General features: G+C 39.5%; 4 protein-coding genes and 2 pseudogenes across 7 annotated transcripts; 5 read left to right on the top strand and 1 right to left on the bottom strand.

Moving 5' to 3' along the window:
• Positions 1-16,163: 16,163 nt before the first annotated feature.
• Positions 16,164-16,598, top strand: LOC112307373 (large ribosomal subunit protein eL27-like). Its single transcript, XM_053922713.2, has one exon. The coding sequence runs from the start codon at positions 16,164-16,166 to the stop codon at positions 16,596-16,598; it is 435 nt and encodes a 144-aa protein (XP_053778688.2).
• Positions 16,599-45,893: 29,295 nt separating this feature from the next.
• On the top strand, positions 45,894-246,270 carry EXOC6 (exocyst complex component 6). 4 transcript variants are annotated; one of them, XM_045197754.3, is made up of 23 exons: positions 45,894-45,962; positions 82,483-82,594; positions 120,267-120,438; positions 121,684-121,731; positions 121,823-121,913; positions 124,855-124,900; positions 131,824-132,028; positions 132,904-133,056; positions 135,747-135,815; positions 135,890-135,973; positions 140,847-140,893; positions 141,011-141,131; positions 142,603-142,674; positions 145,889-145,986; positions 150,922-151,027; positions 155,271-155,380; positions 160,938-161,049; positions 162,656-162,790; positions 185,122-185,301; positions 200,461-200,602; positions 215,848-215,921; positions 243,828-243,940; positions 245,026-246,270. In XM_045197754.3, exons 1-23 carry the CDS (start codon positions 45,941-45,943, stop codon positions 245,156-245,158), a joined length of 2,445 nt encoding a protein of 814 aa, XP_045053689.1. In that variant the 5' UTR covers positions 45,894-45,940; the 3' UTR covers positions 245,159-246,270. The 4 variants fall into 4 exon arrangements, with proteins under 4 accessions (XP_045053689.1, XP_024419178.1, XP_053778511.1 ...); XM_053922536.2 differs by lacking the exons at positions 45,894-45,962; positions 82,483-82,594 and adding exons at positions 94,150-94,230; positions 113,291-113,364; XM_024563410.3 differs by lacking the exons at positions 45,894-45,962; positions 82,483-82,594 and adding an exon at positions 94,063-94,230.
• Positions 97,303-98,302, top strand: LOC112307324 (protoporphyrinogen oxidase pseudogene; annotated as a pseudogene).
• LOC112307325 (peflin pseudogene) lies at positions 169,052-169,890 on the bottom strand (annotated as a pseudogene).
• Positions 246,271-247,652: 1,382 nt separating the features above from the next.
• Positions 247,653-255,637, top strand: CYP26C1 (cytochrome P450 family 26 subfamily C member 1). The gene is made up of 6 exons (XM_024563482.2): positions 247,653-248,092; positions 248,584-248,808; positions 249,275-249,550; positions 250,909-251,064; positions 252,910-253,239; positions 255,260-255,637. The coding sequence occupies exons 1-6, from the start codon at positions 247,889-247,891 to the stop codon at positions 255,635-255,637; spliced, it is 1,569 nt and encodes a 522-aa protein (XP_024419250.2). The 5' UTR covers positions 247,653-247,888.
• Positions 255,638-259,372: 3,735 nt separating this feature from the next.
• On the top strand, positions 259,373-264,035 carry CYP26A1 (cytochrome P450 family 26 subfamily A member 1). The gene is made up of 7 exons (XM_024563460.3): positions 259,373-260,661; positions 260,839-261,063; positions 261,310-261,600; positions 261,689-261,847; positions 262,371-262,505; positions 263,090-263,242; positions 263,500-264,035. Exons 1-7 carry the CDS (start codon positions 260,473-260,475, stop codon positions 263,839-263,841), a joined length of 1,494 nt encoding a protein of 497 aa, XP_024419228.1. The 5' UTR covers positions 259,373-260,472; the 3' UTR covers positions 263,842-264,035.
• Positions 264,036-278,848: the final 14,813 nt, after the last annotated feature.

The raw sequence follows: 278,848 nt of genomic DNA, 5'->3' as shown, positions 1-278,848 counted from the left end.
GACACAGGTGTCTTATTTTTCAAACTTGTCTAATCAATGGGTACCAGAGAGACAGACAGTGAAAGAGATGCTCTGACAGAGTGCAGACAGATAATTTGGTACACCCAGGGGCCATTGTTCTGGATAGCTAAAAACCTCTTTGCCTGCTTAACACTATTTGAATCAGGGTAAGCCTCCCAACATCTCTTTGAGCTTGAGTTTTTTCATATAGAAATCCAAATCCAAATACCTCTCCTCTGTTTCCCTCTCTGAGCCTCAGTTTCTTATCCATCAAGTGACTGGGCTGGCTAAGTCCTTCTGTACCTCTGCCTTCCCTGGGGTACTGTAAAGCCAATTCAATAATATTGACCAAGCTGTTGGGGACTTCCTGACCCCAGGCTCTGCAGGATGCCAACTCACTAGAACGGTTGATGGACACATGGGGAAGGACCCGCTCTCTCCCTGCAGGAGGACAGCTCTGCCTGACGGACGTTTCACCTGAGTGACTCCTCAGAAAGGAGAGTGGGGGGCAACTGACAATGACAACGTGTCCCCTCCTCTCCTGGCCACCGGGCCTCTGCTTGCATGTAACAACTCTCCCTTTGGGTAGCAGGCAAGTGGCAGGAGGGCCCAATGTCTGAACTTTGTGAAGCAACCGAGCGCCTGTCAGGACCCTTGCCCCAACACAGTGCCCTTGCTCTCGTGGAACTACATAAGCAGTCCACTGTGAAGGGGCGAGAAGGGCAGGAGGTCTTGCAGCCTAGACTCTTTGGCTCCAGCCAGCCAGAAAAGTCAACAGCCTTTAACAGAGGTTCCCAAGCCCATTGTACACCAGCAGCACTTGGGGAGCTTGTTTTAAGACAGATTTGCAGGCTGTTGACTGCAGCACTCTGATTCGGTAGGTGAACAGTGGGCCTGAGCATCTTATTTTTAACAAACTCCCCAGGGGGTTCTTGCACACAGCAGGGCTTGGGGAGCCTGTTGGTTTAGGCCATGGGGAGATAGCCCAGATTAGAGGAGCCTAATTGGTGAAGCACATTAGCTCCACCCATCCTTCACTGGCGTCAGCAGTATGTGGTATCCCAGCTTCTTCTAACGGTGCGGTGGGTGATTCTTAACATCTGGAAGCCTCGGCTATTTCATCTCTAAAATGGGACTTGTGGTGACAACCCTGGAGTATCAGTGTGAAAGCTAAATAGGCAATAACCACAGAGCACCTGGCAGAGGGCTTGCACAGGGTAAGCATTTAGTAAGTGTTACTGTCATGATTAGTGTTCACACTTGTAAAAAAGTATGAAGGCTCTCCAACTGGTGGTCGGGAACTAGCACTTTTCCAAAGAGTCTCTCTCGGAGGAGTTCAGTAAATCTTATTCTGACTTAGAAAAAGAAAAAGAAAAAGAAAAAGAAAAAGAAGGAGTAGCTAGATTTTGGGGCCTGGGGGTTTTGAAAAGACAGAGGGAGGTACGGCAAACAGCTGGACAACTGTGGCTGCTGGTGGAATGGAAGGGGCTCTGGGTGGCAGTCAGGACACGTGGGTTTAGGCATGGCTCCATGTGTGTGCCTGACCTTGGCAAGTCACTTGACCACTCCTGGCCTTCTTTCTCCCCATCTGTAGTGTAGGGTTGTCCTGGGCGACGCCGAAGGCCTTGTTCACTAGATGATTTACCCTGACCCCCTGAGGGATCACATTTCCAACACTTTTTACAAAGATGGCCCATGGAATTAGGTTAAAAAAATGTTAATATTCATTCAGTCTGGATGATGAATACATAAATGGCTGTTAGAATATTTCTTCAATTTCCTGTACTTTTGAAATACTCAACAGCAGCAACAAGCTGATGCCAGCTGACCAGTTCACGTTCATCTCCACTGGCATGACCCTGATCAAAATGGGGAAGCAGGCAAAATGGCCTTTAGTAGCCCTCCAGCAGAGTGACTGAACCCCCTCTTCCCTTTGAGATTCCCCCACCCTCTCTCTCAAGTTCTTTAGCCATCCACATCCTTTCTTCAAGAGCTTACTTTTCCTAGGGTTGCCCACTGCATTGTGAGACCAGTTGGACCTGAGGTGTGAACCCCTGGAGTGACTTAATTTCAACTCCTGCTTCTACTCATAATCCAAATGGCAGGCGTGTCAGACTCGGGCCTGTGAGTGAAGAGGCTGGTGAGGATATTTTACTGGAGTACGAATGTGTCACACTACCCCGAAACCGCATCAGGCACAAAGCTGTTCCCCCTTGGCAGGGGAAAGGTCAGCCCTGGCTCCACGTCGTGATGTTCTCTTCCTGCACAGAGCAACTCAGGATGATGCCCAAACAACTGCTCACTTCAGGCATCTCTGTGCGTGTGTGAGCGCAGGTGTTGCTGTCAACTACTTGGATGAAAAAAGAAATGATGAGTTGCCTTTCTGTAAACAAAATAGTTTATTGAGAGAGATTTTTATATCATTTAACCAGTTTCCTTTATAAGAAATCACTTACAGAATAGAATCATATTTAAAGAGAACTTGAAATCATTACCATAAGGGGGAGACGAGTGTTACCTCCCATCAATGGAAGATAATTATAAAAAGTTAATACAATGGAAAACAAAACAATATTCCTGCATTCTAGCTGAATTCCCTAGTAAGAATCTCAGTCTAAGACTCGTTTCTGTTTGTTTAAAAGAAGGAAGTAGCCACTTTAACAACACATCAGCACGAAATTCAGTTTTTCCCCCTTGATTTAAATTCTAACAACCAATCTGGAACTGAAAATCTAGTACCCTTTTCTTTCAGTGCTTTACTGTGAATGCCTACAATAATCCTTTTCCTGTTGTTCAAAGTATTTTTATTTATTTTTATCTTCTAGGCATTTATTTTTGCAATAATCCTTTATACCACAGGTAGTTACATCTCACACTCTGGAGTTCTGGACCCTTGCAGATTGTCTCCTAGTCAGACTACCTTATTCTCTCCTGGCCTCAAGTCAGGTGCCCGAGCCACCCCCTCCCTGTGAGCTTTGAGCGTCTTCTCTCTCTCAGGGTTACTCTACAAGTCTCTTGGGCTTTTGTACTTTGCCTTTCCCCCCACTTATTCGAGTCTGCACAGAGGCAAATTTTGCCCAGGGAGCAGTCTTCCCAACCCCTGCCTCCAAGTAATTCCAAGGCAGGTTGACAGTGTGGCCTCTTGCAGCCTCCGTTTCCTCATCTGTGAATCTCTGTGAATCGAGGAAGTATAGTCATACTGGCCTCACAGACTGTTGCAAGGATTAAATGATTCAATGAAGGGAATGTGCCTTGCACAAGGGCTATAATAAGTGCTCCAGAAGTAGCAGCAACCATTGTTAGCCATTGAGACATTAAGTCTGACCCCAGTGCCACCTACTTTCAAACTCTAAGCTCTTAAGCCACCCCCTTAGCCCTTGTAACATGGATTCACTGGCTCTTGCAAATGCCAACAAGTGATTGGTTTACTTAAATTCCTGGTCAGTTATGGTCGATTGTCTGGAATGTCATTTGTGTGTGCATGGTACATCTCAGGCCTGATTTAGCCACCAAAGTCAAGTAGCTTGGAAAAGGAGTGTGGTTGGAGGGCGAGTTCTAGTGTTTCCACCTGAGAGGCTCCTGGCTTCCTGGGGAGACCTTTGTTTTTCTCCCTTACTGGATACCAGGGGCAGCTTCTAAGAAGGGATATGGCCTTTAGCGCTCAAGGGGCTTTAAAGTGGCCGTGTCCTCCTGAGTATTGGGCAATACATTCATGGTGAGTTCAGGTTCTTTGTGTGAGTCTTTCTTTGCTTTACATACTAGACTCTTGGAGGCCAGGCTCATCCTCTTCTGAAAGGAAGCCAAGCAGAGTCATACAGTAAAGGGAGGTAAACATTCTTTTAAACTAATTTATCAATTTAACACAGCACAGTGGTGTTGGGTTACGGGGTCAACAGCCAGCAGCCACATTCCTCAGTTGTTTGATTGGTGAAATGCATTAACAAACAGCCAGTGAAACTCTTTCTGATTAATCACGTTGATAAGTTTTTTTGTAGTGCATTACAGGCTCTTTTAGTTTAATCTGCTGGGACAGCGGCCTATTCTGGTGAAGTGTTTTAACTTATCTAAAGAAGCTGATGAGAAGGCTACTGGGCTTGGGGCTTTATTGCCATATCGCATAATCGTTAACACATGTGGCTACTGCTTTCCTGCATTTTGATTCCTTTCTTGAAATGTGGAAAGTGTTTTTAGGGTGAAGTCCTAAGGTAAGTGAGGATGATCCCCAGAAATGTGAAAGAAAAGGAAGGTGCTGTTGTTAGCTGTATCTGAAAACACTGTCTTATTCTCAGGAATAAAAATATTTGAAAACACTAATAATAACTTCAGTGAACACTCATCTTTGAAAAGCAGAGGGAGACAAGTATGCATTTCTCTGAAAACGTGAAAATTTAGATCAGGGCTTCTCAGCCTTGCCACTGTTGACATTTTGGGTTGGACAATTCTTTGTTGTGGGAAGCTGTCGTGTGTATTGTAGGATGGTTAGCCTCTACTCAGTAGATGCCAATAGCCGTCCCTTCATCCATCTGTGGCCATTACAAAGATCTTCAGACATTGCCCAATGTCCCCGGGGGGAGACAAAACTACCCTCAGTTAAGAATCATTCTTCTAGATATAAAGTTCTAAAATCTCAAATAACTGATTATGACTTTCTGCTGATCCCATTCCATCATATTATTGAAGACAAATCTCAACATTTATTTCTTCCGGGGGGCTCTTCTCATTGGGACTGCTTCTTCATTCGTTCTCTCTACACCGAGACCTTTGGTTTGTGCTCTCTCCTCCTCCCGCTCCTCCTCCTTTTCTTCCTCCTCCTCCTTCCGGGCACAGAACCTCGTCCTAAGCAAGAGTTCAATAACAGCTAGCTGGTTAGCCAGGGAACTCTTATTTATTCGTTTATTTATCTTTTAGAACCAGGGAATTCATTCTCCCTTAGGTTTGTGACGCTTTAGAGTCAACCCAGATGACATCCTCCAAGTTATCCAGAGATAAAATAAATATTCTTTAATTCAAAATAAACATGTACCAGGGCGTCCAGCACACAGCCCATGGGCTGCATGCAGCCCGGGATGGCTATAAATGAGGCCAACACAAAATTATAAATTTACTTAAAACATGAGATTTTTTGTGTGTGATTACGTGTCCCAAGACAGCTCTTCTTCTTCCAGTGTGGCCCAGAGACGCCAAAAGGTTGAACACCCCTGAAACGATAGCAATTTAAATGGGGCGAGAAGCAGCAGGAAGAAGTGGCAGAATTACGGAAATTAAAAATAGCTCACATCTATTAAACACTTACTCGGTGCCGCACGCATCATCTGATTTAATTCAGGTGTTATCCCCATGTCACAGATGAGGAAATAGAGATTTAGTGAAGTATGTTCTTTGCTCCAGTCCTCAGAGCTGAACCAGCAGCCTGTGGACTTGAATGCAGGCAGCCTGACTCTGGAGCCGGCACCCAGCCCCTATTTATACAGCTGCAGTCCTAAAAGGGTGGAGGATCACCTTGTGAGGCTGGGGATCAAGAGGAGGGGTGGCTTTTCAGGAGTTGTAAGAACAAGTTGGCTGAATTCTAGAGGCCCCAGCTTTCAGCATCTGGGCCTATGCAAATCTTCAAGTGAATGTGGTCCCATTTCTTTGTTTCCATCTGTCTTAGTGAAACTGCCCCTGCTTAGCGGTGTGGAGTATTGCTTTCCCAGTTTAGAAAGTTAATTTGTAAAGGCAGCTGAACTGAAGAATATGATTCAAGAGGGTGCCCCAATTAGCAGGTGTTGGGGGGAAAGGGTGGGGGCAGTGAATGTATGGCTGGAGAATCGAGAAATAAGTTGAAACTTTGGCATTTGAAGAATGCGGGGAGGAGGGAGTATGGACAGAGATCCAAAGCCTGGGCAACACCCATCCCTAAAAAACCCTGTTTGCTTATTTTGTACGTCTGGTACAAAAACACAATGAGGTAGTTGTAGTTTTCAATCTCTTGGTGGCAAAATTGTATGCAAACATTGAAAAGCATTTGCCCATGCCTGCCTTCTATAGGATAAAAGTAAACATGTTTACTGGAGAAAAATTAGAAACAAGAAAGAATGAAAATACAACTGACAATCCTATAACATAACTGTTATGTATTCTGAACCGTGCTCTTGCGGGTCACCAAGGCGGCTTCAAATGAATTGTAATCAAATGACTGGTTGGATACGATGGGAAGGAGTGAGGAAAGGAGAGGCCACAGTGAAAGCCAAAGTGAACACAATCGACCCTCTTGTATCAGCTGCCATCTGACTGCTTTAAGAAGCTTCACACACTTCGCAGGGAGCAGGATGTCACTTCCTACAGCTGGGCATCGATCAAGCCCCTGCTTCCCCACTGACTGAGGCATCATCTCTACCTTGCTGTAAATGCCTTCCCCAAACCTGGAGCAAGGCTTCCTGAGAGGACCTTCAAAAACCCTGCACCACACCCCCCCAGAGAACCCTCCAGGAGCCAGTCACCTGTGTGTGCCTGAGCACGTCCTTCTGGCACTCTTCCTGGGTGGTGCTCCAAGAGCCACTGCCTTAAAAGTCTCTCGAAACTCCAGGATTCTCTCCGAAAACCACCGGGCTGAGCCTTCTGGAGGGCTGCACCACTGGAAGGCACGGAAAGATGAGGTCGAACAGTCCTTGGGAGAGCTCAGGTTTAGGCTAAGATCTGTCGTCAGCCTGTCCTCTGCCCTAGTGCTGTGTAACCCGATGTTGTGTGTGTATGCTCGGGTACACACATCCATGGGTACGCCTATGATATGTGATTCAGATGTTTTTCCTTTGAGGATGGGAGACATTTTTCTCTTAAAATGATTGTTTGACTTCTTTTTAGTAGAAAATCCCTCAACAATACAGAAGAGCATGTATAATGAAAAGTAAACCTCCCTCCAGCCCCTCTTATTGCATCTCCTAATTCCTTTCCCCAGAGGCAGCCACTACTGCTGACTCCTTGTGTATTCTTCTAGAGATTCCATGCGCATACAAACATGGCCTCTTTAGTCTGTGCCTTGCGTCCAGAGTAAAATTTTTTAATGGATGACTCCATTTGTCACTCCCTTTGGAGGCTTCCCAATGTACAGGGGACCAAGGCCCAAAGCTTTACAGGTCCGCCAAACCCTGCGCTACTCTCCAATCTCCTGTTGAGCCAACTTTTCCTTGCACAGTGCTCCAGCCACATTGGCCTTCCCTCCAATCCTACCTCAGGACACTTGCTTGCCCATGGTGGCCACTTCACCTAGGCACACTCTCCTCTTCCTTTGCCCTTCAGGTGTTTACACACCAGCTCCTCACATGGCCTTCCTGGCTTCCTCCTGTAAACAGAGTCCTTCCCTATCCTCCCAGCACAGACAGATTACTTTCTTTGGAGCATTTTCTTAACTTGTGGTTATATATTTATTTGTGTCATTGTATATTTAATGTTTGTCTCCAACTAGACTATAAGCTCCCCGAGGGCAGGGACACCAGCATCCCACATGGAGATGGCATACGATGTCCCCCAGATCCCATAATTACCATTTCTTTTTTGTGGTGAGAATAATTAAGATCTAGTCTCTTAGCAGTTTTGATGTTTATAATACAGTATTGTTGTCTATAATCATTATATGTGCATTAGCTCTCCAGGACTTATTTATCTACTAGTTGCAAGTCTGTACCCTTAAACAGTCTCTCTCCTATCCTCCCATCTCCCATCCCCTGGTTGCCACCATTCTACACATTGTTTTCATGATTTCTGCTTGTTTAAATTTCACATATAAGTGATATACAGTATTTGTCTTTGTCGGACTTACCTCACTTAGCATAGTGTCCTCCAGGACCATCCACCCATGTATCCATGGTGTTGCAAATGGCAGGATTTCTTTCCTTTGTATGACTGGATAGTATTTCATTATATATATATTATGTAATATAATATATATATCACATTATGTATCTACGATGAATAATGCTGCAGAAAACATGGGAGTGCATATACCTCCTAAATACCCTGTTTGCATTTCCTTTGGATACATACCCACAAGTGGAATTGCTGGATCACATGATCATTCTACTTTTAATTTTTTGAGGAAACTCCATACTGTTTTCCATAGTGGTCCAATCATTTTACACTCCAACAAACAGTGCAGAAGACTTCCCTTCTCTCCACATCTTCATCAACACTCCTCTTGTCTTCTTGATTATACCATTCTAACAGGTGATATCTCATTGTGGTTTTGATTTGTATTTCCCTGATGATTAGTGAGGTTGAGCATTTTTTTTTTTCATGTGCCTGTTGCCCATTTGGATGTCTTCTTTGGAAAGATATCTATTTAGTCTCTCTGCTAATTTTTTAATCAGGTTGTTGTTGCTTTGTTGTTGAGTTGTATGAGTTCTGGTCAGTTGTAGAGCCTGGATTCAAAACCAGGCAGCCTGACTCCAGGTGGGGCTCTTAACCACCGTTTGATGTACCCTCTAAATTCTTGTGGGAAAATTAAGAATGTTTATGCAATCCAGTTTTTCTTTTTTATTGAATTTGTTGGGGTGACGTTAGTTAATAAAATTATATAGGTTTCAGATATACAATTCTGTAATACATCATTTGTATATTGTGTTGTGTGTTCACCACCTCAAGTCAAATCTCCTTCCATCACCACTGACCCCCCCATATCCTCTTCTACTTTCCTCACCCCTCTTTTCCCCCTTTCCCTCTTATAATCACCATACCATTTATAAAACACATATATGTCTGTGACTGTAAGCCGTTTTTTATTTTTGCTTAATCCCTTCACCTTTTTCACTCAGCCTCACAAGACCCCTCCCCTTTGACAGCTGTCAGTCTGTTCTCTATCTATGAGTCTGTTTCTATTTTGTTAGTTAGTTTATTTTATTCATTATACAATCTATTTTGTGCATAGATCTTGTTAGGCAGCAAATGCTTAGAATGCTTCTTGCCTACTTTTTATTGCCAAGGCTGGGCTTTTTCCCAGGACACTCTTGACTTCTGCCCCACCTTCACTCTCCTCTGGGGAGATTGAGTGAGTTACCTGATAGAAGAGAAAAGGGGCCTGCAGGGCCTATCTTCTTTCTCTCGTTCCTCCTTGGGCTGGACTCAGCTGATAGAGGTGATGCATTTTGATCTGTTCCTCCAGGGGCAGGTATTCCAAGTCGGGAGGGTGTGGGGAAGCCTTTGGAGGTCCAGTGCTCAGAGTATGTACTCTGCCTGTATTTGGTGTTTGGTGTGGAGGCCCCATATAAGCCACAACCTCCGAAGCAGCTTCATAAAGGGGATATTTTCACCCCTATTTGATTATTTATTGTCTTCTTTCTCAGTTGATCTAGAACTGAGGTGGAGAAGACGGCTGTTATGTATCCCCACGACCCCTTCACCCAAGAGCTATGGAGGGGAAAAAAGATACACAGATAAGTAACATCACATGGATGAAAGATTCTTGATATAACACCCTATCAATCCACCCCATTCCAAGATAACCAGTTCATTGATTAGGCTAAAGAACGGGAACATAGCAGGTACTTTGCTTACATGATCTCATTTAACTCCTATAACATTCAGGTGAGGTGGGATTTATTATCCTTGTGTTACTCATAAGGAAACTATTTTACTCCATAAATACTGGGTGTGGCCCACAGGCCAGGTTGTTCCAGGAGGCTCAGCAAGGTAATGGGAATTGCTCAAGGTTACATAGCTGATCAGTGGAAGAACTAGATAGTGAACCCAGGTATAACCAATGCCACAGGTTAGGCATTTCTTGGAGAGAAGGGAGAATGGGAACAAATGAAAAAGTAATAACAAACATGTATTGAAGTCCTGATTTTATACCAGTGTGTAACTTTATACCATTCAGTGCTGTGTGCATTATCTCATTAAATGCTTGCATCGCCTTTATAAAGAAGGTATTGTTTCTTCCTTATATGCACAAAGCACCCGAGATTCAATGATGTTAAATAATTTTCCAGAGGCCACATAGTAAACGGTAGAGTTCCAGTGGTAATCCTGGTCCTTTTCATTCCCAACCTTTAGCTCCTGAGAAGAACCATCTTTGTTTTCCTGGAGCTTACAAAGGTAGTTGAGAAATATAGCCTCTGATATGACACCAGAGCACCTTGAAGCCATTAATTAATAAATGCACATGAACCTGGTGGATGTACATGGAGGTAATGGGGGTTGGGAGGGAAGACAGAGGAAGAGCTATGGGTGAGAAAGGAGCGGTGGGATGATCAGCATTGGGTAGGTTCACCGAGGCTTCATGGAGAAAAATTTTCAGTTGATACATGCTTGATGATGGTAAAAAAAATAAATAATATGGCAAGTATGAGAATCAGAGATAATTTTTGAATGGCATGCTTTTGCACATGGTAAGTCAGTTGGAAAAAAGAAGCAAAGTGACGACAACAACAAGAGAAGCCCCTCCCCTCTGAAAGTGAGGAGCTGCCCTGGCAAGGCGATGGGCTCCATTCAGGTCTTGAGGGTTCTGTTTGGGTGGTCAATGCATTCAAGACGCTGAAGACCCTGGATCTTTCCATGGCTTTCTATTAACTGACTGATGACAATGGGGAGTCAATTTTTCTGGACCCTGATGCCCTTATCTCTAAATTGAGGAAGTAGCATATGTGTTCTCCACAGTTCCACCTAGCAATAATATTTTTTCTTCTCCCCTGCAGGTTAAGGAAAACTAGCAGGTTTTCCCAGAATGTTTGGTACCTAGATGGTCAATAAATCTTTGTTGAATTAAAAGCAATGATACTAAGTGAAAAACAAATTCCTCCACATAGTAGCATGTCCTGTTTGCTGTGTTTTTGATGTTTATATTCTATAGTTCATCTGTCCTTGCCTCTGAGTTCTCAAACTTGTCATTTTCTTATTGGGGACACTTCTCCCCACAAACCACTCTGCTTCCCTCATTCTAAATTGCATCTCGAATGGGCTTAATCACTCTGTGAATCCCTTGTATTCTTAATTATTCTTACATTGTCCTCTAATTTTCTAGTTCTCAGATTCTGCTGAATTGGCTACATGCTTATTCTACATTTTTTAAGTAATGGATGTGTGGAGAATCTCACTTACTCCTTTGGTAGGTGAACAAATACCAAATGCCTGTATGAAATGTGAATAAAACCACATGGTTGAAAGAGCATCACTTAAGCGCAGCATGCTTTAATTGCAGGCTCAAATTTTGAAGTTGATTTTTAAAATTAAGTGGATACAAGTGATAAGAATAATATTTCAAGAAGGAAAGATTCTGCCCTGGCGAGTGTGGCTCAGCTGGTTGGAGTGCCATCCCAGTGAAGGGTCACAGGTTCAATTCCAGGGCATGTACCCAAGTTGCAGGTTTTATCCTCTTTTGGGACATTTACGAGAAGGCCACATATTGTTCTCTCTTTCTCTCTCTCTCTCTTTTCCCCCTTCCTGTTTCTATAAACACAATGAAAAAACTATCCTCGGGTGAGGATAAAAAAAGAGAAGGAAAGATTTTTCCCAATGCCTTTTTTAAGCAGATATATTTAGTACCATAAAGATAAAACAACCATGTATTTGGTGTAATTTTTCACTTTTCATCCACATGGCTTAGCACTATACATGCAAAGCCCTAATCTCTCTGCTCAAAATTCCAACATGAAATAGATCATTTCCACCTAGGCTTCGGAGATTGACTCAGAACCTCGGAATCCAGTTGATCTGGTCGCTTGTGGCAGTATGGTGGCAGACACTCCTGGCTGGCCTCCTGATCTCCAATCTGCTGTTACTTTGCACTAGCAGAGTTCCTATGGTGGTTCGGGCAGCAGTGTGCCCATTTAAGAGCATGTACCTTCCTAGACTCCCTTGAAGCTGGAGTGCCACAGCTCAAGTCTGACCAAGAAGCTACAGGTAGAAGTTTTCTGTGTGGGGCTTCCAGGAAAACCATTGTTTTCCTTATTAAAAGAGATGAGTCCGATTGGCACATGCATTTTGCCCTTTACTCTCCTCCTTCTCTCTGCCTGAAGTTAGGAATACCATGTTGGAGTGGCAGCAGCCCAGCTTTTCGAACCTGAGGAAGTAAGTCAGACACTAAGAGTGGCATAGAAAGAGGTCAGAACGAGCCATGACTGGTCTGGTTCAGTTGCTTGGGTGTCATCCTGCAAAGCGAAAAGTTGCTTGTTTGATTCTTGGTCCAGGCACATGCCTGGGTTGAGGGTTCAGTCCCAGGTTAGGGCGCATATCAGAGGCAACCAGTCGATGTTCCTCTCCCTTTCTCTCTCCCTCCTCCTCTCTCTAAAGATAAATAAATAAAATATTTTAAAAGAGAAGAAGAAGCTAGAAGGAGCTGGGGACCTGGCTGACTGCCTTAAACAGCTGCCTCAGCCCTACCTCAACCTTCTGTTAGGAGAGAAAAAGAAAACCTCTATTTGGTTAAAGCTGTGGTCAGTTACTTTCAGCCAAGTGAAGTCCTAACTGACGTAAATGTAAAATTAAAAAAAGAAACATGAAAATACTAGGCTTCAAGGAAAACTTCACATATCTTGAAGATATTGGCAATCAAATGCATCAGGCCATAAATATATTTTGCTGAACTTTGGTCTATCCAGATTTTGTCAGTGATTGCTTGAGTCTTTTCCCTACCTTCCTTCCTCCTTCTTTCCTCTCTTCCTCCCTTCCTCCCTTCCTTCCTCCTTTTTTTCTTCCTTCCTTCCTTCCTTTTCCCTTTTTAAACAAATTTTGTCAAGCAGCTTCTATACTATCCATGTGCTAGAGAGAAAATGATGAGCAAAACAGGCATGATTTCTGCCTTCAAATAATCATAGAAATACATAATTATAAAACAATATAAATGTAATGGAAAGAAATACAGGGAAGAACATGAACATGAAAATGAAAAAACAGATCTAGTCTGAGGAGCTAAGTCCTGAGCTGAGACTAGAAGGATGACCAGGAATGTATTAGGCAAAGGTGGTAGACGGAGCGAGAAGAAGAAACAGCATTTATAAAGGCCCCAAAGCTGCAGAGAGCAGAGCACTTTTGAGGAACTAAAAGTAGGCACCTGTGACTGAAATACTGAGAATAAAGACAAGTGCAAAATTAGGCTGGAGAGGTAAATGGGCCAGATGATGCAGGGACTTGGAGTCAGTTTATGTTAAGGGTTTGGGTCTTTATCCTAAGAACAATGGAAAGTCATTGTATATCCTAAATGTTAAAGAATGACCTGGGCATAGTTGAGTTAAAAAATCCAAATGCCATTCTTTCCTAGTTTCCCTGCTTCCAGTATCTGTCCTCTCCAAGGCATCCCACATAGGAAACCAGAAAAGTCTTTTTCAATCAGTGCCTTATCATGCCACCCTCTCCTCCACATGCATGCACACCTTAGCTAGTTCTAAAAATGTAGAATATGCATATGGCCAGTCCAGACGTAACTAAGAACTAGGAAATCAGAAGACTATGTAAGAATAAGTAAGAGTGCAAGGGATTGGTAGAATGCATAGGAGATGTGAGGCTAGAAGTGATGTGGGGAGCCTGGTTAGGTCCCAGATAGAAGGCAAGGTGAGAGAGGATGATAATTTGAATTTGAGGGTGGCTGTGGAGATGGAAGCAAGTTGTGAAATTTGAATATGATTTAGAAGATAAAATCAGTAAGTCCTGGACATGGATTAGACACAGAGGTTGTGGGGTTGGAGAGTGCAAGAAAGACTCCTAGATTCGGGCTTGCAGATTGGGTGGCTGGTTGGCTGGGTTGGGGAAGGGGTGGGGGCAGTGGTGGTGGTAGCATTTACAAAGAAAGGAAACTTATAGGAGGCTTGTGTTGGGTGGGGAGCACTATGATGAGTTTCCACTGAACATATTGAGTGTGAGGAAACGAGACATTCATGTGGTATGTCACATAGGCAAGCATGGGTAGAGGCTTGACACAGAGAAGTCTGCGCTGCAGGCACCAGCGTTTAGATGCTGAATGAAGTTATAGACCTTGAGATTGTATAAGGAGAGAGCACAGAGGGGAAAGACAAGGGACTTTAGGACCAAGTTGATATAAAGATGAATAACCTTGTTATCTTTCTCAGGAAGCTCATGACTTGGTAGAGGTGATGAGCCATGTACATAGGTAATTACAGTGTAGATAGAAAAGGACTTGTGTCCTACCAGTGCCATAAAGGAGGCCTTCAGGGGAAAGAGACACTATACCACTTGAGAGGATCAGAGACTGCTTCATGGAGAAGCATTTGAGAACATCTTTGTTAGATAGCCAGAATAAAATGAGGTAGAAGAGGGGAGGAATGGGCTTTCAGGTAGTGAGAAAGACTCAACAAAAGATTTGAAGGCTAAAAACAAGACAGATTGGGGGAGTTTCAGGATTTTCAGTTTATCTAGAGATGAGGTATTCGCAGGGGAGTCCTGCAAAGGTGGGTTGGAGCCAGATTGTGGATAGCAGTGAAAGCCAGGGTCAGGGACTCTACCTGTAGGCATGGGGACTCAGCTAAGATGTGTGTGTATGTGGAGGAGAGGGTGACATGATAAAGCAGCAGTTGAAGAAAGCTCCTCTGGTTTCCCATGTGGGGTCCACTGGAGAGGACAGATGCTGGAGGCAGGGAGACCAGGTCGAAGGCTGGAGTGGAGTATCTCAGAGATTGTTTAAATAAAATGACTGAACTCCTTACCCACTTAGTGCAAATACAGAGGAGAGTTACTGAAAAAATATGAAAACCTCATGGAATGCAGTGCTGGAAGTCCAGTGGGCTCATAGGAGATGGACAGGCGTCAGAGTCTCCCTGCGCCTCTCTCTCTGGAGACACAGGGTCTCTTGCCTTTGCTTTGCTCAGCACTCCTGTGTTCTTTTCCGACCAGCTTTCTCTGGGAGCCCTTTTCTGTCCCCCTTCGTAACATCTTGCGAACATTTGATTTTGTTGCCATGACCTCCCTTTGACATTATTTCCTTTCTTGTTTTGGTGATGCTATTTTCCTCCCTTCTTGGACCTCACCACATTGGTGTTCTTTGGAGGCTTTTTATTCTGTTTACCTTCTGTATTTATTCTCTAAGGTTGTCATAACAAAGTACTACAAACTAGGGGGCTTCCACAGTGGAAATCTACTGTCTCATGGTTCTGGGGACATGAAGTTGAAGCTCAAGGTGTCACCAAGTTTGGTTCCTTGGCTTGTGAAAGCATCACCCTGATCTCTGCCTTTATTGTCTTGTGGAGATCTCCCTGTGTGCATACCTCTGCGTCCAAATTTCCACCATCTGTAAGGACACCAGTCATATCATCTTAAATGATTACATCTGTAATGATACTAGTTCCAAATAAAGTCATATTCAGAGGTGCTGGAGGTTTAGGAAGTCAATATATGAATTCAGGGGAGGACACATTTCAACCCATAACACCTCTAAGCATTGTGTTCCCTTGGTCTCATCCTTAGCTCTCTGTGAGAAGTTCCATCCAAATCCATACCAACCACAGCACCTCTACAGTGAGGGTGGATACACCAAGGCATTTCTCTAACCCAGCGATTTTCAACCGGTGTGCTGCAAGAATTTTTAAAACATGCAATACCTGACTATTTAGTCAGGCTCACTGACATCTTTTCTCTTAGATTGTCTAATAAAATAGTGACAACAGCCAACACAACAATAGTTGTCCAGTGTGAATGAATCAAAATTATTCCTTTTTTGGTAAGATCAGCAAATACGTACATATATATATATATATTTTTTTTTGATGTAGCACAGGATTTTAGTAATTAGTTTATGTGTGCTGTGAGATGAAAACCCTGAAAATTACTGCTCTAACCCAGTCCTCTCCTATTGAATTATGGAGGGATGGATCCATTTACCCAGTGGACATATTTGGAGATTCACAGGTCTTGTTAAGTTCATAGTGTCCCAAACTGAATTTATCTTTTCCTCAAAACCACTCATTCTTCTGAGTTTCCTGTGTCAGAGATGCGCTCCATCAACCATCTGGCTCTTCCAGCCCACCCTGAAAACTATCCTGGAGGCTGGCTCTAGCTTACCATCTCCCACCGCCTTTCAGTCACCAAGACCTCAGAATTCTACCTCTTCCATAGCTATTGTATGGCTCTTTTCCCCTTTATTCCTATTGCTACACTTTCTTGGCTTAGTTTACCTCTTTTAACTTGAATTACCATGATTAATAAGGACAATAACCTTTCAGCTGTAGGCCCACATGGCTACTGTTGAAATGTGCAAATTCATGAAACCCGGGAAGGTGGTCCTGGTCCTGGCCAGATGCTGGTCTGGATGCAAAGTGGTCATCATGAAGAACATTGATGATGGCATCTCAGATGATCTTACAGTCCTGCTTTGGTGGCTGGAACTGACAGTAACTGCTGTGGGCAAGAAGAAGACTACCAAGAGGCCAAAGGTCAAGTCTTTTATGAAAGTCTGTAACTACAATCACCTCATGCCCACAAGGTACTCTGTGGATACTCCCTTAAACAAAACTGGAATCAGCAAGGACCTCTTCAGAGACCCTGCTCCTAAATGTAAGGCCCAATGTGAGGTCAAGGTCAAGTGTGAAGAGAGATACAAGACTGGTAAGAACAAATGGTTGGTTCCTCTGGAATCTGTGGGTTTAGATCTTTTTTTTATTTCAGTCATTAAACATCCAAAATAAATAAATAATAATGACAGTAACAAACATTTATTGAGAATTTACTGTGTGCCAGGCCCTTACATAAATTCTTCATAGTTTTATCTCTCTTTAATCTATCCTGATTCCAGAAAGACCCTTATAAACACAAATGTAGCAAGTATAAATATTTAGTCCCCAACATTTAGATGATCAATAAAAATATAATTTTTTCCCTATAATTCAACTCAATGATTATTTTAAACTTTCATTTTATCTGATGGCAGAAAACATAATCTCAGATAATTCTTCTGAGTAAATATGTAATTTCTGTGCTGTGCTTTTCATTTATAATTTTTTAATATTATAATTCTTACTACTACTACTATTGCTGCTACTACTGTTGAGACCACCACCATCATCTCATCATCATCATCACCACCACCATCATTTTTCTTGGCTGCATAGTATTTCAATATGTGAATATATCACATCTTTTAGCCATTTCTGTATTTATGAAACTTTAGATCATTTGCAGTCTTTTGCTATTACAAAATCTTTGTGACACATCTTTGCATAAATGTTCTAGTATAACTGTTGGGTAAATTCCCTGAAATACAAATCCTGTATCAAAGGGTATGTACATTTTAAATTTTGATAGCTATTGCTAAGTTGCCCTCCAAAGAGCCTGTACCAATTTGTACTCCCACAGATATGAAAATGCCTGCTTCTCCTCACCAGCATCAGCAGTGGGTATTCTAAAACTTTTAAGACTTCGCTGTATTTTGTCTTAATTGTATTCCTTAAATGTGAGGATGAGCATTTTTTCATTATATACCATTTTTTTAACCTTTTTTTCTCCATTGAATTGAACACAAACATCTTTTCATTTAAATAAGTACTCATCCCTCCAGATGTACTTTTGAGAAGTTTATTTCTAGTTACAACACTAGGCAGAATCTTTTAAAAAATAAAACTAGGAAAAACTACAATAACAAAATTTTTAAAGACTTTATTTAGTTTTTGGAGAGAGGGGAAGGGAGGGAGAAAGAGATGTAGAGAAACATCCATGTGTGAGAGAAACGTCGATTGGTCGCCTCTTGCACAGGCCCTGAATGGGACCTGAACCCTCAACACAGGCATGTGTTCTGACTGGGAATTGAACCAGCAACGTTTTGCTTTTTGGGATCGCTCAACCAATTGAGCCATGCCAGTCAGAGCTACAATAAAAAATTTTCTAAATAAATAAATAAATAAATAAATAAATAAATAAATAAAGTATGGTGTTTCTGACAAAAAGATTCTTAGGTGGATTCTAAGCCTTACAATAAACAATAAACCAAGAGTCTGAGCCAGCTGTGCCCCAAAGAAATATAATGGGAATCACAAATGCAAGTTATATATGTGATTTAGATTTTCTAACAGCCACATTAAAAAAAGTGAAAAGAAACAGATAGATTTAATTCAATAATATATTTTAACCCAATATTTAAAAAATAGTATTATTTCACTATCTAAGCAATATAAAATTATTGAGACACCTCACATCCTCTTTTTGTTCTAAATCTTGTAAATCCAGTGTGTACGTTATACTTGCAGCCCATCTCAGTTTGACTGAACACATTTCAAGTGCTCAGCTGCCACCTTGGCCAGTAGCTACCGCACAGGACGGCACAGATTAGTTGTTGTAGAGAAACTTCCCAGTGCCTGGAAGCTACAACTAACACCCAAATAGCTTCGAATTGCACATGACAGCTTGCCTAGTGTTTTGAGGCCAAGTTCAATGCCTTTTAGAAAGAAGGTAGTCAAAGTTTATTTTTCTAATTGAGTTATTTTTATTTTTTCAATTGAATGTTCATACTTGTTTTATGGAGATATGGTCAAAATACCTCATTGTAGCAATGAATCATTTTGTTAGTCATGAAACAAAAAAACAATTCATACATTTTACTTTGTTTCTCAGAAATGAGAGATGTTTTAAGAATGTGTTTTCATAAGATTTGCCAAAAATTTTCATCACACAATAGCTTTTTTTTCCCTCTTCCTTTTGGACAATTGTTGAGTTGATGAAGTTTTTAAGATAGGTAGGAACAGATGTGTTGACTCAATTTGGGAAGGTAAAAACAATTTTCCTTGAAGAGAAGCCCTCAGAGAAGTGATAGTCTCCCAGGGGTGGCTGCATCCAGCTTTAGGAAATGAATCTTCAGTGGACTTTGTGATTGGATTAAGAGCCAGCAATGCTTGCGCAAACTCTGATAGTCCTCCAAATATCATAATTCCGTAGTAGGACCAAACTCCCTAACTTGACATTTTTAAAGAGGATTTACATTTTAATTATTTGCTCAAAATTTGCCCCCACAATTGACCCTTTAGGTATTGTTAATCCCATATACTTCTCTTTAAATTTTTTAAAAGATTTTATTTATTTATTTTTAGAGAGGGGAAGGGAAGGAGAAAGAGAGGGAGAGGAACATCAATGTGTGGTTGCCTCTTACTTGTCCCCAACTGGGGACCTGGCCCACAACCCAGGCATGTGCCCTAGGCCCTTTGGTTCACAGGCCCTCACTCAAACCACTGAGCCACACCAGCCAGGGCTACTTCTCTTTAATTTCAGTGCTCCAAAATCTACAAATTTATGAAAGGAAAAGAAGTGTTCTGTGAAGTTACATAATTGTAGTATAATCACATTACAATATGATGTGAAAAAGAAATTCTTTTCACTATAATGACATTAGTGCTCAATTCAAACCTGGAGGTACTGACATGTTAGAAATGGACTTGGAAAATGCTAGGTGGAATAGCCCTATATGCCACCTAATTCAATCCAATCCATTCCTCTTACAAATTAAAAAGTGACTCAGAGAGGCAGACACTTGCTTAAATCCCAGCTATTCTGAGGTCTAGATTTCAGGTTTTCTGATGCCTGGACCTTAGTTCTCCTTAGTATGAATTAGCATTCTAGTTTACTGAGCCAGCACTTGCTAAGTGCTAGGCTCTGGGCTAAGTGCTTTTCATAAATGTCAATAATTCACAGAATCCTTGCAATATAAAGCATTTCAAATTTAAAACAAAAAATATCATCACTTTTCTCTAACAATTTTTTTCTTGAAGCTACATTTGCTTTCTTAAACAAAAGCTGCTGATGCACAAGACATTCTCTACCTCCAGAGTCAAGTCTGCACAGGACACCTAGGTATACACCACTGGGCTGTGTTTGGATAGTTAATTAAGCAATAACTTATTCACAACTCAAGACCAATATATTTCTATTAAGGCTGCAGAGAGATTTGAAAAGCATAGCTTTTTTCTTCTTTTCCTTCTTTAGTTTGTTCACTAATGACCTTCCTTCCCTCCCTCCCTCCCTCCCTCCCTCCCTCCCTCCCTCCCTCCCTCCCTCCCTCCCTCTCTCCCTTCCTTCCTTCCTTCCTTCCTTCCTTCCTTCCTTCCTTCCTTCCTTCCTTCCTTCCTTCCTTCCTTCCTTCCTTCCTATTCTAGAAAGTCAGGTGTTAAAACCATTTTGTGCTGAGATTCTAAACTCTTTTTGATTTGTCTGGGACATGTAGAATGTTGGAAATGCAAGGGCGTCAGGCATCATCTGAAGGGAAGAGGAGGCCCAGAGAGCTTGAGGCTTTTATCTGTGGTAAGAAGAATGAAATTACACCCAGGTCAGAAAGCTACCACGTAGCAGGAGTGCAATCAACCCCAAGTGGAAATCCATCAGAACAGCAAAGGCACTGTCTTGGCTCAGGAGGTGCTATCCTTTTTAAATAACTTAATTGAATCTCAAACCAACAAGTTCTCCAGCTTCACTTGAAAAAGGCTGGATCGATTGCCGGGAGCCTCCGAATGAAAAGCACCCCATATAATTTTTGATTTACATATATTTGCATGTTTACTTCAGTACTCGCCTCCTGAACTAGACAGGAAAGAGAAAGCAGGGCTATCTTTTTCTTTTGTATTGTATTACACTATTGTATTTCCTAGCACATAGTAGGCACTCAATAAATATTTGCTAAATTAGTGAATGAATGAATGCATTCACAGAAAATTCCCAGCACAGTCAGCTCTTATTGGTTGTTTAATTATGACACAACTTATGAGAACACTTAGTGAAATTGTCACTTTGACCCTGTTTTGGTGTTGTGAAAATCGCTATTGGTCCTTCTGCGAGTTGGCAACTATTCCACTGTGTGTTTATTTAGACCAAATCGACCTCTTTAATGACTCAGTGGGAACACCATTGAGCCAGTTAATGCAACCTCAATTCTCTCAATCTGAGTTCTTGGTAAACTTCGGGGAAGTTCTCCTGGCCAAGAAGATACCTGAGATTTTGAGTTTTGAACTAAAATATCCTTAAGAGAGAAAATCAACTGAATCTCAAGTGGTTGATTTTATCCATGAATAAAAGTCGGAATGAAGTCATGTGTGGAATTACTATACCACATAGTCAGCTGACTGCAATCAGATTTGCTTAGCTGTTGCTGGGACCACATGAAGAGGGGGTTATTTGTTAAGAACAGAATAGTTCCTTTTAAATTCTGTAGCAATCATGTCTCTTTTTTTTTTTCCTTCCAGTCCATGGAAAGTGTTATCTCAGGCAGCTTTGTGCAGGAAGTTGGGTTTATCACTTCCTCACAGTCGCAGTTTGTCTAGGACTTAACTACATGCTATCAGATTACATCAAAATGTAGGCCTTTGTGTGTTTAACTCATCAAAGGAGTGGACCCTCAGGACTTGATATCACTTCACTGCATATGCAGCCATGTCGCAAAACAAAGCCTATCTAAACAGGACAGAACTATTTCTGTTGTGCGGCAGCTCCGCTAGCTCGAGCTTGCAGAAATGGTTGGGTTTCAGGTGTCTGCAGTGTTTCACTTCTTGTTTTTATATTTATCTCTTTTTAGAATTGCAGTCGTTTGCCTGGCTGTGTGCAAGGACGGAAAACGCTAAATACTACCTACAAGAGAGGAGACAAGATTGCTCCAATCCATAGTGTCTGTGGGAGGCAGCACTAACCTTTACCTCATTGTCTTGATTTTCACTTGAGAACCCCAGTCACTGCTGTTATAGTCTGGCCTTTGGAGCTGACCGGCCATACAAGGGGTTTGAATCCTGGCTCCTCTGTTTCCTGGTTGGATGTCCTTGATCAAGTTATTTCACCCCTCTGAGCTTCACTTTCCCCATCTGCTAATGGAGAAAGTGATGACACCTGCTTCATAGCCTTATGATACGGAATAAATGGTATGAATTAAATAATATGTGCAAAGTGCTTTTGGAACCTGCTGTGCTCACCATAGGAAGGATCTCAATACTGTAAAGCCTGAAGGGGCACTGTGAGCCACACTTTACAGAGCGACAGAGTAGTCCCAGCCTGGCTGAAGTTTCTCAGGCTGCACTTCCACCTCTGGGGCCTCGTGGCTATTTTCTTCTCTCTGGAGTTCCCTCTTCTCTGTGGTGGGCTGGCAGCCAGATGGTGCCTCTATTGGCAGCCACAGGAAGCCAATGCAACTGTGAAGTAATACTTCTGCCCCAGGGCTGGCTCCGCCCCATTGACCAAGGTTTTTGTTTTTTTTTTCTCATTCTGCTCAGCCAACTCTTTTCAATGCCTTGCCTAAAAAGGACTTCTCACCCAGCTCTACTGCCCCAGGGAAATGGCTGACTGCCCCAGAGGCTTTGGACAAACAGCTTTCTGGGATAGAAATGGTGAAGGGCACTGCCTCCCAGCTCAGTCCTTCAGAAGTTTGGGGGTACCATCATACCTCTGATATGATGCTCATTTACCAAAATCAGATGTCAAATGAAGAGGGATGGGGCTTGATTCTATAAAATCCCTCTGAATGGAATATAATGAGGCACTCTTTTAAAAAATTATTTGCATTAAGGAAGTATGTAAATTTTCACAGGCCTATGACCGGAAAGAAATTAAGTTACACCTAAAAAACTGTATACTTAAAGAAGGTAAATGTTTTTTCTTTTTCTTTTTTAAAATCTGAAAGTATTTAAAATAGGAAATTGAAACAAGCCTAATGCTTTATTGCTTCTTTATACTCGGGTCATTCACTGATGGCCTCCTATCTTCATTGCTTCCTCCTTTCTAGTCACTGAGGTGGCAGATGTCTTGTGAGCCACACTGCTTCAGCTGTTCAGAGAATCACTTCAGAGCCACCAGCCACCTTCCATTCAGTGCCACCTGGGTTTGAGTTGGTTCGGAGTTTCATATCCAGTGAATTTAGCCTCTTGCCTGGCCCCTTGGGTTGAGTTCTTCGGCTGTCTCTTTAGTTTTTGCCCCTGGATGCTGTCTCTCAGAACCCCCTTCATGGCCACAGGGCCAGTCTCACCTCCCAAGTCCTAAACAGGAGAGACTGTTTCCAAACTGGATCCAGCCCCTTGAGCTCCATGTTATCTGGGAAGAAAGTTAAGACATTTGGCTACAAACCTCTTAGCAGAGTTGTGAATGCTAAGGGAAGATCAACTCTTTCTGTAGATTGATGTGATTAAAATCAATTTTTTTAAGTAATTGCAAAAGCTATAAATGTGCACACACATACTCCTAAACACAGAAATGTATAAAATTTAAAACTAAAGGCCCTCATATCAACCTTGTAGTGATAATTCTTTGTTATATACTATTCCAGATTTATTTCAGTGCATATACAAGTATTTTACTTTAAAAAACTGGAAAATAGAATGCAAAACTACTCTTCTGAAACTTGCATGTTATCCTTAACAGTATGTTTTGGACAGATTCAAATGTCACTATGCGCACATTTATCCCTTTACTTTGTATGACTGTAGCTATGTTCACAGTAGAGCGAACTAATTTATTTACTCAATTCCTTATTGATGAACCTTGACTATTTTAGACTTTTTTGTTCTTTGGCTTAACAAACAGTGCAGTATGCACATCCTCGTGCAAACATCTTTGTGTCATGTGTGAGTATTTCTTTAGAATTTTGGGGTTAAAGGGTATGCACATTTAAAATTTTGATGAACATTGCTAAACTGCATACCAGTGTACTAGCTTGCAATCTACCCAAGCATCTGAGAAGTCTTGTTTCATTAAACATTTATCAACTGTAGTATTACCAAATTTTATCAGTCTAATGGGCAAAAAGCCCCTTATTTATTTGTGTTTCTTTTATTATTGGTTAAGCTGAACACCTTTCAAGATGGTTTTTTTTTTTTGGCTATCTTATGGAGTTTTCTGTTTGTATCCTTTATTCCGTTTTCTGTCAAATTGTCTTTTTCTTGTTGGCCTGTGTATCAGTTAGGATGTTTTTGGCTATAACTACAGATTGCTTAGTAAAATGTGGCTTACATTTATTATTTACTATATTCCATAATATGGTCTGAAGGCGGTGTATTCCAGGGTTGGGCAGGGGCTTAGGAGTCTTTTTCTGCTGTGTTGCACTCAGCTTGTACAGGCTTTCGGTCATCACATTCTAGACAACTATTTTCAAAGCCCCCCCAAAGCCGTCCTAGCCCAAATCTTCAAGCTTCCCTTTTGATCATGGAGGAAAACTCTTCCTAGCACCTCGGCTGCAGACATCTCCCCCGAGCTGGGTCCCATTGGCCAGGATTGGGTCGCATGTCCCTTTCCAGGCTGAGATGCCCACACAGCTGCCATTTTTAGTGGATTTCCCTTGGCAGTCTCCACATTGTTTCCTGAATTCGTTGACACAGACGAATGTAACTTGGTGATAATGCAACAATTTGAATTTAGGGGCAAATGCTACACCTGAAATATAAGATTATCCTTGGCTTTTAATGATGTATCTTTTTACATTTTAACATTTTACTTATTTATTTTTAGAGAGAAGGGAAAGGAGAGAGAAAGAGAGAGAGAAAAAAATATCGATGCAAGAAAGAAACGTTGATGGGTTGCCTCTTGTATGCACCCCAACCAGGGACCAAACCCACAACCCAGGCATGTATCCTGACAGGGAATTGAACCAGGGACCTTACACTTTGTGGGATGACTCCCAACCAGCTGAACCACACCAGTCAGAACTCAATGATGTATCTTTCAAGGATCAATGTATGACTTGAGCCTGAGCAGTCCAGCCCCTTAATATCTGACCACACTCAGCAAGCCATAATATTCTTCTTAGCCTCGTAAAGCAGGGCAGCACATAGTAGGCTTTCTTCTCTGGGCAGCCAGAGATAGCAGGACTGGCCCTGATCTTGTAACTGCTCTTAGACCAGTTGGGATCTGCTGGCAGATTTTCTGGCCCTCTGCAGATGAGATGAGGGAGACTGGTTTCTTAGTGGCCCATGGCTAGCTATAATAACATCTGCTTTTTAAAACGGATCTGACTGAAGCAATGAGAAATTATAACCTCCTTAACTCCTTTTGGAGTAGGGATCTCTTTTCTTCTCCCTGCTGGACACAGAGAGAATGGATGGTAACAGTTACCGCTTCTTTTTACTTTATTTCTGTCAATCAGCAGTCTCAGAGAAATCTGATCTCAGTTACACCTTTGTAACTAGAAAATTATCTTTCGGTCAGATGAAGAAACCACCTCAGGCTCACCTTCTGTACTCTCAGTTTCACTGGCCTCTTTGGGGTACCACAGCTCTGAAGTTTTATGAAACTGACCCATGAATGTAGAAGGCTGAGTCCCAGAACCATTGAGCAGATTTTTATCTTTCTCCCTCGATCTGTTCTAATTTTGTCTAACTCAAAACCCCAAAATGAAAGTTCAAACAAATGTCAGTCCCCCTCAGCTTCCCCCTTTCTCCTATTCCTACCTCATGACAAACACAATAGTCACAGTGGTCTCTAAGCTGAGTGTTTAATAGGCTAAAGAAATCATTCACTTTCCTTTTTAACCATAGGGAATCCTGGACAACTATTATTTAAATGTATCCCTAGTTATTTCATGTTTTTGGATGCTATTGGACATGGACTTAAAATTTTTTCATTTCCAATATTTTGTTGCTAGTACATAGAAATACAATGGATTTTTGTATGTTGCCTTTGTATCCTGTGACCTTGCTGTTGGTTTTACTAGCTTTGGGGGGAATATTCCTTAGGCTTTTCTACATATATGGTCATGCTGTCTGTGAATAAAGATAGTTTTACTTCTTCCTTTCTGATCTGGATGGAAAAGCTCCAGGAGGATGTAACCCCACAGGCAGCCAGCTTGATGAGATTTCAGATCTGCTCACCCTTTGAATAGGCTGCTTCAAACAGTAAAAAACCTGTCCAATCACATGTGGTGGTCGTTCCTGGATCTTTGGTTCTATGCATGCTGTTGGCTCTTTCTATTCTACCTGTTTGAGGCTTTTATTCCTCACTTGATGAGTGTGATTTGAAAACTGGTTCACTTAGAGTGTTCAGGATTACCTTATTTCTAAAGCATTTTTCTCTGGCTGATAGTCAAATCTGTCATTGCCAGGGCGTTGACCACCTTCCGTTTTCCATTTTCTTTCTTTGGTTCCATATGAAGCTGTTGCAATGATTCCCTACAAATTCACTAGTCAGTTTGTCCACGGACTGTTCCCTGATTTTTGCCAAGCGACTGTTCAGCAGCAAGTGGTCTGGTGTCCTTTCCGAAAGGTCTGGAGCTTGCTTTGCCCAACTTCCCAAATCTTTACATTTCCTTCATCAAGCAACTTCTCATGCTGGGAGAACCACAGTTGATCTCTCCTGCTCCCTCACAGTTTCAACTTTTTCAAATTCCTTGAAAGTACCTTTGATTCTTTATCTTAATGACTTATACACTTGCTTTGTTTAAATGTTTTATCCTCCAAATCTTACTTATTCTTTCAACTCATTGTAATTATTTTTCTTTATCTCTCTTTTATTTATTATAAGGGTCACATCTTTTCTATTTAGCTCCATTCTTTGTTAAAATAAAAGGATAAAATAATATACAGTCGATAATACCCAGTGCAATAATTTTTAGATTTCCTTCATGGAAATATAGGTAAACATTTCTTTAAGCTCAGTGAAACTTTGTTTTTAGCAGATTATGGTGGGAAAAGCCCACAATTTGTCATAACTGTACAGAAGGCGTACCAGAGGATCAGAACAGGAACTGGCCCGTGGAGGCTTCACTCCCAAGCACAGGAAAGCACAGGAATAAGCCTGGATTTTTACTGATTGTTCTCTTTTTAATGTTTTGTCTTTCTTCTCCCCAGTTTCCTTTTGCATATCCTGTTACTAGCACCAGGTCGGTTTCCTTGAGTCCTTTTTCTTATTGGAAAACAGCATGAGTGAGTGGAAGGAATGCGGACCTAAGAGTATAAATAGACAGACCTGAGTTCCAGCATCACTTCTGCCTCTTACTGGTTGTGGATCCTCAGACGAGTTACTTACTCTTTCTGAGCTTCATGTTTCTCTTCCAAAGACTGCCTTTAAAAACATAAATAATATTCATTAGGCATCTAGCATAGTGTATGGAAGATACTCAGTACATGTTACCTATGATTATTACCTTTATGCCTTTGACTTTCTTCCTGCCACATTCTTTCTGTAATCACTTGCCATTCATTATTGGGCATGAATGAATGAATCTATACATTTATGATCTTTGAAAGTAGTAATTTACCTTTTATTTCCCTTTAATATTAGGTCAACAGTGTAATGAAACTGCCAAAAAAAACCACCCTGCTCATGTCATCTTAGCCTGAATTACAAGGGAATGAATATAAGTTGCATGTGTCCAGAATCATAGTGTTAGAGCCTGAATGGATGTTGGAGACCAGCTGCTCCAACTCTTTTTATTTACAGATGAACTGACTGTTGGGCAAAGATAAGCAATTTTCCCAAAGCCCGTAGGAAGGTATGTATAGCTACTGAGATTTCCTCATTTCAGGAAAAATTTTTTTGAGGTAAAATTCATATCATATAAATTAACCATTTAGAAATGTACAACTCATTGGCAGTTAGTACATTCACAATGTGCATCCATTACCTTTATCGAGTCCTAAGACATTTTTATCACCCTGTTTTAATTAGATAGGCGCTTGCCATCCTCTTTCACACCAGCCCCTGGCTGTTACTAATCTGCTTTCCTGCTCTATGGATTTGAATATTGTGGATATTTCATACAAATGGAATCATACACTATGTGATCTTCTGGGTCTCACTTATTTCACTACCATAAATGTTTTCGGTTCATGCTCATTGTTTAAAATTTCAGCCCTGGCTGGTGTGGCTCATCTGGTGTAGCTGAAAGGCTGCGGATTCGATTCCTGGTCAGGGCACACACCGAGGTTGCAGGTTTGGTTCCCAGTACGGGTGTGCACAATCCCCAGTCTAGATGTGTCTGATCCCTGGTCCAGGCACATACCGGAGGCAACCAATCAATGCTTCCGTCTCACATCAGTGTTTCTCTCTCTCCCTTCCTCTCTTTATGAAAACAATTAAAAAAAGTCCTCAGGTGAGGATAAAAAAAAATTCAAACATTATAGGAAGTATAATGAAGAAAATAAAAAGTATTCTGTAATCCCACCTGCCATTGATAGACTAGTAATAGTGTGGTGATAGCTGCTGTTTCCCCTGTTTCCCACGTAAATAAGTTTATAGTATTCACACCTTTTGCTTGAATTTGGTATTTCACTTAACACTGCGTATCAAACAGCTTCCTGTATTGACGCATACGGATCTCGTCATTTTCTTTTATTAATTGTCTCGCGTTTCATCATGTGGTTTTGGTCTAGGATGTTTAACAAACCTGCTGATGAACATCCTTCTCCCTCACCACAACCCCATTCCACCTGATTCTTTGCTATGGAAAATAGTTAACATCCTATCCTACTGGATGTGAACTATTTTGAAATCCCAACATTGGCAACAAATAGACAGGAATGTTTTCCACTTCTCTGGGACTGGCTTGGCTACACTGAGGAATTCATGCATCAGTAAGAACTAGATAAACTTTGAGATTGTTTCTAATTTCAGATTCTTTGATTCTTGGGGATTAATACCAAAACCATGGTAGGGCTAGGGGCACAGAGGCAAATGTCTAGGACTGGGAGTTAGAAGGCCTGGGTTTAGCCTTTATTTTGCTAAGGACTAGCTCTGAGCCTTTGGAAAGTTACTTCTTTGGACTTCAGTTTCCTCTTCTGTGAAATGAGGTGAATGGGCTGGTTAATCACTACTGTGATGACTTCCATTAGTTGGTCATTAATGAGGTGACTTCAACTGAGGTCACTGCCCAATTTACAATTATTTTGCTTCTGCAGGAACAGCTCTGCTTCATTGGGACCCCAGTAACCATGTGTTATGTGACCCTCCTGTCTCAGCCATATCTGTGCTAGTGGAAGCCACTTGTCACAAGTCAATCCAATTCAAATCCTTCTTTAAGATTTTTTAATGTGAACCACAGAAAGTATGGGCAGTTCCTCTCTTGTGGTTAGGGGATGTGAGAAGTGAAACTTGGTAGCCATTGGTAACCATATTATCAGTGTATTAAGGTTCTAATGTGGAGAAGGAAGGGGTGGGCCTCCTGTGCTATGGGTTAATGGTGGAGTAATCACATAAAAAAAAGTGTGTGATGTGGTATCCTAGACTATATTCTGGAACAGAAAAGGACAGTGGAAAAACTGGTAATCCGTGTAAAGTCTATAGTTTAGGTAATGGTGTTGTGCCAATGTTAATTTTTTAGTTTTAACAAAGATGTCATGGCTATGTACATGGTATGAACCCTGAGGACTAAGAAGGTTACTGGTGCCTAACTGGGTTCCAAAAACAAACAAACAAACAAACCCAGAGCCTAGCAGCCATTTCTGCACAGGGGCCTCTCACACAAACAGCACTTCACAGAGCGCTTAACTGTGTTAAACTGCCTGTCTCTGCATTCAGCCGTCTCCCTGCACTGTGTTTTTGCTAGCTGAGCCAGTCATTACAAAGATTTCCTGGTATCCCATTTCTACCCATACGATTGAGGCCACTGCCCAATTTATAATTATTTCGCTTCTGCAGGAACACCTCTGCTTCATTGGGCCCCGAGTAACCATATGTTATGTGACCCTCCTATCTCAGCCATATCTGATTAAGGCTTTTCAGCCAATCAGAGATGTGCAGCTCTGACCAGTCAGGATAGTGCCTTTTGGACCATAAAACTGCAAGGATTTGGTGCCCTCACTGGCATGAGGACGAACCAATCAGGAACCAGGGGCGGGGACTTCTGTTCACGGTAAGCCAACTTCCCTGGGGCTCCTGGAGTGGACTTTCCACCAAGACTGAAGACTACATTCCCTCAGCTAGAAACCACAGCTATGCTGTTTTCGCAGCCCGCTGTAGCGCTATCGAGCTCTTCCACAGCAGTGCTGTTTTCATAGCCATGCTTTATCACTGTTTGAACGGAGTAGTTTCCTTCTTCAGTGCACCCCAAATTGGAGATTCCTGTTGGCTTTGAATTGGCACCAATGACCATCAGTTGACAATGGTACATTAAGAGAAGCTGGGTGAAGAATTCTCTAAACTCTCTTTGCAATATCAACATTGCGTGCTTCCAGATACAATGCAATGAGAAGGGCACGTCTTTTAAAAATCTACACCTGTCCTTAACCATGGGAAATGTCATTGGGAGACCTTCTATAAATGACGAGATGATGTTCTTCAAAAATGTCAAGATTGTGAAGGACAAAGAAAGACAGGAACTCTCCCAGACTGGGGGAATATAGGAATTATAAAAACTAAATTTAATGTATAATCCTGGATTTCATCCTGGATCCCAAAAGACCATTAGTGAGGTAATTGGAAACATTTGAATAAGGTCTGTAGCTTTGCTAGTAGTATTGTATTAGCACTAATTTCCTGGTTTTGATACTTGTTTTGTGGTCATAAAAGTTGTTAACATTTGGGGAAGCTGTAGGGACAGTGTACAGAGATTCTTTGTACTATTTTTGAAACTTCTTAAAAAGTGTGAAATTATTTCAAAATTCAAAATTCAAACATACTAAAAGGTGGCATCATCAAAATGGTGTAGGCAGCTCTAAACACCTAGCCCTCCACAAAAACATTTTTAAAAAATCAGTAACTGTTAAAACCAACTTTGTCAGAACTTTGGGAAACAGTAAAAAATTTAGAGCAACCAAGGTAATGCTTAATCAAGGAAAAGGCAACTTGGAAACGGTGGGACATTTTTGTGGCATTTTTACCTGCCCTTGACTCACCCCCTCCCTTGGTGGGGTGGCAGTCTTGAAGACAGCAGCCTGCACTTCAAGTGTGGGACCCTGACCCTGGTTCCAGAGGGAGCAGAGCAGACTTTATTCACATATCACTGTGTTCATCTGTTCTAACCTGGCTGGAGGCTACCTGAAGGACTGACACAAGGTGTGTCTCTGTTTCATCTACTCTGAACTTACTCAGGGCAGAAAAGTGGTGAACATGGCCTGAAATATTATAAGGTGAACAACAACAAAGAACACAATACTGCAGCTGCCTGGACAAAAGATTACAGTTGAGACAAACACTAGACGGCCTAATGCCTGGATGGAGAAGCTGGGAGAGACTTCTTTGGGAAATTAGAATATTCCAAAAAGTCCATGTATACCAGGGGTTTTAGAAAGCCACACACATGCTCAAGACAGGACACATCTTCAGAAGACACTTAGGAGGACCCTAAGCCTTCACCTCTGGATGATCTCTGGGTTCAATGCAAGCAGCAGTGGAAGACTAAGAAGCCTGGCTAAGAGTTAAAAGAGTGCCCTAACACAGCCAATCTATAAAGAATGGGAAAGGTATTTATTCTTTTGTTTGTTTGCCTTCTTTGCTCTTGGCATCAAGGACATATTTTTCAAAGACCTAGATAAACATAGCTAAAGGCGCAGAGACTTCAGTGACCATAAACAACTTTGGAAAAGCCATTAAATAAATGGGTAACTGTAGCTTTCAACAATCAAGACCAGCAAACTTTGGAGAAGGAGGAGAATCTGATCTCCAGAGTTATCACATTAGAATAATCAAATGCACAATTTTCAACAAAAAAATAACATATCATATAAAGATACAGAAAAGTTGACAGAGACCATCTACGAAGAACATCAGACGTTGGAATTACTAGGCAAAGACTTTACACTGACAGTCTTAACTTGCTCAAAGAGCTACAGGAAAACAGGCACAAAGGACTAAAGGAAACCAGAAAAAATGATGTTTTAATACAATGAAAGTAGCAATAAAGAGATAGAAATTATTTTAAAAAGCCAAATAGAAATTCTGGAGCTGAAAAGTACAAACTCTGAAATGAAAAATTCACTAGAGGGGGTTCTGCATATTTGAGCAGACAGAAGAAAGAATCAGTGAATGGGAAGATAAAACAATGGAAACTGTCCATACTGAGAAGTAGAAAGAAGAAAAAGAAAAGTGAGCTGAGCCTAAGGTCTTTGTGAGACACCACCACGCCAACCAACATGTACATTTTGGGAGTCCCAGAAAAAGAAGTGTTCTTTTTAAATTCTGTAGCAATCCCCCTAGGTTCTGGTAGGAACTCTACCTTTGCAAATTTTCTTAAATCTAAAATTGTCCCCAAATTAAAAATTTACTTTTAAAAAAAAGAGGGCTGGGAGAGAGGAGCTTCCTTCTCTTGGATTTCCAATTTTAACTATGGATGATTTAGTTCTATTTTGAATTAATTGACTCTTGCTTCCCTGTTGTCTTTTCATCACAGTCTTAACATCATTACATTAACATATCAGCTAAAGCTTATTGAAAGGCACCACTTTTGGCGAATGTGTTCTCATGGGGCCACTGTATCGGCTGTGCAATTTGTGCATGGCACCCAGGCACCCAGAGGGGAGCCACTGAGGGCTGGAACCCAGTCTGTGTTATCTACTAAGCTGCTGCACTCCCTGGTGCTGGGCTCCCTCAGCCCAGAGGTAGAAGGCGCCATATGTGCCAGCAGTAGGCCTGTGCTCTTGAAGAACAAGTGCTTCTCTTTGTCACCCCTACCCTTGATCCTTGCTACAGAGGAGAAGCTGTAAGGAAAGCTAACACTCAGAGAGAGACCAACACTAGTGATGGAGAGAGGGATGCTGAGCGACATCCCATCCTATGTTTCCTCTTGTCTTAATCAGGAGACCATATGCCTGGCTTCCCTAAGATTTTGTAGTTCAATCTCCTTCTCATTTGAATTACCCCCACCAGTCTTAGCTAATTTTATTCAGTTTTCATTTCTTGCAGAATACTTTACAACTCTTCTAGTTCTGATACATAGTACAATAACCATAGGATCAGCTGGGACAGATAGCTACAGTGCTGCTATTTTAGTAAACATTTCACAGCCAGCTGTGGTGGAAGACAGGGGGCTAATTTGTAGCATTTTCTGATTTCCATACTGAAAATCCTGTGACCATGGCTGATTTCAAGCTATCAACACGATGTCAAGGAATACAAATGGAGAACACTGCACACAATTGGCTCTTGAATGTGTGTGTGAGCTAGCTCCAGTACACTACTGGAAAGCTTCCATTAGTTCCAACTTTGTCCACTGATGGGGTATGTGAACAGTGTGCGTCACCAGGTGGTAAAGCCCACAGGCTAAAAATATGGGTTCAGATGTGATCTGTTTAGCATGTAAGTGTTTAAAATATTTTGGGTTAGTTGCCACTGTTTAAATGTGATGATATATTAACTGAAAAATACATATTCCTGCTCTGGCTGGTGTGGCTCAGTGGACTGAGAACCAACCTGTGAACTGAAAGGGCACTGGTTCGATTCCCGCTCAGGGCACATGCCTGGATTGTGCACCAGATTGGGGGCATGTGAGTGACAACTGATTGATGTTTCTCTTGTGCATTGATGTTTCTTCCCCTGTTTTTGTCCTTCCCTTCCCCTCTCTTTGAAAATAAATAAAATCTTAAGAAAATATATATTCCTACTTTTTACGAGAAAGGAATACATTGCAATATTTGGCCTAGTGCTCAGAAATGTTCACTGATTTTTCCAAGCTGACATGGAGATTATTCAAGATGATATGAAGAATAATTGTCTGAACCAGAATAAGAACTCAGATCTTGTGACTCTCAAACCAAAGTTTTCACCACTTCTTCAAGTTGCCCTCTCATTTCCTTGTCCATCATCATCTTCGCTATAATTTTCTTGCTTGGCATTTTGGCTGCAACTGGTATTTTCTTTGCAACTGGTGTTCACTACAGTTTGCTTGCTTGGCATTTTCTTTGTCCATTTACAAAGCATTATGTGACCAAGTGTTGTTAAGGTCCCATCTATGAGTTCATAACCAGGTGAGTCATGGCAAAAATTCTGTGCATTGACCACTCTCTTCTTGGTTCACATTTACATTTTAGAATACCAAGTGCTGTTTTTGTAAAGATAATGCAGTTTCCTGAAGAAGAAAGAGGAGGAGCTGAAGAAGGAGGACTTGTAGGAGGAAGAAGAAGAGGAGGAGAAGGACAGACAAGGACAGCAAAGGACAGGGGAAAATAAGAAATTAAGCCCAAACCTACCATTAAGCCTCATTATTAGAGAACATTGCTTCAGACATCCTAGGTAAACACAGAAAAAAGGGTTGGTGGTCAAAAGAAAGATCATTCTAATGTGCTATTTTTAAGTACTATTAAATTTAATTATATTTGAATTTGACAAAGGAAACCAAAGTGAAACTGTAATGAAAGCAAAACTGAGGGAATTGCTGAACTCCAAATAAATCTTTGTTTATAAGAAGGAACATTAGTTCTTTAAAGATACTCCAGAGATGAAGAAGAATATATAATAAGCATTAAGAGTTTTGAGTCATTACGTTTTTCCCCCACTTTCATGTTGTTCTTTTCGAGAGTGTCTTTGATGTGTTCCCGGGACAGCTGACAACATCAGTGCACTAAAAACTGCCCCATCTCTCCTTTCTTCTGCTGAGTTAAGTTGGTTCATTTCATTTTATGTGGTTATACTTTTAATATTTACATTCTGTTTTGTAACCATAATTTCCACAAGTGGTTAATCTTTGTTATATATTTAAGTGAATTCAGTGCTCTGCCGTCTTTTATCATATCTTTTCCATTCTAAGATACACATTTTAAAACATATTAAAATATTTCTGGTCAGCAAGCTTGTAAGTGAAATATTATTGACCAACTGTGATATTAAGTGAAGAAAATATCACAGGCGTGATATTTAAAATAAGTAAAGCTGGTCAGTGGGGGAGGGCTGTCCCTCTCCTGGGTGGCAGCCTGGCACCAGTAAAGTTGGATGGCTACGAAAGATAATCTAAGCTTGAGGCCTCGGCCATCTATGACTCATGGATCCAGGTTACCTCATGACCGGTTGTAAAGGTCCAGTTGCTACTCAGGGGCTTCGGCTTTCAGATAAGGCAATGAGGCCAAGTGGTTCAGAACATTTTCTAGGAGTCGGACAAACCTGAGTTTGAATCCTGGCTCCACTACTTACTATCTGGGTGACTGATCTTAAGTAAAAATGATCATTTCTAAATCCCAGTTTCTTCATCTGTAAAATGACGTAATGACACCTTTTAGAATTGTCATCAGAGTAAATGGGGTCATAGGTGTTGTGCACTTAGCACAGCGCCTGCCCATTATTATTGTGCCGTCTTAAATATATATGGCAATTCAGAATGACTAAGTCTTTGGCTTGTGTCCATCTGACATAAGCTAGGCTGAACTGTCGTTTGTGTCATTTTTTTGTGTGTTACCACTTCTCTTAAGGAGATTAAAGGCAGCAGGCATCCTTCCCTTTATTTTGCAATTTTACGCCACATGTGAACCTCAGGAAAGGAACAGATTTCAACATGCTTAGCAAATAGGAAGGCTCAAATAAGAAGAAAATCTACCTATCATAGAACTCAACAGAGGTAAAGATTCATTCAATCATTCCTTCATTCAACAAATCAAAAAATATTTATTGAGTACTCAGTATATGCCAAGCACTATTCTAAAGGTTGGGGACACAGTGGTGGACAAAAGTGACAACTGTACCAGCCTGGGAATAAAAGTTACATTTATGTTTGGGGGGTTGGCACTGTGCATTTAGTAGGTGTTATTTATGGGTTATACAAACGGTTAGAAGATACATGGTAACTTTCCTGATCAAATTACTTATGAGAGTATAAGATAACATGGGAGGGGTCTGGTTAATGAGGCTTGAGAAAATGAACATGAACAATTGAAAGGGTAGCGAAACTCGGAAAAAGAGTGTGGTTCTGGGTATAAAGGTTCAGGTTACAATGGTTCATGGGCACACACTTTGCACCATCTCTCTAATCAGTTTTCTAATTCCCATTGTGATTCGTTTTATGGTTAGACACAGCCAGGTGACACTCTTCCCGTTTCCTCTGAAGTACACTTAAAATTCTCGTTATGAAAGGTATTACTCAAAGTTTAGGCCTTACTATTTGATTGAAGTAATACATGAGAAAATACAAGTCAGTAAAGGAATGGTAAACTTACTCTTGTTTTTAATCCTCACCCAAGGATATGTTTATTAATTTGAGAGACAGAGACAAGCAGAAACACCAATGTGAAAGAGAAACATCAGTTGGTTGCCTCCGGTATGCACCTGGACTGGGGATTGAAGCCCTCAAGTTAGGTGTGTGCCTGACTGGGAATAAAAGCCGCAAACTTTTGGTGCGTGGGACAATGCTCCAACCAATTTAGCTACCTGGCCAGGGCTAACTCACTACTTTTTCACAAAACAAAGCAAAAACACAACTTAGGAAGAAATAAAAAGTATTTAGATATAAAATTTATGGAAAATGTTTAAGACCCTTATGACAAAAATTGTGAGTCTTCTCAAAATATATTAAAGTAGATCTAAATGGAGTAAGAGATATGCCATATTCATAAATGGGAAGACTGAGTGTAATACAGCTATTGATTCTAATTTATTCCATAAATTTAATGTAATTCTAATAAAAATCCCAGCAAGGCTTTTTAATAGATCTTGAGAAGTTCAAAAATTTGTGTGAAAGAACAAATATCCAAGATTCACCAAGACAATATTGAAGAATAGCATAGAGAGACTTGTCTTATTAGATGTGAGGACTTGTTATGAAGCTCTAGAAGTTAAGAAAATATCATTTTGCCCAGAGATAGACAGAGACAAGTGGGACAGAATTGAGAACTAAGAAACAGACCCATGAACATAAAGAAATCTGATAAAAGATAAAGAAGACATTATAATCAGTGGGGAAAGAATAGACCAGACAATAAATGATGATGATTAAATTGTTTATTCATACAAAAAGAAAACTTGTTTGACTTCAACCACATATCATAAACAAAAATAAATTCCATGTGGATTAAAGGCCTAAATGTGAAAATAAAAGTACCAACCATAAGGAAAAAATTGACAAATCTGACTATATTAAAGTGTAAAACTTCTCTTTGACAAAAGATACCATAAAGTGAAAAAAGGCACACAGTACATGAAGATATTTGCAATGTAATAAGTGATCAATAGTTGATATTTAGAATATTTGTATAATTCCTATGATGAGTAAGAAAAAGACATATAGTCCAGTAGAATATAGACAAAGGACCTATACATGCAAAGAGGAAATACAAATAGCTATTAAACATATCAAAAGATGTTAAATCCCACCTGTAATCAGGAAATCAAATTAAATCAACAAGTATTTTTCACACATATAAAACTGTCAAAACTTTAAAAAGTATAAATATCCAGATGTTGATTAAAGTGTGCCTTGGTCTGAATGTTTGTGTCCCCATAAAATTTGTGTGTTGAAATCCTAACCCTTACAGGTGATGGTATTAGGAGGTGAGGCCTTTGGAACATGCTTAAGTCATTAAGAATAGAGCCCATAGGAGTGGAATTTCAGCTGACCCTTCAACAACAGAGAAGTTATGGGTGCCAACCCTCCATGCAGTCAAAAAATTCATATATAACTTCTGACTCCACAGTTGGCCCTTCACATCTGCAGATTCAACAACTGGGATGGAAAACGGTATTTTTGATCCACAGTTAGGAAACCAAGGTTGGGAATCCACTGTTGGGAATCCAAAAATACTGTTTTCCATCAGTGGTTGGTTGAATCCTTGCATGTGAAACCCATGGAAACAAAGGGCCAGTTGTATTTATTGAAAAAAAAACATCTGTGTTAAGTGGACCAGTGAAGTTCAAACCTGTGTTCGAGGTTCAACTATAGTAACTTATAAAAGAGGCTCCTAAGAAATCCCTCACCTCTTCCACCTTGTGAGGATATAATGAGAAGTCTGCAACCTGGAAGATGGCTCTTACCAGAACCCAACTGTGCTGGCATCCTGATCTCGGATTTCCAGACTCCAAACTGTAAGAAGTAAATTTAAATATCTATCTATCTATCTATCTATCTATCTATCTATCTATCTATCTATAATTGATTATGCTATTACAGTTGTCCCATTTTTCCTCCCTTTTATTCCCCTCTGCCCTGTACCCATCCCACCATCATTCCCCTACCTTAGTTCATGTCCATGGGTCATACATATAAGTTCTTTGGCTTCTCCATTTCCTATACTATTCTTAACTTCCCCATGTCTATTTTGTACCGACCATTTATGCTTCTTATTCCCTCTACTTCCCCCCCATTCTCCCCTCTCCCCCACCCTGCTGATAACTGTCCAGGTGATCTCTATTTCTGTGATTCTGTTCCCATTCTAGTTCTAGTCATTTTCTAGTTCGTTTTTGTTTTTAGGTTTGGTTGTTGATAGTTGTGTTTGCTATCATTTTACTATTCATATTTTTGATCTTCTTTTTCTTAGGTAAGTCCCTTTGACATTTCATATAATAAGGGCTTGGTGATGATGAGCTCCTTTGACTTTTACAAGGGAACACTTTATCTGCCCTTCCATTCTAAATGATAGCTTTGTTGGATGGAGTGATCTTGGATGTAGGTAGGTCCTTGCCTTTCATGACTTCAAATATTTCTTTCTAGCCCCTTCTTGCCTGCAAGGTTTCTTTTGAGAAATCAGCTGATAGTCTTATGGGAACTCCTTTGTAGGTAACTGTGTCCTTTTCTCTTGCTGCTTTTAAGATTCTCTCATCTTTAATCTTGGCTAATGTAATAACGATGTGCCTTGGTGTGTGCTTCCTTGGGTCCAACTTCTTTGGGACTCTGAGCTTCCTGGACTTCCTGGAAGTCTATTTCCTTTGACAGATTAGGGAAGTTCTTCATTATTTTTTCAAATAAGTTTTCAATTTCTTGCTCTTCCTCTATGCCTTCTGACATCCCTATGATTTGGTTGTTGGAACGTTTAAAGTTGTCCCAGAGGTTCCTAAGCCTCTCCTCATTTTTTTGCATTCTTGTTTCTTCATTGCCTTCTGGTTGAATGTTTATTTCTTCCTTCTGCTCCAGATTGTTTATTTGAGTCCCAGTTTCCTTCCTGTCACTGTTAGTTCCCTTTATTTCACTTTTCGTAGCCTTCACTTTTTCCTCTATTTTGTGACCATACTCAACCATTTCTGTGAGCATCCTGATTACCAGTGTTTTGAACTGTGCATCTGAGAAGTTGGCTATCTCTTCATCACTTAGTTGTATTTTTTCTGGAGCTCTGATCTGTTCTTTCATTTGGGCCTGTTATGTAGTAAGGGGCAGAGCCTTAGGTATTCACCAGGGTGGGGCAACCCAAGTCACGTGTTGTGGTGCTGTCTGTGGGTGAGGGTCCGAGAGCGAACAATGCTGCTTGCTCAGCTCTCGCACTGTTTTCAGTCACTTCCTCCGCTACCCATAAGCAAATTGGGCCCTTCTGATGCTGATTCCTGGGTGGGTGGGTTTGTGTATGTTCTAGGACCCTGTGGGTCTCTTCAACGAACTCTTCTGTGAGGCTGGGAATTTTTCCTGCCACCTCAACCCCCACAGGTTTTTTTCAATTAGAGGTTTTGAGGCTTTCCTTGTGCTGGAACCCTGGGTTGTGTGGTCTGTCTCACTCCCCAGTTGTTCCTCCCTGTTTATTCACATACAAATGTGGGGCCACCTGCTCTGCCATTCACTGCCTTGCCTGGTCCACCAGCCGCTGCCATGCTGCGAGTCCTCTCCACCATGGCTGCCCATCTCTGTCCCTCCTACCAGTCTGGATGAATGTTTCTTCTCTAAAGACTTGGTTGTTGGACTTCCATACAGTTTGATTTTCTGCAGTTCTGGTTTTTTTTTTTTTTTTTTAATTTGTTGTTGTCCTTCTTTTTTGGTTGCGCAAGGAGGCAAAGTGTATCTATCTATACTTCCATCTTGGCTGGAAGTCAAATTTTTGTTGTTTATAGGCCACCCAGTCTCTGCTATTTTGTTTAGCAGCCCAAACAGGTATATAACAATTAAATTCATAAGTACATTGATGGGAGGGAAACTTGATAAAATCACCATGGAGAGAAATATTGTTCTTCCCTTGGACCCCACACCTGCTAGTAGTTTTTAGAGAAAAAAATGCAAGATGCCTATGGTAAATATTAGTTTTGTTCTTCAATATTTCTGATTCATCTTCTCCTTCCAGGAGCACAAGAATGCTTCTCTTTCCCAATTCCTTAAAGTTAGGTTGGCCATGTCATTTGCTTAACCAATGAAATGTGAGTGTAAATAATGTCTTTCTCTTTGGGGCAGAAGCTTTCAGCAGCTGGTGTGCTAGTCTCTATGCTTTTTTTCTTTTCTGTTGCTAAAGTCTTGGCAATGTGTATATATGGCACTGTCATAGACTGAAGCAGTCTAGAAACAAGAACTAGCAGGTCGAGGAGGCCAGCTGCCCTGGAGAGTCACCTATACCCACAATGGGATAAAAGAAGCCTTTTAAATTGCCAACATTCTATGGTTGTTTGTACTGCAGCAAAACCTAGGTTTCCTGCCTGACAAATGCCTACCTGAGGACCTAATGCTACTCTGAGTATATATTTTAAAGAAGTTCTAGCAAATGTGCACAAAGAAATAGTCCATTATAATTGCAAATGATTAGAAAGTACCTAAATGTTCATCTAACAAAAAATAAATGAGTAATTGTATATTGATAAAATTGAATACCATTTTACAGTTAAAACGATTCAACTACAGTTACATGTATCTACATGGATAAATCTCAAAAAGATGATGAACCAAACAAAACAAAAAACTCCAAGAAACATAAGTATTCATATAGCATAATTGGTATAGCATAATTTAAGCATAAGTATTCATATAACTCTATTTACATAAGAGTTGGAAAATAAGCAAGAAAATACTATTTGTTTATGAATATTTAATATACATAGTGAAAGTAGAAAGGCATGCAGGTAATGACAGATGTTAACTTCAGGCTGGTGTTTCCTCTGTAGAAAGAGATGCATTAAATGATGAATAGCTGATATTCAGAATATTTGAAGAACTCCTACAAATGAATAAGGAGACAATTTACTAGAAAATAGGCAAATAATCTCTACTGCTATTGGAAAGAATTTAATCTGGCATTAGAAACAGGATACTATGAGGGCATGTTACTGAGTTGTCCATGCTTTTTGGCATACTTGAAAATAATTGAAGTAATTCATTTTAAAATTCCTACGAGGTGTCTGAGAAGGGAGCACAATGTGAGGTGTGTGTGTGTTTATGACATTATACTTTAATAAAACTCTTTTTAAAGCAATTATGGCTGGGGAACCCCTAGAAGGTAGAAGTCATTATCTTCATCTTTCTTTTTGTTTTTAAAGATTTTATTTATTTATTTTTATAGAGAGGAGAAGGGAGGGAGAAGGAAGGAGAGAGAAACATGGATCGGTTGCCTCTTGCCACGCACCCTGACTAGGGACCAAACTTACAACCCAGGCATATGCCCTGACCAGGAATCAAATTGGCAACCTTTCACTTTGCAGGATGATGCCCAACCAACTGAGCCACACCAATCAGGGCCATTATCCCCATCTTTCACAAGAGAAAACTGAGACTCATGCTCAATTAACTATAACTTGCTCTAGTTCTCATGGCTAATAAGTGGCAGAGATAGAATTTGAACGCAGGTCCAAAGTCCATTCTCTTTTGGCCATTTTGGGTATAACTCTCCTTGAAAGCAAGGTGTTAATATTTTAAAAGAAGAATTTGTTTACTTAAATTCATCGTTATTTGGTACAATGGATATTTATTACCCTGTTTTCAGTGAAGAATGAAGAAGGGCTAAATGAGTCTGAGATACCCTTTTATATCCCTTTTTGCATTCTCCTTCTTTCTGTTATTTAGGGAGTAATCTCCTGGTACCTGTTTGAAGAAGTGAAAAATCCAGCCTTGGGTTATCAGTATCTCATTATCTCCATTGATTTTTTTTTTTTTGCCTGCCCAGCATCCATTTCCTTTTCTTCTGGTAATAGCATCTGTAGCAGTTGGAATTGTATTTGGCTACAAGGAACTAGAAACACAACTAATAATAGCTTAAACAAATAAGGTTTCTTGTGTCATATAATATGTCTGGATGTTCACAGTCAGGGCTAATGCAGGGGCTCATTGGACCTATTGGGTATCCAGGACATTTTTTGGTTAATCAGCCTTGGGTGGTATTCAGATGAATCCTCATACTTGTTGCCTTATAGTCACAAAATGGCTGCTGCCTCCCTGGCATCACATCCATATTCCAAGTAGAAAGAAGGGTAAAGGACAAAGGTGCAAAAGAGCCATGTCAGATTTTTTTCAGGGAAGCAAAATTTTCCAAAATGCTCCACCTACCACACTTCTGCTTATTTCCTATTGGTTAAAACTGGATGACATGGCCACTCCTAGACCCACAATAGGGCTAGAGGAGTAAAATATCTAATAACTTATCTCAGAGGTCAGGATAAGAGAACACTCTTTCTAAAATCAAGGGATCTTATTCTAACTGAATCACTGGAATTCAGAGCAAGGGAGCGGGGAAATGTATGTTGAGTGGCAGTGGACATTATTTGCTATAAGACCTTTGTTATCCTTTGCGGAATCCATGCTCTTCCCACATTCAGCCCATTTGAAACAGAACCACTGGGTTCTATTGCCTGCCGCTGAAAAAAAACCCAACCATGACTCCTAATGCCAGAGTCTTATGAAAAGGAAAAGAACTATTTATTCAAAAGTTATATAGGATTAAAATAATGGTGGAATTTTTCTGTTAAATCTCACTCCCTTAAAAACAAAAGAAACACTCACAAACACACACAGTCCTGCCTCCCCTTGCCAACACAAGTCCCTCTCGGAGTATACCAGTCAGGGGTACCGTCTCTTAGAAAAACAGAAGTCCACAGCTCAGATCCCCATTTCTGTTCCGGCTTTCCCCAATCATCCCTGCTTGGCTATGCTGCTGCTCTGAATCCAAAACCTTACGGCCCCTCCTCATGGTGGGCGGGTGAGGGTCCTTCTGCATCCTTTCAAATTGCATGGCCAAAACCACTCACAGCTGCTACATAGTCAAGAGGCATCTCCTTCCCAAGCTATATAGTTAAGAGCTACATGGTCCAGAGCACAATGGCTCCCCAACTTGAGTTTAAATCCCCACCCTACTGCTCCCCCATAACCCCTTTCTGACTCCTTCCAAAGTCAGTTACCTCTGCTAGTACTCTGGTCTTTTTGCATTTCTTGGCTGCCATTGTTGGTGGGGGCAGGCTTGGCCCCATGACATAGAGAAACAACCTTCCAGCTCTGGGCCAGACCAGCAAGTCCCTCCAGCTAATCATGAGTCAAAGTCACGCCCATCTCCCTGGCTCCAAGCCTCTGCCACAGCTACTTAACATATCTATGAAGCTAGCCAGCTGTTACTGATATGCAAAGATCCTCTCAATGGTTGTCCTCCACTTCTCCCTCCCCTAAACCAGGTTAGTGGGGAACTTCCCCGTTTTGGGGACCTCTAGCTCATCACCCCATTACACATTCACAAGCCATGTATAAGAATGGGCAGGATAAGCTAAATTCCTGCGAGAACTTCTGCTGGAACTACTGAGGAAGTGAGGCCTTCTTGGCTCCGAGTGCTGGCTATGAGGAAATAAGCCTTAATCTGCCAGGACCCGTATGTTCCTGAGATGTGTCTAAGACACAGTAGTCAGATGAAGAAAGGGGCTGCTAATGTGGGACCCTGGTCCAGCTGGGTCTGAATTTAGAGATTGGTTCCTAGACCTTTTATTACATGACCCTATGGATTCTCTCTGTGTCTAGTCCAGTTTGAGGTGGACGTAGATTTTGCTGGCAAGAGTCTTAACAAATGGTGTAGTTACAGAGTCACTTCTCTCAGGAGGCCCAGACTCTTCAATTACTGTCAACTTGTCTCTGAAGCATCAGCCAGGCAACCTGAGGAGCCAGTGACAATCCATTATGTGGCCAATGTGGTAAATGATCTAGCAATTTGTATAAAAACAATGTGTCATTTCCTCAAATTGCAATTGATGTGTACTAGTTTTTGATAAGTTTGTAAATTTCATTGTACTACTTTGTATATTCTAAGTCTTGTTCATAGTTATGAAGCTTTCAGTTATATAGGCTCAGCTTTTATAGTTTTTTCTTTTCTTTTTAAAGGAGGTTATCACTCATACAACTTGGATTTTGGCTGGGGAAAATTGAAATTAGGCTATATAGGTAAGAAGGAGTATGAGAAAGCAGCACTATCTTTTAGACACAGAAACAGAAAGTCAAACCAAAGAGATATATCTTCTAAAAAAAATCTGAGTAAGAATTCCCTTTCCAGCTGTAGCAAGTGAAAAGGATAATGAAAGAGAATATCATCACTAGATAATGTCCTTAAACTAATAAGATGATAGAGAGACTTGTGAATATTTTTGTTCATTTTTAAACCTTCTATCTTTCTGGAAAAAAAATACTGTACTATGATCAGAGAACTAGAATAACCTGAAATGGAAAAGCAGGCAAACAACAAAGATAGGGAAATGGAGGTTTGGAAAGCAGCAGTTCTTACCTGCTGGGATCACGGTCTACTGTGAGAATGTAATGAAATCTAGGTGCCCTCTTCCCAGAAAACTGCACTTATACCCCCCAGATTTTGCATACAGCTTCAGGAATTCATAGACATCTTAAAAACGAAGCATGGACACTCTCATCCCCAACATAGAGATTCACAGATCCTACATTAAAACCCCCCTTTTAAGCTTTTGTTTTAAAATTCATTGTGGCAGGAAAATGAAAGCAACCAATCTGACACATTCTTGTCGATAATAATAACTATCATTTAAGAAACTTTTACAGTATGACAAGGCACTGGGACTTATAGTCTTAAATGTATCACCTCTGAGTTGTCATAATTCTTGCAATAACCCTGTAAAGTTGAAACCCTTAGTCGTTCCTTTTTTTACAGATGAGGAAATGAGCTGCCTTACAGAGGTTGAATAACTTCATAAAGTTCACGTGGCAGGGCATGGACTCAGACTCGTTTGCCTGATACCAAAACATCATCTTCTGGTTGTCATTTCCTGACCTCCCTGGCCCAATTTTTTGTTTTCGGATGGATGCCACATTTTCACTTTTTTCTTGCAATAATATTTGAGGGCACCTCCAGTATCACAGGAAACATTCCATTACTTTCCTGTTGATGAGATTATTGAATCTATTTTTAAAAAACACTTAAGTCAGATCACTGCTCAAACTTGGCCCCCTCAGAGAGGCTCTCCCTCATTTAATATGGTACCCCAATACTTCACTACTCTTTATTCCCTTACCTGCCTTATTTTTCCTCTCATATCTTGGCATGTTATCACATATCAGTTTACTATATTGTCTCCAAGAACTTTATTTACTGCTGCAACCCCGGTACCTAGCACACAGACTAGCCTATGGAAGGCACTCTATAAATATATATTGATGTGGGAAAGAGTGAATGAATGATTATTCAGGGGAGCAAGAGGAAAAGTAGCATATCCGGTCTTTGTTCCTGCTTCACATGGCTCTTACTTCAACAAGATGGGAACTTTCCAGACTAGTGTTTCTCCAGCTGGGAGAGAGCCTCCCAAGGGAAGTTCTGAGGGAGCTGGGATAAGACCTGCCAAGGTGGGGTGCCTGTTAGTTCAACCTCTTCCCTCTGACCTCTCCACAGCCTTGGCAGTGCCCTCCTTTCTTCCTGTATTAAAGACTCCTCCTCGGTGGACCTTTTAAATACCCCTGGACCTAGGACTGACCTCTTCAAGTTCTCCTCAGTCCCTTAATTAATGAGAATCTTTGACTTTCCGACCAAGAACAATGTCACCAAACTCTTGTTTCCTGACCGTTTAGAAAACTCAAGAATGTGGGACAAAAGTCACGGTATAATTAGGCAGATCGATTCTGCTCTGCTGCTGTTGCCCTGTACAATGTCTTCGGAGCCTCACCAGTGTTTTCTTAATAAAATCAATATCGTGCACTCTGTTCTCTCGTGGGGTTTGAACATTGGTTGTATTAATTTTTTCTCCAGTATTTCCTTAGTCACTAAAGGGAAGATTACTGGTATTTTTAGTTTCCTTTTGTAACATAGTCACCATGTGAATCTTTTAAAATCTTCAGTATGAATTTGAAAACATCATGGAAGACCAAGCGTGGTATAGTAAGTATGCCATTTTATTTATCTCATGTCATTCTTTATTTTTTTATTTTTTAGAGCAGTTTAGGTTCTCAACAAAATTGAAGGTGCAGAGATTTCCCATCTATCCCCTGCCTCCACAGTCATAGGCTCCACAATTGTTTCTTTTTAGTGTGGAATTGCCCAGATTTCATTGCCTGGATTACAACTGTTTACTCATTTAATTGTGAAGGAAATTTTGGTTGCTTCCAAGTTTTGACAATTACGGACAAAGTTGCTATAAACATTTGTGTGTAGGTTTTCTGTGTGGACATGTGTTTTCAACCTGGGCAAATATCAAGGAACACAATTGCTGGATCATATGGTAAAAATATGTTCAATTTTGTAAGAAACCGCCAAACTGTCCTCCAAAGTGGCCATACCATTTCACATTCCCACAAGCAACGGATGAGAGAGTTCCTGTTGCTCCGCCTCCTCACTGGCATTTAGTGTTGTTTTTGAGTTTGACCATTTGGATAGGTGTGTAGAGGTACTTCACTGTTGTTTTAATTTGCATGTCCCTAATGACGTATGATGTTGAGCATCTTTTTATGTGCTTATTTGTCATTGGCGTGTTTTCTTTTATTTATGTATTTTTATTTTTTTAATTTTTATTTCTTTATTTTTTTCTTGTTGTTCTATTACAGTTGTCCCAATTTTCCCCCATTGCTCTCCCCTGCACCCTCCCACAGTCAATCCCCACCCTGTTCTCTATGTCCATCAGTCACTTATACCTGTTCTTTAATAAGACCTTTCCCCTTCTTTCCTCCCTTATCCCCCTCCTACCTCCCTTTTGGTCATTGTCAGTTTGTTCCTTGTTTCCATGACTCAGGTTCTATTTTGCTGGCTTGTTTGTTTTGTTCATTAGGTTCCTGTTATAGGTGAGATCACATGGTATTTGTCTTTTGCTGCCTGGCCTATTTCACTCAGTATAATGCTCTGTAGTTCCATCCAAGCTGTCAGGAAAGGTGGGAGCTCCTTCTTTCTTTCTGCTGCATAATATTCCATTGTATAAATGTACTACATTTTTTTGATCCACTCATTTACTGATGGGCACTTAGTCTGTTTCTAGCACTTAGCTATTGAGAATTGTGCTGCAATGAACACTGGGGTGCACAGGTTCTTTTGAATTGGTGTTTCAGGATTCTTAGGGTATATTCCCAGCAGTGGAATTGCTGGGTCAAAAGGCAGTTTCATTTTTAGTGTTTTGAGGAAGTTCCATATTGTTTTCCACAGTGGCTGCATCAATCTGTATTCCCACCAATAGTGCACTAGGGTTCCCTTTTCTCTACAACCTCACCAGCTCTTGTTGTTTGTTGATTTGTTTATGTTGGCCACTCTGACTGGTGTGAGGTGGTATCTCATTGTGGTTTTAGTTTGCATGTCTCTGATGGCTAGTGATGCCCTCTGTATGTCCTCCTTGGAGAAGTGTCTGTTCAGGTCCTTTGGCCCATTTTTTAATTGGATTGTTTGTCTTCCTGGCATTGAGTCATATGTGTTCTTTATATATTTTGGAGATCAAACCCTTGTTCAAGGTATCCTTGGCAAATATATTTTACCATACAGTTGATTTCCTTTTTATTTTGATGATATTTTCTTTAGCTGTGCAGAAGCTTTTAAATTTGATATAGTCCCATTCCTTTTATTCTTTCCTTTATTTCCTTTGCCCCTAGAGGACATATCAGTGAAAATATTGCTGCGTGGGATATTGAAATTTTACTACCTATGTTCTCCTCTAGGTCTTTTATGGTATCATGGCTTATGTTTAAGTCTTTTATACACCTTGAGTTTACTTTGGTGTATTATGTAAGCTGGTGGTCTGGTTTTATTTTTTTGCATGTACCATTCCAGATCTCCCAACACCATTTGTTGAATAGGCCATTTTTACTCCATTTTATGCTTCTGCCCCCTTTGTCAAATATTAATTGACCATATATACTTGGGTTTATTTCTGAACTCTCTATTCTGTTCCATTGATCTATGTTTCTGTTCTTATGCCAGTACCAGGCTGTTTTGATTACAGTGGCCTTATAGTATAGTTTGATATCAGGCATTGTGATCCCTCCTACTTTGTTCTCCTTTAAGATTGCTGGAGTTATTCAGGGTTGTTTTTGGTGGCATATAAATTTTTGAAATGTTTGTTCTATATGTGTGAATATGTCATTGGTACTTTAATAGGGATTGCATTGAATCCATAGATTGCTTTGGGCAGTATGGACATTTTAATGATGTTGATTATTCTAATCCATGAACACAGTATATGCTTCCATTTGTTTATATCTTCCTTAATTTCCTTCTTCAGTGTTCTGTAGTTTCCCTTCTCCCCCAGAGACCTTATTTAAATCCCAAGAAGCAGACATATCCTGGCCATGGTGTGATGTTCATCTGCAAGGTGTTCAGGTGCTGTAAATCCAACCGTCATAAAAATTTTAAAAAGAAACACAATTCTTGCAAGGTCAGATGGACTTAAGCATTCCATAAAGCAGCTGGTAAAAAGTTTACAGTGGATAATTCATTTGAATTTGAAAAACGTAGAAATGGACGTGTCAAATACCAGCAAGAGCTGTGGACTAAAAGATTGATGCAATTGGTGCAATGGAGAGAGTAGAAGAGAACGAACAGAAACATCAAGCTAAATTTATAATGAACAGGTTGAAGAAAAATAAAGAACTACTGAAAGCTCAGGACATCAAAGAAGTCCAGCAAAACATTGATCTCATCTGGGCTCCTTTAGCAGGCAAAGGAAACCAGCTAGGAGACAAAATGGTACAGAAAGTACAAGAGGATATGGACATGGAAGTTGCTTCTGACCATCTTACTGCTTAATCATTTCTACGAGCGCACTGGAAAATCTCCTTTAGAGACTTAGAACATCTCAGTTATTGATTTATTTTTTACATAAGGTGACTGAAATGAAAATATGGTTAAAAACACATCTCTTCTACATTGTTCTCTGCAACACGTGAGACGTCACGGATGTTAAATTGCATCTCAATGTTGAACGTTTACTGATAGATGTACTTAGTAAATCATAAGAATTCTGTAAATACAAAGTGAATTGTGGACATGAGATGATCATACCACTTGGATAATGACATCAGGCAGCGTGTATGTAATAACTAATGACAAAAATTCATGGCTAGTGATACATAAAATAAACTTTTCTTTGCAGGAAAAGAAAAATCCCAAGAACCATTCATTGCTGCAGGCCCATCTGGTCTAGGAGAGTGTGAGGATAAAGCATAACAAAAGCACACTCTCACGCATGGTTGCTGTTGACTCCTTTGGAATTCTCATTTTTCTCTCTGCCCCAGTTCCATGGGTGTTTGCATACCTGGTTGCTACCACCATGCCTGGTCTTGGGGCTCCCTCAGTCCCTTGGCTTGGCCACAGACAAATGCATGCTCACTTTATCCCAATGTAGCTGTCGTCTTATCAACTTTTTTCTAGCCTTTTCTTCACTGGTAATAATTAGCTCACACCAAATGCTGATACCAGTGATTGAGAAGAGCCCAACAGCACATGGTGGTTATGCTCTTGGCCATGCAAATTGGAGGGACCAGACTCTAAATCTCAACTCCACTTAGTAATGTGACTGTGTGATTTAGTCAGATACCAGGTATCGTTGGGCCTCAACTATTTTATTTGTAGAATAGAATGAGGATATTTGCTACACTTATGTCAAAGTCTTAGTGAGTAGAAAGAATGAGCTAATGATGCATCCTAAAGGTAAGGTTGTGGCATTATTATTGTGCTATAAAGGAAAATATTCAAATTAGTTGCAATGATCTTTTAGAACACTCTTTTATGTTGAAAGAACCTCCCCTGACCCAGGGGCCTGTAAGTAGTGGAGAGGATGGAGAAATTTGCCTTTTTATGAAACTTTGAAAAGTGCCCCTAAGAAAGCTGACAAGCTACCATGAAACCAAGATCAAAGCTGTTCTCTTTTAAATGGAAAAGGAAAAGATAGCTTGTTATGTTTGTGTTTCTTCGTGTGGGGTTGCCTTCTCAGGGCTTGCTACTTTGAGAGTGTGAACCAATGCCTTTAAGGTAAAAACCAACAACCTCACTTGTGAAATAAAAAAGACAATTGTAGGATGCACCCCTCAAATTATTTGTTAGTTCACATACACTTAGTGTCATGGAGGAAACTGCTCTTAGGGAGCTGGAGGCCTTCATACCTGCCAGGAGAAGCACTTGAGGCTGCTCAGGCTCTTCTAAGAAGACCCTATTATTTCTTGCACTTCATCACTTAGCACCTGGGTGGCTGGGAACTAGGAAGTAGTGCCTAGCAAGGCTCTGTCAGGCCTGGAATTCTCTCCTCTCAGACCCGACTGCTGAGGGTGCCCTCTGGAGGTTTACTCACTTTTGAAGTAGTATCTGGCCCCTGCTTTTAACAGAATTAATAGCTGTACACTGTTGGAGTCTAGCACGTGGTGGGTGCAAACCTGAGCCTGTAATTCCATGCCTTAATTGTACAGCAGGACTTTGAAGCAGGCCTTCCCCAAGCTGGTGGTGTGCATGGGAAATGCCTTGTAGATACCGCTCACAATAGGGAAATCCTCTCCCGTGGACTGTGATTGGAACTGAAAGCCTCAATAAAGGGCTGAGCTTAGAGGCGTTTTAAAAGAGAGATTAACACTTATTGTAGAAGTGCTAATCACTGATTGAATTAATCAAGGGCCAAACTACAAGGTGTTAACAAGAAAGATTAGTGACTTTGGGTGTGAATATTCAAAACCAAGGATTGTGAAATCTGGGACCAGTGGTTTTCCTGGGTACACAACAGAAAAAGAACAAACAGAAGACAAGGTAATGAACTACTACTTTTACCCAGCAGTTTCCTCTTGAGCTGGCTGGGGAATCATTTTTAAAAATATTAAATGTCAAGTGCAAGGAACAGTGCGTGGCTTATAATAAGGACTCAAAAATACTAGCTATTGTTATTCTTTCTGTCTATTAAGGTCTCCTGTTAGGAATAACAACTGAGGACGAGTGAGAAACTTTTGTTTTCTTTAGAGAAAAAAATGTCTGGCTCAATTACTTAAAAAAAAAATTGAAGCTTAATTTGCCTGTAGGAATTGAACAGATCTTAAATGTATAGTTTAAGCTCAACTATTTTTATGATAAAGGGGAAAATGCTTCAATGCTACAATATGTGCTAAAATTATTTTCAAGTCCTTTCTGGAAAAAGTGATCTGTACTGCACAAGCCAAATCCAAGAAAATAGAACTTGAAAGTGAAATTAGAATATATAAGGAAATGGTTGGTTCAAATAAACAACTGTGTCCAAATCACTAAAACTGGATTAAATGGTTTTCTAGGAAGTCTGTATTTGCAAGGAACACAATGGGAGGGCAAAGGGGAGGAGGTGGCACCTGGGGCAGATTGCTTGGAGAATGGAGAGCTTTGAGACAGAATATGATGAAAAGACTTGAACAAATCTAGAAGGGAAACAAATGAAAATAGATAATATATTAAGTGGAGTTAACTTGGAAAAAATCATTTAAAGACATCTGTGTGGACCAGTCGATAGTTGAATGAGTGCCTTTTTAGTTCTGAATTGAGGAAGAAAGCGAAGGCACTAACATTTACGGGGACTTCGTAGGGTCATCGCATGGCCAGGAGGAGTAAAAGGATAACTTGGTTCAGGCCTCCAGCCCAAAGATGACTTCACATTTAGACAATTTCAGACACAGGACCTTAAACAGGTGGCCCCTTCTAATCCTCACTGTAATCCTACAAGGTGGGTGATATCACAGTTGGAGAAACTGAAGCTCAGTCACAAGTCCTAGAGATATCTCCTCAGGGTACCTTTTGACTATAAGCCAGCCAAAATGGATCCAAAGTTGTTGAAGCAATCATCTAAATTTTCTTACATAGAAAAAAATTTGTTTACTGTATAAATTTAGTAGTTATTCAGGTAATTGGTATGTTTAAAATTTTCATCACCTAGACCAGTACTGACCAATAGAAATGTAACATAAGCTACATAATATGATTTAAAATCTTCTAGTAATTACATTTTTTAAAGTAAAAGGAATAAATAACTTAAATAATATATTTTATTTAATATATAATTTCAACATGTAATCAATATGCAAAATTATTAATGAGCTATTTTACTTTTCTTCATATTGAGTCTTTGAATTCTGCTCTTTAGATTTCCAGTCTATTTCAGTTTGGACTAGCCACATTTCAAGTGCTCAGTCACCACATGTAGCAGCCCTACTGGACAACAGACATGGTAGACGAGTAAAGTACAAGTGCGCTGGTCCTGGCTGTTGGAGGCAATGACCCAGTAGGCCTGGAATATGAGAGGCCCATCAGAATGTGAATGAGTGTGAATGGTAATGTCCCCCTTTTTGTTTTCCCAGAGGAAAAGCTGTAATTGATTTTTAATTTTTTTGTGCCCAGGACTAATACAGAAAAAGCAAAAGCCACCTTTGATCCAATGGCCCCCGGCTGGTCCTGATCTATGCTCCAGGGCGGCCACTGTGAGCAGTGTCCTGCTGCTAGATCTGTTCTGCGCCTTTGCACACATGCGGACATTCAGAAATGTTTTACTGACGTGTCTGTTTTTTCAAAGGTTGGTGAAATAGCATATACGTTGTTTCCCACTTTGCTTTTCTCATTTAGCGATATGGCTTTGAGAACTCTTCGTGTTGGTAGATTTATCAACCTCATTGTTTTAGACTGTTGTTAGTAGTCTAAAATTTATTTAACCACTTCCCCATCAATGGCTCTTTATTTTACCGTTGTTATTATCAGAACAACAATGGATACAGTGTCCTCTTTTTAATATTGAAAATAGCATCATTTCCAAAGAGGAGGATGGCAAGTCTGTCAGAGATTGAGAAATCAAACAAGTTGTTCAAATTGTATGACGGGTGGCCACTGCTAATGCTTCTTTGCCTTCCCCAAGCCCTCTCTTAAAGCGACACCATTTCCCCCGTGATGCTCAAAATAAGTTATTGCAGGTATTTCTTTGCTAGAAGATACTTCCATGTTTTTAGGGGTTTGAAATTAGGGTAGAAGATGAATAGAAACAAAATAATTTTCTTAAAGCCCAGGAGAGGTAAAGTCTCCAGCCAGAACAATAGTGTGATTCCGGTTTAGGAAATTCACTGGGATTCTTCACCCTGACCCCTATCCTCCAGGTCCTTGAAGCCCTCATGTTGCTTTGGCTGCTCTCTGATGTCCAGACCCAAGCCTGCTTTCTCCTCTCTTCCTTGCTAGTGCCCATGTTCCAAAATTCTTCATTTCTTCCCCCTGAAGGGTTAAATCAATTATTTTAATCCATACACATTAATGACAATAACCAACAGTCCTATATCCTTCATTAGGAGGTCCATACTTTAAAAGATATGTTAAACTGATCATTTTCTTTTTTTAATTCTATTTTATTGATTATGCTATTATAGTTGCCCCAGTTTCCCCCCTTTGCCTCCCTCCACCCAGCACCCCCCACTCCCTTAGGTCATCCCCACATCATTGTTCCTGTCCATCGGTCATGTGTATGAATTCTTTGGCTACTCTGTTTCTTATACTGTATTTTACACCCCCATGGCTATTCTGTACCTACCTCTTTGTACTTTTTAATCCCTTTACCTCCTCCCCATTCCCTTACACCCCTCCCATTTGACAACTATCAAAATGCTGTCGGTATCCATGATTCTCTGTTCCTCTTCTCTGTTTGCTTAGCTTGTTTTTTAGATTTAAGTGTTCATAGATATGCATTTATTGCCATTTTATTGTTCATAGTTTTGATCTTCTTTTTCTTAAATAAGTCCCTTTAACATTTCATGTAATAATGGTTTGGTGATGATAAATTCCTTTAGTTTTTTTTAAAATTATATATATATATATGTTTAAATATTTTATTTATTTATTTTTGGACAGAAGGGAAGGGAAGGAAAAAGAGAGGGAGAGAAACATCAATGTGTGGTTGCCTCTTGAGCACCCCCTACTGGGGATCTGGCTCACAACCCAGACATATGCCCTGATTAGGAATTGAACCAGCAACCCTTTGGTTCACAGGCCAGTGCTCAATCCACTGAGCCATACCAGCCAGGGCTCCTTTAGTTTTTTGGGTTTTGTTTTTTTCTTTTTTTGGTCTGGGAAGCTCTTTCTCTGCCCTTTGGTTTTAAATGATAGCTTTGCTGGGTAAAGCAATCTTGGCTGCAGGTCCATGACTTTCATGACTTTGAATATTTCTATTAAACTGATAATTTTTCTGTCTCTTTATCTACCCATTCAACAAACATTTAATGACTATCTACCATGTGCAAAGCACTGGATTAGGCCCTGGAGATGCAAAGATGAAATAAGGAGTTTCAGGTACTGTCAGCGGGAGCAGTAATCTTTGGGGCTTCCTGGGAGGAACGTGTTGTAAAACGGAGCCATTTCAAGGTTTTACTCAACACAGTGTTCAAAGGTAGCCAAGTAAAAACTGAGTAGAAAGGTAAAAGTCCGTGTAAAGTTGTTCTGAAGTGGAACATACACTCTTTCACCCTACACCCTGTCCCTAGGGATTTTTCTTCTCTCTGTCCCAGTGTCCTGGCTGCGGAAGTTTCCTTCTCATCTCTCTCCGCAGCACAGCTGCCTCACATTTCAGACAAGGGTCAAATCTGGCACATCAGAGACAGTCTAAGAGACCATGATGCAAAGCATCCTGTGATGAAATATTAAATCTCCTTTGTGAGACAGATTTCCATGCCAACCATATACTGCTTAAGTATGTGATTAGCAACTTCTTCCTGAAGAAGTGCTTAATAAAATCATTTACATAAGTTTAACAATGAATTGTGCATTGTAGAATTATACTAACCTAAAATATTTTTGAAATAGATTTCTGCTTCCTCCCTCCCCCATGTTGACCAGAGAGCCCTGGCATCTACCCAAAAAGGATTTTAAATTAGTGAGTCATTAGGCTGTGTAAAAGGATCTTACGTTGTGCAAAGGTACCCTCTTCACAGAACAAAAAGGTCTCAATGACCACAACTCATTTAAAGTGAAGATTAAACATTTTAACAAGAACAGTGCCCTAATTCAGCAAATTTTGTTTATGTCCAAATGCAGTGCTATTGGCAATGAAGAGCAATTCAAGAAGTCGTAACCCAAGATAATTATTGTGAGGGCCTTTAGAGTTCCCTATAAATTTCCGCTGGTGACCTCAGAGCCAACGCTCGACTACATAGTCAAATATTTGTAGTAGGTGTTCCTGTGTTTAACACACTAATTAAAAAGATGGAATTCTTTGATTCTATCTCAAATTATTTTACTTCTAATCTCTTTCTGGAAAAGCCTGCTGGATAAATTGAACTAAGAGTATGTTTTTTAAAAAGACTCTTTACCGTGTTGCAATAAATCCAGGGACCAGGGACATTAATGTACCTGAAGTGCTCTTAACGAGTCTATGGTAGGGATCATCCTTCCAGTCCTGTTTCAGGGACCTTTATTTTGAAGGTTATAAATCCTTTGAGAAATGACTATAATGGGGAAAAGCTTTAGCAAAAGAAACATTCTGTTCAAACATAGCTAAATGCACTGGCCAGAAGGGCAGGTTTAAGGGCAGGTGAGGAAACCATGATACTCTGAGGCATTAACTCAAAAAACTTATTTTTTCTGAGGTCACATGACTGGCCCTGAACTCTACTCAGAGGAATCCAAAATACCATTTGGAATTTTCTCCATTGACCCTATAATAATGTATTTCTCTTCTCTTCTTATTTATACTTAGGGATGGGAGGGTCTATAGAGAGGTCCCATCTGAAGTGTCCTCTGAGGACCATCTGCATCAGAATCACCTGAGGGAATTACTCGTAGGCCCAGCCTCATTCCTACTGAGCCAGAAACTTTTGTGGTGCTAGTGCTGGTGCTGATGGTGGTGCTAGTGCTGATGATGGTGCTGGTAGTGAGTTGGGGGTGGGGCATAGAGGCTTGGGATCTGATTTTGTCTGCTTTCTTTTGTTTTAAAATTTTAGATATATATTTATCTATTTAAAACAATAATAAAATCATTACATGCTAACATACCTAGCTCATGAAAATAATTATATTTTCTAAAACAACAAATAATCTAGTGAGAAGAGTGGTATTATTTTATATTTTTGCAAATCTCTTTAATGTCTGGTTTTATTTAAGGACAGATGAATTCTCTTTCCTGCTTCCGCATTGAATCTGTTGTGATATGTTGTACTGGTTGAAGTCTGGCCTTATACAGGTATGTGGGTGGGAATAAAAAGGATGTTTTAATAGCATTCTCAGATAGTAAAATGATAATTTTAAGAGAATAAAAATAGAAAATAATGAGTGTAAATACATTAAAATAGCAAAGAAGAAACTCAGTTAAGCACCAAATACATATTCTATATTTCACTGAAATTGGACAATTAACAGTTCCTTGAAGGGTAATTACAATATGGAATCTGAAATCATATTATTGAAGTTTTCACACTGTTAAAATAAAGTTTATTCATCTATTCAAAATCTGCCCTTTTTAACCAGCTATTTAGTGTGATACTTATACAGTGCATAGTTTTAAAACCACCAAATACAACTCAACCCCTTTATTACCCAGAGGTAAACTGAGGCCCCATAAATGCATCTTCTAGTCATAGGGCCCAAAGGCCTTTCCTTTGTGGTTTTTCTTAGTGACTAATATAAAGCTGGAAGCATAGTGGAAGACCTGTACATTCCTCTAAATTTTGCTGTAAATTTCTTTGTATCCAGTAGGGCTATCCCAAAGCGGGAAATGGGGAAAAAAGGCTACTTATCCAGGTGGGCAAGTTATTCTGGGCAGGATATTCAGGGAACCAAATGGGAGGCAGAAAATAAACCAGAAAGCCAGGACCTACCCTTGTATAAGAAGGCAACCCTGGGCCTACACAACTGGGTAATGATTTTAGTTTTCAGATTCTTGATACATTAGACTAGAGTGAGACACTGGCATCCTGTCAAATCATGACCCATCTCACGGTGTGCGGAAACATTCATATTTATGATAGTATTTGTTCATGTAGTTTTGATGGAGTCTTTTTCTTCTAGCAAGACCAGGGTAATCAAAGACTTTTAAAATTGGCTCTCACCGAAAATAGAAGAGGAGGGAGAAGAGTGCTAATGTTGCATCCTACTGAGGCAGAGACTTTTCTTGACCCTCAGTATCCATTCTCACTTTTCATCAAAACAGAATTTACAGCTATGCACATCATCACCAGAATTAAAACTACATTTCCCAGCATCCCTTGCAGCTAAGTGTTACTTACTTCTCGTCAATGAGATGTGAATTGAAGTGCTGTGAGGCAGTTCTGGAAACTTTCTTTAAAAGGTAACTGATATACATCCTATCCCTTCCTTGTTTCCTTCCTCCTGAAGAAAGACGGCAAAAACTTCATCGTGTGCCATGAAGACAAGACCTCAGCGTAGGGTCCTAGAAATGTAGAGAAATCTGGAAGTTGACCGAGACCCTGAGGATGTTATGGAGCAGAATTGCTATCTCAGTCTGGGCTTACTTCTAGACTGTTACATGAGGGAAAAAAAAAACCCACAACAATTCCAGCTTGTTCAAGTCTCTGTTATTCTGGGTCTCTATTACTTGCAGCTAACCCTAACCCTAACTGACACCTTCTTTTATATGTGAGAAGAAGAACCAGATGACTCCCTCTGGGCCCTTCACCTGGCTGCTACTATGTTGTCAATACAAGACCTTTTACAGCATAGAGCAGCAAGGATTCAGTGGTGCATTCTTAGAGAGTCCGTGGGGGCCTGCTCTCTCCCACCTGCGCTGGCCCCCAGGGCATGGCATTGTGTTCCCATCAAGGTGGAGGAGAGAAACCCTGCTCTGCTCTTATTCCCTTGGCTCTGCCCTCACTCTCTTCTAGGAACCAGGTGCGCGTGGCTTCATTCAACCCAGAGGGTCATGTTGGGAGCAGATTCTTGTCACTTTTTCCCATAGGTGTGTATTTAATTTTTATTAGAGGCTTATTTTTAACACCTTAGCTTTAAAAATATTTGTATTTTTGTGTACAATGTGTTTTTCATTATTTTCTCTTTTTTACTAATATTACTTGTGTTAACTTTGATATAATTTTTATGTCTTTTATGTCTAAGTTTTTGGTTTTTTAACTTGGTTTCTTTGCCATTTTAATTTATTTACACTCGTTTTCTATTTTTATTCTCTTATGTTATTATATCACTTCCTCTCTTATTCCTTTAATCTTTTGATTAGATTTTTAAAAACCTACTCTATCATCTTTCTTCTTATTTATCTTAATGTTACTGATTTTTTTTATCATCCAGTTTTAAGTTTTATTGTTAATTTAGCTTGTCACTATTTATTCTTTTCAATTCTTGTGGTTTTAGTTTGTTCCATTTTTCAGAGTTTATTTATGTTAAGTTTACTTAGTTTTTTTAAAGTTCATTCTTAAATTTTTTTATTTAACTTTTTCAGGGTTAACTTGTTTTACCTTTTAATATTAAATATGTCATAATTTTCTTTTTTTGATTTTTGGAATTCTGGTTTTATTGCTTATGCCTATTTTTTGTTTTCTATCTATAAATTCTGAAATGATTTTTATTCACTGCTCTTTATCTATTTGCTTTAATGTGAAGTATGGCCACATGTATGGCTCTGGTATTCTGGCACCCATTACCTAATGTGCTTCTCCAACTAATGGTACCTTGACTAGAGGTTGGGAGCTGGTCGAAGGGGAGGAGTCTATAGTTTCTTTAGTGGGGCAAAAGGAACTGGAGCTAAAGGATGAATGTGGTTCATTCTCTTGAAGGATCCATTTTACTCGAAGTTCTGGGAGGAAAAAAACTTAGATCCTTGAAGATCCTTAGAGAGAAATGATCAATATGTGCACTTAAAATGTGCTGTCAACTCTAAAAAGTTCACCCCAAGCTTCAAAAATTGATAGACTCCTTGTAGCAACATCTCAGTTGTAAACCACTGAGAGGAGAACCGTCCAGGTAACACAGTGTCAAATGTGTTAACCCAAAGGGTTCTGCCTTCTCTCTTCCCCTTTGTCATTCCCCCTTAAAAATTAAAAAGCCGCTCTCTCATTCAGCCTGCTTTTGACAATCCCTTCAGTTTCCTCCTGATTTGCTAATTTTCTGTCTTTCCATCACAATTGTCCCATGAAACCTCAGATTCTCCTCCTGGGCTTAACTCAGAGACAAAAGTGTGGGTCTTAAAACATTGAACTTTCTTTCTGTATTATGTCATCCTCAGTGTAACAAGGAATTGTATTTTACTCATGTGTTTCTCAGGCATAACACAGCACCTGGTGCACTACAGGTGCTCCATAAATGCTGACTGAATAAATGGATGAATGGATGGGTGCATGGGTGAATGCATGCATGCAAGGATAGATGCTCAGTATTTACGATCACCTTTGACTTATTGAGTGTCAAATGTAATGGCTTATTCTCAGTTCTCCTTATTGCAAACCTTTCTACAGCAGAACCTCAACTTTCTCCCCTCCCTCTTATCCCCTTCTTAAATATATGTTCTCCTTTGGGTTTCAAAATAAAGTACTATTCTAGTATAACCACAACCCTACCAAATACTTATTTCTACAAACTTTACTGCTTATTTCTTCTCCTGGCTTTAACTGTGGACATCCCAAGGCTCAGACACTGGACTCATTTCTTTATTTTCTGCCTGGTTCCACCAGAGTAGTTGTCACAGCTTCAACCCTCACTGCCATGCTGATAACCCCAAAATCTATATCTCCAGCTCTGACCTGTGTCACCGGAGGTCCCTCCTGTTATCTCTGTCTGCTCGCTACTGGAGACTTTGGCCTGGATTTCCCACTACCGCATATCCCAAACCAACCTCTTCAGATTCCTCCTTTTGGGGAAAATTTTGTGTGGTGTGTGTGTGTGGGGGGATGTTTGTGTGTGGAATATTTTACTTGCTTTTGATACAACTGCAAACAATAATGGTAATAATAATAGCTACCGTATTCAATAACCAACTATATATCAGGCACTTTATATTTATCAGCTCATTTAATCCTCACAACAACCCTGTAAGATAGGACTTATTTGCATTTTTACAGGTGAAAAAACTGAGGCTCAGAGAAGTTAAACGATCTGCCCCCCAAACACAAAGCTAGTTACATAGGATTCAAATTCAAGATTGAATTCCAAAGCTCATTTCCTTTTGTCACATAACTATCACATTTTAAAATTTATAGCTAAGTTCCTTGAAAGGTGGGGAACATCAGTGATTTCTATGAGTCTTTGGAACTCGGCGTGATCTACATCCCTCCATTGACAATGTTTGCCAAATAACAGACAGCGATTAAACATAGAGGATTTGGACTCCGGCAGACCTGGGCTCAATCTCAGTGCCATTATTTACATGAGGGGGCAGGGTAGTTAACATTTCTGAGGCTCAATTTACTCATCTGTGAAATTGGGGACGCTATGAGGATGCTAACACCTGCCTCCCTGGAGTATTGGGAAGAGTAAACGAACAAATGTATGTCTAGAGTCAACCAGAATGTCCATCAGGTGGTGAATGGACAAACACAATGTCACATATCCACGCAATGGAATACAGTTGACTCTGGAACCCAGGTTAGAGGTGCCAAAACTCACACAGTTGACAATTTGTGTATAACTCTTAACCAGCCTTCCACATGCTCAGATTCCCAACCATGGATCTAAAATACTATTTGGCAACTAAAAAACAATGAAGTTCTGATGTACTCTACAACTTGGATGAACCTTGACATCCTTATGTTAAGTGAAAGATAAAAGGCAACATGTTGTATGATTCCATGTATACGAAATATCCAGAATAGGTAAACTGTAGACACAGAAAGTTGATTAGTGGTTGCCTAGGGCTGGAGGTAGGCTGGACAGTGATGGTGTGAGGGAAATTTCAGTAACTGCTAATAGGTAGAGCATCTCTTTTTGGAGGGGTGAGGATATTCTCAAACTGTGCTGTTGGTTGTACAAGTTTGTGGATACACTAAAAAAAAACATTAAATCAAACACTTTAAATGGGCGAATGATATGGTATGTGAATGACATCTCAATAAGGATTTTTTAAAAATATGTATGTCAAAGGCTTAGCACATAATTGGTGCTCAATAACTTCTCACTGTTCCTTTTCCTCTTTACCTGGTTTGTCCCCAGCAACTGATTGTGAACATTTGCTCCTACTTGCAATGTCCTGGCTTTTCCTTAAGTACAGGCTTTTTTTTCGCCCCTGTTAAACACTGAGTGGACTGACTTTGTCTGTTTTGGGGGCACTTGAGGATTCGGGGCAGGCTGCCTGCTGTTCCTAATTGCTTGCCTTGTGCTGTTCTGAAAGCACTCTCCTTCAAAATCACTTTTCTGATCTACCTTTCAGACCTTCCCCCTTCTCCTTAACCAACAAACACTTGGTGGGCAACAACCCTACGCAGAGCACCACAGGGCATTGTGGGTAATGCAAAGGGCCCTTTGGTTGTGATTGGGGAAATAGCACTTAGATATTAAAGCACAACTAAGATGACAACATATGTCTGTTAAGTATCAATTGTGTAATTGTCACTTAGGTGCTACGGAAGTTTAAAGAAGTGGGAGATCATCAGTCAGGGAAGTCTTCAAAAAGCAGCTGCTTTTTAACTGGGCAAGCATCATATTGGAAGAGAGAATGATGTGGGTGTGTTAGCAAAAGCATAGATGTGTGTCTTCCTTCTTCCCTTCCTCTTCCTGCCCAGTATATTTATTAGGCACAAATTATATGCTAGGCCCTGGTGTTATAAAGAAAAAAAAAAGAGTAAGATTGAGTCCTGCCCTCTAGGAGCTTACTGATGTGGGGAAGGCGGACACGCAGAGAAATGACATGGAATCCATGAATATAGTAGAGCAAAAGATACTTGTCTGAGTTTGTAAAGACATCACAGAAGAACTGACATGTGGATGTTTAGAGTGAAGCGGTGAGGCAGCAGGTGCTGTTTCAAGTCAGGAAGAGGTGAGGAAGCAGGCACAGCAACAGCAAAGGTGGGGGTCGTGAAAGCTGGTCTCAGAGGCTGGGAGTGGAGGCTGTTCAGCTGTGCTGGAGCTTCATTGCAAAGGTTCTGTGCTTTGCGTTTTGTGTTAAGGCAATCAAAGGTGGTTGGTGGACTACCCTTTCCACGCGTCTTAGGCAAAACTGTCTAATTCCACTTCTATCTTCCTGCTGTCTCTTGAACATTACTTTCAGCACTTTCTGAAGCATTGGCTCTTTCTTGCTTTCATTAAACTCCGAATGCTGTCAAGTCATCTTCTCTTGAGGCCTTGCCATATACGTAGGTCCCCAGGATAGGCCTCTGATCTTTCACACACACACATCTTAATGGAGACCAGGCAGGGAGGCTTGATAGCAACCCCCTAGCAGAGATCACCAAATTCAGAATCAAAATAATGTTGATACCACAGATTTTCACCTGTGGTCAAATGCAACATGTCTGCTGCATGCCTTTCCAAATTTTATTTTGATTAAAACATTTTAAAACGTAGGCCCAAAGCACCCAAGAAATAAATCCTTCCAGTGTACCCAAACTAAATTAGTACACTCTCTATGAAATTTTTCTTTCTATGTATTGAAAGATTTAAGACATATTTCTAAAAAAAGTAAATCTCTTTGTAGAGCATTGAAGGATTAGTAGAAATGTATATAACACATTCAAATGTAGTGAGGAAAACAGAGCACCGCACAGATATTATTTCTACAATCTACAAGCAAAAATGAGATTGTAGTTTCCAAACTAAGTAAAATGTCTGTTGACTGAATTCATACTCGTTTATCATGCTTTCCTGTACTGTATTAATATCTTTAACTGGTCAGTCAATCATACAAAAATTAAATAGTAAATCTTATCAGTACCACAAAAATAATGGGGTTTCTGTTTACAAGCTGTTCAGAGCCTTTGATAAAGACTGCAGACAGTCAATAAATGCTGAGACATTTACATGGTCAGTAGGAGCCTAACTAAACTATCTAATCTTTCAGAAGACAGTCAACACAATGAACTCTAAGCCTAATCCTCTCAAATACTGGAGAGACAGTTTAGTTCTTTAAATACTACTCAACCCCAAACCCCACACTAAAAAGAACCATTAAGGTTTTTTTCTTAAACTCACAGAAGTGGGGCATTCTGATTTCAGTTCTATTTTGTGATGGCAAATCTTCAGCTTATAATCTAAATTCAACCTTTTTTGGTACCTGGGATCTATATAAAGGTGACAAGTATTTTAAGTATTGTAGGGCTTGACCAAAAAGGAAAAAGGAGTAGTACTTGATGCTTAGTTTAAATTTTAAAATGACTTTTTGTTTGTTTTTAAATTTCAGGAAAGTAAAGCATACTACTTGCTGGGTTTTGTTTGTTACCATCAAGTAAACGCATTTACCGAGAACTCCTGGATAGTTGGTGCTATATTTATTGCTGGTGTGTTTTTAAAAAGATGCTAAACGAGAAAAAGACTACCATTAATGATCCATTTTCTCTCCTCCAGGCCTGTGTTACTCAGTGAAGATAAAGGTTTGAAAATTCTAAAATCCTGATGAGAGATTGCATAGGGGAAGTTGAAAATGCCTGATTACCCAGTCATCAATTGAGATACTAAAAGAAACTGAGTGTTCAGTGGCTGACAGAGAAACAGAATTTCACCATGACTTGTATAAATACCCTTTCAAATCTATGATGTTTTTGAGTTGTTAATCAGTCATACGAAGATACTTGGGAGTGCATTTGTTAGTTACTGGCTGAAAAAAGCGAGCCTGGCATTCTATTCAGAGAGAGTGGTTTTCCCGAGATGTTTGATTTTGGGCTGTTTTTTCTTTTCTTGTACACATCCAAGGTGTTGGGTTCTGCATGTTCCTATTTAAAGAGCCTGACCAGAGAGGTTCTGATTTATTGCCCCATTCCACCTCCGAGGCAAGAGGGGGACTCTAGAAAGAGCACCCTTGCTGCTTGTGGAACAGCTTTAATGAGCCACTTTCCAAACAGATGTGGCCTTGCCTGGAAAACTGATTAACACAATAGACTCGAGATCTGATGTTCAATTCTCTTAGGGCTACAAAAATGACAGATTGTTTGGTTGACCTGGCATTCTGCCATGTCAGAGAGCCCACTGGAATCTCCACTTTGTTATTTGCAGGAAATGACTGGAAGTCTATGAAAATCTGGAATCCAGGAACAGGGTTTTATCATGCCATATTATGAGGTCAGTCTCTGTATCAGGTCAGTGATTGAGAAGGAAGAGGCTGGTTTATTTATTTTGGGGTGGGTGAATGGGGGAACTCACATGGGCAAGCCCCTAATTCTAGCATCTTTGGTCATCATTAAGGCTTAGATTGAAGAATTTCAGGCTCTTTTGTTACTGGACATGTACATACGCTGTGAATTTGTGTATGAAAAAAAAGAAGGAATGGTTCTATGGAAAGTAACCTCAAGGGATGGTCTATTGGATCATAAATTACTAACTGGGCAGGTCGTGGTGGGTAGTCACGCCCCAGACATGTAACTTCTTTAATAAAAGCCTTGTCTTTGCCTTAACCAAGCCCTGTCCATTGTTTTTGCACAACTTCAAAATGCCCCCTTGCAGACTCCTTCTTCTAAAGCTTGCAAGAGAGTGCACAACCTCAACTATCTCACAATCTGATCACCGCCTTGCTTTCTCCAGCATTCATGAAATCTTCCTTAGGTTCCCTCCTTAATCTCAAATGCGTAAAAGAAACCACAAACTGTTATTCTTGGAAGCATTTAGCTCAGTCTGTTGAGACCTTGCTTCCAGGTGTATCCTCTGCTTGGTTCAAATACGTTTTTGTAAAAATTCTCTACAGGGTTGACATTCTTAAGTCAACAAACTCCAATAATCCTTTATATCCATTGGAACCTGAAAACCATTGATTCAACTATATTTGCCCCTCACCCCTTTGATGTCCTCACTTCCCTCCTTACTCAGTCTAAATCTGTGGTCAAGCATTTTAATAACTGTTGAATATACTCACACCCTCTCTCATTTTGTTGAACTAACTTGGCTTCCCTACATCCTTCATTAAATTCAACTTTTCCCTACTTCATTCACATGACTGAACTAAGCTGCAAGAAAACACACAACCAAGCTGACTGGTCTCACTTTAAATTCCTGATCACTCATCTCTAGAGGACCCTTTAAGCTGCCCAGCAATCATATTGTATTTCCCTAGGCCATTCATTTGTTTACTCTGCTGGAAGGGGATTATTTTACACCTTCTATTCTCAACCTTCAATCTCTCACTGCAGTGATGGCCTTGCTTCTTATATACTGAGAAAATGGAAGCCATCAGGAGAAAACTTCCATAAGCTCCCACAACCACATCTACCCACCTACCCACATCTGGTTGCATAGATTCTGCCTTCCCTCCTGTTCTTCTGGATGAACTGTCCACACTCTTTATGAAGAACATCTCTGCTTCTGCCCCCCACCCCTAACCACCTAACCAGTCAAGGAGAGTGCTACAAGCAGTCCTCCCCTCTCTCTTGTATCATGAATTTCTACCTCTCTTTCCTAGTACCATATAAGCATTCTCTCATCATAAAGAAAAACAACTCAAAACTCTCTTGATCCCTCTTCTTCTAATTTAACCTGCTCCCTCCTCATCTCTCTCCTTTTGTTTATAGCAAAATTCCTCAAAGAAGTTTTATCTACTTGCTGTCTCCAATTCTTCTCTCATTTCTTCTTCTACTCACCCCCACTATCCCCTGAAACTACTCTTATAAAGCATCCACAGCAAATTCAGTGTTCGATTTTCACTTCTCATCTTACTTGACCTATCCGTAGCAACTGAAATGGTCACTCCCTTCTCATATAACTATTTCCCTTACATGGTTTCCATGACTCTTGATTTTCCATCTAACTCATTATTTCTTCTTCTTCTTCTTCTTCTTCTTCTTCTTCTTCTTCTTCTTCTTCTTCTTCTTCTTCTTCTTCTTCTTCTTCTTCTTCTTCCTTCTTCTCCTTCTCCTTCTCCTTCTTCTGACTTTGAGAGTATTTTGTTAAATCTGGAGACAGTAAAATAATTGCTCCCCTGTTTGCATGTCTCCTGGGGTCACTTAGAGTTTAGGAGATGCACCCCTGACAGGGAAGGAAGCTGTGGGCATGCTCCCAAGAGGGAGAGCACCTGCTTCTCATTCTTCTCACTTGGTTCTTTTAGTTTCTTTGATCTCTCTATGTTGGATTTAGTCCTAGGATCTTTTCTGTTTTCCATCTACTCTTATTACCTTGATCTCATCCAATCAAGATATATATATATTTCTAAATTGAGAGCACCATATGTCTAACTTCCAATTTAACATCTCCACTTGGCTGTCTAAAGAAATATCTGAGAATCTGATTGTCCACCCTCATCTGAAAGCTGCTCCTCCAATAGTGTTTCCCTTCCCAGTAAGTGGCAACATCATTCTTCCAGTTGCTTAAAGAAATAAACACACAAATCTTGCCATCATCCTTGACTCTTTAACACCTAGCATTCTAATCCATTAACAAATCCTTCAAAATATATTCAAAATCTGACCACTTCTTACTATTTCCATTACTACCATCCTGGTCTAAGCTACCTTCTTAACTGATCCCCTTCTCCTGCTATAGCTGGTAAATAGCAGAGCTGAAATTAAAGCCCATTCATTCTTCCCTTTTGAAGACTTTGGACTTTTGTCTGGGTTCTGCTGTCCCTCTGCCTCTTTACCTTTGGTAGCTGAAAGTGAAGGTACCTCCCCTATAGCCTTTCCCATTTTTTCCATTCCTCCTTAGTAATGGAATCTTAACTACATTCAAAATGATACTGTGACCAAATAAAGACTGTCCTTCCCAGCCTCATGTGTGGGTAGGTTGACCATGTGACTAAGCCTGGACCAATGAGATAAAAGCAGATGTTTCTGGGTGGGACCTCCAGGAAAACTCCTATGTAAGGAGAACACAGAGCTAGTCCATACTCTTTTTGCCTTTCCCCCACCCTTCTTCCTGCTACCTGGATTGAGGACTTGGTGGCTAGAGCTCCAGCAGTGTTTTTGTTTCCTGAGATGACCTTGAGTATATATAGAAGCCTTTGCTAAAAAGTGGAAATATAGAAGCAGTCTGGGTATCTCTTGACTTTGTATCACATTTGCCCTAGACTGTGCTGAGCCATATCTGGACTCCTTCATGTGGAAGAACAAAGGCCATTGTAGTCTCTTCTCTGTGACTTAAAGCTTAACATAATTCCTTTTCATTCACCTTGTCACATATTGCTTCTGGATCTTCTATAGAACCTACAACAATTTTGACATTACAAAATCTACTATAAGAAGAAGGTAATAATAGGATTGTCCATTGTGTCAGAATTTTACTTATGTGATATTTGTGACTTGTATATGACTTCAAAGAATACAATTTATAGTCTTGATCTTTCCTGTTATTGAGAGGTCTTCAATCTCCAAATCACAAGTCTACCTCAAGGCAATGAATTGTAGGCCTATTTAAGCAGAGAAGCAGTTGAATCACATAAGTGAGGAAAGTTGGTTGGGAGGTGGTTGTGTACGTGGAGTCCCTTTTGAAATTCAGGCCATAGGATCTGAACATCATCTCTAGGATGAATTCTGATGGATGGAAAGAGAGTGCCCTTTAGGTGCTATCTCTCACTATTCTCTGGGCAAGGTATTTAACCTCTTAAAGTCTAAGATTTTTTAGTATGGGTACTAAAAATAGCTTGTCCATAAGGCTGTTTGAGATGATAAAATGAGGAAATATATGTGAAAAGGCCTGGCTGGTAGTAGTCATTCAATAAATATTTGTATATTTGTCTTGATCATAATTACATTTTAGAAATGCTTTAGAATTTTTGAAATATTTTCAAATACTATGCAGTTACTGTCAAAATACCAAGCGCTGATTACTTCATCTCAGAGCTTTTGGATGGTTGTATTATAATTATTTTAGGATGTGACCAACTTTTGTACAGTTGAGTTAGTTGGCTTTATTATTCCCCTGCAACATTTCCTTTGCACTCGTTGATTTCCATGGCTACATGATAATTGCTTCCTGAGAAACAAAGGAACACATGTGTTCAGAAGTAAAAAGGAAGCATACAGATCACCTATTGAACCACAACCCTGTAAAACCCTGTAAAACCTGGTATAAATGGAAACTTTTCTTTTTATCATAGTGTGTTTGAAGTGAAGGAATTCACATTAGTCATTTGCTCAGTTTTTACTCTATGATTGGTGTCCTTATAAGAGGACAGATTTGTCAGGACTTATGAACCAAACATACTCTAAAATGTTTTGTGAGACAGGGTGTTTACAACATCAAAATTTCCGAGTGGTGACCAACCCAGAAAAGTGATCGTTGATAATGGGAAATTTGAAGAGAAAGGGTGAGTGGAGAAAGAAAGAACTCGTCGCTCTAAAACACAATGGCTCTGTTTCACTACATTAATTAACTGATTACTGTGGCAAACATTTATTGAGGATTTGTGTATAGGATGTCTTGTACTATGCTCTGAGAACTATGGAGGTGAATTAGGCCTAGGGGTGGTCTTCAGAGAACTCATAGCTTAGTATTGGAAGTAAAATATACATGTCCCCTGTCCAAAATACGTTCTGTGTGAAGTACAGTTCAGGGCCTATGGTGGCTTTGAGAAGGGAGATGTCTGTATTGAATCTTAAGAAAACTATGTAGAAATTTGTTCATCAGGTAGACAGATGGAAAGACATTTCAGACAAAAAGAGCAGCATCTACAAAGTCCCAGAGGTGACTGGGCTCCGAGCTAATGGATCAGAGATAGGCAGAGACTGCTCTGGAGAACAAGAGCAGATTAGGCATGTCTATGTTGGAGATACCATCGTTATTAGTAAGTGGGTGTTTGGTGTATGGAGGCAGGCTTAACGTGGGAAGAGAATGCTATAGACTGAAAGTGGTGTCCCCTCAAAATTCATATGTTGAAACCTAGTCCCCAGTGTGATGGTATTTGGAGTTGGGGCATTTGGGAGGTGACTATGTCCTGAGGGTGGAGCCCTCACGAATGAAATTAGAGACCCCACAAAAGACCCCAGAGTGCTCCCTTGACCCTTCCACCATGTGAGGACACAATGAGAAGATGGCCATTCATGGACCAGGTTACAGGCTCTCACTAGACCGTGGATTGGCTGACGCCTTGCACTCCTCAGCCTTCAGAACTGTGAGAAAGAAATGTTTGCTGATTGAGCCACCCAGTCTCTGGTATTCCATTACAGCAACCCAAACGGACTAAGGCAGAGAGGAAAGTTAGTGAGTTCAGTTTGGGACACGTTGAATGTCAGCGGGACAGGATATTCTGGTGGAGAAGTTATGCGGGTTGTTAGAAATAAAGTTTGGGGTTTAGGAGAGGAGAGCAATTGAAGATCTGGATTTGGGACTCCCAAGTGGAAGATGAATTCATAAGAGTCTAGTATATAAGAAGGAAAAATTGAGGACAGATTTCTGGAAAACAGCTACATTTAAGGGACAGACTAATGAAAAGAAACCTGAGCAGAAGGCTGAGAAGGAGAAACCAGGGAGATATGATGAAAAACCACAAGAAAATTTTAGCTTCCCCCTTTCCCCACAGTCCAGTCTTTCTGTAATGATGGTTGTGGAATGTCAAAGCAGGAAAAAAACCTCACTAAAGTTCACTTAATCAGATTCGTTTTCTTTTGAGGTTCTTTTTCTAATGTTGGTGCATTTCTTCACCTCCAAAAAAAAAAAAATAAATAAACTCCAGCAGCCTGGAGTCTGGAGAATGGAAGGTTCTAGGATTCAGGTGAAAAGGTAGGGTCCTGGGTTATGAAGCTCCATTGAGCCAGAAAGGCAGTATCACACAGTGGTTATGAGCTTTAGAGTCAGACTGATTGCATCAAAGCCTGCCCCTGAGGTCCAGAGGTGAATTCTCCCAGCAGGTGTGTGTGCCATCGCAGGTGTGGACTGCAGGTGCCTCATTGCCACACCCTGCCCACTCTCAGTTCAGCTGGGATAGAGGAGAAATTTCTCCACTGACCTGTGGAGCTTTCAAGGGTTTAGTACGTACATACCAAGTTCTTAAATATATCAGTTCCTTTTTACTTTTTAAATTTAATCTTTATTGTATTTTTTCCATTACCATTTAGACTCCTTATACCCCTTCCCCCCCCCCCCAGCAATCACCACACTGTTGTCCATGTCCATGAGTCCTTTTTCCTTTTTGCCCAATCCCTCCACCCCTAACCTCGCCCCACCCCACTAGCTATCATCCTGATCTCCATCTATGAGTCTGTCTCTGGTTTGCTTCTTAGTTCAGTTTGTTCATTAGATTCCATATATGAGTAAAATCATATGGTATTTGTCTTTCTCTGACTGGCTTATTTCATTTTGCATAATGTTCTCCAAGTCCATTCATACTGTCACAAAGGGTAAAATTTTCTTCTTTTTTATGGCTGAGTAGTATTCCATTGTGTAAATGTCCCGTAGTTGTTTTACTCACTTATCTATTGATGGACACTTGGGCTGCTTCCATACTTTGGTGATTGTAAATAACACTCTAATGAATATTGGTTTCTTTTTAAAGATGAATGAGTAAATTAACAAAACATAAAGATCAATATACAAGAAACAACTTTATAAGTATATGAGCATTGTTGTCTCATACCATTTTAATGGGTCACTGACATTTTCAAAACTCTGACCATTGAGTATGAAAGACACATCTACATGTGTCCATTTGAAAAGAAATAGAACAATCCTACTCACCATAACAAAATTATAAAGCAGTTGAATTTTTAAAACTTATCCTCAATGGTTCATTATTAAACAAGGACATAAAAATGCTTCTATAGTGCTTTTTATTTTTTGGCACTGTTCTGAAGATCTTGTTTGCATTAATTAATTCAATCTCCCCAACAAATCTATGAAGTAGGAGCTTGTCTATTATGTAGATCAGAAAACTCCAGGCATGGAAAATTGCTCAGGGTCACATAGCTAATAAGTAGCAGAGGTAGGATTTGAACCAGGCCAGTCCAACTCCAGAGTCTGTGCATGTAACTGTTATACTACACAGAAGCCCGCTTTAGTTCTGATTCCTAACTGTATATCTGGGACCAGTTTATCACTTAGTACAAAAGGAAAGCTACTTTGTGTGTGCAAAATGAGGCTTTATCACCAGGGCTTCAGTTGAGGCAGGTAGGATGGGGTGTTGGGAGATATATTTATGTTAAATCAAGACAACAAGCATGATAATTACTTATACTAACAGGAATCATGCCCACACAATGATCTTATGTCACAATTTACCTCCCCCAATCCCATAGGCAGGTGACTTCAGCCCCTTTTGACAAGCCCTCATTCATAAGCTAAGAGAAGGAAAGACTCATTGCTTTTGGACAGGACGGGGCCCAAAAGTATGTATTCTAGGGAGTCTCCAGGGAACACACTGACCCTGTCTTTCCTCTGTGGTCCTGCTGGAGTGTTTTCTGAGGAGCCCTTATGTGAATGGCCTAATCTTGAAGTTGGTCTCCAGGAGCCCACACCGAGTGTCCCTTATTTGAGGAGTAACTCAGGAGTTGGGCAGAAGAGGTTCCAAACCCTCAAGTAGAAACATTTCTGTTGCCTTGTAGAAAATTGACTGCAATATGATTATTTGGAGTCACTCTAAGGAATGTATCCAACATATGCTATAGCACATATGTCTTTAAAAACAAAAAAGATTTGTAACAAAATATTTTCTAATATTGTGATCAGTAACGAGGACGTTTTACAACTTAAATATATTTAGTATCACTTACACAAGAAAAAATCCAAAAACACATAAAAATAAATCAGATTAGGCTTTGTCTTTTGATTAATGTCTTTTTTTAACTGAACAGGAAAATACTCATTAACAAAAGTTTTGAGAACAATAAAGTAACTGGAGGTTATTAATATGAAAATATTGTCAATTGTTCCTCCTGTAGAAATCTTCCTGGACAACCCACTTCCTGAAAAATGACTCAGCAAAAGCTCCTTGTATGTGTTTAATACAATTGTTCAGGCCAGTGCCTATTTCTTATCTATAAAGTCCTCTTGTGATTGATGATTCATGTTCCTTTTCAATTATGGGCTTTGAATGCAAACTATTTCTTAATGTAAAGAAATGGCTTCAGTATTTAAAGGAAAACATTTCCGTTTTTTTTTTTTTTAGTACTATTTCCTATTTGAGGCCTGAAACCATAGTTTGGAGGGAATTGTTTAGTTTCAGAAGAGGGAAAATAGAATGATTGTTTAGAAGAATGTGCAAAGGAAGGGTGCACTTGCCGTGGGCAGCTAGCCAGACGTGTGGGGACTCCATCGGGGCACCCAGTAGCTCTCCTTTCACAGCACGGCCCAAACAAGTTCGTGCCCTGCATTCTGGCTCTGAAGAGCCCAGTATTCCGGTGGGACTAAAGGGTATCTTTGACTTCTTGATAATAGGCCTGGTAGCATGTCTTTAAATTCTCAGTTCTGCTGAAGGGATCTGAATTAGAATGAATGGAGGATAAATCACACATGAAACAGTTGCGAGACAGTCTAGAAAAAAGAGAGCAAGATATTTAGTGATTTCTAATGATGTTTTAAAATTGCCAATATAAAAGATAAAGTTAAAACCTAGAATGTGCCAAATGTTGGCCACTAGGTAGCGCCATAATCTAGCTCTATGACAGTAGGGGTGTCTGTTGATTCTATATTAGCCAGGATAAAAATGTTTAAGACTTACACCTGGGAAAAGATCAGCAGGGGCGCCCTAAATTTTTTCAATCAGAGGACCCTAATATAGCAAACCGAAGAGGTATAAAGTTCACGTATTTACTTGGGGAAGCTATTTCTACTACAGCAATTATGTTAAAGAATTCAGAGAAAGAGACAATGTAGGTGGTAGGAGAGATTTTAGCTCGCCTTCTCTTAAGGAAACCACGATTTGCACGAAGATAAAGAAAGGAACTAATCACAGTTAAAACAATTAGGCCAGAATTTTCTTGTCAAGTTGGGAAAAGGTTAATTTGATCGAGCAGTCAACAACACCGATATTTGTTTTGGAGGGCCATCACTGTTTTCATCATTCCTATTTAAGTCTTCCGTTCATTCAGCAGTCACTCAGTATATGCCCACCGTGCACCTAGTATCATGCGAGATGCTCGGAGTTTTAAAGAAGCAAAAGGCTGATTCTTTGCCTTTGTGTAGTTCATTGTCCAGGGATGTAGATAAATATATGACAAAAATAATACCAAGCAATAAATCTCTGATAAAGGCACATTCAAAAGAGTTATGGGAGACAGCAGTAAATCACTCTCCACCATGAGGTAACATTTGAACAAGGCCTTAAAAGATGAGTAATTAAAACAGCTAACACTTATTTATGCTCATCATGTGCTGAACACTTTCCAGAGTGCTCTACCTACTACATGCTTAAAAGTCACGTAATCTTCACAACGGCCATGTGAGATGGTGATGCTATTATTATCCCCATGTTAGAGACAGGAAAGCAACTTTGGGGAAAACATTCTAGATGAAGGAAGCAGCATGTCTAAGGGTTTGGAGATGTACAAAACCCACAGCATGTTTGGGGGAACACTAGCTCAGATAACAGTAATGATATTATACTATTCACAGAAACACCATGTCCTCTATGATTTTACAAACAGAAAAATGTGATGAGATATATCAGAAATTTAGAACAGATTTTTATAAGCCATTTTCTTAATTGCTTAAGCAGTTTATTCTTCACACAACTGTAGGAATGCAGTTTATTGAGAAAATATGGATCCACTGAAGGACCAAAATACTTTCTGTAATGAAATATCACATTCTAAATTTTGAAGGTGGTAGAAGAAACATGGAATGGCCATGTGGAAGCACAATTTTGAATAACATAGATATTTCTTAAAAACAAATTTTCAAATAAGCCATATCATGTGAGTCTCCTGAAAATAATGTTAGTATAGTTTTAAAATTTAACTGAATATCTTAAAAGACTTTCTAATGTCAAAATAATGATAATATAACTAAAACAACTTTTAACAATTTTGTTTTAGATAACCTTTGTAAGTTAAACTCTGCAATATCATGATTAAATGTTTATTGATTGCCCCTTACTGGCGAAGGCACTGCGCTGTTGTGTAAAGATTATTTATTGAACAAATATTTATTGAGCACTTAACTTGTGCCAGCCATTGTGTTAGTAGCTATAGGTATAGTAACAGTAGCAGCAGCAAAAGAACCAAGGGCCCAATCTCTGTTACCTTTGCATCTCCACACTGTCTTCAGCGACAACCCGGCAACCCGAGTTCATCACCCCAGCCACACTCTCACTTCGCTGGCTATGCCCTCCTTCTATATCCGGGGTCCCCATTCCCACCTGCTTTGTGTATGGATTGGCTGTGAGTGGCTCACCACTCTAGAATTTCCAAATAGCATCCATTCTTCAGTTCTCAGCCCCAGGACCCTTCCTACAGAGACATTTTTTATCCTCTTCTGAGCTTTTCCTGTACTTTTTAAAACCATGTTAACCATTTTTAAGTGTGCAGTTCAGTAATGTTAAGTATATTTCCATTGTTGTGAGAGAAATCTCCAGACCTTTTTTCTCTTGCAAAACTGAAACTCTATAACCAAGGGAGGTAGAAGAGAGTATAGAGGGGATAAATGGTGATGGAAGGAGACTTGACTTGGGGTGGTGAACACACAATGCAATACACAGATGATGTATTACAGAACTGTACACCTGAGACCTATATATTTTTATTAACCAAGGTCATGCCAATAAGTCCAATAAAAAATACAAAAAAAAGAGAGAAAAGAAAAGAAAAGAAAAGAAACTCTATACTTATTAAACAACTCCCCCTTGGCTCATGTGGCTCAATAGATTGAGTGCCGCCTGGAAACCAAAAGGTTGCTGGTTCGATTCCCAGTCAGGGCACATGCCAGGGCACATGACTGGTGGGTCAGGTCGCCAGATGGGGGCACATGAGAGGCAACCACACATTGATGTTTCTCTCCCTATCTATCTCCCTCCTTTTCACTTTCTCTAAAATGTTTTAAAATCTTAAAAATATAAATAACTCCCCATTCCTCTCTACTCCCACCACCTGGCAACCAACATTCTACTTTGTGTTTCTGTGAATTTGATTACTTTAGATATTTAAATCATACAGAATTTGGGTGTGTGTGGCTGGCTTATTTCCCTTAATATATTGTCCTCAAGCTTCATCCACATTGGAGTATGAGATAGGGATAGTTTTTCTTTTCTTTTTAACTTTGTTATTGTTGTTCAGTTACAGTTGTCCCCATTTTTCTCCCATTGCTCTCCCCTGCCCTTCTCACATCCTTCCCACATTCAATCCTCCCCACCCCTGTTGTCCTTGTCCATGGGTCCTTTATACATGTTCCTTGACTTGACCCTTCTCCTTCTTTCCCCCGTTATCCCTCCCCTCGCCCCTCCCCTCTGGTCACTGTCAGTTTGTTCTTTATTTGTATGTCTCTGGTTCTGTTGTGCTCACTTGTTTGTTTTGTTCATTAGGTTCCACTTATAGGTGAGATCATATGGTATTTGTCTTTCTCTGCCTGGCTTATTTCACTTAGCATAATGCTCTCTAGTTCCATCCATGCTGCCATGAAGGATAGGAGCCCCTTCTTTCTTCTTTCTGCCGCATAGTATTCCATTGAGTAAATGTGTGAGTTTTTTGATCCACTCATTTACTGATGGGCACTTAGGCTGCTTCCAGTACTTGGCTATTGTAAATTGTGCTGCTATGAACATTGGGGTGCCCAGGTTCTTTGGAATTGGTGTTTCAGGATGCTTAGGGTATAATCCCAGCAGTGGAATCTTGGGTCAAAAGGCAGTAACATTTTTACTTTTTTTAGGAAGTTCCATGTTGTTTTCCACAGTGGCTGCACCAGTCTCCATTCCCACCAACAATGTACTATGGTTCCCTTTTCTCCACAACCTCACTAGCACCTATTTGTGGATTTGTTTATGTTGGCCACTCTGACTGGTGTGAAGTGGTACCTCACTGTGGTTTTAGTTTGCATCTCTCTGATGGCTAGTGATGCTGAGCATCTTTTCGTACGTCTCTGGACTCTCTGTATGTCCTCCTTGGAGAAGTGTCTGTTCAGGTCCTTTGCTCATTTTTTAAAATTGGATTGTTTGTTTTCCTGGTGTGGTGTTATGTGAGTTCTTTATATATTCTGGAGCTCAAACCCTTGTCCAAGGTATCATCAGCAAATATATTTCCCATAGAGTTGGTTTCCTTTTCATTTTGATGATGTTTTCTTTAGCCGTGCAGAAGCTTTTTAATTTGATGTAGTCCCATTTGTTTATTCTTTCCTTTATGTCCCTTGCTCTAGGGGACATATTAGTGAAGATATTGCTGTGTGGGATATTAGACTTTTCCTGCCAATGTTCTCCTCTAGGACTTTTATGTTGTCATGACTTATATTTAAGTCTTTTAGGATATCCTTTCTTTTAAAGGCTGAATAATATTCCACTGCATATTTCTACCACATTTTGTTTATTCATTCATCTTTAATGCGTACCTACGTTGCCCCTCCTGGCATTTTTATTCCTTCTTCTTTTCTAGTACTATTTTTTTGCCCTCATATATTAAAATTATTCAGGTATTTGTTTTTCTGCTTTGTTATTTTTATGTTTCTTTGTCCATCCATCCATCCATCTATCCAACAAATATTTATTATGTGCGGTCTCTATTTGCCAGGCACAGTTCTGGGCACTGGAGATACATCAGTGAACAAAACAGAAAAAATTCCTGTCCTCATTAATCTTACATTCTAAGGGAAGAGACAGATAATAAACAAGGTAAATAAGTGAACATATGTTTAAAGGTGATAAAAACTAGGGGACAAAAATAAAGCATTAAGAGTGGGGTGGGGATATGGGCTTCCAGATCAAGCTTAAAATACTGGGTTTTGTTTGGAGTGAAGGCATCATTGAGGTGGTGACTTTTTATTAAAGCCCTGAAGGAAGTCAAGGAATGAGCCAAGTAGATATCAGAATAAGAGTATTTCAGAAAGAGGGGCAAGCAAGAGGCGGAGCATGCCTGGCATACTTTTTTTTAAAAAGATTTTATTTATTTGTTTTTAGAGAGAGGGGAAGGGAGGGAGAAAGAAAGGGAGAGAAATGTCAGTGTGTGAGAGAAATATCAACCTGTTGCCTCTCGCACACTCCCAGCCAGAGACTGGGCCCACAACCCAGGCATGCACCCTGACTGGGAATTGAACCAGCGACCTTTTGCTTTTTGGGATGACACTCAATCAAGTGAGCCATGCTGGTCAGGGTGTTGCTGGCGTACTTAAAAAAAATGTTTTGTGACTCTGTTAGCACTTTCAGCCATGATCTAACTCTGTTCAGGTATCACATCAAATTCTTAGATATTTGATGTGCTTTGATGCTATAATTTTGTATTTTATTTCCTAATTGTTACTAATATATAGATTTATATTTAATTTTTTAATCTAGAAAGCTTGCTAAATTCACTCATTAATTCTGTTTGTAGGTCCATCTATGCTTTCTATGTAAGTAATCATATATTCTGCAAGTGTAAATTTTTCTTCTTTCTTACCAATCTCTATAGCTTTTATTTCTTTATCTTACCTTATTCCCTTGGCTAGGACTTCCAGGTTGAATTCAAATAGAGCTAGTGATATTTTCCTCAGGTGAGGAAGCCAATGTCTGACATTTTTTTTTCAACTAGTAAGATGTCAGCACTGGTTTTCTTTTCTTTTTTCTTGTTTGGTGGATAGACTCCCTTTATTATATTAGGAAATCTCTTCTATTCTTAGGTTCCTGAATTTTTTTAATGGACACATCAAAACATTAGGAAGTGTGAGGACTACCTAAAAATGTGAGAGAGTTACTCCCACAGGAAGGTTTAGGATAGATGTGGGAGGGTGAAACTCAGATTCCACCGAGGGTCTGAATGGAAGTGAACACAGGAGATGATGTCAGGCTGGGTCACCTCCTTTTGGTACCTTTCTCCTAACTTCTGGCCACCCATGCCTTGCCCCCAGGCCGTGTGTTTCCTAGACAGTACAAATAGCAGAGGGGCATCTGTGCCAGGGAAGCACACGAACATAATGCCTCAACTGGTATTTCCAGCACAGAGCAGGAGGCTGGGATTCTAGTCTTTGTGAGGGAGGAAGGCAAAAGACTGACGATTTTTATTTGAATAATAAACTTACTTGAAAAATAGTTGGGGAGCATTTGAGTTTTTGCTCCCTGGCATATGCCGTCAGTTTGGCTCAAATAAACTCCTATAAAATTGTTTTTAAAAATCAGTTTCTAGTTCTAGAGGGACTAAGATTCTTAGCAGAATAATAAGACATAGACTCCACTACGGAGAAGAGGAAGAAGCCCAGAAAGGGGCCCCAGGAACAGGGCCATATCAGCACCACACACAGCCTGGTCCTGTGTCCCAAAGATCATTTTAAGGCGGAATTCCCAACCTTTGCACTATTGGCATCTTGGGCTGGATAATCGTGGGGGACTGTGCTGTGCATTGCAGGTCATTTAGCAGCATCTCTGGCCTCTACCCACCAGATGTCAGCAGCACTCACCTCCACTTGCAACAATCAAAAATGTCCCTGGGCATTGCCCTGGGGTTGGGGAGGGACAAGAACCACTGGCCTAGAGCCACTTTAACAACTCCCATCAGTGGTTGGGCTTGATCCTAGGAAGTAGTTCAACAGTTTGAGCTGCAGCTGGGGGGAGAGGAAACATTCCATTCACACACACCATTCACCTTTATGGGCACCTTGGAATATAGCTGTTCAAAAAATTTTCCATTTCCTCCTTTTCTTTTCCTTATTTGGTGAATTTGTTGTCAGCACTATCGGATAGGGGAGGTTGTTTTTCTTAAATGTTACTTTCGGGAGGAGATTGTTTCCTGTTCATTCAGTCTGTGTGGACTTCCGGCAGGAAATGGCACTCAAGGAAAGTTTTGAATAAAAGGAAGATGCTGGTTAGCCAGTGGAAACAGGAAGTTGTTGCCTGGGTCTTATACAGCTTAGAAGAAAGTAAGAGGCAGAGAGAAAATTCACTTAACAGAAGTGGGAGGAGCAGAAGAGAGAAATGTAGGAGTACAGGAGGTGTGGGGAGAGCTGAGGAGAGGGGAAGGAGGCATGGGGACTGGGCCATCAGGCCAACAGCTTGGGAGACCTTGAATCTCCTGGTGGGGCTGGATGTACTGAAAAGGCTGATGGGGCTGTGTAGTAAGAATGGGGTCATGAAGTAACAATAAGTCAAACCTGTTGTGATTTGTTTATTATACTCCTTTGTAGTATAGTGTTATATTATTCTAAACATATTCTTTTCAAATTAATACAAATTTCTCTATGTATTAAAAGCATATGCCTACATTATATAATCCTCTTCAATAAACAGAGAGAAAGAGAAAGTAAGTGTGGCAAAATTTTAACAGTTGGCGAAATCAGATGAAGGGTATATGGCTGTTCATTGTATTCATCTTGTAACTCTTCTCTAAGTTTGAAAATTTAAAAAGTAAAAATTTGGGGTATGTGGAGAGAAGAATCTTTCTAAAAAATATATTTTATTGATTATGCTATTACAGTTGTCCTATTTTACCCCCTTTCTCCCCCTCCATCTCCTTCTGATAACCCTCCATGTGGTCTCCATTTCTGTGAATCTGTTCCTGTTCTAGTTGTTTGCTTAGCTTGTTTTTGTTTTTTTAGGTTCAGTTGTTGATAGTTATAAGTTTGTTGTTATTTTACTGTTTATCTTTTTGATCTTCTTTTTCTTAAATAAGTCCCTTTAACATTTCATATAATAAGGGCTTGGTGATGATGAACTCCTTTAACTTGACCTTATCTGAGGAGCACTTTATCTGTCCTTCCATTCTAAATGATAGCTTTGCTGGATACAGTAATCTTGGATGTAGGTCCTTGCCTTTCATGACTTCAAATACTTCTTTCCAATCCCTTCTTGCCTGTAAGGTTTCTTTTGAGAAATCAGCCGATAGTCTAATGGGAACTCCTTTGTAGGTAACTGTGTCCTTTTCTCTTGCTGCTTTTAAGATTCTCTCCTTAACTTTAATCTTGGGTAATGTAATTATGATGTGCCTTGGAATATGTGCTTCCTTGGGTTCAAGTTCTTTGGGACTCTCTGAGCCTCCCAGACTTTCTGGAAGTCTATTTCCTTTGCTAGATTGGGGAAGTTCTCATTCATTATTTTTTCAAATAATTTTCAGTTTCTTGCTCTTCCTCTTCTCCTTCTGGCACCCCTATGATTCAGATGTTGGAATGTTTAAAGATGTCCTGGAGGTTCCTAAGCCTCTCTTCATTTTTTTGAATTCTTGTTTCTTCATTGCCTTCTGGTTGAATGTTTATTTCTTCCTTCTGCTCCAAACTGTTGAGTTGAGTCCTGTAACTGTTAGTTTCCTGTACATTTTCATTTATTTCACTTTGAATAGTCTTCACTTTTTCCTCTATTTTGTGACCATACTCACCAATTCTGTGAGCATCCTGATTACCAGTGTTTTGAACTGTGCATCTGAGAGGTTGGCTATCTCTGTTTGTTGCTTAGTTGTATTTTTTCTAGAGCTTTGATCTGTTCTTTCATTTGGGCCTTTTTTTTTTTTTTTTGGTCTTGGCCCACCTGTTACGTAGTAAGGGGTGGAGCTTTAGGTATTCACCAGGGCAGGGCAACCAACTTGCCTACATGTGGGGGAGGGGTCTGAGAGGGAACAGTGCTGCTTGCTCAGCTCTCAGCTGACTTTCAGTCACTTCCTCCGTTACCCACAAGCAAATTGGGCCCTTCTGATGCTGATTCCCAGGTGGGTGTTTTGTGTACGTTCTAGGACCCCACGGGCCTCTCCAACGAACTCTCTTTTGAGGCTGGGAGTTTCTGCCACCCCCTCAACCCTCATAGGTTTTTTCCATCAGAGGTTTGAGACTTTATTTCCCTGCATTGGAACCCTGGGTTGTATGGTCTGTCTCGCTCCCTAGTTGTTCCCCTGGGTTTATCTGCACACAAATGTGGGACTGCCTGCTCTGCCTGCCTCCGCCTCTCCCAGTCTGCCAGCCACTGCCTCACCCGGTCCACCAGCCTCCAGTCACTGCCTTGCTGTGAGTCCTCTCCACCCCACCTGCCCGTCTCTGCCCATCCTCCCGGTCTGGATGAATGTTTCTTCTTTAACTCCTTGGTTGTCGGATTTCCATACAGTTTGATTTTCTGTCAGTTCTCATTGTTTTTTGTTTTTAAATTTGTTGTTCTTCTTTTGGTTGTGTGAGGAGGCAAAGTGTGTCTACCTAGGCTTGGAGCTCACAGAGCCTAGACTCGGAGCTCACAGACTGTTACTTGAGTTCATTTATCATTGGCCAGTTGAAGTCACATGGCTAAGCCCAAAGTCATGGAGCACAGAGGCACACTGTACCTGCAGTGAGGCACTGGCTAGGGAGAAGCGAAAAAACAGATGCAATTTATACAGAGAGAATTTTAAAAAGTGGGTGCATTTTATGACATATGCCTTGTATACCTTATATCAATACTACATTTTTAGGAGAAAGAACTTTATTTTTTTAGAGTAATATTTTAAACTCTCATAAAAACTGTAAAAAAATTAAAAGGCGCACTACCCATCCCTTTACATGTCAACCTGAGGTTAAACTCAGAGCTGAGGAAGACCTAATGCAAATGGTAACGTGCCCATTTGATTTTTTAGGTGTACTTGGGGCTGGCTGTAGGGCCCGTTTTCCCTTGATATTTTGGGCCTCTACTTCCTGCACTGTCTTCCCCTCAGTGGCATCCTGTCTCCTTTTATATCCTGGCAGCTTCATGCTTTCTCCCCATCAAAACTTAGTCTCTGCAGAAAGGATTTGGCAAACACATTTGCAGTGAGGCCTAAGTGACTAAAATCTAAATGCTTCCATGAGCATTGGATTTGGACAGGGGACAAAAGGGAAAGTTCTGTAATGGAGGAACTTCACATGGCAGTGAGTAGGGTGGAGAAGTGAAGAAGAAGGGAAACCAAGGAAGTAGCCTAGTGACCTCAAAATTCTATTCTATATGATGTTGTTTTTCCTGGACAAGCTACATGCTTGGGCTTGTGGGCAAGGGTATAGTTGCAGGAATAGCTAGGAACATAGCTTGAATTATGTATTTAGCATAAATGATATTAAAATATGTGCCCTAACAAGTCAATTATTTAATAACTTTTTATGGTGTAATGGTTCTAATTCCTCTTAAGTTTGTAGCTACTGTCTTTGAGAAACAAGTGAGTAAATATAGCAAGCATCAGGCAGGAACTTTCTGAACTGTGTCAAGGTTAATAATAAGTAAAATGTTATAAGTGGAGACAGGACAGCAACAGCTGTGCAACATTCTTGGAAGCGAGGATTTTGATAGCATGAAGTCAGACAGTGAGCTCAGTTTTTGCTGCTACACTGGGTGAACAGAGAACCTTATGATTATTTTAAAAACTACATTTCTTTTATAAACTAAAGCTATATTGCTCTTGAAATCTGATGTCTGCAGCTGGAAAATCAGGGGCATGTGGAGCAATGTTGGAAGAAGACTCAGATCAAACCTATGAGAATGTCCTGGCTGAGATTCAGTCATTTGAGCTGCCGATTGAAGCTACTTTAAGGTAGGGCTCCTTTATATTTTATGGTTTCTTCTCTAGCTGCAATAAGGTAGTCTTATTCACTTCTCCATATACTTTTCTCTATAACAGAATAAAAAATAGTTTTGAGAAATAATTACAGTTCTGTATACACCTAATCTCAAAGTTTCTGATTCTTAGAAAAATTACAATAAATAAGCAACCCACTTCTCTGGCATTGTATGTATTTCCTGATTCATCACAACGAGGTTAAAAAATAGAAATGACTTTCCAGTGATCAGAAAGGGTCTCATGTTATTTCTAAATAGAGAGTCCATCCCATTTATAGGAAGTTCTCATTGTTTTCTGTAAAATATGCTTAGTGAAAAGCATGGAGAAAAATCAGACCTATCAATGAAACCAATTTATATTTGAGTGTATATGAGTTATAGGAAAATGCAGAATGTTTATGTGTATCGTTGTTGCCCTCTCAAGTCTGGTGACCTCTCAGGTATGTATCTTTTTATTTCCACATAAGACTTAAAAATAGCTTCTTTGGTAATATGGGGATTAATTTGCAGAGTACAAGAGCAGTATAAAAATGAAAGACAATGTTTGTGTTAAAAGGGCAGCTTTTAACATTTAATTCTTTCTGCCTGTCTGCCTGTATCGGACACCTGGCAGTGTGGTAATGGGATGGCAATCACTGAATGTGATAGTAACAATCAATAAATATTTGTTGACTAATATTTGTAGATTAAGTGAAAAGATTTTTTTGTGTGTGTTGTCTCTTCATTCTCAGAAAGGTCCCAGAGCCAGGTGCTCTGAAATTCACTACATATAAATTTGAATATATTTCTGCCAAGTATTTAAACTTGATTTTGCATGAAGTATATTTTGAATCTCTTCAAAAGGCCAAGGGTAGTGTAATAGGCATGGGAAGCTGTTGATATTTGTCGGTTGATTCTTGGATTATCAACATATACATGAGTTGCAAAATTCTTACAACTTCATTACAATTATCCTTTACACCTTCATTTTATCTGAGCATCTTGTGAAGAAAGGAAAGTAATTTTACCTGACTCAATAGGTAGAAGAAACCAGAACTTTTTACTAATGGGAAACTCAATTTTTTTCACATGGAACATCCCTTATACTGTACCAGCACTGTCTAAAACCTGTGCGTTTGCCTGGTGGCTAGGTCAGCAGTCTAAAGAGAAACAGCACAAAGGGGTAGATGGAGCCTGGATATGTGTTACTTACTGTGGCCTCTGCTGCCATGACTGCTTCCGAGCCTCGGCCTCAAGCCCTGACTCTCTGCATCTCCCCCCTGGTCTCACAACCATGGCCAACATCTGCAGACTTCTTCCATCCTGGGACCTATCAGCTAGTCTTGCTCTGGCATTGGGCCTGACTTCCTACTGTGTGACTTGGATCTGTTCTACTCTCTCTCTTTAAGGCAAATACCCCCAATCTTGTACCTGGTCTTCCTAAAGAAAACAGTCAGTTTCGATCTGGCAGTCCCAGCACTCTCCCAGCGTCTCCCTCAAGAATGGAGACTGTCACAGATATTTTCCCCAGGTGCTGCCCTGTCACCACTGCCAACACACCTGGAAGGCCCACCGTTAGCTTCATGTTTAGGTTATAAAGTGAGTGAGAACACTCTTTTCCAAAGCCTACTGCTAAAACATCTTAATGTTATTTTGGGGGATGGACATAGAACTCCAGACAAGCCTTTATCTGGGACAATATTAGCCAAAATTAGTTTCCTAAACTGTTGTTAAAGTCATTGATTAGGTGAAAACTTCTTAGGCTGGCATTCAGTGCCTTTCTACACATATCTGTACATGCCATCAGTAGTTCAAGGTCAACTCTATCCTGTTCCAGTGCTCTTATGGAACATATGAGACCAAGTGACCAAATATGAAGGTTGGGAAATAAAGACAGGACTTCCATTTTGACCAAACTGGAGAGTTTACTCTTTGATGTAAAGAGTAGACTTTTATTATTTTATTATTTTATTATTATAAAGTTAATAATAATAACTTTATTATTCTTCACTCTACTTCTGCCTGCCAAAATGCCACCCAGTTCGCAAGGCACAGCTCAAATGCTCTTTCTGCTATGAAGCCTCTCCTAATTCCCCAACCAGATGTGAACATTCCACCCTTTGAAACCCCAAAGAATCCAGGGCATTTTGACTCACTTGGATGTGTACGTGTGGGGGTTTTGTGTTATAACCATTCTCAGACAAAAGATTCCTGAAGGCAGGACCTGTATCTTATCTTAGTACCCCCTGCAGAAGCTTCTACTGTGCCTGGCACATAGTAGCTGGATAAATGAACTAATCTGTACGAGGTTCTGAGCTGATGGTGACTTTGTGAGGCAAAAAAAATAAAGAGGCAGTCCAGAGAAAGTCATCCTCTAGGGAAGAAGAGGAGGTAGAAGTGTTTAAATAGTTAAAAGCTCTAAAGGCAGAGACTGTGGAGAAGGGGTGTGGCCGGAGGGAGATGGGCTGGCCCTGTAGTGGCCCTTGAGGGAAGGGTTAGGACATGGAGGACCAGGCGGGGAATACGGGAGAGAAACATATTCATGGAAAGCTCTGCACCTTGAAACTGAGGTGGAAAGAACATCCAAAAGTTCTATTTGTTTTCCCCCGTCACAGAAGAAAGGCATTGCTTCACCAAAAATTTTCTGTTGTAAAATCCTGAACTCTGGTAGTTTCCTCTTTCTGCTCACCTGGTTTTTCAGGTAGGGAATCAGGTGCCCTGCTTGAGATCAGTGTTCAGATCACAGTCAGGAGGAGTCTGCTTCTTTGACTCCAATAAGGGGAGCTCAGAATGCTCAGTGACTCATGGTTTCTACCAATGTCATTTAGGAATGGCTCGACAGCCCTTTTTTTCACAGAGTGTACAAGCCTTCCCGGCACACTTACCCACACAAATCATCTGGGAGAACAGGTCTCCTCCACCTGAGGAGTCATGAGGGGGTTGCTGAGACCAGGAGACATGCTGTCGGGGATTGTCAGTGGTCCACAGTCTCTTTCACCCAGCCCAGGTCGCCCCCAACTCCTGACTTCTCATACGTGGCTGCTCCCAGAGTAAGGTTCTCCCTGGTGGTCCAGCCTGTATCCTGATGGACTCTCCTGCAATGGGTCCTTGGATTAGTTTCTTTGGCCTTCTTTTTGTTTTGATGGAAAAGTGAACAATCAGATGATGCTGACGTCCTGTGTTTGTTTTCATTCTATGTGTGAAATGGGACTACTGCCCATAATATTACATTTAAAGGATAGTTTTAGGGGAGAGCTGAGGCACCATGCTCCTTTTTATGGTTTAGTTGTGTTGCCAAAGAAATATACCTTAAAGATACTTCAAGCAGCTATAACAATTGAATTGGGGAATAGAATTCCAGGCTGGACAGCGGAATTTGATATTAGCCATGCAGATGGTGAATGAATTTAAGAGAAAAGGGAGGAATATAAAAAAAGGCCTACTGCTGGTGCCTGCATTGTCCTAGCAAGTCTTTGCTTTGCGCATTCAAAATCTTCTGGCTGTCAGATTGTTGCTAGGCCGAAACTCATCAGCAGGTGGGGGCTGGAATTAGCTTTGCTGCTCTAATCCTTTAGCCCTGGGCATCACAGTGTTCCCACCATATGCTAATTTCCACTGGTTTTTCTCATTCTCTTTAGGTTTTCTGATTTTTCACTCCAGTTCCTCCATTTGGCCTAGATACACCCAGCTCCTTGCCAGGTCCTCCCTTTAGGGGTCTGTCCCCGGTTGGCTTCATGGCTGTTTGGAACCACACTAAAGGAAGCTACCAGTACCAGCTTTATTCAGCATTACCAACTTCTTTGAATAAGGATGGTAAATAGGTCTCAAGTAGCATACGAATTCCAGTGCATTGGTGGTGGTTGTCTGAATCTTGTGCTGAGAGTGATTCTGATAAGTTAGTCATGGCAGCTATGGTCTTAGGCTAGGGCAGTAGCAGTGTTCATAATATTTATCACATTTACTCTAGAACTTCCTGTTGCTAGGCTTCGCCCATTTGACCTGCCCACCCCCCGCCCTCCATGGATCCTGACTCCAGTGTGGATGGAGATGTTATGAGTTTGGGGGGCCTTCCTGCAGGGGTATTGTTAGCTTCTTAGAAGTCACAGCATGTCTGAACCAATTTGAGTTCCAAAGTTACAGTGTGTCTTGTTGCTATAGCTGAGTGTGAGATAAGAAAGTCATGAACACAGGGAAGGGAGGTAGGAGAGGGGACATATCCAAAGAAAGCGCTGCAGAGGGCTGGGAAAAATAGGAGGAAAAGGGAATTGTACAAGATGACGTACCAGAAGAAATTTTTGTAATTGTTTCATGATAACATGATTGTTTTACACTTGTATTCACAGAGACTCTCAGGCTATTTTCCAGAAGCTGACTGTGAAATATTACCAGCTTAAGAGCAAACAGGATATTGTTATTTCTTCAACTTTCATGTTTTCAGGAATAAAGATAACATACCTTTAGGAAAGAACAGAAAACATTAAAAAAAAAAAAGAAAGAGAAAAACCAACCAGCAACCTAAACTATACGCACAATATAATTTTAGGGTAGGATACTAAAAAATATGACTAGTCAAATTCAGCTGTAGACATTTGAGAATGCTCTTGCTGTTTATAGCTTCAGACATGTAAGATTTCTATTAAATCATATTCCATGAAGTATATTGATTAAGATCAAAACCCTAGGTTTTACTAAACCTAGGTTGTGTGACTTTGGCCTTAGTTTCTGAAACTATAAAATGGGGATTATAATAAAACTTATTTAAAATGGTTAATGTATATGAAGTGCTCAGCACAATGCCTGCCTAGCACATAATAAATATTAGCTGTTATTATTATGTCTAATTTACATCTGGGAAATATATTCCAGTATAATTTAATAAATATATACTTTAGAATATTGATATAAACAAGTACCCACAACATCTTGAAATTCTGAGCAGGTGGGAAATACTGAATAATGTAAGTTTTATTTTGGTCACATAATATGCAGTGGAGAGAGATATCCCTTTTTCAAAATCATATTTGCTACTATCACTACTATATACTACTAAATTATTAGTAGTATAATTTACTACTAATAATTATATTTTATACGAATGCAGCAATTTATATTAATGCAGCTGCAGCACACTGGTGTGCCCCAAGAATTTTTAAAACATGCAATACCTGACTATTTATTCAGGGGCACTCACCTCTTCTCCCTTTGATTAAAAAAAAAAAAAAAGACAACAGCCAACACAATAGCTGTCTGGTGTGGATGAAATCAAAAGTATACCTATTTTTGGTCAAACTGGCAAAAATATATAATATGTATTTTTTTTATGTGCTGCAGAATGTTAGTATTTAGTTTATGTGTGCCACGAGATTGGAAAAAGGTTGAAAATCGCTGTACTAATTAATATGTGACCTCATTTAATCTCTAACGAGAGTGGAGCAACATACTACACATTGTATACGTAAGGTGCAGCCTGGAGACACCGGTCAGAAATAAAGGTGGACCTGTTACTGAGGCCACATCTGCAGCACCTCAGGAAAGCCTCGGGCCCCTGATGAGAGTGAGCTGTGCAGTTGCCAGATTTTTGCTGAACATTTACATTTCGCCTCTATACTTACTAATGGAACTATTGAAAGAATTACATGGATTAGGCATGAAATGTATTGAATGTGATCCTCAGACGGCAATGCTCAGTGACTCATTCATTCACTTAGTAAATGTAAATATTTATGGAGCATCTACCATGTGGCAGGCAGTGGTCTAGGATGGCCAATGGTCCTGCTGATATAGCAAGATCACGATTTAGAAGTTCCCTGTTCACAGGGAGCTTGTGTTTTTGAAAAGTTATCATTTAACATTTTTTTCGATTACAGTTTACATTCAATATTATTTTGCTTTAGCTTCAAGTGTCAGACAGTTTATATTCTTATTAAAGAGTACTAGCAATAAATCAAGAAGTGGTAATAAGTACTACAAAGAATAACAAAACAGGGTAAAGGAGAGGGCAGTGTAGAGATAATTTTTTGAAGAGAGTGGCCAGGGAGTAAATGTTAGCTTTTATTATTATTTCATCACATTACATTTCTAAAGTCTATTTTGCTGAGAGAAGAAGCTGAACTAGAGGGCAAGTGAGAGAAGAGGGAGAAAAGGCAATAAAGGAAAGCTACTTGGGGAAAGTGGGGAATTGAAAGTACATCAAATAGGATGAATAATAAAAAACTAACGATGAGGAGAAGAGGAGAAAAAATGGCGGAAAAGAAGAAAACAGCTGGGGGAAAAAGAGGAAGGAAAGAGGAAGAATTGAACTCAAAGAAATTCATATTGCTCTTTAATTGCTCAATGAACTTGAAAATGTTTAGTTTTAGGATGAGCGAGCTAACGGTACTTTCAGGGCAATATTCAGAGGGCAGGGCTGGTGGTGTAATTCACAGAACCCAGTACAAAATGAAAATGTGGCCCCTCGTTCAAAATTAGTAAGAATCACAGGACGGTGATGGCAGAGCATTGAGCCACATGCAACGGCATAGGTCACACACCCATGAGCCAGCCCAGTCTGAGCTTCACACAGAGCCTGCCGCACAGCAAGCGCTCGATAGAATACAGTAGTTGTTGAATGAACAGAACCCAGGGCTTATTATTTTTGAAGTTCTCTGAGGATGGCTCATATGTAAGAAAGACTGATTTTATTTGGCTTCAGTTCCAGATTGTCTTTTATTGTTCTCCACCGTGGCGTTCCCTATCTTTAGCAGGAATTTTCCCAGGCCTGCCAGGGCTCTGTTGATACTCTCTTGCATTTACAGAGTGTGGCCACTTGGGGTCACTGTACCAACAAGGCAGAAGCTGGAGGAGTGCTGCAGGCAAGGTATCCCCTAAGAGTGGCTAAAGGCACCTGGAAGGGTTGGTTTATTAGAGTCAATGTATAAAGACTGCTTTACATTTTGATGCCGTTCTACAATTATATAATGAGGGCTCTTAAGCCATTTAAGAAACATTTGAATGATATTAGTGAAGTCTTGAGAGGATGAAGATTGGGAAGTCAGCACAGGGTTTCCAGGAGTGGGGAAGGGAATCCTTTTGTTGAGTTGCACCCTAACTCATGAAACATGCGTTTACAACAATAACCTTAATATCAGAAGTATCTGCATGTGGATCGTACATTTAACAGCTATTAACTGGGCTGGCCAGTAAACAATAGAGACACTGTTTCTGTGCCTGGAAGTAGGGACAGACTCAGTGATTTGTTTACCACCACATACACCCCAAAGGCTAAGCACTGCCTCCCAGGACAACAAAGAGGTGTTTGACTTAGAAGCCAGATCTCAGGGGCTCTCTAAAGTAGATCAGGAACCAAGACACTAACCCAAAGATGGCCCCGTTTCCTCCTCCAGAACAGAAAACAAGTTTCAGGCAGTTTCAACCAATTGAGCATTCAGAAGAAATGAGGTTCAGGTTCAAAGAACCCTGATACAAAGTTAGGATATTTTGTTAATGATTTTTAAAAAAGAACATTTATATGATGGTTTTATTTTTACTTTATCAAGGGGAAGCTAAATTCTGGACTTCCTGGTTTCATAATAAATGCCTAATAATCCTAGTTTCCAGTGCTAATGTTGATTGAACTCTGGGCTAAACACTATACATATATTATTGTCTTTAATCACCACACAACTTGGTGAACTAGGAACTATTATTGTCCCTAATTCACATTTGAAGAAACTGAGGCTTAACTAGTCAAGTAACTCTTGCAAGGCCCAACATCTAGTAAAAGATGAGTTGGAATTTGAATCCAAGCAGTTAAACTCCAGGCTAGGGCAGCTGCATTCTCCAGCCTTCTTCTTAGGGAAGGGCTTTCCCAAGATTGGTTATTAGTCCGAAGACAAGCAGCTCAAAGTATGTCATTAATGACTAAGAGTTAATTTACTGGTGAAATCCTTAATTCACTGCTTACTTTCATACTGGACACAGAATGCATCTTCCTGGTGTATCTTGCCTCTGCCAGGAGTCCTAGAAAGAGATTTGGGGTGGATCTCTGGAAGTCAGTACACACTGTCTGAAAAATAATTCAACACGCATGTGCATTTGCCCTTGTGTGCCCTGCTGCCCTCCAACCTCCTCAGACCAGACTGATTAAGTCATTTATCTCTTGGGTGAAACAACCTTGGAACATTCTTTTTGGCTGACTTAACTAATGGGAAAAACAGGAACTAGTTAACAGGTCCATCTTTTCCAATTTACTGCTGTGTGGCCTTGGACAAGTGACTTAATCTCTGTAAGTCTCAGTTACTTCAAGTTAAAAGATAGTAAAAGTGTCTACTCTACGGGATTTAAGTTAGAGTTTAAAAAGTTAGTGCTAACTTAATTACCAATTAAGTTACTAATTAAATTAGTAAAGATTAAATTAGAATATAAAGGGTTTACCAAACAGTGCTCCATAAATAGCTGTTATGGTTTTCATCTTGGCCTGTAGCTGAAATTCTTTATTTTAGAGACTTTAGTAATGTATCACTTTAGAGTAGGCTTTTGGTGGGGGGCACATTTGTTATATCTATGTCCATAGTTAAAATTCACATAGTTATTTAGGATATTTAGCTTTTACTTCTTAGCAAAAATCTTCAGGTACTAATGGAACTGTCAGAAGTCACAAAAGGCCCTGGCTGGAGTGGGTCAGTGGATTGAGTGCTGGCCTGTGAACCAAAGGTTTGCTGGTTCAATTTCCAGTCAGGGCACATGCTTGGGTTGTGGGCCAGGTCCTCAGTGTGGGGTGCACGGGGAGGCAACCACACATTGATGTTTCTCTCCCTCTCTTTCTCCTTGCATTCCCCACTCTCTAAAAATAAATAAATAAACTCTTCGTTAAAAAAAGAAGTCACAAAGGGAACCAGCAAAAGCTGTTTCAGAAGGAGAAGTGGTATACAGACTTCCTCCCTTCTTTGTTTGAATTGCAGGGAAAATATTGCTGCTTATGTTGAGGTAATCTGTATGCGTAGCTGTTGAAAGAGGCCGGGAGCGAGGAGTACCTAAGCTGGCTTCCCAGAATGGGTATCTGGAGCTGGGTTGGGATAGATGGGGTCAGGATTAGTGAAGCAAAGGGGAAATGGTCTGGCTAATGAATGCTCAGGAAAGGAATGACCCATCAGGATACAGTTGCCAAATAAGAAGCTGGCCTGTGGCACATGCTCCACTCTCCTCACCTTGCTTTCCTCCTCAGAGCAATGAATTCCGGTCATGTGCCTCAGCTGAGCTGAGACAGCCTGCCATTTCCTGCAGAGACAACTGGCTTTCTATTCTCTTTATAGGAAGGTTCAGAATTTGTCCTCATTTCTTGCGTTTCAGTTTCAGGTTCAATTTTCACAAGGCTTATCTTGCCCTCTCAAGAACTGAACCTGCAGTTGTGCTAACACCAGGTGATGTTGCCCCAGTAAGTGGAAAGGCAGTTGGCTAAGAAAAATAAATTGTTTTTTACTACTTAATAGAAATCAATGGCAGGAAGGACCAAAACACTGGGAATTAGGGATTTGGCTTGATCCAAGGGCAAAATTTTAAATAACCAGAGGAACAGATGAAGTTGCTATCTTCTGACAAAAGTCCTTAAATACTGTTTCTTGCACTGAAACTCTTGATTAAAGTGGGTATCAGGGAATTTGAGGCCACATTTTTATTAGTGCTACAAATTTCTGTTAAGGCAAATGACTATAGCCACATTATATGATATTATATTTAATGTCAACATATAAAGAACAAGTTTGAAGAAACTAACTTTTTACAATTTGATATTGTTCTAATTTCTAATTGTTACCAATCACAGAGTAATCAAATTCCTGCCTTATGCTCAGACCTGTTTGGAATCTTCTTTCCATTTTTTCCTGACCTCTTTCCAATGGCTTCAGCTTCACTATTGTCAGGTTTCAAAACCCTTCCAGCTTTCTCTTAGATATGTGCAGAACTCTATGAGGAACTATAGGATATTGCAAAATTTTTAAAAAAAGTTTCTTTGACCTAAAGAACCTTAACACGATGTGATGGTGCTGGTGAACTTGGGAAGAAATTTTGTTTTGTTTTGTTTCTGCATATTCTTGAAGCTCAGGAAAGTGAGATTTCCCAGAGATGATCTGGATTCTCCTGTGCCAACAAGGCAGTGGAAACAGGCTTGTGATGCAGCTTCTGGCAGAATGAGCAGTTGGATGTAGCAGAGCGTCCTTAGTCTCCTAAGCCAGCATGCACTGAGGTCAGTGGCATTTTGGTTCCCTGGGGGCCAAGTGCACAAAAATAAACTAAACCCCCAAATGTATAAACAGGAACCAATGAACACAAGTACAAACTATTACAAGTCATTGGTGGAATGGATAAATGCACTAAATTGAATCTAGAGTCATTTACATTGGGGAAACTGAAATATAAAGAGATTAGGTTTTTGCCAAATGTGAAGTAAAGTGAAGGAGCCAGGAACTAAGTTGAGGACGCCAGTCTTCAGAGCTCCTGATTTTAACTATTATGCAATATGCCACCTCCCAGATTTTTGTGGGAAGGAGGATGGAGTTAGGCTTCTAGTAAAAGCTCACTGAAGGGGATGAGTTACACAGCTGGATAGTAAAGGGCTTGGTTGACTTAAAGGGAAGTTCAGAGCCCTTGGATTAATGGAAGCCAGAAAATAGTTGTCCTTCAGGGCTAGGGTTTACACTCTCTTTCTGATTAATCTTCCTCAGTTGCTGCTTTGATGATGACAAACTGGTTTACTCTGCGTCCCACAAACATGTCATTAAACAGGATTCTTCTACACCAGTACCTCTGTGCAAGCCACCCTGCCTCTCTTTTCCCATCTCTGATGCCCTCTCCTCTCAAAAATTGCCACAGGTCCTCATCCCAGCTATAGCAACTTGGGGACACTTGGATTTAAGGACTTTGGCATGGAATCATACATTGCCCTGGGTCTCTCTTGCATCTTTGCCATGAACTGTCATAGTTCGTCATTTGGTTTTTTTGGCGCTTATAATTTATTTTCCAAGTTGACTGGCCTCTGTGAACTTCCCGCCGTCAGGGACATAAATCCACCCAGAGCAGACATCATGGTCGACAGTGGGATTTTCCCAGTTTATTCCTAAAATAAATATTATTCCTTAACACACAATTTTGCTTCGCTTGAGTGCACGTTTCCTCTGTCTGACTCTCCACCACTGAGTACATCAGATCTCCTTGTTAAGCTTTCCCTTTGCTTTTATTACAGGTTGAGGGTGATTATTTTATTTTTGTAGCAGAGGGTCTGGCACACAGAAAACAAGAATATATGTGAAAGCCAGGCTAGTCTCAAGACAGCAACTGGGACAAGCGGTGAGGTTGAGTGGGAGGCGACGCGTTTCCTCTCCTCGCCCTCCCAGCCAGCACCTTGGCCTTGTGCAGGTGCCAGGGCCTGGATCGGGGCTGGGCGACGCGCGCGCTCGTCTCCACGCCCGCCCCGCCCATTTGCGCTGGCACCCCGTGCTGCTCGCTCCCGCGGTCCGAGCGGTGCCGCGCCTCGCCGGCTGCTCAGCTTCCAGCCAAGATGGCGGAGAGCAGCGAAGGTCTGGGGACCGTCCCGGAACATGAGCGGATCTTGCAGGAGATCGAAAGCACTGACACGGCCTGTGTGGGACCCACTCTCCGGTAAAGCTGTCATCCCTCCGAGACCTTGAATTGTCTCCGCCAGCCTCTTGGCAGGAACCGGGTGGGGCAGCCTGACAGGTGGTGCGCGCAGAGGCGGGTGGGGGCGGTCCCGGGCTGATGCCTGGGACCCTGGCCGAGCTCGGGTGGAACGGAACTGGCGGCTGCACCTGTAGGCTCTGCCGGCCTCAGCCACGGGAGCTGTCACGGCGCAGGCGGTGGGTGTGGCTGCCGCTGTGCCTCTGACCCTGGGAGCTACGGCGCCACCCCGCGTTTGCCTCCCAGCCTTGGGCCTGCCGGGCTCCCTGATCGAGGCCGGGCTGAGGGCTCATTGGCCGTGGGCCTGCGGGGAGCGAAGGTTAACTGCTGGCGGCCAGTGTGACTGATGTGCGGAGGCGTGCGCAGGTGGAAACCCTGGAGCACTGGGCTGCCGCGGCTGTGGGAGAATTGAAATTGAGCGGGAGATGCGGGTACCATCGTCCCAGGATGCCGTCTGAGTGGGCGAGAAGGGAGCGTGGGCTGGAGGGGAGGATCTGATGCTTAGGAACGCGCTGGTGTGACCCTGCGTTCACCCAGGAAAGCTTTTGCTTATTTACGAAAGTTTCATTAATTTTGCATTAATTTCTCTGTTTATTTTCAAAAGGATCTCCACCTTTTAAAAATAGCACTAGGTAACGAATATTCCAGACTGACTACCTGCTGCCCTAATAATAGAATATTAGTCGACACTTTACTGATCTATTAGGTTGGCACTCTCTTTAAGAATAAATACCTTTTACATATAAGGATTCATCTTTTGCAGTGATGATAATGAAATTATGATTCACTTAGGGAGCTTAGGGCTGATTGTGCTTCAGCATTATTATTTTCAGTATACACTTCCTAGAAATGGAGTGCTCTGTTTTATGGTCCTGTGGATGTAATATAAAGTGAAACCAGTTGAAGTTATAACACAGACCCACCTTGCCCTGAGAGTCAGGAGACCTGGGTTTTGCCCTAGTCATTATCACTGATGAAGTGTGCAGTCACAGGTAAAAATCATTTAACCTTTCTGGACTTCGGCTCCATTATTTGTAGACTGGGTAGTGTGGATGTTTAGATGCCCAGAAAGCCCAGGACATTAGGGACCTTGCCTATTTATTCACTGCTCTATCCCTAACACCAAGCATATGGCAGGCACCTGGTAAATTTTTGTTACATGATTTTATTGCTGTGATATGATAAGCATGATTAGTGAATTTCCTTAATTTTTCAACATAATTCTTTTTATAAAACTGTACATTTGGTAATGAAAGTAGAAATCATAGATTAAAAGGGTGCTTTGTTTTCTTCATTGTGTTGTGAAACTGAAATAATACAGTATGTGGTATAATTACCAGCACGGTCCATTTTTGAAAACAGTATGGTTATGAAGGAGATGCTGCCTCTTGGGAGAGGTGCTAGGCAGTAGTACCCTTGAAAAAAGATGGAACTAAGAAGGAAAATTTTGAAATCTGTTGAGAAACTTTTGTAACATTTACAAATAGAATATTTGTGTTTACATGTTACTCTGTTCTATTTTGCTGGACAGTTGGGTTACCTGCTCACTTTGTTGAAACCTACATTCTTCTCTTTGGCTAACTCCAGTGACTCATACTTATTCTATTTATACCCTTGTCATCTCTCATTTACAAGCTGACTTTTTCCACAGACATGGAAGGCCCTGCCAGCAGTTCTTTTTCTTGAACAGTGTTTAAGCTACTATTTTTCCCCCTAGATTTCGTGAGTGAAGTGCTAATATTAAATTCTAACAAATCTTTTATTATGGTAAAAGTGAAATGTTTTAAAAGTAAACGTGTAATGAAGCACCATGAACCCATCATCTTCAATTTACCACATGGCCAGTCTCTTTTGATCTTTTCCTCTATCCATTCTCCCTCACCCTGGATTATTTTGAAGCAAATCCCAGACATCAATACATCCATAAATATTTCAGCATTAAGATTAATTTTTGTTGTTATTTCCCAGTTATCTTTCATCTGGCCTGTAGGCTTATGTTTTCTTAATATTTTTCTCTGTACCAGACTTTTTTTAGCCTGACCTTTTCTTGATGGACTTTTTTTTTTTTTTTATCAGATCTGGCTTTCTAGGGGAAGTCAGATGACTACATGAGAAGCATGTATATACTCTTTGACAGTGCCTGGCATATAATATGATTATTTGACCACAATGAAATGAAATTATAAATGAATCATAGAAAAGACTGGAAAATTCCCAAATATTTGGACACTGAATAACATACATCTAAATAAGCCTTGGGTAAAAGAAGAAATCAAAAGAGAAATTAGAAAGTATTTTGAGTTGAATAAAAAAAATATTACATATCAGAATTTGTGGGATACAACTAAAGCAATACTTTGACAGAAATTTATGCACTAAACACCTGTCTGTCCTGGAAAACAATGGTTTCAAGTCAATAGTCTCATCTTCTATCTTAAGAAACTAGAGGGCCTGAGGTATGGGAGCCACACTGTTCTGCCCCATGCTGCATGTGCAGATAGCCGGGGTGTGGCCTGTTATTTCCCACGGAGAAGCCTGTGGATCTGCATCTGCTCCATCTTGTCCATCTCTGGTCTATCTCATGGGCTCCCAGTGGGCTGGACTGTGGTTGTACTGGACAGGAGCATCAGTGGTTTGGCCACCAGTTATCACCTGAGCTGGGACGCCCAACCCCTAAGGGGGCGTATGGGAGGCTGGATCCACTCTGTTCAAGGGCCAGGTGGTGCTGTCTTTGAACTTGGGCCTCAAGGAATTCAGCTGGTGTAAGTGCTGGGAGTTGGGACCTGCTCAAGTTCTTTCCTTAGTTTCTCCTCTTCCCGAGGACATGTGAGGAGCCGGTTTCTGAACTTGGCTTGGACTCAGAAGTGTTACCTGTCTGAGACTATCTAGCTGCCCATAACAAGTTCCTGTATTTAGGCAGTACCCTGAATGCCCTCCTCTCTGGCATGAGGGGGCTGCTCTGCCCTTCATCTCTCTTCTCCAAACCTGTTTTGGCTGGGCTGAGGGAGTTGACCACACTTTGGGGCAAAGGCCCCGATGAAACTGTGCACAGTTTTGCTGAGCGCTGCTTTCGACCTGAGGTGGTGTCTCTAGCCAGGGACTGTCTCTGCCATGGAGTGTTTGCCCGTAACAGCTGTGAGCTCAGCATACTTGCTTTCCCAGTCTCTTACAAACTGAGCAAACTCATTATTCCATATTATAGGAGCTGCTGCTGGGGCAGGGCGGAACTCACAGCCAGACTCAGCACTCAATTCACTCATTCACCAGGCCCTAGCTAAGTGCTGAAGTCAGTGGTCATTCAGAGGACTGCTGGAGATGTTGCCCCAGGCACTTGCCCCACCTGACCAGTAGGGGAGGTCACTGTTCTCAGAGGCCAGCTGGTCTGTGGGCTAGCATCCAGGCCAAAGGTCACTGGAAGGTGTCTCTAGGAGACAGCTGCCTGGAGACTGACCATATTATTAGTGCCGTTCCATGTTCAGTGCTCAGCAAGCTGCTTGTGTCCTGAGCGCCATCACTGCTGTTGTCTATGCATGTAGTGAATCTGCAGTACTGAGGAGCCTGTCAGCCTGTCTTGGGATTTGGACATTTGGTGCTCTCCTCAGAAGATCCAGGCATACTGGGAATTGGGTATGACTCGGTTGCTTTCCCAGAGCAGGATGGGAGCTACCAGGAACTGTTCCATCACTTGGCACAGGAAGGAGCTGCCACACAATTAGGACTGAAGGAGCCACCAAGTCACTGCTTGGTCCATCTACATAGGAACCGCATTCCCCAGTATACCATAAGCCATAGGAAAAAACCTGGAGTCAACTACCCATTTCCCAGCTGCTCACAGGCTTCCCCTGACTCTGGCTGGAGCCTCCTGTGAAGGGGTTGCTATCAATGATTGTATAGAAAGTGGGCGCCAGGCAACAGCCCAGGCCCTGGGTTCAGAACCTGACAGTTGATCTCTATGCCCACCTCTTCCTGCCCCTGCTGGCCAGGAGTCTTTCACCCATGAGAATAAAAGCACTGGAGCTTGAAAACGAAAAAGAAACTAGAAAAAGAGAGCAAATTAAATCCAAAAAAAGCAAAGAAAGGAGATGATAAACATCAGATAATCAGTGAAACAGAAAGTAGAAAAACAATTGAGAAATCATCGAAATCAAAACCTGAATCTTTGAAATCAGTAAAATTGATGCACTTCTAGAGAAAAAATACACAAAATACCAATGATAAGGAATTACCCATTCCCAATAGGAATATCAGGAATGAGAGAGGTAACATCACTATAGAGTCTACAGATATTAAAAAAGATAAGGGAATATCATGGACAGTTTCATTCCAGTGCATTTGGTAACTTGGAAGAAATGGAAAAATTCCTTGGAATATACAAACTATCAGAGCTCACTTATGAATATATAGATAACTGAATAACACATATCAATGAAAGAAGTTGAATTTATTATATAAAACCTTCCCCAAAAGAAAATTCTGGGCTCAGATGGCTTTAGTGGTAAATTTTACAACATTTAAGGAAAAATTGGTACCAATTCTATTAAAATTCTTCCAGGAAAATTGAAGAGGAAAAAATATTTCTCAATTCATTTTGAGATCAACATTAACCTGATATCAAAACTAAAGAAAGACATTACTGGAATATAAAACTATAGACTGATGTTACTCAACACAGATGAAAATACTTTAAACAAAATTTTAACAAATTAAATCCAACAGTATATAAAAAGAATCATATATCATAATCACATAGGATTTATTTAAAGAATGTGTGTTGGCTTGTATTTGAAAAAATAATCAATATAATTCACCATATTAAGCTAAAAAGGAAAAACTGTAGATGCAGAAAAAGCATCCACAAATCTAATATTCATTTCTGATAAATACCCTCAGAAACAAGGAATGGAAAATTCTCAGCCTGAAAAAGGGCATTTATGAAAAGCCTGTAGCTAAGATTGTACTTAATGGTAGAAGACTGAATACTTTCTTCCTAAAATCAGGAATAAAGCAAGGATGTTCATTTGTACCAGCTCAATTCAACACTGTGCTGGAGGTCCTTGCCAGTATAAAAAGACAAGGAAAAAAAGTAGATTAGACAGTGTCTTTATTTGCAGACAATGTGATCATTTATAGAGAAAATCATATGTAATCTAGAAAAGCTACTAGAATTTATAAGTGAATTTAGCAAGAATTTAGAATACCATATGAATGTGCAAAAAACAGTTGTGTTTCTAGATGCTGCAAGGAACAATCAAATTGAAATTAGAATTGATATAATAAAAATATGAAATAGTTATATCTGACAAAAGATATGAAAGACTTGTAATTACTAATAGAAATTGAAGAGTACCTAAATAAATGCACACATATGCTGTATTTATTGATCAGTTTTCCCCAAATTGGTCTTTAGGTTCAAGGCAATTGCAATAAAAATCCCAGGAGAATATTTGTGTGTGTGTGTGTGTGTGTGTGTGTGTGTGTGTACAAATTGACAAGCTGATTCTAAAGTTCACAAGGAAATGCAAAGGATCTAGAATAGCCAAAGTAATCTGGGAGAAAAAAAACTAACAGAGTTGGAAGACTTATACTACCTGGTTTAAAGACTTACAATGCTACAGTAATCGAGACAGTGTAGTACAAGCAGCAAGACAGACAAACAGAAATTGAATAGAGACTCCATAAATAGATTCACAAATATGGTCAATTAATTTTTGACAAAGATGCAAAGATAATTCATTAGAAAAAGATGATAGTTTTTTAAAAATCCTTACGCAAGGACATTTTTTTTCATTGTTATTTAGAGAGACAGACAAGACATCTATGTAATTAGAGAAACATTGATTGGCTGCTTTCTCATATGTGCCCCAAACAGGGATCAAAATGACAACCTGGGTATGTGCCCTGACTGGGAATTGAAACCTCAACTTTTTGGTTTACCAGACAACACTCCAACCAACTGAACCACACCAGCAAGGGCAGAAAAAGATAATTTAAAAAATTAATTTTTAATTTTATTGCTTTGTGGTCGGAGACCATACTTTGTCTGATTTCAGTCCTTTTAAATTTATTGAGGCTTGTTTTACAACCTTACATAGGGTCTATCCTGGAGAATGTTTCATGTGCCCTTGAGAAGAGTGTTGTTGTTGTTGCAAAACAATCTCCTGTTTTGTATCTCATAATTTGTTATTGTTGTTGAAAATAGCAAATTTTAATCCATTGTAGCAATTCTTGATATTGATTTGCAACTCTTGATATTGGTTCCCACCACTCCACCATTCTCTGGGGATTGTTGTTTGTTTATTTTTTTAGTGGCTTGGCTGGACTATGTTAGTCAAGTGTGTTTCCCTCACCCTGTGAAGACTGTGCTGTTGCTCTTCAGAAGGTGCAATCTTGGCATGTAAGAGTCACTCTGGGAAGATTGTGGTTTTGACAGAGTTCTCTTCCACTCTCATTATTCAATCACTCCCCTTTCTCTCTCTTCCAGCTCCTGGCAACCACTAATTTGCACTCTGTCTTTGTGGGTTTACCTATTCTGGATATTTTATTTAAAGAGAAGCATACAATATGTCAGTTTTTGTGTCTGGCTTCTACACATATGATGCTTTGGACATTTATGTACACATTTTTGCTTAAAGCGCCATGAGGCCCTGAAATGGACCCGCATTGTTGAAGACACAAATTCTGACTTACAGCTTTTAGTAAAGCTTTCAGGTACGCATCAGAGTATTAGAAAACCTGTCTGATGATAGAGACTCAATGGCTATTTTTAATTTATTATTTTCACTAATAATATCAGAATAGAGGAGAGTAAAATTTTGTCAGGTATATACTACATTACTACTTAAAGGTTTTGACTAGTTAAAACATAATTATGGCTATCAAGGGACTTCCCATAAATCAATTTTCAGGGACTTCACATAAAGAGGACAATTTCAGAAATATTTGTATTATAACATTTTCTAGATATACAGATTTAACGTAGGAAAGCTGAGGATATTCTTTTTTTTTTTTTTTGGTAGGTTAGAAGTCTAAGCTGATGTTCATTGAATCATTTGGCATGTGTTAGAAACCAGCTCATTGACCTAAATTTGTATGTTTTCCTCAGCTTCACAATATCTAAAAAACACAACATGTCACATAAGTCTACATTTTCAGCTTCTTTTAGCAAGGATGCCCCTTCAAAGGGTATCTGCATTCTTGTTCCCACACCCCCTTGGCTGCCTGGCTCCTATAGGAACTTGAGTTCATGATCTCTGGGTTAAAAGCTACCAAGAAAAAGATGCCCACTCCCTCAGCTAAGGCATGGCACTACCGCTGTCCTCGCGGCAGGCGAGTGTTCCAGAACTCAGTTTCCTCCTTGGGAAGCATCTTGTAATTTGACAGCTCCTCCAGTACAAGTTTTACTGCCATGACACATCAGACAAACCTAATTATTTCTAGCATTTCTCTATTTGTAAGCTGAAAGAATAAATAACTGTTCTCTTCCAGGGTTCCTCTTGGAAATCTCGAAGACAGTTTTATATGTAAAAAGATATTTTGAAAGTTTTATGTTAGAGGCTACCTAAGAGGCAATACTTAGGTACCTATTTAACCAAAGTGAAAATGAAGCATTTAAAAATTAAGCATAGATAGCTTGAGTTTAAAGACCCTTAGTTCTTTAGTAAGTGAGGAGTCCCAGCCCCACAACAGACCCCCCAGGCCAGGATTCCAGTGCCAGGAAAATAAGTCCCCATAACTTCTGGCTACAAAAACCAGCAGGGATTGAGCTGGTGAAAGAAATTTCTGGAATCCCAAGGAGTTCCTCTTAAAGAACCCACACATAGACTTACTCAGACTCACTCCCTCTGAGCTTCAGCACTGGGGTAGCAACTTGAAAGGCACCAGTCGCATACTGGGAGAAACTGAAGCGTCTGGCCTGAAGGTGAGAACTAGGTGACAGCTTTCTCCCAGACAGAAAGGTAGGCAGAGGCCATTGTCCGTTTTCAGAACCTACCCACCCTGCAGAGCCACAGAGCCAAAAGGCAGGTACCATATCTGAGATTTCATCAACCTGGCTAACACTGTTTGCCCTGCCCTGGAGATCCCCAGAGACAGGCTCACCCAACTTACGGGCCCACTCAAGCTGCTTTTCTATATGAATAGTCTTGGCTCATGCTTCACAACTTCCTAAATCCTCTCAAACAAGCAACAGCCAGCCTCAGTGAGCCTCCCAGCCCACTACTTCTTGCTAAGTGGACCCAGGCCCAGCACTAGCAGCAACCAGCCTAGATTCACAGCTTGGCTTCACTTGGGGATCTCCAAGCCCAGCAAAAGTAGCAGCCAACTCAGATTGCTTTATAGCTCAGATAGGGTGGCCCCAGGCAAAACACAGGTGGAGGATGACCTGGGCCTGTACCACCTAGGACACCCCAGGGCCTGTGCAACCAGTGGACAGCTACAGACAGTGGACATCTAAGAAGATGTTGGAGCGCTACCACACTGTCCCTGCATAGCTGATCTTCCCATGAGGGCAGAGCTTGGTGGTCAGTGGTCACAGCCAGTCCTTGCAGCTGACTGGCCTGGGTAAATCCCTCCCATTGACCTGCCAACAGCAACCAAGGCTCAACTACAAGAGGAGGGTGTACTTAGCCCACATGAAGGGTGCACCCTGAGTACCCAGCTTGAGTGATAGGGGTGGCTGTGCCACTAGACCCAACAAGACACCTTCTACATTAGGCCATGCTACCAAGACAGGGAGTCATAGCAGCTCTACCTAATACACAGAAACAAACACAGGGAGGCTGCCAAACTGAGGAGACAAAGAAATGTGGCCCAAATGAAAGAACAGATCAAAACTCCAGAAAAGGAAGTAAGCAAAATGGAGATAAATAATCTCTCAGATGCAGAGTTCAAGACACTGGTTATATATAAAGGTGCTCAAGGAACTTAGTGAGGACCTCAACAGCATAAAAAAGATCCCATCAGAAACGAAGGATACACTGATTGAAATAAAGAACATTTTTACACAGAAACAACAGTAGAGTGGGTGAAGCTGAGAATCAAATCAATGATTTGGACATAGGGAAACAAAAAACAAAGAACCAGAACAACAACAAGAAGAAAGAATCCCCAAAAATGAGGATATTATAAGCTGCCTCTGGGACAACTTCAAGCGTTCACATCATAGGCATGCCAAAGGGAAAGAAAGACCAAGAAATGGGAAATCTATTTTAAAAAATAATGCAAGAAAGCTTCCCTAATTTGGTGAAGGAAATAGACATGCAAATCCAGGAAGCACAGAGTCCCAAACAAGATGGATGCAAGAGGCCCACTCCAAGACACTTCCTAATTAAAATGCTCAAGGTTAAAGATAAAGAGAGAATCTTAAAAGCAGCAAGAGAAAATAAGTTAGTTACCCACAGGGGAGTTACCATCAGACTGTTAGCTGATTTCTCCAAAGAAACTTTGCAGGCTAGAAGGGATTGGCAAAAAATATTCAAAGTCATGAAAGCAGCAACCTACAAGCCAAGATTGCCCTACCCAACAAAGATATCATTTAGAATTGAAGGGCAGATAAAGAGCTTCCCAGACAAGAGACACTAAAGGTCACCATCACCAAACCATTATTATATGAAATGTTAAAGGGACTTACTTAAGAAAAAGAAGATCAAAACTATGAACAATAAAATGGCAATAAATATATATCTGTCAACATTGAGTCTAAAAAACAACTAAGCAAACAAGAACAATGAGACAGAATCATGGATACGGAGAGCATTTTGATGGTTGCTAGATGGGAGGGTGCGTAAGGGAATGGGAGAGGAGGTGAGGGGATTAAGAAGCACAATAGGTACTTACAGCATAGCCATGGGGATGTAAAATACAATATAGGAAATGCAGTAGCCAAAGAACCTATGCATGACCCATGGACATGAACAATGGTGTGGGGATTGTCTGAAGGAGTGGGGGGTGGGTAGAGGCAGGGCAAAGGGGGAAAAATTGGGACACTTACTGAATAGCATAATCAGTAAAATTAAAAAAACAAAGTAATTTATATTTCACATTGAAGCACTGAGGTAGAACATTGCTACATCCGTTGGATACAAGCATTTTATCAGACGAGCAAAACTCATGAGCATACATAACACAACTTTCTACAAAGGCAAACATCCCATTTATACCTTGCGAAAGTGACAAATATGAATACTCTTCATTGCATGTCCCAAACTGCAGCCTCTCTATAGCATTGAAGAATAAGAAGCAAAACTATAAAAATTAATTATGGTTAGTAATCAGCCTTCTAAGATTATCTATTAATTAATTTAATGTCAAGGCTTTAAGTTACTTAAACATCTTGGAAATTATCTTCGATACATGTTGAAATAAAAAATGTGTCAGAATAATGATTCAATTTAGTTGAGCAAAAATTTATATTTTTAGTCGTTTTTAATATTTATGTATGACAATGTTAGCTTATTCAATCAGTGAACCAGTATGCATTTAGGAAAAACCAACCCAAGCACAATAAAATAATCAATGAAAAAGGATAAGATTAAATAGCTATTTTTTATGAAGCCAAGTTTTCAAACTAGGCTTGTTTGCTTAAGTTGTACTTTAGTTATGTGAACTTGGATTTTTAAAATGTTTCTGAGTTAATTTTTGTAAGAAGAATACTTATTTAAAGTCTAGCATATTTAAATTACTAGAAAGTCAATTTTCTTGTTTTGGGGGGAATTTTACAAATATTTCATTTATATGTGTACTTTTGTTAAACCAGTAAGCCAACCAGAACAGAGTTATTTTAACTTAAGGGACTTTAAATCCAAATTATTAGTGCCCTCTGGGGATAAATTGTCTGATTTATCATACACAATGGGAGGTAAAAGGCTTCCTGAATTACTGATACAAAGCATTATAGCTTTGTTTCTGTAATTTCACCCACAAGTTAAGAGACATGAGTTGTAAAAAGAACTTATGCACTCTATGTTCATAAGCAGCGCTATTCATAATAGCTAAGTGTTAGAAATGATTTGGACATAGGGAAACAAAAAACAAAGAACCAGAACAACAACAAGAAGAAAGAATCCCAAAAAAGTTTTTTTTTTTAAGCAAGGCAATCCAGCTGTCAACACTTATTAAAAAATAGATCATTTTCACATTGATTTGAGATGCCGTCATCATTTACTAAATTTTCATATGTGGTGGGTCTAAGTTTTTCTGTTCTGTTCATTCTATGTCTATTTGTGCACTATACCATGCTTTTAATTATAGAGGCTTTGTTATAGTATCTGGTAGGGTTACCTTCACCCCATTTATCATCTTTTTCTCAGGGGTTTCCTGGTGACTCTTTCATGTTCATTCTTAAAATACTTTATTATATTGAGTTCAATTTATAAATTAGGGGAAAACAGACATCTTGATGATGTTGAGTCTTCATATCTAAGAGTATGTTGTATCTTTCAGGAGAGTTGAATTTTTCCACAAATAAATTTTAGAATTCCTTAAAATTTTGTGCATTTTTTGTTATTTTAATCGGATCTTTTCTTACATTATGTCTTGTTTTTTTTGCTTATATATGTGAATGCTGATCATCTTTGAATGTTAATTTTTAACCTTTTACTTTATTAAATTTTCTTGTTGTTTATAGTATTTCCCCCCATTGATTTCCATAGGTTTTCCAGGAATATAATTGTATAATCTGTATTTAGAAATAATTTTACTTCTTCCTGTCACGTCTTAAACTGTCAATCGCTTTGTCTAGTCTAACTTCATAGCCTAATTGGAACACAATAGTTGAGACAATCTGGGCATCTTTATCTTCTTCCTGACTTTAGCAGGAAAGCCTTTAGTGTTTCCTCATTAAGGAGAGCTCCGGCTTTTGGGCTGAGGTATTTACATTTTATTATGCTGAGGAAATATCCATCAGTACCTATTTTATATAGTGTTTTTAACATGAAAGATTACTGAATTTTGTCAGATGTCTTTTCTGCATCTGTGCAGATGGTCATACAATTTTTCTTCTTTGCCTTCTCTTGTGATTGAATTTATTAAGGTATTTCCTACTATTGAAATATTTCTGTATTCATAGAATAAACCCACCTGGTCACGATGAATTGCTCTTTCAGTATGCTGTTGGACTCTGTTAGCTAGATTATTCTAAAGATTTTTTTTTGCATTGATGTACGTGAGATTGGTCTGTAGTTTTTTGGTGCAGTCTTTTCAGGTCTTCAAATAAACATTATGCTTGTTTTACCAAACAAAAATAAAAGTTTTCTTTTTCTACATTTGGAATACTATAATTAGCCCTGATACTATCTGATATTTAAGTTTGTTAGAATTACCCTGTGGAATCAACTGGGCCTGTGGTTTTGCTGTGTGTTTGTTTGTTTGTTTGCAGGGAGTCTTAACTCCTTTTCCTATTTCTTCTGTGATTGTTCTTTTAGACTTTCTGTCTCTAGAAGGCAAATACACTGTAGTCTTTTGAAAATTACCCATTTCTTCACATTTATTAGAGTACATTTATGCAAATATGGTCTTCTGTTATAATTTATTTTATTTTGATGGTTTTAATCCCCCTTGTCAGTTCTAATGTTAGGTAGATGTGATTTAACTCATTTTTTCCCCTTTAGATTAGCTGGTGGTTTGTGTCTTTTGTTGATTTTCGAATTTATTCATTCCACTAACTTTCTGTTTTCTAAGACTTTCCTTTCTGTACCTTTAATGATTTATTTCTTCTGACTTATTTTATTTTTCTAGCTTTTTATATTTTGTATTTGATTAATTTATTTTATTGATGTAATTATTTAATGATACAAGTTTTTCTCTGATGATTGCTCTAGTTTTATTTCACATTCTGTGTTTTTAAACTTTATTTATTTTATTTAGAGAGAGGGGAAGGGAGGGAGAAAGAGAGGGAAGGAAACATCGATGTGAGAGAGAAACATCAAATGGTTGCCTTCCCTGCTTGCCTGGACCAGGGGCTGAACTGCAGCCCAGGCGTATGTCCTGATGAGGAATTGAACTGGTAACCTTCTGGTTTGCAGAATACACCCAACCAGCAGAGCCACATTAGCCAGGGCTATTTTACATATTCTGACTTTTTCTCTATTTGTATTCTAAAGAAATTCTTCTATTTTATATTTGTGTTTTCCCTGTGATTCAACAGTTTTTAAATAGAGTTTTTAAACAATTCCAGATGCGAAGTTTTTTTTTTTAAATTTTGCTAATAATTTTTTAGTTTTATTACATTGTAGCTAGATAAATCTGTATTATTTATATTCTTCGGAATTCAATGAGGTTTTTTTGTGGCTTATTACGTGGTTAGTTTTCATGAGTGTTCCATGTTTCTTGGGAGAAAAGCATATATATATTTTTTTTTAATTAGGACTCAGTTTTATTCATTTTTCTCTCTCTTTCTCTAAAGTTGGTTATATCTTCTTAGGCTTCATATTGTTTTTCATCTGTTCTTTCTTGGATTGAGGGAGGTATATTAAAGACTTTGTTTATTAATTTGTCATATCTTTTGTAGTTCCTGTCTTATGAATGTTTATTGCTAAAGTAATGGGTGTATAAATATTAACTAATTTTCTGTTTTATTTTCCATAGTGAGTAGTGTTCTTTTTTGTTTGTTTGTTTGTTTTTAGTGTTGTTTTGCTGAAAAGTCAATTCTTAAGAGAATTTCTCCTTAATTGCAGGTTAATATTCCTGTAAAGTTCTTTGGTAGGGTATATAGATCATCTCTCAAGTTATTAGGCAAACTGTACTGTACATTAGACCTGCTCTTGACAGTTTAATATTTTTGTTTAATTTTCTATAATATTCTTGAGAACCAGTCTACATCTGCATTCATTAATCTGCTTAGTGGTTTAAGCTTTTTAAGCTAAATTTTATTTAGCAATTAAATTTGTTTCCTAGAGGACATAGCTTTTTATGTATTGGGTGTTCCCATTTCTCATCTTTTGAATTTAACAAGTGACACAAAGTCAACAGGAAGAGACATCTCCTTGGTTAGGAGTGTAAAAACAGGAAGAGGAAGTCTATTGCAAATCTGTGTTAGCTGATTATCAATTCAGGTTTCGCCATAGAGGATGTCCATTAACGATCATCATTGTGCTGTGTTGGTATCCAGAATTACAGTGAGTGTTAATGTCAGTATTACAGAATATCAACCTTAGTTATAGGAAGTAATGTTAACTAACAAACTGCACTAGGCTCTTTCCTGCGCATGGAAACAGGATACTATTAGTGATAAAAAGTCACAGAATTTGCACATAGAAGAAAGCAAGGCAAGTAAAATTCAGCATTGGGAATATAGGGAAAATCATCCTTTCAGTTTTTAGCTTTGCTTGATCTTGACGCTTTGACAGATTATATGATCCTTTAAGATATGATTGTACCCCTTTAAAAAAATTAGATTATGTCAGCTCTATTATTTAAAAAATTGTTGGGCAGAGTGTCTTCAGTTGAATTAGAGGAAGCACCTGGTCATTATTTTGTAAAGCATTCTAAGAATGCATGTGGAAAACTAGAAGAAATATTTCATGATTAAATACGTACAAGGTGAATATTTTATAAACAAGAAATCTTTTTCAGTAGTCCGTGATGAGAGAAATTGTACTCTCTGTGTGTACATGTTTCCCCCCAGAGTTGCTAGGAACTCTCAGTTCCTCTGTGCTACAGGATATCCACTTGGTTCAGACGCCCAACAGTGCTAGTTTAGGGCATGTACCTTATCCTGTATTCTTCACTTAGCTGTACAATATTGTGGATATTTTGAAAAAAAAATTAGAAGTGTTGTATAAGAGCTAGATAGAATTATTATTATTTCTCCAGAGGCCCGTTAGATGTGTTCTTTTCCTCAGAACTCTATTTACTTAAACTTTGCCTTTAGACTCTTTATTTCTGGATTATTCTGTGGTAGTGCCTCCCAGCATTTTTTATGTCGTGGCACAAACAGAACGTTAGGTTGCAGGCTGAGATTATTACCGCAGTATGTCTGTAACCTAATCAGGTGGGAAGATAAGATACGATGTATTAGTCAGATAACGGGGTGTGTGAAACCCTTATAAGTGTAAAAAATATGTGTGTGGGTTTGTGTGTGCATGTGTGTCTTAGTTAAGGATTTTTTGGGTGGGGGTTAATTGTAGGTACCACTTCCACTTGAGTTAGCTTAAGGAAAAAATGAAAAAATACAGTGGAAGGTTACTGGGGAGTCTCACAAAATTCTAAGGGCAGTCGTACTTCTGGAACAAAGAAATAGCAGACCATGTTTCTTTCTGTTTTCCTTCATGCTTCCCTCTCTCATCTTCATTCTTCTCTGAAGTCTGGCTTTCTCTTTGTCTCTGCACTTGCTAGAAGATAACCACCTACAGTTTCCATGTCACTCAGCCACAGCCGAGTGTCTCTGAATTCGAACTCAGGATTTCTGAGAGTATATCTGATTGAACCAGGTTGGATCAGCTCTGGTGCAGGTCACTGGATTGGCATAGGCTGCACTACTCGTCCACTCCTGCGGATCATCCGCAGTTCTCAGAGGGAATGTACCGCGGTTGTTTTTGTGCACTTTTCTGGGGGAAAGATCCGTAGCTTTGGGTGTCCAGCCTTGAGGCGTCCCTGGACCACACTGGAAGAAGAAGAGTTGTCTCGGGCATTAAATACATTGCAACACGTAATCACAAAAAAATCTCATAATGTTTTAAGTAAATTTACAATTTTGTGTTGGTCCGCATTCATAGTCATCCTGAGACCCATGTGGCCTGTGGATCGCAGGGTGGACACCCCTGTTCAGAATCACAGAGAAAGGTCTTGTGACTCTCCAGGCCACTGCTCATATAAAGATTAAAAATAACTCCTGTAAGACTCCTAATAGAATTCCCACTACTAGTAACTCTTTCACACTGCCATGTTCTTTTTTCCTGTTTGTGTTTCCCCGTGATTGAATACCCCCTTCTTCTCCACCTATTCATTAAATTCTCATCTTAGGTCTTTCCTCTGTGAAATCTGCATCCTAGAACTTCAGCCTACATGGACACACAAACACTTTTCCTGTGTCTGAATTCTCATACTTGGATTTTAAAAATGATACACAGTATATTTAGCTGTGTGTGAATGTGTATCTTTGTATGTGTGTCATAAGGAAATCTCGTAAATGCAGGCTGAGTGAAATTGTCCCCAAGGCCTATAATTGTCATACATATCTTATAGGATCTCAATATGTTATGTAGTATAACGCCATGGGTACAACAGAATGATCTGAATCAATGAAAAGCAAAGCCTTCATTATAGAAAATTTGGAAAATATAGAGAGGAGAAAAAATGACTTTTTTTTCCCCTGCAACTCAAGGGTAATTATAATTGACAGTAACCTAGTCTTTTTTATATTAGGAACAACAAATAGCATTTGTTGAATATTTATTAAATGAAGTAATAATGACATTCAACATATTAAGTGTTATTAAACATTAAATCATTTTATATGTTGAATATCATTAAATATTTGTTAAATGAAGTTATAATTATATATAATTTTCATCCTGTTTTCTCTGTTTGTTTGATTATTCTCTTATCATTGCACATTTAGGTGGGGTTTTTTTGTGTGTGAAATTCTATGAACAGTGATATTAACTCTAAATATTTTTTATTTGTTTTTTTGTTCCTGAAAGTAAAAGTTATCATGTAAGTAATAATAGGTAACAGTTAAGATCTACTGAATATTTACAGTACATTCATTTAATCTTCACAAGAAGGAAATGAGATACCATTAGTACTCATTTTACAGATGAAGGAATTGAGGTAGAGAGATCAAGTCATTTGTTCTAGGCACTCAGTAAGTGGTGGAGAGAGGTGTGAGTGCGGGCCATTCGGCTTTTGAGGCTATACTCTTAATCATTTCGCTTGGCCTGCCTCTTGAAGAGAAGGCCTGATGTTCTCAGTAAACATATATTTTATATTCTTCAGTTATTGTGATGAAAAATTTTTAACAATGAAGATGCAGTGAAAAACACTGAAAAAAGTATAGGGATATTATGTGATTTTTGACAAAAAATCCTAATATATTACCAGTAATAAGAAGAGAGTCCTTTTTCATATAGTATCTTGTGAATGTTGTTTGTTTTTGGTTAGAAACAGTTGTTTTTCTTTGAAAAAAAGTGGAATATGATTAATAAACCACTTGTCTTAACAAAATATAGCATGTGTTCAAAGTTGAAGTAGCCTGGATTCCTCTGTTAAGATAGAAGATTTGGTGATAAAAGCATCAATTTTCAGTGAACCGATTTTAACATTTTAATGACATCTTAGTTTTATTGTATTTATACTTTATTACCACCAGGTGGCGCCCTATACAAAGAATTCAAGAAGTCTTAGCTGAAAGATCATTTATTTGTTTAAATTCTATTTAGCCTGATATATCATATGATCAAATACTGTGTGATATTTCAACACTTCATATTTCAACACTTTGCTTTGGTGTGGAAGATTAGATATAATAAAGATAGAAAATGTGTTTACTTAAAATTTTTTTAGCTGTATTCTGAAGACCTGTACTTTGTTTATATGCATTTCTAGTTGCCAAAATTAAAATACATAATTAAAATCTTCAATGTAGTATAGTTCACCTTTGTTTTCTATTCACATAAGATTTTAAAGTTAGCACTTTTATTTTATTGTATACTTTTTAATTGAATTGATTGCAGTGACATTGGTTAACAAAATTATACAGGTTTCAGGTGTACAGTTCTGTAACACATCATCTGTATATTGTATTGTGTGTTCACCACCCCAAGTCAAGTCTCCTTCTAACACTATTTTCCTCCCCTATACCTCCCTCTGGTAATCATCACAAAGTTATCTCTTCTTTTAAAATTGATTTTATATTTCTATTTTTGTCTGATTAGCAATACATTTTGCCAGAAGTAAGATTTTATTGTGCTAAACTTTTGGAAGGGATAACTAGACTCTTTTATTAAAGCCATTATCTGTATATGGAGCATTAAGGTACAACTTGAGTGTATGTGGGATAGTGGAAAATTTCATTTTTTAGAACATTTTTTAGAACATTAGTTTCTAATGTTCACTCTTGCTGGTTCTGCCCTATATCTGTGTGTATTTATAGGAACATGATTAGACTCACCAATAAACATTATCAAATTCTGGGGGATATTTTTAAAGAAGAAAAATTTATTTTTACTAAAATTGTATATTGCTTGAAAAATTAGAATAGTAGTATATCTAGCCCACTATCAGATTAATTATATGGATTCACTTTTAGTCAACTTAGGGTTCAAAGAATGAACAGTGCTGAATGGTATTTCCTTTCTCACGCTGCAAATCAAAATTTTAAAGAATAATGATTATCACTCAAAGACAAAAGAAAACAAAGAAAAATAGGTTTTTCACAACCCTTTACAGCTGAGGTGAGACAAGTATAGGGCCCTCGATTTTCCCTACTTCATATTCTGGTCGTGGACACCGTGCTGGGTTTGTAATTTCAGACTGCCTCATACTTAGCCATCCCTCAGTTCTCATTCTTTTTCCTGACCATTGGGTGATTTCACCTGATAGATTCAGCAGCGCACATCAGGGATCCCGTTGACTCATTCTCAATTGCTCATCCTCAAAGGTGATCTGGTCAGTTGCTGTGCTGGTAACTTCTTTGCGTTCCATGCTGCTTATCACCCTTTCTGACTGAAGAGTCTGTGTAACATAATGTTTAAGAGCACTGGCTTTGGAGTCAGGTAGACCTGAGGTTAAGTCTTGCCCATGCTATTGTGTGACTTCGGACTTAAAATCTTATTTTTCCCAAACCACATTTGTAAATTAGGATGCCATCAGAATGTACATCATAAAACTGTGATGAATATCAATGAGATAATGAATGTAAAGCACTTAGTTTTAAGTCTTTGGTTGTGTATTAATGTTTTTAATAAATCTTCACCACATTAAGCCAGAAGCATCAGATATGACTCTGTTTTTTTTACTATTTTAATTAATTAACTAATTAATTAATATTATTATTATTTTGCTTAATTCCTTCACCTTTTTCAACTAGCCCCGCAACCTCTGATATGACAATATGACTCCTCTTGGTCAGATAAGTCACTATGGAGACTTGTTGACAATAAAGTGAGCCCATCTTCTCAGCTTTTCTCCATGTCCTCATCCCTCCACTATCTCTCAAATTGTCTCTATAATCAAATGTAGATGCCGTCAGAGAAAAGATTGATAATTCTGCTATGCACATGGTATCAAGAAATTTTGGGGGTAAGAATTGTTTTTGCAGGACTTCTGGCCAGGATGGAGGTGTAGATAGATACATTTCACTTCCTTGCACAACCAAAAGAAGGACAACAACCAATTTAAAAACAAAAAACAACCAGAACTGCTACAAAGTTGAACTGTATGGAAGTCTGACAAACAAGGAGTTAAAGAAGAAACATTCATCCAGACTGTCAGGAGGGGCGGCAACGGGCAACTGGGGCAGAGAGGATGCATGGCAAGGTGGCGGCTGGTGGACCAGGAGGTCCCACATTCACGTGCAGATAAACCTGGAGGAACAACTGGGAAACGAGACAGACCACGCAACCCAGGGTTCCAGCAAGGGGAAATAAAGCCCCAGAACCTCTGGCTATAAAAACCTGTGGGAGTTGTGGGGGTGGGAGAAACTCCCAGTCTCACAGGAGGGTCCATTGGAGGGACCCATGGGGTCCTGGAATACACACAAATCCACCTGCCTGGGAATCAGCACCAGATGGGCATGATTCGCTTCTGGGAAGCAGGGGAAGTGACTAAAAGTGGGATGAGAGCCGAGCAAACAGCATTGTTCCTTCTCTGACCCCTCCCCCACATACAATGCCACAACACAGTGAGTGGGTTGCTCCACCCTGGAGAATACATAAGGCTCCACCTTTTACAATGTAACAGGTGCACCCAGACAAAGAAATATGGTCCAAATGAAAGAACAGATCAAAACTCCAGAAAAAGAACAAAGTGACAAGGAGATAGCCTATCAGGTGCAGAGTTCAAAACACTGGTAATCAGCATGCTCACGGAAATGATTGAGTGCAGATGCAAAATAAAGGAAAAAGTGAAGGCTATGCAAAGTGAAATAAAGAAAAACATACAGGGAACCACAGTGAGAGGAAGGAAACTGGAACTCAAATCAATGGTTTGGACCAGGAGAAAGAAATAAACATTTGACCACAACAGAATGAAGAAAAAAGAATTCAAAAAATAAGACAACTTTAAATGTTCCAATGTCTGAATAATGGGTGCCAGAAGAAGAAGAGGAAGAGCAAGAAATTGAAAACTTATTTGGAAAAATAATGAAGGAAAACTCCCTCAATCTGGTGAAGGAAATAGACATGCAAGTCCAGGGAAGAAGTTGGACCCAAGGAGGACCACACCAAGGCACATCATAATTAAATTACCCAAGATTAAAGATAAGAGAATCTTAAACGCAGCTAGAGAAAAGAAGACAGCTACCTACAAAGGAGTTTCCCTAAAACTATCAGCTGATTTCTCAAAAGAAACCTTGCAGGCAAGAAGGGGCTGGAAAGAAGTATTCAAAGTCATGAAAGGCAAGGACCTACATCCATCCAGCGAAGCTATCACTCCATCCAGCGAAGCTATCATTTAGAATGGAAGGACAGATAAAGTGCTTCCCAGATAAGGTCAAGTTAAAGGAGTTCATCGTCACCAACCCCTTATTATATGAAATGTTAAAGGGACTTACCTAAGAAAAACAAGAAGATCAAAACTATGAACATTAAAATGACAACAATCTCACAGCTATCAACAACTGAACCTAAAAAACAAAAACTAAGCAAACAACTAGAACAGGATCAGAATTACAGAAATGGAGATCACATGGAGAGTTATGAGTGGGGAGGGGGAGGGGAGAGAGTGGGGAAAAAGGTACAGAGAATAAGTAGTATAAATGGTAGGTAGAAAATAGACAGGGGAAGGTTAAGAATAGTATAGGAAATGGAGAAGCCAAAGAACTTATAGGTAGGACCCATGGACATGAACTAAGAATGGGGGATACTGGAGGGAAGGGGGATACATGGCTGAGGGGGAGAAAAGGGAGAAAAAAAATGAGACAACTGTAACAGCATAATCAATAAAATATACTTAAAAAATTGCTTTTGTTTTCCTCCCTTTTTCAGTGTTCTTATACATATTCACCCTTCCTTCTTTGTTGCCACTCTCCAGTCAGATGTTTATTATTGGCTTTTTAGGCAAATTTTTAGAATAGTTACTTTTAATATTAAAAGTGGGTGGATGGTTAATTCTACCACATGTAGTGATTAATTTCATTTTGAGTGCTCGCATGCTAGATTTTATTTATTTATTTATTTATTTAATCCTCACCTGAGGATATGTTTTTTATTGCTTTTAGAGAGGGAAGAGAGAGAGAGAGAGAGAAAGATAGAGACAAAGAAACAGAGAAACGTCAGTATGCGAGAGAAACATTGATCGGTTGCCTCCCCTATGCACCCAGCCTGGGATGGAACCCGCAAAGATCTATTAAATTGAGAAAGTCAGAACTAGGAACATTGAGCTTCCTTTCCAGAGCCAGTATTCTAGCTTTTGATAAATTTTGGATTTTGGCACTTGTCTGATCCTTCAATACTTTCTTTAAATGCAGTTTATTCCTGTGGTTTAGTGTTTTCTCACCTTGGCATGTTTATTTCTGTGTAGTCTGCTCAGAATGCTCTCATTGATAAGGCTTGTGGGTGACAAGTGGTTATTCAGTCAGGGATGCAGCTTCTATTCATGTCTGGAATAGCAATGATTGTCAAGGGTCAGGAGAGACCAAGCCTTAGTAGTGGGTAGATCATGACCTACTGTTTCTCCTTTACAGTACTAATTCCTTAATGTTATTTTTTATTTCCTTCACTAAGACCTTATGGTTCTACTTGAACAGCAAAAGGCATGGAACATAAATAGTTCACCCATTTCAGGCTTTGGTTTTCTGTTACTGGAGAATGTTATATTCTGGTGTTGTTTTCCTCCATACTTACAACATCAGTAGAGAAAGAGGTGTTCACCTATGTGCTGTAATAGATCCACTGGCAGTGTCCTGAGTTACTATTAAAACAATAGTAGTTTTGTTTGTAAAACTCTGGAGAATAAATTGGAAAGATGCAGTACAGGATAGACTTTTTAAGAACTTTCTAAGATAAAATAGACTTCTGGAAAATAACTATTTCTCTTCCTGTTTATATGTTACTGTTAAACGTACAAGAGGTAGCAGTGTTGTCTTTGCACTCCCAAACGCGGTCAAACCCTCCTTCCGGGGCCGCTGTGGCGAGGCAGTCCGCAAACATCTCCTGCTGCCATGTTACAACCGTTCTTGGGGGGAAAAAGTCCGTTTTTTGGTATGTTCTGTTTAATACCTGTTATTTTAAAGGCCAGATAAATACCAAACTTAAAAAAAATATGTTTAAAAACTTAGAAATGGATGTACAGGGTCCGGCAGAAGTAATGCCTGTTTGAGTGTGGTTGGTGGGTAATAACATGGGTGTAATAATTTATAGTTTTAATTTGAACATTTCACCTAAAATGTCATAGGGTGTGCTCGAGTGTGATATTGTTATGTTACAGAATTGCATGATAATGATTTTGTAATAAAAGATTTTGTAATAAAGGGGGGCATTATTTATGCCAGGCGCTGTATATATTACTTAAGGAATATAGTACTTACAAAGTTATGAAGTGAAAATTTGTTTATGGCATGCCAGAGTCAGTTAGATAAACTTCCTCTTGCACATGGATTTTTCTTTGGAACATCATTGCTTGTTTAATTGGGTTCTTGTTATATGTATTAATTGTAGGAAAAGCACAAGGTGGGAATTCTAGTACTGCCTTAGTCATTCACTAACTAGGCTACATTGAGATACTCATTTACCGTTTCTATGCCTGTTTCCTCATTTGTGAAAAGTAGGCAATGACACTTTCTCTGGTGTGGTATAAGAAATTAATGGAGCATTAGATGTATAAAAAATGCAAAAGGCCCCATACAATGTCAGGCGGTAGTAGTCGTCAGCTCATTTAGCACGGATAATTGAGTGTTAGCCATATTTGATACTTGCAGCTAGTACTCAATTATTCAGCAGGGTTTACTCCTTATCAAGGATTTGGTTGTCTATTAAGTGAATACTATGCTAGTAGCCAGTGAGTATATATTTATAATGTACAACGTTTCAGTTATTGTGCTAAGAATTGTTTGTGTGTTTACTATAATCCTCATAGCACTCTGATGATAATTCTCATAACACTCTTTATCCTTTAATTTTATTGTTGAAAGAATTGAGATTTAGAGAAGTCAAGTAGCTTCCCTGAGGTTGAACAGCTAATAAGTGTTCTTTCTGATTCCATCCATCTACCCATTTATTCATCGACTATTTATTGAGCATCTGCTATGTAATAGGCACTATTCTAGGACTGGATATACAACAGAGAGCAAAACAAACATCCTCTGCCTTCATGCAACTTACATTGTAGTAGGGCAAGACAGAAAGTAAAGTGTGAAGTAGAGAGTGTTTCTCCAGTGGTAAGAATGATGCAGTGACAAAGTAACTCTTTTATTTTAGAAAATAAAAAAGGAGAGAAAGTAAATCAGGGAAGGGAATTTTGTGTGTGTTTGTGTGTGTGTGTTTATAATATAGATACTGTAACCAGAAAGGGCCTCATACAGAAGGGGATAACAACATGAAGGAGGAGAGAGAGGCAGCCACACGTGAGAAATGTGATCCAGGTAGAGGGAACTGTAGGGGCAAAGCCTAGGACAGGAATGTGCCTGGCATGTTTCAGGAGCCACAAGGGGGAAAGTGTTGCAGAATCAGTAAAGTGGAGAATAAGTAGTAGGAAATGAGGTCGGGGACATAGGCTGGGACAAAATTATGTAGAGCTCTATGGACTATTGTAAGAAAAATAGGGTTTGAGGCAGAAAAGAGACATGGGATCTGACTTGTTTTAAAGGGATCATTCTGTCTACCATACTGGGAACAAACAGAAGAGGAGCAAGGGTGGAATCAAGGAGACTGGTTAGGAAGCAGTTGGCAGCAATCTTGGCAAGGCATGTCAAAAGCTTAGTCTGCGTGTGGTACCAGTGGAGGTAGTGAAGTCTGGATTGGCTGGACTTTGGGGAAGAGTGAGCGAAAGGGAAGAGTCAGTGATGATTTTACGGTTTTTTCCCTGAGCAACTGGAAGAATGGAATTACTGAGATGGGAGAAGACTGTGAGAGGAGCAGTTTTCAGAAAAGAGGACAGGAATTCATTTTGGACAATTTGAGATGCTTATCAGATATCTACTTGGAGAGATATATGAGGTTGAATTTCAGAGGAGAGGTCAGGACTAGAAATGTACATCTGGAAGGTGTCAGTATGTTTATGGAATTTAAAGCTCCAGGTCTAGATAAGATAAAGAGAGAAGTATAGGTAGAAAAGAGATGTCCAAGATCAGAGCCTAGTTCTAGCTCAGTTCTTAATAGTCCAAGTACTTTGTAATTGCTATCCTGTAATGTCCTCTCTAGTATTATAATAGGTACTTATTAAAAACCTAGGCCATGGAGGCTGCCCTCAAGAGGCTATGGTCTATGGGGAGAAATAAAATATATGGCATATAATTGAAATGTTTAAATTACAGTGCAAAGTCATATATGATTACATGTCAGAATGAATTGCAAGGACTATATGTTTACCTGTCCTGCCTGTGAAAAGCTTACTTGGCGTGGAAGGGATTGACAAAAGCCTGTTGGAAGAAATGGGACTTGAACTAAACCTCAAACAATGGGAAACATATTGGGGGGGTGCATTTTGGGGAGGGTGTCAAGACTACTTTTATGTTCAATAATTCACTAGGAGGACTCAGAATTTAGCAAAGCTGTTATACTCACAGTTACTGTTTGTTAATAGCAAAAGGATGCAGATTAAAATTCACAACAGGAAAAGCCTTATAAGGCAGGGTCTTGGAGAGTTCCAGGCAGGAGCTTCCAGTTGTTTATTCCCAGTGGAGTAGTCTGGACAACACTTACATCTCCCAGCAGTGATGTGTGTTAACACTTCAGGCGTGTTGCCAACCAGGGAGGCTTACCCTGGCCGTGGTGTCCAGGACTTTTACTGGGGTTAGTCACATAGACTTGCCTAACCGCCTGTGTTGCTGGCCTTAGTCTCCAGCCCGTCCAGAGCTGAGACTGTGGCCCAAGGTCCCCACTCACTGTAAATCACATTGTTAACATAGACTGGCATTGCTCAAGTCCCCCAAAGAGACAAAGACATCTATCAGGCAGGACATTCCAAAGGCTTACCTCCCAGGATCTGGGGGCAAGGGCCAAACCTTTCTTTGGGCAAGGTTAATCCTTTCTTGCATGGTTGGAGGGTGGTTGCCCTCTATGAGGGGACAGCATGAGCTTAGATACAGCAGGAATATGTGTGCCATATTTAGGGAACATTGTGGTGACTTTAGTATGGCTTTGTACTTGAGAATATGAACTCTTGGTGTCATACTACCAGGATTCATATCCCAGCCGTCACTCGCTAGTTTTGGAATATGTAATAGTTATATATTCTGTCACTTATATGTAGAGCAAGGGTAATAATAATACTTACATTAAAAGCTTGTGAAGATTAAAGAGTTATTATATAAAGCACTTAGTATATGTCATGACACATAGTAAATGCTGTAGAAATAAGGAGTTTGTTCATTCACTCCCTAATCGTTTACTCAGTGATTTTTTTGAGCACTAACTAGCATGTTAAGACTCCCCTCCAGAGCCTCAGATTTTTATTTCCAGATGCCTAGTGATATATCTAGAGGGCTTGTGACTCTTTTAATATTAACATGTTCAAACATAAATTAAATATTTTTCACACAAATTATTTCTACTAGTGACAGTACTATCAACTTAGTTTATCTGTTTAGAGATTTAATTTTAAGATACCAGCTGTTGCAAAGATTGGGCTTAAAGAACAAATTTTGGTGAATTGGGAAATTAATATTAGCTTTCTTTATATACATACAGGTCTGTGTATGATGACCAGCCAAATGCACACAAGAAGTTTATGGAAAAGTTAGATGCTTGTATCCGCAATCATGACAAGGAAATTGAGAAGATGTGTAATTTTCATCATCAGGGTTTTGTAGATGCTATTACAGAACTCCTTAAAGTGAGGACTGATGCAGAAAAACTGAAGGTAAGAAATGCGTTAAAATTCTATTGTCTTTGCTGTGCTTAAATGACTCAATACTACTTTGTAGTGCGTATGTATAAATCATTATTAAATGTACTACTTTCAAGAAGTGCATTGGTGGGTATATTTGGGGATGCCCCTCATGCTTTCCTAACAGCTGTCATGCTAAGGACAGGAGTAACCCCTTTTTTGGTAAAGCCGGTAATGTGTTGACTTAACAGGATTTCTTTCCATGCAGGGGAATGAATGAAAAAACTTCATACAATGAAAGGCCTCATTGGCAGTTGCAGAATTTTGAAAATGACAATTAGTACACATAAAAAAAACCCTTTAAAACTACAATATATAATTGTAGTCTCAAAATCACTTAATAATATTGAAACTATTTTTGTAGTTTAATAGCAATGTGTAATTTTCCTAAAGAAAGTTTGTCTACATTTTCTGCCACACAGGGAAAACATTATTTATTAAATGAGACCTGGATTTATTCACTCAGAATACAAAATATTTAGTTATAAGAAATGTCCTATTTATCTTTACATTTGGAGAGCTTAGCAGACAGAATGACCCTGGTTTACCAAAGGTTATGATTAGAGAACCATTATATAAAGGATGGTCAGACAATGAGAGACCAAATACAGCATCAATGAGGTCACTGAGCATCTTTGTTCAAAAATTAATGAGATTTTTAATAAACCAGAATGTGCTTCCTTACTATGATGACCTAATGAGTCACTTAATATGTGGGAAAATTTGAGGTTGAGCTTTGCCTGCACCTGCAGCATTAAAATGTTGCTGTGGACTGAGATTTCCGTGTTTGATGTTAATCAGCCACCCAGTGTTTGCATTCAGCAAAGTATGAATGTTTAATTACCGTAAAATGCAATCACCATTTCCTGCAGACAATGAATGGCACATAAACCTCATTGAAGTTACCAAAAAGGGACCAGTGGTCAATTGGGTCAGTGATTTGAATTGTTTGACAGACTTAGAGAAGCAAGTAAAGTTCAAAAATCTTGAGTAAATTTGAGAAGTTTGCCACAGAATCTGTTAAAAAGAACTGTCATAAGTAATTGAAGTTAAAAGCCCTTTTCAATCAGAAGTTCAAGTTCAAGCTGTAGAGTTAATTTGAATTTGCATTTCTTTGTTCTAAGTTTCTCAGGAAGCATGATCTGATTACAAGGGTGAACAGTTACATCAGGGAAGTTTTATGCATATTTGTCTAACTAAGGTGAAATTATTTTTAAGGTACAAGTTATTGATACCAACCGAAGACTTCAAGATGCTGGAAAGGAGGTGAGAAAATGCGACATTTTTTGTGTACCAGTATGTGGATGTTGATTTATCTGTTCATTTAAAAAAATATGAACATTTCTTTATTCCTAAGGTGATAGTCCAAACAGAAGATATTATTCGATGTAGAATTCAGCAGAGGAATATTACAACTGTAGTGGAAAAATTGCAGTTGTGCCTTCCAGGTGAGTTAAATTTATCTATAGTGTAATGCTTGGCTTGATAAAATTATAATTTAATGATTAGCTTTTTTCCCAAAACGAGCTAGACATAGCTCTGACTGAATTTTCATGGTTTTCCTATATTATAAAACCCCATTTGAGGATGTTACATGAGTCTCCTAGAACAATTTCTACCTTTCCGTTTCCTTTCTGCCTAGTTTGTTCTTTGTCCATGATCACCGCCTCCTCAACTTCATTTTTCCTCAGAATACTTTCCAATGGGGAGAGTGTCTTTAGATTACATTTTCTAGCTGTGTCCTAATTTGCCTAAAATTTTACTTATTTTTCTGTTTGATACTTAAGCAGTTTGGTTTTGCTTTGCTCATAATCTCATTTTGCTGATAATGTAAGAAAACATTCCAAAGTGCTCTAGCTAGGTACTCTCCCTTCTTCATTCTTGCCTTTCCGCCTCTATTTTGGAAAGACTGACTTTTTAGGTTTCTGAGTCTCTGGACTCTCTGTTAGGGCTTAGATATTACTGGGGCATCAATAAATTCTGAAGAAACTAACCAGTATTTTCCTTACCCGGATGTATCCCATTCAAACAAAAGGAAGCAGGTAAATGTCATCTTTTTCTTAATGTAGTAAGCTAAATCCAACTTAGTGTCCCATTTTTTAATTTTTTTTTTTTTTTACAAAGGAGCTGGAACCTCCATACCCTGGGGAATAGAATAAGATGCTTTGTATATAGTAATTATACAAGGTGGGGCAAAAGTAGGTTTACCGTTATTTTTGTCGAAAATAACACAATAATTAATAAATAATAATACAAGAATAAATTCTGTTTTGTGTACTCATAACTGCAAACCTACTTTTGCCCACCCTGTATAATGTAAAGTTAGCTTAGAATGCAAATTATACATTAAAACTGTCAGTAGATCTTATTAGCTAAAAAATTATTGTTTTCTGACTTGTGAGAACAGCTTTTTTTTTAAGAATCACTACTCAGAAATTCTACTCAGTTGAATCTGTTTGATCCAGAGATATTTGCACATTAACTTTGAGTAAATGAAATGTCTGCTCATTATGTTAGATTTCAAGGTTAAGAAACCTACTTCCTTTATGAAAATGTTTAATAATACCTCTTTGCCACCATCGGATACACTGTAATAGTCATGAAGAGTGTCTAAGTTTGAATGCTTTGTCCCTGAGTGTAGTAATAAGCTTTAAAAATTAGATACAGATGGAATCTGAAAGAGCTGAATTCAGCTTATTCATCTAGAAGGCTATTTGACATAGAAAAATGAAGGGAAATAGAGGTTAGATTTTTGTTAGTGCTACTGTCTTTGCTTTAAGTGCTGGAGAGGAAATCTGAGTTCATGTAAACAGTGTATTCCTAAAGGATACATGGACAAAACCAAGGGGGAGGGTGGAGGTGGGGGAGGGAGGTGGGTTCAGCTGGGGTGGGGTGGAGGGATGGGGAGAAAAGGCATACAACTGTAATTGAATAACAATAAAAATTAAAATTTAAACAACAACAACAACAACAACAACAGTGTATTCCTAGTAGCCATGTCCAGGACTACCTCCTTTCCTTAATGCATCCTTCTATCTAGTTATCCTCTTACAAATACATTTTTTGCATCAGGAATTATGGTGGATATTGGAAATATAAAGCTGAAAATGATACCGTCCCAGCTCTGAAAGATCCTATAGTCTATCTGAATAAAGACAAGCCATCAGTTACTGTACAATTGCTTAACTCCTCCTTTGATTAGAAGTATGTGAGAAGTATAAGAACGCAGGGGTTAAACAGTGCACTTTCCTGGTGCATTAGTTCTACTTGATTATATTTGATAAAAGTATAATTTTTATGTGAAAAGAATATGGAAATAATAGAAGGTAGACATGAAATTTAAATAACTTGTTGAGATAAAACAGAGGAGACCTCAAAGCAAATTATGCTTGTAGTAGCCGTTTTAGGCTCTTTCCCAGGTGTGTGTTCACTCCAATGTTTTGGCTGGAAAATGTGAGAAATAATTGCATTATGATATACAGGCTATGATAGTGATATCCATAGAGTCTACAGAATTAGGACAGATTTGCTATACTACCCTTCCAGTTTTTATGGTTTTCACACAAGTAAACAGTATCTTTTGTAAACTTGAAGAACCCTGAGGGTAGCCATAAAACTATAGATATATCTGGAAAAAATTGTCTATCTCTTTGGTCTAGGAAATGGAGGTGGCTTGATGAGCCAACAATAACTTTACCTACCCACTCTATACTTTGAAATTCTACTAGGGATGAATGGTAATTTATATAGTTGCATTAAAACCTTTTTGGTTGCAGTGTGTCATCTTGCTAAAGCTTGTAACAGTTTTAATGAATAATTGCACTTCTGAACCTGTGGTAAAAATGATAAAACAAAGCAAGATGCTTTGTTATGTTTATTTATGCCTTTATTATAATTCACTGTCTGCTGTAAGCTTTTGAGGTTTCTCTTTCTTTGTGGATTTGGTGTAAAATTTTGTTTAGTGAGCTGTAACACAGTTGTGCTATTTTATTTGGTATATTGAATCAAAATCAATCTCAGTGTTGCTCAGCTTTTTCTCTCAAATAACTAAAGTCCAAACTTCCGATTCCACTGCCGGGAAGAGACATTATATTAGTATGTTTCTGAATAGGATACATATTAGTATGTTAATGTCTCAATTATAGGTGTCAGCATATGCAAGTGTTGCAAGTTTAGTATGATACAGTAGTATGTACAATGGTATATTTAGAGATGAAAATGTTTTTATTTACTTGAAATATAAAATTTTATTTGAAAACGCAAGCCTAAATCAAAGTATAGAGAAAATTAATGAATTTATAATATGCTGCTCCCTCTCATAATTATTTTTATCTCTCAAAAATATTTTTCCATTTTAAAAAGCTAAAGTAAGTTATTTTTTTAATGCAGTGCTGGAAATGTACAGTAAGCTAAAAGAACAGATGAATGCAAAAAGGTGAGTTGGTTTCTTTCCTAATTGTTTTTAGTGAGAATCTTTTTTTTTCTATTATCGAAGGCATATTGAAATTTACTGTAAGTTATAGTGAGTCACAAAGTTTGCTTTTTACCTTTAACTATGCTTTGTTCATGCAATTCACCCACCAGGATCATTCAATAAAGCAATTCTTAACTGTTTATTTGTGGATCCGCACCTTGTATAAGTGATATCAAAGACTGATAATATCAATGGAGAACAAATAGGCAACTGAACAGGAGTGGAAAAGAATATTGATTAATTTATCAACATTGACATTGCATGTAGTCCAAGTCTCAGTGTGTGTCGTGGGTCCACAAGTGAAAGCAAAGTGTGGATAATTACATTTTGACAGTCTGGGCTAGTGTAGTTCATGTTCTGTTTTTTTAATTAATTTATTTATTTTAATTTTTTTCTTTTATGATTCTAGAGAGAGGGGAAGGGAGGGAGAAAGAGGGAGAGAAACACCAATGTGAGAGAGAAACATTAATCGATTGCCTCCTGTACATGCCCCAACTGGGGACTGAACCTGCAAACCAGGGACTGAACCTGCAAACCAGGCATGTGCCCTGACTGGGAATTGAACTGGCAACGTTGCATTTCACAGGACCACGCTCCAACCAATTGAGCCACACCAGCCAGGGCCCATTATATCTTATTAATACAAATGAATAAATGAAAAATGAAAAGTAAAAATAAAATAAGTTAAAGCAGGTTATCGATTGCCATAGAAACATTAGGTGTGCTAATGTTTAAAGTGTTTTAAAGGTATACAATTTTATTTATTTTTTAAATATATTTTTTTATTTTTTAATTGCAGTTGACATACAGTATTTTATTAGTTTCAAGTGTACAACATAGTCATTAGGCATTTATATAATTAAGTGACCACCCTGATAAATCTAGTTACCATCTGACACCATACATAGTTATAATAATATTATTAACTATATTCCCTATGATATATTTTACATCTCCATAACTGTTTTGTAATTAACGATTTGTACTTTTTAATTCTCTCCCCTTTTTTACCCATCCCTCCAACCCTACTCCCATTTGGCAACCATCAAAATGTTCTTTGTATCTATAAGTTTGTTTCTGTTTTCTTTGTTTATTTTGTTTTTTAGATTCCACATATAAGTGAAATCAAATGGTACTTGCCATGTTGTTACATATGGCAAGATTGTTTTTTTTATGGCTGAGTAATATTTCATTGTATATATGTACCACTTTTTTATCCATTTTTCTTTTGATAGACACTTAGGTTGCTTCCATATCTTGGCTATTGTAAGTAATGCTACAATGAACACAAGAATGCATATGTCTTTTCAAATTAGTGTTTGGGGTTTCTTGGTATAAATTCTTGGAAGTGGAATTAGGTCCTTCTTTGTCTCTTATTATAGCCTTTGATTTAAAGTCTAGTTTTTCTGGTATAAGTATTACTACCCCAGTTTTTTTTGTTTCGTTTCTGTTTTCATGAAATATCTTTTTTCACCCTTTTCTGTCTATGTGTTTCTTTTGATTTGAAGTGAATTTCTTATAGGCAGCATATGTAAGGGTCTTGTTTTCTTATCTATTCAGTTACCCTAGGCCTTTTGATTGGAACATTTAATCCATTTACATTTAAAGTAATTGTTGAGCCCTGGCTGGTGTGGCTCAGTGGACTGACCACTGGCCTGCGAACTTAAAGGTCACTGGTTTGATTCCCATTGAGATAGGGCACATGCCTGGGTTGCAGGCAGGTCCTTGGTAAGGGGTATGTAAGAGGCAACCATTTGATGTTTCTCTCCCTCTGTCCATCCCTTCCCCCTCTCTAAAAGTAAACAAACACAATCTTTTAAAAAATAAAGTAATCGTTGATCAATATGTAGTTATTGCCATTTTATTATTTATATTTTTATCTTTTCTTCTTCCTCTTCTCTTTCCCCTCCTCCTCCTCTATTTCTTTTAATACTGGTATGCTGGTGAGGAATAACTTTCGCTTTTTCTCTTTCTAGAAGCTCTTCATCTGTCTTTTAATTCTAAATGATAACTTTCCAGGATAGAGTAATCTTCATTGTAGGCCCTTGCTTTTCATCACTTTAAATATTTTTGTGCCAGTCCCTGGGCTTGCAAAGTTTTTGTTGAGAGACCGGCTGACAGTCTTATAGGAGCCCCTTTATAGGTAGTTAAGCACTACTGTCTGGGAGAAAGGTACCCCTCCAACCGTCGCCCTGAAGTTAGCCAGACAATTCAGTTCCTCTCCACATGTGCCTGGCACTTTCTGAGCTGCTGCCTCAGTGCTGGAGCTTGGAGAGCATGAGTCTGTCAACAGATAAGTTCATGGGCCAGCCTTTTAGGAGGAATTCCTGGGACTCCTGAAACCCTCTGTCTGACTCAGCCACAATCCCTGCTGATTTTCACAGCCAGAAATTATGGGGACTTCTCTTCCTGACACTGGAACACTAGACCGGGGAGCCTGGTGTGGGGTAGTAACCCCTTGCTCCTCAGTGGGCGACCTCCGCAGCCGAGATATCCCCCCTGATTTTTAAGCACCACACGTGGGTTTGGGAGCAGCACATTCTGTCTCTCCACCCCCCCGCCAATCTCCACGTGGCTTCTTCTATATATCCTTAGTTATAGGACTTCCGTTTAGCTAGAGTTCAGGAGGTTCTCAATGGTGGTGAGAACAATTACAATTATAAGTTTAATTGTAATTTTGATGTGTTCATGGGAGGAGGTGAGTACTGTGTTAACCCACTCTGCCATCTTGACCAGAAACCCCTAAAAATGAACAGTTTTAAAGTAACATAGAAAAACCAGAAAAAATGAGACATTTGGAAAGGGGAAATAATGATTTACTCTTAGTTTATTAATAACTATTTATTTAGCAGAAGCGTCTAAAGTTCTTCATTCCCCTCAGAGCATTGCCTTAGTTGCCTACACAATTTTTGAAATGTTATGCTTTTATTATTTTTAGTTTCAAAAATGTTCTGATTTTCCTTTTTTAACTCTTGTGTTACTTACATGTGTGTTGTTTAATTTCCAAGTATTAGTGGAATTCTTTAGCAATATTATGATCTATTATTAATTTCTAGTTTAAAACTGTTGGGCCAGTGAATATACTGTATACAATTCTTTCCCTTGATATTTATTAAGACTTGTTTAGTGGCCCTAGCATATTATATATCTTGCTGAATATTTCATGTGTACTTGTAGAAACTATATATTCTGCAGCTGTAATTGGCTTTAGTATTCTAGAAATATCAATTAGGTCATGTTAATTGTTAGTGTAATTCAAATCTTCTATATCTTTAATAATTTTTTGTTGGCCGGTTCTATCAACAATAGAAAAGAACTTAGGTTTTCAGCTATTGTGGGTTTGTCTATTTTCCCTTTAGTTCTTTACATTTTGCTTCATACCATATTTTGACTTGTATAATGCACACTTTTTTGCCCATATTTTTGAGGAAAAAATAAGGATATGCGTTATACATGGCTAGTACTAATTCCCATGTATAGAGCAAGTATAATGCAAGGTATACATGGGAATTAAGACTAATATGTGGGTGCACATTATACATGGCAAAATACAGTACATTTTAAAGGTCTGTTTAATAGATGCACACACATTTATGACCACTTTATATTCTTTTTGAAGTGTCTCATATTTATAAAAACAGACAACTTGACAGAGGTTTAACATGGGAGGTTACTGTAGGGTTATTTATAAAAAATAAAAATCAGAGACTTAAAAATCCCAATAATTTGGACATCATTATGACAGATTATAATAGGGTAATAATCTGTTTCTAACTAATTTCAGTTGAAGGTAAATTCCGTGTTGTATTGTTAAATGGGGTGTGAGCCTACTGAAGAGGAACGGTGCACGTAGGTTATGGTTGGCTATAAATGTGGGCAGGTGTTGCTGAGGCGAGTACTGCATGGTAGCATCACATCGTAGGAACCTTTAACTTTCTCTTCATAGTTTTTCTATTTTTCCAATGCTTATAGATTACTGTTATCATTTGTTTTAAAAACAGCGTCATGTTTACCAAAAGAGAAGTGGTAATCTATTATGCAAACTTGCTTACATTTTAAAATAGGTAAAGCTCAGATAAATTGCTAAATTTTAAGAAGGATCTCAGGCCTGGTCTCTGGCTTTTGCTCTTTTCCTAAGATTATTAACTTTGGGCCTCCCAGAACAAAGCCTGAGCTATAACCTTATATATACTTTTTACATTTTTAAGGAGTATAATTCTAGGGAAGCTGAGGAATATTGAGGGAAACAAATGTGAGATAGGGAATTCGGGAGAGGAAATATGAGGTTGAGTTACTGAGTTAGCCAATGCTTAATATTGATCAATTTCAAAGAACTTTTGGGGAGTTTATATTAATTATTGTAAGTCACAACATTCCATTCAGGAGGAAGAAAGGAGAACCAATCTCCTGGTTTCCTTTTCTCATAACTTAAGGGTTTTACATACTGGCAGTAACTTCACTTTTCTGGGTTCTTGAAAGGTCATGTGATGTCTCATGCCTCAATGACACAGGGAAGTCCAAGGTGGGAGGTGAGAGATGAGCAGCATGAAGGAAAGCACAGTTGTGTTATGGAGTCAGTTGCTTGTATCTGTGGAATGTTGCAAAAACTGCTGGTAATACTTTTCACTTAGCATCTATCACTTATTTCAAATGTGTTACAGGTATTACCATGATTTTTCAAAAAGCATATCCGTTATAGAGAGAATACTTTTGGGGTTTCCCTAATTTAAGTCAAGTCAGGAAATAGGCTAGGATTAATTTTGACTATTCACTACTCTATTGTATCAAAGTGTTACTGTACTCAGAAAAGGTATTACTCATTATTTCACATCATCTAAGTCTATAATGTTTTAGAGATAATCCAAATCATTGTAACGACATCTCCTTACCCATACCTTCACCTAAACTTACTGATTTCTGACCAAATATATATTTTATTTATAGCATAACCATTCTAGGGATTTAAAATAACCATGATCAAATTTAGCTGTAATTTTTAAATTTGTGACCATTTGCAAAATAAACTGTCTTTGAGAATATATAAGCTTGAGAGCCAATAAGTATCTTTTTTTTGTTTATTTTCATTTTTATAAATTCTTTTTTTTAAAGATTTTATTTATTTATTTTTAGACTGAGGGGAAGGGATGGAGAAAGAGAGGAAGAGAAACATCTATGTGCAGTTGCCTCTCACGTGCCCCCTACTGGGGACCTGGCCCACAACCCAACCCACGCATGTGCCCTGACTGGGAATCAAACCAGCAACCCTTTGGTTTGCAGGCCGGCACTCAATCCACTGAGCCACACCAGCCAGGGCTTGTTTATTATCTTTTAAAAAAATTTTTTTTAAATTTTTATTCAGTTACAGTTGTCTGTGGGGGTGGGCTTGGCTGGGGTGGGGTGGAGGGATGGGGAGAAAATGCAGCCAGTAAGTATCTTTAAAGAGCTTTGCATCTTTCTGTGTTTTCAGTTTATTTATATATAACTTGTTTTGTTTTTTTAAGGTAGTGCCTTTTCTCATTTTGATATCCAGTTCACTGGGAAGACAGAGAATATTATTTGATAAATTTAAAAAGTACCTACTTGTAAGGATTTTGGTGGTGAATATTATTGTAGGGTATTCACAGTTTTGGCAAGTCTGAGGCAGTTATAGTATCTTGACCAAATTATACACCCTTTCTCTGTGTTTCAGTTTTCTCATTTATAGGTTAATAGTGATATCTGCCACAGACATCTACCTCATAGAAGTCTAGAGAAAATTGAAGTGTGTCTATGAAATTATTGATATATGTCAGTTTTTCTAGGGCACAAGCTATACTTTACTAATTGCCGCATACCCAGCATGTCACCAGTGCCTAATATGTAATAGGCACTCAGTAAATATTTGTTGAAATGAAAAAGAAATCACTCTGTTTTATTATGTCTTTTGTGACGTTATTAAAATTTTAATATTATTTCTAATTATCTTAAACAGTTTAAAACATTTTTTAAAGTTCTTTAAAGTATATTTTGCTTTAAATTAGATCTGTGCCTTGTATTTTTTTGATGATGATGGTTTGTGGATGGGAGAAATATTATGAAATCACATATCAAATAACTATCAGGGGTGTCCAACCCTTTGGTATCTCTGAGCTACATTGGAAGAAGAGTTGTCTTGGGCCACACATTAAATACACAAACACTAACAAAAACTAATGAGCAAAAAAAGGTTTTATGTAAATTTATAATTTTCTGTTGGGCCTCATTTATAGCCATCCTGGGCCACATGCAGCCCACAGGCCACAGGAAGGACACCCCTGACTTATGTATGTGTGTATGTATATGTGTATGTATGTATGTATGTATGTATTTTAAAGATTTTATTTATTTATTCTTAGAAAGAGGGGAAGGCGGGTAGAGAGAGGGGAAGGGAGGGACAGAAACATCGATGTGCAAGAAAAACATCAGTCTGTTGCCTTTCTCATGCCCCCAACTGGGCACCTGGCCTGCAACCCAAGCATGTGACCTGAATGGGAATCAAACTGGTGACTTCTTGGTTTTCAGGCTCACACTCAATCTGCTGAGCCACCACAGCTAGGGCTAAATATTCTAATTTTAAAAGTTGGGATTATTATACACTTACGTATTGTGATGACTGTGATAATGCTTGTGATGTTATAGATTCAGATGAAGTGAAATGAAGTTGTATGTTAGTGTAAACCATGAATTTTCAGCTTGCAGCCTGTTCATATGATTTGTAGTTTGTGCTTAGTAAATAGAAATAAATGCTGTTTTACCTATAATTATGACCTTTTTGATGGGAATGTTGGACTGATTAATTATTTGTAATTACTTGTAAAATTAGTGTCATAAGAACTTTATAGAGTTGTCTTTTTAACTTCTCACAGGTATTATTCTGCTCTAAAAACTATGGAACAATTAGAGAATGTATATTTTCCCCGGGTTAGCCAATACCGGTTTTGTCAGCTAATGATAGAAAATCTTCCTAAACTCCGTGAGGATATTAAAGAAATATCCATGTCTGATCTCAAAGACTTTTTGGAAAGCATTCGAAAACATTCTGATAAAATAGGTGAAACAGCGATGAAACAGGTGAGATTAAAAAGGGGAATTTTAATTTAATGTTATTCAATAATTTAGGTTATAGAATATATCCAAAGTTGACTTTCTTCAGTAAAATGCTTATTTTTTTTTAGTTTTACCATTTTCTTATCTTTCCTGATTCTTGTTTAGGATGGATTTCACCAACATTTTCTTTTGATTTACAGTTATTCCTTACTTAACTTGACTCACCATCAATTCCTTGGCAATGTTCCCCAACTATATAGTATTACATTAACTTTTGCCAGAGTGAAATTTAGTATAAAATTAACTGAAAAGTGGCAGCTCTCTTGTGCTAAGGTTCTAAGTTGCTCCCTTTTTAAAATTGAAAGTGTTATTTGAATTAACAACTTCTACAGCTCAATAATAAAAATACAAACAACGGGAAAGGATTTGGCAGTTATAAAGTTAATGTACCTACCTTTGGGTCAGCATTTCCTGTCCTAGATATTCACCAATGAGAAGTGAAAATGTGTCCTCATGATGTTTGCGGTAGCTTTGTTCACAGTTGGCTAAAAACCAGAAACAACCCAATGAGCATCAAAAGGAGAATGGATAAACAAATCGTGCTATATTCATAAAATGGAACATTACTTAGTAATGAAAGGAATGAATTACTGATATGTGTGACAACATATATAAGTCTCCCAGCCATTTGGCTCAGTCTTTTTAAATAAAATTATACACCCCTGCAAAACTGTTCAAAAAAGAAGAGAAAGGGCACAGATCACAAATAAAAAATGGGATATTGCTCTAGATCCTACACCCACAGACAGTAAAAATATTTTTAAAATGAATGAATTCTTGAACTGATTTAGACCATAATAAATTTTAAAATAATCTGAATTTTTCTTTTTCCAAAATAGGCACAACAGCAGAAAACCTTCAGTGTTTCTCTGCCAAAGCAAAATAATGTAAAATTTGGGAAGAATATGTATATAAATGATAGAATTCCAGAAGAAAGGAATGAAATTGTGTTGAAACATACATTTGAGGAAGAGGATGAGAATGAAGAGGAGGTGATGGGAATTAGTTTCTCTCTCTCTACCTTCCTTTCTTTCCATGAATTTTTTCTTTTAAGTTGTAATGAAAATCTGTGTAATTCTCATTCTTACCATGTGCAAATTGAATTTATATGTATTAGTAAGTTATGAGATGTTAGGGCAATCAAATTATCTGAAATATTAGACTGCATAATTGACTAATAAACAGGAAATATTGTAGTTTATATTTTAAATCATTGGTAGTTGAACTTAGTTCTGCCAAAATTAGTAACAAAAGTGTAAATTTAATGATTTTTTGAAGTGATCACTTATATTTTAATTATCTGTGGTAAACATTCAATATCATGATGGCTTGACCTTGAATTTAGACTAATTTTGGATAGCCTACCTTTTTATTTATTTTTATTTTTTTAAAAATTTTTTATTGTTATTCAATTACAGTTGTGTGCCTTTTCTCCCCATCCCTCCACCCCACCCCAGCCAAACCCCCCTCCCTCCCCCACCTCCACCCTCCCCCTTGATTTTGTCCATTTGTCCTTTATAGTAGTTCCGGTAATCCCCTCTCGACATTGAAGTTAAGAACAATCTAACAATGGACAGGGGGGAGTGGGGAGGGGACAGTGAGCTTACCTTTTTAAAAAATTGGTGCTGAGATACTACAAAAAATTCCAACATGACTAAAGTTTTGTATTTCTTCAAAATGTTTTAATAAGTTTAGAAACCTTGAAATTATCCTTAAATATCTCCTTTCTTTCATCCACTGTATCTAGATTCATTTCTAGTCCTATTGCTTCTTTTGTTCTCTCCATGAAGTCTTCTGTTGAGCCTACTTCTTATCTTTTCCTTTGAATTATTTTGAATTTAGCAAAGACCATAAGGACCCAGTTTATTCCCAATTGTTTATAAGTTTTTGCCTTGTCAGTGAGATGTTAAATTCTTTTTAAGGATTTAGTTGGGGCATAGTAAGAATTTTTAACTGATTGATAAAAGCAACTCTATGAATGTGTGCCCATGGCCTCCTCTGTGGTTGGGAGAGCAGTATAATATGTACCTATCTGCTGAATGCCTGAGGATGTGTGAGACTACAGGTGTTCCTCGACTTAATCCTGATAACTCGTTGTAAATTGAAATTATCATTAAGTCGAAATTACACGTAGTGCATTCACCTACCAAACATCATAGCTTAGTCTAGCCTACATTAGTGCTTGGAACCCTTACTTAGCCCACAGTTGGGTGAAATCATCTAACACAAACTCTGTTTTATAAGGAAGTGTTGAATAGCTCATGTAATTTGTAATGTGTATTGCTTTCGCATCATGGTAAAGTCGAGCCACCGTAAGTCAGGGACAGTCCGTATATGAAACCATGTCTGTGTGTATGTATGTGTATGTAAGTGTATGTGTGTATATGTACATACATGTGCATATGCAGCAGATGTCTGATATTATAATGAAAACAGACAAATGAACAACATTAGACAGTTTAATGTCTCTTTTTTTATAAAGATTTTATTTATTTTCAGAGAGAGGGAAAGGGAGGGAGAAAAAGATGGAGAGAAACACTGATATGCAAGAGATACATCAATGGGTTGCCTCTCGCATGCCCCCAACTTGGGACCTGGGCTGCAACCCTGGCATGTGGCCTGACTGGGCATCAAACCAGTGACCTTTTGGTTCACAGGCCAGTACTCAATCTGCTGAGCCACACCAGCCAGGGATAATGTCTTTCTAGTAAGGAATGAGTGTGTCCTGATTAGTTTCTTGAAATTAAATAAATATTTTTGAAATCTAACTTTTGTTTTCTCATAATCAATATTTAGAGAATCTCTGTGTTCTCTTCTCCCGCGATATTCAGAATGGTGAAAATAGACCAGCTAGTGTTCTTACCTGAATTTTTCTTAGTCTGTTTTGTGTACCTTTAACTGCTAGAGCATCACCATCATGCCTCACTGCCAGATCCATACTTTTAAGAAAATTTGGTCATTCCCCTGTTTTACAGATCTGTTTTACTATTACTACGTTTTGTTTCTATCATTTTCCCTAATAAGTAACACTATAATAAATATAATTTAGGCCCACTCTGGGGACTCATGAGCATAGAAATGTGTTCCTTTAAAAAGAGTTTATTTCTCAAGTTTGAGAAACTTCATACTACTCCATGTCATCAATTTTGAGGTATAATTTTAAAAATATTACATCTCAGTTGGGATACATCTTAAATTGATGATGTCATAGTTTCAAGTGGTAGTGTTTTTCCTTTCTTAGTGTTTCATAAAATAATAATGGTTATGTCTTCAATTTGATGAAATAATGGTGAATCCTATGAGTTAGCTGTGTAAGAGAAGTAACTCTGCCTATAGCTATACCTTAAATCCGTGCGCCATCTTTACCAAAAGCAATAATGGTTGTATCTGTATATCTATAGAAATTTTCTGGTAAGCTACCAAGTGTGTTGAAGACATACAGTCCTGCCTTTATTACCTAATAGTCTAAAACAGCCAATGATGATAATTATATAAAGAATGAGCTACTGAACAATTGCCAAAACAATATAGAAAAAGCATTACATTTACATTGTATGCTTTTTATAGGTGATACATGTTATTATGTGTCCATGAATTTCGTTGTCTATCTTTAACTTTACATTATCCAACAGTAGACTTGTAGTTTGACCTCTAATTTTTTTAAAATGGTGTTATTTTTCAGGTCTTAACTGTTCAGGACCTGGTTGATTTTTCCCCAGTTTATCGATGTTTGCACATTTATTCTGTTTTGGTAAGTATCTTTGTGTGAGTCTGTGTGTGTGTTTCTGTGTGTGTATTTTCATTACTTTGCTGATTTTATTTTAGGGTGATGAGGAAACATTTCAAAATTATTACCGAAAACAAAGAAAGAAACAAGCAAGACTAGTATTGCAACCCCAGTCAAATATGGTAAGTATATCAAAATTTTGAATTGGTTATGTTGTCACTTTTTATTCCCTTCTTCAGAGCTTGCATCACTATTCATTCAACTATAAATATTTATTGAACACCTACTATTTCCAATAATTGGTTTAGATGCTGATGGTACAGCAGTGAACAAAATGGATAAGTCCCTTCTCTCATGAGCGTACATTCTATTGGGAAAGATAGACAGTAAACAAATAAAATAGACAGTGAATAAATAAAAAGATAAGTATTTGAAGTGTCAGGTTATGGTTTTTAGTTTCTAATAAAGTGTTGGACTCTATATCTTAATGATGCTGGAAAAAACATTTTTGTAAAATTTTAAATACTTTCTAAATGCCCTAAAAATCTGGTAAGAATGTGTAGTCAGGATAAAAATTTAGTGAATATGGAACTGTTCTATGTACTGGTTTTGGTGATAGTTATATGACCAGATGTGTTTATGAAAACTCATAGTGCATGAAAGAGAGTAAGTTTTACTAAGTATGTAATTTATACCTCAATGGATCTGACTATAAAACAAACAAAACAAGAACACCCAAATGAAGGCAGAAATTGAGATAAGTTTAATAAAGCACTGGATGTAGCTTTTATCCCAGGGACATGTACTGAATGGGAAAGCAAGAGTTCCGAGGACGTGGAGATACAGAGGGCCCAGCCCAGAGCCACCCAGAATCAGTGACAAGAGATTGTCTCCCTTGTAAAGAAAGCGGAGACTTCAATTAATTATAACCCCGTTATTAGAATGACCTAGAGATAAAAATCACCTAACAAAACCTCTCTGTTCCTTCTGCCAAATACACTGAGGAAATTGCCTATCTCAAATCTTGATACTGAGTGAACAAAGAAAAAAATATCTCTGAGAATTCATAACAAACAGTTCCACGCATGTGTTTGCAGTTCATACTTATTCTAGCTGGATAGTCACAAAATCTGAAGTTGAAAATTTACTTTCAAGTGGTTCCATGCTGATACTGCCTCCAGGTGCCAGTAGAAGCAAATGCAGATACTCTTTGAAACTTCATAGCAGAGTTAAATAATATCCATAGTTAAAGCTTCAAGGAAAATTAGCAATTTACAACAAAAGTAATTACCAAACAAATGAGGATCATTAGAAATATTAACAACAGAAATAAATCCTAAAAGATTTTCAATATTTGAACTATTACCCATAGAATGTAAATTAACACTATTTAAAGTATTTCAAGAACAAAAGGCAAGCTTGCTGATATAGTTAGGGAATAAGAAACTATAAAGAATGGCCAAAATATGTGAAGAAAAATCAAGTAGAATACCTAAAAATTAAAGATAAAATAACCAACATTAAAATGTTTATGATAGGCTTAACAGTGGATGAATTCTCTTAGTTGATCTGAAGAAATTATCTGAACAGCATCACAGACAGACAAATTATAAAAATACAGAAACGCAAGGGTATACAGAGACAAGTTCTAACATATTTCTAGTTGGAATTTCAGAAAAAGATGGAGCAAATGGGACAGAGGAGTATTTGAGGACATAATGGCTGAGAATTTTCCAGGACAGATGAAAAATAGAAACCTCAGAACACCAAAAGAGAGAAAATAGAAAACCTGAAGAAGATTATCAGCTAACTTGATTAATTGACAATTATTGAATACTTCACCCAAAACAGCAGATTACCACTCATGCTTTTCAATTAGACTTGGAAGGTTCACTGAGATAGATCATTTTTTGGGCTATAACATAAATCTCAACAATTATAAAAGACTTGAAATCATACAAAGTATGTCTTCTGACCATAATAGAATTACATTATCTATATGCAAGAAAAGAATATTGACTCTTACCTCATTCACCAATTCAAGAAATGGATCGTGGACCTAAATTTAAGAGCTAAAATTGTAAAACTTCAGAAAAAAACAAAGGTTAACATCTTTGTGACCTTGGAACTGTTAGGCCGTCAGCATTTTGTTAGGTGTGGATACATAAAGCATGAACCATAAAAGAAATAAATTGATAAGTTGCACATGAAAATGAAACACTTCTCTTCAAAAGCCATTGTCAAGAAATGAAAAGACAAGATACAGGGATGATATACTTGCAAAACTCTTGTCTAACAAAGGGCTTGTGTCCAGAGAACATAAAGAATTTGTGTGACAAAATAATTAAAAACAACTAATAGATAAAAGATTCAAATGGACATTTTACCAAAGATACACACATGAAAAATGTTCAATGTCATTTTTCATTAGGAAAATGCAAATTAAAACCACAATGAGATATCACTGCATACTTGCTAGAATGGCTGAAGTTAAAAAGATTGATAATAGCAAGTATTGATGAGGATGTGTAGCAACTGGAACTCTCATACACTTCTGGTGGGTATACAAATTATAGTGACACACTGAAAAATAATTTGTCAATTTGTTATCATCTTAAGCTTATGCTTATCACATGACCCAGCAGTCCAGCTCCTGGGTTTTGACCCACGTGAAATGTAAGTGTATCTTCACATAGTGGCTTATATGTGAATGTTTATAGTAGTTTTATTCATAAATGTCAAAAACTGGAAACCTCTCAAATGTTTATGAACTGGTGAATAGATAAACAAATTGTTGTACATTCATGTGATGAAATGCCATTCAGCAATAGAAAAGGAACTGGTATGTGCAGTGACATGGATGGATCTCAAAAGTATTTAGATGCCACAAAGGTGTGTATAGTATAATTTGTTACATTACATTTTTGAAAAGGGAGAACTAGGAGACAGAATGAGATCAGTCGCCAAGGCCTGAAATTAGGCAAATGACTCACTACAAAGGGGCACTAGGGATCTTTATTATGAGACAGAAATATGTTCTGTATTTTGACACAAACATCTACATTTGGACAGACTCTACATATAAAAAGTGTTAATTTTACTATATGTAAATTATACCTCAATAAACTTGACTTTAAAAACAAAGATAATGAGAAGACCTTGAAAATACCTAAAGAGAAGAAATTATTTTCAGATAAACAAAACACTGGAATATTTTCAATGCCAAAGGAAAGTAACTGTCAACTTAGCATTCTATATCCAGTAAAACCAGGGCAAATATAGACATGTTCAGACAAAAAGAAGAGAGTTTGCTACTGAGACGCCCTTCCCCAGGAAGTTCTAAAAAGGGGGAAATACTTCAGGCCAAAGGAAAGGGACACCAAATGGAAGCTATGAGATGCTAGAAGGAATGAATATCAAAGAAAGTGTAAATAACTGGATAAATCTGTGTTGATTGTAGGAAATAATAAAATATTATGGACTTTAAAACATGATAGAATTAAATATACAACAATAACATAAATGTTAGAATGAGATGGAAGTTAATGAAATGAACCTATTCTACAGTTTCTTAATTGTCCGGAAGAGTAAAACTATTAATTTTAGAGTTTGGTTAATTAAGTATGCATCGTGTAATTTCTGGAATAAACACTAAAAAGAGTAGAAACAGAGTGCATACTTTCATATAATACATAAAAGCTAGAATTATAAATTAAATATTCATGTCTTAGGGTTAAGAAATGGTAAGTTAACCTGTAAGCACTGATAGTATTGACTCAAAATATTTAAAGCAAAATTGCCATAACCAAAAGAATAAATAGAAAAATCTACAGGCATAGTGGATTTTAAATGTCTCAATATCTTATAAACCAAATAGAATATCAGTGAGAATATAGGACATGATTAATAGGCTTGATCTAATGGACTATATAGAATGCTGTTTCATCCACTATAAAAACATATTCTTTTAAGCACAAATGGAACACTATAAAATGTAACTAACAAGTAAATATCAAGAAATATGAAATGTCTCATGTTACACAGAGTACATTCTCTGATCATAGTATTCTTTTTTGTATCTTGTATTGTTTTATATTATCTTTTAGTCCCCTTATACCTCCCTCCCCTCCAACAATCACCACAGTGTTGTGATCGTAGTATTCTTTTTATTTTTAAGATTTTTTATTTATTTTTAGAGACAGGGGAGGGAAGGATAAAAAGAGAGAGAGAAACATCAATGTGTTGTTGCCTCTCACATGCCCTGTACTGGGGACCTGGCCCGCAACACAGGCATGGGCCCTGACTAGGAATTGAACTGGTGACCCTTTGGTTTGCAGCCCGTGCTCAATCCACTGATCTACACCAGCCAGGGCTGATCATAGTATTCTTAAATTAAAAAGTAGTAGTAATTCTTCTCCAACCCAACAAAACCCAGGTGTTCGAAAATTTTGATTACACTTATGAAATATGCAAAAAACATTTGAACTTAATTGAAATAATGAAATATTTCATGTAATAACCCTTTATGAATGAAATTCTAATGATCAGATATTTCCTATATACCTTTTATTAAAATTATAATCAATTGCAATTGTAGACTATTTGTAAAGAATGTGACATTTATTGTGAATCAGATGAAATGCCATTGGAAGGTTTTAGCAGAAGATATATGATCTTATTACTATTTGAAAAGTATCGTTCTGGCAGCTATCTGGAGAATAGACTCTAGGGAGCAAGCCTGAAAGCTGGGGGCACTAGGTAGGACAATGATGTGATAGCTCAAGTGAGAGATGATGGTGGCTTGAATTAATTGCCGGGGACAGGGGTCCTAACGTCATATTTACTTTTAATTTGTTTATTGTCTGTCTTTGAATGCAAGTTCCATGAGGGTAAGGGCTTTTTGTTATTAACTAGTATATGCCTTGGTGCCTTAAAAATGTATGCAGCATATAGTAGGCTCTCAATAAATATTTGTTAATAAATGTAGTGACTTGGAACTTACTTTTATGTTACTGGTATGTATTGGTTTAAATGATTTTTATTTTTCGTTTAAAGCATGAAACAGTTGATGGCTATAGAAGATATTTCACTCAAATTGTAGGGTATGTATCTAATATGGAAATAAATATTTTTATACTCTGTCAAATGTCAGAACTAATGATTTTCTATTTGGGTTTTAATTTTCTGACACACGTTATATTGATCATTACTGTTTGTAGGTTCTTTGTGGTCGAAGATCACATACTCCATGTGACCCAAGGATTAGTAACCAGGGCATATACTGATGAACTCTGGAACATGGCCCTCTCAAAGATAATTGCTGTCCTTAGAGCTCATTCAGTAAGTCAGACAATATATGTTACTAAACTTTTAACTTAGTTAATTTAAGAACTTCTGAGATATGTATTGTCAGAAGAAAACTGTATTTCCATCATTCTGCATATTTCTGGTAACTGCTCAGATTTGGAAGTAGTAATGTCAGGCTTTTGTTTGGTAATATTGGGCTGTGATTTTGTAACTGACTGGAGCTTCCCAAGACACATTTAGTCCAGCATTATAGAAAATGAAGAATTAATCTGGTCTCATTAGTCTCAACTGACCTCTTCATTAGATTAGTGAAAAACACCATGAATAACAGGTTTTTAATTATCATTCCAAATTCTTTGCTTCCAAAATAAGCTCCATTAAAACTCAGTAGAACTTATTCATCCATGTTCATAATTTGTTTGCAGTAATACAATTACAGATTTCTTTAAACTATGCAATGTCAAAATTTGAACTCATTTGAATAATGAACCTTTATGTAATGAGAGACTTTTTTAAGAATGAAAGTAAAATGATCAAGTATTTGTGGAATATGCCTCTTGTGGAAATAATAAATATGTTAGTGTTATAGAGACAGCTGAAATTAGTAATTGCTCAGTGTAGACTTTTTCTTAAGACAATTTGAATAGTTTGCCTTCAGTAAAATTTCTTCATACTTAAATTTTTGTAATCTTATTTATAATTTTATTATTGAGAATAGAGATTGAAAATAAATTAAAGGAGGATTATTAGCTTATGTTATATTTAGATTATAAATATACTACACTTTTATTTATCAGGAATGTAGATTCTTGATACATTATTTATCCAGTGAACTAATTTTCCTAACATATTAATAAATAACAATGCATTTTTATCATGGTTTATATTCAGACCAGTTCTGAATATGTAAAATTATAGTATGCTTCCTATTAATTCCATGACATTAAATACAAAGTGATAATATGTTAAATGCAACATATTACACTCAAAGTCTTATTAAATACTCGTAAGGGGACAGGGCAAATTTCACTACTCCTTTGAAATTAATTATTTTGGTGAATTACTAAGAAAATACTTAAATTGTCTTTCTTACATTGGAAAAGATTTGTGTCTCTTATAAGAGAATAAGTAATTGAAAACTAAAAGCATGTAGTCTCTCTATATAAACTATTTTTTCAGCTTAAAATAACTAGTAGAAATATATATGCGTCCTTGCTTTAAACAAAGTTTAGTGTGTGGAAATTTTAGGAAAATTTTTTTTCGTGTAATACAGGTGTTTTAGATATATCATTTTATGAGATTTTGCTGAGAATTTTTATTAACTAGAGGAAGCCAGCTGTGGATCTAAATAATAACCAAGATTTAAAATTTATTGTTTAAGTCTGAGGGATTAAAGGAAAGAATTTCAGGTTTTATTTCTTAGTTTTTAACTTAATGACTGGTTTGTGTGTGTTTGTTTCCACTCTTACATCTACCCTATCCATCCCTCCCACCCCATCCCCAGTCTTACTGCACTGATCCTGATCTTGTTTTGGAGCTGAAGAATCTCATTGTAATATTTGCAGACACTTTGCAGGTGGGTGATACTCTAACATTCAATTCATGGCTATTTTAAGTACTTAAATATATATAAATGATAAACTATGCTCACTTAATTTATTGTGGATTGATGGTAGTAAATTAGTAGTAACCAAATGTTTACTCATAATATATATTAGTATCCCTCTATTACCCAGTATTTTTCATACCACTTCCTTTCTGACCATGAAGCTGGGACAGAGCTCATGGAATATTACTATCTTTTTGAGTACTGGTCATCAGAATAGATACAGTATTTTTGTAGTTTAAAAAAACGGTGCCGTGGAAAGAACTCTGAACTAGAAATTAAAAGATACAAGCTCTCGCTTAGAACAGTGATCATGGGCCCTGGAAGTCCCACAGATCCTGAGTTTGTGTTCTCCCTCTGCTATTGACTAATTGTATGTCTACAAGTTTTCTAAACCTTAGATCCTCATTTGTGAAAATAGATTTATTACTAGTTTTCAGAATTTATTACTAGTTTTGAGTTTTAAATGTGATAATAATTAGGTCAGCCCCCACCCGTGTTTTTGACTGGGGCCACCCTGCCAAAGCTATAAAGCAGTCTGTGTTGGTTGCTACTTGTGCTGGGCTTGGAGATTCCCAGGTGAAGCCATAGTGTGAACCTAAGCTGGCTGCTTCTAATGCTGGGCCTTGGGCCACTTAGTGAGCAATAGGGAGGCTGGTGGCTCACTGAGGCTTGCTGTTGCTTGTTGGAGAGGATTCAGGAAGTTGTGAAGCATGAGCCAAGACCAGCCATTCATATGAAAAAGCTGCTGTTACCAGCTATAATTTGGGTAGGATGGAGCCTCAGAGGATCTCCAGGGCAGGGTAAACAGTGTTAGCCAGGTTGATGGAGTCTCAGATATGATACCTGCCTGCTGGCTCTGTGGCTCTGTGTAGGGGAGGGTTTAGAAAAGGACCAATGCCCTCTGCCTGCCTTTCTGTCTGAGAGAAAGCAGTTCCCCAGCTCTCGCCTTGATGCCAGAAATTTCAGTTCCTCCCTGTATGCCTCTGGTGCCTTTCAAGCTGCTACCCAAATGCTAAAGCTTAGAGGGAGTGATTCTGAGTAAGTCCATGTGTGAGTTCTTTAAGGGAAACTGCTTGGGACTCCAGAAGTTTCTTCCACTGACTGAATCCCCGCAGGTTTTACAGCCAGAAGTTATGGGAACTTATCTTCCTGGCACTGGCACTCTGGGCTGGGAGGCCTGTTGAGGGGCTGGGACTCCTCGCTCCGGAGGAGTGTATAGTTTAGTGTGTGTAAACTACAGATAGAGATATGGTAGGGTAAGGATGAGAGTGAGCAAGTTGATGGTGTTAGAAACTGTAGAATATGGGTATGAGCACAAAAGGGCAAATAGTTGTACTGAAACTGGTAAGGTGGGTTGACCCAGATTGTGGCAGATCTTGTGGGACTTTAGTAAGCCTTCTGTCGTTTTTAACCATTTGCACTTTTAAATGATAATTTTGAGAGTCTAGTCAATAGATTGAGTTGATAGAGATAGGTGGTTGGAATTTCAGAGATATTAAAGAACTGAAATATGAAATAAAGCAGTGGCACTGGGAATATTTCTGGAAGAAAGAAAGGTAGTAAATGATGGTGAAGAATGATAAATTTGAAAGGTTTGTAAAAGAGGTAAAATTAAAAGAATTTGGTGTCTGATTAGACGGTTCTGTGAGGGGGCATTTAGATGAATTAAAAATTTTTTTCCTGGTAAACTGTATTGATGATAGGACTATTAACAGAGATAGGAAATAAGAAAAACACCTGGTTTAGTTAGAAAGGGAGGAGGTAAGTTAACTCTAATATGCTTGCTGGCAGAATGAGTAGAGGTATTAGAATTAAATTACTGGGATGTATTTACACAGGTATGGCTAGAGATCCAGATTCAGGACAACAGAGAAAGTGGTGTTTGAAGTCAATAGACTTGGGAGGGCCCTGGAAAATTAGAAGAAAAGATTGAAAGATTGAGATAGTAGAAAAAAAGGGAACAGGTAGGATTATTTATAGATAAAAGGAGAACAAGGAGGGAGAGTGGTGTTATAGAATTCAAAGCAGAAGAGTTACAGGAAAGAAAGGTATGGTAGAGTGAGATCATTGAATTTTATATTTGGGAGATAATCTGTATCGTTGAGAGCAGTTTCAGTAAAGGAATAGAGCCTGGAGTTTGTTTTAGGGTTTGACTATGAAAGGAGTAACAAGAGAGGCAGCTGGAAGGGCACAGAAAATTGAGGGAGGACTTTTTTTTTTTTCTTTTGTTGTTCTTGGTTTAAAGATGGGAAGCAATTTTGCATATTTATTTAGCCTAGAGAAAGGAGTTGTGGGAGTTAAAGACACTCTACTGTGAATAGGTAGACCCTGGAATGGTTCTTAACAGGATGAGATAGATGTAAACCTGGACAGCTCGGCGAGGTGAGTGAAAATGTTTGGTCCTGATATGGGTAAGATTTCAGTGAATTTGGAGTTGGAAAGAAAGTTTTGGAGAGTGTATGTTCAATTAAAAGATGTAAATTTCTTCTATACAAGAAAGTCAATCTTAACTTGAAGGTGCAAAAGGAAGCCAGCATGTTTTAGACAGAATATATTCCCTTTTATTCTTGAATCCTATTTAGATACCATTTCTCAAGACACAGTTATCTATGCAGATCATTAATCTCGAACTTTCTCGCCAGTTCTGACTTCTGATACTTTTAAAGGCTAACAAAGAAATCCAGAGTAATTAGAGAAGAATGGAAAAATTATTCCAGCTTCATAAAACTTTCTACACACTTTCTTTTTTTTTTAAAGAGTTTTTTCGTAAGATTTTTAAAAAAGATTTTATGTGTTCATTTTTAGAGAGAGGGGGAGAGAAGGAGGAAGAAAAGGAGAGAAATATCAATATGTGGTTGCCTCTTGCATGCCCTGTACTGGGGACCTAGCCCACAACCCAGGCATGTGCCCTGACTGGGAATTGAACTGGCCACCCTTTGGTTTGCAGTCCACATTCAGTCCACTCAGCTACACCAGCCAGGGCATCTAGACACTGTCTTACCCAATGCAAACTAGTAGAAAGTCAAAGGAATTTTTTTCATACTGTTGGAATGGCATATAATGTGATATGTGATATAGTTAGTTCACTTTCAAACAGTTCACCAGTATTACCAACATTTTAAAAGTGAATATTTTTATTTATTTGATTTGTTTATCTGCTTTTTTTATGTGTGTATTTTAGGGTTACGGTTTTCCAGTGAACCGACTTTTTGACCTTTTATTTGAAATAAGAGATCAATACAATGAAACACTGCTTAAGAAATGGGCTGCAGTTTTCAGGTTAGTCTAAGCCATCACGGCTTAATGTGGTGAAAAAGTTTGTCAGATGCTAAAGTAGTTGATTTTGTATTTAGCAATAAAAATGCTTATAATTTTTATTGTGGTAAAATATGTATAACATAAAATTTACCATTTTAACCTTTTAAGAATGTACAGTTTAGTGACATTAAGTACATTTAGGTTGTAACCATCACCACTACCCTTCTCCAGAACGTTTTCATCTGAAACTCTATTCTAATTAATCAATAACTCCCCATTCTCTTCTTCTAGCCCCTGGCAATCACCATTCTACTTTGTCTCTAGGAAGTCGACTACTCTTGGTACTTCATATAAGTGGGATCATACATATTTAAATATTTGTATTTTTTTGTGTCTGGATTATATTGCTTCACATGATGTCTTTAAGGTTTATCTGTATTGTAGCATGTGTCAGAATTTCATTTTTTTAAAGGATGAATAATATTCTATTACACATATATACCACATTTTATTTATTGTTGATCTATCTATGGGTATTTGAGTTGTTTCCACCTTTTGGCTATTGTGAATAACGATGCTATAAACATTGGTATACAAATGTTTGTCTGAGTCCCTGTTTTCAATCCTTTTGGGTGTATACCCAGAAGTGGAATTGCTGGGTTATATATTAATGTATGTTTAATATTTTGAAGAATTGCCATATTATTTTTCACAGTGGCTGTACCACTTATAAATAATTTTTAAATGTACTGCTTTTAGTTCTAATCTCTGTAGTTTGTTTTCCCAGTAAATGATTAGGTAAAAGGCTCTAAGTATTCAAACATACTTAGTATTAGAAACTTATGGCTTTTAAATTTTGTTTGGAAAAAGTACAATATTTTACAAATACCATAATTAGATTAAAGTCTTAAAACATCTAATTAGGAAAATTACTTTTGCTTTACTCACTTGCCTGTAGGGCATAGACAAAGTATTTTAATATCTGTGCAATTTTCTATTGCCATGAAAAGAGAAATCTGCTTCTTCCTTTTTAAATTCTAGAAAAATTTTCTCCCTCCTTTCTTCTGTCCCTCTGTCCCTCTGTCCCTCCTTCCCTGCCTTCTTTCTTTCCTTCCTTCCAAGAAAAAGTCAATCTTGAGATCTTAGATTTAGGTCATCCACAATATGATATAAGTGATGTGACAATAATATTTGATGAGATTGAAATAGAAAATATGTTTTAAGTGATTTAACACCAGCTTGGCATTTACCCCGTCAATTTTCGAAACTGTGGAGGGCTGACCTTCTGAATATTGTGATAGAAATCTTTCTTTTTAAAATGCCTAAGTGATTCACAAGGTGATACACCTCTATTAAAACCAACTAACTAAATCCTTATTTAAGCTTTTTGTATTAACATTTCTTAGGAGCGATATTATTGGGATGTTGTCCCAAATGGATAATTTACAGTCTTGATGAGTCATATATAAGTATCAGCAATTTTTGATATTTAGTATTTTAGAAATAGATGTAGTGCTTATTAATAGGGATAGTAATCTATAATGTATATGCTATGATATAATGCGATGATACAATAGCTTCATGTGGAATCTTTATATATATAAAATCTTTACTTACAAAGTTGACATTATTAACTTGCCCTCTTCAGAAGAGTCTTTATTTACATTTTCACAATTGTTGACAGATTTCTATTAAGTCAGCTATCCTCTCTTATCTATCGTAAGACTTCTCGTAGTGAGATTGCTTCCCCAATATGGGAAAAACTATAAGGTATTGTTTTGTCTCTGGGAGAGAGAGGATTAATGTCATCCATTGTAATTATTGGGAGAACAAATGATAGCATGTGAATTGTGGTATATAATTCCCAAAGACATTTTGACTTCTTTCCGTATCCTTCTAGATCATTCATTTGCTTAGATCGTAAGAAGTAGCAGAATTTAATGTCTTCTTATCCCTTACCTGTTTCTTCAAAGATTTTTACAAGTACTGAATTGACAGCCTGACAATTAAATGGGGAAAAAGTAGAAGTTATCATCAGTACTGAGTAATTAAAACTTGGCCACTTTCATGATAGAATTTATAATCTGACTCTGTCATAGTTTATCTGTGTGTAGTTCTCTCCAACTATATTGTGAGCACCAGTGTTTTATTTATACTTTTGATTACCTAGCCCAAGGATAGTGCCTTGCATTGTAGGGACTCAGTAAATGTTTATACAATTTGGTTCAGTAAATAGATCACTTTCAAGACTACATTAACATTTTTAGAATATGAATATACCATTCATTAAATTATCTCTCCTCACATATTAAGTGATTCCTGGCATTTGTATAAAGTGAGTCTTTATGGTCTTCTAGTAGTTTCTTTCCCTGCAACTTGCCTTTTAACTCTTTAAACACTATTTAGAAGGAAATAGAGTAAATTGAAGCCTCTCACTGTATTTTAGGTGAACAGAGCCTTATTTTAGCTAACTTGTGTACACCATGATTTAAAAACCTGTGCCTTTATTTCCAGCCTCTCCTCAAGACCCCAGACCCATTTATCAATTAGACATCACTTATCCACTACTCAAACCATGTCCTTCTCTTGTATTCCTTATCTAAGCAAATGTCTCTGATGAGGTGAGGTTTATGAGGTCTGTCCAGAAAAAGTCCAACCATTATTAATATAATGAGAATGGTTTGCACAACATCGATGTAACCTGGCAGCCAAGGAGAGTGGACTGGAATGAGAATGCTTGAACAATGACAACTTCACTTTACTATGGTCAGTGGGGGCAGTAGACACTATTGAGTGAGCAGGTGTACTGTGTGGCCGTCACATTCAAAATCACTGAGTGAGTTGAGCAACAGATCTGCATCAAATTTTGCTTTAAGCTTGAACATTCCTCTTTGGAAACTATTAGCATGATTTAGAAGGCTGCAGCTATGGGCAGCTGGTGATTGGCAGCCTCATCATGACAATGTGCCCACTCATGGCACATGCCTCATGCAGAGTTTTTTTGTGAAACATCAAATCACCCAGGTGACTCAGCCCAATACAGCCCAGATTTGGCACCCTGCGACTTCTGGTTTTTCCCAAAACTAAAATCACCTTTGAAAGGGAAGAGATTTCAGACCATCAATGAGATTCAGGAAAATATGACGGGGCAGCTGATGGTGATTGGGAGAACTGTGAGAGGTCCCAAGCTGCCTACTTTGAGGGACTGAGGCATCATTGTCCTGTGTACAATGTTTCTTTCATCTTCTATCTTCTTTAATAAATGTCTTTAATTTTCATAGCATGTGGCTGGATACTTTCTGGACAGACCTTGTATAGCATTTGTCCATTTGCCTCGTCTAGAAAACACAGATCTGTCAGAGTTACACTTTCCCTTATAATCCACATTTAATTTTAAAATCCTATATATTTTAAAATTATATTTCTTAAAAACCATTGTTTCTGCCACTTTCTTTTTGCCCCCACTAGTACAGCTTCCATTCGAATCCCCATCACCTATTTAGATTATTCTTCAGTCTTTCTAAATGGCCTGTATTCATAAGTGTCCTTTTCCTCATTTATCTTCCACATTCTTCTGCCTTAAACTTATTAATTGTATTCGATTGCCTACAATATAAATTTTGCATGCCTCAGGTTGTCTACCTTCCCAGCCTCATTTTACACCATATCCCTGGTATACACTACACTTCAGTAAAACTTTTCTACCTGTGGTTTTTGCACAGCCCCCACTAAGTTCATACTTGTTTACACCTTATGCTTTTGCATGTTATTTTTCATCCTTCTGAAATGATGTCCTTCCATATCTCATTAGAATTGTTTCTTTTCATCTTTAAAGACCTCGCGGAGCCCATAGCTTCTCTGTAAAACTTTCATTAGATGTCTCCCGCCCACTCTGATAATGTTAATCACTTCTTCCTTTGACCTATTTCTGAACCTTGCACTTCTTTTATTTGTGTGTATAACATATCATTATAAACATTATAAATGTGTTTGTATAGCTCTCCTATTAGATTTGAAAACAGATCTTGCTTTTATTTTCACGAGGTAGGAAGTTTTCATCACAGTTAGCCCAGAGCCTAGCATATAAGTGGTGCTCAATAAATATTAATTAAACTAAATTATTGATTGAAAGGAAGTTGGTGATTGGACAGCAGGTATAATTAGGACAGGCTGGATTATGCTACAGAAATAAAAATTACTTAAATCTCTGTGGATACCATAGTGAGTCTAATAGTCCTAATCCAGGCTGTTTGCATTTGTGATTCTTCTTTCTCAACAGGTGATTTCCCCTGTCACCATGGGAAGGAGGGTCACGCAGGTAGCTCATAAGTGCTTTAGATTTGAAGCAATACATATCTCTTTCATTTATAGCCCAATAGCCAACTCTGGTCATATGGCTCTGCCTATTTGTATAGGCGAGCACATAGATATTGGGTGAGTAGTATATGTCTCTGCCTTACTAATTAGAAAAGGTCCTTTGCTGATGACATTATGAGAGACTAAACAATAGAAGGCATTGTTTCATCTTCAAGGAGCTTATCTAGTTGGGGAGAAAGAAGACACAAGACTCGCAACTTGAGAATTGTTCCTTTCAAGAAATACAGCTGGAATACTCCATTTCAAGGCTTTGCTTTTTGTTATGCATAATGGATAACGAGTTCTTGTAGGGTATATCATCTTCAGAATTGAGGTAGACTAAAAAACTAAACTAAAGTACTGAGAGGATGTAAAAGAAACAGTGGAAGAAGAGATTGCACATGAATTTTGAGGGACAAGACTTACTTGGTCCTGAATTTTAGAATTCTGGATGATCTTCCAGTATTTTCCCATTTGGATCTTTAGCTGACAAATTAAAATTGCCTTGGTAATAGTTGGGACTTAAAAAAAATTTCCAACAGAACTCTAAGGATATGTTTCCTAATATTAAATTTTTAATTCCCTCTTCTTTCTTAACAGGGACATTTTTGAAGAAGATAATTATAGCCCCATCCCTGTTGTTAATGAAGAAGAATATAAAACAGTCATCAGTAAATTTCCCTTTCAAGATCCAGACCTTGAAAAGGTACAAGCTAGTTTTTTAAAAGTTATTTTTTTATTGATTATGCTGTTATAATTGTCCCAAATTTTTCCCTTTGCCCTGCACCCTCACTCCCTCAGGCCATCCCCACACCATTGTTCATGTCCAGGGTCATGCGTATAAGTTCTTTGGCTACTCCATTTCCTGTACTGTACTTTACATCCCCATGGCTATTCTGTAACCACCTATTTGTACTTCTTAATCCCCTCACCTCTTCACTCAAGAATTTTCTTAAAAATAAACTCATGGTATTTATTGCTACATAATATTAACCTGACACTGTAAGTGAGAATATCTCTTTTTTGAGACTTTTATTGTGTATTTAAGGAGATTAATTATGTTTTCTTAACAGATTATGTTGCTACTACTATTACTATTTTGGTAAAGTTAAGAAGGGACTTTCCTGGGGATACTAGGAACAGTTGTCCCAAATGTTGGGTGGATTCTCAGGACAGGTGTTGCTAACCTTGGATGGATTCCAAACTAGATGTACTAAATGTTGAGTAGATTATGGGAATAAGTATATTCTAGGGAATGAGAAGGGAATTTCTTTGAAATGTCCGTCACTGTGGAAGATCTTCTTTTGTGGCTTTTTTTCTAGAAGTGTACTTCTACAAAAAAGTTATCTTCATTAAGTAAGAGTGAAGGCGGTAGCCTTTTTCTTGTAGATTTTTCTTGAAGGAGGACTATGTATTTTTGGAGTCAAGATGTCTGAACAAAAGACAGGATGCAGAAAGGAAATATGCCAGCATGTAGAGTAACCTGGGACTACACACGACTGCACGTGTGTGCACACACATTCCTACCTGGTATCTCTGCGTAGAATCGGCTCTCATGGGGAAAGGGCATCATATTTCCAATTGTTGTCACCTTTTTAATTCTCTTTATTCTTGTTTTTTCTTCATACTATTCTTTATTATTTTTCCAGCTCTATATTTCAGTCATTTTCTATATTTTTATCCCTTTACGATTAGCAAAATTGAATTCTGAGTGTAATGTGTGAATGGTGATTGTAATTTTTATGTAATATTGTCATATGTATGAACTAAGCGTATTATGTGTAATAGTGATGAAATATAGGACCAGGTAATTAAGTGCTTAGCTTCTAGGTTACAGCTCGCACTGCCATTGCATAAACCTAGTAGCTGTATTCTAATACACAAAGGACCAGAATAATTATTCTAAATCTATATTTTTAAAGCCCCAATCAAAGTTGTCCCTGTCAAGAAATGTTACCAGAATATTCTCCATCTTGTGGCTTGCTTTTGTGTTTGTTTTGGTTACTGGTAATGAAGTTTATTCAGGCTGTAGTATCTCCATAAAGAGCATTGGATTGATCTGGGTTCATATGCCAACTCTGCCAGTAGCTTATTATGGGCTAGTGACTTACCCTATTTGGGCATTTCTGGCTCATCTGTTAAGTGAGGAGGTTGAACTAAATAACCTGTAATGTGCCTTCAAATTACACTATTCTACTGTAAATAGGTTTATGGTAATAAGGACATTTGACTTAGCTCGTAGGGTGCTTCCAAAATATAGTAAGTTAAACTTGTTAGCAGTTGTATTCATGGGTCCATATATTACTTATAATTAAAAAGAAAAAATACTTTAAGGTGAAGGCTACATGAAAAATTTAAAGTTGACAATTTAAAAAGAAATCCCCAAAATTATTTAATAGTAGTCTCTTGGTTATATGTGTATATATTTATTAATTTTCCTAATTTAAGTATATCTTTCAATTAAAATTATTAGGAAAGATGTAAAACAGTCTCTCAAATGACTTGAGTTATTATTTTCAGCGTAAATCATGAGTGAGGAAGAATAAGACTGAATATATATGCAAAAGTCAGTCTTTTTGCAGATGTGATTAGAACCCTTTGGCTAAAATAAGAACGTATTCATATTGTTTTTAATGTCATTAAAATACTTCAAGCTGCAATATCTTCCAAATAACTGGTATTACATTCATTATTTACAAAGCATAAATTGTATCTGAGTTAGCTCTTACATTATTATCAGGTGATTTTAAAGAATAGCAATTCTTTAGTTTGATTTTTATAGTACCCGTAATCGAGTCTCTAAATTTGTAAAGGTTGAACCTACCAGGTTTGGAGAGACACTGCTTTCTATGAATGCGTTCGCTAGCAGCTGGTTGTAAGTTTCCTTATGCCTGATGTACTTAAGAATACATTTGTCCACTCAAATATTTGTTTTCAGCTACTATATAGTAGTCACTGTGCTACATGCTAGTTTTCAGTTTCTGCTGTCAAAGAGCTTATAGTCAACAGGAAATTACAATTCACAGAAGTTGGTACTGTTCAAGACAGAGGAAGCAGCATGCAGAAAGGTTATAATTCTGTGGTATAAAGTATAAAGTTGATAAAGTACCAGAGATGAAGACAAAGAAATGAAGATGAAGTAGAAAGGGCCAGACTGTACTATCTCTCATTAAAGAGTGTTACAGAGTTTAGCCTTTATTCTGAGGGGGCTATGAGAAAGCTCCACAAGATTTTAAGTAGTAAAGACATAATCAGATTTGTGCTTTTCAGTGTAAATTATGAGTGAGAAAGAGTTAAGACTGAACATGTATACAAAAATCAGTCTTTTTGCAGATAGCTGTGATAATTTGATTAGAGCTCTTTGACTAAAATAAGAACGTATTCATATTCTGTCTTTAATATCATTAAAATAAATTCTTAAAGCGGAAATATCTTCCAAATAGAGCTCTCTGGCTAATGTGTGGAGAATGGATTGGAGAAGAGCTCAGATTGGTGGCAGGGAGACCAGGTAGGGGATTGTTGTAGTTATCTTGGTGAGAGAGATTGGTGATGTGACTGAGCGTTATGGCCGTGGAATTTAAGAGATGTTTAGGAGGTAGAAACAAAGAGGAGTTGGTGATCATTTGCATATGAGAGATGACAAAGATAGAAGGGTCAAGTATGAGAGCTGAGTTTCTGCTTTGGACAGGGTGAGCATTCACTTAGGACATGCGAGAGGAGCAGATTTAGAAGGAAGGGACGATAATTACACTTTTGGATCTGTTGAGTTTCTCTCGAATACTATAAAAAAAAAACCTGTTATGCAACCACAGGTGTTACAGTTTAAGTGTTACAGCCAAATGGAGGTGTCCAAGTGGTGATTACATACACTATTTGGGCTTCAGGAGAAAGATTTGGCCTGATTTTATAGGTTTGGGGGACATGGACACTTGCATGGTGATTGAAGTCATGAGAGCAGAGGAGATTATAAGGATAGTATGTATGGTAAGAAGAGGAGAAGATGTAGGACAGACCCTAAGGCACTAATTAAGGAGTGGCTAGAGGAGGGATACAGAGAAGGTAGAGAAATAAGAGGAAAACCAGTGTGGGACATGGATACCAAGGAAGGAGACATAATTTCAGAAGCAGGACGGGCCAACTGTGTCAGATGCTTTAGATAAAGCAGGTAACATGAGCGCTGGAAAAGTCCATTGGATTTAACATTTACAAGGTCATTAGTGACTTCAGTGAGGGTACTTTCACTGAAACAACTAGGTTGCAATGAATGTGGAGATGGGAGTATAGATTAGACTTCAGGAAGTGTAAATAAGAGGCTTTTGTTAAAAATCTTGGCGAGAATTTACCTTTTGGAAACCAAGTATTTGCTAATGGATGTTGGCTGACAGAGCAGTTTAACCAAGAAGCATATTGTAAACCATTGGCTGTGTACCAGTGTTTGATGGTATACTGGTTAGAAAGCTGTTGAAAGGTATTCTAGGAGTTATGGAAAGAAGTGGATACCTTCTTGAATTGGTAGCAAGCCTTCATTGAGGGTCAGTGAAGGGAGTCTTAGAATTGTTTGATGACTCTAAGCCAGGGAGCTCTGGTCCATAACTTTCATGACCAGCTTGACTCTTGTATTACGGATTCAGAGAAGCAGACAGCTGTCAGCTAGGCATCTTCTGCAGGATATTTATCAGAACGTACAGAGGTATTGATATATGCTTTCTCTGTTTGTTAGAAGCCTAACAATATGATTTAAGAAACAGGTAAATTGCTACATTATTTTATTCAGAAATATTTTGATTTTCTTTAAAATCTCTAAAATAATATAAAAATATAACAATAGATTTTAAGGTGTAGGTATTTACTATTAATTCAAATGTGCAACCAATTTGATTTTTGTATTTTTAGGTGATTAGAACATCTTTTTCTAAAATTTTGAAAGCATCAACTTTTTCTTTCTACAGCAATCTTTCCCAAAGAAATTCCCCATGTCTCAGTCAGTGCCTCACATTTACATTCAAGTTAAAGAATTTATTTATGCCAGCCTTAAATTTTCAGAGTCACTACACCGGAGGTAAGTTTACGAAGTAATGTCTCTTTATCATAGCTATTGTTATGAAACATTAACACTTGTTTCTAGGCCATTACTTTTTAATGGATTATTATCACATTAGAAAGGCTACCATATTTTAGTGATATGTGGGGTTAAGTTGCTATAGATCTGATATATATATATGTGTATATATATTTACTTTTTATTATGTAAATCTTAAAACATACATCAAAGGAGAGGTAATAGGATGGGAAACTCCTATATTCTCAGCATCTTAATGATTTAACGGTAATAAACATTTTGCCATACTTTATTTTTTTTGCTGAAGTATTTTAAAGCAGGTAATCAAACTTTACCCCTAAATATTTCAGTATGTTTATAAAATCAATAAGAACATTTCATTGTTTACCCACTTATAGTTAACATTATGCTAAAATATCAATTCCCTAGTCCATATCAATATTTTCTTGGTTGTCCCCAAAATGTCTTTTTATAGTTGGTACATTTGAGTCATTGTCTAGATGTGGTTCACACCTTGTGTTTGTTGTTAAATCTGTTTTACTGGTATCCTTTTTTTTCTTTAGTTGTTGAGTTCTTATTTACTTTAGATTTTTTTTAATTGCTTAGGTTACCAGTAGCTAAGCAGTATCCCTTCTTTATGTATGTCATTGACTTGTCAAAAGCTGGTCTTCTTATTAGTTTTGTTTTTCTCACATAGGCTTAAAGTAAGGATTCATACAAAATAATAAAATTAATAAAGAATGCTGTAGCAAATTGATATATCATATTCAGTAATGGAGCACACAGCACAGCAACTGTTGGTGGTTATAGCCAACTTGATTTTATAAACAAGAGAATACCATTTATTTGGTATGAGAAAAGTAATGTCCTACATTTATGGAAGTAGCAAATGTGGTAGTATCCCTGTTTTGGTAATAAGGGAACTGAGGCTCAGAGAGGCTACATCATTTGTCCAGAATAACCCAGCCAATTAGTATGATAGCTGGGATTAAGGAGCGGCTCTTCTGACTCCCATATCAGTCAGAGTCTGACATAAAAGGACTGAACAACTACCTAGACAGACCCTGCATTGCAGTTGTATGATATATTTCTAATTGTGAATACTCTCTGGGGGAGAGAGCGGTGATGCAGGCTTTCATAATATAATGTCTCCCTCTCTGAAATTCATTCTTTTGAATTTGTATACTGAATAGCAGGAAATAATCCTTCAGTGTTAAATGCTTTTTAATGTTAGGCCATAAAAAGGCATGAAGTCAGTTCAGATATAAGAATTATCTATTTTTCAAGCTGAAACAATGACAGGTTTTAAATTATATTTTATTGCATCTTGCCTCTTATTGTGATTATTATTTTGGGTTTAAATAACATATAATTAAATGGAAAAAGAAATGTGTACTCTGCCAGAGTATAAGAGTATCTGATTTTAGATTTTGCACTGCTTTTTCCTGTGCATAAGGGTTCTTGAAAGGATTTCTTAATTTTTATTCTTGAATAATATGAGTTGGAGAGGAAAGGAAAAGAAAGGAAGACAAATACCTAACTCATAGCATCTGCTTTGCTATGTGTTTCTCACAAGCCGGATTCTCAAACTGTAGTTCCCAGACCAGCAGCATTAGTATCACATGGGAAATTGTTAGAAATGCAACCTCAGACCCATTGAATTAGAAACTCTGAGGATGGGACCCTTGGTTTTACCAAGTTCTCTGTGTGTTTGTAATGTACTGTAAAACTGAAGAACCAGTGCCTTAAGCTTCATCATATACGTAGCCTCTTATTCCACAGTCTTTACAGATATATTTTAAACACAGTAGCTTTTTTAAACATGTTTTTACTTACTTTATTGTTGTTCAATTACAGTTGTCTGCATTTTCCCTCCACGACTCCCCCAACCCCAGCCAATCCCACCTCCCTCCCTTGCTTCCACCCTCCCCCTTGGTTTGGTCCCTGTGTCCTTTATAGTAGTTCCTGAAAACCCTTCCCCCCACAGTCCCCTCCCCCCTCCCCTCTGGATATTGTTAGATTGTCCTTAATTTCAATGTCTCTGGTTATAAAACACAGTAGCTTTCAAATGTAGTCATAAAACTCACTAGAGGTAATGTATTCTCTATACTGCACAGCATGACACACACAATATAACCCGACATTTGAAAAACAGATGATACAGATGAGTATAAATGGAGAAGGAATAACTATTACAATGGCAGTTCCCAGTAGTGGAGCTTGAACTGTCTGAGAGCCACCGATAGATTAATGCCACCTTGTTTTTCCTTTAACATTCTAAAGTTCTGATCTAAGGCAGAGATAGTTTATTGGCGTGGTTAAGAACATAAGCTTCAGACTTATTCCTCCTTAGTTTGAGTCTTGAAACTCACTAGCTGCCATAGGATGTTGGGCAGGTGACTTAATCTGTTTAAATTGCAGGGTTTTTATCTGTAAAATGAAGGAAATAATTCATTGGATGGTTGTAAGAATTAGATGAGGTAATACATGTGTATAAAGCACTCGGTTTAGTGCCTGGTACGCGGTAGACATAGGACTTAGGAGAGGATGGGCCACTACAATATTAGAAGTAAGACTGGTGCTTGGAGTATTTCATTTTGTAAGCATTTGGGAACTGTTGAAGAATTTTCAACTAAGGATTGACATGTTAGAATTATATTGTGGAAAGTTTACTCTGGCATCTGTGTGGATGATAGGTTGGAGGGGATAAGAAAAGTAGTCATGTTGAAGAGGTGAGGGCAGTGTGGTTCAAGAAAAGGATCCCGAAATAATCAGGATCAGTGATGATGGTGAGGGGGGAACATGTACAAGAAGCTTTAGGAGCTTGAAATTCGAGTACTTGTGAATTATTAGATGAAATCAAGGGACAGGGAACGACTTGATTTACATATGGACGGGCTTGAATTTGTTTATACACTCTCAAACAGACTCTATTGTAGTCAGTCACCTTCGGAAACAGTGATTCATGCATTCATCTATTATCACCTAGCATTCTAAATAAAAGGTGAATGTTGTCAGTTTTTCCTCCTCTCTTTGATGAAAATTTAAATCACTTTTGTTAGTTCAGTATCCAGTTGTCTAGTTAGCACCCTATGACTATATTATTCATTCAACAAGGCTTTATGCTTAAGTTTTTAAAAAATTATGCTTTACTAAATTCATTGGTTTTTTCATTATGTTATTGAGAGTAATAAACAATTCAGAATACACCAACAGCATAGCTAATAAATATGTAAATCTAAATTTATTCTAAATTATCAGCTTTCTGACATTTATTTTTATTTTAAAAATTTACATCTGTGTCCTAAAATTGAGCTATTAGAGTTGCTTTGTTTTTTTATTTGTCATTAAAGAGTTATGGAAAAAAATCACTTTCTGTGTTTAAAGCTTCCTTATTATATTTAAACATATTTTGGAGTTAGGTTTTCAGAACTAGAGGATACTTCAGAGCTTTTATACCACAAAAGTTTGGTTTTCTTTTTATATATATGCATAAAAGCAGGGCCAAAGAATGAAGTGCCTTTATGAATAGGCACCAAAGTCTCAATTATTTAGTTGTAGAGGAAACATCTGGACCTAATATGATCTTTAAGAACTTTCCAGTTTGCATAAGAGGTTAAACTATATTTAAGGAGTTTTACTGTATATTAAGATGTAATTACTGTGAAATTTTTTAAAAAATTAGAAAGAGTACACATTATAGGCTCAAAGGGCAGGGAGTTAAAGAGAAAATTGCTCAATTAGGGTAAAAACCTCACGGGCAAAATACTGGTTCTTGTCAGGTAAACCTTGCTGGCACACATGCGGCAGTAGGTTCTGATAGGGTTTCTTTCTCTGCTTTTACTGGTGGAAGAGAAAGCACGCTCTGACTCAACATTCAAAGGAGTTCAGGGAAGTTAAAGGAAAGGTATTATCTTATCATGATAGATTACCTATTTCTCCCTTTCATTTGCAAATATTTTACCTGAGAAGAATGTTATACAGGTGTCTTTAAGCATAATATGAGTGTGTCAGAAAAGAAAACAGAGGAGTTGGCAACCACCTCCTTTTTTTCAGGGTGAGTACATTGCTCGTTTGGGGACACTAATGACATATTAGAAAGAGTTTTCTCAGACTTTGGTGCCAGGTCACCCCGAAGCCCTACTGGTGGCATATGCCCTATTAAGCCTGGATTGTGGATATAAAGAACCAGAGGGAGATATTCTTCTCAGGTCTGCCAGAATTAGAGTTGACAGAAATTGAAGAGAGTGCCTGCATTAAAATGGAGAACACTAGAGTAGTAGTGGGAAGTACCTATATTTTATCAAATCTTGCTCTACTTGCATTTTTAAATAAATATAACCTAGTAAATATTTGTGCTTCGTAGATTTGTAATATTTATTTTATTTTAATAAAATAAAAAGTTTAAAAATTTTAGCCTACATGTAAGACAGTGGTTCTCAGTTGGGGTAATTTTGCCCACCTGGGGACATTTGGCAATGCGTAGAGGCATTTTGGGTTGTCACAGCTAGGGGGAGGGATGCTGTCTGCATCTAGTGGGTGGAGGCCCGGGATGCTGTTCTAAACATCCTTCTGTGCCCGTAAGACAGCCCCACTCACTACAGAGGATTATCTTTCCTCAAAGGTCAGTGGTGCTGAGCCTGAGAAAACTTGGTTTAAAGACAGTTTAACAGTTTTGATAGTGAAGCTGTATGCAAGAAATGATTATTTTACTTAAATTGAAGGCCTAGTAGTTAGGAGAAGAGAAGCTTTTTAGTGCTAGTCTAGGAATTTTTAAGATATACCATTTAAGGAACACCATTTTTTTTATTTGCACCAAATTAAAACTAGTGTATGGTAGTTAAATATAGCTCTTTGAATCTCTTTTAAAAATCTCAATGGAAATGGATATCTTAATTATATTAAAATCAAATCCAGTAATTAATTATTTCTGGGAAGAGCTCACATAAATTTCATTTTAATAGTAATTTTGTCTATAATTGTATGAAGTGTCTTTGAAAGTGATTGTCCTATAATGGAGTCATAATTTAACAATAATTACATTTTCATACTAAGTACTACATGGTTTTACTGTACTGGTTAATTGAATACTTTCAAATTATGCCATAAATGAATATTCCACTTTATTGAAATATCCTTTTTGTGCCCTGGCTAGTATGGCTCAAGTGGATTGAGCATGGGCCTGCGAACCAAGGGGTCACTGGTTTGATTCCCAGTCAGGGCACGTGCCTGGGTTGCAGGCCAGGCCCCCAGTAGGGGGTGCAGGCGAGAGGCAACCACACTTTGATGTTTCTTTCCTCTCTTTCTCCCTCCCTTCCCCTCTGTCTAAAAATAAATAAACAAAATCTTTAAAAATAAAACAAGAAATATCCCTTTTGTGAAATTAAATTGTATTAAAATTTGTGATTTAATAAATATGGGTAATTATAATTTATCAAAGATATAAAGGATTGAGGTGGAACAAATTATTTTACTAAATTGTATTAAATTATTTGGAAGACTAATTAAGTGCATGCACCCTGGTAGAAAGCTTAGTAATATTAACTTTTGTTTTCAGCTCAACAGAAATAGATGACATGCTTAGAAAATCTACAAATCTGCTGCTGACCAGAACTTTGAATGGCTGTTTACTGAACCTTATTAGAAAACCTCACATAGGTTTAACAGAGGTAGGTTTATAACCAAATGTTCCACAATATGAAAATTATTATAAGTTAAGTTATTGCTGAATATCATCCTGTAAAACTAGTTTTCTATTTCAAATAAAAGCATCAGTGTGAACTTAAGCAACATAAAGGAAAAGTGTTTTACAGGGGGAATAGATACAGTAGTGTCCCCTTATTTACCATTTTAGTCACCTATGGTCAACTGCAGTTCAAAAATATTAAATGGAAAATTTCGGAAATAAACACTTCCTAAGTTTTAAATTGCACACCATTTTGAGTAGCATGATGAAATCTCATGCTGTCTGACCTGGAACATGAGTCATCCCTTTATCCAGCATATTCTCGCTGAGGGCACTACCTACCCAGTAGTTACTTAGTAGCTGGCTTCGTTATCTAAACAACTGTCATGGTATCACAGTGCTTGTGTTCAAATAACCCTTATTTTACTTGATAATGGATCCAAAGTGCAAGGATAGTGATGCCGGCAATTTGGATATGCCAAAGAGAAGCTGCAAAGGGCTTCCTTTAAGTGAAAAGGTAAGAGTGCTTGAATTAATGAGGAAAGAAAAAAAATGTGACGTTGCTAAACTCGTAAGAACCATCTTCTGTCTGTGAAATTGTGAAGAAGGAAAAAGAAATCTGTGCTAGTTTTGTTGCACCTCAAAATACAAAAGTTAGGCCACAATGCTTGATAAATTAAGATGGAAAAGGCATTAAATTTGTGAATGGAAGACATGAACAGAAAACATGTTCTGATTGACAGCAGTGTATTGTGCCAGAAAGTATTGAAAGTATTGAACCTGTAAGAAGACTTCAGCAAGGGAATCCCCAAAAACGTGATGACTACATTCACATAACTTTTATTACAGTATGTTACTATAATTGTTCTGTTTTATTACTGATGTTAATCTCTTTTTGTGCCTAATTTATAAATTAAACTTTATCACAGGTATGTATGTATAGGAAAAAACAGAGTATGTATAGTGTTCAGTACTATATATGGTTTCAGGAATCCACTGGGGTGTTGGAACATATCCCCTGCAAATAAGGGGCAACTACTGTAGTTTAAGATTTGTAACATATATGTAGATTTATGATTGCCAGACCTTACATGAAGAATGAAAACACTCACTTTTTTTACAGGGTAAATGTATAAAATTTGAAAAAGTACTTTGAAACATTATTTTAAATTAATTGGCAGTTAGATTCCTGGTTATTTTATTTTCTAATGATAGCATTCTTTTTTTTAAATTTTTGATATATTTATTGATTATGCTATTACAGTTGTCCCATTTCCCCCCCTTCACTCCACTCCATCCTGCCCACCCCCTCCCTCCCACATTCCCCCCCTATAGTTCATGTCCATGGGTCATACTTATAAGTTCTTTGGCTTCTACATTTCCTCCACTATTCTTACCCTCCCCCTGTCTATTTTCCACCATGATAGCATTCTTAAGGAGTATTTGTAGCAGGCTTTGAAATCAGGTAATCAGTTATATCCTGTAATGCTATAATTATGCATAAATGGTACAGTTACTAGAAGTAATCATCCTGTCTTTAAAATCAAATAGCTTCTTGTACATGTAACCAGATATATTGTATTTTCCAGCTGGTACAGATCATCATAAACACAACACACCTGGAACAAGCTTGCAAATACCTTGAGGACTTTATAACTAACATTACAAATATTTCTCAAGAAACTGTTCATACCACAAGACTTTATGGACTTTCTACCTTTAAGGTATGTAAAAAATCTGACCAAAGTTTTTATTTCAATCACTGCAAGCAAACTTTTAAAAATTAAAGAAAATTTTTGTTATATACATGATTTCCTTATATTCCTGACGATTGAATATTAGAGGTAATCATTGTCAGCAGCGAGCAGATAAATGTCAGTTCCCTTTTGGCATTTTAAACATCTTACTGTTTTGAAGATGTTTATGTTTTGAAGACTTGCAGTAGTGCTGAATTGGTCTCACTGAATTTCCATTAGTGTCTCTCAGTTCAGTAAGTAATTTTTTATATAATGTGTATATGTGTGTGTGTTTAGAAATTAAAAATGTAAGGTGAGTTAGGTAAGGATAAGATTGGCTTTCTATTCTTAATTGGCTCTGATCTGAAGAAAAGTAAATATCTTATTACAGGTTATTAAAGTCCTGCTTTTACATGAACAGAAAGATTTTTGTTTGTGTAATACCATGGGATATACTGGAAGATTAATTAGTGGTTGTTTTAAATAGGATGGAAGATTAAATACTTTCATAAATTTGTTTTATAAGCTATTTTATTATTTTATTGATTGGGGTCATATAAACGTGATATTGGCATAGTCTTGTAATATAAATTGCATTGCCTATTTTGCTGAACAAATATAAACCACTTATTGATCCCTTATCTGTAAAATACGCTTGCTAATTTAACCACACAGCCTTTTCTAAGTTTTCTATTAAAAAGAACTCTCATCTTTCTGCTCTTGCTAAATTATAAATTCCCCAATTTATCTCCTAAAATTACGGTATAATCACTTACTCTTAAAAAATTCAGTATACTTGTATTTAGAAATAACTAATTAAGTGTTAACAGTAACTAGACTTTCAAAGTCCAGAAATGGCCCTTGGTTCCTAAAATTATCTGCATGGCCCCCAAATCTTACGCTTCTGTGGTTATTCTTGAGCTCGTGTAGTCGCCATCCTGATCCAGAAGGCACAAATGCAGATAATATCTGAGTGAGTACTTTGATAAAATTAGTTATTAAAGCTGAGACAGAAGCTGGACAAAACAGACATTCATTTATCCAGATAGAATAGTATAGTAACTAAGGGTATATACTCTGGAATTAGACTGCTGTGCGACTTGGCACATTTTTTACTTTTAATGACTCCCAGTTTTGTTATCTGTGAAATTAGAGTAGCAATATATTACCTACCTCATCCAATTATTATGAGGATTAATGGGGATACTTAGCACAGTTCCACTTGTACATCATCTATGCTCTGAGGACTCTCTTAGGTGATGAGAATATAAAAATGTAACCCTATCTTTGAGAAGCTCACAGGAGAATAAACTATAAAGACACTTGATGATATGGTAGAATAAGTGCCATAATGTAGGAGAAAATTCCACGAGGTTTTAGAGACTTATTTATCCAAGGACAAATTGATTCTTTACTTTTATATTAGATTTTGTACAATCTTCCTTTTATTTTTTATTGATCTCTGTCCTTATGTCCATGTGTTACTCATAGACTGTCAAGAAGGGATTTACTAAGGACTGGAGTTGTAAGCATATTTAACTGTTAACATTAAATTTAATAGGCCTTCTCTGTACTCTGAATTGCCTTGACATCTGGTGTGTGTAGGGGTCTTCAGGCAATTTCCTTATCAATCTAACTCAAAGAACCCACGCTATGAGACGAGGTGGACTTAGACTGAGGAATCTTGGAACTACACTTCTCAAATCTGCCTGTTAGGAGGGAATGTTTAGAAATGTTAGCTCTGGTCCATCATCCCTTAAATTGTAGATATTTGGTTGAAACTACAACTGCCATAGAATATCCTTTGGTTTTCTTGGAAATCAAGAATTCAAGTTTAGCCTTTGTAAGTAGTAGAGCATCCTTGTTTTTTGTTGTTGTTGTTTGTTTTATTTTCATATAGAATGCAGGAAACCGTCTTGGTTTTATAAGAATAAGAGCTGTTTCAAGCTCGGTTATATGAAAATCAAGTATTCTTCAGTTCTACCTTTGGTCTATTTCAAGAGGAGTTTATCGTACAGTATGATGTGAGGAAGCAATTCAACTTCAAGAACTGTTAAATAAATTTTGAAGTGAATTGTTGAGGGAGATTGGGGGAATTTGCATTCATAGTGAATACTCAGTCTGTTACCTCTTTCACAAAGAAGATTGAAGTACAGTCTTGTTGCAGCCATTAGCATAGATGGCCCTGTTAGCCTCCTAGCCTAACTGTTTCCAGTCCGGTGACTCTACCAAACATATTCCTATTTAGTTGCTTAATGATTACGGAAATAAGTATTTACAAGATCCTTTTACTGGTACCTCCTTTTGCTGCCCCTCCAAAAAGCACCTGTGCACACACAAAGTGCTTGATTTATATCATGTGTATTTTATGAAATATATAGATTATCTTGTTAGCTTGCCTTTTCATTTTGCTAAATCTATGAGTGACACAAAAGAAGTAAGTAGTTTCTGCCCCCAGGCAGTACCTCAGCTTTTTAAAGTTAACCTGGACACACACTGAGAGCTACTTGAAATTAATATAAGACTTCTAACTGAAGAGATTTGCATCAGAATAGAGGAGGAAATGGGGACACCATTCCCTTTTTAATCTGTGTAGTAGAGTAATAACCTTGTTCTTTTTCTTTGGCATCAGAGCACTTGAACTTTGCTCCAGACAGCTTTTCCAACCTGCCACTCTGAAGCGTCCTTTCCTCTTTAGTACTGGCAGTGATTACAACTGTTAAGAGCCTAAAAGGAATATGCTCCTGATTCTTTTTCTAGTTTGCCTTTTTAAAATCTGTTGATGACTATGTGACAGAGTTTTTTCAGGATCATAGCTAAAGTGACAGTGGTAAATTGTCTTTAGGGGCTTAAAATTCTCTTCCTATGGAGCTAGGATGTGGTACATGGGCTTTAAAAAATATTTTTCATCAAACTGTAACATGTACATATGAACATGTACAATTTGTAGCAGCACAGATTATAAATATATACAGCTCAATTAATTATTAAAAAGTGAATCCAGACTTCTGGCATGTAAAGAGCTTGGAAGTTGCTCTATCCTGACAAGTAAAATACAGAAAACTGAAAAATCAACAATCCTTCTTTGATTTGTCGGAGAAGTGAGATCATAGGGCAAACTACTGCCTTCCAAATTGGAGAGACAGTCAGGCAAATCCAGAGAATCACAACTTAATGGGGCAGAAACTTCTGCAGGAACTACTGCTGGGGTAGGAAAACTTGAACTGTACTTGATAAATTGCTGGAGACTCATATGGATAAGTCTGAAGGTTAAAAACCCCTAACCATGGGGGCTGAGGGGGTGGAAGGTGGGCCTACACTTTTGTGAGTTCTACCTCCAGGGGCTCTACCAGGTGTTCCCAGTGAATATTAGAGGAAAAAATTCTTTTGGGCTTCCAACAAGGGAAAGGTAAAAGGAACCATTGAAATACCTCAGAGTGTTCTGTTCTTAAAGCACTTTATGCTTCTCAATAAGACCTAACCTGAAAACAAACTATTTATGTGCCTAAACCATTGGGGTTTTATCAGAGCCTAACCAAACTGGAGGAAGGCAAATATTCAACTCCATCCTGTTCCATCTAAGGGGTGGGAATGAGAAGCACTTTTGAAATTCACAGTCAAGGGCCAAAGGCTAGGCACTTCCCTTCCCCTCGTGCCTTGCCCACATGACCAAAGTCCTGTTTGCTGCAGTTCCTTTCACCCAGCACCATCATGCTTGGCTATCAGGAAGAAATTATAAGACAAACCAAAAGGAAATTTAAAGAGATAGAATAAGTAGTAGAACCAGATTCAGATATGTCAGGGATATTGGAATTATCGGGCCAGGAATTTTTTTGAAACTCTGATTAATATGCTAAGGGCTTTAATGGATAAAGTAGACAACATGCACGAACAGATGCATAATGTAAGCAGAGAGTTGGAAAATCTAAGAAATAATTTTTTTAAAATGCTGGAGATTAAAAACACTAATAGAAATGAAGAATGCCTTTGATGGACTTATTAGTAGACTGGACATGGCTGAGGAAAGAATCTCTGGGCTTGGGGATATGTTAATAGAAACAAAAAAGCAGAGAAAAACTGAAAAATCTGAACAGAATATCCAAGAACAATAGAACAGATATAAAGGGTGTAAGCGACATACAATGGGAATATTAGGAAAAAAGAGAGAAAGGAACAGAAGTAATATTAGAGGTGTGGACCCTTAGAATGAAGATACCTACCAAGAAGGACTCATGGTGGTTAACTGAGGTCAAATTTTAAAGCAGATCCTAGAGTCTCTTTCTAAACACAGGGGCCTTCCAGGTAAACTGCACCCCAGGGAGAAGCTTGCACTGAACTGCCTGCCTCTGCACTGTGTTTCTGCCATTGAGCCGGCCCTTATAAAGCAGTGTCTGGAATTGTATTTAAACCAATAGGACTAAAGCTTTCCCTGTCCACTCAGAGCTGTGCAACTATATCCCCATCAGCATCTTTACCAACTAATCAGAGCAGCTTCATTCTGACCAATCAGACCAGTGACTTTTGGACCAAACTGTGAGGATTTGGAGTCCTCATTTGCTTAAGGACAGACTGTAGGGACCAGAGATGGAGACACCTGTGTGTATAAGTCAGTCCCCCTCTGGCTCTGAGAGTGTACTTTCCCTTTCCACTAAAGACAGAAGACTTCATTTCCCTCACCAGATCTGGAACACTGAAGATGCCTTGCCAAACCAGTGCAGGAACAGAGCAGAGCTGTCTAGCCAGAAAGGGGCCTTGCCCCAGGGCTGCCTCACAGCAGCGCTGTTCCATAGCCATGCTGCTTCATAATTGAGCTGTAACACTATTGAGCTCTCCCACAGCCATGCTGTTCTCATAGCTGTGTTGTATCACACTTGAGCTGTTTGCACTGAATGAAGTTTTCTTTACTGTACCCCAAATCGGGGACTACTTTTGGTGTTGAATTGATGCCAACAATCATCAGCTGACAGATGCAATGAATGACAATTTCCCCAAATTAATGTTGGGCATTAACACCATGGATCCAGGAAGCTTAGAGAGCACAGGATAAATGCCAAAATAGCTATATCTAGGCCTATCATATTCAAACTGCAGATAATTAAAGATATTTCTGGCTGGTGTGGCTCAGTGGATTGAGTGCCAGCCTGCGAACCAATGAGTCCATGCCTGGGTTGCCAGACAGTTCCCCAGTGTGTGGGGCGGGGGTGGGGGGGGTGCATGAGAGGCAACTACACATTGAAGTTTCTCTCCCTTTCTTTCTTCTGTTCCTTCTCTCTGAAAATAAATAAATAAAATTAAATAAAATAAAATTAAAGAAAATTAAAGATAAAATCCTAAAAGTAACCAGAGGGAAAAACACCTTACCTAAAGTACTAAAGATAAAATTGTGACTTCTCTTTATCAACCATACAAGAGAGAAGGGAATAGAGTGAATTTTTTTTTAACAGTTTTATCCTTTTACTGAAGCTTACAGTTTCACTGAGCTTTTGGCCCCAAGAGAAAAAATAAAATAAAAAAGACAACAAAAAATACATTGGCAGTGGGAGGTGGGAACTGTCCCCTGGGGACTGAAGCCAAGCAGAGAATGGTGGGTAAGTGAGGGGTCTGAGCTGCAGAGTACAGGAGCCTGGCCCAAGATACCCAAAGAACAGACTGTCCAAGCTCCCTGAGTAGGAACAGCTCCCAGGCAGCTAGAAGTTAACCCACATGGACTTGTGGGTATGGGAGTGGTAGAATCCAAGCCACTGGTCCCTTGGGCAAATCTCTTTCATGCTTGGTCAGATTCTACTTTGGAGAAACTGGCTTCATCTGACAGGAGAGCATGGGGGAGGGGACACAATTGCTAATGGTAAAGAGGCTGATAAACACTTACACTGGCACTGGGGAACAGAAGAGAAAGATAGAGGCTGGAGCCCAGCCAATTTAATTGGACACAAACTCCATTACAATGACTGGCATCTCCTATACCAAGGCTATGCCACTTAAATGCTCAGGGATGTAAGGACATTTAACTTCCAGTCTGCTCCTCAGTCAGGCCCCTACCTGGGTGGCCTTAGCCCAGGACTGCACTATTCAGGGGTGGATGTGACACAGGACTCCCAGCCCTCTTGATGAACAGTGCTGCATCAGGCAAGGGAGAGTGAGTCTTTTTCTACGAGGACCAGGAAAAAAAGAGAGGCCCACATGCTTCTCCAACTCTAAAGACCCAGGAAAGGTCCCCTGCTGCATGCCACTCTCTACAGATAAACTGGGTTATAGTAGCCGAGAGGCTGTCATGGTAACAAAGTCCTTAGCCGAGACTCAGAAGCTGAGCCAAATGTTGCCCTGCACAGCTGTGTCCTTCTGGAAGGCCTCAGTCAGCACCTGCAGCTGGGTGCACACCTAGATGAAGCAGTCTAGCTGCATGGCGGGATTGGCGAGGCATGGGCAGTAGTGGGAGATCAGGAGCTGGGTGAACTGTGGGCTCAGGTTGTAGTGCATTTGGGACAGAGCTTGCTGCAGCTCCATGTAGCTAATGGAGCCTGAGTGTTCTTGGTCATGCTGCTGGAAGCGGTTCTTCCACTGCTGAATGAATTTCCATAGGGCTGAGAAACCATAAACATTGATGCAGCCTAAATTGATCTTGTCAAACATGTTTATCATCATGAGGCATGTCTCGTCATTGAACAAGGACCAGTTGGAATTGACCAGGGCCTGCTTCAGGTCCTTGATAGAGTTGTAACCACTGCGATCAGAGTCCACTGACTGGAACCAGGAGTAAGCCTAGGATCCACCTTGGGAGGGGTGCCACCTGGAGGAGGTCCCTGTCCATAAGTCCCAGGATGCTAGGCACCATAGGCATTTGGAGGTGGCTGACCATAGGGGCCCCCTGGGGCCACACTGCCATATGATTCTCCTGGAGCTCCAGAGGGCAGCCCTACAGGGTTGGGGTGTCCATAAGGCCCTCCAGGGGGCAGGACCTCCCCCAATAACTGTCACCAGGGGATACCCTGCTGCCATATTGCCCTCCACCAGGATAGTAGCTACCTGGAGGAGCTCCAGATGCTTGTCCTCCAGCTCCTGGGCACCACTGTTTAGGGATAGCTGGCCATAGCGACTCTTGGAGTGAAATATTTAAAGAGTGGGAAGAAAGCACCCAATCTAAAATTTTATATTCTGTGAGATTATCCTTCAAAAGTAAAGGAGAAATAAAGTCTTTGTCAGACAAACAAAAGTTGAAATTTATTGCCAGCAGTAGGCCTGCCTTGAAAGAAATGTTAAAAGAATTTTTTCAGAGATAAAGAAAATAATATAGATCAGAAACTTGGATCTACATTAAGAAAAGAAAAGCAATGGAGAAAGTATCAATGAAGGGAAAATAACTTTTACTTTTCTTATTCTTAATTGTTCTAGTAGATAACAGTATGCTTTTATATACATGCTTATGTATATTTATGTATAAGATAAACAAATGACAGCAGTAATACAAGCGTTGGGAGGGAGAAATTAAGGTTATTTTGTTATTATAAGGTACTTTTACTACCAATGAAATGGCATAGTGTTAGTTGAAAGTGGTCTTGCAATAAATGTAAGTATATATTGAAACATCTAGGGGAACTACTAAAAACAGTACAAAATGCAAAAGTATAATTGATATGCTGAGAAAGGAGAGATGGAATCACACAAGTGCTCAATATCACAAAAGACAGAAAAAGAGCAGAACACAGAAGTAGGAACAAAGAACAAGTACAACAAATATGGCAGATATTAATTCAGCTACATGAATAATTACTTTAAACATCAATGGTCAAAGAAACACCGATTGAAAATTTATCATAGTGGATCAATAAAACAAGACCCAACTCTATGTTGTTTGTAAAACCCACTTTAAATATAAAGGTTAACATTAAGTGGATGGAGAACATATGCCATGTTAACATTAATCAAAGAAGTGGGAGTGGCTATATTTTAGACAGAGTAGACATCAGAGCAAAGAAACTTATCAGAGGTAAAGAGAGGGGCATTACATAATGACAAAGGGATCACGTTCTCCATGAAGATATAACAGTCCTTAATGTGCATGTGCCTGACAACAGAGGGTCAAAATATATGAAGCAAAACCCGATAGAACTTTAAAGACATGAATCCACTGTTGTAGTTGGAGACTATACCCCTTTATCAGAAATGGACAGACCCAGCAGACAGGAAATCAGTAATGGCGTAGCTGAATTTAAGACCTTCAATCAGCTGGATATAATCAGTGTCTATAGACTACTTTAACAATAGCAGAACATACATTTTTCTCAAACTCACATGGAATGTTCACCAAGATAGACCACATCCTGGGTTGTGAAACACACATTAACAAATTTAATCAAAAGAATAGGAATCATACAATGTGTTCCCTTAGACTGCACTAGAATTAAACAAGAAATCAGTAACAGAAAGATAGCTGGAAAATCCCAAAATACTTGTAGATTAAACAACATACTTCTAATTAACATGTGGATTAAGGAAGAAAAATATAATAAAGGAATGTAATTACTGACTCTATGCCCACAAATCTGATAACCTAAATGATATAAACCAATTCCTTGAAAGACACAATCTGCCAAAACTGACACATAGAAGAACTAGACATTCTGAATAGGCCTGCATCTATGAGAGAAACTTAATAATTAATAATCTTTTGTTGGAGAAGACTATCAAACATTTAAGGAAGTAATTATACCAATTCTCTATAGTTTTTCAGAGAGAAACAGAGAGAGTACTGCTGATTCACTTTATGAGGCCAGCATTACCCTAAAACCAAAGGCAAAGACTAGAAAACTATAGACCAATATTTCTTATGGACATAGTTGCAAAAATCCTCAACAAAGTATTATCAGATCGAATCCAACAATTTATAAAAAGAATTCTATATTATAACCAGGTAGGATTTATCCTAGGTATGCAAGGCTGATTCAACATTTAAAAATCAGTTAATATAATCCATCACATCAACAAGCTGAAGAAGAAAAGTCACATTATCATATCAGTAGATGCAGAAAAAACATTTGACAAAATTCAGCACTTTCATGGTCATTCTCAGTAAACTAGGCATATAGGGGAACCCTCTCATCTTAATAAAGAATATCTACAAAAGACCTACAGCTAGTATCATACTTGATGGTGGGAAACCTGAAGCGTTCCCACTGAGATCAGAAACACGGCAAGGATGTCCCTTCTCACTACTGCTTTTTCACATCATACTGGAAGTGCTAGCTAATGCAGTAAGACAAGAAAAGGGCATAAAAGATACACTGATCAAGAAGGGAGACATAAAACTGTCTTTGTTTACAGATGATTGTCTATGTAGAAAATACAAAAGAATAATAATAAAAAAAACCAACTCCTGGAACTAATTAGCAACTATAGCAAGGTTTCAGGATACAAGGTTAATGTACAGAAGTCAATAGCATTCTAACTTACCAGCACATTAGTCAGCTCAGACTGTCATTAAGAAACATACCATAAGCAGGGGGACTTAAACAACAAAAATTAATTTTCTCACAGTTCTGGAGGCTGAGAGTTTGAGATCAGGATATCAGTGTGGTAGGGTTCTGGTCAGCACTCTCTTCCCGGCTTACAGATGGCTACCTTCTCACACTGTCTTAATCAGATGGCAGTGACGGAGAGAAGGAGAGGGAGAGAATATTCTGGTTTTTTCCTCTTCTTATAAGGGCACTCATCCCATCACGGGGGCCCCCAACCTCATGACCTCATCTAAACATAATTATCTTTCCAAGTCCTCATCTCCAAATACTATCACATTGGGGGCTAGGGTTCAACATAGGAATTTTGAAATGATACAATTCAGTCCATAACATTCTGCCTCTGGCCCCCAAAATTCATGTCCTTGCATTCAAAATACACTAATTTCATCCCAAAGTTTAACTTATTCCAGCATTGACTTTAAGGGTAAACATCCAAAGTATTGAAATGCCATCTAAATCATATATGGATAAGATTCCAGGTATCATTAATCCTGAGACAAAATTCCTCTGTAATCCTGTGAAATCAGACAAGTTCTGTGTTTTCCAAATATAATGGTAGGAAAGGCATAGGATAGATATTTTTATTACAAAAAGGGGAAATAGGAAAGAAGGGAAGGATGATGGGTTCCAAGCAAGTCCAAAACTTAACAAGACAAATTTCTTTAGATCTTAAGGCTCAAGGCTAATTCTCTTTGGTACCATATTCTGCCTTCTAGACACCTAGGGTAGGGATTTTGCTTCTGCAGCTCACCTAGAAGGGACCCACTCATAGAGTAGCTGCCTTCTGACCTGTTGAAACTGAGACAGTGCCTCAGTTTGTGAACCAAAGAGGCAGCCCTGATGATCTCTGAATTACCTTAGGGATGGTTCTTCCCCTGTCTTGAAGAATAGCACATAGATGCTCCTCATAATATATAATTAGGGAATTGCAAATTAACAGTGAGATATCACAGTATACCTACATGAATGGCCAAAATCCAAAACACTGATACCACCAAATGCTGGCGAAGATGTGGAACAATGGGATTCTCATTCATTGCTGGTGGGAATGTAAAGCGGTACCGTGAATATGTTCTTCCACTCTATGGATTGTCTTTTTATTTTTATTGATGATTTCCTTTGCCGTGCAAAAACTGTTTAGTTTGATGTAGTCCGATTTGCTTTTTTTTTCTTTTGTTCCCCTTGCCTGGGGAGATATGTAAGATAAAATGTTGCTACATGCAGTTTCTGAGATTTTGCTGCCTATGTTTTCTTCCAGGATTTTTATGGTTTCAGGTCTAACATTTAAGTATTTGATCCATTTTGAATTTACTCCTGTTTGTGATGTAAGAAGTGGTCTAGTTTCATTTGTTTGTATGTATCTTTAATTTTCCCAACACCATTTATTGAATAAACTATCTTTAGCCCATTGTATGTGCTTGCTTCCTCTGTTGACTATTAGTTAACTATAAAGGTGTGGGTTTATTTCTGGGCTCTCTATTTTGTTCCATTGATCTATGTGTCTGGTTTTATGCCAGTACCCTGCTGTTTTGATTATACATCTGATAAGGGGTTGATATCCAAAATTTATGAAGTACTTACAAAACTCAACACCAAAAAAACAAGCAACCCAATTGAAAAATGGGCAAAGGACCTGAATAGACATTTCTCCAAAGAGGACGTGCAGATGGCCAATAGACATATGAAAAGATGCTTAACATCACGAATGATAAGAGAAATGCAAATTAAAATCAGTGAGATACCATCTCACACCTGTCAGAATGGCTATCATCAATAAATCAACAAACAAGTGCTGGCAAGGATGTGTAGAAAAGGGAACCTTTTGTGCTGTTGGTGGGAATGCAGACTTGTGCAGCCACTGTGGAAAGCAGTATGGAAATACCTCAAAAAAGAAAAATGGATCTTCCTTTTGACCCAGCAATTCCAGTTCTGGGAATATATCCAAAGGAACCCAAAACACTAATTAGAAAGAACATAAGCACCCATATATTCATTACAGCATATTTACAGTTGCCAAGTTATGGAAGCAGCCCAAGTGTCCATCAGTAGATGAGTGGATAAAACAACTATGGGACATTTACACAATGGAATACTACTCGGCTATAAAAAAAAAAAAGAGAGAGAGAATTTTTTTACCCTTTGCAACAGTATGGATGGACCTGGAGAACATTATGCTAAGTGAAATAATCCAGTCAGAGAAAGATAAATACACCACATGATTTCACTCATGTGTGGCATCTAATGAACAGACTGAAGTAACAGGCAAAACAGAGACAGACTCATAGATGGAGAGCAGATGACAGCTGGTGGAGGGGTAAGAGATTAGGGGGTGAAGGGATTGGGCAAAAAGGAAAAAGGACTCATGGACATGGACGAGTGTGGTGATTGCTGTGGGGGTGGGAGTATAAGGGGACTAAATGGTAATGGGAAAAATACAATAAAGATTCAGTTTTTAAAAAGTGGTACTGCCACTTTGGAAGACAGTTTAACAATTTCTTATAAAACTAAACATATTCTTACCATGGAATCTAGCAGTCACATTCCTTTTTATTTACCCAGGTGAGCTGAAAACTTACGTCCACACAAAAGCTCACACATGTGAGTTATAGCCGCTTTAATCCTAATTGCCAAAACTTGGAAACAACCAAGATGTCCTTCAGTAAGTGAATGGATAAACTGTGGTACATTCAGACAATGGAACGTTATTTACTACTGAAACGCAATGAGCTATCAAGCTATGAAAATAAATGGAAAAATTTTAAGTGACATATTAGTAAGTGAAAGAAGCCAATCTGAAAAGGCTACCTGTTGTCTGATTCCAATTATGTGATATCCTGGAAAAGGTAAAACATGGAGAAAGTGGAAAGATCAGTGGTGGCCATGGGTTGGGGCTGGGAGTGGAGGAGAGATGAATAGATGGGGCACAGAGGATTCTTAGGGCAATGAAACTTCTCTGTACGATACTATAACGGTGGCTGTATGTCATTTACGTTTGTCCAAATCTATAGAATGCATAGCACCAAGAATGAACCCTAATGTAAACTATGGACTTTGGGTGATAATGATGTGGGTTCATTGATTGTAACAAGTGTACCACTCTGGTAAGGCATTTTGACAGTGGAGGAGACTGCAAATGTAGGAGCACGTGGTTTATAGATATTTCTATATGTTCCTTAGTAAGAATTATTAAAATTTCTCACTTGAATTATAACTCTTAAATTATTTTATATATATAAATTTGATTTATTATTGCATTGCTAGCACACTTGCAATACTCTTGACTGATTAATTACATTAAAGCTTTTGATTACTTATATGCTTTGTGTATATATAGTCTTTTGTATTATTGGTGAAGTTTTGTACAATTTCTTGATTTGTTGTGCAGCTCGATTGTCATCTTTTAGAAGCTGTGCATGTAAAGTTTCTTTCTTTTGTTACTGGTTACCACCAGCTTCTCCTGTTCTTATCTTTTCCCATTAGAGAGGGCTGCATAAAGCAGTTTTATGCTTGCAGCTAATTTAATACATTTTGACTAAATAAAATCCTAAAAGGTAGATCGGAGAAAAGCAAAACTTAAATATGTATTGAACAGAATAAATAATTAAGCCAATTATACACAAAAGTAAATAACATAAATAATGAGGATGCTACTTTGCCAAAAACATAGAAGCTAACAGAAAAAGCAAAAGCACGTTGTTTTAGTTCTAGAAGCAAAAGGGGAAGATCAACAAAATGTATAGACTCCCGCAACCCCCATGGATACATGAAAAGTGCTCAGCTTTCTGTTTTTCTGTAATTTATCATCAGTGATCACTTAACTATAGCAAGTGCCTCTTGTAAAGGTGGTAGAAAGCAGAAATAGAATAGGGAAGGAAATGGCTGAGGAGTACTTTAAAAAGCTCCTTGTATCAGATGATTTGCAAACCTGATGACAGACAACCTAGAATACCTAAGAAGTGGCAGATGCTACAGCAAAGCCCCTAGCCAGTCTTGAACACTTGTGAGGTACAGCAGCCCCTGAAAACTGGAAAGGTAAAAATGTGGCACCGACCTTTTAAAAAGGAAAAGGAGGTAATTTAGGTGATTTGAGAATTAGAAAAGTATTTAATTTATAATGATCTACAACAATACCAGATAATTCAGACTGGATTTTGAATTATTCTGGACTTTGATTCTAAGTCAAAACCTATATTGCCCTTTCCTGTATATTGCTAGAAGTGGAGTAGCTAGCAGATGGCTGTGTGAGGGATTTAGGCTTTTCTAGGTCAGGCTACTTTGATATTTTGTTCTGTCTAAAGTAAGACTTTGTGTCTCAAAACACATAACTGTGAACAAAGCAATAATTGGCTGGAACTTTGCATCTATGCTGACAATCAGTTTTGGCCTGGGAGTATATATTAAATGATACATATTTCTATGGTTCTGTGCTAGTTACTGACAAGATGTGGAATGGTTCTGAACCATTAGGATTTTTTAATCTAAAAGGGCAGATATTTATAGATACAGAGCTCTGGTGGGGCGCGGGGTTAGGAGGTGGAAGGGGATTGAGCAAGAAAGAGAAAGGACTCGTGGACATGGACAATAGTGTGGTGATTGCTGGGGAGGGGGATAAACGGTAATGGAAAAAATACAATAAAGTATAATTGGAATTTAAAAAAATAAAAGGGCAGGTAACTACAAATAAACAACTGCAGTATGTAGTAAGTAGATATATTTGGTCCTGTAGACATGTTTGATTTGGTTTTATACTGTTTTGAATTTGAGTACCTTTAGACGACATGCATTTATGCTTTACAATCACCCTGCCCGCCACAATCATCTTGTCTGCCATACTCATTCATGTTACCTGCCTGACCTGGAAGGCTTCTGGGTATTTGTATAAGGCACAATTCAGATCCCAAAGCCTACAACTCTTATTCTAATCACAGTAATATAATATAATAAAAAAATCTGGTGAAAAGTAGCCATTTCACTAGATTAATTTTAAGCGTAAGCAAGCAATTTTTTAAAATTTTTATTGATTTTAGGAATGAAATGTAAGAATAAATTAACTTGGTTGTTACACTGATGTCTAAAATAGCTAAATAAAAATTCATAATGTCTTAAATTGACTCCTTTTTCTACCTATCTAATATTTTTTACGTTGGTACAGTAGATCCCCCGTATCTTCAGTTTAGCTTTCCGTGGTTTCAGGTATTGCAGTCTGAAAAAATTAAATGAAAAATTCTAGAAAGAAACAATTTAAAATTTTAAATTGTGTGATAAAATCTCCTGCCATCCCTTTTTGTCCCGCCTGAGATGTGAGTCATCCATTTAGCCAGCATCCCCACGCTGTCTGTACCACCTGCCCAGCAGTCACATAGGCGCCCACTCAGTTATCAGATGGACTGTCTGTCGCAGTTATCACAGTGCTTCTGTTCAAGTAACACTTATTTTGCTTAATAATGGCCCAAAGCATAAGAGTCAATGATGCTGACAGTTCAGATCTGCCAAAGAGAAGCCTTAAAGTTCTTCCTTTAAGTGAAAAGGTATGTATGTATACACGGGGGTAAAACGTTGTATATATAGCGTTCGGTACTATCTGAAGTTTGGGTCATCCACTGCGGGTGTTGGAAGAGGAGAGTCACAGATAGTGGGGGATTACTCTAATCTGCATTTTTTTTGCCTCCTTCCCTGGAAAATCTGGAGTTAGCTTCAATCTATTTCTGTTTAACTGCTCCTAACTAATTACTAGGTTTTGATGTTTAGTCTTACCTCTTTCCCCCCCTTTGCCTATAGTGTCAGGAGTGACATTGGTTAATGAGTTGGGTGCTATGTGCTACTTACCTTTGAGAAATTTCTAGATTAAGATCATAGATTATCAGAGCCTCATTTCTTGAATTAGAGCAGGGAGAAATTAGCTAGACAGTATACCTTGTTTTGATAGTTCCAACTTCATCTCCTGGTTGGATTTTTAGGGCTCAGAATAATGTCATAGAAGTATTCCCCTTGCTTCAAGTGAGTGATATTAAACATAGCCTTTTTTTCTAGAATGTTCAGTAAAATGTTTCAAATAAGATACTTGTATTAATCAGAGCTATTGACAGAAAATTGACAAGAACCTGCAGAAAAACCAACTCAAACTGTCTTACACAATAAAGGAAAATTATTATCCAATGTGACTGGAAATTCCGAGAACACAGCAGATTTCTTGTGAGACTGAAGCCAACTGCTCAGGAGATGTCACCAAGGACCCCAGAGTCCCTCCATCTTTCAACTCTGCTTTATGCGATTTGGCCTCATCTTTAGACGACACGCGGGCCTGGCAGCTGTAGGCTCTCTCATTCTGGTAGCAAAATGGCTGCCCCATCACAGTTCCAAACCTCATACCCTCACACCCTATCGTTGGAAGGAAGAGAGAGTCTGTGTCTCCACTAGCTGCCATGGAACTCCCTGTGGATAAGAGAATGATCATTGCTATTTGACTTCAATTCATCAGTATCCATCCTTGAAGCTGAATATAGGTTCACTTCTATCAGACAGAAGAGAGATGTGATTGGGGGCAGAGTAATTTTCCAAAATGTTTGGGGACTGTCCCAAGAAGGGGGAATGGATGATAGACAGTAAATCATCGATGTTTACTAAAATGTTATAGCTGTTACTGCGTAACTTTTATTCAAAACACACATGCTTATAGTCTAGGAAGTCTAGGGTGAAGTTTGTGCATATGCGTGTTTTAAAAAGTTCCTCAGGTGGTTCTGTTGCACACCAGATAATGAGAACCACTGATACAGTTCTGCCTACAGGGGGCACTGTTTTTTTTAAACAAGCAAAGGAAGAATTTCTTGCTTTGCTTATAAAATGAATCTTTTTAAACTCAATTTAGGACTTAGTTGATATATTCCTGAGTTTCTGGTCAGGTCATAAGGATTGAGAGTATTTGGTTTCAACTGTAAAACTCTTCAGTAAGTCCAAGCTAATTTTTTAACAGTCTCTAATTATAGTTAGTAATCTTTTTTATTTTTAAAAAGATTTTATTTATTTATGTTTAGAGAGAGGAGAAGAGAAGGAGAAAAGGGGAGAGAAACATCAATGTGCGAGAGAAATATTGATTGGTTGCTTTTCACACGCCCCCTACTGGGGACCTGGCCCGCAACCCAGGCATGTGCCGTGACTGGAAATCGAACTGGCAGCCTTTCGGTTCACAGGCTGGCACTCAACCCACTGAGCCACACCAGGCAGGGCAGTAATATTTTTTTAGAAACGTATTAGCAAATAATTCAGTGTCCCTGTGTGTGAGTATAGGAAAACTTACAATAAGAACCTTTTCTGTCTTTCTTTACTTGCTCCTTTTCCTTTAAAAGTAGAATGTGGTGAGTCACTTCATACAGTTCATGCACATACGTTTTCTCTTGATTATATTTGTTGGGATTATAAAATAAACAGAGCCCTTAGTCTTTAGCAAAGTCCTTTCAGATGTTGACTTTAAAGCATGTTCCTACCTAGAACTGCTGTCTGAACTGCTAGTGACTCACTTAGAGTTTCTTGTTTACTCTTACAGCCTGTGGGAAGCATGGATAAACTCTTACAAATATAAAGTACTCCCCCCCTGAATTTCATTTAACACGTGAAAAGTTATCTTAACCTAGATAGTTTATGGAAAAGTGGAACCTGCTCCTGTTGTCACCTCAGAAAAGTAGTAGATTAATCAACAAAGTTCTAGGAATAACAAAAAGTATTTTTTTTTTATATTTTCCTTTTTTTTTTTTTGCTTAGTTTCTTTACAGAAAATCAGTGGCTTTTGAATCACTTTATCCAGAAAGCATATAATTATAATGACTTCACTTGACTGTAATGTGAATGATTTCATCATCATCTGTAATTTTTCTTCCTTCAGATAAATAGCATTTGTTTTCCCCCATCACTTCAAAATTTGAAGATATTTGGTCCTTCTCCCCATCTCACCTTTTGTTTAATATTTTAATTGTCCCATATTGCTTTTAAAAACATAGGAAAATCTGAAATTACATCTTTGTTTAATTTTAACAAAATTCTGTGTAGTAAAATGCAGAATTAAGAAGTATACAATTGATTTTAAAGGTGGATTTAAATTAGGATCTTAAGAGAATAGTTATTTTTAAAAATAGCTAAAATTTCACCAAGTAGTTTAATTCTGTGAGTTTGGAGGAGAGATGTCTCTTGATAGTGGTTTTTAAAATTTTGTTAGGCATCTTTTCTCCTTCCTGCCTACGTTAAAGGCATCCCAGAAAAACAAGAGAAATCATGTGTAACAGCCCTAGTGTGGGTAAGGAAAGTAGTAGAGGATAGGAGCAAAGAAACTGCAAATTTTCTTTGCCTGTGATAGAAGGGAGGTGGGTTGAGTAGGAAGGGATGATTGTTTGGTTCTGAGCTTTATGCCTCCCTTATCTGGCTGCCTTTTGGAGTTGCAGTCTGGCTTATTACTCTAGTGACCTGTAGTCATCATCTGCTTAGCTTCATTAAAGGTAGTGAGACATGAAGTAGAGGGGACCGATGAACACTGGGGCAAAATGCAAAGTAGTAAATAAGCAGTTACATTTCTTTGAGATATTGGCATATAAGTGGTATCACCTTACAGCAAGCATGGAACATATATGCTTACACGCCTGAGCCGCCATGTAAGAGGTCCAGGTACCCTGGAGCCACCATGCTGTGAGCAAGCCAGGCTGCATGGAGAAGCTACCTATTCCAGGTGCCAGGCATGTGAATGAAGAAGCCTCCACCTGATTCTAATACCCAGCTGTTCAGTCTCATTCCCAGCTTTCAAGTTGTCCCAGCTGAGGTCCAGGTATAACGGGGCAGAATCACACCACTGTTCCCTGTTTGCATTCCTAACCAGTGGAACCTGTGAGCATAATAAAATGCTTGTTATTTTAAGCCACTAAGATTTAGGGGTTAGTTTGTTTTTCAACAGTGGTAACTGGAACAGCAAGTAGCATAAACCTTTCTAGCCCACATGATCTTTTTTCACTACAAATTTACTATACATGTAGTCAGTACTAATTTGTTGATAATTATTCATTCTGCCCTGGCTGGTGTGGCTCAGAGGACTGAGTGCTGACCTGCAAACCAAAGGGTCACTGGTTCGATTCCCCAGTTGGGGCACATGACTGGGTTGTGGCCCAGGTCCCTGGTAGGGGGTGCGTGATAGGCAACATACACATTGATGTTTTTCTCCCTCTCCTTGTCCCTTCTTTCCCTTCTCTCTAAAAATAAATAAATAAAATATTTAAAAAAAAAGAATTCTCCATTCTGTGATTATTTTATTTGTGGTACTGTTCTATCCCAATAGATTATAAACTTTTTCAAGACAGTAGTTATTTAAAAAATATTTTGTAACAAATCCTCACCTACTGCCTACTTCTTTGTAAGCACTGTTCTGGGTGCTGGAGATAAATCCGTGAACAAAAACAGACATAAACTTCCTGCCTTAACGGTGCTTACATTTTAGTGGATGTTTTGTACCTATTACCTTACTCAGAATGCTGAATTTATAGTGGCTCATAAGTGGTTGATAAACACTAATATTAAGCTTCTCAATCTTAAGCTTCTCCGCATTTTTCTGAGGAGATTAGCATTGCATTAGAAATTTTAGTAGAGAAACACTAATAAGTTGCTTATAAGTAACTTTAAGTTAGAAGTCATTTTCTACTGCCACTTTTATTCCTTCAATACATTTGTTAATATTTACGTATCTTAAGTTCCTTTTTTATCTCAAATAGTATTTACTCTCTTCTGTAGTTGAGGAGAGACACTATTGAAGTTTTTACTGTCTGTCGTATTTGTGTTAGATCTCTGAGTGGGGAGAGAAGAAAAATCTTTCTTGAAATTTCTGTTCCAATCATACTGCGAAGGTAGGCCTGCAGATGGAAGGGTGGTAGCAGTAGTTTGTTTTCTTCGACCCAGTGTGGCAGCGAGCAGTAGGTAGTTAGACGTTGTGAAAATCGGGGAGGGAGCCGAAAAAAGCATTGAAATGTGGAAATGGTATACAGCGTTTTGATCGATCATGTTTACCTTCTCTTACACTGTTCTTTTGAAAATGTATTAAGGCACACAAACTAAAATACCTAAGTAAACATTTCCTGATTATATATTTTTTAAGTTACAACTCAAATGACATATCTTCCACAAAGCTTTTATCAAATAAGTAGTAATGATTTCCTCCTTTGTTTTCTCAGGACGCTTTGTTCCACCTTTAATATAGCACTAGTCATGTTTTGTTACATTGTGTCTCTCCCTGGACTGTGAGGTCCTTTGGGGGTGGGAGCGTTCTTACTCATCTCAGTGTCTTTATAGTGCTCTTCTTCATAGACACGATATAAATTATGTATTAGTTTAGCTTGTGTTGACATATATGTGACTAATAATGACACCTCATGTCATTCCATCAGCATGCTGCTGTCCGAGTGAGAATCCACCACTATCATTTCTTCTTCGTAGTTTCTTTTTTTTATTATATGATGTTACTGTTTTTTAAGTATTTTTTATTAATTATGCTATTACAGTTTTCCCAATTTTTTCCCCTTTATCCCCCGTTCCCCCTTTTTTAAGGTGGAAGTTTAGGTTGTTGATTTGAGATATTTCTTATAATGTAGGCATGTGTAGCTATAAATTTGTCTAAGCACTTCTTTCTTTGCATCCCATAAGTTTTGATAATTGTGCTTTTGTTCATTTATCTCAGAACATTTTCTAATTTCTATCATGATTTCTTCTTTGACCCACTGGTTATTTATTATAGTCTCTTGTTTAATTTCTATATATTTGTGAATTTTCCAAATGTCTTTCTGTTGTTAATTTCTAATTTCATTTTACTGTGGTTGGAGAATATACTTTGTAGGATTTCAGTCTTTTAAAGGCTTGTTTTGAGGCCTAAGATGCTCTGTTCTGGGTAGTGTCCCTTGTTCACTTTAATTCATGGTCTCCTGTTGCTGAGAAGGGTGTTCTGCCGATGTCTGTTAGGTTTAGTTGGTTTATAGATTATTGATCAGATCTTTGCCTGCTCAAATCTACTTTTGAACCCCTGTAGTGATTTTTTTTCATTTTGTTGATTATAGTTTTCAACAGCAGGATTCCTATTTTACATAATTTCTCTTTATTTATACTATATATTTTGTGAGGCATTGTTTTTATATTTTAGTTCTTTAGATGTGGTTTTCTTTAGTTCTTTGTACCTATTTTAAATAGCTGATTTACAGACTTTGTCATATAATTCTGATGTCTATGCTTCTTTAGGGAAAATTTCTAGATTGCTTATTTTTCTGTGTATAGGTGATACTTTCTTGTTTCTTTGTGTTATAAATTTGATGAAAACTGGACATTTAAAATTATATAATGTGGCAACTCAGAAAATCACTTTCTCCTCTCTCTCTGAGATTTACGGTTTTTTTCCTGGTGGTGGTTTTGTGGCTTTTTTGAATTAATTGTATACAAAGTGGCCACAGAAGTCTCTGCTTGTTTAGCTTAGTGGGCAGCTAATGATTGGACACAATCATTAAAGATTCCTTAAAAGTCTGGGACCAGTAATTCCCCCGGTCTTTGCTGAAGGACTGTGTATTGGGGTGTGCTTCAGCACTCAGGCATTTGACAACTCTGCTTTAGCCTTCACTTCCTGCTTGCAAATTGCTTCACGGTCAGCCCTAGATGAGAGCTTAGAGCCTTCTCAGGCCTTCCCTGAGCAGGTACACAGCCCTACATAACCTTCTCCATGTATATTGCCTTCTAGATTCCCAGTAATGTGTCAGAGCTTTTCAAAGCCATCCACTGACATCTCATTTCTTAGATTTTCCCTTTGAGCTTTTTGGTTAGCCTATTGTGAGCCCTGTTACCCACTGCTTAAGGCCTTTGCAATGTAAGACAGTTGCTTGGAATTGTCCACCTACGTCCCCAGGGACTAGGCTTTTTGCATGGGACAAGCCCCACTTTAGGTCAAATAAAGACATCCCTGAAAGTAGGGTCTTCCAGGGGACCACCAGGTAGATCAAATAATGATAATTCTTTAGAGATATGGCTTTGAAGGAGGTGCAAGCCATTCGGCCCCCTTTGATGGGTGACAGGCTACTGGTTTACACCACAGCTGGGGGACGTTGATTTTCAAGGGTACTGCAGAGCTGGAGCGGGGGAAGGAGAATAGAAACGGGGTATATTAAAATGCCACAAAGCTTGCTTGCTTACTAAGATTCAGCTATTTTTTTAAAAATAAATGCTGTCTGGATTGCTATAAGTTTTTAGTTAATATCCAGAGTTCTGGAAAAGTTGACTTTGACAAGTTTTACAAGGTTTTCTTGTTGCTTTTATGGAGGAGAGAGTGGTTAGAGATCCTTACTCTGCTATTTTTGCATCATTTCCTTTATTTCTTTTTTCCTCCTCTGAGAAGTTAACTTTTTTTTTTTTTGCCTCTTCAACTCAAAACACAAATAACTATTTTATATCTTCTGTGATGGTCCAACTTAATTTCTTTCATTGGACTGGGGTGGTCTTCTGCCTTCTTGACAACTTCTGTTTTTCTGCTTCTTTTTCTCTTAAAATGCTTTTTAGACCTGTGAGAACTATTCAGAATTAATAAGTCATAATTATCTTACCACATAAAGACAAAAAAGGTGATAGTAACGTTGCCAAAAAACATAGAGTACTGCCAGCCAAAAAAACAGCCTTTCTGGACTTTGAATAAATGACTAAAATACTAGACCAAAGAAAAACATAAAGCAAAATTTAGAATTTTAAGAAAACTTGTTTTATTATCTGCTTCTGTAACTGTTCCTTATTGTTTGTTGTTATTTTGCCCTGTTTTAGGATGCCCGACATGCGGCAGAAGGAGAAATATATACCAAACTTAATCAAAAAATCGATGAATTTGTTCAGCTTGCTGATTATGATTGGATAATGTCTGAGCCAGATGGAAGAGCTAGTGGTTATTTAATGGATCTTATTAATTTTTTGAGAAGCATCTTTCAAGTATTTACTCATTTGCCTGTAAGTATAAAATTTTTTTCAAAAAATTATTATTTTCCTTACTAAAGTATATTTTAGAATTCAATTTTAGTTTGAGGTTTACTTGTTTAAACCAACTTCCTAGCTTGAATATGTTTCCTCTTCCATTATTATATATCAGTTTGTGAAGAATCCTAACTTGTGCAATTGTTTTATTTATTTTTTACTTTTTAACTGAAATACCTACAATCCTCTTCCCATGAAAACCAAAATAAAACTGTGAAATTGACAGTATAGACTTAAACAGAAATAAACTGTAATAGGAGTAGTTTTTATACAAGTCAACATGGCTTTTCCAGTTAGAAAAGACCAAGAAATTATTGGATATTTTTAAGACAGAGATGAAAATAAAACAGGAGCGTTGTTCTATCTTGACATATAGTCATAGTGTATCTATATCTTGAACAATCTGTTGAGGAAACATTACCCCCAGAAAATGTATAGTGAGACATTGGAATGTGAATAAGCTGAAACATTGGCTTCTTCAGATAAGGAATGCAAAGACCAAGGAGATGGTGGTGGAACCAACATGCTCGTTTTAGGTATATTCAGAAATAATAGAACTGTTAAAATGTGAACAGAGAGTCTTCATTCAAATAAAATAGAAAAAAATGTATTGACCTTTTCATCTCATGATAAAGTATATCTGAACACAAAAATAAAGTATGTAATTTGAAGCCTACCTACCTGCTTCCAACCATCTCCTTTTTTAAAAATGAAAAATAGAAGTTATTTTCCTCATCTTTTACTCTTTCCCTATCAGGAGTTGCTCCAGGGGCCGGTTAGAATAGTTTAAGGAAGGTGTTACTGAACAAAGACAAGAATATCTTAAAAGAGATTATAATGGTGGATCTGTGCCAAAGAATTTCAAGAAGCTTTCCCAGGGATGTAATTATATTCTTAACTGCTGTTGTTGAGTCACAAAGGGGAAGCTTTATATATATTTAATTTTTATATCAACTAATTTCTAAAAAGTACTCATATAGTATGCATTAAATAATTGTTGAATTAATTTGAATTCATTTTGTCAGTATAATTCTTCATGCTTCTATCCAAAAGCAATCCCCAGGAATGAACATATATATGCTCATGTATCCACACGTGTCCACACATCATGTTTTTACGTTGCAATGTCTGGCTCATAGGCTGGCATGAGGTGATAGGTAGGAATTTTGTGTATGACTGTGGTAGGATTAGGAGAGGTTGTATGTGAGAAACGTTTGGGGTGAATGCCTCACCTCAGGAGGCTGACATCTGGAGAGAAATCCTATTTTCTCATGGGACATACTCTTGTGCTGTTGAGAGAAACACACTCCTGGCCTAAATATAGTACTCATCTGATATTTTGTATAGTTTTAGATGAGTCTTCATATGCCATTTTGAATTTTTGTGGCACCTATCATTGGTTTTTCTGAAAAGGAAATAAATTTTTATACAGTGTAATCAAATTCAACAATAAATATAGGGCATAAGCAAATAAAAATTATAGTTCACAGTAAAGAAAAAAGAAAATGGTTAGCTATTAGCATAATTCTCAAGCAAAAATACTAAATTATTGACTACAGTAAACTTTAGCAAAAGTTGATAATTATATTAAGGCTTAGTGTATTAATTCTCTGAAACCCTGAAGTTATATAAAATATTCCATTAGATTATTTGCTTTCAAACAAAGAACAGAAGCAATATTATTAAATGTATTCTTTTTCTAAGGAACATATGGTATTATATAAGCTACTATTTTTAAGCTAAAAATGATTCATTCATTTCAGGTTACCCTTTGACACAAATAGAGAGAAAGGGGCCAATTCTAGACTCCTTCAAACCTCAAAGAAGCTTCAAAAGATGTTTATTTATGACATTCAGTCCTAAGTCATCAAGCTTAAGCAGAACTAGCTGTCCCACTTACAGACCCGAGGAGTTAAATATTGGGGCTAGTTTGAGCCCCGGGCACTATCCTTGGTTTTGGTAATGCTCATGGAACAGTGCTGTGAGTTAGAGTCAATGGAGTTATGAAGCCAAGAGCCACTTTTTCAAATAGTTTAAATGTTAGCCAACACTTAAACTGTATGGTAAAGGTGTTTCTCTCACCAGCCCCCCACCCCGCCAACCCTAACAAGTACCTACCACAGAACACTTTTAGTTTAAAATCCTCCACTCTTAGCTTTATTGCATATTTAGTCTTTTGTTAGTCCCTATTATTGTTGCAAAAGTATATTTTCTCAATCAGAGATAGTCATGATGTGGCTGCTCAATAAAAGTTCCATTAGTTCCAAGAAAGTTATAATCCACCCAACAGAATTTTGTTCTCTGTCACAGTAGATGAGAACAGTAGAAATTAGTGGGTAATGGTAGTTTTGACAGAGCCCCGGGAAAGAACTTCATCATTTTCACTTTTCAACTACACTGTGGTAGCAATAGAAATCTGTAGGATTTGGAGGATCACTGCCATTTTCACTTTCAATACCTCTATTGATGAGTGAGAGAATTGGTATATTATTTATTTCTCTCACTTGTTTCTCTAAGAGTCAGCCAATGCAAGCCTATACAGGGGTGGAAAAATGAAGAACTTCTTTGCTTCCATTTTAATGTACCTATTCATCTGCATTTCCCCATGCTATAGCAGAGAAGCCAGGCTCTCTACTGGCCATAGGAATTAGCAGCAAACTAATAGGCAATATTTATAATAATCACAGGTATTTCACCATTACCCAAAATATTAAGCAGTGTCGCTAAATATATTATCTGCTTCAAGGAACTTGTCTTTTCATGACTCACTTAGTGCTAAACACATTTATCTTTTATTGTTCTTGGGGGCCAGGGTGTGAAGTGAGGAGCTCATGGGAAGGGGTCTAGAGTTAGAAAGACTTATGTTTAAACCTTAGATTTGTAACTTACTGGCTGTGATCCTGGGAAGTTGCTTAACCTTTCTGAGCCTCTTACCTTCTGCAAAATGGGCAAAATACATTTTTCCCAGAGGATGAATTAGAATAGTGTATAAAGAAGTTGCCTGGTGCCTTGGCTGGTGTGGCTAAGTGGATTGAGCACCGGCCTGCAAACCAAAGGGTTGACAGTTCGATTCCCAGTCAGGGCACATGTCTGGGTTGCAGGACAGCCCCCCAGTAGGAGGTGAGCAAGAGGCAACCTCTAAAAATAAATAAATAAAATCTTTTAAAAAACTAAAAAAAAAAAAAGAAGTTGCCTGGCAGGGTGCTTGGCGTAAAGTAGATACGATGAACAAATGTTTTGTCTTCTTCCTTCTTCCTCTGTTATTGTTCAAGGTCCTTTAGAGTATTCATTTCATTTTAATGTATTTTAACTTTATCTTGTATTTATGCATATATTTTAACTATTTAGCTGTGCATTCTGTACTTTTGCATTAGACAACCGTTTAAAAAATTATGGTGAAAGAATCACTATAAATCATATTTATTTCACATTGTTATAGCTTGAGTACAGTGCTTTCAGTGGCTAAGGTTGATGCTATTATAGCTAATGCCATTGAAGTCTAATTAGCATATGAAATAAATATTATTTTATCCCTATATTAGTACTCTAGGAATCAGCAGTTTTTACTACTTCAAATATGTAAATGACCCTTTTTGTTTCTAATAATTTTTTCCCTGACAGTTAGAAAATACAGCTAAGTATGGAAGAAAATAAAAATTATTATTTGTCAAAGGATTACTGCTGCTAACATTTTGGCATATATTCTACAAGTCATCTTTTTTATGCATTTACGACACTTATTTTAAACCTAATTTATAAGCAAGCTTTAGGGTTTTTTTAAAAATAAGATTTTATATTAGATAAACAATTTAAAATTAGAAGAATTTAAAAGAGCACTAAACATTCATTCACCACTCACATGTATATAAATAGAAGAAATTGTTGAGCAGCTCAAGCATATCTAATTATTCTTTATGACTGCCCGGTGGAATCAGGAATGTTTCACTGTAAACGTGCTCCTAAAGTCCTAGCGCTGGTTTGGTTCTGGAAAGAACAAGTAACATTTCATGCCTTCATAAATGCTAATCATGTGTTTCGTTCAATAAAGATATTTTGTTGATTTATAACCACTAAGGGGTATATGTAAATGGTAACAAATTTTTAATTTCTTTACATATTATTTATTTGCTAAAGGGACCCATTTTATCTAAATGTTTATACTAACAAATGGTCATTTTTTTATAGTAGGAATAAATAGGAGATCTTTAATGATTAGTGTGCTCATATTTCTTCCTTTTTAGAAACTCACTATTGTTTTATCTTTAGCCATAAAATAATTTTCTGTGCTTATATTTGCTACAACTTAGATGTATTAAACTAATCTGCTTTCTGTTTGAATTTTAAATACCAAAACTGTTTTTTTCCCCAGAAAGACGTTTTCCTTTTTTTTTACAGACATGCTTAACTTTTGACTTTTTGCATTAATACAAGTGGTGATAAACAATTTAAAAAAAGAGATTAGGAATAATGAGGTTATCTTTAGCATGTGGTTCTATAATTACGTGCTAATATGATTGGGTATTTTCAAGAGAATCATTTTTTAGTTAAAAGTGTATCTCACTTTACAGAATACATTCCTGAAAAGCTGTTAATAGAAAGAACATCTATTATAGGATCATTCCTCCCAGTATCTTTTACTCTAAGATTAGAGATGCTTCCAGCTGAGAGAAAGTGGCTTCCAAACTGTGTTGGGAAATGTACGTTGTGAAAGCCTGTACGCAAATCTTTTCCCAGCTGTGTGTTCAGTGACATCGCATTTGTGGCCATGGCAGTAGTGGTTAGACCATGCAAATGGTCAAGTCTTAAAATTCAAGGCTTTTCCCCCAGATTGTGGTTAAACATTTATCACACAGTTATAACGTAGCCTTTAAATTCCATTGTTAAAGAAAAATTATTTAGTTTTTATTAACTCAAGAAATAAAGCAGCATATGCTTAATAATAAAGTTAAAATACTATAGAAGAAACTACTTTCAAGACAGGAAAATATACCCTACATATTATCTTTAAACTCTGTATCTACTTTTCCATTGGTTTATTTCTCTTTTAAGTTATTTCTCTTTTTAGGTGTTTCCTTTTAGGGTATTTTTCCTGGGCTTAATTGTTTCCTTTGGCTATTAGTGTTTTATTTGATGCGCTAATTTAGTATCCTTTGTAAGGTCTTTATGCTTTCGACCATAGTCTCTTTCCCTACTGGATTTGTCTGGTACCATTGGAATTTCAATTTGCATTTTTTAATTCCATGTACATAATACATATACATAATAATAAGTCAAGTTGTCCAGAAGAGTTGGGGCTGGAAAATAGCCACTCTCCTTGCCCTTGCCCCACCCCCAATTCCGCTCTCTCAGACTACCATTTTCCACCCTATTTTTTTTTCTTTCTGCTGGTGGTTATCTTAATTAAAAAAATAGAGACTATCTAGTGATTCCATGCTATGAAAGACAAGGCACATGTAGCAATCTTTCCTTCCCCTTTTTCTCCCATTCATTGTAACATAATGCTTTATTTCTTCTATTTATTGCTTTTTTATGTATTATAAAATATTTATATTCCTATTTTTTTGTTCCTTCTACTTTAGTCAGTATCTTAGTTCTCTTCTATTTAAGATAAAGGTACTAGCCGCTGCCCCTCCGCCTCTCACCATGTGTCCTGGAAAGCTCCCCCTGAATGCGTTTTCTTGTCCCAAACGCACATGTACATATCTGAGCCAGTCCGTAACCCAGTGCGATTCGTGACCCAGTGCAAATGTTTGGGGTTTTTTCACTCTGGGCCTGGTTTTGCTCTTCTGAATTTCCTTAGCTTTTACCTTTTTATGTGTCTTCATCATATTTTGCTTTTTACCATGGTTATTCTTTCTTTCCACTTCCAATTACGAGCTCTTGAAGGCTAGAATAAGAACTCATAAATATTTTCTGAATGTATAGTTATTGAAAATTCTTATCTTAAAAAAATCTCACCTAGCATTTGATATTTAAATGTACCCTACCTATCTCTTCTCCTTTCTGTCCGTATTCCTATTATTAAAGTTCCGATTTGATTATGGTAATTGTCTTCTAAGTAGTTTCTTGCAGTAGTCTCTTCTTAGTTCAGTCCATCCTACATACTAGTGATAGATTACTCTTTCTAAGGCACATCCCTAATCTTATTTCCCTATTCAAAACCTTCAGTCTTGCTTATCTACTGAACTAAGTAAGAATTCCACAGGCTAACAAAATATGAACAGTCAAAGCCCATTAGAAATAGAATTTATATTTTTTCTTAACCTTTTTTTAATGTACTAAAACAGCTAAATGATTTTCACTGATAGAAGTTAATTGCAAAAAAAGAATCTTGCTTTTTAGTTGACAATAAATATACTTAAATCTTACAACTTTAATCCTTTTAGATATTTATGAAGTTGATGTCTCTATTAGCTAAATGCTATGACAAATCTTGGTGCAAAATTAAATTTCATAAGTTGTAAGTTGTGTGTATATAGCATAGCATACTTAAATATTTCCCTGCTGTCAGTTGTAGAAAACAGTATTTTGAATTACTCTTAATCAGGGCATAATTGGAAGAAGTAATAATAGATGGCTTTTAGAAGGAAACAGCATGAGTGTTTCAGTAGGAAGGCAGTGGATTAGGAAAGAACTATGAAACCTGACCTGTGAGTAACAGACCAGGGAGGTGTAAATGGAAATAATTAAAGTGGATTCCTTTGAGGCTATAGACTAAATAGATGTATATGTACAGTGCTCGTGTACGTACGTGTGTGTATATATATATGTGTGTATATATATACATACACACACTTAACAAATACCCTATAACTTTAACAGCTATAAATGAAATAGACAAGATCATTGGTGCAGGCTTCATGAGCAAAGTAACATCTTGCGCAGGAAGATTCAGTACTAAAAACAAATGAAAATGCACCATCTGGAAGTACTGTCAGATGGCAACAGAGAATTCGTGTTTAGAAACTTATTTGAGTTTTTGCAGATAGGAATGGTAAAGTTTTAGCAATGCAAATAGTATCTTCCCTTTAACCTGGGTTCCACAATAGAAAGAAAAAAAAATGAAGAAACTTATTTTTTCCCAAGTTAAATAGGCAAAAGTTGAATTGGGAAGAGGAAAGGGGGCTAAAATATATGGATAAGAGATTGTTTGAATTGCGATTATGTTTTTTAAAATAATTTTCTAAAGATTTTACTCATTTATTTTTAGACAGAAGGGAAGGGAAGGAAAAAGAGAGGGAGAAAAGCATCCATTGGTTGCCTCTCTCACGCCCCCAACCAGGGACCTGGCCTGCAACCCAGGCATGTGTCCTGACTGGGAATCAAACCAGTGACCTTTCAGTTTGCTGACCAGCACTCAATCCACTGAGCCACGCCAGCCAGGGCTGAATTGGGATTATGTTTTATTGTGAGCAAATAAAGACAGCAAAAAGGAGTTCAGATCCCCTGAGGAGAAAAGAGGCAGTAGGAAATGATGTTGGTGTCAGAAATTTCCCGTGCAAGCCACAATCTGGTGATGCCCAAGAATCTCTGTTTTTCTTTTTCTTCCTTTGTGTGGAGCAAACAGGAATGGAAAAGGGTAAAGAGAGAGCTGATGGGAGAGATGGAAAAGCCTCAGTGAATTCATATTTACTGGTTGTTTGAAGTTCAGGTGGAGATAACAAAATGTAACAGGCCAAGATGCTGATATATACTTATAAAAAGAAAAACTTACATAAGGTACTATAATACAAAAAGTAAAGAGATTGGACTTTGTAAAGTCTCACCAAAGGAGCAGGTTTAGACGAATATTACATTATATGGGAGGAATTCAGAAGATGGGCAACAACATTTTAATCACTTTCTTTTTTTCATTCAGGAGGCTTTAGGCATTGTAGGAAATCTATCATGTTTTCAATCTTTCTACCTCTTGTGGAAATCAGTGCGGTAGATGGTAGCATTGAGCTGAATTCTTTGGAAGCAAAAGGGGAGCATCTTGTAGATGCTGTAAGGTCTTATTCTTTACTCTCAGAGTATTGTTGAATGTCATTTGCAAGGTTGTCTCTAGAAAAAATGGTAAGGCGATAACGTCACTTGATCTCTCCCTCCCATTGTGTATGGGTTTTGTTTTGTTTTAATATAAATCCTCCCTTCACTTGAAACATTTCCCTCATTCTTTTAAAATCCAATCCCAGGTCCTCCCTCAATGGAAAATAACTCTAATCATATCAACCCCAATCCCATTTTCATAATCTAGAACTTAGCCCAGTGAAATCACCTGTTCAGAAAACCCTTGACATTTGGTGTGAATATACCCAAAAAACTCTGAGAATTTCCAAATTTGAGAATATTGCTATGTCATTTAATTTCTTTCAGAAAATGCTATAAAATATTACTGAAAACTATAGACCTTAACAAGAGTTACTTTATTCATGTCAACTGACAGAAGATGGCCGAGCCACACTGAGATGGGGAGGTTGGGGCTCTGCATTCAGTCTGAGTGACTCTCCTCCCTGGCTGCCCCCACACCCATGTCACAGAGCATGTTAATCAGATGTGTGCCTCTCACCAATGAAGCCCTACTGGACTCTAGAGTCATTCTGAAAAGACTGAAACCTAAATATACATTCTTGAACGACAAAGGCCTACTCTGTGCTATGTTTACATATATGGCTATGTTTATAATAATATATCAGCCACAAACCCATATATATTAAGTAGTCAGTTGGGTGACATTTGTCCATTTTACTAATGACCATGTGGAAACCACCTGTATTATCTAACCTGGCAACTTCTTTGCAAATTTTAAGTCATACTGTGGTTGTGAAATAGTACATTTTGATAATTATATAGCCTTGATAACTCTGAGCTGGATGATTATGTAAAGAAATGAGGGTGACTGTGCTACCACGAAGCAGTTGCTTTAATAACAGTTTCTGGGATGCTTTTTTAAAAAATCTTAATTCTGTGGCTTGGCCATAGTACGCAGTCACCAGGCAGAAAATTATAGCTCATCTTTAACTTTCCTCACTTTTCTTACATTTGCCAAGTGGGAGAAGTTATAGGGGCTTAATATGTGTAACAATTCCCTAATTAAACATACGCCTGACTGCCTAATTTTCTGTTACCAAGTAGATTTAAGAGTTAGGAATAATCCCTGTCAGTGTAAGCAGCACAGACTGGCTTCTAGTCTTCCTGCTGCTCTGGACAAAAGCGCATGCAGCTTTCTCCATTTTATCTAGATTTCCGATGTTATCAGTAGCTTGGAAGCAGAGGCATTTCTTCAAAACCTTGACCTCTTCTAAACTTGCACTGCTTTGCTTCTCCTTGCATTATCTTTCTGCCTGTTAAAATTAGTTTGACGATATCATGGTTCTGCTGTGACAGCAACGATACTTGCAGAAACCTAAAGATCTGGGCATTACATGTCATCTAAGGCCATGTTCAAAAGATGGTTTAAAAAAAGAAAAAGGCCACCAAAGTTTGTTGAGTCCTTTGGTTGGGATGAGGAAGTTTTGAGTGAAATGGCAATGTGCCGTATAGATGTCTTAACATTTTCCCAGTTTGGGGAATTGTTTTTTCTAACTTTGAGGTGATTGCATTCTGTTTAATCTGTGTGTGTGTCTGTGTGTGTGTGCTCATACACGCGTGTTAGCCACAAAAGGAAGCATTTGTGTTACTGTCTCATATCCTTGTGATTAGGAATTGTTAGGCGGAGAAAAGCCTAAGAAGGGAGAATGGGAATTCATAATTGCAGGGATTGTGGTTAACTGATGTAGTAACCAGTTCTTTTGGAGCTGCAGCTACTTACGTAAGAACAGAAAGAGAATATGAGAGGAATATAGAAGTGCAAAGGAAGTATTTTGGAGAATGTTGGGGGTGTTAGAGTGAGTATATTTTGATAGGCCTATGAATGTTTTTGGCATAATCTCAAAAATCTGTCTTCAAGATGGTGTTAAAGTTATTACTAAAACTCACTAAAGGAATTCATCTTGATATTTAAACCTTATAACTCATCCATTCCCTATTATTGGGAATCTGAGACATTTCAGTGCTGTAGACTGTTCAGCCAGGAAATAGATTAAACTCTATCTTATTAGATAGAGGGAACTTTGTGCATTTTTGAAATCATCTTGGGGAATGTTTTATACTAATGTTTTATACTAATATGTTTCATACTAATAGTTTAAGTATGTTTTATTCCTAATTTAATAACATTCTTTCCATTAGAGTGAGATGTATTTTCATATAATAAAACTTTAGATTAGTGGTTCTTATATAAAATAGAAGTAAGAATAATAGATTTCTTACATTAAAATGTCTACTTTTTAACTAAGAATATTTTTTTATATTTCAATTGAGAATTTATTTCTAATTTTAGTGTTTATTTCACATTTGATGAAAGTCCTCACTCTTTCAGTCTGTTTTCAAAGGATATAAATTGTTGCTCTTTAGGAGTCTGATTCACTAAAATACTTTCCTTCCTCTTGCCTTTCTTCTGAAACACTATTTCACAGTCTCATAACTAAAATTTATGTGGCAAACCGAGAGGCAGTGAGTTTGAATACTATAGCACTATTTTACTGCTTCAAGTTAAATAACTTTTAAAAATTAATAACTTAACTTTAAATAACCATACAGAATCATAATTAATAAATTTACTTACCAATATTAGATTTAATTTTCAAATTGACCACAATTTAATTTCATTTTTCCACTATTTTCTGGCAAGATTTACATAACCTTTTAAAACAAAACCTGCTATCAATTTAAAGAATAATAAATGCAGCAGAGTATTTCTAAGTCTATATATTCCTTTTTACTTAAATAAAATAGTTTATTGTGCAAAGTTGACCTTTTGTAGGGATATAAAGGAAAATGGGTTCTCTTGGGATCATTAAGGAAAGTAGACCAATACAGAAAGAATGGTTATGATTTCAAGAGCATGTTTTTAACTTAAATGTACTTGAGAGAATGAAAGCAGCATTGAAAAATGCTTTCAAATAATTACTGTTGCAATCAAACCTCCTTTTTTTTTATTAGATCTTTGAAATAAGAGAATGGTGAGACAGAAATGAAAGCTTCAAATGAAAATTTGAGTGTGTCAAATTAGTTTTTAAGCATTCTACATTTCTCCTACTATTATATTAGAGTAGATCTATCAAAACATAGCTTTGAAACCAAAACAGTTTTTAGCCATAATCTAATAAAATGTGTTGTATTTTTGTTATCATGCCATTTTATGATATTTCAAAGGAAACAGTATCTTTAGTAAATTATTTTGGAAATTTGGCTTGACATACAAACAGATGTGTTTTCTTGATTCCTTTTAAACGGAGGGTTGGTGGTTTGTGGTTTATTGTTCCTGTGATTGGCATTAAAAGCCTTATTTCACAGCTTGCAGCGAGGGACTATTGGGTAAAGAGTGGCTGTGTTCCACAAACTAAATTCAAAAAATGTCAATCAAGGTCTCACATAGGTTACTTAGAGAATGAGTTTTCTTACTGATTTCACCAAATGTCGCCTCATGCTGTCTTTGATTGGCACAGCCTGGCAGGGAGGATGGATGAATCTGTCACCGACTGGTTAATTGTGTTGCTGGTCTCAGTCTGACATCAGGTCTTTGACTCTTAAGTGACTCAATACAAAACAAATTAGCAGATTGTAGTCATATTTCTCATTCTATATGCTTTGACTTTGTTGAATGCAGTCCATAAATCATATTGACTGACACACAAGTGAATGATGAAAGCTGCTTTTGAGACACGGATCTAGAAAGCAGCACTGTGAAGGTGCCATGGAAGGATGCATATGGTTGACCCTTCGGGAATTTCCTAGGAGCCAAATGTCTCTTTACCACAATTGTTCTTAAAAGAAAAGCTTTTGGGTAATGCAAAAAGGATCTAATATGTCAGCAGATTCTCTTTTACAAGTTCCTTTGAAATATAAGAAGTTTGTCTAAGGGTGTTCTCTTTTTGCAAGTTGTTTTTCAGCAAAATGTTAGAGCTGAGTAAAAAAGTAGTTACCTTTAAAAGTTTGGCAGGTGTTTTTACTTATTTATTGAACTTTGTGTTGGTAAGGGGAAAGAAACTGTTAACAATAGTTGCAATTAATTTTTCAGAGGAGGGCAGCAAAAATTTCTAGGCACTTCAGATTTATTAAATGTGCTATGTTTCCTCAGCCACTTCACTTAATTGTTTTGGCCCTGTTTGTTACAAAGTTAAAAACCAGAGTATCTCTAATGGAAAAGTCTAGGTTTTAAAGATAATTGTAAGACTACTTCGATTATTTTTGTCCTAGAAAATGATATATTATTAAGAGCATCAACAGTAGTAGCAATAATAGTGTTCAGAAAGGGGTGTTCTTGTTACACTAAAGTGTCTTAAGGGCTACAGGCATCAGAAATGGATTGCCAATGATATTTTGGAGGGTGTGCAAATATTTGGAAAATTAAAAATTTTCAATAAAAAAATAAATATTAGATGAAATTTAAGTAATGGAAAATATAATAAAAATAATTTGAGGATATGCAAAATGAACAACAAATGCTCATTAAAAAAAGAATATTTGTGTACATTTTATAGTTAGGAAGTAGACATTTTAAAAAATAATGTATAATCTTTTTAAAAATTTAAGAATCTGTGGGGTAGAGGGGTAGGGAGAAAAGGCATACAACTGTAATTGAATAACAATAAAAATTTTTTATAAAAATTAATCATAAACATTTTTTAAAAAAGAAAAAAAATTAAGAATCTGAACCCTTGATATTCAATTTTGAGCCGTGCAAGGAAAGAATTTATTTCATTTGAATACTTATGAAATATTTTACAAATATTTTAAACTTATGTTCTTGAAAACAATAAGCCTGTATTTAATATGCATAATCTGAGAAATTTAATATAGAATTTTATTAATACATATGTGGTTTAAACAGAAAGCTACAATTTTGTGTGTGCACAAATGTGTATGTACATGTATGTTTGTGTTATCATTACCTGTTTCCTCTAGATTTATGGAGTAGCCTGTTATTCTGTACTCTTTCCATCGTTTTTTGGCTCCAGTGCTATTGCTATATAGTATTGGTAGCATCTGAGCTCATGTTAAATTTTAAAGATCACCTTAAAATAATACCACTTATATTGTGTACTATGTTTGCTTCTGAAAGGAATGTAATAGTAATTTTGTTTTGACAATTTCTTAATCTGCTTTTATAGTTAGTGTATTATAGTGGCAACATAAGTAGGACATGGAGCTGACTTAATGTAGAGAAGTACATTAAACCCAAATGCACTAGTTGTTCCATTAGGTCATAATGACATTTCCATTAAGTATTCTGAAGCCTATTGCATTGTAATTAAATTACATGCCATTGATTTCTTCCTTTTCTGCTATCCCCCCTCCCATTCATATTGATATTATTCTGGGTGGGGAATGGAGCTGCATGTCTCCCAGACTAATTCCTCTTGGGTTTGGGGGATCTTGAAGCATGCTGGGTTTGGCATTGTTTGTTACATTCCTTTTTGGCAGTTCATCAGTATCTGTCAAATATATTGTTTGCATCAGCTTTTATCTTTAAAAGTTTTTGATTGAGAAATTGACATTCCATTTCAGATACGCAGTTTTTCATTGTGCATAGTGTCTAAATGCTAAAGACTCATTCATAAGAGTTGCTTGTTTCTCATCTAACTTTAAATGTGTAATTTAATGAACACATGTAGTTCTAGTAAATATCGTGAAGATGTATTTATATTCTTTCCTAACTTATCAATTCTGTGTAAACATTTTTGTACCACTGTATTGTAGTATTTATGTTTGGGAGATATTTTTCATGATTTTTTAGCTTTCTGGGCCTTTGTGTTAAGTAGGAAGAAAACATAATTATCAAATATCACTGGGTAAATATTTGTTAATGCAAATGAAGCAAAACATGGCACATCTTCCTAAAGTCATTATTTCTAGCCTTATTTATAGTCTCTGAATCCTATCTTGTGAGTCAATCCATCTCGAAATCACATCATTGCAGATTGAAGATAGCCAGCCATCCTAGGAGGGGTATTACACTGTAAAACTTTAATATTACTTTATATTACTTTTATATTACTTTATTTTCAGCTTCTAGTTGAAATACAAAGCCTGTTTAAAGAAACAATTAATACTAAAAGTGTTATTGTATTATGATTCAGCTTTGTAATCTAAAGGCTAACCATTTAAAATTGTCATTTTTCTTTATCATTTTTGATAAAATATAGCTTTAATTAATGCTATCAGTGAAAGTTCATGCAGTATTTTAAGAACTTATAGTAGAAACTATTTTCTAATGATATATATTTAGTGAAAGAAATATACAAGTACTTGTAGTTTACCTAACTACGTATTTCTAAATTATCCATTGATTTTATTTTTTTTAATATTTGTTTAATTTATTTTTAAATACAATGGAATGTAAAAATCTTCATTATACAATTTTTTTGATTTACAATCTTTTTTTTTATGGTTGTTCAAGTACAGTTGTCTGCCTTTCCCCTCTGCAACTTACTTTTTAAAAACTAAATGTAGACCTGTAGATGATTTGAAGTCATACTGGTAGGCAAGCCTTTTCTTTTCTTACTAATTGAAGCTATGCTACAAACTAATATTCTAATTAGAAGAACTTACGACGAAGTATGTTTTGAATTTTAGGTACAGTTTAAATGATAATAACTTTACACTGTTTATTAACTTCCATTATTCTGGCTTGGTTAATTACATAAAGGAGAGCTTAAAGAATATTATATAAATAAAATGTTCTGTCAATATGACATTTATTTTATATTATAAATGTCATATTTTAATGTGCTGTTTAAAATACTCGAGACATTTCAAGAGATCTGAAATAATTATTTTTACTTGTACTTTAATTTTCCTAAGTACAATTAGAGTTTTAATGATATTTATGTCCTGAGAGGGTCAAGTGAACAAGAGTATTAATTTTAATTCCTATGTTAAAAGGCATAGTCACTCTGAATACAGAAACAGAAAGACCAATAATCACTACTGTACCCCTAAAAAGGCAACAAAAGAATGCCAGGTATATCATTTTTCTGATACTTTATGAAGTATTTCTGTGTTTGTTTCTTTGTTTGTTTATTTTTTGGTTTGGATATTTGTTTTGAACAGGGGAAAGTTGCCCAGACTGCGTGCATGTCAGCCTGCCAGCATCTGTCAACATCCTTAATGCAGATGCTGTTGGACAGTGAGTTAAAACAGATAAGCATGGGAGCCATTCAGCAATTTAACTTAGATGTCATACAGTGTGAATGTAAGTACCTTAGTGGTTAAATCTCATGTATTTCTAGGAGTCTATATTTAAATTACATGGGGATAAAAAGGTCTGTAGTAAGGATAGTTTGGAAAGAAGGAAAGACCTGATAGAGTTAAACTTTAAGCAGCCTTAGAAGCAACTTCCTTCCAGGAAGAGAAAGCTGTCTCAGCTTCACATTTGGGGCCTCTGGAGAGGCACTGAGGTGGCAGTCCAGACAGGGGCCATTAAAAAGATGATGTGTTTTTCCCCTTATTCCTTCTTCTGCTCATTCCGTGCCAAGACTCTCTAAATGTTTGTTATAAATGAATGAATTTATTCTAAGTTTGTCATTCTTATTTTCCTTGAAAGTAACTTTTTAGATACTTGCTGGAAAGATGATCTTAGGACCCTGCATTCCAAGTGAAGCTTCTTTTATATTCTGAATTTTATGTTTACCTTTGCCATTGTTTTTCACTTTATTTTCTTTAGGTAATGAGGTTAGCAGATTCCATAATCTGATGTTGACATTAGCCAGTCAGCTTCATGACTGGGTATGCTTGTTGGTTATTAGCCTTGTTATGTGTGCTTCTGGATGTGGGTTTATCACCCTTGAATTATAACTCTTTAAGTGCAGACATATCAACATAGGGAGCAATTTTTAAGCAGTACTTTCAAATGAATAGTGCACTGATTCAATGATGAAAGTCCCTGGTTGACAATTCCGTCAGGCACCTTTGTGAATAAATTGAAAATCAGTGGGGCACAAGAAGGATTATAAAATAGTCGTCTAGGCAGATTCTGCCATAATATGTTCTGTGTGGAAGACGCTAAAAGAGTGAATGTCAGCAGATTGCTACTGAAGCGGGAGTGACAGACTCTCAAACAAATATCAGGTATTTGCCCACTGTATAGAAGGCATGCTTTTTGGGAAGACCATAGTTAATATCAAAAAGAATAATGTAGGCTCTTTGATCAAAATCAATTGTTTATTGCACACAAACACACAATAAATTCAAAGCTTTTAAAAACCTATTTTTTTTTAAAAAAAGAGAAATCCTTATCTACAAAGTAAAAGAAAGGTAGTTTTTCTCTAGGGAAGAGGAGATTTCAATTCCTTTCCTAAAAAGCATTTCTAATTTTCTGTAATTAGAAAACCTTTATTATATTTATTTTTTAAATAAAACTAGTATTTACAAAATATTTATTTTGTATTTACAAAAACATTACCAAAGTAAGATTCTTTTTTTTTACATGTTTACAAGCTCAAAGTAATTGTTATTCCATTCTACAAATGGTTTAAAACTGATTTCCTAAAGTTCTTTAAAACTTATCCTATGATGAGAACCAAAATGGAGGCATAGGTAGACACAGTGCGCCTCCTCGCACAAGCAGAACTGACAGAAAATTCAATGGCAAGGAAGTCCGACACCAAGGAGATGAAAAAGAAACATTCATCCAGACCGGTAGGAGGGGTGGAGACGGGATGAAAAAGAAACATTCATCCAGACCGGTAGGAGGGGTGGAGACGGGATGAAAAAGAAACATTCATCCAGACCGGTAGGAGGGGTGGAGACAGGCACCGGGCGGAGAGGACTCGCTTGCCGGTAGGAGGGGTGGAGACAGGCACCGGGCGGAGAGGACTCGCTTGCCGAGGTGGGATCGAGACTGGCGCAGTGTGGGACGAACGGGGCAGGCAGTCTGACCACTAGCAGACCCTGCGGCCCCACATTCGCGCAGATAAACCAAGAGGGCCTGGACTCAGAGTGGCGGAGAACAGGGCAGGCAGAGCGGCGGGTAGCACCCCACGCCCCCACATTCGTGCACAGATAAACCTGGACAAATGGTGGGGAGCAAAGCAGACCGTGTAACCCAGGGCTCCAGCACAGGGAAATAAAGCCTCAAACCTCTGATTGAAAACGCCCGTGGGGGTTGGGGCGGCAGCAGGAGAGACTCCCAGCCTCACAGGAGAGGTCGTTGGAGAGACCTGCAGGGGCCTAGAGTGAGCACAAGCCCAACCACTTGGGAAGCAGCACCAGAGGGGCCCAGTTTGATTGTGGGTAGCAGAGGGAGTGACTGAAACCCGGTGGAAAGTGGAGCGGGCGCCATTGCTCCCTCTCGGCCCCGCCCCCACCTACAGGGTCACAGCGCAACAACCAGCATTACCCCGCCCCGGGGAACACCTAAGGCTCCGCCCCTTTAAGTAACAGACTCGCCAAGACAAAAAAAAATATGGCCCAAATGACAGAACACTTCAAAGCTCCAGAAATAATTCAACTAAGCAGCGAACAGATAGCCAACCTATCAGATGCACAGTTCAAAACACTGGTTATCAAGATGCTCACAGAATTGGTTGAATTTGGTTGAATTTGGTCGAAAACTAGATGAAAAAATGAAGCCTATGCTAAGAGAGACAAAGGAAAATGTACAGGGAACCAATAGTGATGTGAAGGAAACTTGGACTCAAATCAATGGTGTGGACCAGAAGGAAGAAAGAAACATCCAACCAGAAAAGAAGGAACAAACAAGAATTCAGAAAAATGAGGAGAGGCTTAGGAACCTCCAGGACATCTTGAAATGTTCCAACATCCGAATTATAGGGGTGCCAGAAGGAGAAGAGGAAGAACAAAAAATTGAAAACTTATTTGAACAAATAATGAAGGAGAACTTCCCTCGTCTGGCAAAGGAAATAGACTTCCAGGAAGTCCAGGAAGCTCAGAGTCCCAAAGAAGCTGGACCCAAGGAGGAACACACCAAGGCACATCAGAATTACATTACCCAAGATGAAACAGAAGGAGAGAATCTTAAAAGCAGCAAGAGAAAAGGACACAGTTACCTACAAAGGAGTTCCCATAAGACTGTCAGCTGATTTCTCCAAAGAGACCTTACAGGCAAGAAGGGGCTGGCAAGAAGTATTCCAAGTCATGAAAGGCAAGGGTCTACATCCAAGATTGCTCTATCCAGCAAAGCTATCATTTAGAATGAAAGGGCAGATAAAGTGCTTCTCAGATAAGGTCAAGTTAAAGGAGTTCATCATCACCAAGCCCTTCTTATATGAAATGTTAAAGGGACTTATCTAAGAAAAAGAAGATCAAAAATATGAACAGTAAAAATGACAGCAAACTCACAGTTATTTACAACCACACCTAAAACAAAAACAAAAGCAAACAACTAGAACAGGAACAGAACCATAGAGATGGAGATCACATGGAGGGTTATCCCCATAGGGGAGTGGGAGGGGGAGAGAGTGGGGAAAGGTACAGAGAATAAATAGCATAAATGATAGGTGGAAAATAGACAGGGGGAGGGTAAGAATAGTGTAGGAAATGTAGAAGCCAAAGAACTTATAAGTATGACCCATGGACATGAACTATAGGGGGGGAATGTGGGAGGGAGGAGGTGGGCAGGATGGAGTTGAGTGAAGGGGGGGAAATGGGACAACTGTAATAGCATAATCAATAAATATATTTTTAAAAAGTTATCCTATGAGATCATCCCTGTGTGACATTACTTATATAAATATCTTACAGAAATATTGCTTGAGGCATTTTGTATTATTACATCTTTAATGTGGATTCAAATAATTAGGTAGTTGAATTGTTTATTAGCATTTGGTTGTGTCATCTCAATTAGTTTTTGTTCAAAAATGGAAATTACTGTTTGGCTAGGCAACTTTAGGTATTTAGATCCTCTTTCTGTTCTCTTACCTCTCTCCGTGAAGGGCTAGTCTAACTATACTTAAGGAAAGGCACATAAAAACCACATCTTTGTCCCTCTGCCCTGCCATAGGACAGCTTCTACCTTTTCTTACTTTGGGGGGAGTTACTGAAGGCCCCTTTTAAAATGTTTATATTTTCTTAAAGGACTAAACTGCCAGCCTTCCTTCTCACTCACACACTCCTTTATCTACCTTGAAATCCTCTAAATAACCCTACCAGGTTTTATCCAGCTATTCTTGAACATCCATTTGGGAGTATTAACTATACTCTTCAGAAAATACGTTTTCATATAATACATCACTCTTCCCATTTCTTACATTGAGCTGAATCACTGTCCCTAAACTTCTCTTGACAGACCTAGTTCTACATTCGGGCTAGAGTCACCACGAGTCTATATTGTGCCTTTGTGCAAGTTAGAAAAGGCTCCTCACTAAAAGGAAATTGTCCTCCAGAGTTTTCCCCTTTGTATGAATTAGAAAAGTTTACCCTTTTGCCCAACCATATGGCTTATCAAGTGAAATGTGAGCTAGATTTCCATCTTCCCTTACCCCGCTCCTCTCCTTAGCTGGGCAGCCATGTGTAGTGATCTGTTCCTCTTAGATTCGTGCAGAAGAAAACAAATCCTCATGCTCAAGGATGAAGACTGTTCATATATGGCCTTTTGAATCTTCTGAAGGCTAGAAATCAATTCATCTTATTGTTCTCAATGATATGACTTTAGATACAAAGTTCTTTGAACAAACTGGTTGGACTACCTTCTGATTGATTGTCTGATATCCAAAATTGAATACATAGACACTCAGCTGTGGGGGAACCAGCATAATATGAAGCTGGACTATCAAATACATTGTTCTATATTCTGGACTTTGTAAGTAAAGCCCAAATGATTATTATCTTTTGTGGTTGCTATAATATACTCTTGAATCATTGAAGCTATAATGTTATAAAAATCTCTGTATCTTTTTCCCTTTTTGCTATTATTAAGCTCTGTTTTTTTCTTATCCTATACTTGTATATTGCTTTTTGTTTTACAATTTTAAGATTATCCTTATTAAATTTTAAGATTCATCTCATAACTAGCTGATTGAGATCTTTTTTTCGTGGAGGGAGCCAGCAACCCAGGCGTGTGCCCTGACTGGAAATTGAACCAGCGAGCCTTTGGTTCCCAGCCCACGCTCAATCCACTGAGCCACACCAGTCAGGGCTGATTGAGATCTTTTTATATCACAATTTAATATCATCTACAGATTTGTAATCATACTTTTTACGTGTTTAAGGTCATTAGCAAAATGTTGAACAAAACCTAATGTCTATAACTTGAAATACAGTACCTCAGTGGTCCTCAAAACATGGCCCCCAGATGAGCAGCAGCAGTATCACTTGTTAGAAATGCACATTCTTGGACACCACCTGCTAAATTGTTATCTCTGGGGACAGGACCCAGCAGTTTCTCTGTGAATAGGCCCCCCAGGTGGTTCTGATGCACAGCAACGTTTGAGAACCACAGCGTTAGGTGGGCCTCCCCTTCATATTGACTTAGATCCATTATTCAGAATTTTATGGGTCTCTTAAGATTTTTTTCAGCCAGTTGGTTAATTCCCTAATTGAATCTAATAGTTTTGTTCAGTTATGAACAACTTTGTCAGATACCTTACTGGAGATAGGGATAATAATGACCATTGACTTTTCCTCATCTACCAGTCTAATTGGACTTTCAAAGAAGAAAATTATACTGCTCTATTTCATAAACCCATATCGACTCATAGTAATTACTTTCTCTTAAAGGAGGCTTAGAATCCATTACTTAAAAGTCTGTGACTGTTCCTTGGGATTAACACAAAATCCTACTAGTCAGTTTTACGCTAGCAAGAGAGCCACAGTGGAAGGAAGTCAGTTATCAGGGATCAGGAACTGGAGACCACGAACCACCAAAGATCCTGGGCAACTCAGAAAAAGGCTTCAGTCAAAGAATCTAAGCAAGAAGAGGTGAGCTTGAAATATAAACATCAAGAGTGGCCTTTATTCTGAGTTATATTTCTTTTTTAGTTGGTTTGATCAGAAAGCAGAATGTGCCCTGGCTTGTGTGGCTCAGTGGATTGAGTGCCGACCTATGAACCAAAGGATCACTGGTTCAATTCCCAGTCAGAGCACATGTCTGGGTTACAGACTAGGTCCCCAATAGGGGGCATGTAAGAGGCAACCACACACTGATGTTTCTCTCCCTCTCTTTCTCCCTCCTTTCCCCTCTCTCTAAAAATAAATAAATAAAATCTTTTTTAAAAAGAAAGCAGAATGTTTATTTTTCCATCTTCTTACTTTGTAAAAACATTATACATATATTTCCCCAGCTTCAGAATGTCAGTCCGCAAGTGGAAACAAATAGCACCTCTAGTCAAAGTTGGGGAGATGGAAAGTTGGAAATAATTTAGTTCCTCGCATCATTTAGCCATGTGCTTTTAGTTTTTGTTTGTTTTGTTTTATTTTTTCTGGTGATGAAAGAGTTAGCACTGATCCACCTATGTGCTCACTTGTTTTTTCAAACAATGTGTTGGTGCCCCTTTCCTTTGTGACACACATACTTGTTGAGTTAAACTAGCTTGAGCTAAAATTTCAGTCTGTAACTGAATTACTTTCCATGTAAATTTAGCTGATTTATGGAGGAGTCAATATGTAAGGAGAACCTATTACCTGTAATACACTGGAAAATCAAAGATGAGTCAGGCTTCAAAGATTTCACAGTCTATTTGGTGGGAAAGAGACAGATATGTTAATAACCATAACAGAACATAAATCCTTCATAGAAGTATATATTACTTGTAGAGAGGGAGCAATTAATTCTACATGCCATGGGGTTGAGAAGATTGACTTTAATAGCAGTAAAATTTGAGCTGGATCTCGAAGGATGAGTAAGATTGCATCTAACGCAGGGAAGGGCAGTCTGAGCAGAGGGAATGGCATAGGCAAAAGCACTGTGATGATAGAATGCTTAGGGGATCCTCAAACAGGCTTGTGTGTCTAGACTACAAGATGCATTATAAAAGTATTGAAAGATATGGCTGAAAAAAGTTAAGACTCCTGAATGCTTTACTTAATAAGCAATAGAGATCCACTGAAGCTTTTTAATTGGGACTGTGACATGATGAAATCTTTGTCATAGAAGGTTAACTCTGTGTCTTGTGGAAATTGAACTAAAAAGAGGGAGATACAGAAGTAGCAAAACCGGTTAAAAGACTGATGAACTGCTCTGGCTGGTAGCTCCAGTTGGTTAGAGCATCATCCTCATACTCCAAGGTTGCAGATTCCATCCCTGGTCAGGGCACATACAAGAAGCAACCAGTGAATGCATCTATAAGTAGAACAACAAATTGATGTTTCCCCCCACCCCTTCCTTTCTCTCTCTAAAAATCAATAATTAAAAAAAAAGATTTACCAGTTTGTTGTTGTTGTTTTTAAAGACTGTTGAACGTGTCCATGTGAAGGATAAAAATATCTTAACTTCAGGCAGTGGTAATAAAGAGAATAGGATGGATTCCAGACATGTGGAGGGGGGAAAACGTAAGATTAGTGAATATGTAAAGGTACAATTTGATAGGATTAAGATAGTTTGAATTAGAGAACCACAGTAGAAGAGACCTAGGAAGGTGGGGTGTGAAGAGAGAAAGAAAAAGGGATAGAAGAGTTTTTTTTAACCACAAGGATAGATAGTTAAATTAAATTCAACATAGAATTTATAATTGTAGGGACCCTGCAGAATTCTGTGCTCATAGGATATTTGTTGACTAAGTGGACAAATTAACAAATCAGGAAGTCTCTATAATCTACACTTGTCTCTTCCAGAGTTCTACCTTCGTTGTTAAGGCCAGATGGTACAGTTGTACTTTAACTCGAGACCATTTAACTTCTTGATACAGACATAACTGATATTTTATAAAATTTCACATTGATGACCTATAAACTTCATCTGTTTTTAGCTAAACAGTCATAGTAGCTCTAACATTTTTGTGGGATTATTTTCACTTCCTTTCTTGTCGTTTTTCTTTGGATCTCATTTTTTGTATTGTCCTTTTTTAACCCATACTAGGTCAAACGTGATAAAATGTCTGAGTTCAGGAATGTAGAATCATATGCAGTTACAGAACTTTTTTTTTTAGTGCTTTCACATCAGTCTTAAGATAGTCTTAAGACATGTCAGGAAGTTGAAACCATGGTTTCAGTCCTGGCTCTGCCTATATTTTGGGCAAGTGGCTTTGGATAAACCATTCAGCAATCTGGAGGCCTCAATTTTTCCTTGAAATATGGTGTTTGGAATTGTAATTTCCAAGATATATCCTTGTTCTAAGATACAGACACAGCAAAATTTGAGGCAAAGGAGAGTGTGGATCTTTGGAATCATACATTAATTAATTCCTTCACATACACTATGCCCTTGGTGTTTAGGACCTTTTCTGTTTAAGCCCAGTGGGGAGGCAGTCATTAAATAACTGTAGTAACAAATATAATGGTAAATTGTTAAATTCTATAAAAGTATGTGGAGCTGTGAGAAAGTATAAGTAGCAGACCTAATTTAGATACAAAGTTGTATAGATTGAAAATAATAGGTAGAGTCTGTGCATGAATGAAGTAGAGACTTTTGGTTAACTTGGCCATAACCATAATAATGCTATAAATAACTTTGTGGTTGGAGAAGTCAGGAAGTCATCAGGGAATACATACTTTGGAATTGCAAATAGAGTCCCCTCCCAAATTTGCATCAAACTTTTGATCCTATTAGAGAGTTTGTGTAAATTCAAGAGAAATCACTTCCTAGATGGAGGAGCATTTGCAAAGGTTGGCATGAAGATGAGATCCTAAATCTGTGTGTTTTGTTTTATATTTATTAAACACCTGTTATCTACTGGGCCACAATATAGGTGCCTTCCTCACAAATGCAGCTGTGTGGAGGAAAAGATCAAAATGTCCTCTGAAGTCCCTATAAAGGTATCTCAGAAATTCTTTACATCACTAACAAAATATATAATATTTCCAAAGCATCAGGAATGAGAAAGATTTGAAGTACCCAGAATAAATGTGGAATGTACTTTTTTATGCATTCTACAGAAATACCTAAATGAGGTGTCAGCTCCTAAGAGCTTAACGTCTTAAATATCTAGGCATTAGAAAAGGTCAGATTGAAGAGAACAGGCACCTGTTTCAAGGGTGAGTTATTGAGGAATTGGTGAATCTCTAGGTGTGAAGACCTTTGTCTTTATTCATTTTTGGATAAAGACTTAACCCACTTCAAAGAAAAAGATGAAGCCTGTTTATAAATTTTGTGTGTGTGTGTGTGTGTGACAGTGACCTGAATTGAAGGCCTCTGATGCTCGCCTTGAAAAAGACTCATGCCCCAAAATGAAAGGATTCAGGGAAAATCATGTATATGACAGAAGAAGAGTATTTAAATGTCTTTTTAAAAAGTTGGGTGCTTACTTTTAGTATTATATACTTTTTGGCTATCTGAATTTATTCCTGGTTTTAATGGCATTTAAGGTGCCAGATTGAGGCTACTTTGTCCATGTTTATCTCCAAGAAAGGGAGAGGACTAGATACCACTTTATATAAGAGTAGGGGGTGAATGTAGTGGGGCAGTTGGTCCACAGGGCTTGCATCCCACTGCTGCCAACCACATGTAACAGAATATATACATCTAAGGCCTAAGAATTCTAACACCCTTGATTTCCAGGCATAAGTGCTTCACCAGCAGAAGAACCACTAGATGGTGCTCTTAGTCATCCATTCTAATGACACATCTGGTAAACACGATACTTTCTTTGCTGAGCCAAAATTTGAGTTCTAACTAGCTGCTTTAAGTCTTAAGATCTAGCTAAAGGTGAGATCATATGGTACTTGTCCCTCACCACCTGAACAACAATAAAATAATTTAAAATTGAAAAAATAAAAATAAGTCTTAAGATCTAGCAAGAAAGAAATGATCAGAAATCTGTTCAGTATGAAGATTGTTTGACATTTACATTCAGTCATTTATTTAGTTACAAAATTATTTCACTTTATATGATCCTGCTTTGTCATCCACAAGCAGAGTCTTGAGACTTTAGCCTCCTCACCCTTTCTTTCAACCTTTTTTGACTCTCTGGATGCTCTTTCTTTGCCTTCCCCCACCCCCTGACAATTCTTTTCACCCCATGTAGATGTTTTCCAAATAATACATATTCTTTACTTTACAGTGAAGATAACTGTCCGCCTAGGATAAAATTGTTCAAGGACTTGTCCCCGCTGCATTTAATTGCAGGAAAAGTTTATATTTTCATGCCAGGATAAGTAGTACGTACACAGTCTGACTTCTTAGCAATTTTTGTTCCCCTCTGCATCTGAGTATAGCTCCTGAGGGCAGGAAGGGCCTATTTTCCTACTTTATAGGGAAAAAATTGTTTTTTTAAATATATATATATAAATAACTCATATTTTTGCCTACAGATATTCTTTATTCTCTTAAACTTCATAGATTGCCAATTTGGAAGACATTTTTTGATCATTACAGTCACAGCTCACACATATATATTATTTTTTGTTTTCATTTTCATCTAAATTAATTCTTCCCAGTTTGGGTGATATAGCAAAGTTTTACCCTCTTGTTCCAAAAGACCTTCCCAGTAATATCAGACACCTCCCTCTCTAGTCTTTCTTTTATTAGGGTATTTTTAAACTTGAAATCATTTATTGAGTTCCATATTCTAGCAGAAAAGAAGAACAAATGAATATATTATGAAAATTTCTTTTTAAAAAGGAAATTGTCAAGTTGGAGGCATTAAGAGAAAAAACACGAAAATTTAGATAAGTTTTTTTTAGAAATAAACAAAAAGGCCAAAATTTTAGAAAGCCTGGAAACGATTTTTAAATTTGTTATCAGAAGACCAACTGCATCAAGGTGTTCCTTCTGCTCTGGTAGCAAAAGCCATGGAACAAATTTTTGCCATGACATGTTGCCTCTCAAGGTCCTGCGTCAAAATCTCAGACACAGTAGTTTTTGGAATCCCCAGATCAGCTTCTAGTTCTCGCACTGTTGGTCGCCAATCTCTGTTGATTGCAGCCCATACACATTCAACATTCTCAGGTGTTCTGCTTGTTGCAGGCCTTCCAGAATGTGGATCACTTTTAACAGATTCTCAACCATCTTTGAAGCATTTGTACCACACTTTTATTTGCACTGCACTCATTGCATCATCCCCGAAAGCCTTTAAGTCAAACAAATAATTTCCTCAGAGGAATGTTCAAGCTTAATGCAAAATTTGATGCAGATTTGCTGCTCTACTTGCTTAGACATTTTGAATGCGATGGCCATGCAGCACACATGTTCAGTCAATGGCGTTTACCGCCCCCACTGACTATAGTACAGTGAAGTTGTCATTGTTCATGCATGCACATTCCAGTCCACTCTCCTTAACTGCCACGTTACATTGATGTCGTACAAACTGTTCACGTTATATTAACAATGGCTGGACTTTTTCCAGATAAACCTCATATATTGCTTACCTTAGGGGAGTTCATGGTCTGGTACAAAGACCCAGATAGATAAACAATTACAAGATGTCAAAATGGGTGGTGTGGCCCTGGCTGGTGTGGCTCAGTGGATTGAGCGCTGGCCTGCAAACCCAAGGGTTGCCAGTTCAATTCCCAGTCAGGGCACATGCCTGGGTTGCAGGCCAGATCCCACCCAGATTGGGGAGCACGTGAGAGGCAACCACACATTGATGTTTCTCTCCCTTTCTTTCTCCTTCCACCTCTGTCTAAAAAATAAATAAATAAAATCTTTTTTAAAAAGTGGATGGTGTATTTAGGCAGCACACAGGAAGTTGCAATGAGAGCACAATGGAGAGACCTAGCCCAGTCTGCAGGGTAGTGGAAGTTTTCTATAGAATATGGTGATTGAATGGAAGGATAAATAAGAGTTATTCAATGGAAAAGAAGAAGCAGAAGGATGTTTCAGGCAGAACTATCGACGGTAATGTGCAAAGAGACTGTGACGTGTGTAAGGAGATGCAGGGAGTTTGGTATGGAGATTAAAAGGTGCCCCTAGGGAAGTGGTAAAAGATGAGTCTTGGGAGATACGCAAAGGCCAGATTATAAAGGATCTTAATTGTCTTGTTTTATTGTGAAGATGATGGAGAACCATTGAAAGATGTTAAGCTCTGAAGTGACACAAATCACATTTACATCTTCCATAAGGCACACTGGGAAAAGTGGAGAGAAACAGGGAGATGAGACAGAAGTGTATTTTAGTAATCCAAGGAAGAAATGATGATAGTTTTAATACGGTAGAGACAGATTCAGACTCAACATATTTTTGAAGGTAGAAACAAATAATTGATTGCCTGCATTGGAAAAAAAATTAAGCCATTGATAAATTGAATAGTATATAATTACAAATATTCTCTTTGCCAGATGATTCTCAGACTGCTCAGTTGCCTTCTATTTCTTAAAACAAAAATTTTTTTTTAAGAAAAAGTCCTGAGAGCTATAAACTAGTGAGTTTTGCTCCCATATTGGTTAGGGTCTTGTGAGAGATAGGTAAAAGATGAGAGGCCGAACACTTAATCAGATCCTGGGTCAGCCAGGAGGTCTGAATTAACTATGTAATCCTGGGCAAGTCACCTCACATTTATTGTTCTACACTATAAATGAAGAACTGGATCACTTTTTATTTTTAAGATTTTATTTATTTATTTTTCAGAGAGAGAGGGGAAGGAAGGGAGAAAGAGAGGGAGGAAAATATCTGATGTACTAGAGATACATCTGTTGGTTGCCTCTCACATGCCCCCAACTGGGGACCTAGCCTGCAACCCAGGCCTGTGCCCTGACTGGTATTCATACTGGTGACTTTTTCATTCACAAGCAGGCGCTCAGTCCACGGAGCCACACTAGCCCAGGCAGAACTGGGTAACTTTTAAACTGAGCCTCCAAGGGATTGATGGAGATATTTCAAAGAGGACATTTCTTGTAGCTGCAAGAATTTATGCCCCGTTCACTAAAATAAATTATTGTGATGATCAAAGCAGATAGTGTGTGAGAAAGTACTTTGTAAATTTAAAGTGCTACATAAGTTTATGGCACTTACAATTTTGACACTAAGCTCTTTGGTTTAATGCCAAGCAATGGGGCATAAACTATACCATCTTAAACAGGAACTGAAGGAGAAGAAAAATGACAGATTATCTTCATTGTAGAAAAACTTTGGGAGATTAAGTAGCTAGTAATTGCAAATATAATTGAAATTGAGCCGATTTTTATGCCTCATATATAAAGTAAGTCTCAATGGGTTATAAAAAGCCCTTATTTTCATATGCATGTGTATATGTGGAGATGGTAGAAGCAAAGCTAACATTTACAGCCTTGGTTGGAAACCAGTAGGGATTCATAGTTTCATAGTTAACTCTTACTTGCAAACAGTAGCCTAGGAGGGTGGCCAGAAAAGCCAACAATATGCTGACTGGTCCAAAGAAAGGATTTTTAAAAATTAAAAAACACCTTTACTTTTAATAAGCTATTATAATGCTGCTTTTTTTTTTTTCATTAAAACCTGATGGTACTAGAGAAAGGCAGCTCAGTTATCTGGGACATGGTAGGGGTAGTGGGGTTGCCACAGTGTGAGATTATGCCATTTGTTATTGTATGAAAAAACAGTGATGTGAGTAAATGATACTAAATAATGAAAAGTGTGTCTAGATTTGCTCAATAAATCTTAGTTTTCTGGAAATAAAGGGCCTGAGAAAGGTGAGTAGTCATCTATCTAATGAGCATAACTACAACCTAGCAGAGAACCAATAAACTGGGGGTGGGGAAATGGTGCACCTCTTAGTAATCAACAGGTACATACTATATACTCAAAGGCATATGTAAAACCCATTCATCCTACTTGTGGGAGGGGCTCTTGCTCAGGCTGTATTTGCTTGTTCTCTAGACACTTAGCAGATCAAGAATATTAAAGATAGCATATTAGTAAGAGATGAGTGAGAGAACAAGGAGAAAGAATTTATGTTACAACCGCAAGAGAAAAGTTAGAAAAGAATTTAAGCCAGACACAATTCGAACAACACAGCATTCTGAGCTGTTTGATGTAATAAGAATACAAAACAGTTCTTAATACCATAGCAGCCCTGGAAATGTAGTCTAAGAATTAAAAATAGGGCTTTTTTTTCTTTTTTAACTTTCTATAGGTTTTCTTTTAAAAAATCAAGGTATCCTTGACATTCATTATATTAGTTACAAGTATACAATAGAATGATTTGATATTTGTGCATGTAAGAATGGTTTTAATGGTGATCCAGATAATTAAGAAAAGTTCAGATAACATTTAGTATAATCCAAAAAGGGGGGAAGTATTATATTATACTTTAAAATTTAATCAAAAATGCTTAAGATTTAAAAATGTTTTGATGCTTAGAGCAAAAATTATCATCATCTTAAAAATAACAGCAACAAAAACATTTTGAATTCTTCAGACCTCAAAAATGCCAGATAAGTTAAGCTATGCTAGGCTTTATATATTTTTTATTTTTAATTGTTGATTTTGAGCCTTTCTAAACTATATTTTACACAGAACGCACTAAACTTAAGAATTATTTTTGTTATTCTAAGAATGGTATAGGCTGAAAATTTAAATAGTTTCTAAAACACTGACTCAGATCAATTCACAAATGGAAAATCTGTAATGTTCTCTAGGAAAACCCAGATATTAATGGGGAGGGAGAATGATCGCAGGCATTCCTATTGTTATCAGGGAAGCTTAGTGTAAAATGATAGGGTCTTTTTTATGAGCCAAGTCTTTTGTCTTCAAAAGTATTAGCATTAACGTGTCTTCATGTTAACTAAACAAGCTATGTATTACAATTTTTTAAGTACAAAAAAATGTTGAAAAAATCTTCTGAAATATGTTTTCAATCTTTTGTTAATAAATCTTTTAATTTTTAAAAAGGTGTGGTTCCTTTATGGAAGAATTATTAAAAGATCTGAACAAACATTCCTACATCATCCCCATTTTGCTACTTAGAACATCTTACCTGTTGTCTGCCTATAAAGCTGACTTCTTACGTGTCTGCCTGTTATTGCTGTTAGTTAGAGGTAGGATTTTTATAGAGCATATTCTGTAACAAAGCAGATGTTTTGAGATATGCTGACAGCCATGGAATTGGTGTAGTTTCAAAATGCTTCTATAATCATTCACCTAAGGCTAAAAAGACTCAGAAAACTTCTCTTGATTGAAGTTTATTACTACCTTGAATTTCATGTAGGATAACCATTCTAAATTTATTGTAATTAAGGATTATAGTGATTAAATGGCAGATTAGAAGTTTAAAATTATTAAAATATTTGTGGTAATGGGTGTGGAGAACGTTCTCAGTAGTGGAAACTGAAGGTTATAAATAGTCTTCATTTGAAATGGTTACGTGTAAATATTATAATACGTTTGTAATGAGTAGAAATTAATTTAGCGGTTAGACCCTTGTATATTTTGCAATCTTGTTTTCCTTCTTTTTCTTCTTCTTTTTTAAATAGTGTTTGCCAGCTCTGAACCTGTGCCAGGATTCCAAGGAGAGACCCTGCAGCTGGCGTTCATTGACCTCAGACAAGTAAGATATAATAATGTACTTCTCACTTACTGCCTTCTGTCCCTTACCTTTTCTTTCAATGCTACAGGAATGCTTGTTTGCCTTGAAACAACCTGTCTTTAGAAAAGTGCTGCTTTGATAACTACATATTTGGCCCTCTTTCTGAAAATTCATTCAGTGCCTCAGCTTCATGGAACATTCTCATTGGTGAATATTTAATGTAATTATTACCTGCTAGGCACGTGACTAAATAATGACTTTCTACTTTGGTTTAATGACACTTGAATTTTAAGTTATTCCTTAATGATTTCATGGTCATGTATGAAAATTGGTGGTGTAGAACATTAGTGTCAGAACCCAAGTTAAATGTAAATTATTACAAACTACATAGGAGCCTCTTGCTTAAAATTTTGTCAGTGGTAAAGAATGCTATTTTCATAAATTTTCTATATGCCTCCAGAAAGGATAAAACTAAAAAGGTAATTATACATTTATATAATTCTTTTCTAGTACATAGTTCATAGTGTAGTAACAATATGATATTTTTTGAACCTCTCCTATTCATTTTACTACTCTTTAACACCTCTACCCTATTGTCATTTTCTTTATTTCCCTCCTGTTACCTTTTTTCCACCTCCCCCCAATTTTTTCTTCTTATTCCTTTCTTCTCTCTTCCCCCTCCTCCTTTTTCTTTCTCTTTCTTAATCCTAGGATTAAGGAGCTTAATAAAGCTGGGAGGCACAAGAGTGTGGAGGAGGGGTGGATCCAAGTGAAAGGGCTCGGGAGTGCTAGAAATGACAACAGGAGTGACTGCCGCCCTTGGCAAGAAGAACCAAGTGGAGATGGGCTTAAAACAAAGACACTGTGCTATCGGTCTATTTATGGTCCTATCCCCTTTGGGGAATGGAGATGACTGGAGATGAGGCTCCACCACTGGTATGAATAGACTTTATCACAGTGATGTTTAGAGGAGGGCCCATTTGAGCAGTTAAGGAGCTCTGAACTCAGGAAATGTTTGAGAGTAGAGCTCTTTTTGCTCTAATTCCAAACCAGTGTTCAGCAAGTATTTATGGACTACTGTGTACTGATTATCTAGAGAGGGGAGGTGTGGTTGGAATAGACAGAAAGATAATATAAGAAATAGTTTCATCTTTACAGAGCTTTCAAATCCTTTAGCAAAACACCCACAATCTGGTTAGGAATATTTTTATTTATTTATTTTTTTAAGGTTTTATTTATTTATTTTTAGAGAGGTGGGCAGGGAGAAAGAGAGGGAGAGAAACATTGATGTGTGAGATACATCGACCAGTTACCAACCAGGGACCCAGCCCGCAACCCAGGCATGTGCCCTGACTGGGAATCGAACCAGCGACCCTTTGGTTCTCAGGCCGGTGCTCAACCCACTGAGCCACACCAGTCAGGGCTGGTTAGGAATATTTATAAGACAGTGAGTCATGTAGAAATAAATGGTATATAGCTTCAAGTCTGGTTTAGAAGGAAACTGAAAAAGCCATTCTGACTCTCAGTTGTGTTTGTACAACACTGAACATATAAAATTTATTCATATTTATTTTTGTTGGCAAGCAGTGTTCGTGTACATATGATGCCAAACAAGGAACACTTATGAATGACCTCGATCTCTGGATGACTAGCCTCACTAAATGGGGGAAGATAGTAGAAGATGAAGAAGGTAGACTCTGAATTTCCACTCCAGTTTACCAGAATGTTATTTCTCTTGAAGTTAGATCCATTTCCTTTAGAAGGAATGCTCTCTGTTACAGTCTTATTACCCTGAACAAGATGATCTGATATAGGAAACGGAGTCCTTTTGCAAGTTGGAAATAGGTTTCATTGTATATTCGCTTCCCAGTTAGGTTATGGCCACTTACTGGGGTAAGTTTCCCTATTGCAATAATATGAAATGTTCTCCAATCCAAAGAATATGTGACTTGAAGATAGCTCCCATTACATACAAATAATGTTTTCACAGAAAATTTGACATTTAGCCCTGGCCGGTGTTGCCCAGTGGATTGAGTGCCGGCCTGAGAACCAAAGGGTCGTTGGTTCCATTCCCAGTTTAGGGCACATGCCTGGGTTTCGGGCCAGGTGCCCAGTTGGGGGAGTATGGGAGGCAACCACACATTGATATTTCTCTCTCTCTCCTCCTTCCTCCCTTCCCCTCTCTAAAAATAAAAATAAATAAAATCTTTTTTAAAAACTTATTTTAAAAAAAGAATTTGACAGTGAATTTATATGTGATATTTTCTGTTTTGTATGAATCTGTATGGTGTTAACTACTTTGTAATCTCACTGTAGGATTATGAATAGCACCACATAATTTATGAAACTGTTGATGAGGATTCTGTTTCCTTGATTTGTCCAGATAAGTGGTTGGTTTAATGCAGATTAAAACTCTGATCCCAAGTACTTTCTTCCTTCAAAGACAATCATCATTTGACAGTTAAGGCCTCTTTACAAGCATATAGCTCACTAGGGAATTGTTATTAAGCCATACTTATAAATATTAATAAACATCTCAAGTCTTTTTGGTTGAATTTACTTTTCAAGTATGTGCACTTAGAGGCATTAAGTCCTGGTTGACTTCCTCATCAATGTAATTTCTTTAAGAGACTTTTAAGTGAATAAAAAAATCTATTATGAAATATTTAGAATTCCAAAATATACCATAACACATGTAGAACTGTTCAAAGATTTATATAGAAATGGCCCTGGCTGGTGTGGCTCAGAGGATTGAGTGCAGGCCTGTGAACCCATGGGTCACCAGTTCGATTCCCAGTCTAGGACACATGCCTAGGTTGCAGGCCAGGTCCATAGAAGGGGACATGAGAGAGGCAACCACACATTGATGTTTCTCTCCCTCTCTTTCTCCCTCCCTTCCCCTCTCTAAAAATAAAATATAAAAAGGATTTATGTAGAAAACTCTATTTTATGTAAAACACAATTATAAAGTATGGTAGTTAATATGCATTGGAAGTGACTAGTGGCTAGAAAATTTTGATGACCTAATTTTTTGTGTTACTTCTTTTAGTTTTAAAAGGAGCTTAAAATCATTTTCCCTGACTATGAATGTTAAAATGTAACCACACTCTATTCTTAATCTTTTATATTCTAAAACAAAAAGTTGCAATTAATTCTTGTCTTTAGCTGCTGGACCGCTGTGACATAACTTGAATTTCATGATTTCAGAGGTCTGGATTTAATAACTTGATAAAGGGTAGTAATGTTTCACCTATATTTGTTTTTGAAATTATTTTATAAACAGTTAAGTGGTGAAAGGCCAAGTATGGGGATTGACCAAAAATAAAATTAGTCTTGAAAACTAAAGTCTCATATGAAGTGATACAAGCTTTTTGTATCAGATGTCAGTGATTATTTAAATAAGGATGCCTTAAAGTTTCAATGGTGTTATGTTCCTGACTTTATAATGATATTTCATAGCATATTATTTTAACACTTTTATATAAAGTAGTTTATCACCAAACATAAAGAGGGTGTTAACACTTTTATTTACATTTCAGTTGAGTTTCTACACTTCTCCTTCTTTTTTTCTAGTCTGTGATCCATTTCTGTCTTAATAGGGTGGCTGACAGTTCTTTTCAAGTATACTTAGAAAGGCAAAAGAGCCCTTTTCATAGTACTTATAAGGGGTCATGCTTCTGTTTTTTAGTTTGAATTTGATACTGCTTCATGAATTGCTGGGTATGAAAGATTAGGAAGTAGGTCCAGTGGTCAAATTTTACCTGCCCACCCGGACTTTGCCCTGAGGTCAAACTCCTGATATTTGCTGTTCTGAATAGAGGAGTTGATGACAAGTATGAGCTGATACGAGAGGAAAGTTAGAAGCATATCAAAGCTGAAGGCAAGAGAATTGGGACTCAATGAGAGACTAGCTAAAAGATGGATCATCAGAATTGCCCTCTTCTAAAGAAAAGGAAATAGCTGACCTGTGAGTGAAAAGACTTTATCATTCTGCCAATCACATGCTTGCTAATGGAAGCCAGTTATCTCAACAATATCTTAAGGCCTACTGCCCCAAAAGACAATGTGGGGGATTGGCAGTACTGGTACTGTGTTGTGTGCCTATACTGCCTCGATCAATTTTCAGTGTGCTATTCGAACGTGATGAGTGCGTGTAAACTTTTTACAAGTAAAGCCTATCATCTTCGAACCCCCAGTTCTGAAATTAAGTCACCAAATGATGAAGGACTTTGATGTACGTGTATGTGTCTGTTTGCTTATTTGTGAAATTGTATTTGTTAAACACAGTCTTTTAAATAGATTTCAGATGAATATGTAAAATTCCCTTGACAATGTATGAAAACTTTAACACTTAAAAATTATTTTTATAAGGCTCTATATAATACATAGTATTTAGTGATAATTTTTTTATAGTTCATTCTTAACAAGTAGAAATATTTCACTAAATGTCACTGGAAAATGAGGTGTCCCTTATGACTGAGTTATCCAGGTAACTAAAAATTCGTTTTTAATCACCAAAACTTGTTTTTAAGTGTAGCCAGTTTAATGGGAAACTTTAAAAATACCATATATCTCTCACTTTCATAGCTTCTTATTGGACATAATTCTCATAGTAAATTGAGCATCCATGGCTTACTAATCTTAATACTAAATCCTCTTTACCTGGTCCTATTTCACTTTGTGATAAGTTAGACTGGTAAAATATATTATTGCTGCATTTGACAATATCTTGATAATCATTTAGACAGTATGAAGAAGTTTAAGTAGGTTGGATAATTGTGCAATTACGTGAGCTTGAAGCTAATAAGATAATCTCTTACCCAGAGAATGTTGGTTAAGGCACTGTTATCACCCTAGAGCAGTGTTTTCCAAGGTGTTTTTCCAGGAATACTGATTTCTCAAGATGAGGAAAAAAACCTTTTAAGTTCCAAGTACGGTAAGTTTGGGAAACACTTATACTCTAATTCCCTCTTAGAGACTTACTGTGTACATTAGAATTAGAAGGGCTAAGCAAGTTTGCAGTAACCCAGCATTTCCCAAAGTCATCACAGAACACTTTCCTCACTCATCTTGGGTTGTATTACATGAAACAGGCTTTGTGAAATGCTACTCTAAGTCAGGGCTCTGGCAGCACCCTCTAGATGTCTGTATTTGACAGTTTGGGATCAACAATTTTTTTTAAATAATGACTTGGATAAATACATAGAAGAAATATGAATGATATGCATAGATTACATAAAGCTAGGAGCATTACCTAAGACTACAGAAGACAGAATCAAAGTGTTCTCAGTACGCTTGAATGATAGCCCAAAGCCAGTAAAGTGAAATTCAGCAAGGAAGATATTATGTGCTATATTTAACTCCTTAAAATTAAATTAAAAAAATAACAGGCTGTAGGAAATCTGATTTATAATATAAAAAAGGTCTAGTAGTTTTAGTTAACCTCCAAATGTACCAATATTGTGCTCGGAATTCCTAAATTGCATTAATGAAAGTGTGATATTTGGGTTCAACCGCTGTGAATTGTGTCTCAAGTATTACTTGATATAGACACACACACACACATTGGAGAGGACATAAGCAAATTACAAGACTAGCGAGGGATCAGACAACCTGTCATATGAAGAGCCTTTTAAAAATCTGGGAATATCTAGTCAACTCAGCCTTAGATACCTTTGCAGAGAAACCCATTTATGTGGTTTTTACTAGACTAGATATGAGGCAACTATACCATTTTCTTTTTCCTGTTAAAATCTTATGTCATAAAAATTATCTTATAATTCTCCTTTCCCCCATCCAGAATTAGGTCCTGTTTTCAAGTATTTGATTTATTTTTTTAAAAATATTTTTATTGATTGATTTTAGGGAGGGAGAGAAATCTATTTGTTGTTCCACTTATTTATGCATTCATTGGTTGATTGTTATATGTGCCCTGACTGGGAACTGAACCAGCAACCTTGGCATATCCTGGTCAATGCTCTAAGCAACTGAGCTACAAGGCCAGGGCCTCAAGTATTTGATTTAGGCAAACTAATTTGAGAGAGAATTTGAATTTTGCAAAATAAATTTGTGTCTCATAAAACTTTTCAAGTAAGTATTTTATTGAAATATAACAAATTCAGGCAAACCATAGGTATATCATTGCTGATTTTTCACAAATTGTATACACCTCTTTAACACCTAGATCAAGAAAGAAAACTTGACCAGTAAGTACCTCAAAAGAGGGCGCCCCCCTCAGTTCACTTCTTTCCAGTCATTAATTACCCTTCTCCCTCTTCAAGCATAAGCACTATCATGACTTCTCATACCACAGATAAATTTAGCCTGATTTTGAACTTCGTATACATGATATTATGTAATATCAACTTTTTGATTCTGCCTTTTTCCGCTTAATATTTTGTGTGTGAAATTTATCCATGTTGTTACATGTAGTTGTGGTTTATTCATTCCCTTTGCTGTGTAGTTTGCCATTACACAAATAAACCATAATTTATACATTCTATTGATGGACATATGAGTTGATTGAGTTTTAATCATATCTTTTGGTAAACATATACTCAACATTTCTGTTGAAGAATTTACTTACAAGTAGAATTGCTGAGTCAAGGTGTGATATGCATGTGATCAGTTTTAATGGATACTGTGAAGCAGTTTTCCAAAGCAAAAATACTAGCTTATACTTTAGTCAGCAGTTTAGAAGAATTCTTGTTCTTCTACATCCTTGTCACCATTTGATACTATCAGTCTCTTCCTCTTTAGCCATTCCAGTGGCAAAACTATATGGTAGTTTTACATTGTGGTTTTAATCTGCTTTTCCTTGATGGCTTATAAAATTGAACTCTGTTTTACATATTGTCCATTTGAATATTCTCTTTTGTGAATAACCTGTTCAGATTTTTTTGACATTTTTTTTTCTATTGGATTGTCTACATCTTACTGATCTATAAGTTCTTTGTATATTCTGAATAGGTTCTTTGTTAAATATATGCATTGCAAATATGCCCCTCTCTTTAGCTTGTCTGTTCACTTAGTGGTGACTTTTAATGAACAGAAGTTAGTAATTTTAATGAAATCCAGTTTATCATACTTTCCCTTTATGGTTCTTTTTAATATCCTGTTTAAGAAGTCTTTGCCTACCTCTAAAATTATAAAAATATTTTTCTATGTTTTCTTCTAAAAGTTTCATTGTTTTGCCATTCACACTTAGGTTTATAATTCACCTGTAATTGATTTTTGTACATAGTGTGGGGTGTAAGGCTCAAGATTTATTATTTCATATGGTTGTCCAGCTGACCCAGCATTATTTATTGAAAATAATTGAATCTCATAGCATTTTAATGTAAAATAATTGCAAAAGACAAAACTGTGAGACATAAATGGTGTGTGCTTCTAATGTAAACTAAAGTGGTTTCCATTGTCTTCCAGTTGACTGTATGCTTATATTTCATGGTTCATGCCATCTCTCATTAACAAATTAGTTGTGGGGTTAAGATTTTTTTAATACTAGCCTAAGTATACTCTTACCACATCAAAGATATGTTTAAAAATAAAGTATTTCTAGAGTAAATATTCATAACAATATAGGCAATATAAAAGCGAAAGCTGCCCTACAGGCTCATGAGGACAAGACTCAAGCCATTTTTTGTTCACTGCCGTACATCCATTGCGCGCATCCTTGACACTGTCCCTGGCACAGAGTGAACAACCAGTACATGTTGAATAAGTGACTGCAGATTTTCTAGCCATACTAAACCTTTTTGGTTGTATAAGCACCTTATTAGGAATTGAGACATCCCACTTAAGTTTATGTTCCATATAAACAGACATTCTTTAAAGGCAGTACATTTTTCTTTCTATTTTAATTATTTTTGATGACAGTGTTTCTAAAAATACATGACATATTTCTCTGCCTTCTCAAGTAAAAGGTGTAACAAATATAAACATTTCCTGATTTATCTTGTTCATCATTATGGATACTAAAATAGTGCTATAAGTTGTCATTGCTCCAAAACCAACTGCTTCTTATTTTATTGATAAATAAATGTTTGGACAGGGGGATTATAGGAATTTAGACAAAGGAAATATACACTTTAATAATCAACAGTGACTGACTATAAAGCAGAACTTAAAGCAGCATTTCCTAAACTACTGTTGTTTGGAAGGTGAGTCCTCATGAAAGTAAACTGTAGTCAAGTTAGTTGAGGAAACCCTGCATATCATGTCCCTCTTGTAAATTCAGAATTTCATTAGCACATTAAATGCTCTGGGAATGCCTGGAGTAAAGGTGTATCTCTTCCCCCTCAAACCTGTTGGAGTAGGGACTACTTTTCACAAATGAAAGTCTCTTACTGTCCTGCAAGGCAGTGTCGTCGTGTAGCACACGGCTTGAAAACACTGCAGTAGCTGGACCACTGCTGCATTCCATTAATGTGTGGGCTCCTAGAACCGTTCTGGTTAAACAAGGCTATGACCGAAAATAGATAAGCCTTTCCGTAGTTAGGTGCCATTTAAATATGAAAATGCAAGCAATACAAAATAATGAAAAACAGCTGTTAAGTTTTCAAAAATAGTTAGTTTAAAAACTTCCTTTAAAAAAAAAAACACATTCAGATGATTTTGTGAAAGATGATAATTACTAGAAGATTAATGGTGCTTAGATGCAGTGAACCAGTCAGTCAGTCATACAGAATAACTTATTTTTAAGAAGCATGAAACAGTAACACAGGATTGCTTGTGAAGAATGAGAAGATTTAAGTGGGGAAATTAAAATACCAGCTTATGTGGAGTTCAGATCCTAACAGTTGTCAGATTCCTTCGTGAATCATCAAGGCTATTGTCGCTGAGCCACGGTGTGCGCACTCTGAGAGAAATAAAAAATGCGTTCGCTCCTGTCCCCCCTTCCTAATACACTGTAAATGAGATGGGAGAAGTTTGAAAGGGAGATTTTGATAAAATGATCAAGGTAAATTCTGTATTCTCTGTGTGTTGTAAAAAGTGTCTCCTGGTATTAAAAAGGAAATACAGTTGAAGTAACTTTTTTCAAGATAATTGCGCCTTAAGAAAAAAAACCCTAATACCAAAATAAGAACCTTAAAACAAAACCAAACAAAGAAAGTAGTGGCTCTTATATATTTAGTGGTACTAAAAATGTGATGAAAAAATTTCTAAGTCCTTTGGAACTTACAAAAACTTTTTGCCTAGATGGTTTACTTTACACATTCACTTAGTGGTAATCATCTACACATACAAAAAAGAGAAGGGATAGGAGAACAAAAGCGACTTTGTTTAGCTGGCCTCTTTTACCTGACACCAGGTCCACCCTAGCAAGCAAGGGAGGAGTTTTACACCTAAATATATTCTTTTTTCTACCATCGCTTCTTCGGACAGAGCTTAAAGAGTGCATTTTTAAAGTCATTTTGTGGCCCTGCACATGCGTGTTGTTATTACTGGTACCCAGGGAAGACCCTCTGCCTCCAGAAGAGTTCAGGGACTGTTCTAAATGGTAAGCCAGTCCTTTTCAGTGTTGTTTTTTTTTCTTTACCAGTTTCTAGAACTTGACTTGCTTGATTCATATCCTGACCAAGTACAATCTCATTCAGTTAGAACAAGAGTGTTGTGAGTATTGTTCGCCGTTTTTTAAAGAGGCAACCCATAAATCTGCTGCTACTCAGATCTGTTTTCCTTCCATGTGTGTCAACATCAGCTCAACATACATGCCATTTTCTTTCATGAAAAATTCCAAGTCTGGACTTCTCGACACGGTCTGCTACATGAAGAGACTAAGCACCTTTTTAGCCATGGCTACTATTCATTTGACCACTTTCATGTTCTTCCACCTTGTAGTGAAATCTGCAGGAGTGATTTGCAGCTCTTTTTTAATTCCGCCCCACCCTCAGCCTTTAGCTCTATGGACAGGAATTAGTTATAACATAGATTGCATTACACAAATGTTCTCACGTGCCTTCACAACGGGGATAACCTGAGGACTGTGGGTTAGTTTCAAGAGATTTATGCAAAATTTTGTTTGCGTGTCTGTTTTTCTGAGAAGAGGATCCAGTGATTTCAACAGAGGCATCCTCTGTGACATAACAACAGGTATCTAACCACCACTATTCTAGGGAAGCCAGAGGCTGTCCAGATTAAGCCAGATCGGCAAGAGCTGCCCCATTTTCAGATATTTCTTCATTTACTTGAGCAGTATTTGGTCACCTGCTCTGAGAACTGCTCTAAGTGCGAAGGATACAGTGGTGAGCAAAGATAGTCAAGAGGCCGCTCTCCTATCTCCTTTTGTTGGAGGGAGATCCACAACAAATAGTGGCAATTTCAAATGGCTTTAGATCCTTTGAGAAAAATAAAGCAGGTTAATGTGATAGTGACTGGGGGTGAGGTGGACCGTGTCAGACAGGGCTGTCAAGGGAAACCTCTTTAAGGAGGCAACATTTGAGTGCATATCTGCATGAAATTGAAAGATATGGGGAAATTGCATTCCTTGCAGAGGGAAGAGCAAGTCCAAGCCCTAAGGTGCTTTCAAGGAAGAGAAAGGATAAGAGTGTGGCTATAAGGTAGTGAGCAAGGGAAAGAGAGGGGCAAATGAAATTGGGAAGATTATTAGAGCCAAGTCATGTATGACCTTGTTAAGGAGTTTAGCATCCCAGCATTTTAAGCAGGTTAGTATCATGCTCTGGTTTTCTTTTTTAAATGATTGTTCTGGCTGTTCTAAGAATAGATTGAAAAGGGACAAAATTATAATCAGGAAGAATAGTTAGATGATTATTTTGGTAATCTAAGCTACAGATGATTGCTTGCTATTAATTACTGATGATATGGTTCACCATATTTCACAGTGACTTCTTCATGTGGACTCCTAAGTTTCTGTTTTTGATATTGGCAATAGTTGAATTTATCCTGAGCAATTACTAGTTTGTTTTTATCTCCAGAATACTGTGAGTTATCGAACCAATTACACTGTCTTCTTTATTTTGGAGCTCCAAAACCCAGGGATATAGGATGGCATGCACTTTGTATACTGACCTCATCTCTCCCATCTTCACTTTGTCTTGGCCCTAACTTTTCTCAGTTATTAAGTTGTATTTATCTTGCATGTTTTCGTAAGTTGCTTTAAAATCCCTTTGGAACAAGCAGTGTGTAAGTAAATCAAACATTTGTTAGTGGAATCCTAAAACTGCATGCAGTAAAAAGAATTATGTGTGAATGGATTTTTATTTATTTCTTCATTTACTCATTTATTTAGCAAATGTTTATTGAGTGCCTTCCCCCCCCCCCATAGCCATTCGGGAAACAGAATTGAACAATAGGCAATAAAATAAGAGGTAGACATTTTGAGACATGGGTTAGTTGGAGTCAGTGAAGGATGAAGTTAAAGGTAAAGACTATTAGATTTAGACTTTAGATTTGGCTAAAGCATAGAAAGTAGGAGTGTAGGGGAAAAGCCACTGAAGTACCAGAATGGTGTGTTGATGAAGACACTGTTGTGGAGGAAATCAGGAAACGGGGGCGGGGGGGGAGCCCCACTTTTCTCAATAACTGCTGTTATGACCTTGGGAAACTGTCTCCCGAACTATTTCAACTATGTATTAATGGTTTAATGAAATCTGTGAGGAAAAACGCTTTATAGTTTACTTCTGAAATAGATTGTTTTCATGGCATGCTTAGTTTTCATTGCTGAAATTAGTGGATGTGTGAAGCCTGCATTGCAGAGGGCACTGACTGATGGAGTCAGCAGCAGCTGCCAGCTGCCTGCACTTGCCATATGTCATCAGGGCGATGACAAGGCTGGTTTGCCGGGTCTGTGCCATGGTGAACTGTGAGAAGCATAGTTCCTTCCAGAAATGTTGCTTGATAAGGAAAGTACTCTGGGTACTTTCCTTGTACCATCTTGTTCTTATTACCCTCCTCACCTACTTCTTCCACCCTTTATACATTGTCTGATAATCCCCCTACCATTTCCCTAAACAGTTATAAAGTTTAGGAAAGAAGTTCAGAGGTACTTGACCGTAGAAATACAGGGGAACCTGATAAATATACACTTGTGTTTGACTCAAAACGAACAACTTTGGATTCTACCTAAAGGGACATGAACAAGCCTTGGAAGTTATGAAGGAATTCTTTGGCCGTAACTCTTGCCATGGAGACTGGGCGTCTGCCAAGACTTTACTTTGAAATTTCTGTCTTCTGTTTCTAATCTTAAGGCATCATAACATACAATTCTTTTGCCACTAGTCCAGTTTATTCTTTTATGATGAGGAAGAAGGCACTTTTAAATAACAATTATTTCCACTATAATTAAACAAATCTTCTTTTGTTTGCATTATATTTGTTACAATATTGTATACACACTCTGCTTGCTTAAACTTGCCCCTGTGACTATTCCACAGGAACTTTCTTTAGAAGTTTTAAAGTCTTTGACTTCTTAAAGTATTAATGGGATTTGCCAAAGTCGTAGTATCTGAATGCTTGACTAGATACAGAAGCAGGACAACAAGCTTGTTCACACAGCTCCTCCAGCAAGCATTTTTCCCTCAGACAATCTTACATTCATTTGAACTGCCAAAGAATTAAAGGAAGATGTATTTGGATTTATTCCTGAATATAACAAGACCAGACATCTCACACAGTTTACCTGAAGGTCCAGATACTAGAAAAGTATGCGGCCCTTTGGGAGAGCTTAGATTATAAAGGATTAGTCTGAACCTAAGTGACTTTTGCCTTTTTGTCCTTTTTTGTTCCAGTGTCATAATTCTGGTTCTTTACAATTTTTGTGCTTAACTGTGTATGTGATTTATGCTCATACCTTCAGTTATTGATAGAAATTTTGAGCTAAGATTTTTGTGATTATTTTAAGAGTAAAGGTTAGAGAGGACCTACCTCCAAATGCAGTCACATTGGCAGTTAGGCTCCAAAATATGAATTGGAGGGACACAATTTAATCCATACCGCTCAGACTAGAAAAATTGAGAAAATTTGTCTTGTCACCAGTAAATGTTAAAAGAAGCTCTCAGAAAGAAGGAACATGATACTGGCCAGAAATTTTTACTTACATAAAGACAGGAAAAGTGTTAGAGAAGGAATAAGTGAAGGTTAAAAAAAGGTTAGTGCTATTTTGTAGTTTGGAAAATTACCCTTAAAATGATTTTTTGAAAATCAGAAAAACAAATGAACATCATAATAATTACAAAAACACTGCATCCTCACAATTAAAAAAATTTTTTTGTTATTAAGTAATAAAAATTAGAGACTCAAAAGATGTTGCAAATACAGTAGAGAGGTCCTATGTACACTTCACCCAGCTCCCCCTATGGTAATTTTTTATCTAAATATAATTATCAAATGAGGAAATTGACATTGAATGCTCACTGTTTGAAACAAAAAAATCAAAGATGTAAAAGTGCTTATGTTAGCAATGTGGCAATAAACAAAATTAACAGATTTATAGGAAAAATGATTCATGTAAGTGTGCATTTGGGCACATATGGAATATGTCTTATTTATAATATAAGTATTTTCATATTGTGATTACTTTTTGAGGTAAATTTTCAATGTGTTACACAAGGAGTAAGTCTTTGTCTCCATAAACTGGGAATTATAAGCCAGTGCATAATATAAAGAGAGGCAGTCCATCAAATTTAAATATTTTTATTATTTTTTTAAGATTTTATTTATTTATTTTTAGAGGGAGGGGAAGGAGGGAGAAAGAGAGGGAGAAACATCAATGTGTGGTTGCTTCTCACACACCCGCAACTTGGGACCTGGCCAGCAACCCAGGCATGTGTCCTGACTAGGAATCGAACCAGCAACGCTTTGGTTCACAGGCCAGTACTCAATCCACTGAGCCACACCAGCCAGGACAAATTTAAATATTTTTAATTATCAATATTCTTGCTGGTTTTTTTTACTGAGAGGGGTAAGTTAAAATTTTTAGAATAGTCTGTCAGCAATACAGGACAGTGATATTCCAGCCTTTGAGAAATATTATACATCCACTAACTTATAGATGTAATCTCAGTATTGGCACTATCCAACAAGAAACTTTATTTTTCCTCTCAAAATTAATTTACATTTTTGCCAAACTGTCTATTGTTTATTTATAAGAAATAATGCTTTTCTCTAATTATTTTCTTTTAATGAATGGAAATGTTTCTCTTTTTTTTTTCTATTATAGGATTCTTTGAATTGGGAGGATAGTTTATGAGAAGTTGAAATGTTGAAATGCCTTGTCAGAACAACAGCAATAATGCACTATTTGATTCATATACTAAGTGTTATAACCAGAAGCACCATGTGCACTGTTATGATCTTTTTGCTGTATAAAACAAAATTCCCTAGCCTCTTTTGCTATATGTGCCATATCCAGTGTGAATTTCACAACACTGTTTTAGAAAACCTTACCAAACATTCTTTTTGAAAGCAGGTTTGTTATACATACAAATAAGAGGAAATCTTGTATAAATTAAGCCATCCTAATATAGTTGTTCAAGCATTTAATTTATAAATTGAGGAAGTTACATTTAATCCTACCTTAAATATCAATTTGAACAAGATACTTAATCTCTCTGAAACTCAGTTTCTCCTTTTATAAGTATAGAAAAGCCTGCACTGCACTGGCATGAGTTGTTCAAGTTATACACCAATACACCAATGGTCTGAAGTAGAGATAAAGAAGAATTAACAGTAGGTTAATGAGGATCCACTGTGGGCCATCTGTGTGTGAAAGACTGACAGCCTCAAACTATATTTATACAGAGCTTTTCCAGTGGTATAAATTAAAGGCTTTCTCTTGGATATTAATCTCTGCTTTTCCTTTGTGGCTATGTTTTGTTACAGAAAAGACACAATCCTTAAACTTTGGCTTCTCAAAGTGTTCTGTGTAATATAATTTAGTTCAGTTCAGCAAGCTTTTATTGAGTACCCTAAGGGAGAAGTAAGAGTTATTACCCTGCCCCTGCAGGACTCATAACTTGGATGGAAAGTGAAAACAGACATACCCAATAAACTAGGTATATGTGCGTACTCCAAACTTGAGGAAGTTCTCAGTGGCCCACAGAGGCTCCCATCCTCAAATTTGGGTGGCTTGGAGACCCAAACACCGCTAATATTCAGCTAGCACTTGGACGGGATGCATTCTGCCATACATACCATATATTAAAAGAAATTTAGACTAGTGTCTTTTAGGTCAATAATGACCTCTTAAGATCCAAATGGATATATAGTTATGAAAACTTTCACTAATGTGTATCAAAAGGATGAAGTTGCTCAAGGGATTATTTGATTTGAGAATTAAACATTAATAATATTTTTGCTTGAATTTCCTTCTTAGGTATACAGTACAGTCTTAGTACTTAATGTTAAGTGACAGGTTAGTCTTTAGAGTGTTTTACAAGTTACAGTTTTTTTTTCTTTAACTCTTTGTGTTTTCTTAAATGTCAAATCATCTTTCAATTACCTTCAGCCTATGACTCCGTGACTTTCATGGTCCTGAAACCCTAAGACCTGAGAATTGGACAGAACTTCACAAAATCTAACCAAACCTCCCAGAAGCTTTCTCCTTAACCAGGGCTCTTGCTGCTGCTGCAGACAGCTCAAGATAGCCCACATTCTCGTGGAGGCTTCTCTGCCCTTTCGAAAACCTCATGGCAGCTGTCTTCCTGAGACTTCGCAGCTATGCATTATCCCCCATTCTAGAAGATTAAAATAATCTGATTACTCAATGAAGTTAAGTACTTTCTCCCTACTCTTTGCACTTTCTTACTGCACTCCTTCCCACCTCCCAACCATTTTCCCGTCTATTCACTCCTTGGTTTGTTTGCACTGTATCTTTTCACTTCTAAACCTCTTACACCTTCATTCCAATAAAAATGGCCCTACAGCTTCAACTACTGGGCAGAATGTTTTTCTTCACCTCCTTGCGGCAGAGTTCTGAGGATACTGCTAACCCTGTAGCCCTCTCTAGTGGTAGCCATGCATTCTTTCACACGCTTCGCAGAGTGATTGAGACTTTGGATTGAGACGTTGGTTTTCTTCTAGTTCCTCACTTCTACTTATAGGCCATTGTTCTTTCACTTGAGTGAAAGCTCCAGCCCCTTTGAGCTTCCTCATTCATCTCTATCACCATCAATCTCTCATTGTTGCTTTTGCAATCAAACAATTTATCTCTATTTACACTCATCCTCATTTCCTTTTCTTCAGACTCAGGTGACAGGTAGCGGTTTTATTTAAGGCTTCTCATCTTCCTATGCCCTTGACTGCATCTTTTCTAAGGGACTTTGTTTCATTATCTTTTCTCTGCTTTATCCTTTTCCTAACTCCCTTAGCCTAAAAAACATGTTCAGATCTTTCCTATCTGAGAGAGAAGGAAGGGGGAAGGGAGGGAGGATGGGAGGAGAAATACCTTCTCTAGTCTTACTCTAGCTATTTCTGATTGCTTTTCTTCTTTGCAACCAGATTCCTTAACAGAATGACTTAATAATTGATTATATCCTTATTCTCTCATCTCCCATTCATTCCTTAATCCAGTATTCTCTGCTTTGCCAAACTGCTGAAACAGTATTCACTTAGCTCACCAGGGAAGGCCAGTAGGTGTTTTAGCTCTTATCTTACTGGTTCTTTCCACTGCATTTCGCAGTGTTGATTGTGTCCTCTTTCAAATTCTCTCTTCTGCAAAGGCAGTATTCTAACGTTCTTTTTCTGTCTCTTTTTGCGGCTTCCTTTCCTACCCTCTAAATGCTGGGATCCCTGAAGTTTCTGTCATAGAACACTGTTCTCTCTATACTTTACCTGGGTGAACTCTGAGCTCCTTTACCCTCATCATATCTCTGGCACAAATGCTGTATGCCCCAGATATATGCCAGTTGCTTGGTAGACATTTCCCCTGGGGTGTCATCCTGTGTGGCCAGAGCTGTCAACATGTACCATCCCTCGTTCTTGAATCATATCTTCTTTCTGTGGTCTCTGTCTTGGTTGCTGGCATCACTCTTCCATGTCTCACATTCAGTCAATCATCATGTCCCAGGGATTTTTTTTTCTCCTACATACTTTCATACACCATTCTCTTCTTACCATCCTAAATATTTGTCTACTACCTCCCCATCCTCTTCTCTCTATCCTAACTACCTACTTGTCTGTCCCAATGTATTTCAAGATTATCACAACAGTCTCCTAATTATTTTTCCTGCCTTTCGTGTTTTCTCCTCAAATCCATTCTTCACTGAGCAGTTAGAGTTACATATCTAAGTGAGGCATCTGACCACGTGAGCACCCTTTTTTTAAAACTTTCCCGAAGTTCCTGAACCAGACATACATGCCCACTCGTGACCCAGTCCCCATCGCCTTCTTCAGCCTGCCTTGTACTACTCCTTGTATTTCAATTTAGCACCAAAGTGCCTGGTAATCCCCATAAGCACAACTGTTTCTCATCTTTGTACCTTTTCTTATGATGTCCTGTCTGTCTGAAATACCACTGCCCTTCCCTTGAATAACTCCTTTATAAGACTCAGTTTGGGTTCTACCTAAGATGCCTTCTTGTGTTTACTTCTCGCCTCCCAAACAGTATTGAATGTTCAGTAATAATCTGTCCATAACTCTATCGGTGCAATTACTATGTTAGTTCGTAACTGTGTGAATATCTCCTCCATTACACTTACTAACTCCTTGTATCCAAAGAATGGGTCATCATTATCGTTTCATTGCTAGTGTCAAATAGAGTTCTTGTCACCTGAAAACCCAATCCCTTCATTTTACAGAAGAGAAAGTTGAGACCCAAGCTTACAACTCACTTAAATGAGTAAATCAAAATGAAAAATAGTTGGATTTTTTCAAACCCCTGAATTGGGAGGGAATTTAATAGGGCCTGTGTATAAATATAATACTGGTGTCATGCAAAATAGCACTTTTAATCCAAGTGAGATATAACTAGTAAGCAAATAATATCCATAGAATATTGATTAGGTGAGACATTGGAGGAGCCTGATTTTTCCTAACCAAATGGTGTCAGTTTCTCACATTCTGAAGTTTCATAACCAAATATTAGATATTTAAAAATTATTCTGAATACCCTACAGTGTGGCTCAGTTGGTTGGGTGTTGTCCTGCAAAGCCAAAGGTTGCTGGTTCAATTCCTGGTCAGGGTACATGCCCGGGTTGTAGGTTTGGTCCCCTGTCAGGGCATGTGCAAGAGGCAACTGATTGATATTTGTCTCTCACATCAATGTTTCTCTCCCTCTCTTTCCCCCTCTCTCCCCCTCTCTCTAAAAATAAATGAAATCTTTAAAAAAACAGCAGAACAAATTATTCAGAAAAAGAAAGGTGACTCATTTTTAAGTTGTAGAGTTTGTTGAGTTGTTCCTGAAAATCATTGAATACACTCCATTACCCAAGATTCTTGATAAGAACTAAATTTCTTTTTGAAAACTATTTTCTTAATTTATTTTCAACTAATCTGTAACTTCAAGAATGCATCTAACTTTCTTACTTGTTTGTTATCCCTCTCTCCCCTTCTTTGTCCACCTAATTGTCAGCAAGCTTTGCCTCCTCAATTGCGGTGAGGGCACTGCACCAGGCTCTGTTACATGTGTTACAGAGAAGAGAGGCTGTGGCTTGAGTTTTTTCCTGGTGGCCTTATGTAAGATGTTTATGCGAAGTGTCAGTAGAAACAATTATCTTAGCGGGATGACACAGCCTATTTTGCTTAGAAATATCCTAATTTCCTGTGTAGTTACCCAGAGGTCAGGCAGGGGTTTCTTTTCGCACTCCTGTACAGCGGATTCCCATCCTGCATGCATTGTAGAACTTAGGTCACAATCACTTAATTCTGCTGACTGCCTTCATCTTTCCAAGGAAGTAAGTCCTTACCGTGGTGTTTTTATTTAGCTTCTTTGTGTGTTGCTGTTATAACCTGTCATGAAGGTGTATAGCCAGTGGCTATAGCTCTTCCAATAGCTGCCTCTCAACTAAGCTCCATCATAAAGTTTGTCTGATGCCCATTTTGAAGTTCATGTGAATACCTGCATAGCCAGAATGTCCCAGTGCTGTCACTGTTCTCCTGTCCCAGGAGTCTGTTCCTAACTCAGCACTTATAAAAGCATCAGGCCCCAAGTAAGCCAGGGCTGCATGCTGTGTACTCCGACCTTAATGAACCAGCTTCAGTGTAGTTTGGTAACTGCCCTCTTTTTTCATATTTCATTATGCCGTGCGGTGATGGGGAAACTGAATTTATCATTGAAACAGACTAAGCTGCGAGCGTTCTGACATGTTTATTGAGAAAATTATTGTACCTGATAAAAAGTAATTACATGTACAATCAGGTCTGCAAGTAAGGGTTAATAAGTTGTCTAGGATAAGAGAAGTGCCTTTTAGATTCTAGGAAAGTAAACTAAATATATTTCTTATAAATTTTTTTGAGTAAAGATCATAAAATCTATTGTAAGATTAGAAAGATAAAAAATGAGTGAGGATGCAAACCCCCTTAAATAAAAATACTGAGATATTGTAATATTCATGTATTTAATAGAGATCGCAGAGATCCTTATTTTTCTTATTTCTCTAATGTTAAGTATGGTAGTCTAGTTAACTCTGCATTCCTTTGGGAATCCCGGGCAAACATCGTAAACGATCTGTGTTTGTATCGTAGGACGTGAAACTGAAACCTTATGTCGAGAAAGCCAAACGAATGAGTGTGCGTCTGAAATCCAGGTCCCCACTTAATGAGAGATTTCTTGCAAGGACTAAAAGTTGAGGTTTCTGCTTTTGTCACTGCCTGCTAAAGTCTTACCAGAGAAAATAGCCTCCTTTTCGTCCTGAGGCAACTGGATTTAATGTTCTTGGTTTGTTGCATTTATCTCAAGTGACCTGAGTTTCATTTTAAAGAATACAATGATAAGGTGCCTCCAGGGGTTGAAGTATTTAGTTATAATTTTAGTTTAACTTTGTTTTTTCAAAAGGCAAAAGTCGGTATTTATAAATAATGGAAAATTATAAATAGTATATGTCACTCGACTTACTAGAATTTTAAAGTAAAACATATGTGATTAATTTTATCAAAGACTAAATTAATCCAGCTACTAGTTTCTCCAAGTTTTCATTTGCCTTATTTTAAATCATAACTGTGGGGAGGAGGGAAGAGGTATATCCAGTTAGATATTTACAAATATCTTAATACTGAAGAAATGGTTATTTCCTCCTCCTTTTTCTTAACAATTGTGCTGTAAAGGAGTATGTAAAGAAACCCCAGCATAGTCTAGCTTTCTTCATCCAAGCAACTACTCTCTCCTCTATACCCTGGAGTATAGACACGGTAGCATACAAGTGTTCTTCATTGGCTAATCAGTATTGTCTAACTTCTTGTTCGAATTCTTCCAAAGTCAATTCATACAAGCAGATTATAGTTTCTTCATATACTCAGGTCAAAAACCTGAGTATAACTTCGACTCCCTAAAAATTTAACTCTTAATGGCCTATTGTTGACTGGATAACCTTACCGATCAACAAATAAAACAGTTGATTATCACATATTTTGTATATGTATTACATACTATATTCTTATGATAAACTAAGCTAGAGAGTAGAAAATGTTTTTTTTTTAAATCATAAAGAGAAAATACACTTGCAGCATTTATTGGGAAAAAATCTGCATATCAGTGGACGGACCCCCACAGTTCAAACCTGTGTTGTGAAAGCATCAACTGGGTTTGAGGTAAATCTACTTGAGGGTACTATCTGAAATGGGTTTTTTTCCTATTTTGGATAATAACAGGGTTTTTTGTTTTTCAGAAATAATAGATAAAAAGTTATTAATATCTTTCTGCATTAATAAAGATATTTTAGGAAACTTTCATTAAACACATTGTTATTTGGGATCAGATATATAACATAAATATTTTAAACTCCAATAGCCAAAAGAATTATTTTAAAACTCAATTATATAAGATGCTAATATTCTTATGTTACTAAATGGAGAGTCAAAAGATACACTTCAAAGTTTATGTAAAAAAATTTTACTCCCAGTTATATACTCAAGAGAAATAAAAATGTGCCCCCACAAAAACTTGGACTAGAATCTTCATAGCAGTATTATTTGTAATAGCCAAAAATGTAATTTCATTAGCCATTGTCACCCCAATAAATTCAATAAAAATTTTTAAACAAATAGCCAAAAATTGGAAATAACCCAAATGTTTATTAACTAATGAATAGATAAATAAAATGTGGTATATCCATACAGTGGAATATTATTTGGTAATTAAAAGGAATTAAGTAATGATAACACCCTACAACATGGATAAACCTTGAAAATATTAAACTAAGCAAAAGAAACCAGATACAAAAGACTACATGTTATATGACTTTTATTTGGGGAGTGACTGCTTATGGGTATAGGATTCTTTTGGGTGATAAAAATGTTCTAAAATTGATTGAGATGGTTGCACATCTCTGTGAATATACTCAAAACCATTGATTTATACACTTTAAAAGGAAGGATTATATATATAGTATGTGAAATATCTCAAAGATGTTTTTAAAAAATTGTAAAATGATATAACAAGAAATTTTCTCTATTTTTGGTTTTTAATTTTAATGTAATTGAACATCCATTTCTTGTCAATTACATTAAAATTAAAATCCAAAAATAGAGAAAATTTGCGATAGCTACCAAAAATAGGAAAGTGGTATTAGTAAGATAAATCCTTATATGTAATAGCTGCAAGATAGAAAAAATAGAAAAATAAGCATATTCAGAGATATGAAGGTAATACCCAGAATTAAAAATAGCAGTGAAAAATTATTGCTTCTGACCTGCCTGGTATGGCTCAGTGGATTGAGTGCCGGCCTGCGAACTGAAAGACTACTGGTTCGATTCCCAGTCAGGTCACATGCCTGGGTTGCAGGCCAGGTCCCCAGTTGGGGGCGTGAATAGGCAACAGATTTCTCTCACACAGTGATGTTTCTCTCCCTCTCTTTCTCCTCCCTTCCCCTCTCTCTGAAAATAAGTAAATAAAATCTTAAAAAAAAAAAAAAGATTGCTTCTGAGAATGAGGGGTGGGGGTCAGAAGACTATTCATTTTCATGGTATGCCCCATTTAATTATTAACCATGTATTACTTGATAAAACGAATTTTAATAAAATATTAACCACATAAAATTAATACGTATGTATTTGTATGCCATTTTATCCATGGTAGTGACCAAAAAATTCAAGATAAAGCAAATATAGATGTATATAAGTCTGAGGATGTAATTTCCACTCCTTGCCTCTTTTTTCCCCCAAATTCCAGACCCACCTAGTAGTTATCTAGGACTAATACATAGCTTACCATTAGAAATACTTTAAGAACATTCTACTTCTGCTGTGCACAGTTCACCTGGGTGAAGTGACTTGAAGAGACCGGTGCATTGAAACAATCTGTGCAGCTCAACGTGCTCAAATCTTGTTCGTGGTCCTCAATAGGTGGGGCAGAAGGCTGCCTGAGAGCAGGTTTGGTAAATGGGATGTTTAAAGAGGGCAGGTGTGGGTTAAGACTCAGGTGTATCAGAGACCCAAAAGCATCCTGAGGGCAAAAAGTGAGGGGGCAGAGTGGAGACAAAATACTGTTTTTTTCTAATTTGGCCCATCCCTTTCTGTCTGCTACCTAAAATTCCCTTGTGTGCTGCATGTGGAGTTTTCCAAATATGCTATTTTCCGATAGCTGGAAAGAGGGTAAAGCCAAATACTTTAAAAATCATATGGAGCTCATCATTTGATTTCAACCTCTATTTAGAGAAAGGACTTGTATTTCCCCCACCATGGCTAATTTAGTAAGGCCCATTTTTCGTGAATCCCCAGTGTCTGATTACTCATATTTCTTCCTTAAAGCTTTATTATGGTTTGGGATTTTTGTTGTTGTTTAAATCTCAGAAGCATTCTAGGAACCCTTGCTTCGGCTTTGCTTTTTGGAGGCAAAGGAAAAATGATCTCCTGGTTTACTTTTGGAATCTGCAAAGCAACTCTGAGGTCCCAGGTGGATTTGGCGTTTGGAAAAGGGACTTTGGGGGACTAAGGTTGACCCGGAGCCCCCAGGTCACTGTTCACATTTACAAAAGCAAACCTGGTATCCCCAATTGCTTTTCTCTTGAGGTTGGCTTAACTTTATTTATCTTCTGTCTTGGGTCACTGCCCCTGAGGTGCTTCAAAAGCAAAACCCAAAAGACCCCAAACAAAGAAAGCTAAACCAGATTCAAGGAAAAAATGACCTGGCACTCTGGGTTCACTTTTACAAAGGGAAAAAGTCACTTCAAGTTCCACAGAATGGCTTTAAGTCGGCCTAGATTCATTGTGTCATTTGCACAAAGTGATCCCAACAGGTCTGAGACCCCAGGTTTCTGGGGTGTAGCTCTAGAGTGAGCTTTAGGATGGGAAACTGTCGGCAAGCTAAACGTGATGACACAGACGGATTCCTCAGTGATTCTTCAGTGATTCGACTATTTTGAGCATATAAACGGGACCACCCATGTAACTATTTCTTTCCTTAAGCTGAATCTTTTTGTTTGGTGGATACACACAGGGAATGCTGAGGAAGTGAAACTTACAACTTACTTACAGATATTGGCACAAATCCATTTTATGTTATCAGATTAGTTATGAAGGGTATTGTTGAATCCTTGGTGAAAAAGCAGTTAGGATACTAATTTTAGGTAATCTTATAAAGCATGGTGAGATAGAACTGAGGCGCATTATTTTGCTGTTCGGTTTTATATGATCCACGCTTCGCTTACTTCCCAAAAAGATTTAAGGTGGAATTACTTTACTTGACTATTGGAACAAGCCCATTTATAGAACTTAATACCAATTTTCATTATAACATGCCTGACTTTATCCTTTAATAAGTAATTGTAAAATTGCTTTTGGATAATCTAGGGGAGATTTTTGTTTCTGTTCATATTTGATCTACATCTTTGAATTTTTGGTATATGTGTTAACTAATAAATTCATCTGTTGAGACTATATCTTACTGTTTATTTACAAGACTGAGAGAGATTTTGTGTGATTAATAGTAAGCGTATTATTTATGTATTGCCAACGTAAGGAAGTAAAACTTGAGATAGAGAAGCGAGGTTTTCCATAATTCAGGTTGTAATATTAAGGACGTGGTACGTCCTGTGAAACCTGACCGAATGGGGACAGGCTGTCCCCAAGGTAATGACTGTTTGTGTGGCGTGAAGGCGAGTGTCAGTGGCTGTGCCTATCATCACTCCACTCCGGTTGCCTCATCCCTTCCTGTCACTCTCTGGCTCCAGAGCAGGCATGTTCTTTTTAAACCATCCCAGAGGTCAGGAATCATGCATCTTGGTCAAAGCAGGCATGGACAAGCAGCCTGTGGAAACGGGCTCAGTCTGTAAATCTGGCCTGGCATAGTGTTAATCTCATAATGTCCTAGATTCCTGGTACGTCTTTCACCTTACTAGAACTGTACTTTAAAAAATGAAAAAGGACCTATAATTGCTACAGATAAGGGACACTGGTAGACCATTCAGAAATACCAGTGCTCTTTCTCTAGGAAGAACATACACTTATTCCACATTAGACCCAATGCTTGATTGTGAGGGAATTTGTCTTCTTTACCAATGCTCCAGTGACATCCTGGGAGAGATGGAGGGGAGTCAGTTGACTGTTCGCCTGCCCTGGTTTGCCTGCAGGCCAACATGGGGCCGTTTTCAAAGGGCTGTCAGCACAAGCCAAAGTAGTCTGTAGGGTGCTCACTCTTTGTACTCATGAAGCTTGAGGAAAAAGCCAAAGTGAACTTGCAGTAGTGTTCTGGCATCATCAATCAGTTTGATCTTATTCGAATATCTGCTGAGTAGTTATACTCCCTTGGACACATTTTATGAGTTTTCCTGCCTAGTTTTGTGAAGTTTGTTTCTATTTACCTACCAATGCAGTATTATGCATTTGAAAAATCCTTACACATATGGAAATGAGAAAGCAGAACATGAAATCACCATGCTTGCAGGCCCCATATTTCTTCCCCATGTACATCCATGTACTTCAGGGCGTAGACACTGAAATGGTGCTCAGGTTCACAGCCACTGGATTCACGGGCTGAGAGTGATGAGCAAGCAGTCACTGGCTCCTACATAAATCAGTAGTTTCTATTTATTCTATTAAATTAATAGTAGCTTCCTCATGTGTTACTGTGGTTTAAAATACTAGGATTTTGTATGCATAGATTTTTTTTCTTTATAATTTATGTTAACATCAAAATATTACTTGTTTCCTTGTTAACTGCCTCTCTGCCTTCCTCACTTATAATGTAAACTCTTCAAGGACGGGGACTGGTCCTCGTCCCTGGTGCCTATCACTGGTCCTCGTCCCTGGTGCCTATCACTGGTGCCTCGCACAGAGACTGCCTCGTTACTGGTGGGCTGTCAATATTTGTTAAATGAATAAATGAATGGTATCTAGATCCTTGGCCCCTTTATCCACATTGGCAATGCATCCCTTCACCATTAACGTGCACGTTTATGCAGATTTCCATAGTTATCTATAACTTAAACTCTGCACAATGTGTATTTCTATAAAGGGTTAGTGTAAATTTGAAAGCATGTAGATTAGATTTGTCTGCATGTGGTCAGGTAGGTTAAGTTTGGTGGTTCCTGTCATTTCTAGCGATAAGAGATTTGCATAGGAGTGTCTGGCCATATGTGAAAATTGTGAGCATAATAATTCTTTATCTAGGAAAGTCTGTTTTTGTGCTGTAGAAGAACCAGTTCTGTAGTCACAGTTGGAGTTGGTATAGGTTTTAAATTAATTAAGTGAGCTCCTCCTTTCCCACCTGGGGGTAGATCAGCACAAGAGAAAAACAGACTTAGTTTAAGGCCTCTTCCTCTTGCAAATCCCAAAGGTCATGTTGCTAATGCCTTTTGGAAAGAAAGGGAGATTACAGCCCGTATACAGTTATTAAGTGTTGCTTTCTGCCGCCTGTGCGCATGCCCACACACAGTTGTGCAACGCATACCTAACCTGAAAGAAGAATCCTTCAAAATGAGGGTTTTGGCAACAACTCAGTAAACAGTATTCATTATTGAAATTTAATATATAAATATCTAAGCCTTATTTCTAACTCTAGAGTTAATACATGTCCACTGTAGAATGTTATGAAAATAAAGAAGACAATAGCAGTTACTCATAATCCCATCACACAAATAACAGCCATTCTTAACATTTTCTCAAATTTTCTTCCAGCCTTTTTGATGGGTTTTTAGGTAATTTTAGTAGCAACATTTATTATAAGCATCTTCCCAAGCTATTTAAAATTCTGTGTAGATATCAATTTTAATAACCACATATTTGTCTTACAGACATACCTCACTATTTAATCACTCTTAATACTAAGATTTACACTGTTTTTCTTTCCTTCAGTGTTTTGATAACACAGATAACATTTTTGAGAGAATATCTTTGCTCATAATTTTTTGCCTACTTTTATTATTGTTTCCTGAATGGCCATTTTTGAAAGGTTCTTAAGCATATAACAAAATCACACTGCAGAGAAGGTACACCAATTTACATTTTTACCATGGGAGAGTATGAAAGTAACTTTTCCTGCTTGTGAGGGGAAGAAAAAATGTACTTGTTGCAACAGTTAAAAATTATATAGAACTTTAAAAAGTTCCCTTTTCTTTTGTAGACAGTACATTCTTTTAACATTGTGTCAGTGTAGTTTCTGTACCAGTGTTTTAAATTTTGGTATGGCCTAGAATGTTGTCTGACAGAAAATATAGTGGCTTTTAAGATTAGCACTTGATAATTTCATGATAGAATTTTCCTCCTTTTACAAGAAATTCTCTATTAACAGCTGTAATAGATTAACAGCTGTTGGGTGTTGGAAAATAGTCAAACAAGTCCATTACCTTCCTAGGAAAAAGCTAGTTTCTTGTAACCTTTCTTCAGGTTTTAACCACTGCAGAAACTCTATCCCTCTCACAGTTATGGGTTGGCTCACGGATCCTAAATGCAAATGCTTCATTCATTTGAAAGCAAAAGCAGTATACTCCTTAGTTATAAAGTGAGTTAAAACAAAAAAGAAGAAATAATATAAAAACCGAAAGAAGGTAGTAAGTACAGCATTTAGTTTTCTGAAACAGTTCAAATGGGGATAGGAAGTTGGTTTTAAATGGCTTAAAGGGATTAGGGTTTTAAAGTTGGATGAGGAGTTTGGTGCTTTGGTTTAGGCACGGCATTGCTTTTAAAAGATTACTTCCATATTTGACAACAGTTCCAACTGGAGATTATAAAGCAAATAGTCCATTTTAAAACATTATGGAAACCAAGACGGTTTCTTTTTTGTTGTTGTTTGTTTATACAAAATGATCGCCCAGAGTTAACACGCTGAGTCCTGAAACCCTCTTTTCATAGCACCGCTGCGGATCCATCACCAGGGAGAACCCGGCAGAGGCCGTTTGATGCACTTAATTGAGATTATCTGAGCTTTTGGTTTAAATTACTTTGGGAAAGTCTAGATGCAAATGGCTCCTTAGGAAGGTAAACATACTTAACCTCTAAGAGAAAAGGTTCAATTTAAGTACTTTAAAATTCTTCAGTTAATAGCACCAACTCTTATTAATTAACTTTGCGTATGACCTGAATAATGTGTAAAGTTTAAATCTCTATACCTAATTTGGTTAATGTAACTATATTAACAGTGTTTTCATTATTTTACAATAATTTGAAAATGTAGTCAAGTGTTAATTTCAAAAGCAAAAAGATAGTAAATCCTATTTTGGTTATAAAGTGTAGTTAATGAAATTTTAAAAATGTATTTCCTTAATCTGTTTTATCTAAGAAGCAGGTCACATTAAAATGGACTGCGAATGGCACATACTTTATGTATTAGCTCCAGGTAAATAGTCAAAAGTTGGTTTAACATTTCCCCATCTTTCTCAGCTCCTTGACCTGTTTATGGTTTGGGATTGGTCTACTTACCTAGCTGATTATGGACAGCCAGCTTCTAAGTACCTCCGGGTGAATCCAAACACAGCTCTTACTCTTTTGGAGAAGTGAGTATATTCTGAAAACTTTTTTACATAACATTTTAGCATTTTGTGATTCAGTGATAATTGAACTAGAGGTTTTCATCAAAAGAGAAATGTCTAAAGGGAGCTTAAATGCTTAGTCCATTTTAATGACCAAAACAGAAGCCTCTTTCTTGTCCTTTAATGTTGACATAGTTTTATGAGATTGCCATTTATGTTGATGTGAACAAAACATTTTTCCGGTTGTATCTGCAATAGCAGGCTTAATTGGCCTTAGAAATATGTTTACTTGAGACAAATGACAATTGGAAATATTTTTTTATACTATAACATAGGAAATAAGTTATTTTGTAAAATATGGCTAGGAATTGGAATGTTTGCTACCAGCCAGTGCTATCAAAATCCCGCCATTATGGACTTAGGTTTTTTGCAGGTAGATAAGCGTGCAATTTTAAAATGATACGGTAAAAACTGAAGTAACAGGACATTTACTGGTGCATCCTGTCCAATTAAAAATAATACAGGTTTAGGTGTTGGTTTTCCCTTGATTATGTGGCAGATTTAAGTATCACTATTAAAATTTCCTGTTGTTGAATTAAAGCATATATTATTTTCCCACATTTCAAAATGTCTGTGGTGTATCTTATTTGAGAAGAAAAAGAACTGTTTAAAGTAAACATAAATTTATTTTACAATACCATGAAATGCCACTGAGGCAAGAAAACATGGTTGCTTTAAATTTTCTAATGTTACTTTTCCTTTCACTGTGTCTTGCTGTGAATGTGATTTGCAGAGTGAACAGAGGGCATGCGTTTTAGTGCACTTTGTGGAATGACACTAGACAGTAGTGTGATATTAGAAAACTTAATATACTTTAGACTTACATACTAGTGCAAAAACACCACTTTATATAGAAAGTAGAATAAAGCTGCTAATTTTGTGTGCAGTTGCCATTTCCATAATTTTATTAACACTTACATTCTTTGAGATACGTTTTTCAAGCATAGGGTTAGTGTGAAATAGTTCAGAGCGCGCCGAGATATTTTACTTGTGACAGCGTAGCTTGTAATTTCCTTTTACTAAGCTTCTTTATTCACATATATTCCTAGGATGAAGGATACTAGCAAAAAGAACAATATATTTGCGCAGTTCAGGAAGAATGATCGAGACAAACAGAAGTTGGTAGAGACAGTCATGAAACAGCTGAGAAGTTTGGTGAATGGCATGTCCCAGCACACATAGACCTCACACCCCTGGCACTCCGTGAGGCCCAACTCGCGACTGAACACTGATGTCTGGCAGGCACTGGATGTGACAACAGCCGTTTGTTTGCAGAATTAAAAAATACAACAGAGAAGAGACACTGTTGAGAGCTGAAACAAGAAACAATAATAAATATCATTTGTATGGATTTTTAAATAATTGAATACTATTTTATATATGGAAAATATGACATTAATTTTTTCACTTTTAAAAATATGTGTAAATCAGGTAAAAAATTGTATATGAAACTGATTGTAAATACATTAGAAAAACTTATGCCTCTACATATAAATGTCTTTTTTATTCAAACTTCAGTGGTTTGTTTTTTTCATCAGTATCTGGTTTTGGAATGTAATCATGTCTGATATGGGAATATTTCACTGTCATTTTCTGACTTTTAGCTTTTAATTTTCACCTAAATATGATTTAAGCAGACAAAAATTTTCAAATTCTTCTGATTCTGAGGGAGAAATGGACAAATCTTTAAAGGTTTCTGAAATCACACTTGATTTAATTCAGTAAGAATGTGAATTATTTGTTCTCCTTGGGTGGTTTGATGTAATCATTCTGAATATGAAGACAAGGTGTGGGATTTTCTAAAGACGCAATGTTTCTGTTGGGCAGGGTTAATATTCCTGACTACCCTGTTGTAGCTGACCCCACTCTAGAATGTGTTTGTTCCGGTTTGGGTCACGGTAAAAGAGAGGGCAGGAACTAAGTGGGGCTCACCACCTCAGGTGCAGCTTGTGCGAGGGTGGATGTGTCCCTGCACACGTTACCACAGGGGTCGGGTTACTTCTTCACACAGCAGGTCTCCGTGCCGCATCCTCCTTGTGGAAACAAGCCAACCCAAACGGACTCTGGAAAACCTCCTAAAACGAGTGTACGTTTTTCCTGTGTGTAAATTACCGTGATCCAAACATCAATCTGACCCTTACTTTCTCTTCATTGTATTTATGCTGAATATTCCTTTTGCATTATCAGGACTTATGCATGTAAGAAACTTACACCTGACTCTGTAAAATAAATGTAAAGAATTATATGTACATTTCTTGATTTTGCGATGAAATATAAAAAAGGTTGAGCAAGTTCCTGAAAATGAGTTGGTGTTGCATGTATTCAGAGCTTCCTGATTTAAACCAACCGCTTCCCTTCGAATGGTTATTATTCCCTAGTTATTGGAATAGAGGTATCACCAAAACAAAGAAAATAAACATTCACTCTTTTGACTATATCTTATCCTAAGGTTTTTCATATTTTAAAAACTATTACACGGAAAACATGGTAATTCTTTAGAAGGTGCTGGAGGAGCAGCGAACAACTGGCTAGCTCTCTTTGAAGACTGTGGAATGCGCTGTCCCTCTCGCGCCTGACCCAGCCCTCCAGGGCATGGGGGGGGGGGGGGGCTCCAGGCTTTGGCAAGATGTCCAGGATTCTGAGAGCCGTGGCCTTTGCTCTGCTTGGAGCAGACTACTGAGGGTCCTCAGCTGGAACGGTCTTGAGGAGTTCACCTTACTTTACCTCCCCGTCCCTCTGGTTGCGCTGTAGGGACCGAGGTGCGCGAGTCCTTGGGGCATTTGGAGCCCTCTGACTCGCAAAAACTACAGGAAACCCTGTAGACGGGGGCGGGGGCCCTCTGGAGAGGAAGGAAACGGTGAATTTGGTCGTTGAGACCCCAAAGGAGCCCAGGGATATCTGCCCCTCGTGGGCTTCAAAAATGACACTACCTACCATCTTTTCAAGGATTCCTGAAGTGGTAGATCAGAGACCGGGGATGGATGGGGGATGTCAGAGAACCTCGACCGCGGCTGTGCTTGGAGGCGCTTGCGATGCCTAGGTTGGCATCAAACACTGCAATTTCCCAGAAAGGGGAACAGGGCAAATGGGAGAAACCCCAGCCCTTAGCTTTGGAGTGTCGGGAGCAGGAGGGGCACCTAGAGGTTCGAGGGTGTGGACCCCAGGGAGCAAGTTAGCGCTCGACTTTTCCACCACAAAGCTCCTGCGTCCAGCCGGGAAGTTCTGGCGCTGAACCCGCAGACCCCGCCGGAGGGTCTGCGCCGGGAGCCCCAGCCCCGCTGCAGTGTGCGCTGCGGCTGCCACGCCCTGCGCCTAGCCCCTCGGTGAGCACGCTGCTGCCCACCGCCTCCAATCGGTACTCTGCGTAGAGCTCTTTAAATATGCATAGGCGCGTCACGTCGTGTGGATCGGGATCTGTCGGTTGGGAGGGAGCCAGAGTCTATATAATGTGTCCAGGGTGGGACGAGAAGGGTTAACAGGCTGGGGGAGAGAGAGAGGCGGGGCGGGGGTCTACAGCCCCGGTGATCGAAGCCCAGGTTGGCAACACTGGTAAGTTGCTCCTCTCTTTGCCTGCCCTTTTTGCTTCTATCAAAGGAGTGCTGGCCCCGGAGGAGGTGGGAGGTACCCACGGATGCCAGGTGTGAGGGTCCCGAAGCAGCCTGCACCCAGAGAGGGAAAGTCTTGAGCTCGCGTGGGCCTTGAGGGAGGCATGTACCCTAAGGGCGCGTGGTCACTGCTGTCTCACACTGCCAGTCTGCTTTGAGAGCCAAGCCCTTGGCCGAGGTTATAACTCTCAGTCTTGGCTCCCAAGCCCCAAGAACTTTCCGGACAGAACGGGTGAGCACTGCGTTGCCCGCTCCCCAGCTCTACCACCCCAGCGCTCTGCGCCGCCTGGCCCCCCGCAGGCTCGCCATGTTCCCCTGCGGGCTGGGCTGCCTGTCTGTGCTGGGGGCGGCGGGCACCGCTCTGCTGTGCGCCGGCCTGCTGCTCAGCCTGGCCCAGCACCTCTGGACCCTCCGCTGGACGCTGAGCCGGGACCGGGCCTCCTCCCTGCCCCTGCCCAAGGGCTCTATGGGCTGGCCCTTCTTCGGCGAAACGCTGCACTGGTTAGTTCAGGTGAGCAGTCGGTGGTTCTCACCCCTATATGGCCCCTTCTGCCCCCACTGGGCCCTCATCCCTCTCAGTGCTCCCAGGGTTCGTAGCCAATCTCTACCGTTGCCTTTGGAGCATACACTGCCCTCGCCTTCGCCCACCTGCTCCCTCGAAAGGACCATCTGTCACCGCAGTTCTCCCCAGCGTCACTTAAGCACGTCCCAACACGACGCGGGAGTGAGCAGAAGGGTTCTAGGCAGTTTGACGAGCATGCATAGAACCAGTTGTCAGGCGGCCTCTCGGCCCTTGGACGCCCACATCCCCTTTCTGAGCCTTACTCTCCTCCTTTCACCAATAGGAACAGGAGTATCGACATTCCTATAGCCCAGTTGCGAGTCCCATTTGAGATTTTTGTAAAGTCAACGTTCTTTACAGGGGGTTGTTATCCAGGGACGGTTGGAAGGCCTGGGCCAGATTCCCAGCGGCCCCAGCCCTCTTCGCTGCGCCTCGCGCAGGGCTCACGTTTCCACAGCTCCCGCCGGCAGCGCTACGGGACAGTGTTCAAGACGCACCTGCTTGGCAGGCCGGTGATCCGCGTGAGCGGCGCAGAGAACGTGCGCACAATCCTGCTAGGCGAACACCGTCTTGTGCGCAGCCAGTGGCCACAGAGCGCTCACATCCTACTGGGCTCGCACACACTGCTCGGCGCTGTTGGTGAGCCACACCGGCAGCGGCGCAAGGTGAGCTCAAACCCGAGAAGGGGCCATCGGGACGTCAGACCCGCAGTTCTCGGGCACCTGCTGTGGGCTAGGGGTTAGGGATACACCACAAACCTGGCCGGGACCCCTGGCTAACGAGTGGGTGGCCTTGGGCCAGTCCCTTACCTTCTCCGACTTAGGTTTTAAAGGCCAGGATTGGGACTTAAAGGTCCTTTCATCTCTGACCTTCCGTACCTCTGACACCAGAAGCGCTGGAAACAGACTCGGGGGAGTCGTTAGGGATGACCTCTTGGAGGAGGAGGCAGCTGGAGCCTAGATTGGTGGGAGGGACTGTACAGCAGAAAAGAACTAGAGGGAATGCCGAGAACAGAAGCCATCACGTGTAGGTCCGGGCCACTGAAAAGAGGAAGAAGAGCCCGAAATTGGCTCCTCTGGAATTGCGGAGCGGATTAGAGCAGCCAGGGCTCACCCCTCGTGCTCCGCACAGGTTCTGGCACAAGTGTTCAGCCGCGCGGCGCTGGAGCGCTACGTGCCCCGCCTACAGGGGGCGCTGCGGCGCGAGGTGCGCACCTGGTGCGCAGCCCGCCGGCCAATCAATGTCTATGAGGCAGCCAAAGCCCTCACCTTCCGTATGGCCGCGCGCATCCTACTGGGGCTACGGCTGGACCAGGCGCAGTGCGCGGAGCTGTCCCGAACTTTCGAGCAGTTTGTGGGGAATCTCTTCTCGCTGCCCCTGGACGTGCCTTTCAGCGGCCTGCGCAAGGTACTACCACCCCAGCCCCCGGCCTTCCTCTTGCAGCTCTCTTGGCGCGCCCCACGCGTCCCCTATGTTGAAGCGGCGTGTTGTGGCGGTGGGCGCTGGGTTGCCCTCTGCCCTGACTTGCTGTATGAGCCGGGGCGGGCCACACACCCTCTCTGGGCCAGACGGTCCTGGTCCTGCTCCGGCCGCAGCAGCCGCTGGCCTCCTTTTGGATACTCTCTGGCAGGAGCCTCAAGAGTCAGCCCAGCCCCTCCCTAGAATGGCGCCTCCTGGCTGGGCCTCCAACACCCCTTTGGAAGCCCGGACGGCTGCGGAACGGATGGGAGCTTTAGGGCTGCAGACACGCCCCCGGCCCAGCCCGGCGCCAGCCCGGGTTGGAGGGGGGTGGGTGCCGGCTCCCGGCCCGAGGCCCCGGGCCCGCTAGTTTCCGGATCAGAGAACCGCGGCCTCTTCAGACTTCAGAGCTAAGGGCGAGGCCCAGGGAGCGGTTCGGAGGCCCCATCCTGCCTTTCCCTGCTCCCTGAGCTGGGGCTTCTCACTGTGCCAATGCAGTGGTTTTCAGTCACCTGGGTAAAAATAATAGTTATGTATAAAGGGGCATTATATGGGCTGATCACCTTGGATACATTTCCTGATTTAATCCTCTCAGCCTGCAAAGCGTTATTCTCATTTTGTTGATGAAGAAACTGAAGCTCAGACAAGTTAAATAACTTACCCAAGATCACATGACTTAGTAGAGGGTCAGAGAGAGGTAGGATTTGAACTCCATCTACGCTGACTAGAGAGTTCAAGCCTTCAAATGCTTTTGTGTACTTGCTCCCTGAACTCTGGAGGAGCACCCTGGCCCTCTTGTCTCCCACCTTACGGGGCTGGTGCTTGGAATATTTAATTTGTGTCTTGTAAGCCAGAGCTTTTCTGGGTGCATCAAGGTGTCCCTTGCTCTATGCACCCGTGACTACTGCCCCTGCCTGAGCCCAGTGCAAGGGAAAGGCAATGAGCTGACTCCACCTCCACAACTTTGTGCCCACATGGGCACTGATGGCTGTGTGACTCTGGGCAATTGCTTGACCTCTCTGGGCCTCAGCATCCTACCTTAAGGACCAAAGAAACTGTTTGCCTGCCTCAAAAGGGCTTGTGATAATCAAGAGAGAATGATGTATCAGGAAAGTGGAAAAATTCCTGGGCATTTATTAAAACGCTTCTATGTGCCAGGCATGAAGCTACGCTGGGAAACTGCGGACACCAGGAACTCAGCAGAGCCAGAGCAGCCCTGGGAAGACTGGGGCGGGGGCGTGGGTGGGAGCCCAGGCCTGGTCCCCTCAGCCTTCCCGCCCCACCTTCCTTCTCTCCCTGTGCATCAGGGCATCCGGGCAAGGGACCAGCTACATCGGCACCTGGAGGAGGCCATTGCAGAGAAGCTTCGTGAAGATATGGCTGAGGAGCCAGGTGATGCCCTGGCCATGATTATCCGCAGCACTAGGGAGCTGGGCCACGAGCTCTCAGTGCAGGAGCTGAAGGTAAGTGGTGAGAGGTCTGGCCTTCTCCCCTCTTTTGCATTCCTAGCAAGGTTATAGCCCCACTTTAAGCCTTACTCACTCCTGGGGGGAGGGGGAAAAGGAGACTAGGCTCCTAGTCCTCACTCAACCCCACCCACTCTCAGTAGGAGCCTAGAAGGCTTGAATCCTAGGCCCTTCTGGCCACAAACATCTGCACTCCCCCTCCCCTTTCTCTGTCACTTCTTGTGTTTGCCTCTGCTGCCACCCCCCACACACCCCCACCCCACTCCATGAAGCCCTCTTCACTCCTTTTCTCTACAAACCCTAAGGGCTCAGGGTCAAACTCCACATCCTCCTGGAGGCTCCCCGCCTCCCATGAGGCACCTTGGCACCTGGTACTGCTACCAGTCTGTTTGTCACTGTGGGGTCCCCCGAAGAACTGGAACCGCTCCCCAAGTATGCATAGCGTGCAGTGGAGGTGGGGGAAGTTTTGGACTGGCCCCCAGGACCTGCTTGACAACCCAGAAAAACAGTGGAGGGGTTGGGGAGCAGGAGAGTTAGAAATGGGAACACCTCAGCCCTTCTGAAAGCAATTCCCATCCTTGTTCTAGGCCTCAGTTTCCCCTTTTCACCCACCTCAAAGTGTGGGGTTCAGCCTTAGTTTCCTCTCTGAGAATGGGGCTAATAACCTCTACCCTCACCCCTGGGTGGCTGTGAAGTCTGGAAGAGTCAGGCAGTTAGAAACAGACGAGCAGTGAGCAGTGGGCTCCCCCGAGTCCGGGGAGAGCCCAAGGGCAGGAACAGTTGTGGGCGGTGAAGGGGGTGGTGTGGGAGGTGGTGCACAGTCCCACTGCCTTGATGGGGTGGGAAAGGGTTGTCCCAGGCTTCAGGGAGCAACTTCTTTTCTGGTCTGGTATTCAGGGCAGGACAGGCAGGTGACGCCTTTTCAGGGAGGATGTTAGGGCTGGCTTCAAGGTCTCTGTCCTGGCTCCCCATCTTGCTCAGGGCAGACAGTCTTGGACCAGGCCATTCATTCCACATGTATTATGTACCTAGCCGGTGTCAGGCTCTGTGCTGGGACCGGGGGGGTTAGGAATGATCAAAACACAGCCCCTCCTGTTGAGGTGCAGGAGGGGTGGAGTACACTTTCATCTTGTGATCACACAAATCAGTGTATAAACACACACCGTGGTTGCTGCCAGGCAGGACGCCAGGGAGCGGGGAGGGCAGAGGCAGGCAGTGAGGGCTGGGGCCTGGAGGCCCCCCTCTGTCTTTCCTGGGCAGTGCAGACCAGGAAGAGATTTAGTCACTCACCGGGACCACTCCACTAAGCAGGAAGAAGAAACCATGATGCCTGCTTCGGTGCAAGGCTGGGGCTGCAGCTGCACCGTCCTCAGTCCCACTGCAGTCATTATCGAGAGCCCGGCTGGGGCTCCAGGCAGCACCACCACGTGGTTAAGGGCACTGGGCTCCGAGCCCGCTACTGGGACCACTGGCTGCAGGGACATTTCCAACCTTGCAAAGGGAGGGCAATTCTCACAGGCCAGGGGCGGGAATGGAACGAGTTCATACACTGAAAGCACTAAGAATGGCACGTGGAATGAGTTCCTAGCATTATCTGGGAACCCTCCCAAGGCAAGTGGATAGATCCTGGTGTTGCCTGTTGTTCGCGTGGCTTGTCCAAGTGGCAGACGGGATTCACTTGACTCCAGGACCCTGTCACGTAGCTGCCACAGTAGCACATCCCGGGCTCTGGCCTTTGCACAACGGTCAACGTGGGCCCTTTACATCTCGGTCAGGAGGCTGGGGGGGGGGGGGGGGGGGCCCTGCTGACGGAGACTCTGCGCCGCCCGGGCTGTCTTGCAGGAGTCGGCTGTGGAGCTCCTCTTTGCCGCCTTCTTCACCACCGCCAGTGCCAGCACATCCCTCCTCCTGCTGCTACTGCAGCACCCGGCGGCCATCGCCAAGATCCGGCAGGAGCTAGCAGCGCAGGGGCTGGGGCGTGCGTGCAGCTGCGAGCCCGGGTCCGTGGGGGAAGGCGCGGGGCCCTGGCCCGACTGCCGCTGCGAGCCAGACCTCAACCTCGCAGCGCTGGGCAGTCTGCGCTACGTCGACTGCGTGGTCAAGGAGGTGCTGCGCCTCCTGCCGCCGGTGTCGGGGGGCTACCGCACAGCACTGCGCACCTTCGAGCTCGATGTAAGTGCGCTGCACCCCGCCCCCTGCCGCCCGGCAGCCTGCTGTGGTGCCTGGGCGGGCGGAGGTGGGTGTTTAAGACGGCCAAGTCTTCTCTTTTTCTCTTGGATCCTCCACTTTCCCACCTGTAAAACGGGCTCAGCCCTGTTCTGTTTCCCCAGATCCATGGTTGAGGGCCCCAAGCCTAGCGCCTGGTGAGCCGACAAGGTTAGGGATCCCATATACTTACACTTTTGGCAGCTGGGGAGGTCGGTCAACTCGATTAGATCCCAGTTTGAGAATAAAAACTTTTCTCCCCGCAGCACCCCCCTCTTAGCCAGTGAGTCCGGGTGGAGTACAAAGAGCTCCCCTGAATGTCCCGTACCCCGCCCCTCTGGCTCCTTCACAAGATCAAAGAACGATCCTAGTTACCTGTCCAGGGCCTCGGCTAAGGATTCCAGAAGAACGGGACAACAAAAATATGGGTTAGGATCTCTTAATGGTCTGATCAGACTGGCTTGGTCAGGGCAACAAATTTAAGGTCTAGGCCTGGCTCCATCTCTGTAAGACCTTGGGTAAGTCCCACCTCACTCAGGGCTTCCATTTACTCTGTAGAAGGAAGCTGTCTGGATCCCTTCCAGCGCCGACACTCCAGGTGGCACTGGCTTGTGCTACACAATGGCAGGATCTGGGAGTGGAGCCCTACCGTGGCAAAGCTGTTTGCCTGAGCAGCTGCTGCTGCAGCCCCCTCTTGCCCCCAGCTCAGTTCCTGGGAGGCTCCAGGCAAAATGGGCATCTCCTTCCCTGACCCTTACATAAAACAGCAAACATATGTGGTGTGTTGCAAACCAGGATTCCAGGGCACTGTGGGGACTGGGATTCTGCCCTGGAGGACCTGATCATGGAGAGAAAGGGGGCCAGGGCCTACAGCTTCATCCCAAATGTGGTGTGGAGTGACCTGTGGTCCTGGATGACACCACAGCATTTTGGGGGTTGGGATTTGAGCTGGAGCAGAAAAGGGTTAGGGTGGGACAGCACAGCACTGAGAGCAGACAGCCCCCACAATGGTGGGCGGATCAGTAAGGTGTTTAGAAGTACGTTGGATGTTGCATCTTGGAATTCAGATTTCATTCTACAGGTGTTAGTGTGCCCTCCAAGAGCACAGGGAAACGGGGAGGAGCATGGGTCCCCCAAGGTGAGCAGCGCTCAGGGGTCTTAGCCATCCAGTTTACAGATGAGGAAACTGAGGCGCAGGGAAGAGAGCAAGAGAGCTCCTCCACAATTCTAAGGTCTTCTCTTTGCCTGTTCGAGAGCCTCCTGGTAGACACTGTGGAGCCTGTTCAGGCAAGAGAAGCAGGATAGTCAGGGGGAAGGAAGACACATCAGAAAGTGAAGTAGTTCGAAAAGCTGGAGGTGCGCAGAGGGAATATGAAAGCTGCTTTCCAACATTTTAAGGACTTGCCAGTTTAATTCTCCTGTGCACCTTCTTAAAGTGTAGCTACAGACCTAAACATTATTGTGGTACAGCTGATGGATAGGAAGGACAGAGAGAGAGTTTTCAGTTCAGTGCAAAGAAAAACCTTTGTAATTGAGCTGACCACTAAGAAATGGTGTCTCTGTCATTTGTGTTGTTCCAGCCTAGACAGCTGGTAGGTGCAGAACTAGAATTTAGGTCCTGATCTAATATCAGAAGACAAGAAAAAGACAAAAACAAAACATTGAAACAAATAATAACATCACATATACTGACCACCAAAATGTATGCCAGACGCATTTATTTTATCCTCACAACAAAACGAGGATTTTTGTTCTTTTTTTACAATTAAGAAACTGAGGGCTCAGAGAGATTGAGTATCTAGCCCAAGGTCACACAGCTCACCAGAGAAGGAACTGTGATTGGAATGCATAGTGACCACTCTTGCACATTCGACACAAATTCCCGCTAGTTTTCAGAATTCTGTGTGATGCACCCAGGGTGGAGGGTCGGTTTAGGCCCGGTTTCCAAGTGCCTCGTGATCAGGCAGGTCTCCTCACCTCCCCGCAGGGCTACCAGATCCCCAAGGGCTGGAGTGTGATGTATAGCATCCGGGACACGCACGAGACGGCCGCGGTATACCACAGCCCGCCAGAGGGCTTTGACCCCGAGCGCTTCAGCACCTCGGGCCAGAATGCTCTGGGCACCTCAGGCCGCTTCCATTACATCCCCTTTGGCGGAGGTGCGCGCAGCTGTCTCGGCCAGGAGCTGGCGCAGGCAGTGCTCCAGCTGCTCACAGTGGAGCTGGTGCGCACGGCGAGCTGGGAACTGGCCACGCCTGCTTTCCCCGCCATGCAGACCGTGCCCATAGTGCACCCGGTGGACGGGCTGCGGCTCTTTTTCCACCCGCTCGTGCCTTCAGCATCGCCAGATGGGCTACACCTCTGACCTGCTGCGCTGCGAGACATGACTTGGTCAGTGGCACTGGCACAATCGTAGTGCCACCCATCTGCGCTTCCTTGGTGCCAAGTCGTGCGCTCACTTACTCGTTCAACAAACAGTCAACGAATGTGTTTCTGTGCTCGACTCTGGGACTCTGATGTAGGGGGAGCTTGAACCACCGCCACAGAACCAGAGAAGTACCGCAGCTGGTGAGAAGGGTCTCTTGCGCATTCTGCGCCCTTAGGAAAGAAATGTCGTTGGCCAAGCTTCCTGAGCCCTTCCCAGGATCCCGAAGCAAGGATAGAAGGAACGGATATCCATTAGAGCTATGCAGCCTCGCCTTTCTGCCCCAAACCTGGGAGGGTGATTGGATTAAGAGGCTGCTGGGTGTATTGCGCCTCGTGGACCATGCCAGAGACTCAGCACACAAGGCCAGGGTATTAACCCTTGCGTGGAAGCGGGGACGCCAGAAGCACATCCCTGGCCTGGCTTTGGGCCATAGGAAGACACACTGAAAAGGCGCCCAATGGAGGGCCCTCGGGCAGCCGGCCTTTACGTGGTGCACCATGGCCACTCGGCGGAAACTCAGAATTGTGGGCGTTTCCAGGGCTCTAAATGGCTCAACATCACCGGATTCTGCTGGTGACTTCTTAAAAGGAAAATTCCTCCTTCGAGAACTCCTTTAATCTTCCCATTTATATGGGAGCATAGGCACACTTATTCTGTAAGTCTGGATTATTTTTATGGTAGGTTGAGACATACTCAGAGAGGTTTGAGATATTTGTACCCAAAACAGGAAGGCCAAGAAGTAGTTTGCTGGCAACAGTTTAGTGAGGAGGCTAGGCTTACTCGGGCAGCTAGCTGCTCCCTGATGGAAAGGCATGGAGTGGGGAGTCTGGGGACACCCAGGAAAGACTCCCCCCACCCCCATTGCAACCACCCACCTCAGCAAATACCTAGAGAGGGGCTGGGAGCTGGGGCAGCCTGGGACTTAGACTGTAGACAGACTTCCCTCCAGAGCACAGGATAGCCCCAGGAGCTGGGCTGTGAATTATCTCTATGATAGCTGGCAGTGGGGGCCTTCTGGGTCACTACCCCCACCTCCTTTATTACAGAGGAGACACAGGCAAAAGACCCACTTGAGAAGCCAGCAATGGGCTCTGCACTGCTGGACCAGGACTTTCCTTCACCCCATCACTTAACACCTCTCCTCCCTTCAGCTTCTGGGCCTGTGGCCACCATGTAGGTAGGACCCGGCCCTTTCATCCTATCATAGTGATCCCTAGGTTTAAGAACGCTCTCTGGACCTTTACAACAGAGGTTCCCATCAGCATTTAAATCAAAGCCAAGAGCCTCCAGTGTCTTAATTCCTAACAGCCTCAATCTGCCACCTATCTTTGGGGGGGGGGGCGCTGGAGTGATGGGGGAGCCAGGAAAGTTTCTGCCACTGCTGAGGCCCCAACTGACCCCTTAGTGAACCAGAAGGAAGCTGGTGCCCTCCTGACCTTATGCTTAAGGTGGATCCCTGGGCCAGGAGGAAAGGGGGGAGCAGCAGGGCCAGTAGCTCAAGAGCGCAGCAGGCCTTTCTGAGCCCGGCTGACACCGCCATAACCCCATCCAGGGCAATTCATCACCCACTGCTGACCCAAGTACCGGCGCCAGGCCATGGGCTTGGCAGGCCCCCGAGCCAGCAAAAGTGGAGAGACTGGGGCCTGCCCTCAGGGCGCTCTGGGGCTGCAGAGACAATAGCCAGGCCTGAGAAGCTCCACCAGGGTGACATGGCAGGAGGATCAGGTATTGGGGTTGATTCTGATTTGGGGAGAGAAGAGAAATATGGGGGAGGGGTCTCTCAAGAGCCCTGACAGTGTAGCTGGTTCCCATAGACTGGTTTACCTGCTCTGGATCCTGTACTAACTATAAGCCCCTGTAGGGGGCAGCTCCAATTTTACTCTAATTACCTATCCATCTATTATTTTCAGTAAGTTCACAGAATACCTGAGCTTTTTTGTTAGTACCTTCAGATTCCCTGAGGAAGGAGCAGATGTGGTTCTTGCCCTTCTGGCTGTGATATGCTCACAAAGGAAGTGGACAATAAATTAACTAGAAAACAAAAGGGCAAGAATATATCCAATGGTGACAAGGGCTGGAGAGAAAATCAAACAGGCCTGCGATGCTGAGTACCTGGGGGGCCACACTCAGCAGGATGGGCCAGGCAGGCTTCTCCGAGGAGAGGTCATTGGACTTTGCAAGGAACCAGCCAGCGATGACCTGGGAGAAGGCCTCCCCAAGCAGAGGGAACCGCAGGTACAGAGCCCTGAGACAGGACTGAATGTTCAAGAGATGGGAGGAAGGGGCTAAAAGGGAGAAAAAAGGAGGAGGGGTGTTTCAGCTGCCCTGGTTCACCCTACTCCCCTCCCCCAGCAAAAACTACTTCCTACCCCCACCCTAACCCTGAGCCACAAGGAGATTGTTTTGTAAACAATTTGGAAACATTTTGCTTTCCAGTGAAACACCTCCCCCTCACCGCCCACCACCACCCAAGAAAGATTGGCAAGCTTTCTGGATCAAAGTTCTCAATGGGCTGGTAATTTATTGACACCCCCCCCCGATATTTTTTATTGGTCTCCACCCGCCCATTTAATCCTTTTCTGCTGGACACCCCCCACCGGACGCCCCCACGGGTCGCGATGGACAGATAAAGACACACCTCCTCCCCTGGAGCAATTTCCAGCCCACAGGCCCAGCTCATCTTGTGACCCAGCGCGCGCTGAACTTGGCGAGGTGGCCCTGCAGAGTTCACTCTGATGTCACGGTCCGGCCTGCAGGGGTCACAGGCAGGTCAGGCCCGAGGATTGGGACTGGGCCCCAGGTCACGCCCCCGCTCGCCCGCTTAGCTCACCGGCCAGAGGCACCGTCTAGAGAGGGGCGGGCCAGGATTTCTGAGAATCACCTCCAGCGTCTGGCTCCGGTTCCTGCCGGCCGGAGCCCAGAAGTTGTCTGGCACCTGGTACCGTCGCCAGATCGTTAGAAGAAATGACAGTCGGAGGAACCTTTTTCTAGAGCTTCTGAAACGTCCAGAGGGGTTAAGCGGAAGCACGGACTCTCCAAAACGCCCTGGGGCGACCCCGGCTCGGAGCGTTGGGAGGTCTGCTCGGTCCCTCAGACTCCGTAGACATTTTCGCTCCCGCCGGCTTTGGGGATCCCCTCGGGAGGACCGCGTGTATAACAGCTCTCAAGATTAAAGAGTTTCCCATCTCCATGGGACGCTTTCCAAAGCGTGAGGTTGGCTCGTTCCACAGCCGGTGTTCAGTTTTAAACAAACGCACGTTATTCTGTTTCGTTTTCCGCCCCGCTGATGCGTTCTGTGCCCAAACCAAGGGAGCGTGTGGCCCTGCCTGGTCCGAGGCGGTGTGGCTTGGCCAGGTGGGAAGCCGGGATCGCAAGTGTGATGCCTGAACTCTAAGCATTGGCAGCACACTGGCTGCAGTAGCAGCTGATTGTAGTTGAGCAAAGGCCAGCAGTCCCGCTTCCCAACTGGGATACCAACACTCCCAGACGCCCGGGTTTGGAACCACGTACCCGCTCACCCGGATGGCTTTACTCTGGGTGGGAGCCGCGAGAGCGCAGGAAGGCTCCAGCGTCCGGAGTCCCGGTCACTCCAGTAGCGCACGTAGCCTAGCCAGCCGGGAGCTGGGAACAGCATTTGCAACCAAACGCCCCTTTTGGAAACTCTCAACTACCCGGAGGTCTAGACAGGCCAGGGATTATAGCGTCCAAACTAAGGAGGAGGAACAAGCACAAGGATGTGTGGTGATTTGTCCAAAGTGACGCAAGTAGAGATGAAGTCGGGACTCGGAGTCCGGACCCCCGGGCTTTCTTTATTCCGTCTCTGTCTCTTCATCCTGCTGGGGCTAAGAATCCTGCTCGCCCCTGCCTAGAGGAGGCTGCACGCCCCAGGGTCCTCGGAATCCGGCCGGCTGTGTCCGGATCGCAGAGCGCTGATTGCCCAGGCGCCAGGGAACTGCCCCCACTGGGGCGTCAGGGTTGGGGCTGACCTGTGAAGTTTTGCACCTGGAGTCCTGAGGGATCTGGGAGCTCTCTTGTACCCTTAGGTTAGATCTTCCGTGACTTCCTCAGTGCTGGCCCCCTCGAGGGGGGTGGGGAACTGTGATCCCTGATCCTCCGGCCACGCCTGACTCCCCGCGGCTCTCACAGGGGTCCTGGCCTCCGGTTCTTTTGCGGGGTCTTCGGAAGAGTGGGGAGGTCTCTCTGCATTTTATTCTGCGTTCTGGACCTCAGTGTCCCCACCTGTGGGATGAGGCACCTTGACGATCCCTGAACGCACTTCCCTCTCCTTCCCCAGCAGGTGAAAGGGAACCCACGAAGCGCCTGTAAATGGAAAACCAATGAAGGCAGCTCTGGTCTGGGACCGTCAGTCGGACCCGACGGGAGGGATTCCACAGAGACCACCAGGAAGCCCAGGGCTTGGCGTTCCTGCTTCCCGGAGCCCGCGTCCCCCCGTGTCGCCACCTCGGAGCACCGCACACCTTGGATGGGGAGTCAGGCAGCTCCTAGCTCCGCGCCGCAGGAGGGACGCTCCGGGAAAGCCGCCTGCGCGCCGCCTCTGCCTTGACGGTTACAAACGGTTAAAGATTTTGGGCAGCGTCTCGCGGGGGGAGGAGCCAGGGACCCAATCCGCAATTAAAGATGAACTTTGGGTGAACTAATTTGTCTGACCAAGGTAACGTGGGCAGCAACCTGGGCCTCCTATAAAGCGGGCGCGCGGCGAGGTTTGGAGTGCTGGCGGCGGCAGCAGGTGGCGCGGGAGGTCGCAGCGCGCCATGGGTCTCTTGGCGCTGCTGGCCAGTGCGCTCTGCACCTTCGTGCTACCGCTGCTGCTCTTCCTAGCCGCGATCAAACTCTGGGACCTGTACTGCGTGAGCAGCCGCGACCGCAGCTGCGCCCTCCCTTTGCCCCCCGGAACTATGGGCTTCCCCTTCTTTGGGGAAACATTGCAGATGGTGCTACAGGTAAGGGACCTCGGGGAGGGACAGGACGATTCTCTGGTCTCGGCTCCAGGCTTCTACTGAAGCCGAGGTAGGCGCCCCGGGGAGGACGTGACTATGGCTAGGATCTGAGAAGCCCGAGGCGCGGCGCTCCCCGGCGCCCCCTCACGCCTGCCTCTCTCCTCCGCTTTCCTTTCGCAGCGAAGGAAGTTCCTGCAGATGAAGCGCAGGAAATACGGCTTCATCTACAAGACGCATCTGTTCGGGCGGCCCACGGTGCGAGTGATGGGCGCCGACAACGTGCGGCGCATCTTGCTCGGGGAGCACCGGCTAGTGTCGGTCCACTGGCCCGCGTCGGTGCGCACCATCCTGGGCTCCGGCTGCCTTTCCAATTTACACGACTCCTCGCACAAGCAGCGCAAGAAGGTGAGGGCGGAGGTGAAGGCATCTGGACCGGAAGGGGGACCCCACTCGCCGGAGGGGTTTACGCAGAGTGGTGCTGGGCGAGCACTAGCTGCAGGAGGCGTCGGCTAGGACCGTCTCCAGCGCAGCTTAGCTTTCCCAGCCGGGAAAGTGCCCTGGGTCTGGCGGAACTGGGTTGTCTGGAAGGGAACCCCGGAAGACGAGAGGAGTGGGGCTGGGTTTTAACATTCTCCCCTCCTCGGGACTCAGGTAATTATGCGGGCCTTCAGCCGAGAGGCGCTCCAGTGCTACGTGCCGGTGATCGCCGAAGAAGTGGAACACTGCTTGGAGCAGTGGCTGAGTTGCGGCGAGCGGGGCCTCCTGGTCTACCCCCAGGTGAAGCGCCTGATGTTCCGCATCGCCATGCGCATCCTGCTGGGCTGCGAGCCTCGTCTGGCGAGCGGCGGGGACGCCGAGCAGCAGCTGGTGGAGGCCTTCGAGGAAATGACCCGCAATCTCTTCTCGTTGCCCATCGATGTGCCCTTCAGCGGGCTGTACCGGGTAATGGCGGCAAGCAGGGTACGGAGCGAGGGGCGAGGGGGCACGGGTGCCCGGCTTCTGCTCACCGCGCTGCGCTCTCTGCGCTCAGGGCATGAAAGCTCGGAACCTTATCCACGCGCGCATCGAAGAGAACATTCGCGCCAAGATCTGCCGGCTGCGGGCTGCAGAGGCGGGCGGAGGCTACAAAGATGCGCTGCAGCTGTTGATCGAGCACTCGTGGGAGAGGGGAGAGAGGCTGGACATGCAGGTGAGTGACAGCTTCGGGAGGGGAACTGCGGAGTTTAGGTTCCTGGTTTTCCAAATGCCATTCCTGGGATCCCCAAATCGCCGGCCTGGGGCCCAGCTTCCAGGAGAGGGCAGCCTGCATAGACCCCCCGCGGAGGGGCACGGAATGAGTTGAGACACGGGGGGCGGGGGGAGAGCTGAGGGAGAGGCTGCAGCGGATCGGGGAGCGTCCCCTAGCCCTTCTAGGTGTTGAAGGGAAAGTTGGAGTTTGCAAACTGTAAATAAGGAATCTTGGGCAATTTTAATACAACTAAGGCTTCAATTCAGGAGTTCCCGGTAGAGTGGGATTTTACCGGCCTTCCTGCTTCAGCTTGAACGAACTGACGTTACATTCTGCTTGTAAAAAATGTTGCTTTCTTTGACTTTCTGTCCGCAAAACTTAGTCCTTCTCCTCTTCCCCCCAGAACCCTCAGGTGGGCTGTAATTAATCCCTGTGTAAAATGACACGGAGACTTGTAAAAACGTTCATCTTATTCCTCTTTCAGGCACTGAAGCAGTCTTCAACCGAACTCCTCTTCGGGGGACACGAAACCACCGCCAGTGCAGCTACGTCTCTGATCACGTACCTGGGGCTGTACCCTCACGTTCTCCAGAAAGTGCGAGAGGAGCTCAAGAGTAAGGTAGGGGACTCTGGGGGTTCGCTATTACCTTAAGAAATTCCTCTGCCTCCTAGCTAACTTCGCAGTAAGCCAGTCTGCTGCCATCTGTGAGTATTTTAAAGGGCAGGGCCGGGGGGGTGGGTGGACCGATGGCGACAGAGAATTTGCTGTGTGAATAAAAGGGGAGGAATCTTGAGCTGTGCTCCCACTCAGGCAGGGTTTGACCTCATATCCCTACCCTATCTCCACCTTTTGCAGAATCTTGGAGATTTTTAGATAGGTTCCATTTTCTTGGATTTGTGTGTTCAAGGGCACGAATAGGGGACTTCCAGGCGGGTAGCAGTAGGTGGTGGTGATGGGGGTGGGGAAGAAGCTTAGTGATTCTAACTAGTGAGCAGCATTCTCTTGGAATTGTAAATAAGATAGTGGCTTTGGGCCAAGGGGTGGAGGTGAATGGTCACTAGCTGCTTACTGTTTTCCCCTTCACCCTTGTCCATCATGGGGCCCTTTGGGTCTAGTTGCCTCTTAAGCCCTGTTTATGTCTGCTGGCCTGATTTCATTGGAGCACAAAATAACTATTCACCTCTGTATGACTGTTTTGATAGGGTTTACTTTGCAAGAGCAATCAAGACAACAGGTTGGACATGGAAACTTTGGAACAGCTGAAATACATTGGGTGTGTTATTAAAGAGACCCTTCGACTGAATCCCCCAGTTCCAGGAGGGTTCCGGGTTGCCCTTAGGACTTTTGAATTAAATGTAAGTTAAAAGTTTCTCCCCTCCCATTTTGTTGTGGTTTTAAATCTTGCCTTGCTTTCCTGTGCGTTGGCTTAAATTCCTTAATGCTTTGATAACAGTGTCCTGCCCCATGTTTCAGCAACCTGCATGTCTGTGTCTCTACCCCTCCCGCCCTTTCTTTTAACTCATAACTCCTTCAAAGATATCAGCAATAGCTTTTTGTTGTCAAAAGTTAGATTCCAGTTTGTCAGCCCTCAGAACTTCATACTCTTTTGCAGGGATACCAGATTCCCAAAGGCTGGAATGTTATCTACAGCATCTGTGATACTCACGACGTGGCTGACATCTTCTCCAACAAGGAAGAATTCAACCCCGACCGCTTTATGCTGCCGCACCCTGAGGACGCATCCAGGTTTAGCTTCATTCCATTTGGAGGAGGCCTCAGGAGCTGTGTAGGGAAAGAGTTTGCAAAAATTCTTCTCAAAATATTTACAGTGGAGCTGGCCAGGCATTGTGACTGGAGGCTTCTAAACGGACCTCCTACAATGAAAACCAGTCCCACCGTGTATCCTGTGGACGATCTCCCGGCAAGGTTCACCCGGTTCCAGGCAGAAGTCTGATGGGTGTGGCTGCCTAAACCTCGGACTTACTGCAAGTGTACATACGAGTTTTTACACAGTGTCAGGTTGATTTTATCCTATTTAATTTCTAAATGTATATTATAATATTTATGTGTCACTACTACGGGACCGCAGTCTTTAAATATTAAAATAATGAATTTTGCCTAGTTTCCAAATAAAATCGATTTGAAGGTGCTTGTCTTGTATTTAAAACCCCTGTGCAGGAAAACTCACTGGAGCAGTATTTGTACTTAAATATTTAACCAGGTTTCTAATGGCCACATGCATGGCTTCACTTGTCATCTGTACATATCTATTTTCTGTGAGAAAGAAACCTTAACTGTTTTTTTTTTCTCTCTCAACAATTATTAGAGAACACGTAGTGGATGTGTGTATTAGTCCAAAGGTAACTTTGTACATTTTTTACGGCAATTTAGCTTCCCCGTTTGGAAAATCTATCAAAGTTCATTTGAGATTTCTGGTGGTTTGTTTTACTTTAGGAAAAGATGACTTTGAAAAGGCAACACTTTGAGAACAATCACATTCTCACATAACACCTCCAGCCACAAACTTCTTATGTTTAATAAACGTTGCCACGTTGTCACACATCACCAGGCCTGGTTTCTCAAGGCAAGGTTTTAGGTAGGACCGAGCCGGTCCTGCAGTAATGGACACTTACTGACCAGAGTGAGACCCCAAATCACTGGCGTGTTTCCCCTACTCAGAAGCTGCCAGGAAAACAGTGCTGGGGAAGGCCGCTCTCTGGTTTAGATGAGTGAGTCCAGGTTTTCTCTGTTGAAAAGAAGGCAGGAGGAGTAGATTCAGCAAACTGACAGATAAAGTTTTTATCTGTGCTGGGCAATAGGGTGTGAGCCTGACATGACTGATAAAATGGCCCAGTCACGACCCTGTGAACCTTGGCTAACCTCCGCGAACGCGCAGTTTTGTCACATTTCTGACCCTGGCATAGCCACGGTCGAAGCTGAAGGCCAGACTCCGTGCAGAAAGGTTAGCCCGGTGACTTGCTTACGCAAGAAGCACATTTTCCGTCCTGAAATGGCACAATCTGCTTACTGAACCTCCGATGGCTTGTAGGTTTGGACTTTAAACTTTTCATTGCAGTGTTAGAATTTGGCAATGCTGCGGAAACTGGGTGGTCTGTGTAGGTGTTTGAAAAGGGTCTGCCTACAATTAGAGTGTACGTGTTCTACCTGACTTCGGGTTTTTTAGGTAGAACTTAGGTTGGACTTATTATGGTTGGAGTCCTCCAACTTTTAAGGACTGTTTACATAACAACTTGTAATTCCTATAATAACCTTATCATATTTTTTTAAATGAGAAATTACAGGCTTATTTAGTTGCAGCCCAGGCTTTTGTGTGCTGGGCTGTGCAGTGATGACCTTTCCCCCGGTAAGAGTCACCCTGGATCATTCCAGCTGGGAGCACACTGGCCTGAGGACGTAATTTCAGATAATTTATACAAGGCCAGTTTTTATGGATTTCAAGGCTTTTCATTTGCCAGGAAACAGTTCGCCTTTCAAAATGTTTTTGGTGACTCCATGACCGTGTGTCTCTGTGAGCAATGAGTAGAGAGAATATTCGAGCCATTTTAGCATATAATTCAATTTTTTTAATTCAAATTAATTTTGTTTTATCTGCACAGCTTTGAGGAAAATGCTCTGGCTTGCATTTCCCAGGGCTGCATTAAGCCTGATTCTCATTGATTACCGAGTAGTGCAGAATTCACCTGAAAAATACGTCAAAAATATAATCTTTGTTAATGTGCTTAGTGCCGAGTACAGGCAGTTTAGAGTGGGAGGCCGAGTCAGTGCTTGTGGGCTGTGGTGTGTTAGGTGGGCCTGGGTCACACCATCTGGGGCAAGCATGTCTGCTGGCCCAGGCCTCCCTGGTGGAGAGGTGTTCCAGGAGGAAGGCGTGGTGCTAGAGTCAGACCCGGCCAGAGTTTCGGAAGGAGGGAGACCACTGCGGTAAATGGTTCCTTGGAGCTCCCAGGGGCGTGGTACAGTGATGGAAGGACACTTCACAGGGATGTGTGGCTCTGCCAAGACAGGGAAGGTGGTGCCCTCTGCCTCCCCTTCCACACATGCCCTTTGCCCTGGCCACCTCTCATTGCCTCTTCTCTTCAATAAGGGGTCTGGTGCCACCAATGACAGGCCATTGTCAGGACTGGCTTGTGAACGCCTTCAGCTGTGTCTGTAATTTGCATTCAGAGGGATTGTAGCCTTCCCCTAGCTTAGCCCTTGCAGGCCCAGAGAGGGACTATGATTTGCCTGGGGCCATCCAGGGAGGGGTAGAACTAGGAGAGGCCTGCAGCTGCCTTTCCCCCACTCTTTCCTTTTTTTGAATAGCTAGCAACACCTGCCTAAGTTCTCTCCAACTTTCTGTGGCTGGACAACTAGGTCCAGGGTTCTCCACCTCCTATCTTCCCTTCATATCCCCTGCCACCATTCCCCTGCCCTGTGACAGTTGACATCAGTTCTCTTGCAGGTCACCAGGGGCAACTGGTGAAGTGGGAGCAGTGACAGGGAGTGGCTGTTCCTCCAGATCTCTCCTCTCCTGAGAGGTTTCAGGGTGCTTTTCGCACCCTGCCACCCCCCACAGGTCCACAAGGGGGCGAGCTTCTCCCTTCTATGCCACGTGCTGGCCCCAGTGGTTGTCCCCACCAGTGTCCCTGAAATCCAGCGTCCACAGACTCTGGCCCAGGGCCTACTTTTTCCCCAGACACTGAGGGCTTAGGAAATACTCAGCCTCAGGCCTGGTCCAGGCTGCCTGCCCCCCGTGGGAGGGCCACCCAGGGATGGGCTCATGGAGATCATCATTCAGTTCCTTATGTGGGCCACCATCACACTGTGGTCTCGGAGGTTAGCCGGCTGTCCTTCCCAGTGTTGCCCACATTCTTCTATGTTGCTCTCACTATTCCTGGAACACAGCTCTCGGTTTTGGGGAAGCGGGGAGACTGGTTTTCAAAGGACATGAACATACTAGTCACTGTTCAGGTGACCTTAACCAGAGCACTTCTCCACAGCACCTTGTGGGGAACACGGGGGGGTATTTAGAGACGTTGTGTGGCGCTGCCTGCAGATAAAGGGCCGTTGCAGAACTGCGGGTTTGGACCTGCTCTGAAGGATGGAGCGGAGCGCGCACTTAGGAGGGTAAGTGAGAAGATGTTAGACCATATAAGGAGAACATTTTGAGACACTGGAGCCCCTTGCTGGTGACATGGGCTTCCTTGTGAGAAAGCAAGCTCCCTGTCAATGGAGGCAACCAAACAAGCTGGGTAACTAATCTGCCACAGGGATTCTCACACAGAGTGAGAGGTTAAGTTAGGATGATTAGTGTGAATCTCTACGATTGGATTCTGTATTGATTTAGTTCTTCAGATATCTACTTCACTTTGAAATGCTTAATTAACTCCAATCGAGGAAGACAGGACATCCTCACATCCTTTCTAGCAGCATTCAGCAGTCCTTGGTGGTCATCCTGCCAAACCTCCTGGGCAGATGTGGAGGGAGAGCCCAGGGAGCCCTGACGCATGACCTCGGGGACACGCTGAGCGTCCTTTGCGGTTTGCTAGGGAGCCTCCCTCCTTCAGGCGCCTTGGTACTTCCAGCTCCAGCTCCCATATCTGCTCCAGCACCCTCCCGGACCTCTGCCAACTGTGCCATGCTGACCAGCCACTTGACCTGCCTTGTGGGGTGACACCCAGCAACTTTCCCTGGTGCTCCCCCGTCTCTGAGATGCCATGCACTGACTTTGGGCTCATCCCAACTGTACTTTCTTCTCTGCCTCTGGAAAAGACCCGAAGGCAGGAACTATATCTCATCATTGTAATCTTGCAACAGCCTATTCTCACACGCCTCCCTGCCCTCTCCCAGGACAGACTCAGTAGTAGGTGTTCTTTGAGAGAGAAAGGGTCCTGAGGCTGAGCCACACCACTCACTTTATGTATTTCCAGCTATATATGTGTATATATATATATATATACACATACATACTGAAAAGTAAAACTTTCATCCTTGGAAAATCTCAGTGGACGCAAGCTCACACGGCTGTGGTTTAACAGCATGTCACATTCCTGAAACCAGCGCTCTGTGGGAATTTGGCCAAACAAGCTTTCCTTCGTTTGAAGTAGAGTCAGCTTGAGTTAGAACCCTGAGACAGGGTGGAACGTCGCCCTGAATTACGTGGTGGGTTTTCTGGGTGAGAGTTATCGTGTTGCAATATTCATAACCACGTACCCACAACACAGAAGCTGACCCACACTGCGCGATTTCTCACCACTGCCCTCCCCCTCGCTGGTCCATCGAGAGGTTAGAAATCTAGTCCCTCATTTCTGACCATAGATGCTTCCAGATTTTTACCTGAAGTCACTAATGGGTTCACTTAACTCAAATGCATTACAAAAGAGGACAAGTTGTTTTGCTTATAATAGACATTTGACAAAGCACATTGACTGATTCATTGAGTGCAGTCATATCATTCAGTGCAACAGTGATTTATTTGATGGTGGAAGAGGGGATTTGGTATTCTGAAACGAAACGTTTAATGTTAATTAATCACTGACTTTTAGAGCTGGAGGTGTAGCACTGGAAAATTTTAGCAGTGGGGAATTCTAACCCACCCACCATTCTTTTGACATTGTTTCTGTAAGTGTGGACTCTGACTAATACGTAGCTTGTAGATAAACAGCATGTTTGTATTAGAATCCTAACTTCAAAAGATACAGACTCCGACCTTCAGGCATCCCTGCTCTGGGAGATTTGCTGACCTTTGCCTGTGGAGCCTGGATGACGTGAAGCCAGGGAGACTAGACCAGGGTGATGCACACGGGACCATCACTGTTCTTACAGGAATGAGCTGTGCTGCACGTAGAGAACTTTTTGACCCCCTTCCTTGATCACTTTGTTCTGCTCCCCTCCCCCTCCGTATAAAAACCTTTGCCGGCACTGAGAGAGGGAGATGGGCTTTGACATGTGAGTCCCTCATCTTCCAGGTGGCCGGCACCTGAAAATGAACTACTGACCTATTACATCAACACCTACCTCGGGAGCACTGGCTTTTGAAGTGGCAGGCGGCTGGTCCTGCATTCTGTTACAGAGGGGAAGTCGGGCACCAGCCTCTCAGTTTACACCTGAGAAATCTGAGGCTCAGAGAAATTTAAGGTCACAACAGAGAATCAGACCTGCCTGGCTGGCGTCTAATACATTGTAGGATTAGCTCTTAATTTTTAAAAAATCACAACACTATATTGTTTATTTATATACATGTCAGGAAAATGAGGGCAGGTGAGCAGATTATTCGCGATCAAATTGCTTCCAGGGTCTTGCCTCCGTCTGTGCCTCTCAGAGGGGCTGTGAGAACTTGGGGTTGTGTGGCCACCGAGGATTTGATCCAAAGCCTGGCAGAAGGTACAGACTGCTGGCGTTTCTGGTGGGGCTCGGGCTGGGGCTACACGTTGATAGAGCTGGACACTCAGTCATTTTGAGCTTCAACCGAACATCAGAAAATGATTCTTGTTATAGGTTAAACTCTCCCCCCGGCCCCCCAAGTATGCTGAAGTCTAGCCCTCAGTGCATCAGAATGTGGCCTTTTTTTTGAAATCGGGTCTTCACAGAGATAACCAGGTTAAAATGAGGTCTTAGGGTGCGCCCTCATCCGCCATGACAGGCATCCTTATGGAAAGGGGGAACTTGGACACAGGGACAGACGCACACAGTGGGAAGAAGGTGTGAAGACACAGGAGAACACCATGTGAGCACGGAGGGCTGCAGGGGTGTCTGTGCAGTGCAAGGAGGGCCAAGATTCCCCACCAACCACCAGAAACTAGGAAGAGGCAAGGAAGGAGTTCAGTACAGGATTTAGAAGAAGCCAGCACCTTGATTTTGGACTTCTAGCCTCCAGAAGTGGGAGACAATCCGTTTCTGTTGTTCTAAGCCACCCAGTTGGTGGTACTTTTCTGTGGCAGCCTTAGGGGTCTTGTACAGTGCCCTAAGGTGAGGAAACTTACTTGTGAGGAACAGTCTTCCTCACACTTTAACCTGCAGCAGAATCCCCAGAGGGCTTGCTGCAATGCAGAACACTGGGTTCCACTCCACAATTTTTGAATAGATCCAAGGATTTACTTTTCTAGCAGGTTGTCAGGTGATGCTGATGCTAATGCTGCTGGTCCTGAGACCCTACTTTGAGAACCACTGGTGAGAAGACTTCCTCTCTCTAAGGCAAGGATCACAGACTCAGCAGGGCCAGGAGCTAATGTTAACAAGGGACATGCGCCAGGGGGAGACACCTGGAGGTGGCGGGTGTGCTTCTCATGCAGGGCATATCGGCCCCTGCCTATCCTTGACCTGTAGGAATGAAAGCACTACCAACTTTTCAGAAGATGCTGGAAATTCAGATTTGGATGGAAAAATCCTTTTTTTCTAGATGTTAGTAACTAATCCATATATATTTTTAAAAAGTTATGAGTCCTGACCTGTGTGTCTCAGTTGGGTGGGCATGATGGGGCAAAGCAACAGGTCACCAGTTTGATTCCTGGTCAGCGCACATGCCTGAGTTGTAGGTTTGGTCCCCGGGCGGGGCGTGTGCAAGAGGCAACTGATTGATGTTTCTCACATTGATGCTTCTCTCTCTCTCTCTCTTTCTCACTCCCTTCTCCTCTCTCTAAAAATAAATACATAAAATCTGTAAAAGAACCTAGAGAGACAAAATAAAACTTGTCTGTGGCCCTCTGGCTGTCAGTTTGCAAAATCTTGGGTCTTTCATCACTGGTGAGTTTTCAGAGTGCTTGACTGAGACTGGCTTAGCTAAGTAGTTCCTTTTCAGAGTCTCTCAATAAGTTGCAATCAGCATGGCGCCTGGGGCTCCATCATCCGAAGGCTTGACTGAAGCTGGGGGATCTACTTCCAAGAAGGCCCCTTCACACAGTTGTTGGCCAGAGGCCCCAGGACCTTGCTCCATGAGTCTCTTCATAGGACTCCTTGCGTATCCTTACAATATGGCAACTGGCTTCCCCCAGAGCAAGGATCTGAAAAAACCAGTAGGACAGAGGCCTCCATTTCTTTTATGACCTGGCTTTAGAAGTCATACTCCATCACTTCCACAGTATTCTGTTGATTACATAGGTTGGCCCCATCCAGTGTAAGAGAGAGAGAGCCACACGAGGTGAATACCAGGTGAGAAGTATGCGGGCCCATCTTGGAGGCTGGCTGTCAGAGTTAGTTTTTGAGTTTGTGAGTAGACTCTTTCCCTGCCCTCTCTTTATTGCTTTTTTTAATATCTCTTCTGAGTAGTGTAATATTTTCTAATATTACCTAATAAATCTTTCTAACATTAGGTAATAAATCTGATATTATCTAATAAGTTAATACTTTCTAATTTTTAATATTTTGTTTTTTAATTTTATTTTAAATTTTATTTTTGGATTTTTTAGAGAGAGGGGATGGGAGGGAGGAAAAGAGGGAGAGAAACACTGATGTGAGACAGAAACATCAATTGGTTGCCTTCTGCACGTGCCCCAGTAGGGTACCGAGCCCACAACCCAGGCATGTGCCCCAACCAGGAAGTGAACTGGTGACCTGTCTGCGACACAATGCCCCACCAACTGAGCCACACTTGCTGGGGATAAATTCTAATATTTTCTTTCTTTCTTTTTAATGTTATTTCAATTTTGTTTAAATGTGCAATGGTTTAACATCAATTATTTATTTGTTTGTTTTTAGAGAGTGTGGGAGGAAAGGAGGGAGAGAAACATCAATGTGTGGTTCCCTCTCACACGCCCCCTACTGGGGACCTGGCCTGCAATCCAGGCACTGGCCCTGACTGGGAATAAATCAGTGACCCTTTGGTTTGCAGGCTGGCACTCAATCCACTGAGCCACAACCAGCCAGGGCTAGTTTTCTAATATTTTCATTGTGACCTGTCACATAGCTGCCATACAGGATTGCTCAGCCGTGTAGAGCCTAAGGGGTCATCAGGACCAAGGCTGTATGTTGGAAACTTTTGGGCAGAGCCTGAGAGAGTGGGTGTTCAAACTCTTCTGTTTGCCCACGTCTTTAACCAGCTCACTTCATTCATGTATATGCCTTTCAGGACTCTGAGTTCTCTCACCCCAATCTAACCCAATTATCCTAGTTTCCTGGGACCAGTGGAAAAACTGGGACAGTCCGGGGAAAACTCAGAATGTTGGGCACCCTAATTAACCACAGTATTTGACAAATTCGGAAACTTCCGTTCAGCCAGCAGATGTGATTTGATCAGATCCTTACAACTCAAAGTGTGGTCCATGAACCAGTAGCATCTGCATCACCGGTTAGAAATACATCTCAGGCTCCACCCCAGACCTGCTGAGTCAAACTCCAGTTTAACAAGAGTCCCAGGTGAATCTTATGCACATTGCAATTTAAGGCTCTCTAGATCCAAGCAAAACCTGAACTTGGGCTTGCTGAGGATTCAGATTTGCTGTCCACGTGTGTAAAGTAGATCTAACAATGATCCACTTGTAATGTGGTAATCTGACCTTGACATACACATCTTATTTTTTCTTCCTGACTCCCCTAATTTCCCAAAATAAAAGTCATCTAAAATTTCATTGTTGGAAGGAACCTAAAAGTCCCATTCTTACCTAGGCTTCAGTAGTGGTTTCTATAACAAGCTTTCACAGATCAGGGAGACTGCTGGGCATTTAGGTTATTTCCAGTTTCAGATACTCCAAGCAACGTGTGCTAAAAACATATCCTTGTAAGTGTAGCCATACATGCAAACTAGTGCTTTATTTCTGTAGGGCTGATTCCCGAGAGTGAGGTTGCTGTGTCAATGAGAATGTGAATTTTAAATTGTATCCAAAATGGTGTCTGTCCAAAGAGGAGTGTTTGGGGAAAAAAAAATAGTAGTGCATTTATATTACGGAAAATGATGAAGCCATAATAGAGTGACTACAATAGACATTCCTTGACCTTGAGAAATGGTTACAATACACTGTTAAGTAGGGGGAATGAGTTTCAGAAGGACTTAGCTAATTGGCGAGGAGAATTGAGGGGGATGTTTTCGAAGGAGATTCATCACACTTTCCGAGTACCTCTATGGATGCTTCTTCTGGTGGGAAAAGTATGTGTTGATTTTGTGATTAAGAATTTTAGGACAGAAAAAAAAACTGAAGGTGTTGTGGTTGAAGTAAATGGGACCCCATGGGGGTCAGCTGTCAGTCCCCCCTTTCTTCCCACCCTTTCCACCTCCAGCCTTCCCCGCTTCCCTGCCTTCAGAGACAATGGCCCAGTTGCCAGCTGTGGGCATCCATTTGGCTGAGCTCAGGTGACCTGCCGGTGTGCTGGCTGCCAATTTCGGGGAGAGGGGAAGTCTGACCTCCTTTTGTCTAATGGGCCTTTCCACCACTCCTCTGGGAAAGCCCCCTAACAGGAGGTGTGTTGTAGTGTGACTTAGTCCCTAAACAACAACTAAAGTGGACAATCTTACAGCCTTTTGAAAACCTTCTTGTAGTTGGGGAAGCAGTTCTGAGTTGGTCAGCTATACATATTTTTGTGGGGTGCAAGGAAAGTAACAGCCAAACTTCACTGAGCAACTACTGTATGTGCTAAGTACTTTGCATTGTCTCCTTTCATTCTTACAACACTTCTGTGATGAGGGTGCAATTTTTAATGCCTCCTTTACTAATGGAGTCACCAAGGAACAGAATGCTTATGGAACTTTCGCAGAGTCTCACAGCTGGTAAGCACTGGAGTCAGGGTTTGAACCCAGGCTGGCTGAGTAAAAGATTCTGATCATTACCTTATACTGCCTTCAGGTTCTTAGTACCTGGAACTGGCACTGATTTTATCTGGAATAATAATGATACCCACCGTCACTGATCACTTAGTATGTGCCAGACTCTGTCCCAACTTCTATACGTGAATTATGCAATTTAATTCTCACAACAAATCCCAGATGAGAAACTGAAACTCACAGATATCAGCAATTCACCCAAGGTTCCTCAGTTGGAAAGGGGCAGCATCAGGGTTCCAGCCCAGAGGGTCGGCCATCAGAGCCCACACATTCAAGCTGATACCCCAGGACCATCCGTCCCTTCTACTTACCAACACACCAACGCACTTTTCTCCCAGGTTGATCTGAAGGCAGTTCAGATCAGTTTCTCAGGGGACATAGAACTTTGGGGCCACTGTCAGATAACTCAGCTGCAGTCATGGGTTTTATTTCATTTTGTGCTGAGGATCTGGCCCTAAGCTGAAGTCAGCTACAGTAATTTAAATCAAAGCTGACCACTGTCATTTGCGAGCATTTGTTGGGAACAGAGTCTGAAAAGACAAAGGAGTGGTGGGGGGGGGGTGTGTGTGTGTGCGTGCGCGCATGCTTGCGGTACTCAATTCCATCATTAGAGAGATGAAGGGAAGGGATGAGAAAGGGAAAAGAGGTCGATAGCATTTTCTTGTTAAATTGTTGCACATAAAGGTAGGGCTCTTTTGTGGGTGATTTATTCAAAAGAAAATTTTATTGCTAGAGGAAATGTGTTTTTCTAAGTGAAAATACAGTTTATCCTCAATTTGAGTTGCAAATCCTTCCAAAAGCAGAGTGGGAAGGAAGGATAATGCCTAAAGGGAGTGAGTCCTTTCTACTTTGTCTTATAAAAACTTCCTGAGACAAGCCTTAAGAAATCATAATTATCTTTAAAAATTCAGGTATCCTCCTGATCTGCATATTTTAGACAAATCAAAATAACCAGATAATTTGATACAATATCAACTTGGTTTAAGGTGAAAAAAAAGACACTCAATACTCTTGCAGCTGGATGATTGGAAGCAGAAAATTGCAGGGTGCGTTTGGCAAACCGGGACTCTAGAAATCAGATTTGCCTTGAGAGGATAAACCACAGAATGGAAAACAGGGCTGAAGAAGTGGGGAGGAGAGATGAATCACCAGTTGTTCTGCCCATGCCCGGCACTGTGCTAGGTGATTTACATTTATACATGTTACCTCAGTTTACTGCCCACAGCAGTGAGCCTCCCTGTACCCATTTTACAGGGAGAATAGCTAAAACTCAAGAAGGTCAAGTGACTTGTCCCAAGTTCCCCAGCTGGTAACTAGTTAACAAGGTTACTGGAAAAGTTCAGACAAGAGGAAGTAAAGGCATATTGGGCGTGTCAAGGAGGGAACAGAAGCCGGAGACACTGGGGAGGTGGGTGTGCTAGGGCTCGGTGAAGCTCTAGATCCAGGAGTGATGAGCTGGAGGAGCCCAAGCTTGGGAACCACTGTGACAAGCACAGGAGAGGTTCCTGAGGGGGAAGGAGACCAGGGGCAGGCCCTGGTTTGGGGAAGGGATGGTTGTGTTTGTGGTATGGAGACCCATGGGGTATCACATAAATGTGTCCTGGGGCTGGGCCCAGGTCTGCTTCTCAGGAGAGCTTAGCTTGTGAAGAGAATGATGTCAGTTGGGCACTGGGGGTGGGTAGGTAGAGAGGGGTTCTAAGGACTTGGGAGGAGGGCGATGAGCCAGAGATGGACTGGCCAGAGACTGGGAGAGAAGCCAGGGAGTCAGGAAGCCAAGGGAGGAGAGAGAGAAGATTGTGTGTGTGTGTGTGTGTGTGCACTTTCTTTTTTTAAAGGCTCTTTAGGAGGTACCTCCAGAGGTCAGAGAGCATGATGTAGGTGTAAGACAGAACTATAAAGAAAAATACATAAAAATCAGATTTTGAGGAACTAAGCTTTCATAATCGAAACACGCAAGCAAGAGGAAGATCTACTTCGTTATCTCTGTCTTCCATCTCAATGAACATGGTGGTTTTCCTGGATGAATGAAAACACAATGGGATTTCATGAGCTTCAGGGAGGCAATGGGTCAACAGAGACAAAGGAAGAGGAGAGGAGCCTCTATGTAAATCCTGGGTGATTGCAGCCTGGTTGGAGGAGGGGCCTGGGGTCATCCCATCCCCAGCACTCCATGGGGCCTGTCTGGCACTTAACACATATCCCAGCAGGAAAGCCTGGGGGGATTAGTCAGGAGGGGTGAGTTGTCCTTGGCCACTCAGTGTTGGGTTGTACCCCAACCCCCCGCCCCTGGAATCCAAGGCTGCTCACTTACCAAGTGGTACTTCCTCTGCCTAAGAGGCAGGAATGCACCAGAGGAGGCTGGCTGGATGCCCAGAGGGACTGGCATGAACTCTGTCCTCCTGCGTCCTGGTAGTGAGGTGGCCAAGGCTTGAGGGCAGGGCAGGTTTGGGAGCATCCTAAAGAACCTCCCCTCTCATACCACCTGGGGTGCTGGTGTCTGCTGTCCTCTTAAGTATGACAGGTGCATTCAGGAGGCTTTCAGGAGATGCTACTGGACAACTATCATCATATGAGAGCCCCCTCTGCCCAGTTTTGAAGAGGTGACGTCTTAGTCAACTCGGGCTGCCATAACAAAATACCACAGACTGGGTGGTTAAAATAACAGAAATTTGCCCTGGCTCAGTGGATTGAGCATTGGCCTGTGGACCGAAGGGTTGCTGGTTCGATTCCCAGTCAGGGCACATGCCTGGGTGGTGGGCCAGGTCCCCCAGTTGGGGGTGTGCAAGAGGCAACCAATCACTTTTGCACTCAGTGTTTCTCTCCTTCCCTTCCCCTCTCTCTAAAAGAAAATAAATAAAATCTTAAAAAAGAAAAATTGTTTAACAAAAAAATAATAAAATAAAATAAAATAATTTATTTTCTCACAGTTCTGGAGCCTGGGAAGTCCAAGGTCAAGATGGCAGCTGACTCAATTCCTGGTGAGAGCTCTCTTCCTGGCTTGCAGACAGCTGCCTTCTTGTCGTGTCCTCAAATGGTAGAATGAGCTCTGGCATCTCTTTCTTTTCTTATAAGGACGCCAACCCTATAGGATGAGGGTTTTGCTCTTATGTTCTCATCTAACCTCCCAGGCCTGACCTCCAAATACAATCCCTTTGGGGGTTAGGACTTCAACATATGTATTTGGGGCAGGGTGGGGACATACACATTCCGTCCATCAGAGGTGGGAAATTTAAACTGGCCTTCCCACCTCCAATCAGATGACTTCTGTCTTCAGGAGCCACAGACTGTAGAACTGGAAGAGGTTCTTTGTTTTCTAGAAGGGGAAACAGGTGCCAGTGGGAAGTGCTAGTCTCAGGCCTCCCAGTTACTGGCACAGCTGCTCCAGGAAGGTCCGGAGGACCCGAGAGCGTGTCTGTCTCCTGAGCTAGAGCACAGGCCTGGAAGACCAAGACCACATGTGCTAGCAGACTATCCTTGGGTGCCATACCCAGCCACAGGGACAGCTGGTACATGTTTGTGGGACTGACAGCTCTCTCTCCTGAGCACAGGGCAGGACAGCGCCGAGTGGGAGGTGCTGGGTCGATCTACCCACTACCCATTCATCCACTACCAAGACTGGTAAGCTGTCAGTTCAAACCCAGATTCCTGGGTGAGAGTTTCATTGGCCCAGCTGGGGTCAGGGGTCCCCCTGTGGGATGACAGGAGTGGGGCTTCCAGGGTTTCCAGAGGGGAGACGCAAGTGTTGTGAGCTGGGGAGGTGCTGCTAATGTTACTTCAGAATTACTTGAGAGAGGATTTGATTTTTCTTGTTTGCCTGTTTGTATTATCTAGGAGAGTTCTGCCACTTTTTTCCCTATAATTTTGAGAAGAAGTAGCATCTTTCCCTTAGTGGGATATCATAAGTTTAGCTATACATTTTTCATAATAGCTGGAATTGAACCAGCATATTATGTAATTTTAAAAATGCATGGCAAAGCAACCTTTAATTGACATTTCCGTGGATTTTGTTTTTCCCTTTTCTACTTTAGCCCAAAAGTTGAGCTGAAAATATGGGTATATGGGTATAAAATTCTTTTGTTTGGGGGGAACTGTCTGGAAGGAATACAGCATTTTTATTCTCTTTCTTTCTGTATTTAAGCAGAAATGAAACTCTCAAGGAATAGAGAACTAACAGAGTAAGCAAGCCCCTACAGCATCCTAGCACATTTTCGGGCAGAAACTTTATTGAAATGCTTGGACCAATTAGCAATGGTTATTGGTGCCCTTTGAAGCTCTGAGTGAGCCCAGGAACTGCTGGTGCTGACAGATTTTTCTGGGTTCTCTCAGGGGAGTGAGCACCCCCTGAGCTCCGCACCCACCCGCAGCTGCCACTCCCAGCACCCTGGCAGCGGCCGTCCCAGTTGTTCCTTCACAGTCCTGGACCACCTAAGCAGGAAGACCCTAGGTCTCTGATTAACTTTCTAACCCATAGGTTTTCCTTTTGGTTCTTAGACCCACAGTGGATTTCCTCTCCTCAGGGCCTTTGCACATGCTGTCTCCTCTGCCTGAAATGCTCTTCTCCCACCATGCTTTGGATGCCGGGGTCTTTGGTCAGGTTCACATGAACTATCATCTCCTTAGGAGACCTTTCCAGGTATTTTATATTAACACTATCCTTCACCTCACTCACTGCAATGCATACTTATTTTTATTTCATATTTCTATAACTGCTTGACCATCTTCCCCATTAAGTGGCAGGCTCTTGATTGTCTTGTTTACTGCTTTGTGTTCAAGGCACATGCACATAGTAGGAGCTCAATAAGGATTTGGCAAGTGGACAAAAACACAGTGCTTTGGGGGATGGGCAAACCCCATCTGCTGAAGGGCAGGCTCCTGACCTGGGCTTCACTGGCTTGTTGGCCTGCAGATTCCTGATCCCACCTGCTTCTTCCTTCTACCTGGCTGATCTGTTAGCCATAGTCCCAACTTGCTGAGGACCTGATAACTGTGTCGCCTTGTCCCCTTTCTGCCTGATGCTTTTCACAGACACTCAGCTGGCCTGAGTCCCAGACATTCAATTCACTTCCTTAAGACATGTTTGTTGAGGGCCAGGATTGCATGGTCCAAGGCCCCTTGGGCCTGACCTGATGTTCCTGGCCCAGTGAGGCGGCCTGCCCCGATCCACCCCCACAGCTTGACCTCCACACAGTGGCGAGAATGATTCGAAGTCCCT

This window comes from Desmodus rotundus, chromosome 4, assembly GCF_022682495.2.
Source record: "Desmodus rotundus isolate HL8 chromosome 4, HLdesRot8A.1, whole genome shotgun sequence".
In the NCBI taxonomy this organism is placed as follows: domain Eukaryota; kingdom Metazoa; phylum Chordata; class Mammalia; order Chiroptera; family Phyllostomidae; genus Desmodus; species Desmodus rotundus.
Note: the sequence above shows the minus strand (reverse complement) of the source record. Positions and strands in the feature narration are given on the sequence as shown.

Excerpts from the sequence above, each read along its gene's own strand:
- LOC112307373 (XM_053922713.2), top strand. The coding sequence starts at position 16,164 with ATGTGCAAATTCATGAAACCCGGGAAGGTGGTCCTGGTCCTGGCCAGA.
- EXOC6 (XM_045197754.3), top strand. The coding sequence starts at position 45,941 with ATGGAAGACCAAGCGTGGTATA. Across the intron at positions 82,595-120,266 it reads CCGATTGAAGCTACTTTAAG|GTCTGTGTATGATGACCAGC; the intron begins GTAGGGCTCCTT and ends ATATACATACAG. Across the intron at positions 140,894-141,010 it reads TATTTCACTCAAATTGTAGG|GTTCTTTGTGGTCGAAGATC; the intron begins GTATGTATCTAA and ends TACTGTTTGTAG.
- CYP26C1 (XM_024563482.2), top strand. The coding sequence starts at position 247,889 with ATGTTCCCCTGCGGGCTGGGCTGCCTGTCTGTGCTGGGGGCGGCGGGC. Across the intron at positions 248,809-249,274 it reads CACACCGGCAGCGGCGCAAG|GTTCTGGCACAAGTGTTCAG; the intron begins GTGAGCTCAAAC and ends TGCTCCGCACAG. Across the intron at positions 251,065-252,909 it reads TCTCAGTGCAGGAGCTGAAG|GAGTCGGCTGTGGAGCTCCT; the intron begins GTAAGTGGTGAG and ends GCTGTCTTGCAG.
- CYP26A1 (XM_024563460.3), top strand. The coding sequence starts at position 260,473 with ATGGGTCTCTTGGCGCTGCTGGCCAGTGCGCTCTGCACCTTCGTGCTA. Across the intron at positions 260,662-260,838 it reads CATTGCAGATGGTGCTACAG|CGAAGGAAGTTCCTGCAGAT; the intron begins GTAAGGGACCTC and ends TTCCTTTCGCAG. Across the intron at positions 261,601-261,688 it reads CCTTCAGCGGGCTGTACCGG|GGCATGAAAGCTCGGAACCT; the intron begins GTAATGGCGGCA and ends CTCTGCGCTCAG.